At 37.9% G+C, this 221,186-nt stretch overlaps 6 protein-coding genes across 20 annotated transcripts; 1 reads left to right on the top strand and 5 right to left on the bottom strand.

Moving 5' to 3' along the window:
• Nucleotides 1-52,575: 52,575 nt before the first annotated feature.
• On the bottom strand, nt 52,576-58,687 carry LOC132192505 (uncharacterized). 2 transcript variants are annotated; one of them, XM_059612495.1, is made up of 15 exons: nt 58,578-58,687; nt 57,615-57,748; nt 57,366-57,443; nt 57,182-57,298; nt 56,931-57,121; nt 56,680-56,863; nt 56,211-56,621; nt 56,040-56,147; nt 55,463-55,976; nt 54,538-55,361; nt 54,358-54,429; nt 54,238-54,300; nt 53,500-54,179; nt 53,289-53,444; nt 52,576-53,227 (listed from the first exon to the last, which is right to left on the bottom strand). In XM_059612495.1, exons 2-15 carry the CDS (start codon nt 57,729-57,731, stop codon nt 53,047-53,049), a joined length of 3,696 nt encoding a protein of 1,231 aa, XP_059468478.1. In that variant the 5' UTR covers nt 57,732-57,748; nt 58,578-58,687; the 3' UTR covers nt 52,576-53,046. The 2 variants fall into 2 exon arrangements, with proteins under 2 accessions (XP_059468478.1, XP_059468486.1); XM_059612503.1 differs by lacking the exon at nt 57,615-57,748 and having other exon boundaries at nt 58,578-58,643.
• A 2,855-nt stretch (nt 58,688-61,542) lies between these two features.
• LOC132195489 (hemicentin-2-like) lies at nt 61,543-193,773 on the top strand. 11 transcript variants are annotated; one of them, XM_059617551.1, is made up of 16 exons: nt 61,543-61,581; nt 61,813-62,007; nt 74,945-75,392; nt 147,733-147,865; nt 171,114-171,322; nt 172,266-172,376; nt 173,592-173,807; nt 173,998-174,143; nt 174,630-174,774; nt 176,464-176,594; nt 182,515-182,674; nt 188,957-189,250; nt 190,036-190,341; nt 191,412-191,693; nt 192,168-192,364; nt 192,665-193,773. In XM_059617551.1, the coding sequence occupies exons 2-16, from the start codon at nt 61,993-61,995 to the stop codon at nt 192,797-192,799; spliced, it is 2,928 nt and encodes a 975-aa protein (XP_059473534.1). In that variant the 5' UTR covers nt 61,543-61,581; nt 61,813-61,992; the 3' UTR covers nt 192,800-193,773. The 11 variants fall into 11 exon arrangements, with proteins under 11 accessions (XP_059473534.1, XP_059473511.1, XP_059473517.1 ...); XM_059617528.1 differs by having other exon boundaries at nt 61,548-61,684; nt 61,825-62,007; XM_059617534.1 differs by having other exon boundaries at nt 61,549-61,727.
• A 67-nt stretch (nt 193,774-193,840) lies between these two features.
• LOC132195473 (uncharacterized) lies at nt 193,841-207,913 on the bottom strand. Of its 2 annotated transcripts, none has more exons than XM_059617501.1 (19): nt 207,730-207,913; nt 203,198-203,379; nt 199,575-199,825; nt 199,427-199,512; nt 198,654-198,885; nt 198,050-198,212; nt 197,765-197,987; nt 197,482-197,707; nt 196,994-197,417; nt 196,635-196,883; nt 196,481-196,572; nt 196,247-196,418; nt 196,016-196,189; nt 195,749-195,956; nt 195,450-195,679; nt 195,202-195,343; nt 194,898-195,030; nt 194,638-194,843; nt 193,841-194,578 (listed from the first exon to the last, which is right to left on the bottom strand). In XM_059617501.1, exons 1-19 carry the CDS (start codon nt 207,797-207,799, stop codon nt 194,427-194,429), a joined length of 3,615 nt encoding a protein of 1,204 aa, XP_059473484.1. In that variant the 5' UTR covers nt 207,800-207,913; the 3' UTR covers nt 193,841-194,426. The 2 variants fall into 2 exon arrangements, with proteins under 2 accessions (XP_059473484.1, XP_059473477.1); XM_059617494.1 differs by having other exon boundaries at nt 193,842-194,578; nt 195,136-195,343.
• A 3,859-nt stretch (nt 207,914-211,772) lies between these two features.
• Nucleotides 211,773-212,845, bottom strand: LOC132194743 (large ribosomal subunit protein mL66). The gene is made up of 4 exons (XM_059616224.1): nt 212,623-212,845; nt 212,345-212,487; nt 212,117-212,240; nt 211,773-211,991 (listed from the first exon to the last, which is right to left on the bottom strand). Exons 1-4 carry the CDS (start codon nt 212,738-212,740, stop codon nt 211,822-211,824), a joined length of 555 nt encoding a protein of 184 aa, XP_059472207.1. The 5' UTR covers nt 212,741-212,845; the 3' UTR covers nt 211,773-211,821.
• Nucleotides 212,846-213,936: 1,091 nt separating this feature from the next.
• Nucleotides 213,937-218,021, bottom strand: LOC132201401 (F-box/LRR-repeat protein 2). 3 transcript variants are annotated; one of them, XM_059627575.1, is made up of 12 exons: nt 217,795-218,021; nt 217,476-217,524; nt 217,194-217,302; nt 216,192-216,259; nt 216,004-216,133; nt 215,788-215,951; nt 215,491-215,648; nt 215,294-215,433; nt 215,038-215,229; nt 214,878-214,979; nt 214,590-214,802; nt 213,937-214,534 (listed from the first exon to the last, which is right to left on the bottom strand). In XM_059627575.1, the coding sequence occupies exons 3-12, from the start codon at nt 217,212-217,214 to the stop codon at nt 214,427-214,429; spliced, it is 1,296 nt and encodes a 431-aa protein (XP_059483558.1). In that variant the 5' UTR covers nt 217,215-217,302; nt 217,476-217,524; nt 217,795-218,021; the 3' UTR covers nt 213,937-214,426. The 3 variants fall into 3 exon arrangements, with proteins under 3 accessions (XP_059483558.1, XP_059483545.1, XP_059483551.1); XM_059627562.1 differs by having other exon boundaries at nt 217,194-217,271; XM_059627568.1 differs by lacking the exon at nt 217,795-218,021 and adding an exon at nt 217,606-217,750 and having other exon boundaries at nt 217,194-217,271.
• Nucleotides 218,022-218,599: 578 nt separating this feature from the next.
• LOC132193090 (ornithine decarboxylase antizyme 1) lies at nt 218,600-220,097 on the bottom strand (the record flags this gene model as incomplete). The annotated part of the gene is made up of 3 exons (XM_059613475.1): nt 218,600-219,586; nt 219,652-219,904; nt 219,960-220,097. Coding segments are annotated over 3 exons (504 nt in total), but the record flags the coding sequence as incomplete, so codon positions are not given.
• Between the last annotated feature and the right edge of the window lie 1,089 nt (nt 220,098-221,186).

Raw genomic sequence — 221,186 nt, 5'->3', positions numbered from 1 at the left:
AAGTTGATTAAAAAATAATTAATTGCAATTTTTTAACAAAATCAAATTTATTCAGATTATTAATTGTTTATTTTAGTTTCTATTTAATAAAATATTTTTAGTTTTTATCAATAAATAATTTACTGATTAGAGTAGCACAATTATAATGTTGAATAGTTTTTACTACTTTATACTACTTCATAACATTATATTTTATTGTTTCTTTGGTTTTAATCTGAGCAGATAAACATGTAAAAAATTAAATCTGTGTTTGTCTATGCAACTCACTTAAATAGAATCCAAATTTTTTTACTCTACTATACAAAAAACGAGAGCTCAAAAGCAACAATATCTGCACCACTTGACTGGCATTTCAATCAACACTCTTTCACTTTTGCAATTGATACTCGCCGCATTACTAATGAGCGCTAAAACGGCGAGCGATATCCTTATGCAAATGCCTATGTTTTTGGATGCGGCACAAAATGAGCAGCAGCGGATTGTAATCAAATGCATTGCGGCTGCAGATCTAATATTAGATAAACAGTCGGCGCGCCTCCACGCCGCGCGTTTTGTGCTCTACACGTTGATACACACACACTCGTGCGTACGTACATGTTGCGATGAGGCACTTTGCATTAAACGCGCACCTTTGATGCAATAATAACACGGTTCACTTCTTGCTTTGTGCTGCGCAAACCTATCGGTACAAACGCGATACCAACCAACAACTCTACTCGCAGCAATATTGACACACACACAGGGATGGACGAGGGTGGGTTATTCAGCGCGGGGCGCATTATTATTGATGCCCTTTCTGATGATACCGCGCGCGCTGCCACCGAAATGCCCTGCTCGGCAAACAATAAACCGTGACCACTGCGCTCCTCGCTTATGTACATATTATCGCGTCCGACAATGGCGATGAGAGGCAACGAGTGCTACTTCGCTCGCGCACTTTGCCTTTGAGCTAGAATTTGCAGTGCAACTTTGCGGACGGCTTTGCTCTCTCCCGGGTTTGGGACAGACCGAGGTCGTTATCGTTGATTGGATTGCCGTCGCTGCCGCTCGCTGGTGCTGTGCTCACGGGAAGCAGCTTGATTAAGAATTGAACGTTTGCTCTGCTGGGCTCAATTATTATTGATATTCAGCCCAATATCCTCTACAGTTCCATTCGCAATATTATTCGTTAATATTAATTGTTGAAATATTTTATACGCCTCGTTGATATAGAAAGTTATATTTGCAATCTGTGAATCTGGTCCGCTTATCAAAAAGGGTGAGAAAATTGCCACTCAAAAAGAGTGAATAAACTCTTGATTCGTAATGAATTGAGATTCTGGCCAGGGATGAAGCATCTGTGTTGAGACAAGTTGAATGTTTTCAAAGGGGCTCAGAGGTCAAACATTGAGTGGCAATGAAAATTTTAGTGTGAATCCCATGAAAATCACGTCGCACAAATTATTTCTTTAATAAATTGCAATTTACAATAAGAGGCGAGTATCTATTTATTTTTAATTCACTAATTTTTCATAGTTGTTTCGTTAATTAAGAGAATTTTGGTATTTTCTTTCCTTATTGCTATATTTACTTTCATTCTCATGGTAATTGAATTGCGGAACTTTCAAAACTTCTTAGCAACGAACAGTCTTTGCCGGTGCGGTAATATTGCACGGTGGTGCATCAATCACGAATATAAGAATATGTGTTGACATTGATGAAGTCACCTGTATGGCCTTTTTACCTTCGGTCGCAAAATTCCCATTTGTCATTTTGCTCACATGACAGATGAGCTGTACAAACACTCACGCCAAGCCCTTTCGCTTGAGCCCAACTTTCATAATGGAAAAATGCGCGACTGAAAAATATTGCGTCGCCACTTCTGGAAGACCGCGATAAAAATGAAATCATGACTTTGGTAAAGTGAGTACAATATACACCAGCAAAATAGGACAGGTACTTTTTCCAAGGACATTTTCGCAGTTGTATACGAAAATAAAAACATCAAGAAAATGGACATTGAAATTAATTTTTATGGCCGAAAATTCCTTTTTCCATTCTTTGATCTTGAAAGGAGAAATCCGATATCTGCCAAACTGATCGATTCATTGTTCTTGTGTGCTTGAAGGGGCTTTTTCATCCATTCTGTTGGAGCAGCTCGCCTCAAAAAGCTTGCTGGTAATTCTCCTCGGCTCCATTATTTGATGAGTAACACTTATTGTAAGCCACAAAAAGCTTTCTGTTGGCGCTTTCTGGGACAAACTAACAGATGTCTCATTTTCCAAGAGTCTCATTTTTGTAGAAGAGAGTGCACACAATTAATGAAATCCTTTGCCCCATCCAGCCGCCAACAGGGTCTCTCGTCTCGGAAGAGAAGAAGTTGCTTAAGAAATTGCTTTTGGCTTTTATAAAATTGGGAGCATCAATTATATTAAATTTGTATTTGTTTTGAAAAAGCAGTTTGTCTCAAAGACGGCAATTAGGAAATTAAATTACAACATAACGTTGCATATACATATTTTCACTCTATAAATTTGTGATGGACGCATTTTGCAAGTTGGAATATATATGGAAATATAAAAAATACAAACTATATTTAATATTTGCTTAAAATTCCACTGTTCAAATATAGCAGAGCCAGCAAAAATTAATTTAAATGCCGCGGAACTCTTCATTTTGCACAGTGCACCAGTATAAATTAATTACCACAGGCTCGGACGAAAACAGGGCGAGCACACTTTCAAATATGATTTTCCACTACAGGTTATTTCAATATTCGCCACTAGAACTATATAATACGAGTTTGCAGTAAAAGGCCGAGTGAGGCGCATACATTATGCAGAATGTTGGAGTGCAGCAGGTCGGACGCGAATTCAAATTACGTCGGCAGATACGGAATGTATGCTCGTGGAGAACGCATTAAATTATGTTCCCTCTATCAGCCAATGAATGATTTTATTGGAGGCTTAGTCAATATTGCATGCAATATTATTTCATGCGGAAGCGTAAACACGCAGCGCGCGAATAAGCCAGTTTCGAATTTGCAGCCAATGTTATTTTGCACAGCGACCAGAATACATGTTGTGTCGATGCTGTGCGTTTTGTGTTTGTGTGCAGGCAGGCACGTGTTTGCCAACCGAGTTTCAGCTCGATCAATCACGCGCCGTATTTGTGTTGCAGGTGCAAATTACGGTTTGGCTCCGTCTGATCGCTTCAGTTACTCAATTCGTGTGAGATTGCCGTGAGATGCATGCGTGGTTCAATGAGCAATTAACAATGCCGGATAAAATTTAAAAAGTAAATTTATATTGATTGATATTTTTCTTTTTCAGAGTTGATTTAAAAATAAAACGCACATTTAAATTTTATTATAAAAAATTGTAAAACATATAATTATTGAATGAGTGCTTTTACCGAAAAATAGGAGAAAAGCCTCCAATTTTGATAATAGTTTAGCTGTATTTATGGTGGTCAGGCAAAAAAATCAGAAATTATAAATTATTGGTAAATAACAAATTGAAAAAAGAGTAACAAAAATTCTTTAATATCCATGAATTTTAGAGGTTTTGATTTTAAAATTTCTCTTGTTGAACTTTTCAACCTGATAATTTTTTTCTTTTATTCTTTCCCATGAAATAGGTTTGCAGACAGTGACCGAAACTGGTATCTAGAGCCATTTTTTTTTGTAATGAAAATACCTTTTTTTACAAGGATAAAGCCTGTTACCCTTCACTCCCAAGGCTTGACTAAATTTACATCGTCATTCCATCAACTATTCCTCAATTTTTTTTCTTATCGATTAAGATTTTAAATTAAAAATTACAATCATTTTGCATCAACATTCTTTTGGACTGTTCATTTCTTTGTCGCAAACGTAAATCAAAAGTATCTTTTGACTGGATCATGTGTATCCTTACGTCTACAGAGTGTAGAGGATCCATTATATTTTTTGTTATATAAATAGCTGAAAATTAAGATGAAAAAATTTAACATTGTGCCTCTCCACAAGTCAAATTACGCAACGTCGTCAACGGCCATCCATCTCGGGGAAGGAAAGAGTTTGGTCCGGCGCGGTGGCGCAACCAAACGCCCTCGTTATTAGGCTGGGCACACAGCAGGCCAACAGCACGCGGCCAGTAATGGCTCATGAATCGTTTGATGGCTCTTATCCGGCCCGTCTTTTTTCGGTAATGCGTCCTCTGCTGCTGGTGTATATGTATGTTTTACTACCGTCGACGGCGGTGAGCCCGGCATGTAGTATTTTATTACACAAACATAATGCGATGGCCCTTTATTTTTCCACACACTCACGAGACAAAACGCATTCGCCCCGTGAATGACCGGTGCGAAATTTCGGCGCATGTTCTACCATTTTTGCCCTTCCAAGCACACAGCATGAACCACACCATAAATCAATCATGAGGGGCTGATTTTTAACCTTGACTTTGCTTTACAGCAATGTTTTTTTTTGTGCGTCAAAATATTATGAATTTTTTTATTACATCCGAAAATACAGAAAGAATGCAGATTGCCCTGGACATTGTTGAATTACTATAATTAGTTTTGCAATTTAGATGTGATTATACAAAATAATGATATACTTCCGTGTGTTTTATAGTTTATAGTTCTCTTCGCCAGCATGCAATTCCACGTTGGTCCAAAACTATACACCAATGGCTATTCTGTGTGTGTATGTACGTGTGAAAAGATAATTACTGAAAGCGGGAACTGGCAGCGAACAAATCATGAATTGTTTGTGATTGTTGGCTGACAGCGCTTTCAACCAACACGCACATGGCTTACCCAAATGAGTAACAAGTTAATTAGTATTCACCTCAATATGAGTATAATAACAAAAATTCATCTAGTAGTATCCGCTTATTAACTGCTCAGTTTTCACTGGTGATTTTATATTTTAACTATCATAATGATTCATAATTATTTTGCACCATCAATAATTACATTAGAGTTCAATAATCTCAATTAATTTATAGCCCCTGACTCCTTTTTCATTCATTTATTTGTAATTATAATTCATATGCTAATCTCAATCATTTTTCCAGGATAAAATCAATACCAGTTTCGGCAGTTTTGTATCCAAATTTTTACATTACTATTTTTAATTATAATGTTTTAAAATGAAATTGAACTTCAATAATATGTGTGTTTTTTATAGAAATTTTAAAAATTATGCTTAGCTTTGCTCTCTATTTTTCAAAGAAATACAGAGCATTATTGTCTTTCATAAATAAATAAAATATAAGCTAGGAATATTCTGATACCCTTCCTCAAATTTGTGAAACATAAATTAACTATTAATTTATTTCTACTTACATTCTGGAAAAGCATAAATATAATTGCTAGTCGGCCAGGAAATTTCGAATAAATAAAATTTTGATTTACACCAAATTCAAATTGCGGGTGTCTTTATTTTGGTTCGCGAAAGTAGCAGCTCAACTATGCCCCTGAGCCACCGGAGCGAGTTTCAATAAAACTGCGATAAATCAAAGTTTCCATGCCATTGAACCGCTCATAAAACTGGTTTTAGAGCAGCACTTTCCCGGCGCCCGGCCCATAGCTACTTATTACCGAGAGAGGCGCACGACTATTATTGCTTTCGCTGCCTTTTTGGCATGTTCTCTTTTACGAGGTGCGATGCGACGACGTGCCATCCGACACTGCTGCTGCGTACAAGAGGTCACCTGATGCGCAGGCAGGTCACGTCCACCCCTCGTGTGTTTGTGTATTGAAAATTTGTGAATCAAGGGTCATATTATTCCTTTCCTACTTCCCTGTTTCTCAAAATAATAAGCCTACTTGAGGGTTCAGCCTAATATGCACGTGCACCCCTCTCTGCTCTTGTGAAAACACACGTGAGGCCCGAGGCATCCAACTTATGGCAATTTATTTTCTAATTATTTCCAAATGATGGAGGGCTTGGTGCTGCTGTTTGCTTTTCACAGACGTTTTTTTCCTCATAAAAGTTTCTGGAAAAAAGTTTTCAAATGCCTTTTGGCTTTTCATGTTCAAAGAATAATAAGACACTCAAGCAAGAAGCAAATGACTTGAAGACCATTAGAATTATTTATTTATTTGAGATGAAGATGTACTCAGATTTTTTTTCTGTTTTTGTCGTAAATTTTCCAGCAGCGATATACGCAGTTTACAAGTATGAGCGCAAGAAATCGATTTGAACGCAACAGAGAAAGGAATTACGTTGACTACATAGACACGCTGAAAGATTTTCGCATATTGGAACGTGGTACCTTTCATCTCTCGCGCATAAAAGCAAATCGAGTTGAAAAAGTTGTAAGCAGTAGTGCGTCTCCCCAGGCACCCATGAAGGTAATTCGAGGAAAACTGCTGCTGTCTAGTCATATTTACAAGCAGTGTTTGTGTCAACATAACATTTCACACACCGGAATTCTGTTCAGCAGACGTGCAAAAACACAGATCAAAAAGCTATAAACGGCCAAGTCGCAAGTTCTTGTAAACACACCTAATGACGCACACCATTGAATTTATCTTATGCCACAGTGAATTTGTGAAGCAAATAACATTATAGGTGATGGAAATTATTTTACTTTGGTGCGTATAATTTAACTTTTAAGCTAATTGATGATGAGTGTAAAATGAAATGCTCAGCTACGGCTGACTTTTTGCTTAAAATATTGTCAATTAATTATTCAAAATAAGAAAGAAAATAAATATTGGTTTTTGAGTATTTAAGTTGCATTAGTTACATAATTAGGTTTATTACAATAACGTTTTTCATTATAATTGTTGAATATATTTTTATATTTTAGTCCATTTTTAGCTAACTAAATTTTTAGTTTTAAAATATTTTAATACATCAGTAAAATTAAACATATTTTTATATTTTTTAGATAGTATAATCACCTTTCTTTATAAAAAAAAATTAAACACTGAAAATAAATTAATATTTCCAATGAGCCGTTGATTAAGAATTAGAGATCAATGATTTATTTCAAATTGATAATTTGAAGCTTTCAGCACCATTTAAAGCAATTTTCTTAATAGCAAACGCAGAAACCTAAAACCAGGGGTTTAACTAGGTTGGTATCATTGTAATAAATTTACTCAAATTCTTTAGACGTTCAAGAAAAATAAGAAAAAAAATTCGCAAGTGAGACGCTATAAAATCTTTGCATCGTCATTAATAATTTTTTTTTTATAATTTCGTAGAATTCGATCAGATGCAGAGCTTTTATTATTATTATATTGTAAAGCCCAGCACAGGTGGATCTGAGTAGAGGTCATCAGACGTCGTGGGAGCTTTCCTGCTTTGTTTCATAGAAATAGTGGAGGGTGTGAGATGCAAAGGCTGCGAAAATTCAAAGAGGGTGGGTCTTGCCCGCAAAGTTGGGGCGGCTCATTTGACGGGTTCGCCCGGTGATACAATTAGCAAGCATATGTAACCCTTTCTTGGGTGGGTAAACGGCTTCAACGACAGCTCGCTAGCGAAAGGCGTTGCTGCTAATTAGAGTCGCAGACGAGAACAATCGCTAATGTGTCGCACGGCAGAGGTCTTTCTGCCGAGATCAAACTTTTACTCGGCCAAACAACGTCGCGGCTGCTTTATGGTTATTACCATTTAGATGCAAAAGCGACGTGATAATGAAAAGATTAGCGTTGCCTTGCCGTGTTTTGTCCTGCGTTGTTGCCTTTGGAAAAAAAGAAGGCGGCGAACTTGTTGTTTTTGCGCATGGAAAGACCGTGGTGAGGATGTAACGAGTTTCAAAAGTGTAATTATCGTCTAAAAGACCAAGCAGGCTTTTGCTGTTTTATTCTGCGTGCCCTTTAAAAGATCAACGCAACGTCACTTTCTCGGAGAAAATGGGTTTATAATTAATCATAAAAATTTGTTACCTTAAAATATTTTAAAATTTTATTATTTTATTTCCAAATTGCCTTTGATTATTTATAATATTGAATAGCATTTTAGAATCATGATAATAATATTTTATTTATTATGTGCATTTTATTTGATTTTTAATCGTTTCCTTTTAATAACAAATGTAGTATATAAATTCAAACATACATTTTTTTATTTTATGATTCCTCAAATAAAAAAAAAAATTAAAAAACTATTTTTTGTTTTATAGTTTAGTTTAGTGTTTTACAAAACTATCTGCCTACAATTGTTGTTAAAATACTAGAAAATTTATTTGCTTTTTATTTTTAGAATATTTTATGCTTAAATTATAAAACAAGCAATATAACAAGGAAATCTAAAAAGCTCTCTTTGTCAAGACATTTCTACTTTGCGCTGATGTCACACCTGTTTCTGTAATAATTCTATAAATTTTCGCAGGCAGTAGGAACGTTGCTTTTGCAAATATGGTTTTTGCCGGGTTTTGCTCATGTGTGTTGGCAAAGGGTGGTGCTCACAGGCTGCCTTCACAAGGACCGCGTATCGTGTGCTTGGCAAAAGAGAGCAATTTGCTTGGCTAATAGTATATGGTGTGAAAGAGTGTGTAAAGAATCTCTATTACGGGCCATGTAATCTTCATCATAAAAGACTATCGCGCATAAATTTTAACACTCTCTGTGTATTTTTGTTAAATGAAAATGGCGCTCTCGCTCGCTCGCCTCAGTCAGAGCAGTGCGAGGGGAATATTGTTTAAGCTTTGAATATATATGCGTTGCCAGCAAAGTAAAGAAAATTAAAATTCTGCAGCGCCGCTCGTCTCTCCTTAATATCCACACAAGGACATTTTTAATAATGGTATTAGACGTCGTAAATTTCACGCTGCGAAGCTGCTTTTTGCCCGTTTAATTTTATTTATATGCATGAGAGAGGACAAAATTCGCCCTCTGTATATACAAAAATTTGCCGCTTCATGCTCTTTGGGATATGCAAATCCAAGTGATGGAAAAAATTGCCGCATTTAGAATTGAATTTTCCACTTTTACCTTACTATGCCGCTTTTAAAGGCAACTTTAAGGATGTAAATTTAATGCCAAAATATAAAGAGATTGTTTATATTCTACAGGATTACTTTCATCCTCCATTTGTATGAAAAATATACCAACAAATCTGCTCTGAATAAAAAAAAATATTAATTTTTTTTTTATATCTTGGATTTCTCTTAAATAAAAAAATAAATGAATTATGATATGAACAATTTAAGACTTATTGTTAGAAATAAAACTTTCATCACATAAAATCCTATCATTTCATCACAATAACTATTTTCTTGAACTAAATTTAACAGTTTTACTATCAATTTATCTTGCATTTGGATCAATTAATCAAACTTGTGCCTTTCTCCAAAAATTCATGAGCATGGAATACAAACTCTCTCTGGAGCTGGATAGTTAGTATGCACATGAGTTTAGCGCGTAATTAGTTTTAGTAGCGTAAAATGATAACGTCACGCTGGAGGAACTGCTGTTGCTACATGTGCACCCAGCCCGAATGGAGCAGAAAGCACGGCTTCCAATATCTGTGTTGTGAATCAAGCAAGAAAGAGGCGTGCCATTAAGGGACGTGATATATGAATAGCGAGAACCTAAAGGGGCTGCAGCTGAGGAAGGAAGAGGAAGAGCGTGGCGAAGCGGGAGTTCTCACAATAAAATAAACCCTGACGGCGGCGTTCTACCTTAATTAATGTCCTGTAATTGGTTTTAACACCACGTTCTTTGCTTCTCTCGCAGACTCTGAAAAAAGAAAATAATAAAACGAATTTAATCACTTCAGAGGAGAGATTTACGACTAGAAAACAATAACACGAGCTTAGAGATGCAGGACAGGGATGCAGGACAGGTGCTATATTTACAATGGTCAATCGCCCATTTCAAACGAATTGTTTTCTTTTAATGATGAAAATAAAATTACAAAAGAAAAGATTTTGAAAAATATCACATGCTGATTTAATTTAAATAATTGGCTTGTCTTGTAAGCTAATTTAGCTAAATTTATTCCTCATAAAAAAGGGAAAGCGAGTTAAATACTGGGGGTTTTTTTAACGAAGGAGACTTATAATTTGAAATCCTCAGATGCTCCTTTCTCCTTTGTAATTTGTTTTTAAAAAAAATCAAGAGTTTGCTTCCTTTTTAAGCAACGTTATATAGTGGAATTTTCCTTCAATTAATTTCATCAAATATTATTTTATTCATGGAAATAAAGCTTTTTATACAGTCGAGCACAAAATAATTTATAAATTTGAAAATCTTACCAAAGAAAATTTTCAGAGCAGAAAAGTGTCGTCGATGATGGCTTTTGCATTAAAGCGCACGGTGGTGGTGGCGTGAAGAGGAAATTACCATCGCATTTGGAATGACACATCAGTATATCATTTACATGACCAAGCAGTAGTCGTCAGGAACACGGCCATAATTTAACTAAGACCGCCGCCACTTTTTAGGAAAGCTGACGGGAGTGAGCGTCGCTTGTTCGTCTGATAAGAGCGAGGCGAAATTACTTAGCGCTGCTTCTGAGCGGATTTTTTTTTTCAATTTTGCCCACATTTCGAGCAGGCGTTCATTTCACAGAGACTGCGACGTGGTATATCTACATCCTCGACAAAAAGCCATAAAGCCCTGCTTGTTGTGTGTACATGTGACAGAAGCGGCGGCATTAAAACTTTATCCACCTCTTTCCGCCTTCGGCAATCTTACATGGTGCTTAATTCTTCCTCCTTAAAACCAAGTGGGGCACCTAACCTAGCTGTTAGAACTGCAACCACCGCGGTGGCCCAGAAAAACTTGCAAATTGAACTTTATAGTGTGGTTTATGAGTTGGCACTTTCTTTGCTTTATAACGTTGATAATAGCAACAAGTGATTTTTAACTTAACAAATTTTATTTTCTACTAGGTTGAATAATATTTTTCATTTTGGCAGTATTATCTTATTATCTAAAATCAATATCTGTATTTTTAATTCTTTATTTTTTAATTTTTTAGTAGCAGAAATTAAAATACATTAATTTTTGTTTTCAACACACCTTTACCATTTTATAATTTTAATTAGGTTTAATTTTACAAAATGCAAAACAATTTTCGTAAATAAATTGGCAGAATATATATTGATTTTTATAGTATCTGATTGTGAGTCAACATTACGTCCTGACTGTTTCAGTGATACTGTTTTCTGAATTTTTTCTCTCATAGTCAAGCAAAAAATTTAATTAAGAATGAAATAATATGAAAAATACTTTAGGTTCGTAATTATAATAAGTAATTTAGAGTATTTAGATAATAAAATTTAAAAATTAATTCCAAAAAAATTTGAAACCGCCTCTAATTAGCTTGAATTGCCTTGGTAACGCTAACTTTAGAAATTGCTTTAGAGGGAAATTTGCATCTCGTCCCTGATACTAAATAAGAACTTGATATCCCTATTAAAATATAGGAAAATGATCGGTAATTTGATCACCATGTCATAAATTACGGCGGATGGATAATTGAAGAAGGTGCGCACTCATTACAATAATCTTGTGTGTGCGGGTGAGGCTTACACAGTGTTCGGATTGCACCTGGGCTCGACGGCCGGACCATAAATAGTCTCGGCGGCTCATTGCTCATGCGTTGGACGCCTAATCACAGGGCTAATGGAAGCCGGGTCCACGAGAGGGGTGGATTTTGCATTGAAAGAATGGCTCCGGCCGGCGTAATTGGCTGTTTTATTAGCAGACTTGCGAGATCGCCGGTACGGTCCAAATCACCTGCTTGCCGTAAGGCGCTTCAAAAGATTTTCCTCCTCTTTCCTTTTCTTTCTTTCGTTCCTTCTGTGCGTTTGCCGTTCCCCGTAGGTGGCATTGAATGGGAACTTGGTAATTTCCACTGGAACGTGCAAACATTGCCTTTTTCGCCAAACCCGGCATTGAAAGATGAAAGACTTCAAAGGGTGCCGAATTCTTAAGCATCGCGTCAGAGCAGTCTTACGTCTTTCATGACTATCCCTCCAAGGAGGAAATTTCCCTTTTGCTTCTATCAACAGTGGCCATGTACTTATGGAGAGGATTATTTTTGTTCTTTGATTTGCGAAATGGAAAGGGGGAAATGTTGGCTTGATTTGGTCGAACATTTTTAACAAAGCACCGAATGAAAAACAGACGAAAGCAGATTTGGATACTAGAATAAAAAATAAAAAAATTAATTGGTTTCAAAAATTTTGAATGTAAGCAATGTGATATAGCAACTGGAAAAATAAATAACAATAATAAAAAAAATTTAGAGTTCATATATATCATAAAGGCAAAACATAGGAAAAATATTTTTAATTACTTGATCAAAGAAAAAAATTATAAGTTTAATGACAACAATATGCTCCCATTTTTTGTATATAAGAATGCTGCTTTAAATTAATGACATTTTGTAAAGTCGGTACTGGTGGGTACGTTAAAGAGGCTGTTAAATTGACAGGGCAAGCAAAGTGAAGGTGCATGAAATTTTGTCAATGGAATCGAAATTTTATTTTTTTAGTGATGTTACTCAAAAATTTAATTTTTTTTTATATTTTTGCAAACAAATAGTCTGAAAGGAAACACTAGAAATTACCACAAATTTACTCAAGGTCTTTCTAACAGTAAAATGTTCATTTTTGTGGCTCAATTGATATATAAATCTTAATTAAAAGTTTTTTGTTACTGTCAAATCTTAAGAATTTTTCAGAAATTAATTTTTTTAGTGAGGATTTTTTTAAATTGAAAAACCAATTTGTTTCTTGAAGATAATTTTTGGCCAGAGCTTTTGATTGAAGCTTTTGATTTTATGCGCTAAAATATAACAATCAAAAAGAGAATAGCAATAAAACTCCTCTCTCCGAGTGCCACATCGGGATTAATTTAACTGGATACCGGCCCTGTCGACTGTTCCAAGTTTCCACTTCTTTTACAGGAGAAAAGGAAGGGGGTTGCAATAAAGGAGTCGCGGATGCACAGGGGGTCGCGCGTGAGATGAAGCGGCATTTAAATAAAACCCGCTTGCGGTTTTGCCGGCGCTTAAAAAAGGAGGGAAGCCTCACGGCTACATTCGTCAAACAGGTCGCACGTTTCACCACGTGGCTGCACATGAATGCAAAAATGATGATGATGACGCTGTACGTCAGAACTTGTATCGCGGCTGCTCGCATGGTTGCATAACCGGCTGGGGGCCCGCATTATTTTGCTTGCATCCGCGTCCACCGGTCGCGATCAAAGAGGTGATTTTTTCTCGAGATCGCCGCCGCATGAATTAAATGTAAAAAAGCGTCGAACGAAAAAAATAAAGGCATATTGCTTTTCAATCAGCCCGCAAAGTTGGACTAAGTTTGTGGTCTTTGGGGGTGACACCTGCGACGCGCAGCCGGGCGAGTGAGCGTCCCTACCAGAGCTTCGCTGCCAAAGCCGTAATCGCATTCACCCTCTTATGCAAATTACACGTATAAGAAAAAGGAAGGCTCACCGCACTTCTTGTACTGGCTGCTTCCATCGCTCTCTCTCGCTGCTCGCTCTGCGGCGTCATTTTTAATATTATGTAAAATCCTGTTATATGAGGGATCTAAAATGTAACAGCGGGCCTGCGTTTTTTCCTTGCGGGGGAGACAAGGAGAGGTGTTTTATCTCCCTGCTCTCTCTTTCCTCACTCCAGTGATAGCTTCATCCCTGAATATTGCGGCTCCGCTTTATTCCATGGACCACACAACCTTTGCACTGGCGAGTCAAGACCTATCCTTGATTGTTTTCATTATTTTATTTCTGATGTTTTTTTTTCACTTTTCCAATGAGTTTAAAGTTCCAAGCAGAACTAAATTTTCACATCGACTAAAAATTTTCAGTAGTCTATGTGAAAATTTAGGTCTACTTGAACTAAAAATTCTCTATGAAAAAACATATATTTCCATCCACGAATATTACATTCTTAAATAAATAAATTAAAAATTGTTATAAATATAAAAATTTAAGCAAGTTCCAACAAATGAATGAAAAATAAACTCCAATTTTGGCGTATTTAGTATTTTTTATGGAAGATTATTCTTTATATTATGAATTATGAGTGTAATAATATCAAAAATTTAAAAATAATCATTTCATATCCATATGAATGCTTTTTAACTAGTAGTGCTTCAATATTTGGTAGCTACAGTATGACTATTTTCTTTGTTAAAAATTAAAATGCGAGTTGGACTTGTAAAATTTGTTTTATTTTAATAAAAATTTAACGATAAACAAGGCTGTGATGAAAACCAGTTTATAGATAAATAAATGTCTGTGATAGTGATAAAAATAATCTCCTTCGTGCAATAGATTATAGAACATACCATAAATTTTATGGCCTCACTTTTTATGCGGAAGTTAAACGCAAACCTCAAAATGCAATTCGAGCGCCAACTGTGTGCGTTCCATTATCACTACAAATGATAATTAACTTGCCTGCGCGTTCTGTTGCGTCGAACACAGCTTCTGCGGTGTCGCTCAGGTTTGGCCCGAGCCTCAATATCATTTCATTAGCGCCTTGGTGCTGAGCTGGTCCGGCGGCCCATTGTTATCCAACGCCGTGCCAAAAGCTCTCGCTCGCTCTCCAACGAACTGTTTACGGAAGGATAGTCATGGTGGACTCGTAAAAGCCTTTTCAGCATCTCACTACCCACTCGGGAGCACCTTTGCGGCGGCAAAACGTGCGCCAAAAGAAAAACATTTCCATCTTCGCGCCGCACCCGCCGTTCTAATCCAGAGTTTGCTGCGGCGGTCATTCCATTGTTCTGCGAAATTTAATCAAGCTCCCGATACTCGGCATACGTTAAATTTTATTAACTGAAACGGAATAACGCTGTCGGGGAGATTTGCAGACAAACAAAAGGTTTGTTTGTGCGAGTTGTTCCTTATCTCGAACACCACGCCTCAGTGCATATCAAACAACGGCGTTGCCAAATTTCCATTCCTTCCTAGATAACACGTCCTTACTAGAACATAATCCCAAAATTAGAGATTCTATTTTTGGCAGCCGGAACTTTCCTTTGGGGCACTTTTAATTGCAGCAAAAAGTTCAGTGCGCCCTCAGCGTTTTGCAAATTTAATCAAATGCGTGTCGGACTCTCTTCTGTGAAAGTTGTCGCGACTCCCTCTTACTTCCGCGCATGGTCTTTCTTTAATAGAATAATTTGAAAATGTAACTTTATGGAGTCACTCGCCAGCTAAAGGGTTGACTGGAAAGTTTAATTAAAAAGAAATGCGTCCGAGATCCAAGCTGGAGGGAAAAGTCGGTCGGGAAATGCCGGCTCCAATTTTATTAGAGCAACTTGTGCGCAGCCAGAGCGTAATGATGTTTCATTTAGGGCCGCGTGATAGTTAGTGGACAGCAGTGGCGTGCGCTAATAAGAAGAAACGAGCCGAAGTGATGTCTCTACTTAGCAAATAGTTGCGCTTCTGCTCGTGTCCGGACGGCAAAACCGCAAGGAGGCGCACAGCCCAAGGACAAACATTTACGTTTTGCTAAGCGTGCTGCCCGCTCTGTATCACATTTTAAAGGACACGGAAAGCTATTTGGTAGTGGCTGAATTAAAGGTCTCATCCTCTTCCATTACCTCTGGCTGGTGTACATTAAAAGGAATGAGAACTTACTGCAGCAGTGTGGCAATCTGGGAGAAACTTTTGGGAATGTCTTAACTTTGTATGTGTGTGCTGTGTGTGTATGTATACGAGAGCTAGAGTCACCAAGTATATTATACTCTCGCCCGAGTCGTTCAGTCAGGGGCCAGCTAGGAGCATTTTCTAAGTCTCAGGCTAGAAAATTAAGATATTTTTTCTCTGCAGCTGTTTTTTTTTCATTATACTTAATTTTTCGATTCTTAAAATGAATATATTAATAAATTTATTTTTCATAAAAATAATTCTCATAATTTTGAGATCATAACTTAAATCGAAGTCAAATTGTAGGCTTTTCATATGCGTGCTAATGCAGACTGTAAGAGACGAATATTAACCGATTACATTCTAAGCCATTGCACATAGCATTGCCAGCTTTCGCACGCTCGCGGCGTTCCGTAGGATTGGCTTTGTGCAATAAAGGGTCTTCTCTACTCTCTGGCCTGCCGCAAGTGTAACGATTTTGCTTGAATGCATATCGACCCGCTCATGGTTTGCTCTATCGCTCTCGCCGTGCGCCTTGGCATTTGCATATTAAAACGAGATCAGAATTAAATTTCCTTGAGATTAAACAAGTAAATGAACCTCGGAATACGCAAATTTGTGATGCTGTCTTTTCAAAATGCTTTATTTCTCTTGCTTTCCTTGTGGACCTCCATTCTATAACAATTAGTCTCTGAACAACTGATCCCTAATCATATTAAATTAAGTGATCATCGCTAACTCCAGGGATATGCTTCAATTTACTGTTGGCTCAAATGAGATAATTCAGACTTCTCCTTGGAGATAGGACTTTCAATTAGTTCTGTTTTCATTGCAAATTTATTTTATGTCCTCTTTCTATATAAAATTTCCAACGCATTAGATTAATTTTATCTTTTATCTATTTTAACGAAACACCCTTCCCATTACTGCGGTATTCAATCATGCTCTAATTAAGTCGAGAACCATCAACTGCTGCTCATTCCATGCGTTCTGCAAAGTTAGCCGGTGGAATAAAATAGAATGGCTTGCCCTTTTGTTAGCGTACTTCAATTAAATTCACTTATCCACTCATAACGCCGCAACAGCACAGATTCATGCAATTCCTTTACAATGACCGCCACACAGGATGAGCAAACACAAGAGCAAACACATCCTATAAATCTATCCGCAATTGCAGTTAGAGTAGCGTAACGAGCAAGGAACTGGCCGTCATCCTCTGTTTGCTGCTCGCCGCGCACAAAGCGAGCTCCTGCATTGTCGCCGCTATGCAACCAGTTGCGTCCCAGTGTTGAGCGCGTTGTCTATTTACAAGGTGCACCGTTGAAACTAAATAAATGTGCATGGAAGAATTCTATAGGTATAGAGTTGAGAGCTGCTGTGCCGTTCCTTTCATGCGCACATCTCTACATGAAGAGATGGATGACCCATTTTCCTCAAGGCACGAACAGAAAGTACAATTGGATATTCCGTGGATATTATATTTCAAATAATCAGCTTGATTAAAAATTAAATTATTTAATTTGAAACTAACTAGTAATTTTATAATTATGATTTGCAACTAGAGTAAATTTCAAATTTATTTTTTAGATATTATGGTTCACAAAAAAATTTAGGAATCAATACCACTAAACTGTGCAACCGAAAGATCAAACAGACCTCAATAAACAGGAGGGGAGCCGACCTCACTTTGTAGACTGACGTCAAAGCTAAAAGTTTTCCGATCAATTTAAAGGTCGCCATTTAAATTTCGACCATTTTGGCAGACAAGCAAAAAATCGTGTAATTTTTTCCGTTGCAAACGAGCGCGACACCGGCCACCACAAAGAGAGTGGGTGGAGAGAAAGCTCTGTATTTTTGCAAGTTCTCTTTGTTTCACGATGTCTCCGTTTGCTTTGAATTGCAGCGGTGTGCTTTATGCCTTTCCGCACCAGCCACCATACTTTATGCTCTAACTACGTGCATTATGCTCAATCGTATACGGAGAATATATCTCAACTGTATCCACTCTCTTTTTCTTTCTTGCATTTCAAATTCTCTGATCGCAGAGTTGAAAACAAAAATATGAAAGAGCAAAGAGCCCTGTAAATTTCTTGGAATAAAAGTGGCGTTACAAGCATCGTTTAGCTCTTGTTTTTGAAGAGTGACTGCAAGGAAATAATCGTCGCCGACAATTGAGACTGGCTTGAGTGAGAGAAAGCTAATTAAAAAATTGAAACTGTTTATGAATAAAAATATAATTCAAATAAAACTAAAATTTCAAGAATGAAATATGCACTTGACAGTGACGGCTATCTTCTCCGTGAACTATGACTAAATTTTTATTCCACAAAATTTTTATTTCCAATACTGGTGTAAGAAACTTTTAATAATTATTAATTATAATTCATAATTTACATTAATTTCATTTGATAAATGTAAAAAAGATATTTGTTATTGTTCAAATTATTTTTATATTAAAAATCTTTACAATCTTCTCGCAGAAATATTAATTTAAAAAGCTGTTTCACAGCAAAAAACGTGCTGTGTCCCTGACGTCAGACTACAAGAGCACAACGGAAAGCTCGAGCTCGGAAATTAATTCGATTATGATGAGAGAACCGCAAAGAATAATGAGGCTCATTTGGCTTGAATTATTGTTTTATTATTCGGCTCAGTCATCGCAGCGTTCGCGTTTTCTCCGCCTCTCAAAACTAATAGATTTTCTTTGTGCGGGCCGTGACAAAAGGGACTTAATTGCGTGCCTAATTCGTGTTATTGTTTTCCTTGGCTGGATTACCTTTGAAAGAAGGGAAACAGGATATTAGAGGAGAGCGCGAGGAACAAAAGAGCCGCCAGTTTGGGCTCGGCGAGAGAAACCCCAGAACTGGTTGGCAGCAGAAGAAAGCGCGCGCGAGAGAAGAATAATCCAGGGAGAAATTTAGCGTCATTCATCCCCCAAAGGAGCAAACCGCAGCAGCTAATGATCCAACCTAACCACGACTTAGGGGAAGTATCCCCCGGTGTTGCAGAATGAAAGAGCTGCAGGCTACTGACGCAAACGGCAAAATGCATTCCCACAATTAATGGCAACCGCAGAGATACTGGACGCTTATTAATTATCATTGATGCCCCTTTTCAGAGAGAATTTATAAAGACCAACGAAATCTACTGCAAGTTCCTTTTTTTACAATGTTTTATAATCTACACACAGAAATTTCAAGGCAGTGGAGAAAACGACCTTTTTCCCGTTGAAAAAAAATACTTGTTATTCACAACAACAAAATTTTTGAGTCTGCCAGTTTCGGCCATGGCCAGCGACACTATTTCAAAACCGTAACTGAAACTGGTGTAGCCGTTTGATATTGTATAATTAAAAAATTCAACGCGGGCAATAATTATAATACCTGTTGTACGTTGTATCATCAGTTTACATGACAATCACTTAAAGTGTCAATTTCTTCATTTAAAAATATCATATTTTATTTCAATTTCGAATTAAAATATTTAATTGCCTCAGGTGCTAGTTTTGTAAACTTAAAAGTGCAACTCACATCTGTTCAGAATTTGACAAAAGAGAAAACTTGAGTGACAACGGCAGGACCGTTTGATGTCGCGCTCTTTCTGGCGCTGATTGCGAGAGACAGTGTAGTGCAGAGGTGAAAAGAGGGAGGCTCATCCCATCTTGGCGCAGGGACCATATCTCAGCAGCAGCGAGATACAAGAGAGCGCCGCGCTGACTTCCTTCCCTTTACTCTGGCAAGCCGTACTTCTTTACTTACTCGGGACAAAAGACACCGTGAAGTATGGATTAGCAGAAGAAGCAGCATAATGCACGATGCTCTTTTCACTTCTCTCTCACAGGGGCGAGCGGTGTTATACACCGTATATATGTATGCATGCGAGTGTGCGCGGCGAGGATTAAATAAAGAGCAAGGCGACGGTCTCGTGGTGTGTTCGTCTCAAGCGAACGGCGGAGGGTTGAGCTTCACATAAAATAAAACTCGTAAAATAAATAATGCAGTAAAAGTGCCTGTGAAATGGGGGCATTTGAATTTTTAAGGGCAAATTCTTTCCGCAAATAGATAAAAATGAAGCTTTTCCTCTGCGGCCCTAGCACGAGAGTCGTCTTTTCCCTTTCACAATTTTATTCAAAAAAGTGTCAAATGGAAATGTGGTTTAATTCTTTATGGAAATGCTTCGCAAACTGGCCAGGGCTTGAGTGAACCAAAATTTATGAAATGCTTTTGTCCGTATATATTTTTTTCATTTATGTAAAGTTCCTAGATCCTATTTTAGTTGTTAAACTGCATTAATTAATTTAAATTAATGTCAAAAATTTAAAAAATATTATATTTTGTTATGTTGAAAAATTGTTTTAAAATTGTTTAAAAAAAAACAACGTGAGCTGTTTGCTTTTCAATAAAATGCATTTCTTTCAACAGGGTGAAAGCCCGGTTTGTGTACTTCAATGATCGTTTGATCGTCTTCGCGATTGTACCAATTTCTTCAATTAAATTTTTAATATTTTTTTTCTTTTAAGTAAAAAAGAAACATATCTTCCCTGGGAGTTCTTGAATGTATAATTGATATTTTAATTATTTTATTCTTCTTAAAACTAAAGATTTTAAATTGACCATGAAATTTTCTAAAACTGCTTTTGTTCCTTCAATTCCTCCTTTTCGTCATTCAAATAAAGCCCAATCCATTGTTAGCGTTGCTCCGCTCCAAAATCAGAGGCCCATTGTGCTATTTTGCTCTCCAGCAGCCGTTGACATACCCAACGAAGAAATAAACAATAAATCAGCACAGCACCACCCCAAAACAATGATAGCGTCTGCTTTGATAATAATGCATGTAAGTAAACGGCAGTCGTCTTTTATTGTGCACCGCTGTTTAATGACTTGAGCATGCGGACCGTTGCGAGATAAATGAGACTTTCGCCGCGATTGCGATAACAAGAAAGCACAGACCACGCCTTAATCTAGCTCAGCTGCCTTTCTTACATGCCGCCGCTTGGAATGCACTCCGTCGTCGCTTTCTGGTAATGAAGTCTCTGATGAATTCTCGGCGCGCTGTGCGAAAGTTGAGGCGCGTTTGCTCTTCTCTCTCGCCAGAAATTTTTTTGTATCAGATTAATTATAATCCATCTCGCAATTCAAAGGATTATCCCACGTCTGCTGCAAATGAATACACAGATGAATAAAAGGCTCAAATAATTAATTATACCGAGGCCTTCCAGCAGGTCTCTCTTGTGTGTTCTCTCTCTTCCCTCTGTCTTGCGCCTCTACTTGCTGCTGCTCCTGGATTTGTTTACTTTCAGCTTACAATTAAAGCAGCAGCAACGCCGAGAGTTCACACGTGATTTATAACTCGGCAAGGAAACTGAATTTCCCTCCTGAGGAGTGAAAGAAATACCATTTTTTCTCATTAGCAGCCTCTTCTCCTAATTAATCTTTTTACACTTCCAACCAAAGAACCAAAAGCTGAGATGTAAGTCAAAGAAAACTTCCATTCATAATGAATTCTTCCTTCAGATCTTTCATTTTGAGTTTCTAATTTATTTGAAAGGAGATGCAGTGAGCCCTGGCTTAAAAATAAAATTCGTTTTATATGCATTATTTTAACAAAGTCTATCTATACTATTTTTGATAAATTTCTTATTGAGCACTTCTTTTTAATATTGATCAAGTTCATTAGATCAACTTATTAATCGCAGTTGAAAATGCCGAGTGTAAAAAATTTGAAATAAGCTCAGTGCTCTAGAGCGCAGCACTTATTTGTTACACGGCGGCTTTTTCTATAGCAAACGATCCATCTCTTGGTGTGGTGTTGATACATATTACACTAGACGTCCACATACACGCGCTCCTTTGACCTGACGCACGACACCAACTTTTCCTCTAGGCAAGATAAAATACAATTTCCAACTTTTATTCCAGAGGTCACTCACATGCTTTTCTCCGTGGCCATTTCACACGCTGGTGAATCTGAAAGCATTTGTTTCCGCCGCCATGGATTCCCTTTAAACTCGTACAAAAGTATTAGGCGCTGGTCAAACACATTTCCTTCTTTCGTATTGTGTCCACGTCAAAGGAACTTCTTGATATACGCACAAAGGAGAGGGAGAGCAGCAGGGCATCAGGCTTTTATTCACGTTTAAATATTTGGCCCAGCGGCAAGGTCTGTAGGTCTTTGTTTTCTATGCGTCCTCGGGTGAATCTCATTTTCGTTCTTGAAGGATTTTTATCCTTTTTTTATGTGCAAGAGTGACCTGGGGTCACCAACTTTGGAAAGGCTCTTTACACTGGCACCAAAAGAAAGGTAAAAAAATCCACCAATCTGCAGAGAGAAACTAGGAGCAAATTATTCTATTATGAAGTTTGTGAATCATCGCAAATTCTTGTTATCAATTTAGTCATAACCGCATATAAGATTCTTTAACCCACAGTCGTTAATTAAAAATTGGTAGTTGACTTGCCTCTTGTAAAAAAAAAGATAAAACATTTTTTTAATTTGAGTGGTGCTCAGAATGTTTTCTTTTAGATTAATTGCAGAGTGAGAATTAGAATCGCAAGCGTTCTGCGATTTGTCAAAGTCAATTTGGATTAAAGCGAATGGCGTATATTTTTATTCGTAACAAGAAATATGGGTCCCCGAGTCTGCCCATGTCTCGCTGGAGCTCGCTATCAATTTAATAAATTAGATCCGATCTCGCAGAGCAAAGTTAACGCTCTAAATCACATTATTACACGTGCCATTATTATCAATTCCAAGGCGACATTTATGTATTGCTCGGCGCCAGCTCGCGCTTTGTTAAATAAAAATATCTAGATTTATCACAGGGAGACTTCTTTCTTCGCGCCGAAAAATATATTCGAGAATCAACAGGCCCCGTCTTGGCTGCAGTTATAAAATTAACTTTATGGTACCCCGCAGCCATTAGTAAATGGAAAATTATTCTTTCCCAAGTTGAATTTGTAGGCGGCTATAAATCCTGGTTGCGCCGCCGTTGCCGCTGCTGGTCTGTGGAGATATAATAATAAGTCACTGCTTTTGTAAAGTATTTTTTGTGTGCTGTGGCTTTGTTCTTTCTCTCCTTTCTCTGCCTCTCTTTTGTGCGGCGCTGTGTGTAGTTAGTGAAATAAGTTTACCGCATGCTTGGTTAAATTTTAAGAAGGCATCATAATTTCATAAAAACGCTTTTCTTTGCCATCATATTCTTCCCCAACACAGCAGCTGCTTTGTACGAAACTGGGCTCTGAATATGTGGATGTAGCTCTCGCTTGCCGCCGCGTGTTTTATCGCACACTTTGTATTAAACTTTTCATTAATTTCGCAAAAGTACATAAAGCAGAAGCCGACGTCCTCCTTTCCTCTGCCGCGCGTTTGCGAATAAAAGTTTATTTAATAACATTGCAGCGTATTATTATTCTCACTGGCTCTGTATATTAAAACTATGTGCTAGCTATCCGACATTAACTTTCAATTAGAACTTTTTATCATCAGCATTTATAACCCCTGGGGCTTGTAATGCGCGCGTTATAATAATAAAATTATTGGCGAACGCTCTGTTCGCCCACCCGTCTCGCACTTTTCCCACTGCTGCTTCTTCCCTCCCATCCGGTTAAATTGGCCAATTTTCATTTGCACTCCCCCGCCCGCCCGCCGCTGAACGAGTGTCTCCCTGAATATTCAACACCCTTGCTCGCTCGCCACTATCTGTACCCGTGCAGACGGCCTTTCATAAAACAACAATCCAACTAAGTGACACTTTGCTGCTTCCAAATAACTATTTACAAGCCAACAATTTTCACTTGGATTTTTTTTTTTTTAATTAAATCCAACGGGTTTTAAGTCGCTCTTTTTTTTAATAATTTATAAATGTTGCTAAAAAAAAAAAATGCAAAGGATATTACATAATTTCAGCGCAAAAGTGAAATTCTTGAGACGTTGTTTGAAGAAGGCTTAGAATTTATTTCGGAGGCAGAGAACACAATGTGGAAAGCAGGGCAGAGCAAAATTATGACTTTAGGAAGAGGAGACAGGTCTGCACAATGGGATGATATTATGGGGAGTTGCTTAACTGTTTTGAATTGTTGTGTTAGAAAAGTTTTTAGAGGAGCGCAAAAAAGGGGTTTTCTGTGTTCAGTGAAAAGTATGTGAGAGAGTGGGTAATGTATGGCGACGCTTGCGATGAAAAGAAAGAAAAGAAGAGTGCGCTGGGTGCAGAACACCTTCTTGCGGAGAGGAAAGTATAAGAAAGTGTTGCTCAGCAGAGTGCCGAGTTGCGTCAAGATTTTTATTTCGGAGCAAGTCTTTTCTACACACTTTTTACGGCATGCCTAAGAACAGTTTCGATATAATGAGAATTAAATGAGAGCAAAAGGGCGATGCACTTGTGAGAGAGGAGTTTGTTATTCCGTGTTAAAATAGGGGTGTTTTCGCACGCATTGTTCGTTCCCAAAAGGGGCGCCTGACTGACAATGAAGATCAAAACAAAAACACAACAGTCCTCCCTCACTTTGCACTCAGCCGCTACTCTCGCTCCTTGATTTTCAGTTCAAAAATTAATCTCAAAGTTTTGCTGCTCTCGTCATATCGCCTCTCGCGTCTTTCATCGCCACCTTTGCCCGTTTTCAATTTAAAACTTTTGTCTGCGCTCAGGCGGAGAACGAAGTTCATTCATTTGCTCTCGATTTTTCCATCTTTTAAAATCTGCACCATTCAATGTAATGAGTTTGATGAGAGGATTTGATACAAAAAGCACGATCAGAAGAGGAATATCGCTAAAATAAAAACGGGAAGATTTCAGCAGGGACAAGTTTTGTAACATAAGTCGGTCTTGCGTTTGAAGGTTTCTGAGGGCTACAAACTTTGCGTTTGCCACTTCCTAAAACTATAATTGTGCCAACAGTGCAGAGAGCATAAGAGCTATGCGGCAAAATATACACGGATGAACTTACACACGAGGAACGTGCATAATATTCCTTGGGCCGGTGAGCATACATCTCCCACAGCCAAGTGCAATTAATATCGAGCAAATACATGGTGCTAGCTACACATTTGCATATCTTGCTCTTGTACATTCGGTCGAAATCATCGCTTTGAACAATGTACCATGACTTAAATCACGATCTGAATAATGCAAAGATTAACAGAGATTCTACTGCTCATTGTCAGTATGCCTAAACTTTCAACACAGTCCACTTATTTTAAATTAAAAATTTGGTCAAAAGGCTAATTAAAAAGATATTATTGTTCAGAGTATCAATAATCTTTAGTTTGTATGGTACATCTAATTCAATTGCAATTATAAAATTTTCCATTACAGTCGTTTCTAAAATATCATATTTTACCATATTTTATTTAATAATTGTTGACCATTAAGTGAGAAATTAATTAATAAATTAATTTATGTAAATAGGAGAATAAAAGGCATACCAATACCTATAAAGCTTCTGAAGACTTTTATTAATTGCTATTAATAAAATGATATTATATGTTTTAAAAAATATATATCAAATTTATACTTTAAGATGAATTTAAATATATGTGCTGAACTGTAATTACTTTTGATTATTAGTGGATGATTTTGTATTTTTTTACATTTTGAAGTAGGTAAAGCTCATAAACATTTTTACTTGAATTTTGCTAGCAGAATAAAGTCTTTGACGACAGTTGTTTAAACAGCAGCCACGGTCCCTTTTGCAAAGATGCTGGCAGGGTGTGTGTTTGCTGTTTACTGCGAGGGCAAAACACGGCGCGCTTCTTATTAGAGTCTTAAAAAAATGTTTACTGCCGGACGAGGTGTGACTTTTTGTGAGAGGCTGCATGCTTTGCTCGCACCTGTTGTATTTACGGTCGCGCACGACACTATACCTCGAGGCCTTTGAGCTCTGCGTATTTTTGATGATGGTCTGAATTTTCAAGTACACATAATTTCACAGAGTACCTTTACTGATTTGCATGTCGCGCCGCGCGACAGGGTGACGCTAATTGTTTGACAAGCTGTTATTTTATTACAAAACTTGCACAAGAAGTGGCTGATTTCGCGAGAGAGGAAAAAGTTTTGAGCCTTCGTGGACGCGGCGGACGACGCCGTGCAGGTGCCAAAATTAATCAGGGAGCTCTGCATTAATGGAGGAAGGGAAGGGGAAGACTCAAGTAAAAAAGTTAAAAGTTTTTGCCTCTTCCGCAAACAAGTTTTACCATTTATAATGAGAAGGGTGAAAGTCGCGCTCGATTAGGTAAAAAAAATCAAGAAAAATTAAAAATTGATTCAGTTCATTTAAAAAAATCACATCAAGGCTTGGTTAAAAAAAAAATTTCCATGCACATTATGAAAAGAAAAATTGGGTCGTCATTTCACACTCGCAAAGAAAGTTTGTCAATCTGACAGGGCAGAATGCCAGATGATGGAACTACTTGTTCCCCATTTATCTTCAAAAGTACAAAGAAAAATTACCCTAAACGTCTGCGGGGCGCACGTGGCTACCTTGAGAAAAAAGCTGCTAGCCACTTACAGCCGGGGCGCAAAGGGTTGCTTGGGGTGCCGTAGGAACGATTGATCGATGGTGGCGCCTCCTATATAACATCTCAATTTATATCTGCAGGTGTTAGGCTCCAAACAGAGAGAGAAACTCTGAACCCAAGTAAACATCACCACAGCACACCCCGCCGCCGTCAATACTGGCGAATGGCCCTCCGGCTAACCCACCTACCCTTATGCGCCACCAGAGGGTGAAAAACTTTGCTTGCTTACGCTAGCACTTGAAAAAAAGTTATTTCCACGCAGCTTAACCTAGATGCTATGACAACTTTCTCGTCGAAAATGCTTTTTTTGCTGCTCGAGGAATAAAGCAGCAGTGCGCGTTTCCGTCACGTTGTATCGAGGGTGACGAGTGTAAATACGCAGACGAGAGGCAGACTTTTTGATCTGCCTATTTCCCGTCTGGCGTTTACCTGCTTACTCTTTCGCCCTCGCAAATAATCAACAAGGCAAACACGCCAGCCAAGCCAACTTTGCTTTGCCTTCTCTCGTTCGCTCGCTCCCAGCATTTCCTCGGCTGCTTTTTGTACACGTGGTTTTGCTAGCAATACAAAATGAAAGAAGCATCGTTATAAATAAAATATACCATGATATTTATGTCTTGGTTGAATTTTTTTTTGTCTATACCTCGCTTTATCTATTATAACCTTGCTTCCATGTGGATGTTTGGAGGGGGGGGGGGGGAGCTTGAATCAATAAAATGCGCTATTTTTTTGCAATCAAATAATTAAAAGACTAAAAATTTATAATGTACTAATTAATTTTATAAATAAAAAAAAGTTTACCCATTCATATTCATTTCATACAGTTCATTCCAATCTTTTTGTGACAAATTTTAAATTTTTCTCTTAAAATTACCTTCTATATGATTGAAATAAAATATCGCTTAAAATCATATTATCCGCATTATACATTGCTTTATCTATTTTAAATTCTTAAAAGGTCTAAAATGCACAACATACAACAGTATAAAATATTTTGCAAAAAAATTAAATAGATTTTGAAAGAGAAATAGGAATCAAATTAAAAATAACAAGATATGTTATAGTTGGTCAAACATGCAGTAATTGACAATATTTGGAAGCTTAAGCTAGACGTGAGGTGCATGTTGCCAACACTGCCCGCCCACATTCATCACAATAGGGAGTAGTGAGCGTAATTAGACCGCAAGTCGGACCTACAGGCGCACAACACAACAACCTTCATTTCGGTGCAATGCACATCTGTGCTGCGTGCGCATTACACTTACATGGATCATACTCTCTGCTGGGTATGCAGATTGAATATGTAGTGCGTTAACTGGGATTATGTACACATTCTCCAACACTATCGCAAACGAGCTGGGATATCCTCTAATTGATTGCTGTACCTTGATAACCCTTGGATCTTGTTGAGAAAATATGTGCACTTGTTTTCCTAGAAAACTCTATTCAAAATGATAAAATTAAAAATATATTTGCATAATGAATTGTATCTGATCTATAACAAAGAAAATAATTAATTACACAAACCATAACTGGACACTAGCTATAGAGTTAATTGATAGATAATTTAAAAGTAATTGATTAGTAATTCGACTGCATTGAAGATCTCTCAAAACTAAAAAAAAAAACATCTTCTTATTTTCAAAAGCAATTTAAGTTATATAACTTAAATAATTGTTTTTTAATTGAAGTTTATCATACATATGTTTCAGATTTCACATATTTAACTCTTGCACATGAAAATTATATTTTTCATTTTAATAATATTAAATTAATTAGCATTAATTAAAAAAAATTAAAAACAATAATTTATTACTATTTGAGATAACATCTTATAGATTTTTCATTACACTCTATCAATAAATTTTATTCAATGCTTAGCATTTATAAAAACAATCCTTTTATGCCTTATTGACTTTCAATCAGCAAACTTTATATTAGCTAAATGAAGTGGCAAAATAATTACAAGCTAGTCATCATTTCTCGGTCAGCAAACGAGTGACTTTAGGCCACAACTTCTTCCACCACACCGTGAGTCGTGCAGGTTTGCTCAATCAGCAATGCAATTCTGGTTGCACACCCACTCGGCAACGGAGGAAATAATGCCGAGCGCATCCCTCTCTCGGCACATTGAAGCGGGCCTGGATGGCAAATGGCTGGATTGAGGTTAAAGTTTGATCGAGGCGAGGATATTGTCATCGCTGCTGCTTTTCCAGAGCGCTGATGGATATGGAACAAAGTTTGTTGACTCCCTACGCGACCGGAATAAAAGTGGCGCGCGCTGGGATTAAATACATGTATCGCTGTAGCCCGACGTGGCCAAATGCTGCGCTGGGCATATTTGGCTCATCAGGTTCCCCATTACGGACAAAGCTCTATCATTTTCTTTATTTTTTCCCTCTCTCACTCCGCACGCCGTAATTTCTCGAGAGAATAGCTCGCCCTCGCACAGACCAAGTGACGAGGTTAATGAAAGACCTGCTTCTTCCTCGTGCTGGATGATTAGGTTTCGCGCTCCCAGCCACTCAAAGGCCACCGTTTACTGTCTGGCTGTCGCTCCCTTGGGAACGCTTGATGATTTCAACGGCAAATTATAAATTTTTTTTTGCACACCACATTCTGGGAAATTTTGATGTGTAAAATTATTTAATTAAATTGGCAACTCTAGCAGCTCCAAATTTGCAAATAATTCGACATGGAAAAGTTATTGTGCATTGTTTTAACAACTGATTAAACAATTGTTTCCCTCCTACCAATCCAATTAATTTCATGGCAATCCAGCTCACATAATCCTGTTTGATGAGATTAAAGTGCGCTGGTTAATTTTCAGCGAACGCACGTGGCTTTTTGCGAACATCACCGCTCTCCAGCCACTGAAATTATCAATTTATTATTTGCGCCTGGCACTCGTTCGTCCGTCGTGTTCAACACACCCGCGGAATTCCAAACTACACGCGCGAGATGCCATTGTTTTTGCAGATCACTTCACGCACCATTAGCTCGGGCATACTATATTATTTGGCATACTATATTATTTACGTGTGTAATAATAATGCAATGATGTGGATCAGAACGTTCTAGCTGGCAGCATAAATACATTTGAGTACAGGCAGGGCTAGCGGCGCGCAAAACTCCGCCCTCTGCATTGCTCAGCAAGCTGAATGATTTGATAATGATTGTGTGGTGTTCGTTATTTAAACTAACACGAGATAATACAATAATTACAAGTCGTTGGCTAAGAGAAAAGCGGGCTACATTGGATAATATGGAATAACTTTTTAAACAGTGTAAAATGTTAGATGCGACGCAGACTGATATTCACTCTTCAAAAAGGTCAAAAAATTAATATTAATAGATTCTGCAAAATATGTCAACCTATATAAAATTTAATTGATATTGGCTAAACATTTGAATATTAAATCCAAAATTCTTTTTAAAAATTTTTTCATCCAAAATGTTTTGAGGACCAATAAAAGTAATAATAAAAACTCTTTTAAATTCCCATGTTGAGGATAAAATTTTTAGTTCCAAAGGAAATTGTATTGGGTTCATGGATGGGGCAACTTTAATTGCCCCATATGCGTACTCATTTTGAATCCTCTAATGGAGTTTTTGAACAGAAAGACAAAATTGAACTTTCTACACCAACCATTGAATCATCGCTGAATTGGCAACTGCGGCGCACGAGTTTAAACTGGAACGCCAATAATAATTGTGTCGCTTTAAGCGCAAGTGAAATTCAACTATTCTTTCTCTAATTCGGCTAGCTCTTTTTACAGGGAAAAGACAGAGGATATCAAGCGGATGAAACTGCTGCAAATGAAAATAATTATTTGATGAAGTTGGAATAATAAGATCTGCGCTCGCTGTCTCGCTCTTGTTACAAAATCAACTCCCTAGCCAGTCGACTCGGCGAGCAGCAGCGGCCTCATCACTTATTCCCATTGACTCATCATTATTTTGGCCGGGCAGGGGTGCACAATGGCGTCAGCCACCCGTCCCGTCCTCCCTTTTATGCATGCACACTCGCTCCAAGAGAGAGCGAGTTTACTTTTGCGTGTTCCAGTGTCGATTTTAAATTAATTATATAACGAAGACGGCGACGACGAGCACGATAAAAGCAGAAGGCCGCCGAGCAATGAAAGAGAGGAGGAAAGTAAAAATCAGCCAAGTAGAAACAGGCAAGATACGTACAGCCCTTTAATAAGGAGAACAATTAACTTTGACGTCGAGTTAGTTGACGACAATACATCCCCTGCACACCAGACCACTCTTTGCATATTTTTGTCCAACTGCCTCATTAAATTGCTGGCAAAAACTTTTAACTTTATTCAGCAGAAAAACGGAATAGTGAGAAGTTGATCAATGGGTTGGACTTGAAAGTAATTAAAGCGCGCAGATTGAGTTTTACTTTCACAATCAACGTCATGATTTTTTTTTTATCTCATTAATTTTTTTTTCTTTATAAGTCCTTCAATTCAATTGAGTTATTCTCCTGCAAAAAAATTATGCAAAACGTTTTGTGAAATACTATTTTTCATTTAAAATCTTATTTCAACCATCGATTATTTTATTTTAATTTTTTTTTTATGAAGTATGAGAAAGAATATAAATTTATTTTTAGTAAACAACCATTCATATTTTGAAAATAAATTTTTAGGTTATTTTTTTTCATCAAATTTTAAGTTCATTTGTAAAAAAAATTTAAAGATTTCTAAATGACCAAGCATATAAATTGATGAATTGAGATTAACGGTATGATTTTTCTATTACAGAGAACAAAAAATTAAGAAAAGATGGAAAAATTAATAGGAATAATCTGCTGTGAAAAGAGCCGATTCTTTTTTTTATGATATTATACAAGGAAGACATAGGTGCATAACAAACCACGCGAGTCACCAGCAGTAATTTCATACCTTTTTATATAGGGGTACAAAATTTTGCAGTGCTACTTGTTTTCTCACCACAAAGCGTCAGTTGACAACCGGTTGTGCATTCGGAAAAAAAGAGAAAGGCGAACCGCTGGATGGACGGAGTTTTAAACGGATTTTGACACCTTTTGTACGAGTGTAAAATTTTGCAGACTCGTTTGGTTTGCCTCTCCTGTCAAACAAAAAAATGAGAGAACTGCGAAACAGAGTGTAGGTGCGCGTGTCTCTGTGTGTGTAAAAAAAGCTTTTTTCTTGTTGCGTGAGTAAAAAGTAAAAGAACTGGCACACATTCAAATAAAAAAAAACGCATTTCACAACGACGCGTGCAATTTCAACAAATAAAAAAGCAAGGAAGCCGGAGAGTGTTGCGTATTATTATAAGCAAAGTTGAAGAGAGAGAAAAACGCGACGAGTCTTTCCACTTTTGAATAAATTTGTTTCCGTGTGCGAGTGTTGTGCTGGAAACAGTACCCCCGAGTACAATATTCCATCATAAAAATGTGTATATATGCCAGCAATAACACGCGGCGTGTATAATCGGTGAATTTTTTCTCCGCATGCGAACGCTGAAAATAAGTTTTGCATTGGCTTTCCGTGGAGAAATGCAATTGGAAATATGTTCGGGACTTGTTTAACTGCTAACCGCATCTCGGCGGAGGCATTTTCGTTCTATACGAGACCACCTACATATATATACACACGTTTCTGGATTTAAAATGGGAAAAAAGCAGGCTCACTGAAGCTAGGGAGAAAAAGTTTAACAACTCGCTCTGCTCGGCGAAACTCCTCACTTCGAGTGGTTGTTTAGCTGAGCTGGCTTTCCGCCTGCAGAGTGCGAGGATAAATTTGAATGGCATTTTCACTCTATCAATAACACGGCTATAAAAGATTTTATTGCCTGCTCTCTTTCCATTTAACGCTCGTGGAAGTTAAATTAATTCTGCAGCAGGAACTGGAAAATTTGCATCGGAAGGTAATAATTTTTTATGCGTTTTGTTTCATTTGGGTGTAAACCTTCCTTATTTTGATGTAAAAAAGACAATAATAAAAATATACTTATTTTTGCTAGACGTTGTAGAAATGAATGTTAGATTATATAACATAAAAGCTTACTTACATACGTTATTTTCATTGTTTGAAATTACAAGCTTATGGAAGAATTTGTTTGAAAAGAAGTTGACACTCCAGGAGAAGATCATGGAAATGAAGAGATCGTCATTTGTTTTTGAATAAAAAACAATTATCTGCAACGAGGAAAAAGCCCGATCTCTTCATTTCTGATTAAAGAAATTGAAAATAAATAATATTGCTTGTAATATTTTCAACAAAAACATAAATTAAAATCGGGCGAACTTGGTTATTTTCTTTCGCCCGGTTTCAATTTTCCATGAAGTCCACTTCAAATGTTAGCATTAGCATTCAATTTAAGTTTAAATTAACTCAAAAATTATATAATTGCATTAATTAAATAATCTTGAAGGTTTATTCAATTTTAGTAGTATTGATCAGAATCATTCGTATTTTTAGCTTTTGTAAGCTCTTCCAAATTGTACCACCAACAGAGCTTTTTCCTAATAAAACAAACAGCAGCATTTTGATGCTTTTTGTTCTCGTCAGCAACATTTCCCAGCAAAGCATAATAGAGTACCTTCTAATTTAACACTCGCAAACAATGCCTGTTTATTCATGAGGAGCAACGCAAATAAAATCTTCCCAAAAAAGTTCCTGTGCATGGTATGGTGGTGGCAGTGTCTGCAAAAAAGACGTAAAAAGTACACAACGTTTGCCGGTAGCGCCTGGAAAAGGGAGCAGCAACGCCAATTTCGCCGACACTCCCATTTAAATGGCATAAATTAGTTTATACGAATGAAAAACACGACTGACTGCTGCTGCCAAGTGATATATACATATATATTTCTTTTTTGCCTTCGCTCGAGCGCTGAATTGCCATCATTTTGAAACAAAATGATATCGCTTCTGAATAATACAAAAAAGGAAACGGACGAAGAAAAAAAAGAGAGAGAATTGCGATCTGCCACTGGTGCCGACGTCGGGGTGAAAAAGTTTTACATGTTTATTAAGCTGGCTGGGCAGACGAGCTATGGAGAAGTTTAACAATCGGCTACAACTTTTAATTAATCGGACTGGTGCGATTTGATTTTTGCCTTTCATTGTGAAACCATTAATAATTGGATCGTGATTTCATGAAATCATTCTAATTGCGGCCGTCGTTTTCTGCGAATACGACTTTTAATTGGAAATAGTTTTATAATCACTTTTTTGTTATTTTATAAACGAATTGGAGCAAGGGATCAAACGCAATTTTTTGAAAATTAAATTGATGAAATTTTGATTTACCAAAATTTGTACAGATCAATTGTGTAAAACTTTGCTGTAGTTGAATAAATAATATAATATTCAAAATATGTATTATGGATTACATTGGTTGACAAGCTTAATTTTTTCAATACCCCAGTTCAAAAAAGGATCAAGAATTTGAAAAGATGGCAGATATTTATATCAGGGTCTTGGAATAAAAATAATAATTATTGTAATTCCAAGTTATAATAAATCAATATAGGTCTGTGTTCTTTAACATTTAAGCGTAGCAACCTCCACGCACCATAATAAACAATGAAACACAGTTAGATTGTTGTTTTGAGCCTAATTTGATTTAATAAAAGCTGTACCCAATCAGACAGTCATGTAAAAAATAAAAATTTGCTCTGATTAATTGTAATAAAAAAATTAATTTGTGATAAATTATGGCTGCAGTTTAATATTTTTCCTCTGCAGGTGACATGTTTTAATAAAAAGATTGCGTTAGTTTTGTCAGAATTCAAACATTTTTTGTTTAATTCCAACCCTCCAATTTTTAAAATTAAATTTAAAAAGTTTCTCAAGCGTTATGCTATGTTTTCATGAGGGAATATTTTCGCCTGATATTATATGATTTTCGTTTGTTGATCGGCAGTGCAATATTTTTAATTCATTTCGTCGCGTGGTTTTTTATATTTTTATTTGCGGACAAAAGCAAATCGAAACTGGATATTATCAAGCACAACAGAGAAATGTTTACTCTTGCCCTTAGCAGAAAAGTGCAGTTTTTCTTCATTTTTCCCTCTCGGATGAAAAATGATACGATACGAAATGATGCAATCAAAAGTATCATTTTGCTCATTTTTCTTTTTCGCACAGTTTCGTTAACTTTCAAGAAGGAGTTCTCTCATTCGCTTTCTTCCGCTCTTTTTTCTCGCTTTCTATTTTCCTTGCGGCGCGGGTGGTTACGGGTGAAGTGTTTTGAAAAATGATGCCTGCCACTTTCAGATAATATCATTCCCCGCACCCGGGCGCGCCCGCTGCTTTTTTATTTACCTTGCCGCTTAATACCCCCCGATCCGACCGCGCAAGGTGTGTGCGCGCAAAATATCGCATTACCCCCAACTTAGCATGTACACATCGGCGTAAAATAGTATATCTGCAGCAGACTGACAAATGATTCCGATGGAAGTTCGGCTCGAGTGACAAATTGGGACTGCTTTTTATACGGCAGCCATCGTCGAGGAAAATTAGGCACTTGAACTTTTGCCGGAAATCAATAAAGACGCAGCGTCATCTCTCATCATATCTGATTATTTATACTTTCCTGCGCCGCCCTTCCGCTCGCAAACTCCGACTTTTACTCGTCCGGCCATTGCGGGCCGTGTTTTGAAAGGAAACAAAAATAATAAATGTTGGCTGCAATAAAAATTGAAGAACTCTTTTTATGTTATTATCTCTGCCACTGCGCCATTCCGCCGTGCCGGGCAATTTATATTGGCCCGGTCGGTCCATATCCGTTTAACCCCCCTTCTGTGTTTACCCAGGAGAAGTTTGATTACTCCTCATCTTTCGATCACATGGCGAGCGAGAGGGAGAGAATGGAAAACTTTTCTGCCCGTCCGATGACATCATTGGTCAACCGCCCTTCCCGAAGATATCCCGCACTGATATACCCCTTTCTTGCCGTCCTCTCGGAATTATTATTATTAGTGCGGTGGAAGCGTGTGTCCTCTATTCCGTGAGTGGCTATTGTGCCACCCCTCTCCATTCCATACAGGATTTCAAGTGACGAGTTCAGGACGAGTGAGAAGGTGTAGCGAGCTGGTTCCTTGCTCTCGCACCTCCCTGTCAAAGAAGTTATTCTCCCTCGACTTTGTTTCAAAACAAGACTGCAAAGTAAGAATGAAGTGATCCAAAACTTTCGCATTAATCGCTACACCAATTTTTGCCATTTGAAAGTTTCTCATGCAAAGTAAATAATTAACGAGAAAATGAACAAAATACTTTTGAGAAAACACTAAATAATGTATCTTCTACGTTATGCTCAACAAAGTCAATATCATAATTGAAATAATTTATTAGTTTCAATTTTTTTGTTTCAAATAAGCAGAATTTTAAATATTACTCATTCTTTCCAAGCAAAAAAATTAATGATTAGAAATGAAAATTTTTAAGATATCTTTAATTTTCTAGGGATTGCTCAGCATTTGTACAAAAAAATACATACAATGTTATATTAATTTCCAAACGTTCCTTGAGCGGCAGATATTTTTCAAAACTTAGAGTCACACGCTTGGAAAATTTTGAAGCAATCATAAAATACCCAATAAATAAATTTTTAACATTGCTTATTATTTCCTTGCGCAAAGGCCTCATTTACTTTTTTGAAATAATTATTCTTTACTACCAAACCTATCAATTGTAAAATTCAAATAAATTTTAATGAATTAAATTTTATGATTTGAATGATACTTTAGATAAAAATAATTCTAATAAATAAAAAAATATATATCATCAATTTCATGAAGCGTAAAATTGCATTAAATTAAATCAAATCGAACCACACAAAAATTATCTTTTGATGCGGCAGAGACGATGATCATCTCCCTCTCGTCTTTTGCGGCGTGTCGACAAAAATCATTTTACGCTGTCGCATTTCCATCATTCCTCCGGGGGCTGCGATAACAAAATGACGAAAGCAGCTGACATCTCAACTACTGACACACTTCAGAATAATTTCAAGGACTCGCACCCCGTTCTTCTTTCTTGCGTGTGTCTGCCGCACTGCACACCCAATGATTGATTATTCAAGTCTTCGTCATACGGCGTGAGACATTTTTTTTCTGGGCACAGCACACACGCCGGCACTACTTGGCGCCGTCCAATTACTATAGCAAACTATTCTCCTGGTTAGCTAACGGCACTGCGATCATTTCCTTAGCAAGAGCAGAGAAGTTGGCGCGCCGGGGAAATTTGCACACGTCCCATTTAAGATGATGAAACCGCCCACTCTCATTAGGCAAGTTGTCAAGTGAGGGAGCGAGTAAGGCGATACGATCGCCAAAGTTGAGACAAAAAGGGGCTCCTCTCTTTTCTGATTACACTGGCGCACTCACCTTGGCCGCCGTAAGTCAAATAAGGGGATTGCTGCTTGTGCCGCGCGCACAGGAAATTGCATTCGTTGTGAATCAGCCAGCTCGGCATTTCACTGTCATCGTGGGCGAAAGCAAGCAGGATGTCGCTGCTGCTGGACCACCCCCCTGTTTGGACCTTGATAGATGGGGGTAGTCTCCTGGAGGCACATCCATATGGAACAGCAAAAGACATGTCCTTAACAGATAAGGCTGGGAAAAAGCGTCTCCATTTTTACTGCCGGCCCGAGCGTCATTTTCACGCATTGAAAATGACCCTCGAGTCTCATTCCCCATCTGGTTATGAGGCACTTTTGGTGGCCTGGAAAAATGGATCCTTCTCAGGCACACTCGTCGCGATGGAAAATGCGGTTAGACGCGACGAGCAACAGATTGGCGAGATTTTAATTTAATTATCGAAGCTGTCTCACAAGCAAAAATGATAATCAATTTTCATTGCAAAGATGTTCTATTAAAAAACTAATTACTGACAAGGAAGTAGTAATTGGAGTCGGTACCGACGAGGCAGTTATCTAATTAAGTCTGCGATTGCATTCAAGTGCAGCGCTCGTGTATAGTTTTCTTGGTGAGGAGAGAATCTTCTGATTGCCTCCTTCCTTTAACTCCAAGCTTTGGGAATTTTATCATAATAAAAAGTATATTCCCCGTGGGGTGTTAGAAATTTGATTTCCTGACAAAGTAAGATTGTGGCGCTTTATACGATCAATGGGAATAGCGTTGAGCTTGTAGATGATTAGTTTTAGATATGCTCTGGGTACGATTTAACCCACGTAGGCAGTATGTGATGAGATTTGAAAAAACCGTTTTTTTTTAATTTTACTGTTCTGAATATCAGTCAAAAAATAAATACAGCTTAGTTATGATTTAATTTTTCTTACTATATTTAAATAATTTTAAAGCTGTAAAATAAAACAAAAATATGTATTTAAAAACCAGTAGTAATTTTAGAGTACATCTAGAAAAAAATACAATTTTATTGAAAAATATATTTTGCTTAAAATACATTAAAAAGAATTTAAGTAATGCAATTTATTTATGATTATGATTGGTTAATAAAATATTTTTAAATGTATATTTCATATAACATTTTGAAAATCTGATATTTTTTTAATTTCTTTTGATCGATTTCCTCAAACTTATTTCTAATTGATCTATGGGAATTTTTCAAAATTGACAATGACAGAGCAACCTTTATATTTATATCTGTTATAATAAAAATTTTGAAACACTTCCATCTGCTTAAAGACCAATGTATAATATTATAAAGTCTGCGCTTGAGTTCATAACTCTGCAGACAAAAATACTGCAGAATATACAAATTCACAACGAAAATGCTCGCGCATCTGAACTTGCTATATAATATAAAAGGTCAACCGCGCAGCGTCTATCCTCGGTGCTTTTTATGCACGGCATAAAATAAGGATAGGAAGAGAGCACTTTCCTATTTCCACGGCCTTAAATGCTATCATCATCATTTCCTGAGAGGCCAAAAAAGCGGGGATTCCGTTTTGCACTCTCACTTCTTTAGCATAGCGGCGGCAGCCATTCATCACACCTCCAGTGAGCAAGAAGCTCTCTCGCTCTGTGTGTTGCAAGTCGCGCGAGATCAGCAGCACGCGTGGAATTGTGCCAGCAACACTGAATACGGCGGATAATATCATGGCCTGGCACTGCCAACACTCTTTTTTCCTCCGTCCCAGATCCATTATCTAAAATTAAGGCGAGTGCTGCATGTGCTGCTTGATTACGGGCCAAGTGCTCATTGAATTGAACATCGTCGAATCTGACTCGCATTAAAATAATATATAACACCTTTCGGCAGAGAGATTAAAATGAAGGGAAGGCAAGATAATGCCGGCTGACGTGAACCATGAAAGCACCGCGCCACCTATACACACACACATCTTTTCTTTTGCATGAACTGCCGCCGTATACTCCGACTGCCTCTCTTTTGAATGAATGGAAGAGTGACAGACCCACTGGGAATGGGCCAAAGTCTCGAGCCGCTCTGCTTTTCCGCAGATGAGTTTCGGCGCCTCACCTGTTCTGCCTTACGATTTTGACTCCGAATAAGACCTTGATTCTGTGAAAATACACTCAACCGGAGGCAAAAGGAGAGGATATAGCTGTGCTTTTCTTTCGCTGGCTGAGTGCGATTGCTCTTTACCTTGTGATGCTTGACGTAGATAATTCGCCCTGTTTTTAAAATGAATTCGTAATCAAAAGCTAAATTAAAGCTGAAATGAATGGATCTATCCTAAAATAGGCACCAAATCTGGGCATTCAGAGCTAGGAGGTTGTAAACGAAAAGGGTCCAATTATTTAAACATTTGTTTTAGTAGGATTATTTATAGCAGGTCATATACTCCAAGTAAAAAAGGCTAGATAACCATGACTGCATTTTTGTATCAAAAATATAGTTTATTACCTTTTTATTATTTAATGATATTGCGAACTTTGATTGGGAATATCATCTGAAATATTTTTCAGAATTATGATCAATTGTCGATTGTTAGAAAAATATATTAAATTCCACCTCCAAATCCATTTTTAAATTAATAATTCCGCGTTGTTCATCTGGGGATTTTTTATTCAAATTTTATTTACTATTTTTAGGCAATATTTAAATTTCTCAAATTCATGAAAAAAAAGGTAACCATAAGTAATGAGAAAATCGGCTTATCCTTTGCCTCTCATTCAGAATGGCAAGGGGAGACAATAATTTCATTCATCAATTAATTTCAAAACCTTGTGCGGTTGATTTCATCGACAGCACTCCATCGTTCATAAATATTAAATCCGGCAATTTCCTCCTTTGATGATGCGCGCTGATTATTCCCACCGCCAGACGAATTTCGCAGAGCCGACCCAACCGGCGGCACCTTCTGCGAGCGTTGCCAAACAGATTGCGTGGAGAGGAAGGCGCGCACACACACACATATAGCACATACTTAAAACTGTGTATGTGTGCGGTTAATAATTACGAGGAGAGATGCCAGCGTGAGAACGACGAGGCGTCTGAGGACCACCCGCGCGCGCGTTCCTCGCAAACTTTGAGCGTAAGAATTGTAGGTGCTAAAAGGTGTTGGGTTTTCTGACGACAGTTTCTCCCTAACGACTCACTGATTGCCTTCCATCTTCCTTCACGTCTGTTCCCCAGAGAAACAATGCATGCTGTTGAGTGTTCGAAACTTACTTCCAAGCCCCGTTCCTCTCTTCACCCGAGAGTGCCAAACTTTTGTCACTAAATTACACGGGGCGGCGCAAGTGAAGAGTGCAGAATCTCTTCGAGAAACACACACTCGCTCACACCCGAAAGTGACGCTGGAAAAGCGCGGTATTATTTTTTTACACTGCGTGCGGCTCATAATCTATTCATGCGCAAGTTCTCCCGGGGGCATTATCTTAGGCTGCTCTTGCTCTATTTTGCGTTAGACACGCTCGCTCGCTTTCGGTTTCGCTGATAAAGCCGCCACCCGTCTTTCTCTGTTCTGTATCGTGGTTATTGGCACCAGACCAGCGACGGATATACGTGCCTCCCATTCACCATTCTTTGAGATTCCCTGTCGCAGCAAAATATTTGCCCAATTTTAACTCATCTCATAAGCAAAAACACGACGAAATTTGAATTCACGGATTTTAATGAAATTTGCACAGATAAAATAATGTTTATTTTCCCACACATTGTATACTTTAAATCACTACAAAATCCAATATTTTCAAAGAATGGGAAATTTTTGGACAGTTATTAAGAATAAATAACAATCTGCTAGAATTTCTTCTGCAATCCACTCCCATTCAATGCTAATTGTAAGTGGACTCAAGTGGACTTTTTAAATTACTGGAAAAAAGAAGCAACGGTTCAAAGTAAATGGGATGGACAGTAACTTCTAACATTTTTTTTTAATCAACACACTTAACAAAAGAGGCTAAATTTTAGAAAATTTTGAAATTGTGAAACAATCAGCAAGACCATGAAGCTTATATAATAGTTCAATTACAGTAATGAGGAAAATCATCGAAATTTGTATTATTTTTTTAATTTTAAAGTTTAAAAAGATTCTACAAATTTTTAAATTTTTCAAAAAAAAAAATCAGTTTGTGTTAATGATAAGGAAATCAATATTAAAATATGTAAAATTGAATCTTTTTCCTAAAAATAATAAGTAAATATAGGAATTTGGATTAGAAACTGTCTCATTTCCCGTCATTTCCATTGAATTGAAAATTAATAAAAATTAAGTCAATACCACGTTTTTCTTTCGATATTTGTGATTTCACTGTTTTATTATTAAATTCTTAATATCACGGTTGTTCTTTTTTATTCTTGATTTCAATGTTTTATTTATGAATTATTTTGCGTTTTGGCTTTCAAGGATTACACTGTAAATTTTGATTGTGTAAAGTGAGTCAATTCATTTGGAAGGTGATGTGAACAGGCAACATATTCATTATTTCACAATTATTTGCATTTTAATGTTTGTAAAAGATTGGAGCAAATAGCACGTCGTTTTATGATTTTACAATTTGACCCACAAACGTGTGTTTTAATGTTTTCTGCGTTTTACATTGTGAGTTGGAAAGCAAACTGAAAGCAGCAAATAGAAAAATAAACATGCAAAATAAATAAATGCACTCGGCTAACGCGAGCGGTGATTTCTGAGCGCACCGAATGAAAGATAAACACGCCAGAGAGGTAAAACGCAGAACATCGCACCACGTCACTAGTGGTTGATGAATGACTCGTCGTCAGCAGCTATCCAAACGTACATAAAAAAAGAGCCACCGCCTAGTTCGAAGGGTTGTGAAAATCAGACAAACGTAAATCGGTCTTTGCCATAAAACACTGGCAGGCTAAACGCCCTCGGTATAATTTTAAAATAAGTGGTCGGCTCGAAATAAAAGAATCCGCCACAATGCATATAAATTCTCGGCTGCGCGATAATAGCGCTGCAAGACTTTTAATTAAAAAAGCTGGTTCTCGTAAAATATTAACCCGCTGCCGGAATAAAAATAATATCGTGCGCGATATAAACATGCAGCGCAGCATCAGGCTCGGCTTATTGCCGCCGCCGACCGATGTGGGCCGCCCAGTAATTAGAAACGACCGGCCGATATATGCACGGTGCGGTGCGTTACACGCCACCGAAGTCAGAGACAGGCCGACGGCGGTACCCCCATGGCTTTGCAGCCACATCAAAGAATTAAAAATAAAAAACGACTACGCGCCGCCCAGCCAACAATTATTACACTACAAGAGATAAAGCAGCGAAAAATAAAGAGCGCCCCACCGACCGACGCAGGGTTGTTAAATTTCAAAAATTCACAACTTCAAAAGAATGCTGCCGGGCATAAAGCAACCTGCCTGCAATATTGTGCGTGCGGCCAAAAACCGGCGGTCTTTGTTGCGGATTTCACTCTGGGTCAGGGAAAACCCGCCTGCCTGCAATTTGATTCTGCAGCAGCGGTATCCGAAAACCATGCGTCAACCGTGAAACTGCTTTATATTAAATTCTGAAACTCAATTTGAGGTTGTGCCAAAAGCAGCTTATAATTTTTAAATTTTGTCAACTTGCTGCACATAATATTTGTAAAACCAATTATATATTTTTTAGTTTCCTCTATATGATCATTTGGTGATGTTGATATTTAATATTTATTTATTGTGAACTGATACACAGCTTGATAAATCATCTTTTATGCTGTAGTGAATCAGATTGGATTGAGTAAAAATTAAGTTAAAAAATGAATAAATTGGGGAGGTATGCAACCTAATCTGCACACGTAGCTGCAGTGCATTCAAATCATAAATAATTTAGGTAATATAATTAAAAAGCAATATTTTATTTCTCATTTTCTTACTGTACAAGCTAATTTTATTTACAAAATTTAAAATTCAGAAACAAGTTTATACCATAATAAAATAACTTTTTTGAATTAAATTTACAAGAAAAGACACAATACTGAGAAACTGAGTATTCATCACATTTTCAACATCCAGGACAAGAACCTGTTTCGTAAATTCTTTACTCATTGTAAGTTGCAAAAGATTGCAATTTAGTACCGTCTTTTGTTCCCTCGTCGGTTTCAAATAGGTCAAGAGGTTGCTTGTATGTTCATTTTCCATGCAGTCTAATATTACATACCCATTACCCATTAATATTCACAAAGTGGAGTGTCATTGGATATCTTGCTTCGGTCGACAACTTGAACAGATGCAGCTAGAACTTTAACCTGCAACACAAGTGGAAATATAATGACGGGGGCGCCCACAGGATGCATACTTTTATTGTTCTCCTTTTCTTTCAAAGTAAGTAAAAGAGTGCGTGCTACGTTTGGCCTCTTGGGTGGAAAACGCAAGAGTAGGTTCTTATCAGCCGCAGAAAAACGAAAAACTGCAGAAAAACTGTATCTATTGTTCTCTTAAAGAATGAAAATACTGAAAATTACAATACGGTGAAACAGTCGACAACGTCCGCTGCACACACAATAGAGAACAATGAAACTATAGCACTCTACTTAAAATGCAACTAGATTTTCTCGCAAAACTTTGCAATTCACTGCTTGTAATTTTCTCTCAAGAAGTTGGCATAATTGTTAAGTTGAGTTTAATTTACCTCCGTGCGGCTAGAATAAATTTCCGTGCAGTTTTTCCTCTCACGATTTGCTCGAGCTTGCTGCTAGGCTCTTGATCATTTATTAAAGCTATTCGTTGCTGTCTAATCCACAAGCTGTGATTTAAAGGTGATAAATTTGGATTACAATTTGCTATGGGGTAATAATAATTACGAGAACTAATCAATAACGGCTGTTTTAGAATATGTGCAGAATAGACTGTGCAGAGAACGGGCGGCCGCATATTCAAGGTTTTACAAATAATAATATTACAGCCGTGCTAATCCCGCAGCCCACGGTACAAACTAGCAGTCTCACAATGATGTTATTTCGGGGATTAAGGAGAAGATCCATCGCTAGCGCTAAGCGCGGTTTGATCTCGCCAAATTTACTGCGGCCTTTCTCGTTTAGCTCCGGGCCCATCCCTTAATTGAGACCAAATCAACCCTTAAAACAAACTGTCCACCACGATCACCCTCAGGCAAAGCTGTAATTTCGCCAACACTTCTTCATGAATCATCCTCAATTCTCTTTTTGTTCATTGTAAAAAATCGATCGCACTGACCTCTTTCAAAGCCGAGTTTATTTAATTTGCACTTCTTGAAAATAAATAGTTTGTGTATTTTTTACAGTGACAGTGGAAAAATATTGCCTAGCACCTCTCTACAGATTATTCAAAACGACCTGGGGATATGCAAATTTGCTGCCAGAGAAGTGCTGGACTGCAGCGGCGATTCCGCAAAGGGGCACATAATGAGGTTGTTGCGTACATGCTCAGATTAGTTGGAGCCGACCAGTTTGTTATTTTCCCAATCCTGCAGGACTAATTTACGGGCAGCGAGCTTATAACATAACTGGGAGCCACAATACACTTGAGCAGTGCCAAGCACTTTGTATAAAGTAGTTTTGCACTCGATACAGAGAGAGAGGCCTTCACGCTTGCTTGGGATATATTATTCTGCTGGTCCGACGTTATTCATGGCCCACGGTCATCTAGGCAATAAAGTTTCAGACACAATACACTGCTGGCCCTCCTTCTCGATTGCGGCGGCGTCGACCCCGCTCGCTGTTGTGCTCCACGCAAACACCCCAAACTCACCCAGGCAATAATGAATTTCAATTGCTCCCCCGACCACTACCCCAGCCGGGTTCTCTCTTATACAATATTTGACAAACAAGCGCAACAGCGCCAACTTGGCAATCAGGAATTCTGAGCTCTCGGCTAATTGATCAAAAGTTTTACAATACGCAAGTGAAATTTTCCACTCGAGCGTGCCGAATTTGATGAATAGGAGGCTGGCTTCACGATTTCGGCAGCCATGTATGAAAATTCATTTTTGGTGGTGCGCCCAGCGCAAAGCCATTGAACAAATATGTATAGTCGCATCGATATTTGTTGTCCGCAAACTTCCTCAAATTTCGATTTTGTCTGAGGCCTCTTTGTGACAGCTAGGGCTAAATAATTGTTCTGACTTATTTGGAGAAAAATAAATGAAATGAATTTTTATGAAAATTGTGGTTTTCTGAAGAAAAAAAAATCGATGGCATTTTTAACGTAGCTTAAATTTCTGAACAATTACATATAATATATTGCATCAGTTGGAATACATAATTTATACGTTTAAACAATTATGATGTTACTAATGGTTAAGAAAAAGATATTTTTTTGTACATACAAAAAAAAATCTTTTTGTTATTTTTTTATTAAATAAAATTTATTTTATTTTTAATTGTTCTTCTTTTTTTGTTCAAGCTTTGTAGCTTTATTCAAATATTTTGATTCATAATTTGTATATAACATTAAAGTTTACTAATTTTATTATTATTTATTTTCCACATCAAAAATGATTTTATAATATATTGGAAATTGAAACTATTGAAAGTTAAATTCTAGAAGAGATAGTGAAAGTCATAATTTGACGTTTTTAAACAAGTACAGAAAAAATTCAACGCAGTACTTGGTAATTCCGATTTGTAAGTTTATCCAATTTGTCTATTATTTAATTCTGTGCAAACTGAATTTCAATAGCGCCCTCAGCGGAAATTTCCCCTTGCTTTAAGCTGATCTCAGACTTATATCTACCTGTGGTGGTCGTATTTGCGGTTTGCACAATCAACTAATTCCACTTGTCGGTCGCCGTCGATTCATTTTGCGGCCTCGGAAAAAGCAGCAACAACAGCATATTTATTGCACCGTTGCATTGAAAAACCGCTCGGCTTTTTCCGCAGACGGTCTTGCTGTTCAATCTAAATGCAATAACGTTTACGCCTCGCGATCACAAACTAGCTTGGAGCACCAGCAAAATTGTCAAAGCGCGGAGTGAGTAAAGGTCTGCTTCCATCTGCAAGCGGAATGAGTTGATCTCCAGTTGCACTGGTGTCGTAGAGCTTGAATGTTATCGCAATTATGTTTACTTGCACACACGGGCCTCCTCAAAGGGGCAGACAGTCATTCAAAGGAATTTCATTCCGTGGTGCTCATAAAAATTTATCAAAAACCATAGAAAAAGTGTTGATTTCTCTTCTTTTGCCTTGGCTTGCTAAAGGAAAAAAAATTACCTTTTCTTTTTTCCTCTTTGCCGCACACATCCTTCACTGACAAATCGAGAGGTGCAGAGATTGCTGGTGATGGCAATGTAATAAACTCAATTCCATTCTTTTGACATGCACGATGAGAACGAGGTAATGATTTTCTCTCTTCAGCTCTCTTTATGTGATTGGGCCTTTGATAGAATTTGCAACGTGGAGAGTGCCGTTGAAAGTAGAAATGCATCACTGCCAGCAATTTTAATACATTTTTAATTAGTGGAGCATTATGCGGATTTCATTTCGCCATTGTGCCGTTACACCATATATAGTGCTTGTGCAGTCTAATTAGTATAATTGCACTCCAATAGTAAATGAGATCGTCCCTGGTGGTGGAATGAATAAAATGAGTGTGTCGACTTTTTTAGCGCACTTTTTGATTTAAAAAAAGATGTATTGAAAATTAATTTTGATTATTCCTTTATTCCTTTAAAAAATAAAAAAGGTTTTGAATTTATATATATGATTTTAAAATAATATTGATCTCCATTTTTTACGTTACCGACATCAATACTTTTTGATTTGAGGATTGAACTTTGTGTCTTGGAAACCACTGTCTTGGAAACCCCATGAAATTGTTAAGCAGCGATCAATCGACTTGATTTAAATTGGCGTACAACTTTTTCCGGACTTTTATATTTCCAAATAGTACAAAATCCCAATTTAAAGTCTATCAGAAGCTTCAGCTTTTACTATTTTTATATGATAATGAATAAATTAGCTCAGTTGATAAAGAATTGGTAACAATTTACCTCCGTTTTTCTCATTAAAATTTTTGGATAAAAAATTGAGATTTCTCATCATCTGCGCCTTTTTCAATCAACATATCTTTGGTTCACTTGGGAAAAATTAATATTATATGTTGTACAAATTTTTTTAATTTATCAGCCCGAGGAGTATTTATTAAAACAATAAGACTTTGTACCAATGCTTGAATACTAAACAGGGAGGACATAACATGTACATGGACTCACTTATTGGTTACTTGCAGTAGAAGTCACATTTAGCATTAATAATTTGAATAATTTATCAGCCGCTCGCTTGGATAGTGGAGCACAAAACCACCAGGGTGGAATGTATTTTATAGCGTGTTAAATGATGCGCTAAACAAGTAACCCATAAATTAATTCACTTGCATTAATACGTCTCGCCTAGATCAATTGATAGATAGAATCAAATATGGTGGCCGTTGCGAGTGTTTGCAGCACAAATTATAAGATATTGAGGGTGCGCGCATTGCTTTTATGCGTTTTCCATGAAGAAATATATGTTTACGCCGCGGCAATATGGTTTGTGTGCTCCCGTCATGCATGTATCGCTATATAGCAGCCTTCAAGTGTAAAAATATAAAAAGCGCGTGGAGCGACGGAGAAAAGGTACCGGCTGGTACAGAACAGCTTTTCGCGCTTTATGGACACCCTATATACTATTTACGCTGCTGCGGGGTGAAAAACAAACAAGAAAAATGGAGCGGTCACCATGCCAAAACGGCGAGTAAATATCTATAAAGAAGGGAATAGTCCAGAACTTCTAGAAGGAAAAATCGCTTTTCCAGCGTCGCATGCCCATACTAGTGACCTATTGGAAACCTCGAGGCAAATGCAGCACCAACTGAAAAATTGTGCCTATCTTTTTTACGTCACATGTTGAAAAGCAGCAAAATAACAAAAACATTTTTGTGTGGACGAAAATGTTTATAAACGAAAAACGGTGTCACCACCAGCAAAAATTTTCCAATTAACTCAAAATCTTTAGTTTTCAAATAATTTCAAAGTTTTAAATGCTATGGCTTAATTTAATTTATTTAAGTTTCATATTTTCCTTTCCATTATATTTAAAAATGTAATGCATTAAAAATCGTTTCACGATTAAGTAGATCGCATTTCTTAACATAAAACACGCTTGATTATCTTCAAAGCTTTGTGATGATAATTCTTTTACATTTTATATTATTCATGCACACATAGAGTGTCTTTTAGAAATCGGACGTTATTTGCATGTTCTTTCCTTTCTCCCCAAGAATGGGAAAATGTATGGTGAGCAACGAAAATACGCAGCCAGACTATGGCTTTATTTAGGTGTAGATAAAATCAAAAAGGCATTAACTTGGGCAGCCCTTTCGTGACGCCAAGAGCAAATCTTTTCCGCATCAAGGCGCTCCCATTTTCCAGCCTCGGAACACTCGATTGAGATGCATGGACATAACCTGCCATTTCCCAGCTGACTAAAAAGCACGCTCACGTTTCCTCCCCCGGTTTTTCCTTTTTTTGTTTCACTATTTGCCGCAGTCTACAGACAAAATGGGACAAAGAGAGCGGCGGAATCTGCTACCGCACCACTTGGAATCTGGCCATTTTTCAGTTCAGGTTAATTCCATCAATTCTCTCAGGTGAGGGCAATCGCATTAGCCGAGGGCTGCAGACAGACAACGACTTGATTTGGGTAAGGGCATTTTTCACCCCCAAAGTTATACGACTCTGATCCAGAAAAAGTAAAAATTGATTACAGCACAGAGGGGCTGCGTCCTCGGCACGGTTCGCCCCGAGGGACACCTTTTAAAAGATGAGAATATGTGGGTGACCCTGTAACTTTGTCCCCTTCTTTATGACCTCTTTCGCTCAGACGCAGCCTCTTTCCACTCGCAGCAGATAGCTTTCAATGGTAAATAATGGAACAATTCAGTGGGGAATGATTGCGAGTTGAATTTTTAACGCTTATCGCCCACCTGGAAATCGGCTTGCGAACAAAGCTTATTATTTCTGCCCACTTTTTTCGGTCGCAACATCAAGATAGAAATAAAATACAAATGAAAACGAAAACAATTTCTTGTAGTAAAAAAACTCATTATTTTTTTACGAGGGTACTTTTTTTACGACAGTATTGTTTTTCCCTTTTTAAAAATTTCTAAACCAGACTTTAATCTTTGAATTCAGGTATTTTTAGGCTTATTGTGTTTATGAATGGAGTTTATACGTGTGGGAGGACGAGAAAGCTTTTCAAATATTGCATGTATTTTGCAAGGATATAGAAAAGCTCGGGAAGCGATTTTTGTGACCTAGACCTCAGAGACTCTCTCCGCAGAGGAAAACTATCTGGCAAAACAGCCTTTTAAGCTGGGAGCGACTTGTACGTATACACCGAATCGGAAAAACATTACATTTTGGCCGCATAATGCTCCCTGCTGGATGGCGGTAACCCTCTTATATTGCCGCCACCGTCGTTCACCCGTACATAAATATGTGTATAGAAAACTATTTGTTTCTACAAGGACCATTTGGACGACAGGAGGAGGAAAACTGCTCTTCCACCTAATATCACCCCGCCAGATAATATGCAAAACAACAAAACCCTAGAGCTTCAAATATACGTGTCTGGAAAATAAACCGAAATGCCTAATGCGGCAAAAAGATTGAATTACAGGCTTTAACATCTTAACAAGTAATAAAGGCGTTGCAGAGAATTAGGGCCGTTTGATGTGTGTTTTGCAGCGAGGGCAAGCAATTTCGATGCCAATGAAGGATCTAATAAGAATGTGATTACACGCATGACGACTTCTCGCAATAAGCATTTCTCGCCGTGGCTATTCGGCCGACGAGGCTATAAAACACAGCCAGCTAGACGCATTCGTATGTACTTTACACTATAGTCCCCTGCTTTCTCTCCTCTCGGACGGACGGACGGACGGAGCGAATGGGTGGATCGCAATTATAAGCCAGAAAGAGACTAGTGCTCTCTTTATCTGTCTGTCTGCTGCTCCTATTTCTCTGTCCAACGCAAGCAAACAAGCAAAGTGCTTGATGATTTCCTAACGAAATTAGAGATGATGAGATTTTGCGGTCGCGCCACCGCGCCGAAATTCATCACTTGAGCGATTTGTCTCCTCGCCTGACACATAAACGATCAATATTTTGCACTGCTGAGGCAGTACCTAGCATGGCCAAACATTGATAAGCGATAATTGTGTATTTTTTGTTTGTTGTTCTTTAATTAAACCCAAAGACTGTTTGCTTCAGTTTTAAATAATAAAAATATCGTGGCCATTATCTCCGTTATTTGTTAAATTACTTAAAATTTATTTCACCCATTTGCAAAAGGTTTAATTCGTTTAATTATAATGTATGTATAACAATATTTACTTGCAATTTCTGATGCATTGAAAGTGTTCATATTTTTAATAAGCATTAAAATCCTGTAATCATATGTATAAATAAAATGAGTTTAATTGAAGTTAAATGAAATTATTTTAACAATCCGATTGATTATTGCAGTAAAGCGACGCGTTATAAAAATGATCATAAATCTCAAGTACTGCAATTTTTTTTTTTTTTAAATTAAATAATGTATTGTAATGTATTTTTTTTTAATATCCAATTAAAATAATGCAGATTTAAATAGAAATATATGAAACTCAATTTAGGGAATCTTTTAATTTTATTATAACAATTTGCAGCATTTTACAATTTATTTAAATTATAGATTATTTTTTCCTGTGCATCATTTGAATGAAGATTAAATAAATAAATAAAATTATTACTTCATTTTGTTCAAGTATAAAATCTTGATTTATTAATAATACAATATTTCTTCATTATTCAAGCTATCAATAAATTTTATTTACAAAAATTTATTTTACAAACATTTTTCAAATTATCTTAAATTTTTAGATTGATAGTTTTAAATATAATGAGGGTTATGGCCAATCTAAATCAGTGAAACAAGTAACGTAAAAACTTCTGTCAAATTCTGCAAGTAAATTGGCCGATATCCAGTTTGAAAGTGGAGCTGTCCAAGCATATTGGTCACATCGCGCCGTATGAGTGCTGTGTGAGCGGAATCGTTAATGATTTTTCCCGAGGTAACCAGCTGCCTTCTCTATTCGCATGCTTTCATTTGGATTCTATCAGTACAAAAATAATTCACTACACATCCCCTACAGACTTCTTCTTAGCGCGGGGGATAACTATTTCATCTATTATTGGAACTCGATTTTCGCATCCTTTTAATTTCACGCTGAGTTATCGCGGTGATGGAAGCAGCAAGCAAGGCTAATGCAGAAATAGGATCTCGCTCCGGTGCGCGGCGCCTTTGAATTACATGCTCTGTACGCTGGTTGTGTACGCGAAGGCAACCCTCGCTCGCTTTAGCCGTGTCCGATTTTTCCACAATCACGCTTGCTCACGTCCATCATCACATCCCACACGCTTTTCCACGATTACCTTCCCAACCGTCGCGGATAATTTCATTAAAGCGCTGACCTCACCACTAATAAAGTCAATCAATCAATTACCCTCACACCGACAACAGTTGGCGGCGATTGATTGCGGAAAGGGTTGAAAAATCCTTCTCCCCACCCATACAGATCTGCCCCTCGAAATTATTTTTCAAGCGGCGCGCACTCACTGTGCCACTGATGTCGCCGCAGAGTGGTATTTCAGTTTAAAACGCTTTGAGCCGCAGCCGAAAAATACCGCAACTTGTTGTGTGGAAAATTGTTTTGATCACTCGCCGTTTTTCATTTTGTGGCAAATAAATCACTCCGTCACACACGCCGCCCAACGCCCAACATGAATGGGGAAATTGGCAGTTTCACAGCAGCGCCCAGTCTGCTTGATTCTGGAATGCCCATTGCCTCTGTGACGATTATTCAATGCTCACAAAATATAATTTTATTGCAATTCAACGAAATAGTAATATTAAAATCTATTTTGAAATAACATAAAAATTATTTCCAAGTTGACAATAGATTGAAACCTAATTTTATTTGAAAGTTTTCACTGGTTTAAAAAAAAAGAAAAAAGGGGAATAATAAGTTTTCTGATTTATCACAAATTAATCTGGAATAAAGTTTTCAGTAATTTAAATCTTTTATACGAGGTATGGATAGTGGAGAATAAGCAAAATATTTTTACACATCTGCAAATCAATATTGTGATGAAAAAAATAATTGTATTTCACAACTACACATTTGATTGATTGAGCAAAATAATAAATAGCAGTTAAATACAAACTTTCAAAAATTCTTTGATGAACAAATTAATTTACAAAGTTTTGTTTCAATATTGCGTTGACCATTACAATGGCCACTTGAAAGGTCTGCTTGATTGCAATCCAGACCGTGAAGTATAATATGAAATGAGCAGCACACGCTGCGCCGTAGGAAGTCAGCAGTTCCGGCTAAACTTCCGCCATTGTGGCTGCGGGCCTCTCATTGTTAGCATTATAGAAAGCAAGGAGCAGTAGTCTGATGGGCCAATTTACTGGTCTCTCAAGTGGAATGAAAGAACGACGGCTCTGACAAATGGGCCCAACTTGAGCTCGCGCCTGGATAACAAAGGGAGATCTGTGAAAAATACTCTCGCGTTCGCTCGCTTTCGCACACACACCATCCAAATGAAGTCTTTTTATGCACGTTTTATCTACGCTAGTGGGGAGAGCGATGCTTCAACACGTGATTAGCATTCGATCTGAAATTCAGATTGCTGTAACGATGTTGGCAAATCGTCTACTGACAGCGCATATCGCTTTTCCTATCCTTGAGAAAATTCACTTTGAGGAAAACGGCAGTACCATCAATATCCTACCTCGCTGCCAAATGCTGGCTTCAATTAAAAAAAATTGCGTTTTTCTCATTTATTAATTATGGAGAGGAATCAAGACCAAATAGCGAAAAATCTCTTGATTCATCTTTAATCTGCACCTTGAAAATAAAGATAAATAAGGCCAGTAAAATTTTTAATTAAGGCGGGGAGAATGCTCGGTGAGACACTAAAATATTTTATGAAACTAATCAGCTTCTGCTGACTTTTTTTCCTAGCTGTCATTTTGATTGCCAATATCAAAATCGTTAAGACAGAATCTAAGATCATGTGATTACATAAAAAAGAAACCTCATACAATTATCACTTCATACTGCAATACTTTTTATTCAATATTAATAAACATTATCTTCTGAATAAAGGAGAATGCAATGTGCTATGCATACATGTCTTGCAGGTTGCATACATATGTAATTCATATGAATCGTTAATTTAAAAAAAAAAACTTGCATAATTAGCAATTTGTCCACTTTTATACTAAATTTAGTCTTGAATTTTTGTAAAATTAAGAAACATAGTAGCTTACATTTAAGAAACTAAATTTTTTGATAATTTTCTTCAATATTGAAGCAAGAACTTTGTAAACTAGTAAGAATTTATGCAATACTCTTAAGTTAACTACTGAGCAGTTTGCAGAAATATGTTTGCTCAGTCAACTTTTTACGTGAAAATTGCCTCAATCCTCAGAAAAGCAAGGCATACTATTTCCTATTCATCAGTATTAAATGAAATTATTTGAAATTAGCAAATTTAGATTTGCCCAAGCTGACTGATGTATCAATCTTTCACGCTCCAAGAATCTACGATTAACTTTTTAATCGATGCCCTTAGCCCTTCTCTTGAAATTTCAAGGGCGTGGGCAATAAGATCGTCCACCTTATCAATCACAGCATCCTCATCAATTGTAGCTGCACCTAGTTGCAGCAATTCATCAGCCAACTCGGTAATTACTGGACGCCTAAATATATTCAGTTTTAATTAAAACCATAACAAAAGAATAAATCTGAGAATTTTCTAACTTGTTGGTAATCTCCATAGGGTCCATGAATTTCTCATCAAAAGCCTCTTTCACTTCTTCCAAGAGATCATGTCGATGGCTGATAATTTCCAGTTGCGAACTTTCTACTTTAACAGTTTCCTTCAACTGATGTACCATCTTCTTCAAAATAATCAACCTTAAAACAATATTTTCATAATTAATATGAAAAAAATGAATGAAACTCCATTTACTTGGAAATTTTGTTTCCTTGAGCCTCTTCTTGGTTATACAATTCATACAAGTGTTTGATTTTTTCTTTCAGATTCTTGACATTTGTGTCCGCTGTCTGCATACTACATTTTGGGAGCAAATGCAGCAGCATATTTTTTTTAGAAATATTTGGATTGTCTTTGGGATCCAATTGCTTGCTCTTTTTGTTGCTGCAATTATTTTTTTTGGGGTTTCCTTGCAAATTTCCCCAGGGGATGGCATTTTTTTGGTCAACTATAGAACTGGCCTTCCACTGCTCCAGTTCAGGACTTTGTGGCTTTTCAAGAACCTTACGAATACGGCTTTGATTAGACGTCATTGCCATATCCAATTTTTGTTTCTCAATAATCATCTCAAGATCATTCTGCATTATCTGAAGATCATTCTTCAATGTTGACGAATAACGAACCTGCCCTTTGGCAGATTCTTTGATTGGCTCCCATGTATCATACAGGTCTTCAAAGTCATACGACAAAATTTCACTGTTCTTCATAACTTTGTCTTCTATCGTCTTCAAATTTTGAACACTAATTACCGTGCAATCATCATCATCTTTTGTGTCAGATGACTTGTTCAGCTGGTGTTTGGGTGCTTTCCCAATATTACCAACACCCCTGTCCCTGTTTGAAGCAGCAGCTGCTGGCAACTGGATTTCAATGTCCTATTAAAAAAAAATCAGAAAAATTTAAGCATTTAAATAAATATTGTGTTAAAATTACATTGTTTAAGTGGTTCTTTGAATTCTGTGGTTTCTTGTCATATCTGTTGAAGTTCCCATAAGCCTAATTTGATAAATATTAATAATTAAATAATTTAATAAATTTATATTTATAAAATACCTCAGTGGCAGCTACAGCCTTTGTGTGCGTGGTATAACTAGAAACATTATCCTTTGAAAGAGAAAGGGGAAGCTGAAAGATCATAATTATTAGCTAATAATGTTGTTTTTTTATGTTTTCATTGTTTCAAACTTATTTCATCTTATATTGTATGTAATTTAATCCTGTGAGGGGTAATACCTTCAAATTTGTAGGTTTTCCCTTGCTCAACATTTTTGTGATTTTGCTAAACTGGGCATCTTCAGATTTTGGAGTTTTTCTTCCTGAGAATAGTTTTTCAATGGAGGCAGTTGAGCGCTTCTTTATGGTGGTTCTCATTGGTGGTTTTGGCTCACTGGCAAGTAGCTCATCCAATGTTGCTAGTTTTTCTTTGCTTGGAACCACAGACGAGGTATCACTAATTGGTGCCACAAACTGCACAGGTTTGACTTTGCTCCTGTTTTCTCGGTCAGGGTAGCTTGTCTTAAGAACCTCGTCAAAGACTGAATCTTTGCTGTATGATCCCATGTTAAAGCTTGATGGAAAAATTGGCTTCCTATTCTGGGCCTGGGCAATCTTGGTTTTTTTATTATTCTCATACTGCTTGGTAATATCAAACACTGTAGGCTTGCTAGAGCTGGTGATCAGATTGGCTGGCAAGTCTTTAAATAATTGTTTCTTCAAGACATCAGATTTTCCCAGTTTCTTTTTCTCCGTTGGTTCATTACTGACAGCAACTTCAGTTCTTTTTGATGAACGGAGATCATCACCCTTGCTTGTAACCATTGGGGCAGACTTCTCCGTCTTTGATGGCACATCCTTTGAAGCTTTAGATGAGCTTTGCTTGTTGGCCTTCTGTGTTATAGCTTGTTGAATTGGAGTCTTCTTTGGTCTCCCACGGGGCTTCGTCACTGGAATTTTCTTATCATTTCTCATCAGTTGATTACTCTGCTTTAGGTTGACAGCTGGAGTAGAAGGAATTTTGTTCAAACGATCCATCTTTCTTTCAGAACGATTAGTTACATCTGAAATAATACATTTAAAAATTAATATTTTGAGATCAAGACTCAACCTAAAAAGCATTAATCCTGAAAAGTAATTTCAGGCCAGTTAATTCAATACATACCATTTAAATCCTCTGAGCCAATTTTATCCACAGTGGTCAACAGGTTGATAGCTGGAGTTGCTTTCCTTTTTTGCCCAACCTTCACCTTCTCCTGGAAAGGGGGTGCTGGAGTGGCTACTCTTGTGAAAGTACGAGTTGCAGCAGGAGTGACTTTTTGGTTTGGTATTCGCTTCCCCAATCCAGGAGCTACCTGATTATCCTGCTTTTGGAAAACTGGAATTCCTTTTCTTTCATTTACATGCAGATTGCTTGGCTCATCGTCATTGTCACTCCAATCTGTAGACATTTGTTCCACCACAGGAGTTGCCTTTCTTTTTGAAGGAAGCTGTACTTTTGTTTCCTCTGCGTCAGAAATTTCCTGATCTGAACCACAGACAGTTTTAAAATCAGCATATGTGGACCCGCCAGGGGAATTGGGGACAAGATCATTTATAAATGTTTTTGGGTTATTTGAGTCTTCAGCACGCCCAACTTTTTTAGATTTCATTATCGCAGTATTGGCACCATCAATATCCTTTGAAGTTGAAAAAACATGTATCATATAAAATAAAATTATTTTTAATTAAATTAATCGTACCAGTAACCTGCTACTGCCTCTGTCAATTTTGTAAGGCACGGTCTTTGAAACATCCAACGCGTTTTGGCTGGCTTCAAATGTCAGTTCACTAATTTTTGAGAGATCGTTCTAAAAACATAAATTTATTGTTAGAACATTAAATATTTCCAAATCAATTAGTTTTAAACTTGCCTCCAATTTGTCTTCCAGTAACATTTTGACAATTTCACAATCCAAATCCTTCAAAACCATCACAAGATCAGCTTGCTTTTCGAGACAAGGCGTTTCGGGAGCTCCTATTCTCACAGACATCGAAAGCACATGAAAGCCTTTTTTATTGGAAGGCATCAAAACTGCTTCCTTGACCATTTTGATAGGCACTTCAATGCAACAGAGTGGGTTGGTTTCATCATCTGCATGACCTTCCTTAAGCAAAACTGTGAAGTCAATTGACTTAGAGCGCATGCTGAAGTTGACGTGCATGTGGTTATAAAGATCAGGTCTATACACTTCCTTATTTTGGTAAATGATTTTGTAGCAGACAAATGTATTAACTCCAGTTTCAAAGGTGGTGTTGATAGAATTCAGGAACTCCTGCACCTCCTATAAATATACAAGAACTTCATCCTTTTAGAACTCTTTTGTGTCCAATTTATTTTACAATTTGGAAGAATGTCTTGCCAAAATCCAAGAACAGCTTTCTCGTTTCAGAAGAAAAGCTCTTGAACCAGATATTTGCTGCCTCCTGCTTTTTGTCTGATGGAGCGACTCTGCTGAGAATTTCTGCAATACGCTCTTGGGTAACGTAGTCACCGCACTGCAGCATGTACTTCACAAGACATTGCCTGCAATGAGATGAAATCCCAGTGTAAATTTAAAAAAATAATATATATTTTATCATCAGTAATTAACAGCTCATTATTGTGCTCTTCTCGAAGCTTATTCCTTGTTGACCGACTCAGTCTTTGAAGAAAGAAGGCAAGACATTCTAAAGCTTCAAGCACAGTCTCTTTGTCTTTTAAGAGTGATGAGAATTTCAAGAGACTTCCAAAGCACTTCAGGAGCAAATGATTTGTAATCTTTAGACCTTTGGAAGCACACAACTGGAAAGAACAAAACAAAAAATAAATTATCCATTTAAAAATCTTTAAATAAATAATTACCTTTAAGAGGACAAAGTCTCGAGTTGGCATGGAAGGTAAGTTTTCTCCTTTCTTCAGGCAATCAGCAATGATATCTGCCACCCTGAGCCTATCACCTCCATTGTTTAAACGTGGACTCTAAAAAATGTATACAAGGATGTTTTTTAACCATGATTAATAAAGTCCATTCTCTGCGATTCGTTACCTTTGATAACTGCTGGAGCAGTTTGTGTGCACATTCTAATATCACTGTTAACTGGCCCACATCGCTCACTGTGAGTATCTGCAGACAAACAATTCATATTAAAATGCTAACTTCAAAATTATTTTTTTTTTATAAAAGCTGTTGTCATGCTCCATCAAAAGGTTAAAATATAATATGATAAAAAATACAAAATGTTAAAATTAAACCGTACATAATATGGTTTAAGAAAAATTCTAATATATATTTTACCTGTGGCAAAATTCTACAAACTAAAGCTTCAAGTTTATCCAGATGATTGGGATTGAAACCTTTGTCATTTTCAATGTCCGTGAAAAGGTTCTGCAATCCTCTTTTGTCGTTCTCCATTTTGCCTTTGTTGATAACTGTTAAAATAAGTTTTTGTAATTATGTTTAACTTTAATTATTTTCCAGGCAAAATAAGAGTAAAATACATCCTAAAATTATATTTCTATGTCATTTATGTAGACAAGTTTATGTGTATATTGTGCTTTCATGACAAAACATAGCGATGGAGGCAATACCCTGCTCAAAACAAAACTCCAAATTTATATGATAATTCTCAATTTTTATAGCACTATTCTTGTGATTTCAACGCTCATTGCTAGGGTGTGGACTGGTGTGTATACTTGAAATTCTGACCGTTCTCCATAACTAATAAGGGTGTAGAACGAGTGTCGATACTGTCGATAGGGACGACAAAACTTTAAAAATCACCCAAAATTCTTCTCGATTACAAAATTTTACACGTCGCTACAAGTCCACAATACATAAAATTATATATTTTACATAATATAATGAATTATGATTCCAGACAAAAAATTACAACCGAAATATGTATGAGAGATTATGTATTACGTAAATTTCTGGAACATTATTATGTTGCGAATTCTTATGATGAATGATGAATCTCTCATCTAGATTTAAATTTCAAAAATGCATGGGAAAAATTCTTGCAGCCATACATACGCGAAGATGACCCTCTTGCGCTTGGGAAACGAAAAATTCATATGAATCATCAATAGAGCAGAAATTACGGGATATTACATTACATAATTATGTATGTAATGCACCGGAAATCGCTGGGCATCTCAATATGGATATGGGTGGTCAAAATTGACAGAAAAGTCAGGAAAACATGGAATTAATCGCAATTTCCCAGACATTTATGCACAAGTAACAAATTATACAAACTTATTCCATGTCAAGCGGATGCAGGACGATGCAGAACTGAGAATTCTACAGATCGGAAAGACCCGGGAAAGACGCCAAAGACGGCAATCCGCCTGAATGCATAAAGTGCGCCAAAACTGCAGACTTGTAGAGGCTGCTAGAAAAAGCTAGGCCCAAGGTCACGAAAGGAGAGTAGCGGCGCGAAAGAAATGAAAGAATCAAGCAAACAAGCGCGGCAAGCGGTATGTATAGAACTATAGACACGGCGTTGCTTGAGTTTTGAACCGGTTTGAACAGAACTGGTTAGCAATCCATAACGGGGAAAAATGTCAGACGACCCCAGTCCGCCCGCCGCCGGTTGGCGCAATGGGAGTCGGGGAAGGGGAAATGGAAGAAAAAGATGGAAAATGATTAATTTTCAATAAAAAAAAAAAAAAATAGTGATCAAATTGGTTCAATTATATTATATTATTCATAATTTTAATTATTTGCTCTTCTTTGATGAATAAGATTTAAATTTCAAATTGAGGATTGTAGAAATTGTTTGTAAAATGATGCTTACATACAACCTCTAATTGCAATCAAAAATCATAAAGCAGGAATTTTAATTACACTGTTAAAAAATTTCGATTAAATTATAGAAAATTCTTAGCTAATCTAAAAACATGCGCACGATATATGCATATTTTTTTTTAGCAAGAAGTTTAAATGAAAACTCAAAACCCCATAATATATTATGTAATATCACAAAATTTTAAAATAATTTTTCATGTAGTATGAGTAAATAACAATTTATTTATTTCATTATTTTTCAAAGGGTCGGACCAAGCCAAAGTCCTCCTCCCAATTTAATCTTTTATTTATTTATTTGGGGAATATCTTTATATTAAATATTGAAAATCAAGCACCAATTATTTATATTGTGTATATTAATAGTTTTGCTGCCACTTGAGTATTGCAAATTAGAGATTTAAATTAACAAAATAGCAAAGACAACTGAAAAAATTTTTTATTAATAAATCAAAACCAGTAGGAATTTGAAATATTATTCCAAATGATACCAGAGGAATTAATGATTAAAAATTGCTAAATTTTAGAGGTTGCACTATGGAAATGTTTTACAGGAGAAGTGGTTTCATTTTTTCATAAAAGCAATTTCGGCTGCTTGAAACTATCGTGGTTTTACCACGACAAAACGTCGAGATTGCGATCTAATCTGTCCAAAATAGCGGCCGGCGATCGCATGCAAATGAGGCGGCGGAAGACGCGCGCGAATGCAGAGGAGAAACACACAAAACACACGGCATAAATTGCCCGCTGCGTGGCCCTGTATGCTAACTTTAGCGATTCGGAAAGCGGCGCGGCCGCCTGCGGATGGCTTACGCCGCTATATTATTACTGGCAGGGTGTTTTATGGGCACAGATCACGCCAGGGGTGTATACCAGAGGAAGAGCAATATATATGTAAGCACACTTTGATACTCATGATTTGTTTTCCCCAGGGAAGTAGGACGCCAATAATATGCAATGTACGCCCATAACTACACCACCATCATCTCCACAACGACGGCACCATCGATTGTTTGGGAAAAAATAAGAGCGGCTGAATGAGCAGCATCTGCGTGCCGCGTACTTTATACATTTATGCAGATTCAAAGGCGCGGCTCAAAAAGAAACCCTTCGACGTGTACCGTACCTTGCAGATGTACACATACAATTTAATGGAAATGCGCACACGAGAAACGGTGCTTGCTCAATTTCTGCCTCGCCTTGTTTTCAGTTTGCAGTTCCCTTGAAATGCATTCAACCCGTCGAGCTCACGTTTCGAGACAAATATATGCGTATTGTTCGCTCCCAATGCATTATATTATATTTGTTGATGCATGATGGATGGTCTGCTCCATTTTTGACTTGCGAGCAACACATTCGTTGGGAATTATTGATGAAGCAGCCAAAGAAAGGTGTGTGCAGTTTGTGTCACTTGCGAGTGCAATTTATTGTTAATATCAGTCACACAGCAGTGAAATGTGATTAATCTTAAAAGTCAAGAGCTACATACTTTATACGCTTTATGCTGTATGACTAAGAACCTTGTAAGAGTTCTATTTATTTGCTTCACTTTAATCGAGAAAAATAACAAAGGCTTTCTACTGAAAATATAAATAAATGTTGTTTAAAGCAGCTTTTTTTTAAGACTGAGCTCTATTTTATTAAAAAAAAACTTCTGAATTTCCTTTAAAACCTTTCTGTAAATCTGTAAACCCTTTCTTCTCTTTTTCAAATTTTAAATTTTTTATCGACTGAGAAGTATATAATTATATATATGTTTATAGCAATTAATTATTTTTTAGGGGAGACTGGGGAGAAGTAATATCAAATAATCCAAATAATACTGCCCTGATAGCAAATATTGATGAATATCATCTTGTGAGACTTAATTTGTACAAAGCGGTTTTCTTTGAAATGTTGGTTTACTTAAATTTATTAAATTTTGTTCAGTTCTGACCCTCTAACCTACCCATTTTGACTGACCTTAAATTCTTAAAATCATATACGAATATTACAAATTATAGGAATAGCAAAATAATTCCATTTTATGAAAATATTCTTTTGAAAATTTTAAAATTGACTTGTGATTAGTAACAGTGATTAATCTGACGAAAGACGAGAAAATCATGATTAAAATTGGCGGCTAAACCCGCCAATCCTGATCAATAAGGCCGCTATTTGCAAAAATAGCCAACTTACTAAAAACAAAGCTGTTAAGTGTTAAGTTTATAATTCGGCCACTACTAAAATCAAAGATTTATTAATTTTAAAATTTTTTATAAAATAGTCTCTGAATTTTAGACAATAGAAATTTAAATTATTCAAACTCTTTGCGGAATTAATTTCAATGTGAAAATTTGTTTTGTTGGTATGTGCCAACTTTTTGCTGTTTTCCAGCCTTGCTCCAGCCCTTCCCGCGCTCCATGTGACCATGTGTCCGACGTCCAATCCAATCGTCCTCATCCATCGTGTTGTGGTTTGTGTGTGTTCGTTCGTGCTTTCTTTGTTCACAGAGAGACTTTTTTCATTAAAGAAGTGTTTTTGCGGGCCTTTATCGTCCTTCAAGACCGAGTCCTGAGGTTAGGAAGCTTTTTAGTTATCTTTTTTGCTCACAAGTCACAGGTGACAAATGCGTACGTCTGAAACTTTGGATAAAATTTGCTTATTATTCAGTCACCATGCCTCTTAATAAAAATTGAAATTTTAGCTTTATTAATAGTCAGTGGAACTTCAGAAGACTGACTGTGAGGGACCAAGGCGAGACTGCAGAAATTAAAAGGGAGCGTTTTGAGTTTTGAAGACAGCCTTCAATTAGCAGGAAAGCAAACCCCATCATCAGCAAGCCAGACATCATGGGAGTCACACCCTGCTCAAGACCAGCCGGTGCATGACCTTCAATAAGGTCAGTGGTGATTATTTTATTAAATCTAAATTTATTATTATTATTGTTTATTCTTCACAAATCAAGTTAACTCTTTCTTTTGCAATTGGTGGGTGAACACATGCATATGGGTTTCCTACTGCTAAAAACGAGACTGACTGCAGCAAGAAGTGGATATTTGCTTTTTTACGTTCTCAAACTTTTTGATCAATATTTTTTTTTTTGAAGTAATAAAACGCTAAAAAAAACCAAATCTAAATTGTTAAAAGTTAAAAAAATGACCCATTTATTTCTGTTTTTCTAATGGAATTTGCAATACATCTACATCACAAAGGTGTGGAAAAGGAAATTTTTGGAAATTGTGTTACAACAACAAGACACGTGGCACCTATCTAAATTTTCTTCCACACCTTTGTGATATATTACGAATTCAATTTGAATAATTGAATCTAATGTGTCATCTATTTCCAGAATGGATCAAATTTGTAACGATAACTAAATTAAACTAAATTAAATTAAATTAAGAAAATTTGAGATGGTTTTGGAGAACATATTTAAATAATTATAAAGAATAAATAAATTTTTCCTCATTAATCAATCTCTTAATTTCAAAGAATAAAAAATCTTCAATATTTAAAAAAAAAGAAAGATAATTTTAATTTGTAAATTCTGTATCAAAAGCTTTTAAAGATAAAAGTAAAGCATCTTTTTAATCTATAATTTGAGGCGGCCGGTGTTTAAATTTTTTGTTATTGATTAATTTGACCATTTATTAAGCTGTTCAGGGCATTTTTTGTTCATTATAGTGTACATAGCCATACTAGACTAGCACAAAGTTTGTTATATCAAAAAGGTTAGGGACTGTTTGCAACTCTGTGGCGAGAAAGTTCATACGGCAGCAATTTCCTCAGGCTCTCTGCCGAGAAACTTGCTCGCCCTAATAGCAAAGTATAATTTTCTCGAGATATATTTCGCATGGCTCTCTCTCATTACTTGGGAACAACCTCCAAATACATATACGCACATCTGACTGTGGGTCCACTTTGCTAAATGAACGTCCTCCTCGAGATCAGAAACGGCTGCGAATTTGTGTCCCTGAAATGGATAAACAGGCACAAGAGTGGAAAATGTGGCGCCTTTTTCTTTTTCTGCATCTGTGTCGCACACTTTCTTTTATTATTATTTTCTCTCTTTCTCTTACTCAGAGCAGCCTGGAGGTAGAAAAGTGAGAAAAGGAATGTTGTATATATCTCCTTTTTTCGTCGCTGCTGTCAAAGCAGAGAAACAGAGAGGCGCGTGTTGACAATAAATAAAATGAGGAAGAAAATTTCTGTTCCAGCGTTTCTGAGTGAGCGTAATCTGCACTGTAAACGCGTGTAAACGGGCGGCGAGGCAAATCAAGCAGGTGGCTAAAATCGACGAGCTGTGAATTTGAGATCGAAATTTGCAAAATCAAGAGAGTGCCTCGTGCTATTCGTGATCTTTTAATATGTCGCGCCATGGCAGCTCTCTGCTATGCAATAAGAGCGAATCTCCAGCTTTTTGCCGTAATTTAATTCCGAGGAGAAACATTTGCGCTACAACAGTCGCGCCGCGCGCAGTGACAAGTCTTTAGAAATTTGAAGCAAAGAAAATCACGAATGCTTCACTAAGCAAAGGACAATACGGAGGCAAATACAAGAAAAGGGAGGAATGAATTCTTGCAGCGCGCGTCTCAAAAGCAACATTTCATCTTCTCCGTCGCCTCCTTTCTCTCTGTGTTTGTGTTTTTCTGTCGCGCGCCATGCATCACAAATCTGCCGCCGCTCGTCTTTCCCCTTCAAATTTCGTGTATTTATTAAAAGAGAAGAGAGCGTTTCCGCTCCGAAATCGCGAGAAATGTTCTCGCGAATTGCCCGTCGACAATTTAATTTGCAGCAATGTAATAAAGCCGGCAGCTCTGACACCCGTTTGCTCTCCTTTTCTTTGTGCATGTGCCGTCGAGCGGCATTATCAATAAGGCAATAAATAAGCGGCATTCACTTTTTTCGGAGATAGCTGGCTGGCTGAAGCGGCGCGGGCGGCGGCCCCATACAAAGCCGAGCTGATGCCTCCTCATACCAGCAACACGGGGGGTGTCTAACATGGCTACATGCCAGAGCAGCTGACATTTTTTTATGCCGCAACAGGTTTGATGAAAATTTCCTGCTCTTTGTACACGCACAAATGAGAGAGACAGCAGCGGTGCCTTGAATGGACCATAGAAAACAGGCAAAAGAAAGCAACTTTTGCTCGCTCTGGCTAAAGGCCATGGTGGCCTGCACGAGCAGCGGAACGCAACCAGTCAGTCCCATCTGCTGGGCCAGTTGCCTAACGCCGAAAATCAAGGCGCTTTATGTATTAAATTAATTTTGGAGTCTGCATGACTTTGCCCCTCTTTTCATAAGCAATTCACAACCTTTCATTACGGGAGAGATTTTTGGTTTGGAACAATTTTTTACATAATTTTATTTAATTTTGGCAACAATTGGCAACAATCAAATTATTTTATAGAAGATAAAATTTATTTATTTAAATCAGCATTTGAAAGAAAAGCACAGTGTATTTGCATTTAAAAATTTCTAAATGTTCGAATAAAATAAAATGATTGATTAATTTAATTCTAGAATAAGATAGAATTAAAATTTTTACATATGTTCAAAATCTTGATAAAGGCAAAATTATATTTGCAAAAAGAAACAAATTTATCAAAAATATATTATTTCAATCCTTTCCACAAGGATTTTGCCTGCGAGCACACGCAACGCCTGCATGCATTATTCGGCAGTTAAGGTGTGTGCTTGACAGACGAACATGTATATTATATAGGCGTGCCAGGAGATATAACCAACATCCAATATTGTAGAGCACCTTCCAAAATGACACTTGTCACGAACGTCAACTTGCATGTCGAAGTAGCACCGGCGTATATTTTTCGTCGAATAAGACCGGGATAAGAGTGGAAAAGAGTGAGGTGTGCCGGCGCTGGTCTCTTTGGAGAGATGAGCAAAAAAAGGGGAAATTGAATTCCACTCTTAAAACTTGTATTTTTGCTCTCCGAAAAAAGAGCCAGCTTGAAAAGAGAACAGCGTGCAAAGGAATTTTACGGCAGCCGCTGCTCCCACTTTGCGGTTTTCTTTGTATTAAGGATTCATGCCTGCGTCTGCAAAATTCGTCGCACAGACACGCCGAAAAAACCCCCAACTCTTATTTTTTCTTTCCATTAACAAAACGCCCTTGTCCTGTTTATTGCGTGGATTGTTTTAATAATAACTTCAAAAACAGATAGTAGTACAAAATAATGTTAAAAATATTGTTGGTTTTGTTCTAGTAATGCAAAACATTGAGCAATGCTCCCGACAGTTTGAATGCGGTGATCGAAGCAAACAACTTTTAGACACCATATTAGAGAAGTTGTTTTGGCGAGAGAATATAAATTATTCCAAACCGGCAAAACTCGTCACTCGCTCCGGTCCCAAACAGGAGCGATCTGCTGTTGGCACATTTCAAAGTCCATTAATTCTACTAATGAATTATCAGCGAGTATTTAGGCCTGGTGCCATTGTGCGATTTGAATAGGAATAGGTATTATTTCGTTCATCTTGCACGTCCCGAGCGTGGGAAGATGCACACCCAGGCAAGACAGCGACTGCTTTATTGCGCTGTTGTGTCTCGCACCTTCGGAATTTTGTGCCAAGAGGAGATCGCTCCCGCGGCGCCACACACGCGTGCCCGGCGCCTTCATGTTACTCAATAAATAAAGCATAAAATTCGCCAAATGAAAGTTTTATGCTGGAGAAAAGTGGTTCCATCCCGCGCACCGCTGAATAAGAGAGAGCTGTCTCGACTGGTTGTCGTAAATCTGGCTCTCCGCGAATACTTGCGCGCACGTGAAACAGGGAACATTTACTCCGCTAGCTTTTACGACTGCTTTTTCAGGGTCCTCTTTCTGAATCATTATCTTTAAGTAAGAGGATAAAGTGTGTTGATTGATTGAAATTATATTTTCCAACATTAATAATAATGAAATTTGTATCATAAACACACCATACTCCTTATGTAAAAATTGATACATAGAAGTATGTACTACACACATAATAACATAATGTAGCAGAGAATAATACATATAATTTGCAACTTTGAAATGCATAAAATAATAAAAAAATTTTGTTCAGAGATGTTTTCATTGAACAAATTTACAATTTAATAGATTCAAAGAGAAGAATTTAATTTAAAATATATTATTATACAATAAAGAAATAAAAAATTATGTAAAAACAAAATTAAATTTTTAAGTATACAATATTTGAAAGTATTAAATATATTTATTTTTATTTTTAAAACATTTTTATTACTTTTTTAATTCTTCCTCAATTGAAATGTTTTAAAACAAGTAGAAATAAATAATTATTATGAGTGTGCATAGTTACATGTCCCTTGCATTTCCCAATATATGTATTTGTCTTGATATTTTTTTTTATTTGAATTCAAATTTATGGCTTATTTTAAATTGAAAAATTAAATAAAATTGTTCTGCATGCAGTCATTTCACGAATGCAAACTGTTGTGATTTCATGAAAATTGTATCAACATAATATATATGAAATTGGCACGTGCAAAATCCGGCCCACGTTCCGTTCTCCTCTCCGCTGAGCGGCGATTTGCATTTTAAATTAAATGCAGGCGCCGGAGCCGCGCGTGTGTGGCTAAAAAATGGATCAAAAGCGCGAGTTCTCTGAGCAGGCATTTGATGGTTTGGCCGCAAACGGGCACGCACAACGGTCGAATTAGTATGCGTTGCATTGTGGATGGAGACCAATACTATAGCTGGCGTGAGAGAGTGAGCAGCCCCGAGACGGGTCTTATGGTATACGGACCGCGCGCACAGTATAACCTGTGGAAGAGAATGGCACTGCTAGGCCTGCTAGAGTAGTGCTTGAGAGGAGGTTCCCTCGGGAAATCACAGCGTGGCTAAAACACACGGCCCTTTTCAATGCCGCCCCGCCACCGTGCGCGCGTGTTGTAATCTCTCTTTCTAGGCCTGCATACTTTACATAATGAGTCAAACACTCTCGAGCATTTCATTCACGTCAAAACACGTTTGAAGCTCAAACACTCGTGGGCAATTTCAATTTCAATCAATTTACGGAAGTATTAAATAGCTCAATAGGTTAGAAACTAATTGGTTCTGGGGTTCAATCAAAATTTCATTGAATGAAATTGCATCGTCGGATTAACAATTAATTGGTTCACCACGCCGCTAATGTGTGTCGTTCGTGGCATTAAAAAGTGATTTCTTTTACGGCCCGATCGGAAATTTATTTAGCCCCAGTCACTCTTCCTCTCCGTCACTGACTGCTGTTGCGAGTGTAATTGCCGAAACACCTGTCATCCGTTTTTATTGCTTGCAGCGCGGTGCAAAAGGGGAATTTTAAGTGTGGTAATCTTTTTAATCGCGCACATTTTTATGGCTGATGGCAGCAACGAGCGTCTCTCTCTCAAAGCTAAATGCCTCTTTTTAATATGCACATCCGCGCGTCTCTCGTCCACGTCGCTCACTGCATATCAAGTGCCGCCCAGAAAAGCACCAGCAACAAACTTTTTCGCTTCTGCGGAGCCGTACGCACTTTTTTACGCCAAAATTACGTCCCCTAACGGCCTCCGTCGAGTGCCACATTTGGCTGTAATTGACTTGGTTGCTTCCATTGGTTTGGATTGATTGATGACGCACATTTACTTGTTTACAACTTGATTTCGACCGTGAGGTGCATTTTTAATTTTATACACCACATGCACCATATTTTCAAGCAATATAACTAATTATTTATTGTTTTGTCACGGTATTTCCAAAGCAAAGAAGCACCTTCTGGTAATGAAAAAATATAGTAATGATTAATAGTGTATTGGCAAAATTACAAATTTAAAAAAAATTTCATTTAATGAAAATCAATAATAAAATTTCTAATTTTTTTTTCTTCAAATAGATCAATAGAGACAGAGACTTGTTTGCAAAATTCATTATAGTTTACAGTGATATTCAAGGTCAATAAAATTTGAATGAGATAAAACTAGAACAAAATAAATTTTCCTCATTAAAAAAAAAACGGTTGGATTGCTTAAATTCCTTAAATTTAATATTCCAAAATATAGTCTTGATAATCAATATTTCATATTTGTTTATTTTTGTTCGATTTCATGGCTTTAGTTTCCCAACATATATTTCCATTTTCGTTTGTTACATAACTCAAGGTATGAGCAATTTTTATTACCATCACACACGCAATGGAATTTCCATACTATGCCTCTCGACGCCAGTGTGGCGAGTAGAGACATTAAAGACAAATCATGTAAAGCCCTCTGCCATGCTGATATCCGCTAAGTAAGACACACAACAAGATAATCTCTTCATCCTTTCACCAGTGGAACTGACAAATCGCAAAGTAATTATTGAGTTGACAGCCGAAATGTGAAACTCTCCCTCAATACGTGTGGTTCAAAGAAGAAGACAGCGAGGGGTAATTAGAATGCAAATCCCCCAATTGAACAATAAAGCGCAGCTTATGATATATATATGTATGTAAGAACAACATAATCAGCGTGCATTAAGCGAACGACGTGGCAGCGCCGGATTAAGACCCGGAAGGTATTAATTTTCCAGAAAGCCTGTCTGCGAGTCTCTCTCATCTTACTTTGCCGGTGTGTGTGCAGTTGAAATGTGAAAAGCTCAAGAAGAGGCCGCCGCGTAGATGATAGGAGGAATAAAAAGAGCAAGTCTTTTGTCTCGACATGCCGTCGGAATATTATATTATTCTGTGACCTATAGGGTAGAACAACACGTATGCATGTTGTGCAGGGTGGATGCGCGAGCGAAGCAGAGAAACCTCTGCAAATATAATTCTCTTGAATATTCATTACTCGACTGCTAAAATACTATATTCCTGAGCACTGCTGCTGCCGCGATGTAATATGCGAAACAAAGGCTTGCCGGGAGACCCGACTGCGAGAGAGAAGCGCCCTGGAATAATAATAATTATTATTATTGCAAGCGTCTCGTCGTCGCCGCCGCCGCCGCTCCTGTTGCCACAATGCAGGGGTTGTCTATTGTGCGGAATGTATGTGCAGGCGTATGTAAGTCTTCTCTATTAATAGGAAAAGTGCAGTCTATCTATCTCTCTGTGTTCTGATTTCGCAAACACACAGGCCTGCCTACTGGCAAGGCTGCCGGCGGAAATTGCAGCCACTCGGTTGTCCTTTGAAGTACAGACGAGCAGTCATAGATCGTCTGTGTCCGCGCTGTTTGTATTAGACTTGAATTAAAATCCTGTCCCTTTTATGGGCTTACAATTTAATTGCAAAGGCGTGTTAAGCAAGTCCAGCCCGTTTTATATTAATCTTCCAAGCTTATGAATACTAAATTTTATAATTGGACATGTCCTTGGGAGGAGGTGAACGTATCTTTTTGCGGCCCATTTTCAAAGTTGAAATAAATAAATATAACTTTTATTGGTTTTTTTTTATGAATCAATTTTTCAAACTGCAAGAAGGGATAATATGACTCATTTCAACAAATTGAACCAAAAAATTAACAATAAGCACAAATTTAAAAATATTATTTATCATCTACAAAATTTCAAAACTTTGTTTACTAAACTCGAAAATTGTAATTCTTGATAATTTTATCTTATCTTCTCATCTTTCTGCACGATCAGCATGCACATTAAAATTAGCACTGATTAGCAGCACGTACTCTGACTTATCTATCCATATATATGGGTATAGTAAAATTTTTGAGTTTATTCTTATCTTATTCTTTGGTGGAGTGAAAATGTTTTGGGAAACTTTGAAGCTGAAAATCAACTTAAGCAGAGCGCGCGCGAGAAAGTGGAATCGACTTTTATCACAAGACGTCATTAATGATCTCCGCTGCGTTGAATAAGAACAGACAATTTACTCTCTTGGCCCGAAGGCAGCTAAACACAGGCTAAACTGCCTGCTTGCTCATCTGCTCTTTCGACTCATTCTGCGTTGATGTTGCGAAGAAACAGAGAGACGGAAGAGCAGACGCGCCCACGTACCCTCTCGCGGCGATGAATCTTGATACAAATAGGATGCGACTAACACGAGCTTTAATAATGGCAGCGAAAACGTTTTCGCTGTTCCTACATTATGGGACATTTAACGCTGCAATTTAATTTATCAGATTAAATTTCAGGTTAATCCACTTATTTAAATGCCGCTTTCGTACGCCGGTTTTTTTTCGCACACGTTATGCCACTGATGGATCTATACTCATTACACAGAGTCAACAACAAGGCGGCTGCAAAACTCGATATCGAGTGGAGGAAGGAGCAAAGTTATTTTGCAAGAGAGAGAGAGCGAATCTTCAAGCCTTCAGACACGCCGTCGTGTTTCCAGCTTGATAAAGAGGCGCGTCTGCTGATTGGCATACATTGTGGTTAAAAGAGAGAGGAGCCCTTTTTTCTCTCTCCGTGTACATACGACAATATGATGTGGGTCCTGTCGATTGTTGGTCTTTGGGTTTGTAAGATGTTTAAGGAGAGACGGGGAGGAAGAGAAAGAGCCAGTCGTTGCTCTTCTCTTGCTGGTGGATGTGACTAGCAGTCTGTTCCGCATGAGTGGGATTTAGCGCACGAGTGCAACCTCGTTAGTTCCCATTTGAGACCCGCGTCCCGTCGCATAATAGAATGGAAAATGCCAAAGCCAGCCGCACCTTGCCCTTTTCTTTTCCCGAATAATAAGCATTGTATGTGCGCCAGGTACTCTTGTCGTTGGAGATTTCATGCACAAGAATCGGCCGTGCACCGAGATAAAGAATTAATTCCTTCCGTGTCTGCTCTCATTACGCCACGCTTCTCCGACTCGTCGCGACTAATTGCAGATTACGTCTCGCTCGAGTGGTTGGTAAGGATCAGCCGCCAAATCAGAGACCTTTCAGGTCGCTGCCTTTGGACTTCACTTCTGCAAAGTCGGCGTGATTAGACTTTAGACCAGAAGGGCCGAAAGAGGCAATCAAGAGATTTAAAACATTGACTTTCTTTAAAATTTTTTTAGTCGTGAATTTTTTTACTAGTTCATAAAAAAATTAAATATGTTTGAAAATATATCAAAACAATATTATAAGTGGCGTGAGATCAAAATTGGTCCTTTACGTGAATGGATGGAACTTATGGGAAGTTTTTAATTTTTTTCCAGTGTTGCACACTGACGTAAACAATAAATTTAATCCACAATTTAAAAAAAAAATGTGTAAAAAAATAACGGTTTAAAAAACTCAATTCATTACAATTTCATTAGGAAAAACGTTTCCTTGTCATAAGTATGAAATCCTGCATTAAAATATAAATTTATAATTATTAGGCTATCGATTGTCATTGAGACGTAAGAATTAAATTTTATAATATATTTTTTTTCTTAATTCCTGATAATCAGTCAAAGTTTCTTAAAAAAATTATTTTTTATATCATAAATTTATGTATATATAATGAGCCTTGCAAATTGCAAAGAAACGGCTGATGTATTAAAATAAGATTTTTAAATTTTTAAATCTTGACATTAAAAAAATGCTATTAAATCCAAAAATTTAAATCTTTTAGACAATCCGAGTTAAAAATTTTATTATAAAAATAATTTATTAACTGTAAAAAACTCGTAAAATTCTACTACACACAAAATTTAATATTTTTTAATTGTAAATTATTTTATTTTCATTGGAATTGATTGAATAATTCATTTTTTGCCATTACATTTCTGATCAACTTTGCCTCACCTTCTTCCTTTGGAATTCCAGATTAAACAATGTATAGAAGTTACATAAAGCAGTGCAATTGTTGGGAAATTAAATCCCGTACCGCACACGTCAATCACATCAGAGGTCGACCAGCAGTCATAAAACGATGCGCGCACTCAGTCATTCAAAGTGCTGCAATTCGCATCGTGACATTTGACCACTTGCAATAATTCATCAGCCAGGCAATATTTTCCTCCGCTTGGTAGCATTGCAGATGAATCGTGCACATACCTCAATAAAAAACGATCTCATGCGAATTAAAACGAGGAATCCGCGCAGAGTTATAGGTAAGACTGGTCAGGCATAACAACCCACACACGGTTCTGCAATTATTGTGCAATGTCATAAAAAAGCCGTAAGCGTGGAGATTATTTTCGTCCGCATTACGTTGATTACTTATTATGTGCACCGCTGGCCATATTAAAAGAGACGGATCTTGATGGCAGTACTTGAAGCGCATTGGTGCGTGCCTTCGTTCACTCATTTCATCCCAGTTCTCCTTTGCAGTAAGGCAGCCTCGAGTGTGCATCTGTATGCAGCGCGTCCTGACCGTCCGCCAGACCGGCAAAGCTATGAAGTAAATAAATATACGGTTGCGCTAAAGCATGAAAAGAAATTGAGTCTGGTTCAATGGAAATATACGCGTTCAGCAATGAATATAAGAATATTGATCAAAGATATTTGATCTAATATACAATCAAGAAAATGAATAGCGAGGAAAAAACGCATTTACCAAGATGATTTGATTCAGTTCTCAGTAAATAATTGGATCTGAAAAAAATTAAAAAAAAAGACAAGGGCTAAGTGCATCAAAATTTGCAAGAAAATCCGGAAAATCTAAATAGAAAAACACTTTTAAATAAAATATTATAAATTGAAAATGACGATTTCTCTTCTAAGAAAATTTCAAATTCCTTTTTAGTAATCTTATTTTGCGCTAAGTAAAAGAATAAAAAAAAATATTTTTTAACAATAATTTATTATGAAACAAAAAATGATTTATCTACAATAATCATATTGTTGAATAATTATAAGAATTTTTGAAAATTGTGCTTGTTCAAAATTAAATATTAAGCTCAATTTATTTTATTTACAATATTCCAAGCCATACGTTTTTTTTACAGGATTTTAGAAGAACTAAATAAGAAAAAGTAATAAAAAAATTGAAATAAATTAATATTATACACCTTATAATTTTAGTAAGTATAATCTTCTTGTGAAAAAAATCACTCATGTATTTGAAGTTTGGAGTCATTGAAATTTTATCGGCATAATCTTAATACTTCCATCAATCTGTTATAGTCAAGATTTTTATTAATTTTGGTAACTATTTTGCGAAAAATTTAAGAAGTTACGTGGATCAAATAAAGAACGTAAATAATTAAGATGAGAGTTACATTAAGTACCAAGACCAAGTTGAGGTTGATTTTGTTGCTCGCAACCGCACAAGAGTAAAACCACTTTGCATCAGCTCGGATGGCGTTTGGTCAGAGTCTACTTTTATTTACTCTGGGCAAGTCAAAGGCGGCTTGCATCTTAATCAGCGAGCGCGACAGCGGCGGCGTCTAAACAAAACTTTGCAAACTTTGCGAGCCGCGCCCGCCACCGCCCACGTTCCAGGGAATGGCGCTAAATTGGGCGCCTCCAAACTTACTCCTTATGAATTTGCAACGCGTGCACGGCGAGCGCTACTTTTTTATTCTTTCACCTTGGATGCGCGCCTCTTTCTTACCTCATTTCTCATTTATACCCTTGCTCTTGGTTTGTGCAAAAGTCAGCAGGGTTGGGCGAGAGCACCCAGGGATATTGTCATTATTCTAAAAAACAAACTTTGCCCGCGCGCGCCAAGCGTCTGTGTAAAAGTTTTATTGCCCGGGACAAACAAAATACTAATATTTTATGGATTTTCTGCAACTTGCTCAAACTTCGTTGAAAATGATTAATGATTTTCATTTTTTCTCGTCTCCTGACGTGGCTTGTCTTTTTGCAAGAAAGATAAAATACCTAACCCTCAGAGAGCTCATCGTTATCTTGACAAAGAGAGTAAGTTGGTTAAAAATTTGCAATGTAACATAATAACAGACCACAGTTAATAATGCATAAAAAAAGAGAAAAAAATAATGAAGACCAAAAAGCACCTCGAGAACCACTTCTATTTTTTCATCCCATTAAAATCGCCTACTTAAAAACTAATTGTTCCAACAAAATCAATAATTTCAGTTTCAAAATAAAAATTCTCTGATTATTCAAAGCGTTACATAGGCCTAAAAGTCGTTAAATATTGCTTCATAGCATCAAATACAACTTTAAAAATTAATTGAAGTTTATTTAATTTTTTCCCTTTTTAATAATTTAAACGTAACTATAAAAATTCCTCACGTAGTTTCTTCCGAGTTGTTGATTAATTCATTAACTTTTTCCTCTAGCTAAAATTGTAATATATAAGAAGGTATCCCTCTAGTGGCAGCGATATGCCTTTGTGATAAATTAAATTTCACAAAATAATGTTTTGTGAAAATTCTTTTCAATAATCTAAAAATTTCAGTGAAATTTTATTTAGAGAATTGTACATAGAGATGATATTTTTTGACACAATAATTGGAACCTTTAGTTCGTAGCCTACACATGTAGTGTATGATATTGTTTCATTGTTTACTATAAACAATAAAACCTGTTGACTTAGGATTAAGACACCATGAAACAACTCATAATCGTGCAATTAATCTTAATTCATCTTATTTCAATTATTGTATGATTTTTTAAATATTTCAAGTTCAATCTATAAAAATTATATTACATCTAAAAGACTAATAATAAGACGATTGAAAATCTTGAGCTGCAACCAGTTTCCAACTTTCATCATTGCTATTTAATAATTTTCCCTATTCCATGAAATGAAGCCTTTTCTTTATTTTTTATTTTCCTCTTGTCACATTAATTGTGAATGTAAACTTCAAAAATCTTTTATATTGGTGAAAGTATAAAAAAAGTAAGCAAAAGTACCAAATTTGACGTGCTGAAAACCGCCCCGCATGTTATCGATTATAGTTTATACGTCTGAATATGACTTTTTTCTTGAAGTGTCAAAACAATGCTGTACGTACTAACCGTGTGCGAATTCCTCCTCAACAGACACGGACAGCACGGAATGGAGCGCAAAAAAATGCAATTCAGCGAGAGCCGCGGGGAATTTGGCGTGGGGCGGCGGGCGCCTCCGGGAGGAGTTGGCGCACATCGGACGGAGGCGGCAGCGCAGGCGACGAGGGCGCGCGCGCCCCGCCACGGCCGCCACCACGCAGCACGGCCGCGAGCCTCACGGCCGGTAGTCCGTCTGTGGCCGCCGCAAACCCTCGCTCGCTCGTTGCTCTGCGCCCATCGACGCCGTCGCCTCCGCCGCACCTGTCACGTCGCCCCTGCAGTCGGCCCGCAGTGTGCATCATGAGGGGCCATCTCAAGGACCCTGGACCGAGACCCGCGTGGACGCTGCTCTGCGTGTCACTCGCACTCGCCGCCGCCCTCTTCGCCGCGTGCGTCGCCCAACCTGAGGAGAGCCATGGCAACTGGGACCCTGACGATCCAGGTAAGAAAGAAAATATATTGAAATTTATCGATCTCTTTACGGTGTGCTAAATTAATTTTAATAGCGAGTTTTTGCCAAGTTTGCTCTTTTTGGTAGATGGAATTTGAATGACCGATCAAGCGATAAGAACGAAATTAATGCAATATAATAAGCATTCCTGCTATAATAACAATTATAATGGATTAATTGATTTTAATTATTGGTTTTTAGTAAGATTAATTTCATAAAGTTACTTAGAAAAATCAATAGTTTTGGAAAATGTAAAATCATCAGCATTATTCTGAACCAGAATTAATATCTCAAAATAGAAACTAAAACTTTTTCTGGCAGTGAATAAAAAATATAGCTTATAATTATCATTTTATGAACATTATTTTGATATTTGTTAGTTAGGTAGTCATAAATCTTCATTCTCCAATACATTTGTTTTAGTCTTGCCTGCTGGATTTGACTGTGTATATCATATAAATGTTTACCCTTTGCTTTTGAATATTAAAAATAACTATTTTATTATTTTCTTAAATTCAACGTTAATATTAACAAAACTTGTTAACTTGGAACTCGTTTTTATACTTAAAATTTTCAAAAACTAAATTAATTGAAAATGTAAAAAGTCTCCGTACTTAATGCTAATTATTTAATTATAAAAGGCACCCAGCATCATAATAATTTAAAATAATATTGGTGCAAATTCATTTCTATCTCGCTTTGATGGACCTTAAAATAGATGCTTCCATTCAAAACAAAAGCCCTGAATTATAGAACCGTTTACAAAAGACATCTTGTTATTACCTGTGATTTTCTATATTGATGTTCTCCATAGGAAGATGAAAGGGAACAATTTTTTTCGGTAAAGAGACGCTTTGCATTTTAGAATCACAATCCTCGCCCTCAATTTGCACACACCTCTGAGTTTTTATTTCGCATTTTACGGTTAAAATGAAACTTGATGCAGCAGAGGTGAAAGATGGAGGGTGAGATACTCCTTCCTTTCTGCAAATGCATCAATTTTGTTGCTCTGTTGGGGGCATATTTTTACTGTTTTTGGTGCATAAAATTTTATTTTCAAAGTTCCGTTTGTGTATATATAGTGTTTGCTCACATAAAGCGCGCGCCTTTTGAAGCGAATTGGAAACGAGGGAGTGAGGGTGGATGGGAATACGGCTGTTTTACAGCCCCCGTGAAATTCGGCAGCAAATTTTTGATGAGTTTAATTGTTCCATATAACTCTTGATGCTTTATTATACAGACGGGGAAAAGTGGCGACCGCCTGGAAATATATAATGGACTTTTTATCGAGAGTGCCAATATTTCTCCGAGCGTTGTTATTGCTCTTGATATTTTTAACATTGCATGCGATGAGAGAGTGGAAATAACGGAAATTTATAAAATAATATCACAATTGGAACGCCATAACAACACAAACGAATATCGTGTTATATTTCACAAATGGGTGCGGTATATAATACCTTTTTATGAATTTTTCATCAGTGTGGACGAAATTCACCATCTCAGCAGCAGCAATCGCTCTCTTCAATTGGGGAATCCGGTCGACAATTGATCACCGGGCGGAGAAAGAAACTCGCAAGATGAAACTCCTTGGGGTGTCTGCATGTAATTATTGCCCTGGGAAATTAGTCGGTTGGCTCCGAAAAGGGAAGCGAATATATATACACCTTCCGCTCTCTTCCTCCCGTTTTATTCTTCTATATTATTATTGCGCGTGAAATTGAGTTTCGCACCGGCGATCATTAAAAATTACGCCGTTCTGCGTGTGCGAACATTAACGAAGAAAGGGGGAAGCGGAGAGACGGAGAGACTCGGCGGCATGATTCTTAATCAAATTATTGCCGCGCAAAAAATGAAATTATGAATGCTAATGGAATGACAAAGTTTGTCTTGAAAGAGTTTCTCTCTCGTCAGGCAAAACTTTTGTAATGGAAAAATAATTGATTGAAAAACGCAATTTCTCGCTCGGGGGGCTGGGTGAGCGATAAAACAAACTGCATTTGAAAGCATTCCCTTTTTTATATAATGAATTTTCCTCCGATTTCTTCCGCCTGTGAGCAAATACCGGAAAATTGCTTCCAAGTACAACAAGTTTCGCATTGCCAACATAAAATCGAGTTCCTCTGAAATATATTTATTTTATGGCACTCGCACGACAAGCGAGATTTCCTTCGCCGTGTGCTAATAATCCTGAATTTACCAGCAAAATAGTTTCATGTTACAGTGGAAAAGAAGAAAAGTTGTTATCAAACTCCCATTCCGGCCGGGAAACATATATGCACCATAAAAAGCTGGCTCGGGACAGAATGCAAATAGACATTATTTTAAAATGCATCACTGGCTGCTTGCCTGGCTGGTCATACATTGCGAGTTAATCTTTTAGAGCGGCGCGCAAAAACGGGCCACTCACCAGCGATAAGTTTATAAATCCTTGTCGCAAGAAGTGGGAGCAGAGAACCCGCTGCTGCTTTTTGCTCTCCCAAGTGCAAGAGAGCTGCTAAAAAGCACCAAGTTTGACGCAACAAAAAAAGGGAAGCTGCGGTTTAGTGAAAATGTTGGAAACGGGTCAGCCGAGTGACGAACTGCGGGCTTTGCTGCTATTAATTTTCAGATTTAAACCATTCCGAAAACTCATCAGAAATTTTTCCTTGTCAAAAAAAGGATGGCTTTCCCTGTTAATTATCCTGCTGTCAATTTGCTTTGTCTAGCAAAAAGTTTCGGAAGCAAAACTTGATATATCGAGAGACATCTTATCAGACAACAAAGACTAATGAAAAGGCTTTTATTTTTCTCTCCACCTGCATCAAATTTCCCGTCTTTCATTTTAGGTTGTTCCAATAATCACCGCGCCGCAACTTTATAATCAAAGTGAAGCCTTCCTTTTTAGGCACAATTGATTGACGTCGTGAAATGGCGCTTTTGTCCGCCACACAATGAAAATGCGTCGTTGTCTTTTTCCCACAACAAGCCGCCCCCCATTCTTTCAAATTATCGCGGTAAATAAAGTGTACGTGTGTAATTTAATTCGCACAAGCATGAAGAAATCATTAGAAGGCAAACAATTGATCAAACGCGCCACTGACGCCGTCTCGAGCGCGGCCGCTCTGATTAACATCGCGGCACGAGAAAGGGGTTGTGTGGCAGCTGGAAATTCTTTGCCCAGCGCACACCTGCACAGAATTTCGTGCCAAGTTCAATTTTCCGCAGCGACGGGGCAAAAAGTTTGCGCTACAAATGTGTGCGAGGGTGTTGTTGGTGTTGCAAAAGACGCGTGTTTTTCACTATGCTGCTCCCCAACCACACCCGGACGCTGAGCGACGGGCAGCCGCTTGGCATACAAACTATTATCCTGGTGTTATGCAACTCTTTTCTCAACTTGATTTTCTCGTGTATTTCCAACAAATCAACCTTTTGTATGAAACAAAGTAATTTAATTTTTAATTCATACCACACCAATCAAATCTACTATGAAGGACAAGGACCATTAATTAAAGTTAAATGCTTTCTTTTTTCTATTTATTGCTGTCTGAAAACTCAAATCACAGCTATGACGTTTGAAAGAGGTAAAAGTGAGAAAAATATTTGCATCTTGAACAATTTTTCCGATTTCTTTATAATAATGAATATAATTGTATTCCAGAGTAGATATGCTACTTTGTTTTTTATAACTGTCATTATATTTGATCTGACCAGGTTCTGATCATAAAAATTTAATAAATCAAAATACAATTTGTGTAACAAAATATTTACTTGAAATAAAAACAAATAATAATCATAGTACTTGGAATGTATAGTTAAATTATTTTTGCATTAATTTTATTTTGCAATATTTATCCTTATTTTTATAATTTTAGCTATTGTGTTAAAATTTGCAAGCAATCTTTTTTTGTCCTCTTTTCTAGAAGACAAACTTAAGTAAAGTTAATGATTAGAATGCTATATATTTTTCATCTCCTGAATACAATCGTAATAGGCTTCAAGCGTGTAGATGATGATTGTCATCTACCCGTCACGGGTCTATAATTAAAAACTTTAAAAAAAAAATAACGATATTTTAAATCGCACTCTAAGAATTATATTATGCTCAATGAAAATTTAATAACCTTTCGTGCTTTGTGATTGTTCCTTTTACCATAATTCTGTGTGGAATTTAATTTTTAAATAAATATTGAGAGCTGTAAAAATAATGTAACCTTCGGTAGCTTGAGCTTTGAACTAAATTTAGATCCAAAGCGCTCAAAATTACAAATTGGGAATATTTATTAAAAAGTTAAAATTTGTCTTTCTATCAAGATGTCTTTTGTTATTCAGAAAAAGCCAAAATTGCTTTGATTTTGTAGTAAAAATAAAAACAGCCTTGCTTTCTTTCGAGACAAAGTTGGACTTTCAAATTCCAAATTTAATAAAATCAGATTAATACCATTTCCCTTTTGCAGCAAAGCCTTTAAATTCAAGCAAAAATATAACAAAAATAAAACAAATTTGCTCACAATGATAGAGTCCGGCTTTATTAAAAATTCAAAAGCCTGATGAAATTTTATCGCCTTTGTACTTTTCTTGTCAGCTACCGTCATACACGATTTGGCGTCAGTCGATCAATAGGTGCCATTTCGCAAACAAGCATGTATGCACACGGAATGTGCCCGTTCTCGTCCCACGGTAGAAAACTGCAGTAAAAACCTTCAGATGTGAACTCACCTGCTCGTTTAATAACAGGCATGTGTTAATAATAAATATATACACAGCGCAGCATCGATTTATTTACCATTTCACGCCAGCGTTGCACCCGATTTGCACGAAGGCCTCATTAGTTGCGAATGGCTTGGGTGTGGAGCTACGTATATACCTTTCTATTCGAAGAAGCCCAAGGCACCGAGCAAGGTGTTCTAGCTGAAATAAATCGCAGCGGGACGCCCGCGTATATAACACGGTGAATATTTCCTTGCAGTGAAAAGCGTTTCTCTCTCCCTTGAAATATTATTAGTCAGGACTGGAGTGCGTGATTTCTCAGACATTTAGACCGAGTTGCAAATCAACGTGTTTACGGCAGTGTTAGCGCGAACTCTATTTCACGTCGATTCTCCTCTGCAAATCACAAATTTGACTGCTTATATAATTATATAAAACATTCCATTGCAAGTTCACGGCTGATTGGTATCAAAGTTAATTTTGCACGGCAAACACAGCAGTCACCGACAAATTTTATTTGCTTAGTGGGAGCGCGCTCATTTGAATTTTACAAATGGCGAAGCAAAAAGTACGCGAAAAATTCCCATGTGAGGCAAAATCGATCAGCTGGACAGAATTAATGACTGTTTGCTTAACTCGCCGACAATTTTCCGTGTGGAACATAACTGTCCGGATATTGAACAAAATGTATCACAAGTTGAGTTAATTGCACAAATTTACGAGCATAAAAAACACATACAAAAATTGCTACACAGGCTAAAATGTGTTAATTATTTTCTGTGAAATTAACTTTACAATTTTTTCTGCTATAAAATATTTAAAATATTTGCAGAAATTATATAAAGAAAATAATCCCACACAATAATGAATGTACTATGTTTTTTTCTGGATTTTTTCATCATCAGAAAAAGCGGAGAGTTTCTTTTACACAATTCAATTTAAAATTCATTCCGAAGAAGGAAAATCCGTAGCTGTCGTTCCCAGAACCAACCATTCACAAGCTTGCAAATTTGACCCGTTTTCCTCTTTTGCTAAAAAAAACTCCGTTCCACATTTTAATTCATCACGAGGTTGGCGTTGTGAATATTCAATTATCATCCGAAGAGCTGCTCTCCAATTTACATCATGAAGTCTCTCCTCCTTCAGATCACAAGCAATTTAAAAACATGGGCTGCATCCAATTGCGAGGGATGCCATTGATGTAATTTCTATGCCTCGCCAGCGCACAGTCCCAACTGAATCGCGGCGGCGAGTGAGAGGGCGAGTGGAAAGATCCACGCGGCTGAGCGCTCAAGTGACCTTATTATTGCTGCAGAGAGTTCCACAATAAGTTTCCAGTCATTAAATCAGAGGAGCACATAAGTTTGTCGGGCAGGCTGTGCCGTAATATCACTTTTGCTCCAATATTGCTGCTGTGTCGGACGGTAGCGCGCTGTTCATTTGATGTGTGAATAATAGAAAGTCGTTAAAACAAAGCCCGACGGTTTTCCGAGAGTAATAACCGAGCGCTCCGAATGAAAGGTGCGCCGAGCCCTGTAATCGCCGGCGTGGATAATTGAATTTTAATTCGTGAAATCGGCAGTAAAAATCCAGCTGTCCATCTCTAATTACGCAAATATGAGAGAGAGTGCACTCTGGACATAAATCCAGCTGGCGTATAAAACTGAGTAATGCGCGACCTGCACAGCATTAAACAGGCCGACTTTTGCGCTCGCTTTAATCTGCATCCCGGCGCACCGTGAATATTTTATGCGATGGAAATGCATGCAAAAAAGCTGCTGCGTCGAGCACATTTCAGCATAATGTACAAATAAATGCAGAGAGCAGTACGGGCGTGTATCTTATCAACGCGCTATCGACAGCGACGAAATGGCTGCCAAATTATTATTGCGCTGATAAAAGGTGGAGAGGAGGAGGAGATGCGCCGACGGCTCTGTAAAATGAGACCATCATCTAGATTAAAAAGAGCCGCTTTGCAAATTGCAATTGACTTTTTGCTGCATGCAAACAAATCAAAGGGAAAATGCGCCTGTGCCGGGTAGAAGCAATTTTAGCATGCAAATGGACGGCGGAATGGAAAATTGCACTTTTGTTTTGAACAAGGATTACAAGGATGTTGCATTGTTGCTTAATATCTTATTTTACATTAAATATAAAACAAAATAAAATTATGCGAACCAAGTACAGTATGCAATATACATAATATGTAGGAAACTATAAAGTTAGTGGCTAGAAAAAAAATACCCATCGAAAATATTTTTTTCCTTCAAATACACTGGACGGCATTGATTTCGGTCATCAATGACAAAATAGTTTAATTTGATTGAATGTCAAGAGTCTTTAGCGTTATGTAACTGCCAAAAATTGAAATTTGAAGTGTTGTGAATAGTTACTTTGAAAAGAAAAAATCTTTGGGACAGTTATTGGTCAAAGAAAGGTTTGAAGTTTGGAAAAAAAGATATTAAAATATCACCTACTGATTTTAAAACAAATTATATGCCATTTTTATCTTTTGAAAAGAAATTTTGAATATAATTAACCATAATTTACAATTGATATTAAAATATATTTTTATTTTAATATCTTTTTACTGTTCAAGAATGGACTTATTATGAATGCAATGAATTTATTATTTATTTTATTAGCACAGTTGTTAAATTTATATTTTTATTTATTATCAAACTGAAAATTCCAATTTATTATTAAATTTGAAGAAATAGTTCATGAAAATGGAGTTAGAGTACAATCATACATATTGTTTGAATTTTAATATCCAAAATAGGACAAATTTATGATAAATGCCAATTGAATTAATTTATATACTGCAAGACTTTTAAAATATCATTTAAGAATTGGCAAGTTTCTGAGGTTGCAGATATTGAAGTTCGGTGCCCCACAAAATGGCGAATCAAGACTGAGGCCACGCTGTTTTGTTTCAAGGAAGGGAAATTGAATGCGCGCCGACTGCAAATAGGTCAGAGGCGTGCAGCTGCCTCTTCCGTCATTCTTTCACCGCGCCGAGTCGAGCAGGCAGGCGTCCCGTTTTGCTAGTAATTTTGCTCAAGTAGATTCGCACACAGAGCGACACAATTGGTATGTGTTGGGCAAAGCGCGCCAAACAAACAACCCATCTCCTTAAATGCACGGCGGCAGGCACTTGAGAGCTCAGATGAGTAAGCAAAGATTACTGTCGGCTAAACGTCATGAATACCGTAGCAGCACCGCACAATGAGCGCCGAGATGGGCCTGTTTTGTGTGATTAAAATAATGCCACACAGCGAGCAGACGTACACATCCTCGCCCTACACTCGCAGAATCCCCACACTAGTTTGGGGCGCAAAATGGGTGCATGACGCGCCCAAAGTTTAGTCAGCTTTGCCTCTGGAAATATCTCGCGCGGGTCCTTTGTTCCGATTGTGTGCCAACGGAAAATGCTTTTTGCACCACGACTCTGTTGTGACTAAACGCCAGCTCTCAAACTTTTGCTTGGGCTTCAGTTGCGAAATTTGTGCATTGTTTCTATAGAATATCTGATTAAAATTCGGCCTGAATAATTTAAGCCGAGAATGAGTTTGAAGCAGAATTTTTATTTCAACGTTTGAGGGAATTAGAATTTTAATGAACTGGAATTTCAGATTAATTGAAATAAAACAAGAAAAATTAACATAATGAAAATTGAGCTCTGTTTAGTAAATTTATTTAATTTTAATATTTGTTAAATAATTATGCTTTAAGGCCTACATTTGGTCCGATTTAAAATTCCGAAAAAGTCAAAGGTTAAAACAGGATTGCTCTAACCTAAAACACGACTATTTTTTTTAAATCATTTATAAATTTTGAAGTTAAGGATAACTTGCAGGGAACTGCAATCGTGTTGCCATGCGAAATGAAAACAGTTGAGAAAATGCAATCTGGTGCAGATTAAAACATGCAGAAATAACTGAAATAAGCCAAGCATAAATCGTCAACGACCGGCTTTTGAACGTGACCTTTTCCAGCTAAAAACTTGTGTTCCATAATTGTCAAGTGCGTTAATGAGCACCGAGCGGCTTTTTCACTATATGTGCTTCCCCTAACAAATACCCACTGAATCCAAATGTGAAACGCACTACTTTTATTGTAATTTATGTTTTAAGTACCGTTTTCTGAGAACTTCAGCTTTTGTTGGCAATTCCAGAAAAAATCTAGTAGAGTGTAACATGAAAAATGTATCACAAAAGCGCATTGCCCTACTTTTTAAAACAAACCGATGCAAAATTGATGTCATTTAGTTTTTGTTCTGCTATAAAAATACATTATATATGTCCTGATAAGATAGGCCACATTACTGATTAATTTGAAAATGGGAGAAAAAATGACAGAAACGTCTGCAAGGCGATGATTATCTCACAGACCCTTGTCCTTTTTGCGGCCGAACACGGACGCTTTTGCCACGCATTAATTTATTTTGTTCCTCGTCTTCTCCCTTCTCAATCGTTGCGGCTCACAATGGTTCCGCTTTTTGCTGATCTCCTCAGAGGACCGCCGACCGATTTTAGCTAATCCACTTTGGTCAGAACAGACTGGCCTGACGTGATCGCTCTATCTCTCAGCAGCCAGACGTGCCGATGTCACTTGCCCAGTCGCATCCTGAGCCGGGGCCTGTCAATTAGCTCGCTCAGCCATGCACAAATCTCATGCACATTTTCCATGAAAAATCTCCGGCGAGAATTGGTTTAAAATTTGCTCCGCCGGAGTTGTTTGACGCGATTATATCCGTGGCAGGGCGTATCGTTTTCTCGGCTGACAGCATTTTTTTTTGTGCGCGGCGTCATTTTCAAGCGGATGATCAAGAAGGAAAGAGCAGTAAAAAGAGATGTGTCATTGACGCTCTCTCACGTTCGCCGGCAACTGCCTCACGGAAATTGCTTTCCCACTGAAAATGAATTCCGTCAAACGCCGCCGCCGCCACCACGCTTTTTCGCCGTATCTGCCTAAAATAGCGCCATGGCAAGGTGTCCGTTGCGGTTGCGAGACGACCCTTCCTTTCGCCTTTTAATACACCGTGTGCCAGCTCGCCTACCTTGATTCAGAAAATGGAGTCGTGTCATTTGCACGCCACGCTTCCATAAAAGTTGGAGAGTGAGAGCGACCCAAGATTCCTAGCGAGCTCGTCTGCGACAATCACGCAAGCCCGCTGTCACGATTTGGGCATTGATTTTGGGCCTCCCGAGTTGGCCTTAAGTTTCATTGATGAAAGCGAAATGACGACCTCAAAGCTGCCTCCAAATTGAGCGGCTAGCTCGGACTATAAAATTTACTGATAAAGTGAACTGGGTCATTTAGTATAATGGATCGCTCTGGAAAACAGATTAAATTTAAAGTGAAACCAGTTGGAGCGGCACATTGTTTTAAAGTACTTTATTTTAGGACTGAACATTGACATAAATTAATACATTACAAGCTATTTTATTTTTTTGTCAACTTAAACGTTTTTTTTTACTATTTATGTTATTTTAAATATCATTTTATTTGGGGAAAAGACAACAATTTACAATTATAATTTTTCTCATGAGTTAATAAGCTGAATTTCTTCAAAATACGAGTGAATAAACTTCAAGCAAGGCCATCTATCTTATGATGACGCGTAAGAAAGTAATTAACATTTCAGTTCATAGCAATGGAAATAGAAATGATAAAATGATACATTATGTATTTAATTATTTTATTGACATGTAAATCCACTAGTAAATTAAGCTAACTTTTTTTTTAATTGTAAAATATAATCATGTATAAATAAAAATGAATTAGGAACATAAACCCAGCAATGATGCGATTGTGATTTTTTTTTTTACATTGCTACATTTCCTCTGTTATATATTCTCTTTTTGTAGCTTCATCGGCTTTCCTTCCGCGATCGTGCGCGTGAACCCATTGCTTATCGTTTGCGAAAATTCAATCGGTGGAAAACGCGGAAGAAAAACAGGCCCCCGCGGAGCCAAACTTGCAGTAATGACTCCCAAGCGCTTCCATGCAAGAGCAAGTTGGTTGAAATCTGCCCGTGGCAGAATAACAAACGTAAATACACGCCGACTGGAAGACAAAAGAGGAGCAGGAGTGGCGGTTTCAAAGTGGTTTACGCGCTTGCAAGGAGAAAAAAAATAAATGCTTTCCTTTTGTTTGGATGGGGAAAAACGGGAGGAAATCTGCAAGACAGGAGAGCTCTGCCCATCTGACGACGACGACTACCCAGCAGACTCATTTTGCTCCCAGAAGCGTAATCCCTTCGGTGAAAAGCGTCCACTAACAATGAGAGTGAAGAAGAAAGTGTGGAGCTTGGCGTGTGGAAAAGCTTTGCCCCCGGCTCTAATTCTGTTAGCCGTCTCAATTAATGTGGGCATGAATCCCCGAGAAAAATAATTTGCTAGTTAATAAGCAAAAAAAATTGAGTAAATATTTATAAAAAAGGTAGAAAAATACAATGAAAATGCTTTATTAAATTTTCTCCTTCTTCAACAAAAATTTAATTTTGCACTCAAAAGAATAAAATTCGCGATAAAAATTGAGACTCTGGTTTCGGAGAAAGGATCGCCCACTCAGCTGTTGTCTGCAAGCAGTCAACTAGAACAGCTTCTTGAGCAATCAAATTAAACTGCTGGTGAGCATCCAGAGATTCCACTCTCGATTCAAGACTCTCTCCACCCTCACCGAATAGTAGTTATGAAATCATTCGCAAACGGTGCTTTTTAACGCGGGAGGGTGCAATTACCCTAATGGCTTGAGCGCCTGCAACTTTTGTCTTGCTCCGTCTGCTCGCTTTGAGGATGAGCCATATTTTGTATGCAGAGTGACACGGCGGGCTACATCGAGTGGAGCACAAGTGCTTTCGGAGCCTATTTTGCTGCCACGCCCTATCATTAGGCCTGTCAACTGGTGCTCCTTTTTCCGTGATATATCGTTCGGCCTGTGTGTCGCCAGTTGCATTAATTGTGTCCATTTGAATGCGCCGTGCAGCGGCAGACCGGTCTGGCGGGCTGAATAGAATGCTAAAACTTCTCCTGCGCCCGCGTCGCTGCGGCACGCCCGCCGCCGGCACATTTTAATTGGATTGCTCCCTGCGATTTCGGGCCGCACCACCGAGAATACTTTGTCTGAGCGAAATCTATGATGATGGCCTGCGACGCAGAATTATGTTGGAGTGGCCGGGATATGGCGGAAAAGTTGAAAGGGCCTGCTGGTGCGTGGATTTGTTAAAACTGTGAATAGAAGAGACGCGGAAAGTCCAGCTCAGTGCAAAAATTACTGACAATGAATCTCCATTTAGTTTCAAATTGTCGGTTACGCTTGTTTTGTAAACCGAATGGCGCGGTCTCATTATGAGAGTCTCGTACAACGTGAGTTAGTTTATTATTTATTTGAATAATCTTAACTTATTTATTTAACTAAATGTTCACGAAAAGCAATTTTTTTCAAGAGAAGAAATAATTTTAATTGAAATTTTATTCAAAAGAATTTAATTTATAATTAATGTTGAGTAAAATAAAAAATATTTGCACAAATCTGTTTTCCAGTAAATTATAATAAATTTAATTTTACCAATGAATTGATTTGATACATCACAAAAAAGCAATTTTCGCTGCATTACAATTTATTTATTGTAAAATATTATAAAAATGTTGATCAGATAAAAATTATGTTTTCCTTTCATTTGAAATTTGGCAAGTAAAACTGCAAAATTTACATTGGCAAACAACGATCGATAGTTTTAATTAGCTGATATACCTTCTGGAAAGTTTTTCGCAGAATCCACTCAAGGCAATTGGCTTCTTGCGTGCCCGTTCGTGTAATTCCGACCTGGAGCCGCTCGGGCCATTTGTCCCAGAGCAGCATTTCCATACGCTTGCCGGCTCTCCTGCTGCGCGAAATGAAATTTTCATTTACTCTGGGCACAAACCGGCAGTACGGACATTTCTCTCGGCCGCGCGCATTTCAGCTGGGAGCGCTTTCCCTGCATTTTTCTCATCAAAATTTAACCTCGGCCAGGCAGAAACACACTCTCTCTTTACCTTTGTTAATATTTTCAAAATATACGTGCTTGACGCCTGGAACAACGGCCACCCGCTCTCTTCGCACCTGCCACCTATTGTGCACATTGTGTCGTTGTGTGTAATTTTAATCATTAGCAAATATTGCGACCATTCCTACACTCGCATGAAGTTTCGCCTTTTAATTCATAAACTGCGCACGTGCGCGTTGTTTTAACTCCATTTCGGCCGGAACCTCGACACGCGGGTTAATATTTTATGACGGCGAGCGCCTGCAAGTGGGGCACGTATGCACCCCGCCGATCCGATGTTGGTTGCGAGTTGCATACCTCTGGATGCTGTTGCCGCCATATCGGCACGTTTCTCTAACTGATTTCGCTCTTTGATCACTGCTGGATACTATTGCAACTCGGGGAAAACTTTTCAATCTGCTTGATGCCGACTTCTGCGAAGCAATTTTCTTAAGTCTTGATCGGAATTTTCCCCGTTGTGACGACAAGCAATGTCGAATGACTTCTTAATGGATTTTCTGGCAAAGGAAATTATATTTGTTGGCTGCGTAGAAGCTCGCCGTACACGTGTATTCATCCAATGAATGAACGCTTCATTTTAAAAAGTTATACCAATGTTCTATTTCTGGATCCTTTGCCAATATTGTGAGATTAAAATTGAATGTTTTTAAAAACAAATTTTGCATCTGATAAGTTTTAAACATATTTTATAAATTATTATATAAAAGTTAGAAGTTTTGTTTAAATTTTTATGTACCTAGAACTTAAAAATAATTTTAACCAATTTTTTTATTTAGAAGTTTAGACAAGTATTATAACTTATTTACAAATTACATAATATTAAAAATGTAAGTGCATGTAGTTGCACAATATAAAAATAAAGTTAGGAAATGATTTCTTTTAATAGAATATAATATATTAACACATCTCTAAATACCAAAGATTGTAGAGTCTATATGATCATTGCGCCTTGCGGCTGTTGCGAGAGCAATTACTGATTCTGTCTATGAGAAAAAGAAATGTAATTGTATTTGAGGGAGGGGAAGGAAATATACCAAAATTTAATTATTTAATTTTATTTTTACAACCACCATCAATATAGGAATGTTTGATATGAAAATTAAAAGACCAACTTATTATTGTAATTTCTTGTCTAGGACACATTTTCCAAATTTTAACTTCAACAACTTTAGGATCATACATACTTCAAGCTTTTAATATTACTGAAATTCTCCTTTCCAGGCAATAAAATCAGTACATTTTAATAAAAATATTTCAGCACCACTAGCTGCACTTTTTTATTTTTCCAAAACAATATTAATTGTCTGAAACCTACCTATAGTCCAGCCTAAACGCTCCGATTTTCAACAACTGATTAAAATGTTATTCATATTTCCAGCTTTAAAATTTCCTGAAATTCACTTTTCCAGGCAATTAAATCGGTACAATTTAATAAAGTTAATTCAGCGCCGCTAGCTGCACTTTGTTTATTTTTCCAAAATATCAACTATCTTCTGAGACCTAACATAAGTCCATTCGAAACGCTCCGATTTTAAACAATTGATTATAAATAATATGATGATTCTTTTAGTGATAAAAACGGGAATTAATAAATTATAACTTTTTATTAGAAATTTTTGGAAGTAGTTATAAAAGTTTGAAAATTTATTGCTTTATTCTTTCCTCTGCAGATAAGCAAATTTAAGCAATTAGGAACCAACTTGCGTCACTCGCTAAATACCCACCGGTCCTCGCACAATCCAACTTCCGTCATTTTCCTCCTGTGTGAGCCCGGCCGACCTCCATTTCAACACCTAGCGGCTGTTTATAATATATCACGTTTATTGGCCGACATTAGGGCTTAATTACGAGTGAGCTGGTAATGATGTCATCAAGCGGCGTTCTGATTTGCAGCTGCAGCCGCCCTGGGGAAGGCTAACGAACGGTGCTGATATGCATGTGGCGCGCGCTCACTGTCTCACATTTATTACCGCGGTCGTACCCTCTGCCATACCTCTAGAAAGGCTTTCCTTTCTCACTTGAATGTCAAACGGCCGGGCCCGCCGTGTGCGATGTCCACCCACCCTCTTTCCAACCCGAATTACACACATAGCCCGTCTCTAACTCTGGTTTCTCTCGCTCTCCGTTCTCCCTCGCCGCAAACCTCGCACTGCACGGCACCAGAATTATAATTGCCCAACACTTTGAATAATTTAAAGCCGCCTGTTCTAGCTTAGCATAGCGGCGCCGCACTGGTGCACTCGGTCGAGTGTATGAAATAACGTGACGTTTCTTCAATGCTGCCGGGAATAAAATTTGCCGCGTCGTTTCAGGATTTAACGCTCGTTGCGCCCGTGCAATTTGGCACACGGTGCTCTTTAAATTTTTAACGCTAATCCGTTTTAACCGGCCGGGTTTGTGTGCGAAATCCGCAGACGCTTAGGGCCTGGAAATTAGGTGAGGCTTTAGTGGGCGCTACTGTATGGTTTAGTATCAATTTTGTGCACGGCCTTTGGCACAGAAAATAATTTAAGCACGCGCCATTGTCAAAAGCGGTTGATTATTAAAAAAGCTTCTTCCCAAACTGAGTAGGTTTAGTGACTAAATTATACATAGCATATGCAACTTAAAAATTTTAGCCCCAATCAAGGTTATGTAATGAATTACTTTACGAATTGATCCAAAAACTTCCAAAAACGACATGTGTTTAAAAAACTGGATTTATTTACAAAGGGAAAAAAGACTGAAGAAAAATGAAATTTTAGAAATTCTTTAAAAAGAAACAAATCTTTGTATTTTCATGGAATGCACGGAAAATGATAAAAAAAATTTAGCCCGAAGCAGTCGGTATTCGCATTTGTATGCCATTAGGTTGTACATCGACAGATCGAGTGTTATCCGATTTCCTCCTTCAATATCAAATTTATATGTCGAAAAATAAATGCACGCAGCGTCGCATGAGTTTCTGCTTCTGTTGTTGTTAAACCGTGCATGTATCTCTGAAAGGCTGCCTAGTCGAAAGGGGAAAGAGAGAGAACGTATATAATATTATCTTTGTTCTGCTCGCCCTGGTTTTGTATTACGTTTGTTTGCTTCTCATTACCGCTTTGAGTAGCGTACCTGCTGCTAGTGTGTGTGTGCGAGAGAGTGAGCGCACGCTGGAGATGATGATGATGATACCCTCGCCTAATGAGATGGAGAGACTGCTGGCCAGTAATGATGGACAGTCTGCCCCTTTAGTAGTGAGTTTTGTGCGTGTGACTGTGTGTATAATGGATTACGAGCGAGCGGTGCGAGTCGCCGGCCCTCCTCGCCAAATCCGCACTCACTGCTGCAGGAGAACACTGCCGTGTCTACCATCCCCTGCACGTGGAATTTTTAACGTTTTGCCTCATTAAGGATTGTTATCTTAGTTCTGCAGGCGCTCTATGCTAATTTGGCAACGGTGTGAACTCCAAGGTCGCACCATTCTGATTTTTTTTAACACATTTTAAAATTTAAAAGTAGTTGCAACTAAACTGCTTTTCATGGTGTAATTTATTTTTTTATTTTTTAATGGCTTTTTTTAACAACACAAGAAACAAGACGAATTAGAAAAACAAAATAAATTGAGCTTTGATGAAAAAAGGATTTTTCTTCTTCTTTAACTCAAAAAGTTGAAGTAAAGTATTTAATAATAAAAAATTAGTGAAGTTGTTTGATAGTGATTTTTTTTAAATTAAATTTTCATTGTTCAATATTCTTCGCCCTTCGTATATCTTAAAATTGAAATAGAATTTGGTACAACGAAAAAAAAACAAGAAATGGGAAATTTTCAGCAGATCGATAATCCAATCACACGCTTTATAAAGAGTTTCTCAAGTCTCGGCGCGAGAGCAAAAGTGGAAACACGAAAGCCAATAACTGTCGTCAGTTTTGTTTCCTTAGGTATGTCAAAGGGGCCACGTGTGTGCTAGCGGCAAGAAAGTAATATGCCATAAATTACAAGTCTATTCTCGGAGTCAAACAAGTTCCTGTTTTTATTTAAGATATCAAATATCTGCAATCGATTATTGATTTCTGCTGAAATAAAATTGCTCGGGGGACGACGACTTTATTCCGCACGTGAAATATCATAGAGGACGCTGCCATAACATTTGCTTAACCTGCGTAAATATTGATTCTATGGAGGAAGCAATCATTGGTAGGCACGCAGTCGTAAAGCCCTCCGCCGTGCGATTATTTGTTTTCTGCTGATTAATGCTCTCAGTTGCAAAAAAATTTACCACTTGGTCAGTCGGCATCAATAGCTACAACAGCGGGGGCGGGTGGAAGCGCGAGAGAGAGCTAATGAAATAATTCATCAACGCAGCGGCTGCGGTGGCAGCGAGTTTCAAAATCCCCCACCTATTTTCATTATTCCACCCGTGGAGAGAAATAGCAGTTTAATTACATTTTGCGAGAGAGAGCCACGACGGAAGAAAGAAAGAAAGAAAGAAAAGGGGGCTGGCGTAGAAGAGCTAATGAATCCAACCGCTCGCCCATTTATCTTTCATATAAGAGGTTAAAAAGAGATTAATCTTGTGATTTCTCCAGGCTGTACACTACAGCTGAGGCTGTGTTCGTTACGATGGCGGCAGATGTACACACACAACCCCTTATACTGCCGGAGAAAGATAGGCTCGACCGCGTTTAATTGAGAAATAATCATTTGGCCAGTTACGGCGTCTGCACTATTCCGCCGGCGCTTGCTGGCTAACGATTTATTATCGTGCCGAGCTGCGCCAAGCAGAATATAGCCTCAATTATGGACATGCGGCTTGAGGGGAATCTCGCCCGACTTGCTAACTGGAGCCACCGAACTTTGACCAGTGGCTGAAATTGTTTTCTCAAGAGCGCACGCAAGCTTTTGTTTCAAGCAGCATCAATTTAGAGTTCTACTGCGACTACTTGGAATGTTATTTTTGTGTCTCAAGATTTAAAAGAATGTAAAATGTTTTGTCCAACAATACCTTTTTCTTAAAAAATTGATTTCAAAAATTGAATACAAGCAATGTGATGCAGCGATTGGACAAATAAAAAACAAAATAAATTTTGCTTAAAAGAAAAGAAAATCAGATTCCAAGAATAATTTACTGATTATTTTTAACTTTAAAATTATAAATAACTGACATGGTGGTGGCAAGTAACACATTATTTTACTAACAAAACGGTACCACCGCTAGAAATAATTTTATGTAAAACTTTTGAGATCAAGAAGACCCCATCCGCATCAGTGAGACTCTTTACCCATTTTATTTTAGCTGTATATTTATTACAACCATTTTCACATTTTTTCAAGACACAGAAATATGTGTATATTATGTGATCTAGAAATTTTACTGAAGTATATGGCGCCAGTTCACGCCACTTCTCCGTCATGCTGTAGCTCTGCACGTGCTCCATCATTAGTGCAAAAGATTGCGCGCGCGGCTGAACAAATCGAGCTGCAGAAAACGGCGTCTGCTTCTACTTCTGCCTCATCCGTGCAACTTCAAACGCATTCAAATTTCAAACCATGCATGTGTTTGACATTACCCAACATGACGGGTCGCGGATCAAAGAGAGCGGCTCAAAGGGAATATAAAAATCGTGCGCGCAGGCATTTTTCTTCATCTTATTTCGCCGGTGCGCTTTGCCGACGCACCAGGCGGAAGGCGGTTGGTGTGTTTGTTTGTTTATTTATTTATTCGGCTCCAGTTCGTCCTCTGCCGTCGAATATGAAATTACTTAACGCTCGGATTAATTTGCCGGCAGAAGGAGGTTGATTTGCATAATTTATGCCAGCCAGATATCTCTTCTTGAACCAACCGGCCGGTCATTAGCGTCTCTTTTAAGAAGAGTCTCATTTGAATGATGACTAATGAAGAAACAGTTGGCTATTCTCTTCCGCGCCGCTTTTTGTCATTTCCAAAGAGAATTTGATAGTATATTCGGCCGGGCCGGGATTTTGTGCAGCGCCAAGATCCAGTAGGCCGCCGCGTTACAACAGCTTAACACTAATGAGCCTAAAGCTCTCCTCGCTCTTTTCCTTTTCTCTCTTGTCGCACGGCGGCCCCTATATATTCGTTCGCCAAACCGCCCGACCAACCAGCCTAGCTGCGCCAAAGAAGTAATGCTTCAAAGATTTAAACCACCAGGGTCGAGTTTTATTTTGCGGCTAATGATACGCGCACGCATGCATGTTTAAATACGCCGGGGCTTTCAGAAAGACGCAGCATTCGGGATTAATATTTAATTAAATCAATATTTGACTTATTTATTCAGCGCTCCTGTATTCATTATGGCCGCCGTTGGCTTAGCCGCCGCGCTCACCATAATCGAGTTTCGAGGCAGGCAAACAAGCAGCGCGAATTTAAAACGGCGGTTCCACTCGCTCCACTCGGCGCGCGGTTAAAGCCCTTTAATCTTTCTGCATCAAATAGTTTTTGTCGACTCTGTGTATGTGTTTGCGGACTTGAGAGTGGGGAGCGGGTTTTCTTATTCAAATTTGAATGCGAAGGGGATAGGGTAGATTTGCTGAATGAGAGATTATTTCGCCTTTGCCGGTTGCAAAAATCAGCCGCTGTTTTTGGTTCGGCGAAAAGATCGGTCGCCCTCAAAAGGGTGCTTATATTCACGCACCTCTATCGTGATCTCATTAAATTTTACCGAAATTTTCCCGGAAAAGAGGCTTCCGCCAAAAGCAGACCTGTTTCCGCCGCCAGCGCAGTGCTAGCTCGCTTTCACTTGAATAAATAAAGGTGTTCAGCCCACGAGATGAAAGAGGGTCGAAGGTGTGACACACGCAGCCCTAGTCCCTGACTGAGCACTTGACCCGAAACTTGGTTGTGCAAGAGCAAGGAAGGGACAAATTGAATGATGTTTGAAGTAGCCTCGCAACTTAAATTAAATTTACCTCAAAAACCTTACGGATATGCGGACACATTGCTGCTCTCGTGGAAGCACGTGGGAAGATAAAAATCAAAGGTATTTAAACGTCAAAGGATAAATATAATTAAAAAATCCAATAATTTGAACCTTTTGAATACCTGGAGTATGCTAAACTGAAATTTGTTCCTTTTTTTTCAGAATTTCTATAACATAGGATTTTTTTTCTTTTTTATTAAAATTTAATTGCTATCAACGGCAAAGACAAATATTTTAGTTAATTACTGTATATTTTGTGCTACAATGATTTGAATACAAAATCTATCACAATCTACTCTATGACATTATCGATTATTATATCAAAATTTGGTTATCTCTCTCCGTTAAAGCTTATTCATAAAACTTACTCACTGTTTTTATGATTTTCACACCAAATTTTAAATAATCCGATTAGAGCCTCTTGTGGCAGACCAATAAATTTTATTTGTATTTGCAAATAAGTAATGAAATATTTCAGATTTTAAGTATAAAAATAAATACAGCAGACATTTTTTTACAGTGGTTAACAATTTTTCTGTTTTTAAGCGTTTGCTCTATATTTTGAAAAATACTTCTCTCTTAGAATACTCTCTTGCCTCATAAGTTAGCTAGCAGTCGAGCTGTTTGCGTAGAGCTCACTTACTGATATTCACTTGAAAAAAAGGAAGACAGTTCTTTACAAAATTTGCTCTACTTTACTTGAAAACACTGGCTATTCTTACGCCGCAAACGTTGCCTTCGCAGTAAATTTTTTTCTTTTGCATCTCTGGGGATGCAAGTGCACGCTTCTATTTGCCTCCGTCTGAGTGTGGTTGTGTGGATTAGGAGCATATTTTCTTGCTTTTCTTCTCCTTATGCCGCTTTCAGATTGCATTACCCGGGAGGCGAGAGGGCAGATATGATAAACTGGCACACAACTTGGTGGTTTAGAAGCCGTAATCCGGACGAATAATACGCACACTATGGAAGACGCACACTTTAAATGTTGGCACCAGGGCTCTGTGCGGTTGTAATTCCTCTTGGTGGTGATGTATGCGAGTGGGGCGCATTGAATGCACCACCCAGCCATATAACGAGAGGCAACTAGGGGACTGTTATTCTCTCACCTCTCCTCTGAAGGAACCTCTCTGGCAGAGGGAAAAGCACGTGTTATTCTAATTCAGATCCGTGTGTTTGTGTTTTGCAGCATCATTTGCCGCAGCAGCCAGTGCGGTGATAATAGGATGAGACTGCTAATATGTTATTCAAATATTCGTGTTTGCTTAACATGCGTGGCTTAAAAGATATCATACGGTGCGAGCGCTCGTTCGCTTTGTGTACGGACTGGAGGGCGCGTATGAATACACCGCCCCATTGGAGAGCGTCGGAATTGACTTTTTTGCTGGCGGAGAGCTTTTCCGCCGCTGCTTGGGTGTTTCATTTAGTTAGTCTCGTGATGAGAGGAATAACAAATCAAAAGTGCTGGGGATGCTTTTACAGCCCTTTGTGAGCCTCTGTAAACTTCTGCAGATTGTTTTCGTTCTTGCTAATGTGCTTACTCCACATTTAAACTTTGAAGTTTGCTTTAAAGTTGAGTGGGTGTCATTCACTGCGAAAGCATTTCCTCCGTACACTTAAATTTGTTTACGCTTTCCTAATTTTACCGAGAAAGTAAAAAGAGACTGATCCGAACGATGACACAAGTTTATCCAAAAGAGTGTTCTTTTTTTTAACTAGCTCAAATAGTTTTAAAATAAAACAATATGTAATCCACAGACAGAGAGATATAAAAACGGTATATTGTGTTCAATCTGGACGAATGTAAAAAAAAAAAAAATATGACAATTTAACTTGATAATTTTATTAAAATGTATAGAGAATTCTTTTTTATGGTTTTAATAATGAAGACACTTTTAAAATAATTTTTTGCATTAAGTGCCTAAATACTGACATTGTTCTATAACAATAAGTTAAATCAAGAACGTTGACAAAATAAACTTATTTTAATAATCATTAAGTTTATTGAATTAAACATACAATTGAAGAAATTCACAATCATTCTTTTTGCGTTGATATGAAATTGGTTGATTTTCCAACTTTCTTACGATTAAATTTTTCTTATTAATTAATATCGATAGCGCTTAAGATAGATTTTTAGTGGCAAACAACTTTTGCTTAAGCCAAGCAAACTCTCCCTCCCTAAGTAAATTATGGTTGCACCCTAATTTTACTGGTCTATGCGTCCTATTTACATTAATTTTTATTCAACATTAATCCTGACAAATTCCAAAGCAAAACGCTTCCTTTTGGCCTCCTTTCTCTTTGCTAACTGCAAATAAATTTGCCGCCTTATCCAGCAAATACCCATTGATTAGCGCTCGATAAATCTGCTCGCAGCGTCTCATTATTATTCTTTATGGCGCAATTGAAGCTCTTCCGCCGGCGCTAAAATAAATTTAAACAGCGAAGCTCTTTTGCATACTGGCTGCGGGCGTCGTTCTGCACTGGCGCTGCTTGTTCTTAATAATTGAATGTCGTCACTTTCGTTTTGTGTGAATAATTAATCAGACCGGCTGCAGGAATTCGACGAGGCGGCGAACGAAGCGCGGTAAATCATCAAGCTCGGCAACCAACCTGCTTTTTTATGCTGCAAGCCGCCGCACTTAATTTTGAAAGTGGTGTTATTTATGGCTGGGGGGCGGCACGTTTGTTATAATAATTTGATGGCATAAATTATTCGCGCGTCTATTATCATTACAACAGCGGTTTAAATCTTTTTAAAACCTTGCCCGCCAAATGGTGTGCATTATTTATTGCAGTGTATGTGTAGCTGCAATAAGCCAGAGAGTCGCTCCGATAGCATCCCAGCCGATGAAAGGTAGATAACGCGCACTGATTTACAGCCTATCCGCCGCGCGTTGCATAAATCAAAATTACACTCGCTATTTTAAGGCCGACAACTTCACACAGTTGTGATCAGAATAATGCATTATATTTTTCGCCGATTATTTATGCAATGTGTGCATTATGATGAGCGGATATGAGCGGCAGTTGATTAATTTAGCAACGCCGTCCGGCTTGATTATTTCAAAATATACATGGACAATGGACGGATCAACGCGGGCTGCTTTGTGTGTGCCAAATACGTAGATATATCCACCCGCGTGATGAATTGAATGATAATTTGTAACTTACTCTCCGGCTCACTCGGACTGAATGTCATTAGCATGCATTATTTATAAACGCCGCGTGGTTGAATTTACAATTCGGCGTTGAATTTAATTAATGTCGCCACGTTAAAGTTCACCTTCAGATGCAAATTGCACGTCACGGAAAAATTTAGCATGTTACGCCGACGCTAATGGTGTGGCTTTTTAAATAAAGACTTCTTAGATTCTAATCATTTTAAATTGCTGCTTTGTGTGTGTTCGCCTACATAAATTATATTTTGCTTTTTGTAAGCCACTGCTGTAGAAGGCGTGAACCGAAACTTTGGTGATAAAAAAATAAAAAATTACGATCATTTCTGGTACATTTACATTCCAGTTATTATAAATTGGCGTGTCAAGCAGTAAATAAACTTACTGGTCATGTTAATTTGCATAAATTTCTCACACAGGTTGTTTGAACTTCAAATTTTACGTCTTGATTCTATCAGTTTGACACTTTTTAATTAAATAAATTTTCCATTCCTTCTACGTAAAATTTAATTTGTTATCAAATTTAACTTAGCCAGAAAAATAGTTTAAAAGGATGGATAATATTTTTATTTATCATATCCATGGTATTAAATAAGTTTTGTTTGAACCGTCATATTTTATAACTTTTTAAAACGAGAAAATATTTAGTTAATTCAACTTTAAAACTCTTTCATCATTATTTTTGATTAATCTTCAAAATGTTTTCAATCCATAGAATATATTACGCTGCATCTTCAAGGCTAACTAAGAAATCCCGCAAATTTTTAATACACTGTATTTCAACACTTCTATTTACATTTGTACAATGTCATAAAAACTTATTTTTGAGAGCTAGAATATTAAATAAGTGCAAATAGAGAATATTGCAGACGGATGGAACTTAAGTAGTAAAAATACAAAATAAATGTGGAAATTACAATAGAAAACATATTGACAAAATTTTATTGAATGTTTATTTTCTCTTTTTAATTAAAATATTTTATAAAAAAATTATTTACAATAATTTCTTTTTAGCCATGAATGCTCAATATGTAATTAATTATTGAGCAAGTCCTGTTTCAAACACAACTACAAAGCTTTGAAAATACAATTTTGTCCGCACACATGGGAATAAAGTGCGTCGTGTATCCTTTTTGATCTGGGCATATCTAAAAGTCACCGTGGCAAATTTGCACACATAAAGAGACGCAGCACAATATGTAAATACACGGCGCGTACTAAATTTCGCCTTTGTTCTTTGTTGCAGGTATGTGTCGTGCAAATCCAATATTCCGTGTCGCCCAAGCCAACGGAATCGGCGTCATAATAAGCAAGAGCAGAGGCAGCCACTTTGTTTATGCAAAACGGCAGGTGAGGGGTCGTGCTGGCGGTGGTATCGCCACAAATAACACGACGCGCGCGCGTCCAAAAAGATGGCAATCCGATGCAAATGTTTCGACGGCGCGTTTCGCTGCCGTCGTATATCTCGCGTATATAACATGCGTACTACATTTCCATGCCCGTTCAAACGCAGAAAAAATACAATACAAACATTCAGGCACGCGGTGCGCCGAATAAAAAAATCGAGGGGGTGGTGCAATTTATCGACCGGTTGGCGTGTTGTGTGAAGCATTAGTATTTTTGTTGGGTAGGGAAATTTAGTCGATTGACGACAATTTTTTTTCTTACTTTGCGACCTTGGCTGTGTCGAGCAAGTCACACAATAATAAAACAAACTGTTAAAATGACCTGGTTATGTCATTATCCAATCAATAGTACACTTTCACTGGCTCTAAATGCACGAATCTGATATTAAATGGGTACAATTTTATAATCAAGCCACCATATGAATATGTTATTAATATTTTTGTTCTTCTCGGTCGATACAAAGATTTAAAAATTGGAAAAATAAAAGAAAGGGTTACAGCCAGCACCCGATATCAAGAGACACTCATCCGCCACTAGACATAAACGAGAAAAATTTAATATCAGCTCTTGTTACTTGTGCCATTTAATTTTTTATTTTTTACAAATCAGAAATACACACAAATCCAAAAGATGTGATATGAGATAAAAATGTTAATCTTACATTTGGAGATAATTGAAAGCAAAGATGTAATTAATTTTTACTCCGAGAAAAGAATCGGTAATTATGTTTGAAAAATGTATATTGAACTACTGAATCAATTCTCATGATCAAATTTGCATAGAGCCCAACGTTTTTATACGTTATGATTATTGCCAAGCCTTTTATTTAGTTTTACAGCTGCCCAGCTGTGCCCAGTGAACGATTTTACTATGAAAGCTGAAAATAGGTCAATTTCTCGGTTCAAGTACAGACTTAGGTACAGCCAGAGGTGACCCCATAATTTGATCTAATCGACATTAATTCAACTTTTTTATTTACCTATTGTTAGTTTATAGTGATTTCAATAATTATTAAACTAAAAATTATTATAAAAATATATTCATAATCAGCTGGTGGCAATTCAATGTAAAACATTTTGCATTAAAAAACCGCAAAGAAAAGAAACTAAATCATCTTTGTGTTAGAGAAAGAATAAATTTAGAAATAAAAAGTCTGTGGTTGGAAGCACAGAATGCCGCATGCAAAAAAGATGTTTGCTGCTAGCCTAGAAATTATACCGCAGCTTACGTTGAGCTCTTTAAATTCTCCGGTGGTCGTTGGGAAAGACAGGGGCATATTCAATAAGGCCTGCCGGCAAGGCGGGTTATGGATGAGTGGCATTCGGAATGCAATTGCCTGAAGAGCGGCTAAATCGAATGAAGGATCTGCGCGCCGCCGTATATAAAATATGAAACGCCGCCGCCGGAGAGCGCCTGATACATATGCAGCCGGATGAAATATTAGCCAGTATGTCTGGCATGCTTCTTGCAGCCAGGCGAGTGGAACAAGAGCCTGTGTGGAAGCGAGTGATTTCCAGAGGCGCTTTTGTTGCTGACTGATTCGGCGGCAATGAAGAGAGGCCAGGTGAAAGGGGCAGCAATTTGCAATTTGCCTGCCAAATGGACGGTTACCTCAAACTCATTCGATCTTTGCAAATATGCGGAAAGCAAAGGGTTGAAGCGAATTTATTTGGCGAGAGAGCTCCACTTCCCTCCCAAAGGGATTAGGATTTACCGATCAACCTTTAATGGGATGGTGGCGCTATTTTGGTACTTCGTCAAGAGCTTTCATGTAATATCAAATGATCAATTCGCTTCTCTAATATCCATTCAAGAGGCAGATTAAAATCCAAAATCTGGTCCTTCATACCCATACATTTATTTGTTTATTTATTTATTTATTTATTTGTTGCCTGAGGAGAAACAAATAAATTTACATTACTTGGAAAATTGTGTTACCAGCAAAAAGTATATGAAACTCTGAAACATTCTAAATTTGAAAAAATGTAAAATTTTAATGCTTATCCAGTGTTTTAGAGCAAAAATTAAAATATAAACTTTCTATGAAACGAATAAAAATTGTATTGATTCTTTAAAAATGTATTAAAAACAAAAAAATTCCATGTTATTTTACCTCATCAATATTGAAAACATGTTCTCTTTTTCCATGTAAAAGTTTTGTCAAAAATCGCAAATTTACTCTACTATATCATCAAGCACATGTTTGCAGAAATTTATATGCATAATAAATGGAAATGGAAAATTTTAAAGGTCAATTAGGTCGTTTTAGCAGTCTGTAATGTGTTTCCAGGATGATATATTATTCAATTTTTAACTATTTTATGAATCGCCTCAATCGCTTTGATTCCTCACAATAGCAACAAAAGAAATTTTATTATTTCACTTTTGCACGCGGAGAAAAAGGAATAATGGAGGAGCAGAGAAAACACGTTTGAAGAGTCTAGTTGCTTCTTTTGCTCGAGTGAAAGATGGATTTGTTGCCGTGGGAGCGCGAAAGATAGAGAGAGAATATGTAACAAACGAAGCCATTTTTCACGCGGGCACAGGTCATTTGCTTTCTCGGGGTCCGGCAGCAAACAACGCATAATTCACTCGGAAGTCGTTGAATTTTTCAGAGGAGGCGCGCGAGGTGCGAGTCAATCTGGCGGTCCGTCTTGGCCGGATGCAGAATGAATTCACTATTTACCGCAAAGTGGTGGTGAAAAATGGAACAATAAAATATTCCAGCCGGTGGCGTCGGCGCCTTTCGACTGCCACAGCAGGCGCTGCCGGTGATAAATCTTTGATTGAAACCAATTTCCTTTTTTGCCGCCCGCTCCCGCGCCCAATCGCGTTGCATAAAACATCAGCCTGCGATCTCTGCCCGCCGCAACTTGCATGCGAGCATTTAAAATTTTTATTTCACCACTCTCGCTCTCAGCCCTTTGTTTGTTTACATTAAAAGAAAGAGAAAGAAAGAAAGATCTGCCGATGTTTAACTCGGCTGACCGAGCGAACGCTTCAACCCTTTGCGTCTTTTCTTTTTACAAGTTCTTGCGGTGCGAATATCGACCGGTGCGAGCCGAGCACGTCACACCTTCCAACGCTAGTGGTGATCTACAATGTAATTACCCTGCGCGCAGTCCCTCTTTCGCTCCTCCACCAGATGCAATCAAATAAACAACTCCACTACCTTTCCGACTTAATATTTGCAGCACGCAAATTGCTCGGTTTAAATTAGAGGGAACGACGCCGAGCAAAGGTGAGCTTTGCTCTAATAAGCTGAATTAAAGGAGTCTGTTCAAATTGTTCCAGGATGAAAGGCATTGCGTGAAAGCTCGTTGATGTTGAAACAATTATAGGAAACTGAATTATGATGGAAATTATTTAATATGGTCATAATTGATTTCGGATTGAATTGAAATATTTCATAATTATATTTTAATAAGCCCCTGAATATAATTTTATTTCCGTCATTTTGATCTACATGAATCTTAAAAATTTCAAGATTATATTGAAACACCTCTTAGAAAAATTAGAGTCCTGCCTGAACATCAGAAACCTCTTTAAAAATGAGCAATGTGCATAAGTGCAAGTTTTTCATATTAAAAACCCTCAACGTTTTTGCTCTCAATTATTCTTGCAAGATATAAAATTCCCACAGCTGGGATATTTTCATAACTTATTTTTCACTCTGATTGTGAGGAATGAAAATGTCGTGTCTCAAAGAATTACTTGAGCTTGACAAGATAACGTCTCCTAGTTACAATTAACTTATTTTTTATGTAAATTGCCTCTTTAAATTACGCGTTTTACAGGCAAAAGAAATTATGTGTTTTGGCGCCGGAATTATGCAGAAAGCCACATGTCTCTGATTAAATTAGCTTTTAAAAGCTCGTTCGAAAATATCTGACATTTTTCACACTCAAAAAATCCTACCCGTGGAATTCAACTTTTGAATCGATAAATTATATCAACTTTTTTCAAACGCCCATCAAAATTTAACTAATTTGAATTTTGGAGGTCAGTGTCCTTTGCTTTGACGATGAGCATTAATTCTGAGCGCATCTCTCTTGTCAGCCAATTAAGTCGCTTGATAAATAATTTAAGGACACCCGCTTAAGATGTATCATGTCCTCGCCTACTCGGTGTGACCCTGCTAAGCAAACAATGCCCTGTAGACACGGCAATCTATTTTAATAAAAACAAGCCAGGCAGGCGCGTGCACACCAATTAATTTATTTTCCTCCCCCGCTAGGAAACTCGGCCAAGAGCTAACTGGGACGCCGAGTTTCCTTTTACAAAAGTTAGTCAAAAACGCGCTCCTAAATCATTTTACCTCGGGGAAATTTTCCTTTTTGCAAAAGAAACAAGGAAGAGTTGGAAAATTCCAGGACTGAACATTTAGTTCTAATTTTATTTCCTCTTCTGGACGTGGGGTTGGCCAATAAAATTTGCTTGAAGGCTCAAAAACTGGGAGGGTGAGCTCGTAAATATTGATTAGAGCTTGCAGGTATATTGCCATATCATGACGGTGCTTTGTTGGAGGTCAAACACCGTGGCTAATTATTGAGCGTTTCATGAATTGATTATTCCCCTAGGGTAGCCCAGGTACATGGCTTTAATTTTTCTCAGAGACCGTTGTTAAACTCTTTTTCTGGTCGATTGTGTATCCAACACACAAAGGAGGTCAAATTTTAACAGTAAATAAAGGAATAAACCGCACTTTAAAACTAAAGTAAAGGAAGGTTAAACGCCTGCCTCTGGGTATGTTATTATATCATAAAAATTGCCGGTATTACCTCATTGTCAGTAGAATAAAATTTGCTATGGGAAAATTATTTTGTTATTCCATTTTTAGCCGACTCCACAATTTTGCGGTCAACACAACTACGCACCACAAACTTTAATATCTGGACCACATTATTATTCCAGAGGTTTAAATTTGAAAATAAATTAAACAAATATGAAGTTCAAAAACCTTCAATATTATTTATAAAAATTATTTAGCCATTATTAAAAATAATTTTAAAATGTTGCAACTTTTAATATTTAGTATTTTTTAACTTTCTAATTAATATTTAAAGCTTTTTTTTACTCTTGAGGTACATCCGCTAGCAAATTTTTAGAGAGTTATAATGAAATTAACTTTACACTCTAAAGCAATGATGTTTGGATTTCACAAATTCGACTCCACTCGAAATTTAATTAAAAGCATTTCAAAATTTTAACTTCTCCTGGGAACTCATCGGAGGCTCATAGACTCGCGGAGAGTGGAATTTGCATTTTCCCCGGGCGTTAGCCGAAACAAATTTCGTCCGAGGAAAAAGCGGAAAAGTGGATCCCAGGGGCGCTTTCGCGGGCGTGTTAAGCCATCACTCTCCGCCGGGCGCATGCAATCAATCGTGTTTGGACTCTCGTCGTATTCACATAAAAATTTTGTTTATTTACGCGCGAGGCCGGCAGTTTGAATACACGGCCCAACAATTTACGAACGACGCAGGCCGGGATTAAATATGCAGCCACGCTTAATAATGTCGAGCAACAAAATTTATGGATCACGCTATGATGGCTGGCATTTGAGTGTGTGCATAGTTCTGACCACGTGGACAGCACTATACTGAAATGGAGTTTTATTGAGGGGATGCGGCAGTCAGGATTGCTCCGGACTCTTTCTCTCTGATGGCTTTTGGAATTAAATGGCACGTTTTGTTCGTTAATCGTGGCCGACACGGTAAAAATGGCTCACTCGACTGGCAAAAATTTTTTGCCATCCATCTCTCTTTCGCGATAGAATGGAGTGTCATGAACACGTACATGCTGGAGATGAGTTCGTCGCGCGCCTCTTTTGATCATTTGTATGACAATCTGGCTAATTGCGATCGCTCGTCGTTGACGCTTTTTGCCAGGCCTGTCACTTTTGTTGGATAGAAAATCTCCGGGAAAGAGTGCTTTTAGATTCTATGGCATAAAATTGTATTGAAATTTTACATTTTACCTTAATATTAGTATTGCGATGAAAAATGCAACAATTCCAGCTGAAACGATATTTCAAATTAAATTGCATTTCTCATAAATATTTTCATAAAAAAGTGGATGAATTCATGTTTGTCATTCCCACTGTGACTCAATAAAATCAATTGCATCAAAGGGAGAATCAAATTTTTGAATATCTATTTACCATTTCTCCATAATTATAGGAATCATCTAATAATCAAAATCGGCCGGACTTATATTAATATAAATTTTATCAAACCGTGATCCTTACCCCCAGTTATATTAGAAAGATTAAATCAATGGAACTTATTGTACAAAAAAAAATTAATAGAGATAATGAAAAAATGGTAATATTGATATAATATTAATTTTTTAAAGTTATTTTTTTTATAAACTTTATAAAAACTGATAAAAACGTTACACTGGCTTAATTGACACGTTGTTTAAGGCTAAATGATTTGACGTTTTGTGAAAGCAACTCTTTTATATGCCATTTATTTTTATCTCGAAAAACATTCCACGGTCAAATTAGTGCCTCTTTTAGCTGTTTATGCGACGTGTGTTGGATGAGCATCCATACATGATACCTCATTAAAATTTCAACGCTGTTGAAATTCAGTAGAGAGACGAGTAGGCCCGCTTGCCTGGCACAACGCGGCGCGCACAAAGAGCAAGCATACAATTTGTTTCAATTATTCGGCAGCAAAGTCCCATCTGCAATAGTCTGCACTCACTCTGCTCTCGCGCATCGGTGTAACGTATGAATTATTATATTTCACGTGGCCCCGCCAACATCATTTATGGTCCTGCTGCTCTCTCTGTAAACAGTAGCATTTGGAATTAATAATCCATCCACATACACAGTCATAGAGCGCAAACACGAGATGATGAGAGTCCGTTCGCTTATTACACGTTTGCTATTGATTGCATTAAAATTCACTTTGCTCTCGGCCGGATCAGGCTTGGCTGCGCACACAGCAAGCCCGTCTCGTTTGTGCTGACTCTATCAAAGTATTAATCCGCACATCATATATGTGTGCTTACAAACTGATTATGAGCTTCTCGGCTGCGCAAAATTGAAACAGGAAGCACCTTTTGGAAGGCCAATTTCTGTGTGCAAAATTGCTCTTGACGCGATATGGAGTGAAACTGACCGTTATTTTCCCATCGCACGGAAAATTCTGAACAATTGTATTGCGGTGCAAGAGATAATTTTGTAAATATCGTTCTTTCACAAATGTTTTCTCTATTAATTTCAGTAATTTACAATCTACAAAAAAAAATTTAATTAAATCAATAATATAAAACACAAAGTCTGACTAAGGAGGAGGCTGAATTTATTTTTTAATTAAAAGTAATTTTAAAAATTAGAACTAATATTATCCATTTTTGCATTCAATCCAGAGGTCAAAAGTTACAAAAAGTCAACACGCACTTAACGCAAAAGTACACTTTGTAACACTTTTTGTTTATATTAGTTTATTTCATCAAGCCGCTCTGATGATTTCACATTAACCGCAGCACTTAACCCGACCTTTTCGCGTTGGCGTGGAATAGGTCAGAAGTCAATTCTGAGCCCACTAATCGATAAGTGTCATTTTAATCTGCATAATTATACCTCTTTTATGAAATTTTTAAATTTAAATATTCAAACTGACACCCTTAGCCAGTGGGCAACTGGTAGGCAAAAGGACACCGAATGATAAAACTTTGTAAAAAATAATTTTACTATCATTTGAAATATATTTCTATTTCAATTACTTGTTTACTAAATTGATACTAAATAAAGGATTCTTGTTCCCTTCAAGCAATCACTTTCTCCTCCAAATTATCTACGTAATTCAATTTCTCAAATCTGCCTGGTTCTCGGAATTGCCGCAACTGTAAAATCTAAATTAGTTCTGGAGCAAATCTAAATAATCAGCGACTTAAGGCGAACCTCCGAAGCGGGTTTGCGTTTGTATGTGCATGCGAGCGCGAAGCGCGTGTGTTCCATATGAGACATCGTGTGTGTGTGGAACCAGCCCACCTTATTCGGAGTATTGGCAAGCAAGCGAGAGAGAGCTAGCGAGTTTACAGTTTAATTCAATAAGAGTTTGCTGTGTGTGTATAATTCAGCTTGGCAAAACATCTGAAGTGAGAGATAAGCGCAAGTCGGGCGTACACACAGACAAACTAACGCAGGGACTGTTTCGTGCGCAATCTTCATGGGGGCGCGCGTTAGATAAAGTGGTAATGAGAGCTCGACAATAATGAGGGCGCCAGCAGTGTGCGTGTGTAATTATTTTTGCTCCACGGATTATTAAGCTGACGCACAAACTTGGAAGTTCAAGGCGAGACGGATTTGTTTGGTAAATATTTATGCGCGTCGACCAGACCGGCGGCGGCAGCATCCATTACTGTGTTCAATCATGCAAGTGGTGCTCGCTCATTCGTGGCCGACCCACTCGAAACAGGAGGCCACTTTAAAACGATTCAACGTACCCTGCTGCTCCTCTCCCTGCGTGCATAATTAAATATAAAAGGGGCGGTCGAGAGGACCATAAGAGACGTGTAAAATAATAATTCACACCCCATTCATTTTCAATAGGACGCTCGTATTTACAATTATTTCAGTGAAACGAACTGCGCTCATTAGGGACGCATATAAATTTATAGCCCTATTAAAGGAACGGCTCTTGCTGTTGGCTGTATAATCTTGCATGATTTTGAGCCGGGGATAGTTTGCCATGACTACGGAGTAAAATCTAAGTGGGATGTAGCATCTCATTAGGAAAGATAAATTAGTGATCTTTCAATAACAGCTCATTCCTAAAAATAGAAATTGAGTTGTAAATTTTATTTACAAAATTATTATGTTGCGGTTTCCCCTAATGACTTCACTACACTTGACAGCGGTGCTTGGCTTGGTGTAAAAAATGACAAATTAATGTGCTCGTCAGCACACTCGCATTTCTATCGCGCAACAGAAGTGAGGGATAAATAAAAAATTACGCTTGTTTGCGTCACAGGCGCCCACTTTTGCAGAACCACTTTTAACTTTCACGTTTACGAATGGAAATTCGGCCCAATATATTAAGCTGCCTCGAATTATCTCTGAAAATAACTGACGAATTTTCACCTTTTCAATCGGCGAAATGAGAGCCAATTCCGCTTCATCTATTATTGGAAAAGTAATAAAAAAAGCGCCGGTTGATTCACAATGAAAGGGCGGACTAAAAAGGTAATTATGCGGGAGCGCACACACGAGATTAAGATCGCGCGCGCTAATGTAATTGCTGGCCGATGGAAATATCAAAGAGGCCCATTCATCAATCGAACGAGTGAAATAATTTAATGACTGGCCGCAGGCGCTGGGTATGCAACCGGCTTGTCACTTCCGCTCGACGGCAAGTCTAACTCGAACCGTGTTCGTGCGGAAGGGCGCCCGTTGTTTTAAAGTTGAGCGAGCAGTTTAAACATTTTAAGAAGCTTCTGTGTTGTTTCTAGTCTGGGAAGTGAACCAGCCAGCCAGCCGCTCTCTCTTTCTCTCTCGACATGTTATTGCCGTGGCTTGCTGGGAAGCGCTGCGAAAGAGGCGGCTAGTGACTTTTGCTGTTTTACTGCAGCAGCGGCGGCCCTAACTATTCTCGCCAGGCTCCAACCAACACACACACTCGGCATATAATATGACCCTCTCGCTACTGAGGTAGCCGGAGTGCCGTGGTGCCTCATAAACGTTCACACAATTACCGCCGCCAAGGCCGAAACTGAGAGCCGGATAATCTGCACCAGTCTCGAGGGGCCTGAGATAAGGGATTAGCTACGAGCTCTATTCACTCGACGAAATAACAAAAATAGCAAAAAATGAACTTCTAACCTACCACTCTAGCGAGACTTTGACCTCTTCATTATATTAATTAAATAAAATATGCATTTATATTTGAGTAAATTCAAATATTTTTAAAAGAAGTCAGAACAACTTTCTAATAGACAAGTAAATTTAAATGCATTTGTGCTAGAGAAAATTTCGAGTAGGAAAAAATTGCGATTTACTTATTTGTTAAAAAGCACCAAATTTTGTAAACAATAAAAAAAATGAATTTTTTAGTACATACTTTCATTTATTTATTTTTAATTTTAAAATAATCCTCTTTGTTTTAAAAGTTTCAAGATTTAAGAGTGGCAAAAAGAGATTGTCAGAGATTGTCATGCAAAAATCAATCTTTGAAAAAAAAATTAAAAAAAAAAATACTTCACGAAAATCATTCCCTGATATGAATTTACTTTTTCCTTGCTTTTTTAGTACCCTTCAAAGCTCCGATTTGAAATAAAGTAAAAAACACGCGTGATTGGAAATGATATAACATGTAACCAAATGAAAAGTTTTAAATTGTACGGATTTGTCAAATAAGTACATTCAGATCTCTTGAGTTAGAATGCTGAAGTAAAAATGAGGGAAAAGCCATAAAAAGAACCCAGTGGACGAAGTGTAGGCGTAATCTTGAAATTGAATTTGGAGAGTTTCGCTTATTTACAAAATAGCGGCGGCGCCAAGGTGGAAAGGGGTTGCGTGACTGGGGTGTGGGCCACCTCATCTTCTGTCACCACAGTACTGCCACAACGGCACGTCTGCTTTCTCTTCATTGTGTTGCCGTGCGCCCGCCTTGAGACGTCACCCTCTTCTCGGCGAGTCTTTGTCGTCGAGATTCTAATATCACTTGATTACATACAAGCAGCCACCACCTCCCCGACCAATAAAACGCGCCCGCCACGCAGTCCCAGCTGTTCCCAAATGTTCCCAAATGTCCTTGTGTGCATGGCGAATGAGAATGCCTTCTTTTTTTACCCTCTCTCGTATAATTTACTCGCAATCACTTTTATGGAGTGTTTGTTACGGCGTTGCACGGCGGGTAAAAAAATGAGGGGACGTCGGCGCCACCGATTTTATTTTTCCAAAGAAAAAATTAGCTGCTGAAATATCTGGTTTATTCGGAAACTTTCCTGTCTTGATTGAACTCAAACTTAATCAGACGCTGTGTTGAAACGAAATTCTGCAAAACGTAAGAGAGAAAATAAGCTTTCATTTGGTGGAGGGTGTATTCAAAAGCAGCAGAGGGTCAAAAGTTTTATACCGGACTACTTTTTTTTATTTCTTGTTTGGTGAGGGCGTTTCGTAATTTATGCTGGAGTTGGAATGCAAAAAGTCTGCTCAGCACAAGCTATTCAATCCGGAAAGTACTAAGTCTTGACAAAAGGCAAAAATTTGCATCTCTCACTTGATGAATTTTGAATTGCAGAAGAAGCGAGATTGAAACTCAGTAACAAATCTGACTATCCAAAGTTGATAACAAAAGTGGCTCAGGATTTCCAGTTTGCATGTTTTGATATTCAAAATGGACGCAAAACTTGGCCACCTGCTTTCATCAGAGAATAATATTTCGCTGCTCATATCCGATACATTTTGCCTGAGCTCTAAAACTTTAATGCTCGCTACATGCTGCACAAACACGCATTAATTTAAGTATATAGGAACAGTGTAATGAGAAAGGTTGCCGCTTTCCTAGGTTGGGTACGTTTTCGACGAGGAGCAAGGGTGTGTGCATGCCCGGAACGTGTTAGCACGAGCGGAGCGTTAATTGCACGAAAAAAGCGGATAATGGAGTGGCAGCCTCAGTATTTCTTCGCCTCGTTTTTCCCAAACACAGGGGAGAAAATTTTCACCAATTGTACTGCACGAAAATTGCACAAGGGTTTACATAAGTGACGGAAAATAATTCTCACTTCGTTAGCCACGAGACGTGAAGGGAGGGAAAGAGCAATCAGCACGCCTTGCAGTATTCACGCCGCAGTAATGATGATGATGAAGCTTAAAAAAGTTTCACCGGCGTGCAAGCGATAAAAACGGCGTGTGCGTTTGATTCGGCTTGCCAATTAATGAATGGATGATGTTAAAAAGCAATAAAAACGAGCAACAGCGGAGTCGTAACGTTCATACTTACGGTTGTAAAAACATGGCTGTATCAATATTAAAATTACGCTCGTCTTTTATCGCGAGGGGGAAACACCCGAGAGGTAAAAAATCACAGCCGCCGTGGCAAGTCCATTTATATACGCGGCTTTAAAACACAATAATAAAGATAAAATCTAACATGAAAATTATGCATGATAAAATTTATACGCTGTAGGCAATAAAAATTTAACACGCGCCGCGGCCAAATTAAAGGAGAGACTTTTGCCTGCCGGGGTGCACTGGCGCCTTATCAGATGGCGTTCCTCCTCCTCCTCCGCCTGAATTACTACTGCAATCGGCACTAATTGGTTTTTATTCTCGAGAGAGGCTCGAGCTGTTCGGTCATCACTCTCTCACCCTTCTGCGAACGTGTGTCTATGTACTCGCTACGTACCACACAAAGGCGCTCTTTTTCTCGCGCGTTGAATAATGCATCCGTGCCGTCGCCGCCGCCCGCGTTGCAGGTCGCCTTTCTCTCGCTCGCTCGCATAACGCACTTGAGCACTTTACGAGTCAGCAACGCTGGTAATGACCCGGCAGATGTTAAAAAAGGCAGCTTCTTCTCAGATTTTTTCCACGTGTCTCTAATTACCTTTGCTCGCTCCCGCTTTTTTATACGCTCGTGTTTCCGCGTCGAGAGTGACTGAGCTGGCTAACTTTTATGTACTCTAAATGCTCCTCACTTTCGAGGTAAATAGGCGCGTGGAGGGGCTTTGTTGTAAATTAACTTTGGGATGAAATGCTTGCAGATAAAACGTCTAATTTGAGCGGACCACTCTTGCGCGCAACTTTTTCCATCAAATTAAAACTAATTGCTGGGAAGAGGCTAGAGAGGTGAAAATTAATCTGAACAATTTCTCCTTGGAAAACGTCTCTGTACATCTACGGGAAACTTCAGAAAGGATTCCTTATTATTTTTAGCTTTTCGTATATGTAAATTTCAATATGATAGAGAGAAATGACGTTGTCAAACGTTTAAATACAAAACACCATAAGCCTGTGGGTTGAAGGCTGTATTTGCTCGGTGCGGTTTATTCCTATCCCGCAGCAAAACATTTGAAATGGAAATGCGATACAGGAAGCTTTCAGGGGCGAGACTCCGAAAGCAAAGTTGGCGTAATTTCAGTTTGAGCAGAGCGACTTTATGAAAGAATGAAGATCACATCTGTTTCGCAAGCCGGCTCAAGAATGTTGCCATTATGGAGATGAGAGAATATTGTTGTTGTGTTTCGAGGCGCAACACGAGAAAAGCACCACCGGCCTAGCGCTTCCTCTTTATGCGAGGCGCCCATCATAAGAGAAAGAAAAAAAGAAGCACGGGGTGGAAAATAAAGGCCCCGAAAAAAGAGCGGAGAGAGAGTGAAACTAACATAAAAGAGTGCGTTCTTCTTTAAACTCCTCCACTGCGAGGCTGACAAGCGTTTTTGTTGAATTTTTCAATTATTTTCAGCAGCACGTTCCTAAATTATTCTCCGGGTCCTTGGCTGAAAATTATTTTTTACGCGAGAGAGGAAAATGGAGTGCGGAAAGTGGGTTAAATGAAACGGAAGGGCCATCCTTGACGAACTGAACTTCCCGAAAAAGAAGAACTTGCATTCGAACAACTTCAGCATTAGAGGCCAATTGGATAAAACTTGAAATAGAGAGGAGACGATGATATTATTTGATACCACACGGGCAAGTTCTTGGCCACTGTGCTAAACCATGAGGGTCGGTCGCAGTTTGCAGTTCGATCAGGCAAGATTGTCGAGTCGGCGATTTTTTGCCCTCAAGAGAGAGAGAAAGGGAGATGGGAAACTTGAGAGTCGCAATCTTTATTACGCATTAAATTACATAAGAGTGGGAACAGAGCGGGCGGCTAATTTTTCATTTTGCGATAATCTGTGCGTAGAGGAAAGCGCTACTTTTCTTCTTTCACCTGCTGCTCACCTCATCTGCTGCTTCTCTCTATCTTTTAACTCATTTCGCTGCTCCAAGTCCATTACTTCTGGCTGCGCTACAAACAGCATCTGGCAGCCAACTTTATCCCCCGGTTCGCAGCTTAGCTGGAATAACCCCTGTTATTTTTTATACCTGCCACCCGGCCGTCCGTAATAAATTAAGTTCGGAAGTAAGAGCAGCGACGGAAGCGATTAAAGCACGTTACCTTTTCTCTTTTGGCCGAAATCGATCTAAGCGAGCCGGACTTCAAAGCCCGATTCTCTCGTTTACACCCTGCAGTGCCTAAATATTTTCGCAGCGCTCCATTCGACGGTGCAAAGTGCCCACCTGCGCCTCCCTATCCCGCCAATTGGTTTATTTTAATCTGCTAATTAGAGCCCAGGCGACGTGTTTTCCTCGCCCGACCCTAACTACACTGCGCCAACCTTGTTTGTCGTAACATCAAAGGACGCACCCGCCCGTCGCTCACGTCCTTCTGGCAAAGGTGAGACACGGGTTTTTGCGTCACCGAAACTTAATTTGCCCTTGGCTCATGCCATCTCAAGGAAACGCACAGTGGATCTCTCTTGCGCACAGTGTACATATACGTTTTAACGAGATCGCTCAGCCTTGAAATCATGTCAGTGCAGGAAATAAGCCAGCCGGCGTTTGTTTGAGCGAAAGGATAAACAACGTGATTTGCTGATTGCATGTTAAATGATAAACAAACAGACTCTTTGAAAACAAAATTCATTCTGGAATCGGAACAATTTTGACATTCTCCATTCTAAACCTTTCTGTATTTTCTTATTATATAAATATAAAAGGAATTCTGAAAAAACACAAAACACTCCATAATTCTCCATAAAAGATGACTTCTTGATCTCGGAAGTTTTAACAAAATTCTTGTTGTTGGTGGTGGAATTCCTTTTTTTCCAATAAATTGTCTACAACAATAGAATGTTAAAAATGTATTGTAACAACTTCGACAAATAAACAACAAGAATAATAATAAAATAATTATTAAAGAGATATTTGAGCAGTTTTGTCAAATTTCTATACTGAAAATTTATAGAAAATAATTTTTTTCCTTTTTATTTTTCTAGGAAGCTTTTCTATCATTAATATTAGACAATATAGTAACAAAAATTAATTATTTACTCTCCTGCCTTTACTTCTGGGAAGGAACTCTTATTTTTAATACATTTACCAACTATAAAATTTCATGAGACAAATTTCATGGATTTGAAAATACAATATTGAGATCGAAATTAATTATTTCCCGAGACACAATTTTTCTTCTTTGCTGTTGACCCTTTGGGAGTTTCATGTGACTTTTTCACTGCAGATAAAATCGGTCATACTCCGGGCCGTTCTGCGCTTTTTATCAATGTGTCAACCGCTCTGTTGAAGTATGAAATATGATCGTTCTCATCGCCTCGGAAAATGAAACTGCTGGGGACAAGAAAAACGAGCGCTCACAAAGCAAGCAAGCAAGTCATTACGATTCCCGTCTCACCCGCGCCTTCTCTCTCTCGACACAAAAACTCTCAGTCCCGACATTTCCGGCGTCATTAAGAGCGTCCTTATCCAAAACTAATCCTTCTTTTAATCCAATATCTCGTGGCAGCGCGGCCGAAAAAGTCGCTTTGATGGCTGTCCATGGTTGAGAAAAGATGATCCCACCACACACTCGCACACGCCACGTACCTCAGGCAATATTGTACGCGTTCGGAATAATATCCGCGACTAAAAATGTGGAGATCTCCAAAAGTAGTAGTGCGTATTCGCGGCGAGAAGGAGCAAAGTTCACGTCCGTATTCGGCGCTGCCACGACGTGCGCCAAAGTGAGACTCATCCGAATTTATGTCCGCTCGAAAAAGCAAAGGAACACACGCGCACAAGGTGATCCCGTAGATGGGATTGAAATAAATACGAACGGGCCAATGTTTGCAGCATGAATATCAATACGATGGAAAGCGAGAGAGCATATTAGCGACGAAAAAAGCAATCAAACTGCCATCAGAAAAGAGATGCACGCAGAGTGGGAATAAATAAACACGTGCGCGCTAACATTTCCGCCGTTCATTTTTCATAGAGGCACGCGTTCCAAGCACTCTCTACATCGCTATCAGTACCTTTTTTGCGAGATCGTTTCGCGTGTGCACTGTTTATTATTGCTGCTTATTAACCTTTGGAAAATGTCGGAAATAACGTGGCTGCGTCAGTCATAATACGCCAGCTGGTTGAAATCATTTTTACGTATTTTGAATGAAATTATTATTCAAAAAAAATTTTTTTTTTAATTCTAGTTACCTCATAGAAAAGGTTAAATAATTAATGGCAATGACGATTGATGTAAAGGATTTAATGATGTTGTTTTGAATCATCAGTTGTGCCAATTAGTTTAACGTGGTATTATTTTATTTACATACCGGACTGGTTAATGCTTTCGGATGAAAATTATTGATTTTGACTTTTCAAGCTAATTTCTTGAAAACTTATTTGGAATAAGATACTCTTTTCTTTAAATACTTGATGAATATTTCATTTATTTCATCAATTATCTAGAATAATATTCAGTTTAAATTATATGTGTATAATTTATGAGAAATTTTAAACTTTATTTAAAATAAATTCCACAATTACCGCAAATTCAGATTTTAGCTCTTAGTTTTATTGATTTTTTTGCCATCAGCTGGTCATCAGTTTAATTTAGCATTAAGCTGAGGAACTTTTAATATATTTTTACTTTTAAAACGCTTAAACTTTTTGATGGAGTGGAAATCTGAAATTGAGACAATTAAATTTGTAAAATAAAGAAAACACTCTATATATAGCCTAAAAATATATATTATTTTTGGTAATGTCTTTTAATATTCATTCTCATTTCACCAGAATCACAACTCATTTTTAAACCTTGGGATTTTTTGAGTGCTTCTTCTCATAAAAGTCGAACAACACGAAGCCCCCATGCAGCGCTACGAGGCACGTTGCGCTTCGGATGCGCACGTCTAGACTTTCTTGCGGAAACAAACAGCGTCTGATGCTTTTTGCGCGGGGCGTCAGAAAGGTTTCTAGTTTAAGGGCGCCATATATAACGGCACGCTTAAGTGACTTGAGTTATAAAGGAAATACATCATAATAAAAAAAATTTCCCAGAGCTCAGCGGCTGGGCCCTAGGAACGAGCCATCCTCGTCGGGGCCGCCTCTAGCATAGGCAGCTATATTCCTTTACGGTTTAAAGGTTGACACTGCACGGCAATATATCACATCACAGCATTGCCTTAATAATTGTGTCAGAAAGTGTGGCTGCAACGGGCTGAAACTATAAAAAGTAGAGCCACTTTATATACGCATGTATGACTTGGGAGAGAGAAAGGCTGCCTAAAATCTGCAGTGCGACGCGAGGGGGCCGAGTTCGATTTCCACCTATTTTTCACACGCCATTGACAGACTGTAGGCCGAATCATGAATCAATCGGGTGCGCCGTCCTCGTAATGGACTCGGGCTCTCGTGTCGCCGGCGTTTTTATGTGCGCCGAATGCCAGCCGGGCCTTGTTAATTAGTGAAATCCATTAGAACGAGAGAAAAATAATGTTGTGAATTTGAGCTCTAATTGGATGCAGGACAGCGTGACACCATTGTTTGCGAGAGAGCGAATTGCGAAATAACTCAATATTCGTTTTCAAAGGAAAAAAAATTGCTCGTCTCGTTTAAAGTAAAAACCAATTAGCAGGGATGAAAATTACAGTCCCACTTCTAGGGTCAACTAGTCGAATAATTCCAGTTCATTTTTTTCCTTTGGATACGTTTTTCAAAAAAAATGTTGTCTTTCTTTGAATTATTCTTAAAAAGTTTTAGGGTTAAAAATGAGAATTTACAAGCTTTGGGAAATAATTAAATGGGCCCGAAATTAATGCAAAGGAATACACATGTATGAAAACGCACACAGATATCACATTTGATGTAATTTCTCTCTTAATCGTATAGTAATATAAAGAAAGTTCTGCCACAATTTTGAATATTTTTTATAGAGTTAAATCTTGGCTGTGTTAAAAATTTGTAGTGCTTGAAAAAAATACAAAATTGACGTTTTTTGTTTTTATCGTTAACAAACCAAAAAAAAAAAAAAATTAATTATCATGATTTCCTCTAGCAGTTATTTGCCTTTTTTCAAATCTCCGAATTTGTCAGTATTTTGTTTTAACTTAGTCAACCAGTTTGTAATGTAAAATAATCGTTTGAAAAAAAATCAATTTTCTGTCTTGCAATCTCTGGAAATATGTTGTCACTTTCAATGATGTATATGGCATTAACATTTTGAAGGCTATAACGTCGGAGTAATGACGGATTGTGGCTGCTGCCGGCGTTATAAAACTGCCAGCGAGGGAGGAAATTTTTTTCCTGCCCCCGGACGCAGGAGTGATATTGCCGGCGTCATTTCAAGTGCTTCGTCAGAATTGAAATGTTCAACAGAGTGTCGCGCGTAATACGCACGGTACAGTGCTTGGCAGCCAAATTCGACTCACACAGCCGGCCGAACAAATGTAAAAATGCTCTCCACGGTTCAAATCAATATCAAACAGTGTGATTACAATATATGTACCTTTACCGCCGAGAGCAAAGCGCTTTAATAAATTCGCCAGCCCTGCATTGTCGTTCCTCAATTCAATTTCAGGCCTGCGATGTTTCCTCTCTCGCCGATGTAATATTATTAATATTACTCTTCGTTTGCTATATTGCCGGCACCAAATTTCAAGCCAGGCACAAAATTGCTTTTTGTGGACATTGGGTAAAAAATTTGCCTGGGTAGATTGCGATTGGAAAAACAAAAATGTATTTATTTTTTTCAGAAATGGTGGTCTACCTCACCTGATTTTGGCAATTGTTGGTTTTATTAATTGATTTCCATTTATTTTTTGAGATTTTCGTTTCAAAAACCAAATTCAATTAGAAAAATAAAATTTATTGTTCCATTTTGTCAATATTTTTCATTTAAATTTTCCAGCTGCGTTTTAAATTTCGATGTTCATTTCTTGTTAAAAAGAACATAAATATCTTTTTCTATATTTATTTTTAAATAATTAAATTCAACAATTAAAAAAAAAATAAAATTCGTAATATTTTACCGAAAAGCTTTCAGATAAATTCGTTTTCTGCCTCTTTTTACGTTTTGTAATTTTTGTTTAAACTTATTTTCTTGTATTGTTAATCTCATAATGGACACAGATTGCTCTGTGGTACACTGATAACTAATTTTCAAATTTATTTTATAAAGATACCTTACTTTTCAGTTCCTTTAGATGCGCCTTTTTTACATTCTCGGAATATCTTCTCATAAATAAATAAAAAAAATGGAGGTCATCTTTCCTCTTCCATTCTGTTCTGGTTGAAAATCCAGCGTTATTAGCACAGATTCAACCGCACATTTCTCTCAATGGAGCATAAAGAAGGTGCACCTAAACTCTCACTGGTGTCACTGGCGATTTGCACCGCTGTGGGCAGAATCGTACCGTGTAATCCTCAGGCGGCTTCGGTCGCCCCGAGTCTCTCTGTTTCTCATCATCCACCAAAGGCTGCAGATCCACTCGCGCTTCTCAAAGGAAGGCATTTCAATGAACCTTAAGCCTATTAACTCGCTCCTCTCCCTCATTTATTATTGTGCGCCCGCAACATCTCGAGAGGTAATTATAATATGCTGGCGCGCTCTCTCAATCATCATTATGTACGTTTGCTCGTCACGTGCATTTACTCATAATTAACGCCGGCGGATCCTCTTGCACAAGACGAGAGAATCTTTTATTATTGTGCGAGAGCGTGCACAGGCTCAAGTTTCGCTTTGATTTCGCAAACAAATATTGCGAGATGAATGGCTCTCGGTTTCAATTACTCGACGCCCCGGTAAGAGGATCACATTTCGGCAGACTCGCGCAATTTCGGAGCAAGAGACACATAGCATCTGTAAATGCTGCTGGCGTCAGATTGCTTTGCGAAATTGCGTTATGTTGTATAGTCTAGTGTCTGCTGCAGGCTCTTTTGTCGCTGTGTGCGAACTTGATTTATTGAGACGGAGCATCACTTTGGAAATGCAAACATGACAAATTGATTATTTTGCGTACAATAATCATTAAAAACCTAAATTAATATTTTACAATTTGTTAGATCAAATAATTATGTATATTCAGTGCATTCTCAGTAAACAATAGTTTATAAGTAAAATTTATCTGTGAATTTTTCAGAATAATGTTACAAAAGTATTTGAAGATAAAAAGTATTAAATTTAATATACATTTTTATGCGCTTCACATATAAGAAAACTATACTGGAAATGTCCCGAAATGTCTATTATTTATTTTTAGAAAGATTAAATAAAACGAAATTGATAAGTAAATTTTATGGATTTATAATATTTAATTTTATTTTTTAACTTTTCTTGTAATCTTGAAATATTTTTTTAGAAGAAATTGACAAAATAAAACAAAAAATATTTTATTTTATTTTTTAGAATAAAATTTTAACATATATATTTTATCACAATATGATCCATACTGCATATCACTTAGAAATTTAGCATATTAATTAACGTTTCAGGCGTTTTTCAGTACTGGGTAAAGTTTAATTCACACCAATATATTAATAAGATTCGCAATGATTATTAAAATTCAAGTCAACAGGTAACTTTTGAATTATTGGACACTTGGTTATTTAGCACTTTATTTATAGGAATAATTTTTGTTTTTCAAAGTTTGCCACTGATTTTTGCGTGCAACGCAACTTTTACTTTTGAGGACACGCCGCGTGACCGAGCCCAACTTTCTCAAGACTAGTGGAATTTCCCGTAAATTTCTCTCGCGTGCGTCGGCAACTTGCTTGCTTGTGGAGAGTGGGCGGATATATTTTGATTGAATGCACCTCCTCGCTCTGGGCTGGAGAGAGACATGCATAATATATAAGTGGACTCAAGTGCGCGGCACACACACATTGCATAAACAGCACCGCCGGCTCTCAGCGCCGTGGGTGCGTGACAACATGCAATTCAATGTCATCCGGCCTTATCGCATCTGCGAATGACATAGATTAATAATGCGAGAGTATCACGGCTCCGGAGAGAGCGAGCCAGCGACCGCACGCCGAATATTTCACACACACGCGTTCGCCTAGGAATTGGCAAAAATATTGACACGTACAGGGGGAATTTTTTCGTCTGTATCTTGATGTGATGTAGTTGACACAAGCCATTTTACTCTGATTGGTCGCTCAAGGAGAGGAATCCAAGTATGAAACAGGTCGTTTGAAGTATTGACATTTCCAGAAATAAATAATTCCGCATACAAAACACCATTCATTTTTAAACCTAGAAAAAAATTAAGAGTTTTGCAAATCAATAAAATCATATAAAAAATACTGTGCCGTTTCTGGTAAAATTTGATCTAGTGAAAGTTTTTATCAACCAAAAATATGGATTTTTCTTAAATTTTATTTAAAAATTTATTTTAAAGTGGAAGAACTATGTCAAATTTTATTTTATTTTTTTCCAAATATAGCTTAATGAAAAGAAAAAGATACAGCAAAATCTAAAAAAAATTTGAAGCACGTAAAAGTTGGAATTTTGAAATATTTTTTAGCTTAAAATGAAATTCAAATTCCCTCCTTTTTTTAAATGAAGCAAAGAAAATTTAACAAAGTTTTTTGATATTAAAATCAATAAAAAAGCTGAACTCAAAAAAGCATCACACTATTTTATACGCTTCTTCCTCTCATAGTCAAAAACTTTCCACGTCTCGCTTAAAAATTACTTCCACTTCACAAAAAAACATGCGAAAAAATCGTACACGAGTTTAGGGGAGGCGCCCTCTAATGAGCAGCCAAATGCCAAGAGGGATGCATTTTGAGGGGACGTCAACCGTGATTAGCGGAGAGAGCATTCAGAATTTCACACAGCGGCATCCCTCAAGGACTCGGCTCTTCACTAATCTTTGGGTAAAAGAGAGGGAAAGGTGGATTCCTCCCTAAATGCTCAGCGAACCAACTTTTTAAGCCGCGAGTAAAAAAAATATTTGAAAGAGAGGGAGAAAGTTAGCCGTAAACTATTTGAAATATTTCAAGTAAAAAGATGAGCATCAAGTTGTGCGGTTGTAAAAATTCTCTCCCTCTCTCTTTTTTGCATTATGGATGGAGAGCAAGCGAGGCTTGTGCTAACAATACAAAATTACGGCCAGCGCTGCTGCTGGTTTGTTTCATGGTGCCGCCGCCACTTGCCAGAGGAAAGTGAAACGAGTTTGCTTTAAAAATTTAGTGGTGAGCATTGCAGTATAAGTTTTGTAACGGCCGGGCTTGGCAAATTTATATCTTTTGCCTGCTGCTTGCGGCGGGGCCCACTAATTACTGCTTTCACCGTTCTCCGCTGCTCTGCGTCAAATTCTTCATTTGTTGCAATATATGTACATGAGGCTCAAAAAATCTTTTAACCAGAGCTTCGTTTCTTGTAATCTACTTTGCAGGGGACGCTGTAATGGCTGGCTCGTGGCTTTTGTTCGCGGTCTTTTCCAAATTTAAGCGCGGTTTTTAGCTCTTACGAAAATATACACGCGCTGCGTGCAAATTTTTGCATACACATGTATTCTGAGAATCAAGGATTCTGCGCGTGAAGTGGTTTACCCTTGTTTCTCCTAAAAATTTGAATTTGCCTTATAAAGTTGAAAATATAAATAATCTTACTCTTAAACGATGCAAAAGAAGTGAAATTTAGATTTTAACCGATTTAAAGAAAGTGAATAATAATTTCTTTGTCTCCGTGTATCCCTTTCCCGGGTAAAAAAATCATATCTTTTTTTATTCTCTGCTTTCTTGCAATGTTTATTTAAATTCCTAACCAAATTAACAAGGAAGTGAAAACATATCTCCAAAAATAGCTGGCAATAAAAGAAAAATTGTACGACTAGTATTTCTTAATTTTGTAGAAAATTTATTCTCTTTGAAATTTTATATGCCAATCCTACTATGTGAGGAAAACTTAATTTTATAAAATATTTTTAGAAAAATACAATTTTTGAAATTTTTTTAATGCATAGTTCATCTCCTTACAAAATTAATTTTGTTGCTATTCATTTTTCAACATTGTTACAAAAAATACATTGCTTACATTGAATTGTTGAAAACAATTTATTTAAAAAAAAGGAATTGTCGGACAAACTGTAATTAGGAAAATTGTATTTCATCTTGATTAGTAAGATATTGAAATCTTCTCTAATCAATGAATTTCAAATCGTGCATATCAATCGGATAAATGAGCTGAGGGAAAACTATCTCAACTCTAGCTCAAGTAAAGAAGAAGGAATCATCATTTTGCATGCAATTGAGTGAAAATACAGCTTCGTGGGACTATAGTGTGTGCACTTCCGTTCACAGCGACGATGGCAAGGAGAGAAGCTTTAATTGAAATAATTATCTCAGCTCTGCAGGTGATGTTAAAATAACAAAACAAAAGGGAATGATAGCGCGAGTCGAGGTTGGAACAGCGCTCTGTCGTCATTAAAACGAGACGATGCTCCGAGCTGGTGTTATTTGCCTAAAGGAGCAAGAAATGCATGCCCCTGTGCACAATAACTAGACTTATTAGAGCGACGTTCGCTCCTTCCTGCGCAAATACGACATGTTAGATCAAAGCGCGATTAATAATTCCTCCTCGGTGCGCCATGGGAGCTCACATATCATTTTTAATAATAATAATAATGTGATATATTTCCTTAACATATTTAAAAATTTTAATGAACAATAAAAGCGATAGTATAAATATTGTATATATATGAATAATTATAATAGTCATAATAATGACACAAAGAAAATTTACAAATAGTTTCCAAACTATGTTTTATAATTTAAAAAATTATAAAAACCATTCATTCATTCATTTGAAAGTTATTTGAACCATTTTATTGATTCTTGAAGAACAAAATACAAAATTAAGAATCTTTGTTGATCCTTTCCATTGAGATTTTAATCTTCTCTTTCCATTGTTCTCTGGTGAAAATATAGTATAGCTGTTCTTGAATAGCCACCAAAATAACCAAAAGTTCTCTATTTCTGGTAAATGGTTTTCTTCCTGGCCATTAAAAGGGACCAACCACCAGAACATTGAAAGGGCCCGTCCTGCAATAAGTGGCATATCAGCAAGCAGACGTGGAGAATGTGTGTGCGCTTCACCTTTTACGCCGGCCGTGATGATAAAATAAATGGAGCGGACAAAATGTATACATTTCGGTCAGCGAGCCCATCGTCAAAGCTTAATAGTCTCATTTATAATAGGCGTGCACGGCGACGACGGTCGACTGGCAGTGCATTATGGCACCAGTCATTACCGTTTATTAATGTAAGCTGCTGGACACTAACGAACTCTCTAGAGTTCCCTGCAGTACTTGAGCGTTAATAGAGGAAGAAAGGGACATAAATCTGGTGGCATTTTCGGGGCAGTAACTCGAAAATCACAACCCACTGTGGTTCTAATTTCTGTTTGAGTATATTCGCGTGTGTTCAGACTTTCTAATGCTCTTTTAATGCCGTGTCTGCAGATAAGCGGCTGAGCTGTTTATTTCGGGGGCCACGCCAAGCATGTACATTGAGACGTCCATTACTTACGCCCCAACTATTGCCAATAAACAATTATTCTACTCCTTCGGGCTGAGTCATTTTTCCGTAAACTAAAAAGGCAAATTATTCAATCCGTCTGAAAGTAATAAAAAGTAAAATTCCCTCCGTTTATCGCGGGCGTTTCTGTTTAAATCCGCCCGTTTTATTCCACTCGCGCTCTCCCTTCTCGCGACGACGATAAAATCAAATATATATGATTCCATAAAACGTAGAGGAATATAAAAAGCGAGTCGAATAACTGGCGAATATCAATCAACGCTGCCGGCAACAATGTCCACCTGACATTTACTTACGATTTACAGACGATCGCCGGCGCGCACATTCAATATTCATGCCGATTGCGTGCCTCCCAAGATAATGGCTCTGGTGGCAATAATTTTTCTCCCAATGTTTACCTAACAAATCGTACGAATATTTCACGGAGAATTATGATACTCGCATTTATAAATAACAAAACAGGAGTGGCAGGCACGTAGAGAGGCGACGGCACGACTTTATGACATCTCATTCTTACTCGCAATAAAAGGGCTGAAGGCGTTCGATTCAAACGAGAGGGTCCTCGAGCGAACTTTTGTGCAAGATAGGGTTGATCAATTCACAGTGTCGCTGCTTAATTGGCCATATCTTAATCGGCGTGCTAAAACGCCGTTAAAATAATGCGTCACTGGCGGGGGTGGCACAAAAACGGGTCTTGCGGCGCCGCCGACTTAGCGCGGGGCGGGATAACAAAGGAGTATAATGTATCGATTTGCCATTAATCTTGCACCTGAGCTCTCACTCCATTCTTGATCTTTTTAGGCAAAAGCGTAGCCAACTCGACGACGACAACGACGGACACGAACCGACGCGCAGGAGGGCTGCTTTTCTTTGCCCTCGGCTCTATGGAGTCACGTATATGCCTCAACACCTTCCGCCTCCTCCAATTTATTCTATTCTCTGCCGCTACACCTTCCTTTCCACATAATAATTGATGGCGGTGTTCTTTCGCCCGCCTATATATTCAGGTGAAATCGAGAGCCTTTTTACCTCCGAAGGCGTCATTTTTGCAGCTGGGTGCTTTCTAAAGAAAATATGCAAAGTCCCTACGGCAAGAAAACCATTATTGGAAATGTCTTTGTTTAAAAAAGAAGCATCTCCCTTTCGCACACACAGCGCTCTAATGATGCAAATATCGGAGAGATTCTTTCTCTTGATATTTTTCGAAAAGAAGGACTGATTTTTTTATGTTTATATTACCAGACGTTAACATTTGTGTGACATACAAACGAAATTCAATTAAAAATTAAAAAAAAAAAATGCATCACTCTAAAAGAAAGGAATCCAAAAATTTATTTTTGAATAAAAAAACAAAATACTGATGATAATAAGAACTTTTTTAAACGAATGACCTAATTTCAATTGTAAAGTATTCTTTTGATTTGGAAAGTGAAAGAAATTCTATAGACCATGAAATAACATATATTTAATGAAAACTAATGAAAATTGATTATTACAACTTAGTATATTAAACGGACCCTTAATTATTTAGGTTATTTGGAAAGAAAATAAATTATATGCTAAAAAATTTAAGCTATTTTTTCAACTGGCACCAACAAATAAAATTGTGTTACCACGATGATTATATGAGGAAATTCACTTAATAAGAAACAGCCACTAAATTTACCGCAATAAATATTAGTCCACGTCAATCTAGTTACTTTTACGTTCCATCAAAACCTGTCTCTCAATTAATTTTTAGCATGATTTTTTTTCCTAGCGTGGGGCAAAATTTCCTGGTGGCTCGAGTTAATCCGAGCTTGGTGCGCGTCATGGTGGCCAATCGATGAGCCGGTTAAATAATTCAGGCCATCTCGCGGGCTGAACGACTTTGGCGCAGCTAAAATATTGACACTGATATTCCGGCAGCAGCACCGACACCTCTAACGTTTTACACACGCGCGCGCGCTCTCCCCCTCGGCCTAGCCTTTTATATATATTCTCACTTTTACCTGCTCGAGCTCTTCCCTCGCTCTCTCCGCATTGCTGTTTTTCAGCGGCTGACAAAATATTATTCTTTTACTTATAACCGGCGTCGTCGTTGCAACGTGAAAAGACGCCAACAAAGCACTTAAGCATCGGGGAAAAGTTTTGACACCGAAGGTTCAAGAGGCCGAGAAAGGTTGGGCGCGACTTGTTATAAAGAGAGACTTACACATTTCTGTGACGCGGCGGACAATATCATCTCCGCTCCAACTGCTAAGTCCGAGCTGACACGAGCCGGGATATGCTACTTAGCAGCTGATGGCCGGACCTACTTTTGGTGCAAAAGTTCACGCGTAATGCTACTTTGTCAAGAACGCGGGCGACGACGGACTGATTGTGAGAGAGCGAGAGATTGCAGCAGTCATGGATGACGAGTGCCGCCGCCGCCGCTCGTAAGCAACCGGCGCAAAGTTGATGGTGGTAGTTTAAGAAAGAACAAGAAGAAGAGGAGCAAGTTGAAAAGTTGCAGGTGAAACTTGCTGATTTAGCAGCAAAATGGGAAGAAGGGGTCGGCCCTGGCTGGCGAGCGCGCTTGCCGAGCAACAATATCGTGAAAGCAAAGTTGGTAGGAATAAAACTTGGCCCGCCGCGCTTCATTTGCATGATGAAGGGTAAAAATAATTAAATTTTATTTCGACGCTGCCGAAAATAATCCAGCTGGCTTCCAGGTCGTTTAGATTCTCGGGTGTACGAATCGTTTAATTTATTAAAATCCATCCATCCCGTCCGTTCGCCCACCCGCACGTCGAATCCGAATGAAAATACAGCCTTTGTTGTTATCTGTGCCCGCCGCCGCCGCCGTTCATGGCCGCCCACTGCTCTCCACACGCGCGCACTCTCGCTCCAAGCAGTTTTATCTCTTTGGTATTCCAACGCAATGCAGCATTTCCAGCACGCAGAATATTTTTCGATACAAACGCGCCACACGTTTTTGGCGGGCCCGTCTAATGAGCGCGAGGTTTATTTATTTCGGGGGAAAAACTGACAGCACGAATCTGGCACTCTCGCGGCGGCCACCGGCGCCGATCTTGGCAAAATTGGATTTGGCCGACCGCAATTTTTCGTGCACACAATGAAAAATCCACAAATGTTTGGAGATATTTTCGCCACGGTCGGTCCGGAGCAGCAATTCTCTGGGTCATTAGGCGGCGTAATCTCCAATAACTGCGCCCTTTCTCTCTCCGATATGCAAACGAGCCCGAAGTTCTTGCGGCGCAAAAAAAAAATAGTGTTAAAGTTGATTGCCCGAGCGGCTGGTGACTTTCATTGAAATTTTAACGGGACCTTTCTCGCAGGCAGAGCCGGAGCATGAAACGACAGGTCCAATATTTCTTCTTTCTTTTTCCGTGTGTGTGCCGCAGTGGTTCTCCTCTGGCTCCACTTCATGGGGCATAAGGATATTGCGTGCCACTACAATATGCCCGTCTCCTCTCTAAACCCACTTGCCTTCTAGCTTTCCTTGAGGGCCATGCAGCGAGGGTCGGTCGGTTAGGCAACCATCCAAGCAGCCAACTATTTGCATACCTGAATAGGTGTTGCTGACCCAAAAATAATACTCATTTCGATACTAAAGAAAACACAACTTAATCTAATTTTTACCCAAGAATATGTAAACAGATTCTTTCACAAATTTTAAATTCTTTTAAATTTTCCTTTTTCAATTTATTTTTGAAGACTTAAAAATTGTGGTGGGAGTAAATCGCATGAACAAAATTGGGGAGGAGCGCCGCTGCCTCTCTGGCGACGAACAAGCACGGAAACTTCCGTCTCTTCAGGGGACATTTAATAGCCCCTTTTGGGATATGAAAAAAGAATTGGAGAGAGAAAAAAGGAAAATTGTGTAAGTAGGCATATTCGCAGCGATGTCGACGCACCTCGCTCCTGCTGATGCCAGAGAGCAAAATTTTATAGGAGAGGCGCGCGCCCCAGTGGCTGAGGCGAATTTTAAAGGTGAACGCAGCGGAGCAGTTGTTTCGCACGCGCGAAGAATTCACCGTCCGCGCGCACCGGTGCTGGCATTGATTTGAAATTCATGAAGTTATGAATTATTTACAAGGCGGATAATTTGAATTGTTTTGATTCCTGCTCGAGAGGCCCGAGGATTAATCCATGGCTGGCTGACGCGTCAGTCTTGAGCGCGCCCTCTCTCGCACATAATACTGGCCGGGGATGAATTATTTATGGTGGTTTTCTAATGATGAGAAAACGCGGCGCATTTCAATAATAATGCAATCGGGTGTTTTCCACGGATCGTCTTTCCGCGCCACTGAACCAGATAAAAGGGAGTTTTCAGCGATAGGGCGTCTTACTTGGGTCTAAACTCCGTGTTTTTCTTTTGCCCATTTCGCCAGATTCGACATAAGTACATACGCTCGAGTGTACGAACTTCTTCATGACTTCTGCCAACTACTTTGTGTGTTGTGATTTTTCGTTCAGCATCAAGGGCCGTATTTACTCTAGCACTCGCTTAAGATCTCTTCCCTCCCAGAGGAGAGAGTTAAAGCCTGCCACACGCTCTCGATCCGCAAAATTTACGAGCTCCTCGATATGGCGCCTAACGCTCTTGCAAATTTTACCTTTACCCAAAGTACCCGGGCCGATCGTACCTTCTATCCTGCGGTAGTGATAAAGTTGCGGATATTTTGTGCGTATTTTTTTAAGTAAAAAAAAACCTAAAAAAAGAAAAAAAATTGAAAATAACAAGCTTGTATGTCTTGCATGTTTTAAACCAAAACATCAAGATTCACTTGCCTACATAATCTAAAAACTTTATTACATAAAAAAAAACTGTAAAAAATTGAACAACTAACAATAAGGAATAAATAAAAGTGAATAAAGTTTCAGGTTTTTGGGAATTAATCATTTAATTATTTTTACAATTAATAAGTAATATTTGTTCAGCTTTTTTACCTTACATTTAGCAGTCCAATCCAATTATTGCTTTTTTAACATGAAAGATTCAATTTTATTTTATTTATTTATTTTATTATTATAGGTTTCAGATTCCTCTAAATGAGAGTAGGCGCATTTTATTAGAATATATCAGACACATTTTTACGGTAAATATTAATATTTTTTATAATTTTATTTTTTTATTATAAGACGATCAAACAAAAAGGGGTTCTTCCTCCGTGAACTGAAAGCATAAATATTAAATATCCAATAATCCAGCTTCATCTCTAATTTACAGACTGTTTTCATGCATTTGTGGGAGCCTCCTGGGTAAAATGACCCTTTTGCAAAAACTTCCATATATATTGGCAAATTTACATTGCAAAGCACAAGCGCAGTATTAACTCTCGGAAGTCACCTGCAGCGAAGCGGGCGCCATCGGAATGAAATGCGCCGCTGCTCCAGCCAACTGCAAAATCCGAATGCAAAGATAGTTTTCTGCACCTGGCAGCATCTGTCTGCTCTTGCGGAAAAGAGGATTGTGTTTTTCAATACAGAGCTCGGCGAGAAGTAAAAATAAAAGATACGAGCGGATATCATTTGTTATGTCAGCGTGAAAAAAGTTATTTCTCATATAATGGTGCACGGGGCGGTGCACACAGCGCGGCTGCTCTTTTCAAGATTTCGTGCAGTAGATACAGTAAATAACGCAAGCGTGACCCTTTCGTTTGCTCTCTTTACCCGAGAGTACATGTAATGATGCACATGTGGCGTTGATGCTGGAACGTTTCTGCCGCTTTTTGTCGCTGTCCAATCTGCAAGATGCCGCTGACGTTTAATATTTCGCCCGCGCTTTTTCTCGCTCGCTAGTTTTGTGTTGTTGCGTTGCTCTTGCTGGCTGTTTGTGGGTGTGTGTGTTATTATTACGTGTACACACAAATGATGGAAATACTTCTTCAGCTGCTCCGCCAGCCCCTTTGTAAGTACTCTCAGCATTGTAAGACGCGAGCGGCGCCGCCGAGCTGTCTGTCATCTGCTCTTACCTCTCACATTATGAAAAGGGCCCTCCGCATTTAATTTTTCCCTTCCCCTGCCATCTTTTCGGCATGGATGCGGAAAGAGGCGGTTCTGAAAGGCGAGCGAGTTTTTTCTCTTGCAAATGGAAATAGTACAGTAGAGCACATAAATAAACTTCTCTTTCCTCTTTGTATGTATGTTTATGGCTGTTATGTAATGTGTCGGCAATTACGAAAGAGTTTTCCCGAGATATTCGCCCAAGGCGAATAATAAAAATAATTGCCCACGGCCATTGTAAGAACAAGAATAAACGTGGAGGTTGACTGTTATTGCACTTTTTGTTCCGGAAAATCTCTGCAACTGGCAGTTGTAAAAACATTAAATAGCGATTTCCATGACTCATTTGACTTATTATTTTCTGTAAAAGTGTGCATGTGGGATTTTAAATCGTTTTTGCTATGCAACCAGCACATCCAATTAGTTCAGCGGGTTGCATAATTCTCACTTAACCTTATCCTGATAAAATTACTTCATGAAGATTTCTTATGTTTTCATTGCGTGCTAACACATACATTATGTAAATAAATGTAACATTCAAATTCATAGTGATTAATTATTATGTAATATATTATAGTTTATTAAATTATAAAAATAGAAAATTATTAGAAAAAAATATTTTTATTATTTTTTGGATTTTTTGTATTATTTCTAGCTATTTTTATTGGAATATTAAAAATAAAAATAAAATCTAGAATTTTAAGTTCATTTAACAATTATAATTTTATGTAAAACTTGACTTAAAATTATTTAGTATATTATTGTGCCCAATTTTGAAAAAAAATTATTTAAAATGAAAAAGCTGATTTTTTGATGTTGTTTCAAAATCAGACTGTTGGTTTGACCAGTAGTTTGGAGAGGACGTGACTCGGCATGCGACCGCTTTGCATTATTTGTGAGTTTGTTCCGCGTGTTTATAATTTAGTTTGCCGGCCAAAGAGAAGCGCGGCGTATTTATACACCCGCTGCGAGGAGAGCATTACACAGGGCGGAGGATAATTTAAAACCATTAATAAAAGAGAAGCTCCATCTCCTCCCGTTTTCCTTTGATGAGAGCCTCTCTTTCATGCCGACAGGAAGGGAGAGGCCTAATAAAATGAAGTGAACAACTTGGCTGCTGCTGCGTAATGAGAAAAGAAAACGATAATAGCCGGGCGCTATCGAATTTCTGTCGCCGCATTGGAAAATTCCGCCAATTAAGATTAGCACGGTGTGTTCAAACTTCGTCAAAGCAATCACTTTGCCATTCAACCGGCATCCCCTCGTCGCCAAATTTGCGTGTACGGCCGCCGTGTATAATGGGCAGAAATTAATATCTTCTGCCGGGCGAGCCAGAGGACGGTCGGGGCCGACACGACAAGTGAGTGAGTGACGCCCCTGGCATTTGCAGCCGAGTGGTTGACCGCACAGCTTTTCCAATTACCCTCATCCAAACAAAAATGCGAATGGTCCGCCATGCTTGTTAAATCGAGCGCAGGTGAGCGCGAAATTGACGGCCAAATGACAAACATGGCAAATGTTACGCTCGCTTCATTCGATAATGGTAACTATGTTCACTATTTGTTTCGAACTGACTGAGATAACGAGATTTATTGCCAATAGTAGATTTGCGCAACTGACTCCAAACCGAAAAACAGAATTACAGAAAAGTGACAATAATAGATGATACAATATTTTGGGAATTATTTTTTTTTAACCCTTTTTCTCTCTAATTTTTTTTTTAATGTGAATGATTTAAATGAAAATTCCCGGTGATAAAGAAACATATAATATATCAATAATTATTATGAAATATTATATCTTCAATTTTTGAACATTTTTTTTACTACTTTGAAACTTGTAAAACTTAATTATCTAGTTAATGGGTTGTATATTGTTCGTTTCAAGAAAAGGCAGTAGGATGTAGAATAAGTAGTTCATTTTTTTCCTAAGAATGAATAACAACATCCTCTTCATTTAACAGATAATTAAATTTCCCAATTAATGCGAATGATTTGATGGTGATTTGAATTTAAAATCGGCTTTTCCTCGATGGGTTTTTGTGAGTTGTTTATTGTTTCAGAAAAACAATAAACAACTCGCAAAAAACCCATCGAGGAAAAGCCGATTTTTAATTCAAATCACCATGAATCAACCCTCGATCGTGAAATTCTTCCACGAATGATTAAAGAAATATTTAATAAATAAAATCCAAAGTTTAAAATATTTCTTTTTCTAGGTTTTTAAATTTCATAGGTTGAGAAAAATGCAACGTATTTTTGCATATCTTTGCAATTTCTTACTTGATTTTCTGACTGATTGATTGCGAGCTGCACCAATCCTGTTTCCCCTTGTCATCAATATATGCTGTAAAACATTCCCTACCGTGCTCTCTTTTTTTGCCGTCATCATTGACTTGAGAAAAATGGGGTTCGAGTCGACGTGCTGTACTCCAGCGAGTGGAAAATGCGTTTCGCTGCTTTCCCCTGGTGGCGAAAGGGGTGCGTGCGGAATTATTATTATATTGAAATTTGATGAAGGCGCTGATGATTTTTAAAGCGCCTCCGCCGCCGTCATCAATTTACGTGCGTTTCATCGTAATGAAGTGGAATTTAATAATAAAATTATCTCCCTTAGGCAGGCAGGCGGGTAGGCAGCCGGGTGGAAAAAGGCGGCGAGCACGTGAGGCTATGCAGTCATCCATCGCTGCTTTCATTTCTCGGGTGCGAGCAAAACCCACTCGACTTTTTCCCCAGTCGGGGGTGATGGATCGACAAGCAATGAGTCTCGTGGAAACAATGATAAAACCGCTATTTTGGCACTGCACGGCCTCGGTCAAGATAAATGCAGCCGAAATTCCACTCTTGTCTCGTGGAAATATGATATAAGAAGTTGCTGGGGATGAAAAAGAAAAGGAAGTCGGGCCACACATTTATTGGCCGGCTAAACGGTCATTACTCTTAATACTCGCTGACGCAATCATATATACACACGAATAATGGGAGAGGCGGAAACGCATTTTTATCCTCGGCCCCTTTTTGTCACTTTGCGCAATAAAGAGGGCTGCTAAAAAATGGGCCGGAGCCGTTTCGGTGGTGCGGCTGGCTTTTATGCCCGTCAGAGATATTATTATTGCGAGCGTCGCCGCGCTGTTAATTTAGACTAATGGAATTATGCTGCCGCGTCTAACGCATTTAACTTCTCGCACGCGCGTGACACGTTATTTATGTCGACAATTACTCATAGATGAGGTGGATTTGTGCTAATTTCTCTCTGTAAATTTGCTCGCAAAGCCGTAAATAGTTGTTACACTCGATTTATCAAATTAGAACTCTGCTGCAGTTGATTTCGATTCATATTAATTAGCACTGATCAAACGAGTTGAAAAATGAATATAACTAGAGTGGATTGATAAATGTCAATCAACTGTAACTGTACAAGTATTATTACAATATTTGTCTAATTTTTTTAAATAATAAAAATTCAAATGTTAAAAATGATTGCTACACGCAAAACCCCAAAAAATTAAGAATTACTTATAAATTGTATCATGTTTCATATAAAATGAGGTAGATTAAATAAATTTGACTTAATTTCAATCTGTTTTTAAAATACAATTTAAAAAATCTAATGGCAAAATTTAAATTTGTCAAATTATAAAAAATAATATTTTTTCTATTTTTTAAATTATTATTAATCTGGTGTCTTTCCACAATTAATTAAAAGACATAAATTTTATTTGCTTTTAAACAAGATTACTTTAAACCGTTCAAGAATCTTTGATCAGATTTGTTCTTTTGAGGAAGGATCAAAACAAATCAAGGGAAAAGTTTTGCAACTGGAATTCGGCTTTTCGATAAGAGAAGACAGAACCAATAAAAGGGCCGCACGGGAATGTGTTTTTCATCAGGAGAATTATTGCTTTTTAAGTTAATAAAGATTTATGCCGTAAGAAGTTATTCCTCATGCGTTAAGTCTATTCAAGTGTGAAGACAAGAAGATCCCGCGCTGCTTTTTCTGGCGCCGCCGCTTTTGGGGCCGCTCAAGTAGAGACAATAATGTTATTTTGTTATAGAGGGTAAATGGATCTGCGTAAAAGGTATAAGCCCGGCTTGTGTTTTGCGATCAAAGGGAGAACCGAGTCAAGAAGAGAAACCACCCTCTTCGGCCCCGAGATAAGAAGGAGAAATAATGCGCGCGACTCGGCACTAAAATGATTACGAAGCGCTTTACTTATATACTCAAAGGCAAGCGTTGAACTCGCGCATTTAATGTTTTATAATAAATAATAAACGGGCTCCTAGTTTAATAACGCCCGAGTGGGAATCTTTCGTGCGGGCGACGAACAAACTCTCGCAGCTCGTGCGACGGGGGAAATGGGCCGCGCCACTTATGGTAATGCTCCCGCTCTAGTAGGTGTTTTAACTACACGCTCTGCGCCATTTGGTGTCGCATCTAATGGCCTTTCATTTACATAAAAACGCCGTCAGAGTGATTTCTTCTCCTCGCCAAATATGATTCCACGCCGCGGCTCAGACTCTTGGCTTTTTAATAAAATTTAAATTAGATCCTAAAATATTTTTACCTTTTTTCTCTCTCATTTTTAATATTATTAGTAGGAGCAGAATCTCTTGGGATTTCAGGAAAGTTTGGCTTTTCCTGCTTTCTGTTTATGTTTTGTTTAGAGTTTCCTTTTACAGGAACCCAGGCTTTGGGAGCTAAAATGACTGGGACCTGTTTAAAAATTTGATGTTGCCGTGTTTGATTAACTTGCCGTAATTTGAAACATTTCTCCTTAATGTCAAAGGTCTCCTGCATTGGTCGGTGAGCCGAGGTCAAAACAGAAAAGTCCCAGTGCTCGTTGTGGAGCTAAATTTGATATTTTCGGTGGCAAATCTACTCTCTGTAGTGCGGTGTAATAAAAACATTTTTCGCCGCCCGCTATCTTTGAGCTATAAAAACTCGCATCCTGCAGATTACTGCCGCTTTGTGGGCGCAACAGAGCAAAGTGCACACGCCGGATGAAAATGTAAAAAGAGAGAGATTGTTGTTTGTTATTGTGCGTGCGTAAAATTAGAAAGGGCGAGTCAAACAGGAAAGTATTATTAAAACCCGGTCGGAGGGAATGTTGGAAAAATCGCAGCCTCTTCTTTTCGTCTATTTCGCCTTACCTTCGGCGAAGAGGCAAACCCTTTTCCTCCATAAATACCACCACGACCTGAGGCGCTGCTCTCAAAACTTGATTCCATTTTCTTTTCCCTGCTGTGGTAGAAAAAGAAAAAGAGAGTGAGGCGGAGATTTCCCCCTGCCTTCTTTTAATTCAGAGACTTTTAAATAAACAAAGGAGTGCCCGCGGCATTCCCATGTATTTTTTCCGCCACCGCCCCACAAAGGGAATTCTTTTGGTCAACATTATGTTCATGCATATAACATTTTGTTGCAGTTGAATGGACGCAATCTCTCATATTATTGCATGTTTACTGCCTTAGGTTGTTGCGGAATGCAGAATGCCGAAAAATATATCAAGACATTTTTATTAATTTTTTTCTTATGTAAATGTAGGAATGTTCCTCGGATTTTTGTAATTACCGTCGAATCGTCCAGGTGAGCAGCTATCAAAGGGAAGCTCGGGAAGAAATTTCACAAAGTTGACGCACACGATAGAGTTTAAATTTAATATGAGGCGCAGAGCAAACAAAGAGATAATTATCTGGAGTGTTGCTGCAAAATTGTGTCTTGAAATTAGAGTGGCGTTTTGCGCGACGCTCTCATCGAGCGGTGCACTGTTTTATCCCCAGAGAAATATATAGTGGCGGAGAAGGCGCATTTTTAAGAGAGCAAAACTTTAGAAAGCGCTTTCTCTCCGTACACGCTGGCTGGGTAGGCGGGCGGGCGGTGCGCGAGAGTCATTAAATGAACTTTGCTCATTTTCAACGGAAATTAGAATGAGTATGAAATCGAGCCCATTGCTTTCCGCGTTACATACATTATTCGGAGGCACACACACAAGAGTTGTGCGCCTTCCGAATGGGTGACTCCTCGAGAGTCGGGCGCAGGCAGCCGAGCTTATTGTTGTGCGTGTGCCACAATTTAAAAGGGGTGGCGCCGCGCGTGGAATACAATTAAGCAGTGAAAGGTGTTTTGTACCTCTTATACGGATAAGTTTGCCAACCCCTATTTCGCACCCGCCGAAAATAAGAAAAGCAGCGACATAACGAGTTGCGACTTTTGCAGTGGCGGCAATAAACGTTGCTGCGCCAAGCCTTGAAAAAGTTATTATTTCACTTTGCGTACCTGGGAATTAAGAAAATGAGAAAATGGGGTAAGCAGCTCGCCGAGTGAGGGAAAGGGCGAATGTGCACGCAGGCAGAAGAGCCGCAGGCTGAGGAAAGCACGCCGTTTCAAATTTAATTGCATTTGCAAGGTGCTTTTGCTGGCATTTGAACTGCGCAGAAATGGCTGCTTTGACAAAGACGACGCGGGCATGATGATTTCATTAATTGCTAATGACGCCACCCATTCTCTAGAGTGTAATCACACGATAATGAGCATTTCCGTAGATTGTGGACCTTAAATTATTTTTTGCTGACGGTGGCATTTAAAATCCAAATCACATTATTTTTATTTCACAATAAATCGTAGTTGCTGGTATCTGTAACTAATATTTACCAAAAGGCAGCTAATTTTTTTTTTATAAAAAAATTAATGTTTTCTTAATGTAGTTTTCTTTTATAAAAAAGTTTGTAAAACTTTAATATATTTTGTAATATAAATTTCTTAAATAATAATATTCTTGCACATTTAATTTCTTTTTATTTAGGAAAAAATTTGGTTGCTAGTAAAAATTAAAACTGTAGAATTACCTATTTTTATTGTGTTCAGAGTTTAAAATAAATTCAACTTCAATCAGAGTCGTCGCAGTAATTTTGCATATTTGTGTGAATCACAAATTTTACATACATTTCGTAGGTTAATTAAACTGATGAAACTTTAATATGCGACATAAATAATCGTTTTATGTTTCAAATAATCAAATTACAATCAAACTGTTAACATTAGTGTTTTTTATTGAAATTCTTTAAATTAAAAAAGTTAAAAAATTATGCTAATTTTTGATAACCTCCTACAATGAATATGTCAACTTTGAACTCATCAACTTTTGCGAGCTGAGCAACAGGCGCGAATTTTAATTGCCATATCCAAATATTGAGTGGGAATGCGCGCGTCTTCACGACGCGCAATTTCCATTTTAAGCGCCAGCTATGTCGTCTCCCTGAGCCAAGTAACTGCACCGAAAGAGCTAAATTTATTCATTCAAAAAGTTTGTTTGGCAAGAATTACACACAGTTGCTGCGAGCAGGGTTATTATTACCACTGTGTGTGTGCAATATAGCAACTTATATACGTGCGATTCCCCGCAGTCTTAATGAAGAGAAAGAGAGCTTCTGCTCGTACTTCGGCCGCAAAAGATTAGATGATTTGCGTGTGAGCCGAGTGTGTGGATGTTTAATAAGATGCCTGCATTAGCATGAAATCTCCATTCGGCGGATGATGATGGCGCACACAGGAAATAATAACAAGCACCGAACTGCCTCTTCTGCTTCTTTGGAACGGCCCAGGAGGATGCGCTCGAAATTTATATTCGCTCGCTGCAGATTCCGTGCACGTCCTTTTTGTCTTCAAGAGAGCTTTGCAAACTGCATCTTGCTAACGCTCCACTAGGCAAGAGAGAGAGAGAGAGAACGCGCTTCGGAAATCAATAGAGCCTCTCTTCTACATTCATATACTTGTCCAACTGCTTCCCGTTAACAAACGAGATTATTCTGATTGAATGGCTTACACATTGCGTATAAAAAGTTTCATACTTTTTGCCGCTGTCACCAACTGTATTCTATGTTATGAAGTTAAATCTTTCTTTCTGCAATCTATTCTTCATTGCTAGATCAAGTATTCAAAAAGGCCTTTTGAAGCACAATAAAGAGACACATTTGTGCTACAATTGCATTGCAATTCTACAATATATTGGAGGAATCAGAGGAATGTTTGAAAGAGATCTGCAAAACTGCTTATTAGTTCAGTTAGATTACAATTCAACTCTTGGCTAGAGTCAGAATAGTTTATTATAAGAAAATTGAAAACATTTACTTCAGAAATATCCTTACAAATTTCACAATTTTCTTTTGAGAAATTGTGTTAAATGTGTTTAAAATTAACCAAATTATCAGTTCTCATGTTTATACAAGTGATGTTGTATCAATTTTAATTATGAATACTGTCCGCTTTGAAATTTCTGGAGACAATTTTCAAGCAAAAACATTTCTTTAAAAAGAATCTTCTGAAAATTTTCAAATTAGTTAAAAATTGGATTTACAATTACATGTATTAAATATAATATAAAAACATTATAACTCGAAAGATTTTGGTTGTTCCGTCAGATTCAAACCACCTACCTCAAGCCCGTCCGTCCATTTACCTAGAGTGGAATTCAAATGGAAGCTGAATTTCGGCAAATCTGTCAAGGGCCCGTTTGCAATTTCAACTAGCTGCGTTTTCAAGGTGCCGCACAGGACCCACGCGTGCTGCACGCATGGTTGGCTGCCTGTGACATTTTGTGTCGGATTTGTAATTAAAACTGACATTTCAAATGGTGGCTGCGCCGCTTCTGCTCTCTGCCTCCCCGGGGTATTGCAATTTTGTTTACGACGCTGATGGAATATAATTAGGCTTCCATCCGTACACACACGCGTCAGAGATACGCATATGGTGTGCAAACCCATGTATGTACTTGCAACGCAGCACCTTGAGTCGTGGGACGATTTTGGCAACCGTATGGAAGCTAAATTGGTCCGGGACAACGTTCTGCCCTAACGATGGCTATAATTGAGTTGTGGACGCAGCGGGCAATGTTTATTATTCATTGATCAATCTCTTTTTGCACTTCCACGAGCAACTTTATTTTTAATAGAAAACTCTGAAGGAAAGTTTAGAGGCAAGTTTATCAGGCTCATTCTTGCTCCGAGGGAAAAATCGACTTTATTCGCGCCAAGAAGTGCTGCGAGTGATCCAAGAAAAAGGTATGAAATTTATCGTTCAGTTGGGAAACTTTCAACAACTACATTAAACTTTGATGGCGTGTGTACGTTGTGAAATAAGTTTGCATTGAAAATTGACCCGATTCCTTCTGCAATCGACAATAAATAAAGCGCGCACAGGTTGGTGAAAGCGTCTTAAAAACAGTCGAAGGGAAATGATAAATTCGTCCTTCTGGGAAAAAAACGAGTCCTTCTCTTTATTTTGCATTTAATCAGGGCGGCGAGATTAAGCACGAGTCCTCGCAAACACACACAGCGGAGATAGTAATATGTGCTCGGGCGTCTTGATGACAAACAGCATCCAGTTAATTCCGTCAAAGTGGCTGTCCCCTGAGAGCTCTGGAACAGGCAGTTAGTGTGCCGTGCTGCCTGCCTGCGCTCACCCGCCGCCTGGCTGCCTCGTTTCATGTTGCAAAAACAGAGGACTTAAGGCGTCATGACACCGTTCCTCTGCATGCACGCCAGCACCGGCAGCCCTGACGCTTATCGTTGTGAATCGAGGTGCTGGAATCTGAAAAGATGCACTGACACAGAAATAAACTACCAAAATTTTAAAAATCCTTGACATATAAACATCGTGTTCTTCTCACCTATCTTTCCTCATAACTTTTAAATATCTAAAACATGTAATTTTACCTTTTTTAATGCAGCTCTTATTAAAATAAAATTAATTCATTTATTACTCCAAGAATTATAAATCAATCAATTTTACATTTCTATTTTTATGTCTATTGTTATTATTGTTTGGATTTCATTAAACATAAATTTGAAGGAAATCATCATCATATAAATTTCTGATTTTCAAGATAGGACGCAATTTTGAAACCAATGAAAACAAAAATATTTAATAATATTTAATAAACAAGTTGTTAAATCTTCAACCTCACTCGTACCTCCAGGATTTTTTATTAATGTTCACTTTGAATTAAGTTTATTAATAACAAAACTTGCAAGGGGAGTGCAATATTATCCATGTACGAGCAAATATTTACCTATTATATCTGACTGAGTTCTGCTGGCTCATGGCTTTGGCGCACAGCAATAAGATTATAATTCGAGCCAGCGGAACGGAAACAAACGCATTTGCTGAAAATTCGAGCCAGCAAAGCAATTTACTTGGTGTTTGATTTCGCTGGTGCAGAGGTGAAATTCATTTGTACCATCAGCAGGACAGCGCGCACCAGATCCGCCGCATCTCTCTGCCGCCGGTAGAGCGAGCAAGCCTTTGATGTATTTCGATGATGAATATTTGCTAGGTTGAGCTACAATATTGCAATATCATCAAACGCAAACACGGCGCCTGCCTACCGATCACATTATATATTAGTTTAAAAGCACCCGCAGAAGTGCTTGCGCGCACTTGGCCTCTTTTTGTGCGTTAATTATGCTATTTTTGTCCATTCTCTCGGCGTACTGTGTTTATTTTAACGTACGTACACACGCGAGAATTAATTAGAGAGAGAAAAAAGTGGGCGCGTGCAATAAAAAAAACGAGAGAATGCCCGAGGGAGGAGAAAAGCGACCAAGAGTGCGGAAACGTTAATAATTAATTGGCAGAGTGTCGAAACGTTTTGATCGAGCATTTTTTGGCCGGTAAAAGCAAAAGTCTCTCTTTCTCTCGATTCGCCATTTCGCCCAATTAAAATGAAAATCGTCGCCGTGCGAAATTTCGAGTCGCGAAAAAAGTAAATGCCGCTGCTGCCGGCACTTGAGTTGTATGTGCTCTAAAATATACCACTCCAATCTGGCGGCGCGTGTTGAACGCTCTCGGCTTTTCAGCGCCAGACGATTCTTTTATTCTTTCCTCTCGCTTCGCGAAATCAAACGAACGCATTCCTTTGCATGAACCAACGCTCGGCGCCACCCACGCGAAACATTCTGTGAAAAACATTTTTGTGCGCGAGAAATACTAGCGCACTTGGAAGGGGGTTGAAGTACTACATGCTATATTACCCGGTACACAGACACTGCCTGTGAGTGTTAACAAGAGACAAGGATGCTTCAGAATGCATTCAGCTTCGCTGCTCTACCGTATCATTGATTCGCTTGTTTACCCTTCCATTCCACACATTTCAACCCATTAAAAGTTTCCAGCAGAAAATAAGTTTTTTGGTTATAAATGTTTTCAATACATATTGACATATTTCTAGGGCCTACTAAAGTTTATTTTAATCATATAGTGGCGATGAAGTCAATCATCGTAGATATATTAACGTTTTCTCGGAATAAATATTGATTATAAAAATATGTTGTTAATTATATAATATTATGTTTTATAAATAATAAGAAATTTTATTAAAAAGAGTTTTTAATTATATCATATTAAAAAAAAAAATTAATAATAAAACGGGCTTAGTTATTGATTTTTTTTTATTAATTTTTTTATTTGAAACGCAAAGGCTATAGTACGTTTGTTTTCTATATAAAAAACTTAACAAAGTCAACTCCCATGATCATCTTCATTCATTTACTTGAAGAATATTTGTAATCATTTACAAATATTTTATTAACTTAACCACTAAACGGAGTAAATAACTTGATACTTTTGATTAATGTATTCCATTTTAGGTTTTTTACTCTAAACAAGCTAAAAAGATTAAATTTTAATTTCCCGAACTAATGCCAATGTTTTAACTGAAAAGCTACTTAACGATGTATAATATCACCTAAAAATTATTGTATTCAAACCAAGCATCTGAGGTAGGGAGAAGAGAAGGTTTTACGCGGCGGCGGCAATAAATTGTTTTGTGGGAAATTTCGCTTTTATTGCGCCAAAACCAAAGAGCACGGGTGGGTCTCCCTCTTCCTTTCTCTCTCTCCCGCTACAGCTTTTCCATGCATGGGATGCACACGGACGATATATATATAAGCACACATGCAATATTCCCAGTTGGTGATCATAAATTTAAAATTGTACACACAACAATGCGAAGCAAGTTTTATAAACCCCATCCGGGGGCAAATAAACATTAGTCATCTCGTGCGCCGGGCGAGGCCTCGACACACGTCTTTTTTAATGCCGGGCCAGGAAGGCGGATATTAATGCGCGAGAGCAGCGAAACGGCAAACAAACGGCTGCGAATGAGTGATTAACCAAATAGCGCGCTTTTAATATGGACTCGGCTGCTTGCTCTCTTCGGCGCTGCTGGTATTTAGGTGTTTACATTTGAAAACGGCGATTTTTTCCATTTGGGAAAAGAGGCACGTTTTCGTGTATACGTGAGGCTTGCGGAGCGTTTTTTTTTCAGCGTGAAAATGCGAGAGCAGTTAACGGAGGCGTGCGAACGGTTTGTCGTTTTTAAAAAAATTAATGGCGACCGGCAACGTGAAGAAATGGAACGGAAATACCTGTTTTCAGGCAAAATATTAGCGCGTGAGACAGCGAGGTAGCGAAACAATAAAAAGGAAGTGCTCTTCGTGAGCGTGGATGCGAGAGTGGGCGTTTTTGTTTGATTTAGAACGACGCAACTCCCGGTTGTTTAAAAAAAATGCTCCGACAAAAATGGAAAGCAGCCCAACGCATCTGGCACGCGCGATCTGGAAAAGCCACAGGAACTGCTGAGGATTATCCGAATCATCTTTTTATTGCCTACTTTTTCAATCCAGAAATCTTTAGCCATAGCTCACTAGTTTGTCATTGAATTTGAGAGAGTTGGAATTAAAAATAATTTCGCCATTTTGTTTGTTCCGGAATCAAAAACATTTGGCAAGGTTAATTTTTGAATATTTTTTTTTACTTTTTACAACTTTTTAATTTTTATATAAAATTCTCGTCTATTATCAATTCTGTCAACAATATCTCTTTGAGTATTTTATTCTAGGTAATATTGCTCAGATATGTTTAGAGTGGGTCATAAAACAGTTTTCCTTATTTTTTTTTGGTATATGAATCTTATTTCAATAAAACACTTATTATTCATTATCATTGTTACTGATAATTGTAATTTTTTTATTTCAAAATGTAATTTTAATTGGAAGAAACAACCTGGAACCGTGATACTGCAGATAAATTTGATTAGTTTTCAAATTAAAATTTTTTTATTGATCGAGAAGAATAAGTAAAAATAATTATAACATTTTCGTTGATCTCAAGAATTTAATAATTTCCATTAAGATAAATGCAAATTGATGCAATTGATCTCAAATTTAAAGCTATAATAAAAGTAAGAGGCTTTATTAATGGTTTTAATATTGGTTGAATCAATCAATCAATAATATTGGCTTGTTAAATTTACAAACTGACGCTTTTTCATTGAATTTGACATGCTTTTGGTTATCAAAGTCATAACTCTAGTCGTTTCCGACACCTCTCCTAAACACAAAGTGTCGCTCGATTTAACACTTGCTTGCATGTTGCAGGTGTGCTAATTTCCAAGCCTCGGGCCTCCTTACACGTATATATTTCATAGCGGCGCGGGCACACAATCTTTCATTGTTTGAAAACACACACACTGCAAAAAGTCATGTGCAGCTCGGAAGGCGCGGCGGCTGACAAGATGACGTTTTTAATATCGTTTCGGGCCAATCTGTCTTCCGGTTGACAGCATTATGTGGAGTTGCAGATACAAATTACTTTTGCAGCATTATTACGTTTCAGCGAAAACTGGCGCCAATATGAAAAGCTGCACCAGATGATAATTCATATCTGAAGTTGAGCCTCGTCCGCGCGTTTCTCTCTCGCACGCGATTTCGCGGCGTTTAATTTCGCTGCAGGGCGCGAAATAATAAGTCTGGAAATTTCGCACACGTGGCGAACGGATTATTTTCGCGCCCAATTATTATTTCGACTTGTTTCTCGCGCTGCCGAAATAATGAATTCGACTGCTCTCTCGCCAACGGCACGATTGTCCTACTCCCCTGCGCTATATCCGTGCTAATGAGCAACGCACTATAGACGGAGGGAGGCAAGCTTGGAAGTCTCGCACATTAGCTTTAACGGCGGCAACCATCCAGGGCCGAGTTGGCTCGCCAATAACACTAACGCTAAACGGCGTAGGATGCGGTGGCTGAATGTTGATTTTTGGGCGCACCGAAAAACTGCTGCAGACGCTGCTCTCTTTTGGGACTTTATGTTCTGGAAAATTAGCGGCGGCGATGGGCATTAGAAGTCAATTAACTGCGTGGAATGAATACTTGTGCTATACGCATAAAAATGGGACCACCTTTATGTTTGCAAATGTTGGTTCAGCTTTCACTTATTTCTAGCCTGGAATAAACATTTAATAAAGGCCTCATTAAGAAAGTTAAAATTTGCAATCAAATTTTCCAATATTTAGATTTTTTTTAAATTATAATTTTTCTTAGTATCATTTATTTATCAAGCAGTTATCGAGTTATAAAAATATATTTGATATTTCAATTCACCTCAATTCTAATATCAACTGAACCACTTTTCAAAAGTTATTGTTTTTCTTACTCTCAGAAGTTTTACCATTATTAAAAAGGATCATTTGAGTGCCACTTTCTGGCTGGAAGAAAATTCGGAGGTCACTGGAACCCGGGAATTGATTCAGAATTCCAAACAATTTTCATCTCATTGAAAAAAATGTAACAAGTAGTCTAAATTTCAAGTAAATTTTTCTAGATTAAATTTCGAGAACAAATATCGCAATGAAAAGTTGAAACGGAGATTAAATTTTCTGCGAGATTTTCTACAAAATTGTCATATTTTGTGCAATTTATTAAATTTTATCTTCTGTTCACGTTTTCAAAAAAAAAAAAAAAAACAAACAAATAGGGCCATTTTTTGCTGTTAATTTTAGTTTGATTAAATTTTCAACATATATGCAAAAATGTGAGTCTCCATTTGTCAAACGTGCCCTCTACATTTAAATTACATATTTATTTCTATTAGCAATTCTTGAATTGGCTTCCATATTATACAATATTATGTAACTTTACCAAAGTTTCTTGTATAATCAGCACCGAAATATGAAATCTGGTGGCTATCGTGCCACAAGGCCATTCTCACGCTCTCGCAACACACTTTTGTTTTCAGAAATTTCCACGAGCTGCTGTATATTCTCGTCTTCTTTTTCAAATCCATTTAAATTCGTGTAGCACGTAGGCGCAGCTCTCATGCTGGGCTTGCTTCGGATAAGGTAAACATTTCTATATGCATAAGTAATTCCGGCGGCGGCAGAATGAGAAAGCCAATATCATAAATATTATTGGCCGACGGCAAATGGTATTCACGCTACCTTATCAGCGATCGCGCGGGCAATACTCCCCCAGCTTGATTATTCGGCCTGCTGGTGAAATATTGCATAGAGCAGGTACATTAGTATCGCGAGGGCCAGTATGAGTCTTCTCGTTGGTTTTATTAAATCTTAGGGGCAAAAATTTAAGTACCTTGCTTTGAATAATAATATAAATTTATCATATTTTTATACAATTTGGAAAATGATTTTAAACTATAAAAATTTAGGATGTGAACTTTTTTTAAATTAATAAACAAATAAATTTTTTAGTACAAAACTTTATTTCTACAACTCAAACTAATATTAAGTAGTTTACCATAGTATGCTATTTATTGACATTGTATAATTATTTTTTCAAATAGAAACGTTTTCCTGTATTTCATGGAGATCATCTTTAAGTATTCATTTGATAAATAAATTAAATTAATATATTCTGGTTTTCTGCTTAATATAGAATTATGATAAATGATGGCTGAACTTTCGTTATATAGAAAAATTTCTGCAAACCAGCCCATTTTAAAATTGAAATAATTTTTTAGAATTACAAAGAAAAAAAATTTAGACTTCTAATTTTCAAAGATTTGTTTTCAATAATTTAGTGACAATAAATTTAATAAACAGACCCTTAAATAAAACTTTCACTTCCCAATTTAGGCCGACAACCCATTCTTCCCGTTTGAAAGTTTTAGCTGAACAAAAATTTTAATTTCCACCACAAACCCTTTTATTTCTTCGCTCTTTGGTCCCACAGAGGATTATCTTTTAAAGTATTTTCAAAAAACGAATAAAAAGCCGCAGCACACGCTGCTTGTAAACAAAACATCATAATCAAATTTTGATTGGAAATTTTCCAATCCCCTTTTCTGTTTCATCCCCGGCGCGGTGTAAATGAATACATTCCACAAAGGGTGAAAAAATTCCATTTAATTTTCCGCCACCAACAGCTTGTTGTTGGACGGGCTGTCCGTCCGACACACACATACACACAGCGGCGCAAAAAGCAGATTAACAAGCGCCAAGCCCCCTTGAAAACAAAGCCGCCCGCTCTGTCGGCGGAATCATTATTTTATTTTTAATTACGCCAGGTTTTTCCCACCACCGGCAGCATAAATAATTAAGCGCGACGCCCACACAATAAAAAAACCCGCCGCTAATCCATCGATGAAAAAAATTACCTATTAAAAGCGTACAAAAGTGGAAAATCTCGTCGCGCGCTTTGTTGTTAAAATCCAGACCTGATTGCGTCCGAATAATTTGGAAAAAAGTGCACCGTGGCTAATGTCTTCATCCAGTAATGAGAGTGGGCGGCCCGGCTATTAATTACCCGGGCCGAGTAAAAAAGGATTATTCATGGAGGCCCCTTGCTTTGGCGATGTAATCATGTAATGGCCGGTCGACTGGCTGCATGCACGGCTTTCTGTTTTTGGGGATGGCCTGTGCGCGGTCCGTGTTGGATATAACACCGTGTATTAGCTGCCACACACACGCGGCCTTTAATGTAAACACAATTACATGCATGCGATTTTAATCAAAGCTGACCCAGCCGCGCGCACGCTGGTGTTTTAAATTATAATTACGCAAATGATGCCTCGGATTGCGGCCGCGCATTAACTGATTGTTGTCTCGGCCCGCCAGTTATTATTTGCCGGTCGAGCCCCCACAAGGGAGCAGAGAAGTTTTATCTCTCGTGTCCCACTGGATGATCGGTCCTAATTATCTTTTCTAATTGGCGCAACACCATTTTAATTGATTCACTCTAACTAAGTAGCTTTTCTGTGAAACGAATCATTTGCTTTTATCTGCTGCAATCGCGGATAATTTGCTTCAAATGTTTAAAGTCGCCGTCGCAAGAGAAAAAATTGTTAATTTTAGCTTTAAACTTAATAACCATTATTGATTATATTCCAAATAAATTATAAATCAACAGGTTATAAAAATTTCCTCAAAAATCGCTTTGTTAATCCTCTTTTTTATTAAAAAGGTATTAAGGCAATTATTCAGTTCAAAGCTTATAGCAATTTTATAACAAAATAACCTTTGTAATTTGAAATTTAATTTTGCCTATAAATTCACAAATTTGCACAAATTTCTTTTCATTTCCTCCAAATTACTGCTGAAGGCCATTCATTCCAACGATATTATTGCGACTTACCAATTAAAATTTTAATACCTTTTAATGGGGAATCAGATACAAGGAAACACTTCAAATGGGATTGTTTTATAATAATAATAATCAGATTGAATTTGTTTTACCTTTTACCTCTGCCTTTTCTTATGAACTTTTATTTGTGTTTCAGTGAGCACAGTCCGGATAGAAGCCGTCTTGGGCAGAAACGCGGAGATGCCGTGCAACATCGACCCTGTGACGAGAGATGACCGGGTGTACATGGTTCTCTGGTTCAAAGAGGCAGCCGGAAAGCCGCTTTACAGGTAGGAATTTAGATAATTCCTAATAAAACTTGGTGCAGATCAATAAAATCCCTGGGCCGCTCGCCAGATGAAATTTCTATTTAAAGAAAATCGTCGCTTGCTCCTGCGCCGTCAGGCTTGGAATTAGGTTTAAGGAATGCTCAGAGACTGTCGCCTTGCTCCATTTTTATCAGACAAAAAGCGCACAGACAGCGCGGCTGCGTTTAAGCCCGTCGTGTTGTATTTTCCTTTTTTCGGCACGCCGCAGTCGCTCCTTTTTTTCTTTTCCTTCGCCTCTGCTCCGCTTTCATTTCATTCCGCCGTGAGTTGTATTAAAGCAATTTTCCTCTCTTTGCAAACTGTGGCGACGACGAGTATTTTGCCCGCCCGTTGAATCCGATAGTAATCCGTTGTGTGGGAAAATATCATCCGCTCGCTGAGGTGAAGAAAGACTGAAAGCCCTCTCTGACTAGATATATTCGCGCATTTTGTCCCCGGGGAATCGGTCTCTGGAAAAGCAGTTTTGAAAACAAACAAAAGCGAAAAAAAAACGCGCTTCCCAGAAGTACAGAAGGGTCGAGCGCATTTTTCGCATAAAAGAAATATCCAGAGTGGAAATCAATGGCCTAATTATTTATTTATGCACCGCTGAAAGCCCTATAATTTTACGCCCAAATCCCATGGTGGCTCTCAAGGGCATTATTTTTGTATGACCTCAGAAAAAGAGCAGCGCTCAGAAAAGCAGAATAGGCACATTGTGTGTTTTCCGTGAAAAACGTGCATGTTGTTGACAATAAGCACCCTGCGGCCAGTTCGGAAAAATCTAATCAAAAGCGCTCAAACGAACAATTTTTTTCATGCCATTTTTAAACCAAACTTTTTTTTAAAGTTATAATTTTTTACTCCTTTTTCGTTCATTTTCCGACATTGGAGAGAAACCCATCTGAAGTGCAAATTTTTCATTGGAAAAATTAAAAATATTTTGCCAAGATTATGATATTTAAAAATAAAAATAAAATCTTTAACTTATGGGCTTCTTAAATTATTTCATTCTTTTAAACAACAAAACATTTTCTTTGTGGTTTACTTTCAAATTAAGACAAAATTAAAATAAAATTGAAAATTATAAAAGACAGAAATTACTTAAATTGAATCTATAAAGAACATAAAAATTTCATATCTTTTCAGAAGAAAAACAGTTGGTAGGAATAGTTATCAGCTTAAAGTTTGATTGTTGAAAGTTATATTTGTTTTTTGATAACGGGAATTTATTGCAGATCGCTTCTTGTCAATAACTTGTACTTGCTTCATCGGCGCAGCGAAAAAAGCTGCAATAACAAACACGAAACGAGGTCTGCCGAGTGAAAAGCTGCGCGCTGCACCGGCGAAAAAGCAGCCCGAGCGAAACCAATTTTCTTCACCAATATTCACGTGGAACGAAATTACGGCTGAGTAAAATTTCACGCCTCGCAGATTTATGTCGTTGTTGTGTGCGAGAGCAAAAGAATTCGCTGCTCGCTCGCTCAGTCGGCGGCGGCGGCTGCAAAATAAAAGCAGCCGTACTTGGCGCAATTACCGTTGAATACGTGGGGCTGAGAAATAACGTCGACGATGGGAAAACTGCTGTCACCAGGGTGGAAATGATTTTTCTCGGAGCGACGGTTTTCTTTGCTCCGACTGCTCCGCGCGCTATTTTCCGCAAGAAATGATTTTGATACCCGGAAATGGAGGGGGATAAAATAGTGGAGGAGGACGAGTAGATTTATAATAGAGCCGGGTTGAGATTTACTTTCTGTGCGACCAATAACTGCTGTCTCTTTCCTTTGTGTCACCGAGAATGGAATTTCGAACTTGATTTTTCTCAGAGATTGGCCGAAATAATGAGATCACGCAGGATTTTGCCCCCGAAGAAGAAGCAGCAGACCCTAACGCTTCTATATGGCTTTCTTGGCGGCCGGGAATAACCGAGCTTGCCGTCTTTACAGAAATAACTTTGCTTTCCTCAACCTTCCTTGAGCGGATTCTTTAGATTTCTCCACAACGGCATGTGTCTTTTAAAAATGATGGTGCTGTGAGAAAAACGATGAAAATGTCGAAGCCCTCAATTTCTGTTAAAATTCTTGTTCAATTTTATCTTTAACTTTTACAATTAATGTTGTCATTCTGTTAGTACAAAACTTATTTTTGCTAACATCTTGAATTATTAAAAGTGTATAATATTTTGGTAATTTTTATAATATTTATAATTTTTTTATTTATTATTATACTTTTGGGTACAATTATTTCATAATTTAAAAATAGATTTTATTACACACTTTCATTTAATTTTTTTTTTTAATTTTGAGAATAAATTTGAACTCTTCTGAGGCAAGAAGTTCAGACTGATAATTTTTTTAAATTTTTCAGATAAAATTCCTATTTGATTTGATTTCAATGAATTGAAAAAAAAATATAGTGAATTAACTAACTACATAGCAATCTATATGTTGAACTCGAATCAATTGATGAACCAAACTGATGACTTTTTTCAAAACTCATTTGGCAATTTACTTTACCTAATTTCTACGCTAAAAATTAAAAGCCACTTTAACACAAAACCAATTTCGCACCCCAAAGGCCAAAATAATTAGCCGGGCAAATTGCGCCAAAAACGTTTATGCAGGGCTGAGAGGCAAGGGCAAAATTCTGCAGAGAGCGTCGATTGTTCGTGGCTGAAAACAAGGCCACTCATTTTGGTACCAAAAGCCTGCTTTTCTCAAGGCTCTCAATATAACAATGCAACGCTCCAGCATCTCTCTGGCGCGAGCAGTTAAAAACTAATCCACGACGAGGACTCATTCATGATTACGAAATAATGTAGCAGCCGGCATTAATTTCCAGCTCTCGGGTGTAATTTCTGCATTCAGCCGCCGCAAACGCGGTCATACTACAAAAGTTGAGCGAAAATTTATTGTGCGACTCTCCCCTTGCGAAATGCGGCTTGAAAGCCACTCTTTTCTCCGGCGCCAGAGTTAAAACGCGAGAGAAAAAAAACAGGAGAAAAAGCCGGCCAGCCTCAACTCTTGTGTATTTGCATGATGGTGTGAAGAAGAATGGTGCAACTTTTTTAACTTGCATATAAAGTACGTGGCCGCCCCCTCGAGAGAGCGGGCGGGCGCAGCCCCATGGGAACGGCGCGCAATTCTTCTTCTTGTTGCTCGGGCTGCCCAAAGGTAACTTATCAGAGCCCACTACTGCGCCCTGGGGAGAAGCGGCACGTCAGAATTAGCATGGTCAGCAGCCGCACGCGAAACGCCAGCCAGCATCCGTTTCCTACGAAATTCTTTTTATTGCCTCCGCTCTATGATTTTTCGGGCGCGATGCCGTGAAATATAGAAATTTGAATAATGTGGAGGCAAGCGATCGCTATCGGCCGCGTCCTTAGCATTTCCCGGCGGAATTTTTTTCACATTCTGCACTGCGAGATAAATCGACTTCTGTCACGACTGCAGGAGCGGGAATAACAGCACACAACACGGCACGGCTTGGAATTATTTATGGGGTGTGGTGCCACCGGCCGAGCCATTATCAACACCGCGCCAAATTAGCCTAATGCCGATTTTCGACTAGGATTTGTGTGTGCAAATTGCCTGAAAATCCCTTTCGTTTGATTTATCACGCAGGTCTAATGCGATCTGACTTTTAGCTGCGAACGTATTGATAATTTCAAACGTCCATTTCGATATAAATTGAAAATTCTATTTGACCCGTCACGTTATTTCCAGTTGTTAATTTGCTCTGGGCGTCTGTTTTTAATAAAAACAGCTCAAATATATGCGAGCCTTTGAGAAGGCCCATCCGCTGGAAATGTTCAATTTATTCCTGATGTTCTTGTTACACAGGCCGAGCCGCCGTGTGATCCTTTGTAGCATTTCGCTCCTCCACCTCTCCAGTTTCATTCAGATAACAGCCCTATATCGCCCTTTAGCATTTTTGGAGCGGCTTCAAAAATAGACAAGGGCTGCCGGACATAAAGGAAAGGTCAGTCTTGTCATAAAAAGCGGCGAATTCCTCGCCGAAACGCCAGCCAGCGCTGCACTCTCGCACACACCTTGCTATTCATCATATGACCTACAGCATTTTTCGCCGTTTCCTCTTTGCCCGGCCGAATGTAGCCGCTTTTTGGCCGAGCCTCCTTTGTTATTACAAAGCCTCGTATTATGCAAATGAGAGAGACCCTCTCTCAGCACCGTTGAATGGAGTCAGAAGACACCTCGGGATAATTAAAAAAGCGAAATCGCGTGAAGAGAGGGGGGGTGCCGGGCAATACCCATTAGAAATATGATAAGGCAGGGGTGTATCTTCGTGTATGCTTTCGCTTTTTTTCCTCCACTTGCACCTGCTACGATGAAAATAAATAGGTGTCAGTTGGAACACCGCTGCGAGGCTTAGATAACGTCACATGAACGCAAGAAGAGCAAACAGCCCGCGCCGGCGAAGCGGCGGTTCCTATTGCGAATATTTGTGCTTAAGCCGCCGCAGACGTAATTCGCGCGTGTATATATAAATATGTGGCGATGGGGCTGCTCATCAAACTTTATAATTAGTTCTGAAATGATAATCATCTTCAAACAAGAAGCGCACTTTTGAGAATTACATACCAGAGAGAGGGAGGCGGCACGCGCCGAGAAATGATTTTTATCATTACATCCCCCACGCCTCATCGTATTCAAATTTCCTGCGGATTCTGTTGGTGGGTCGCGTGCGAGGAAACATCGAGGCCAGATAATAATTCGGGGCTGCTGCTACTTGTGCTTCCTCTCTCTCTCTCGAAACGCGCGCCACTCAGCACCGCGAGTGTGTGTATGATGAAGTTTCGCCAAGTTAATAAAGAGTTTGCCAACAGCCCGCCCGCCCGCCCGCTGTCAATTTTAAGATGTTTTCATTAGGGCTTGAGACGAGTTAAAAAGTAACACGTGACAGGCGCAAAGTCGACGCTGCGCGCCCGAGCTTAATGTCGCCCTGATTAAATAAAATTGCAAAAATATACGAGCGACGAGCTGCAAACGGCGCTTGCCGAACTTGCCTCATTAGGCATGTGCGTATTTTTTCTTCTTTTTATTAACCTCTCTCCGCAAAAGTTTTCGCCTTTGAAGAAGAAAAGAAGAAAGAAAGTGCCGCCCTTTGCGAGGATTTTGCAAGATTTAATTAATTACCTGGACTTTGCAAAAGATAATGAGCGTTGGACGAAAGTAATTAAAAATTTTGAAGATTCCAAACATGAAAGGCTGCTGCATTTTGTATATTGAGATAACACTCCACGTTAGAAATTTGGCTAACGAAATGCACACTTCAAAGAGAACTTTGATTCCATTGGATCAATAAGCGGAGTAAAATTTTTATGATTTTACAAAATTCTAGTTTCGAGGTGAAATAATACATGCAATGAAGATTTTTTTTACTAATATTCTAAGCAGTTCTTTGGAACAGGAACAATTAAGATTTCAATAATTATATTAATTGAGAAAAAATTGATAAATGAATTATTAAAATAAAAAAATTCAAGATATATTTAATACAAAAAAGTCGTGTGGTGAGGAAACTTTTTTTTTACTTTTTGGAGATTTTATGAATTTCATTAAATTTTTGCATCTTTCTGAAAATGTTTGAAAGAGTCACAAAATCGTTGAATGTTGCTTATTTTTTTATCCATCAATGAAGACAAAGTTTATCTTAAGATAGTAGTATTTTGTAATTAAAATTAAATGTGTTGAACGTCAGAATTTTTTTCCAGACCACAAAACCTGGGCCACCTCAATATTGTAATTTTAACCCTTTCCTGGCATTAAATTGTAAAACTCCACTCGCATGCAATTTTCAGGGCCTTTTTTGCAATTCAAATATAACCCTGGACGTATGTAATTTTTGCTTATGACTTTTATTCAGTCCGCGAGCTACAATAAAAGCCACCCTCTCCTTCACTCTAAACGCCGGCAAATTTTTCATTTTGCCGTATGAATATAACGACCCCGGCCGTAAATCAAGTTGCGATGTCAGAGATTTCTCAAAATTCCAACGGTCCAGGCCTCGGATAACTGTTTAATTTGGCAAAACTAAGTAAGTTCGCCTCTCTGGCTGGAACTGCAGGCAGCCTGAGTTGAAATTTACGAGCAACAAGCTAATTAGCGTAATTAAAAAATATGGCCGCAAATGTGAACGGGTGGCGGCGCCGTCGGCGCTGCTGCTGCTGCTGCTGCGGTCGTTACAAATGAGTGTGTTCGACCCATTGTTGCATTCCGTTTCATTAATAACAAACGGAGGCGTGCAGTGCGGTCGTGCTTTATTGTGGTTTCCATGCGTCAAGTGGCGCTCGCGAAATTAATTGGATTTTTAATTGATGCCAATATTGATTGGCCCGGCAGCAGCGTCACTCTCGAACACCCCCTTTTAGTAGGAAGACGCACCCGACCCAATTATACATGCACGCCCCTCTCCACCCCTTTCCGAGGGTGAAAGCGGGCAAATTCTTGACATGTCTCGGAATTAATTGACTGCGCGACTGCTGCTGGCGCTGAGCAACAATAAAATAACGCGCCTAATGAAGAGTATCTCGTCGCCATCTCATTTTGACACGGAAGAAGAGACGTTTCTCTCCAAAGCAGGGGCTCACGTTGTTGTCTCCTACACAGCAAAGCTTGGGAAATTTCCGCCTTCTGCGTGTGCAAACTGAAAGAAAGTTATTATCCAGACAACGTAAACATCACGCGTCCGCTTAATTTGAGAGATAAATTTGCAGTGTGCATGTTTTTGAGCCTCAACTTGTCCAGACGAGTTTTAACACAAAACATATTTATCTTGTAAAATTCCCTTCCAAGATTTTCTATGATAAATTTTAATGGCAAATATGGTGCTAAAAGAAAAATAATACATAGTTAAAAGCTGTGAAAATTTAATAAAACGGTAACAGTTTGTGTTTTATTTAAAATTTCAGGTCTTCCAAATAAAAGTTATAAAAGTTAATAGCCTTTAATACAAATTTTTACCAAATAGTTTGAAAATTAAATAACGTTAATACTATAACTTTAATTTCTGTTTTATTAATTACATATTAATTGTATTATCGTGTAATAAATGAAATAATAATAATAAACACATGAAGAAACAATTAAAAGATTAATAGATTGCATGAAGTTATTTTATAACTCCAAAAAATAATCAGAGAGCAGCACTTCCAGGGTTACTTTTGCCCCTGCCCTCGACTGTGGAAAGGTGGCCAGAAAGTGTAAGAACTCGAACGTTTTCCTTCGGGAGTTATTTTGATTAGTGCAACACTGGAGCAAATAAGCGGAAGGCGGCGAGGTGGAGATCTTGATTGCCCTGCAGTGCTGCAGATTCCAAATTAGATGAAGTCTCGCGCGCTCTCGAATTTCCTGCCCTCCATCTGCTAGGCAAGTTGTAAAAAACGCGAGCGGCAGTTGTAAAGCTAAAAAATTACACGCATTAAGTGCTTGCTAGAGAGAGTCATTAAATAAGCGGCGCTATTAGAGTGTCAGCATGATCGTTAAGACTTTGTCGTCTCGCGTCTCTCTCCTTTTTTTTTCAATATTTTTTTTTTCCAATCGGCCCTCCTTGCTGCTTGAGAAGAGAGAGAAGAGAGACGCACTCTTCTCTTTTATGATGATGACACCTCCACTTCATTGTTGCCGTGAGAGGGTGCGGAAAACCAAGTTAGGCCCGAATGAAAGAAAATTAGAGCGGAGCATAATGGGCTTAACAGGGAGGCTGCATCTGTGGAGTGCACACGCCCTCTCTGCAAATATGCAAGCAAGCGGCGACAAAAGATTGTGCACGACGCCCCACATCATCCCCCCCGGAGAAGACAACAATGGCCTGTGTGTACAGCAAGCCAGACCAATTTACGACTTTTTCACTACCCTTTTATAAGCGAATGCTGCTTCTCCTGCTGGGGAATCTTGCGCCATAATATTTCCTTGCCCGAGTATGTGACCTGCAGATGGAATCTTTTTTATGGATTTTGTATACCACGGTTGGAATTCCGCGCACATGTGAGTGCACGGGCGATAGTAAAATTTGTTTAACTAAACAAAGGATTTGCCACAAGCGGGCCTTTACTGTGTTGTTGCGATTTTATTCTTTCTTGCTCGTGCTAGATTCAGCAGCACAAATAGACTGTTGAATTACAATAAAAAATGTTTCTGATAGTGTGTCAAATACAAATTTGTTAACATTGAAAAATACTTAATTAGAATGTTATTTAATATTAATATGTAACATTAATTTTGTTTCTTTATTTGTTAATATTTTATTTTTAAATTTATTTACATTAAAAATCCTTTTTTCCATTCTTTTTTGATTCATTTGTCCTATTTTATATACTTTTTTGCTGAATTTAAACTTTTATTGATAGAATGAATTTAAATTTTGATTTTTATATATTTAAATCCGTGGAAAGAATTGAAAAAATCTATTTATTGTTTCGCCAATATTACTTTTGTCTTAATTCTCACTGCCTATTACATTAGCAATATTCTACAGATTTTATTTATTGTGCAATAAAAATTTGGTCTTATAAATTTATTTGAAACAACATTAAACGGCTCTGCTTGTTATGGCTTCTTCTGAAGCCCTAGTTCATATTTTTAAGCATTGTTTCAACTGGACAAGGAACAGTCCAGTTCTTCATTTTAACATAATGAGCACCTCCAATGCAAATTCCTTCAATCTTAATTAAATGTTTTTAAATTATGGTTCCACTCCAATGTTATTCCAATGAAACCTAAAAAAACCATAGAGTTTCATTCTAATTTCATTAAAAAAATATATGGTTTCAATTTTTTTCTCATTCTTCTTTTTAAAAAAGAGCTTATGTCACATTCAACAAACATACTATTCTCATTCTGAGGATGCATAGAAGAGTGCATCTCTAATTTTCATTTCTTTGCCATTCCCCCTACTTGAACCATTTCACCAACCGTGGCGATATAGTCGACGTGTTTGTGCTGCAAAACACGATCCCCCGCTTTGGAGTTTTTTGTTATGACGTTACGAGGCCGACGACAAAAAAAAATTGATACGCGTGTCACATCTCGTCGATACACCCACCCCACCGGCGGCAGCGGCTTGGAGCCGAAATTATGTAAATCCCGTCAAAATTCAATCTCCAATTACACAAATACCTCCTTTCCAGAATCGCTTCGCGCCCCAATCCAATTACCTCCGGAATTCAACTCGATCCCCACCGCTCCGGCGAAACTTCATTTAAATTGAAATTTCAAAAAGCGGCGGCCCCTCCGCACAAAAAGGACTAGTAAATTCCGCGACATTTCTCGCTCTTGCTGCGAGCTAGGGTGGAAAGAAACCACAAAGAAAAACTTGCTTGCACTTCTCCTCAAAGTAATAACATCAAGTTTTAAGTGACACATCAGCCGTCTTGTTTTTAATGACACGCAGCCGTATGAATTTACGAGCGTTGCTTTTTGTGTGATGCGAGCGCAACACTGTTTGCGTATACGCAAAGCATTGAGTCTCTCTGAAGCGGAAACATTGCAAATAATGAGCAGAGAGGATAAATTTATACATATATTTTGCCATCCATCCATCGCTCGATATTGTTTGCCCTGGATGCATTATTCGGCCGCTAATTGGCTCTCACATGATGCCGAACAGGAAGGCCTCGGGCTTATCGCACCAGTTGAATTGCAGCTCTCGCTTGTCGCGTAGATCGGAGAGCACTTTTCCGCACCGGAAGCGCTTTAATGATGCCGGAATCTGTGTGCTGCCGAAAATGGAGATGTGTATATAAATAAATTCGGTGAAAGCGGTTTTGGCAAAAGCTAGAGCCGCAATCGATTCGAGTCTTCTCCGGCCGCACTGCTCTTCTTCTTTAAGCCGCCTCTCGACGCGTGTGTATGTATCAATGGAGTCGGGCAGGATATCAACAGGGAGGATGAAATTTCAATAGCACACTTCCTATTTCCCTCTATACAAACACAATTTTTCCTCTCTCTCTCTCTCTCTCTCTCTCTCTTTCTCTCGCGGGCTCCTCTCTAAAAGTAGATCATCGTTGTGCGTGCACATGGCGCATTCTAATCGAGGCATTTTTGGGGCCTGACGCTTTCTCTTGCTAGGGGGATTTCCTTCCCGGGAAATTGAAATATTATGAAAATTCTTTGCAAATATTTTTTCTGATCAAACGTTGCGAAGTTCTTATGGATCAGTTTGTTATTTTTGAAAGGATAAAAAAGACATTAAAAGAATCAAGTATTTTACCAGTTTTATGCAAAGGAAAAATTTTTCTCTCCATTGTTAAATTAAAAATTTACTCACCATTAGAAAAAAGTTAATGTAATTTCTAATTAAAAATGATGAAAATATAAAAATAATTCTAAAATACTCTATAAAGTTCAGAATTGTATAAATCTACATCATTAAATTTGATAAAAACTAAGGAATACAAATTGTTGTTGCAGAATTCAAGCGAACGTCTCTTTTGTATAAATAGAGGTTTTTAATTACAAAATAAATTTTCGAAACAAAATTTAATAAACTCAGAAACAGATAACAGTTGAAAATAATTCAGCATTTAGTTTCTGTTGAATTTAATACTCACATAAAATTTTTACCGAGATTGATGGTGTCTTTTTTGTCACATTTATAAATTCCGTGGTTTTTATAATGCGGCGGCGCTGCAGAATAATTTATCGTAGGCTTTAGCTGCGGTAGCATTGAAAACAAATCCGCTTTGCCGTTTAGATCGAATTTTCGCCTCCATTACTATTCATCCGAGCATGAATTATACGCCGGCGCGAAAAATAGGTTAGCGATAAATTTTTAAAACCGCAAAAATAGCACCGAAAAATCAGCACACACAATGCAAACCCCAATCAAAAGCGGAAGAGTTATTACGCGCGAGGCGGCGCAATCTCCGAGCAAGCGGGAGCGCCATAAAAATGAGTTATGCAACTCGGCCGACACAAATGCTTAACAATTTGCCTATGCTGCAGCGGCCGTTTATCTCGGCATGCAGCCTTTATTACGTCTTTGGCTGTCGTGTGCGGGGTATTATGTGCTCAAAGAACACGCCGCTTTATCTGCGATCTGAAGGAAGCCTGTGTAACAATGAGAAGCGTTAGTGTATTTAGGCTTGACAAGATATTATAATGCGGCGCGTTGTTAAATATATCTTCGAGCGGCAGGCAGTTTGCCTTGTCTCGATCTGAAATGCGAGACTGATAGGCCCGGCTGCTTGTTGTACGAAACTTACCCACACACACACAGCGGGAGGCCGTAAGCAAGCCTTAGTTGTTGAAGATGATGCCTTTAACCTCTCTTGTAAGTGATGTCGACGTATGGCAGGCAGAAAAGTGAGCCCTTGAGGCACGATAGCGGCCACCATTATGAGGGCTAACGATTCAATACCAACCCTCAATAAAACCAGAAGCAGTCAGTCGAGTGGTGTCCGCCGCCGCCGAATGTCAGCAGAGGCGAAAAATGAATCTCATTGGTCCGTCCGTGATGAGAATCCGGCCTGCGATTTTCCTTTATTTTTCTCGCTTCAATCGCTCCGCTGGCCGGATGGAAAAAAAAAGTTAAGAGCTGATGTGTACGAGAAAGAGCCCCCATTTTCCGACGTTGGGTGACGGAACCGCCGTGAAATTGAATTTGGCGCTCATGAACGCTATTATTTTTCATCCCTCTGCTCCTCCTCTCTGGAAAAATTTTGTTTTTCTTTGTTGAAACTTCCCAACCGAAATTACTTTCCCCCGCAGTGCGCTGTGTTTGCACTGCGCGCCGCGCTCGTAACAATTCTTGAGATATCTTTCAGAACCAATTTCGCCCCACATTCAGCCGCAGCAAATATAAAGCCCTACATAAGAGGATAAAGTGAAGATCAACTTTTCAATATTTGTCCAGCTCGCAGCCGATATTATGTGCGGCGCTGAAATAAAAGAAGCCGCAATTGACTGCGCCGCCGTTTCTTGTCTCCGCCGAGGAAAAAAAGCGTCCGCCCGCAATTATTGTTCTCCTTTGTGGCGACAGCTTTGTGAGTCAATACGGCCGGTCCATCACCATGTCCGTGCGACGCTCAAAGGCACTCCTCTCGATAACACACGACGCGGTGGTAAGCAAATAACAGCAGTTGTATGTATATATGTGCAATTGAGCTCCCCGCGTCGTGTCTCTCCAACCGATGGCTCGGGGTGAATATTCCAGTTGGTTTGTTTCATCACAACTTTTTGCCTTCCGCTGGCCGCAATTCTGTTGACATTTCCTGTTGCATGCCAGCCACTTGGAATGCCGCGCACCAAGTCCGATATTAAGTTTTCCTTCGTACCTCGATATTAACTTTCCACTTTTATTTGCATAAACGTAGAGAACTTTAGAGAACAGCTCTCTTTATGAAAATTTCTCTGCGTGAGTTTTCAATATCAATATAAAGGTGCGTTCTATTATGGATGAAATTTGCCGGCATCCGTTTTGCGTAATAATAAAATATCGATTGAAAAGGAATTTAATTAACACCGTGGGTGGGTGCGTGTTTCCTCTGCCACACGTGTAAATAAGAACAAATGAGCAACATGCTCTCCGCCAAAGGCAGCGTGGCGAGGGCGGATCCGCTCAGGCAGAGGAAGGTCGTCGTCTGTCGTCTGTGGCTCGAGGCTTGAGGCGTATTAAAGAAGAAAAGTCCCCCGTCTTACACGTCGTGGTATATAAAGGCTTATGTGACGGAACACACACGCCGTGAATTACAACTGAAAGCAGCATGTTGGATGCTCACTCGCCTCTCTTTGAAAGAAGAGGGAAATGCTGCTGTGTCGGCCGGGCGCCCTGCTTTTGCTGATCAGCGACGGCTCTCGCCTGGCTAAAAATGCGGAGACCCGGCCATGCGCGATTTTTTCCTCCTCTTCAAAAGCAGAGCAACCGCATGAGACATTCCTTACAAAGCTTGCTTGAAAAGAAAAACTTTTAGTCTGATATATTGTAAAAAAAGTACTTAAAATGATTATAAATATAATTAAAATGCGTATATTTTAACACGGTCTACAAATAAATTAATATTTTTTAATTAAAAAGCTACAAATTTAGTCCTTCTGAGCTATGCAAAATTTAAAAAATTTGTGTCGAAGCACCTTTTGAAAACCTAGCTATTATTATAAATGGGAAAAAAATGCAAATAAGTCTTCATTACTGCGGCAAATGAAGAATTTTTTTATTGTTGACGATTTAGAAAAATTCTTGCCAGAGTGGGTATAGAAAATTCCATTTCTTCACACACAAAAAAAAAGTTTTTTCCAATAATTGAATGTAAACATAATTTTTCTCTTGAATTTTTTGCTAACTCTATGTATTTGAATATTCAACTCATTCAACAGATGTATTTGCGCAGAGAATGATATGATAACTTTCTTTTCAACTAAATAATGTGATTTTAACAATGGCGACAAATAAACGACAACAATGAAAAATTGAGTCTGAAGTCAGGACAAATCCATAACATTCAATAGAGAAATAATTTTAATTGAGAATAATTTCGTTTAACTGTCAAAATATTCAATGTTGTATAAAAATTGTATGCATTAGTTTGCAAATTTCTTGAAAATTTTATTTATTTATTTTTTATTAAACTGGAAAAACAGTCCTCACAAATGCAGATAAATCATTATTATAATAATAAAAATAATTAACAGAAAATTAAGAATTTATAAACTTAATTTAAAGCCGTGTACCAAATCAGCTGGAAAAAGAATTTTGAACCTGCAGAGTGAGATCATTATTTTTTCCTTAAAATAACGAACTAAATTTAAAGTCAATTTATTCAGAAGACTTGCCTTTTCTACGTTAACCTTTATTTTCTCCCACGTACTGACCTCTTCCCTCTTGGAAATTTTCGGCAGCGTGGGCTGGCTGGCTACCTGCGGCATTATCCAAGCGTGAAATGCGGCCCAATTACTGGACGCCAGAGTACACACGCGAGAGCCGCACTGCCGTGAGAGAGCACGTGTGTTTTTCTTTCGCGCCGCGCGCCGCCAAACTCCACATTCACCAAATTATAACAGTTGGTGAGCGCGCCGTGTGCAAATTATAATTTTATTTAGATCCGCGCCACCGACGGTATTAAAAGCACGTGAGCGTGTGTACACAGTTACGAGCCCGCTCAAAATCACACACCTCGGCTCAACTTTATTTGAAGAACAAAAGCTCTAGTGGGCCACCCAATTAACCGTCTTGCGCATTCAAACTCGTAATTACGTATGGGGTTTGGCGAGGAAGTAAATTATGTGTGAGCTGTGGAACGGCGAAATGAAATTTATTCAAACACTGCAATGCTGCTTGCAATCGATTTCCCTTCGCCCTATTCATTAAGGAATCTCCATTTTATTCAGCGGGGCTTTGCTGCGCCCAGTTGCACTCGGTGTTCCACTATGTAATGTTGTATTTGCTGACGGGTTTTCGATTTTAATCAAAACAAACCTGTGCTTAACAGGACAACAGAACCTCGACAAAACAATTTATTTTCATTTCAATATTTACATTGAAACTAATGATGTTAACAAAACATTGAGGAATTAACAAAATGCTCATAAATAATAATGAATCCCGTCGCTCTAATGTTTGCATAAGAACATGCAAAACGCTTACAAAGGGGAATTAATTGGAATTGCAAAATTCATTTTATCAGTTGATTTTGTGGTGTTGTAGATATTATAGATAATAAAGCTCATTAACTGATTTTTCCATTAACTATTTGTTTAAAAAGTCTATTGAAAATTGTATGACAGCAAAATGTAAGTCAAAATTTAAATAACTAGTTTTTTAATTTACTTTTAAACACATTTAAAATTAATCAAATTAGATTATTAAAATTGTAATAATTACATTTTTTTAATTGATGCATTATATTTAATGTTTGTAATTAAATTGATATAAATAACCAGAATTCAAGCCCATATTTTTTCTGGCTCATATAATTAAAAACTGAAATTGAAGTGTTGCTTACAAAACAAATTAATAAATTGGTAATAATCAAGAATTGATACTTTATTTTTTGTGCGTGAAAATCATTACAATAATCCCAATTTATATTTTAATATTGTATAAAAATGAAAGGTAAATATAATCCTTCACCCTGGTGGTGCAAGCAGAGTCATGAAATTTTTTACCCTTACTCAGCACAGTGGCATTTTGAATGCAGAGTTACAGCGGAACCATCATTACTATTTCACGCGGAGGTCTCTCTAGCCGGCCGGGGCTCGTTTGGTTCGCAGTCGGTCAGTGGCCGGTGCATCCAATGGAATGTTTATTGCAACTAAATTAAAACCACACGCCATTGGAATATGATACGAGAGAAGCCGCATTCGTTCACCACGTAATTATTTGGAACGCGTTTATGAAAATCGACGTGGCGCACTCGAGAGGTTTGCATTATTTTTGGCTGGCGCGTATAACAAGAGTACATAAGCGCCTGTTGCTATCCGCCATTGTCGGTTGCCACGACGTACATATAATGATGGTAATGTTCACGGTTATTTATACATGCAAGCGGCACCTACTAATATCACTCCATTGTTCCTAACACTAGACACGCTGCTTTTATGACTCACTCGGCTGCGCTGCACATTAGCAATTCTTCTTTATTGTGTTATCATCTCAAGTGGCTGAGCCCGGCCTGCGAATCGTTAACGCGACCGTTATTCGCCGTCTAATCGGTATACGTCTCGCTCTAAAATTTTATGTCGCCCCACTAAAGATGCCACACGCGCGGGCATTGTGCGCCCTTCCGCAGGTGAATACTCTGCCAAGATGTTTGTGCGCACTAAAGTTTGGATGACCGTCTCGCAAAATGCCCGAAAAGAGAGGCCCCAGCCGAGTAATGGGCACACATGGCGAATAAATATAATAACGGCTGCTGGGTTTCATTCATCAAAAAGCAGCGGCCTTCTCAGAATTGCGGAGACATAAAAAGTTGCGGCGAAGGTCTTTCTGCTCTCCGGGTATATCTTTTTACGTGCGCGCATGCAGAGAGGAACAAATATCGGTTTTCATGCTTCGCTTAAGCTCGCATTTTCATGGAATGATAAACATCCTTGCAAACGGTCTGGTCATTCATATTCAAAATAATTGCACATTTTTTAGCTGCTTATAACATTTGCTGTTTTATCATAATTTTTAAGCAAAAGATAAGCAAACGAGTTTTTGTACAAGAAATTCAACCAACACGCATAAGTTATGAAAATTTGAAAGTTGACAAGACTTTGTTACCCGCTAAAAGAATCGATGATAAAGATCAATTTTCTTTCCAATTTATATTTTTTTTCAACTGAATGTTTGATCCACTGAATCTGTCAACGTACAGAAATTTGACACTCAAATCCAATACACTGGCAAATAAATCGGCTCCGTGTCAGTATTGTCCTTATTTAAATGGGTTTCGAGATTAGAGTATGTAGATAAAAAAAAAATATCGTAATGTTTATTACCCTGTGATTGCATCTGTAAACTTTAATTATTTGTTTATAAGTTTTAATAAAACTAAATTTTATTGATTTTTATCAAACAGTTTATTTATTAAATTTTTCTTAAATTTGTCTCATAGATTTATTTAAAATAGTTATTTTAAACATATTTAATACGTATTAAAATTTAGTTTGTAATCATTAACTTTTTAAGTACCCTATATTTATTATATCCATCATAAACAACAGTTTTTAGTTTAATGGTTTATTTTATATTTTAGAACTTGCCTATTCCTTGAAGAAAAATGTTTACCTTTTGTTGAAAACTCAATCTTTACCTTTTAGGTGCATTTTTTCAGTAGCCTGTTATTTTAAATGTATTCAACGATTGAATATTGAATGTTAGGTTGGGAAAATTTAAAAAACCAGTCTTTAACTTTAAATGTATAAAATCATAAAAAAAAACGTAAGGATTTATGTTAAAATTAGCAGAGAGTTTTAATTAAATTAAAATAACCGTATTTCTGATGTCGTACTTCAAAGAGGGTTTAACGACGGCGGCGATCGGAACAACCTTTGCCCGCTGATATAACTCAATTTCAATGCCCAGCAGCCGAGCAAGTGTAAACAAGTGGGACGGGCTGGTGCCTCAATTAAAGTGATGTAAGTGGAGAACACGTGCGGCCCGACGGTGCCTCCTCGAAGGATGATTAAGTTGGCGAACGCGCGTCGTCTTAATGTGCTGCTGCATTATGTAGGCAGCATGTATCGCTTGCAAACAAGCGCGTGTATCTCGGCAGTGCAGAGAGCGAAGAAGAAGTCTTTGCAAGTGCACAGCTGTGACTTATGAGCGCCGGCGAGGTTGACGACGTAGCTTCATCTTCGTAAGGGCGGAGAAAAGACGCACATAAGTCACGCCGAGAAAGGAAACGGCAGTTTGTCGTCCCGTGTAACAAGCTAGGCCTGCTTTTACGCAAACTACACAGCAGGATTAAAGCCGGGCCGAGTAATTTTTTGAGCCGTCGACGCCCCACAACACACGGAAATTGCCTAATAAATCTAATAAATTTTTCACTCGGCCCAGGTAATTTATGGCCCCGGCCGTATTACGCGCCTTTTACGCACACATGATAATAATTTGATTGTGATGTGAAAAGTGAGCGTAATTTGTCAGCGGACCGACTGCCATTTAATACGACGGCCGAAAATTGCAGCAATTTCCCAAAGTCGCGCGCCCGAATTTAATTTCGCAGCACACACGTGCCGCCACCGTTTTGCACGCTTTTTAAAATAAACACCGTAGACGAGAAAATGCTTTCTGAATTATGTAACCGACGCACACGAGTCTCGCACACACACACAAACTAATTCGCAGGATTAAAATTTGCTTTTTGCCGGCGAAGAACTAACGCAAAAAACACGCCCTTTCGCAGCAATCGGATTAAATCCGTCTACTCCGAGACTTGCTCAGCAGAACGCGCATTGTAAAACAAACCACTGGATTGTGAAAATTCTTGTGCTCTGCTTGCTTGCAAAAATGGTTAAATTTGAATGGAAATGTTACGAAAAAAAAATATTTTAATTAGTGTTAAAAATGCCTCTGCTCTAAATTTCCACCCGACATACTTACGCAGCTGCCGTTTTAATTCTACCAGCAATAACTACTGTGCCACTTTTTGCATTCAATATTTTCACCTCTCCCATCTCCATTCATTTGCAGAGCAGAGTAAGTATTTGCGTTGGATGTATGTTATTATGCATTCATGCTATTTTCATATCACTTGGGTGCACTGTTTGTGAGCTTGTTGGCTTATCAACTGTCGTTCTTCAGAACCACCTTTTACTAGGCAAACTGGATTAAATAGGAACATTTCATTAAAATAAAAACTTAACACGTGTTTTATAAAGATTAAAAATAATTGCACTCCGTTTTTATATTAATCCTGGGAAGCATGTTTTTAATTGCATTAAAAGATGAAAAATTATATAATATTCAACTAGACCTTTCATTCTTTTAAGAAGGATAGATTTAGCTTTTAATGTGAATTACGTGATAAGTGAGTACGATTTTTTTTTTAAATTATTCATTAAATCATAAATAAGTTTTTAAATCTGATAGAATCTGGGTCTATGCTCTTCTAGCACTAAATTTAAAATTTTCAAAATTGTAGGAAAAAGTATCTCAATTTCAATTTCTTAGTCAGTACCATATTAACTATTGTTCAGAAAAGAAGCTAAGCCTGCTAGAAGCGGCAACAATTAAGGTGAAGTGAATGTTATGTAAGTAGGAATAGTAAGCGAGTGGATATTTATTTGAATATTTTTGTTTTTGTTCTTTTTAGGGTTATGTATTTTTTGCACGCCTGCGCCGTTTAATCAAATAAAACACATTTCAATTTCTTGGTTTTGTGTCAGGGAAATGATTAATAATTAAAATTCGGCTGCATTCAATAAGAAAGTGTTTAGAATTTTAAACGTGAATATTGTTCAAAGCACTTTTTAAGAGGCAACAGGAATGGCCTGAACGGCCAGTGTGGTGACACACTTGTTCATCATACCATATTTTCCCCGTTTCGCTACAACATTTTATTGTACTAAATACATGAAATATAAAAGCTCGTGCTAACGCATATGAGTTTCCAGCTACAGGTCAGTTTCACTGCGCAGCGATAAACCTGTAACACAAATCAGTCGTGCTGGCGATCGTTTTTCAATAAGCAGATAACGCGAACGCTCAGCAAAAAAAAAACCGCCTTCCCACTCTATTTCTCTTTGACAAAAAAGCTAAAAAAAAAAGCCGACACGTTAGCTGAAAAGCGACTGTCCCGATATAATCTGTAATCAATGAAATATTTGATTGGCAAATGTGTCAAACAAGTTTAAATAGTGACGTGCATTGGGTTTTGCGGGCGGATATGAATTTATAAATTTACAAGCTGATTTTGATAAAACGCGGTGGAGTGGAATGTGGTGCAGAAATAATTGCTTCCATATAATTGAACGCTCTAATGCAGAATTTTTGCCACGTGATTAGTGAGATGTGTTCAATAACGCTGACTGAGTTCAGTTTTCAAATCAGACATAACTCATATTATATTATTTTATAATTAATTGCAGGTTGCAGAGGTGAAATAAATTCAGTGTTAATTTAAAGTGCAAACCTGCCCATATGATTGCATGTACTGCTGATGCTGCTGATTGAAATATTCAGGTTATAGAAAAATAATTCTTTATTTAAATTAAATGTATTAATTCCAATTTTGATGTGGCCAAATCCTTCTGTAGACAAATTAACGGTTACAATGAAGAGATTAAATAATATATTTGAAACCTTTTGAAATTTTGGGTAATTTTCTTAAAAAGCAAATAAACGATATTGTTTTCTTTTTCGTTTCAACCACTTTATAATTTTTAATGTAAAATCCAAATCAAAATTTGTTTTGACTATTCTGACTCCAAAAAGGCAAAAACTAAAATTTTTAGCTAATATCTACCCACATAAGTAAAAATTGTGTGTTTACATTTTAGCTGGAACTTGGTGTTTAGAATTTTTTTATTGAACAACTGAATTGGTTTCCGCAGCAAATATTTTATTCGTGCGACTTTTATTTGCGTTTCTGGGCAAATAACCCAGTTTCCATTAAATTTCATGCCTGGCTGGACAAAAATGAGCTTCTCCCTCACATTTCCTCTCCGGTTTCCCTTTGACAAAAAATATATTCAGTCGAAGTCTCTTATTTGTATTCGAGCAGCCGGACAAATAATCCTGTTTGGGGAAAAAAGAAATACATGCGCGAATTCAATAAATAGGCCAGAGGGATACTTTGTGCCGTGCAATAAAGTAGGCTGAGCCGAAATTGATTTCCCGAGCATGAAAAGTCGTGGGCTTATTGGAGGGAATATGGCAGGAATCGAGGCGAAAATTTGACGCTGGCTGGAGGGAAAAAGCGTTCGCGTCGAGGCACGCAGTCAATACGAATGGAGGTCTCCAGAGTGTGACCGGCGGACAATTCTGTAGGGACATTCAGTTTAAACACCCTGGCAATATATTGTAACTTCTGCGCCACTCGTCGACAATGGGCCCAGATATCGGCGCGAATTCAATTGGATTACATTTTTTTTCTTGATTGGAAAATTTCCGCTTGTGAAAGGAGCTCGAATGTTGGCCCGAACATTTCTGGTTTGCCTCATTCTTCTCTTGCTTGATCAGATAACACATTTTTCGTTGAAAAGAGATACACGGCGACAGCTTTTATTGCCTCGAAAGCTGAGCTGCAAAATATGAGTTAAAAAATAAAAATATCAAAATAAAAGTGATCCTGGCGCACATAGGAAAAAGTAAACTTGCAAATCCTTTACAGCGGAAGCTCGTGACGCCGCTGCTGAAAAGCCAACTTTAATCTCTCTCACACTCTTCCTTTGTGTACCTTGGCAGGCCATAGCAGCGGGAAAAACACAGACAAACACATTACATAAATAGCTCCCAGCGGAGCCCTAAGTATAATTTTAAAAACTACACTCTCAACCCGGTTATGCTGGTGTGCGAATAAAAATCGTCTGGGGAATCATTTTGAGCATTTGTCCCGATTCTCCACGTCGCACCGCATTTTACCGCACACTCGGCTGCCTTCGCCGACTGCAAATGCACTCCGGGAAAAGGCCTGATGAAAATGCATTATTTCCATTTGTCTGCGGGTCAGTAAAATGCGACCAGGTCATGCACCAGCCAGTCAGCCATGGTTGCAGGCGTGAGGACTAAAGTTTTGTTACTGAAAAAAAACTTTGCAATTAATTTACTTACTTATTTTTTAAAAAATAAATATGTATATATATATAAATAATTATGAATGGAGCGACAACCAAAAAATTCTGTAAATTAAAGGAAATTTAATACTGTTTTTATTCCCTCTCATTAATTCTTGGTTCAGTGATCTTATAATAAATCCCCAAAAATGCCTTGCCACCAAAATAGGTGCTGAAAAGTTGGATTATTTTTATCTTCCTTCAAGAATGTGAATATCTCATTTATTCACTTATGAATAATTCATGTCCCCAAATTGAAATTCGACGGTCTCATATATTGTACCGATATTTAATAATCTATTCCAAGTTTATCCGAGAATTTTCCAATGCGCCTTGTGAGACAAGAAGTCAAGTTTCAAAGGAGCCATTTGAAATTCAATTGGAGGCCCCGTCAATACAAAAACTGCGGCCATGCACATTCTTTCCGTCTCGGCCAGTGCAAGAGCGAGGCAAAGAGAATGCACTGGAGGCGCGCGCTATCTCGCCCATTCAAAATACCACCTCTGGCTTGAGCTGAATGCTAATGCTGCACGCGACTCCGTTATCAAAGTCAAAAGGCCGAGCCGAGCCGCCCTGTCCGTCCTCTTTAAAACACACGTCGCTCTTTTGCAGTCTCCGACCGTCTTTTTTGCTGCTGATCCAATTACCCCTGAGCTGTGTTAGTGTGACCATTAAGAAGTCCGGCCCATCTAATGGGACTTGGCCGTGTAATGTGCAAACACACACGGTCCACTCACTGTATATACGGCCTTCCCCCTTCTAATGGCGAGTGGGAGATGCGCAATGCATTTTTCACGAATCCGATCGAAATTAGCTCGGCTGCTGCATCGCCAATATATCCGTTCGCTTGTTTGTTTGTTCGTCTCTTTGCTCTTTTGATGTGTTTCGGGAGTGCTGATGTAATTGCCGCCAGTTGTTTGACTGGTCTTGCGAATTAGGGAGAGAGACCGACCCGCAGCAAATGAGACAAACTATCGCTCGAGCGGAGAAAATAATTTGCTTAAAAGTTTGTCTGGCTGCCGCCTCGGTGCCATTGGAAAAGAGATACTTGGATCTTCTCCTTGCTCCGCTGCTTGGCTTTTAGTTTTGCAGTACCGAGGCCAAAGAGATAGGGGTGGGATTCCTGTTTAATTAGTTGGTGATCGGGGTTGCAAACTGAGCAAGCAGGAGAATTGTGCAGAAGTCCGTCAAGTTCCGGCGGTAACTTCAAAGCCAACAAGATTTTGTGGCCACAACTTCACGTCAGCATATTATTTGACATGTATTAAATTGTTTTTATTGATTTTTTTTCAATTTAGAATTTTGTACCATTGTGAAAAAATATTATTCAAATATAATGCTCACAAATTTTAAGCAATAACATATTAAATTTTGTGGTAGAAGTTCACGATCGAGGTTTGATCCATGGTGATTTGAATTTAAATTTGGCTTTTCCTCGATGGATTTTTTTTAAGAAAAAACAATATCCTGCTCTACATGCTTCGGCTGCGGGCTGCAGCCATAATTCATGAGTTGTGAAATCATTTTCACATGAAGTAGTAAAAAAATCTACCTCTTTTTCAAAATATTATTTTTTATTTAGTATAAATTTTCCGTGAAAAATGATTTCATTTTACAATTTTTAACACAAAATTTTACATTGGATTTAAAAAATACTTTTTTAAAAACAAATTAATTTTTATAATAATTTTGATCGAAAGCCGAAACATGTATAGCAGGACATTGTTTTTACTTAAACAATAAAAAACTCACAAAAATCCATCAAGCAAAAAGCCGACATATTAAATTTAAATGTTTATAAAAAATTAATTAAAGTCTCAGATTTTTATATATTTTACTAGTTGATCGTCTGGCTTACAATTAGCACGAAACTGAAAAATAAATAAAAGGAGCAAAAATTTAAAAATACAATCAATAAAATACATTTCTCTCATTACGATTTATGGTCTCAAAATTGTCAAACTGATGCTCAAACACAACTAATCCTCCAAATCCACCTTTTCGTGTTCCAGTTTTGACGTCCGTGGTCGCCCGTTCAACAAGGCTGCTCTGTGGTCGGACAAAAATGTTTTTGGCAACCGGGCGTACTTTGCCACTGTCACTAAGCCAGCACATCTGACGCTCACAAAAGTGCAGCTGGACGACGAAGGAGCTTACAGATGTCGAGTCGACTTCAAAAATTCACCCACCAGAAATTTCCAGATCAATCTCACAGTGATAGGTAAGTCGTGCGCTCGCCTGGCGCTCGCCTGGTCTTTTCAGACTTTTTCGCCGAATGGAAAAGTTTCGCTGGCGTCGTTTTATTAAGCCTTAGTAGGCCGTAAAGTTAATTTAAGGAATTACCAGCGGCAGTGTGTAGCGTGTCGTCAAGTCAGGGGGGCTGTACACAAAACTGGAAAAGCAGCAACTTTTGCTTTGCACGCGCTTTTCATGATATTTTGCAGGCTGCGATATTGAATGAGCCGCGTTAGGGTGGAGTTGCTGCGCCTCTGGTTCAAATAAAATTTATGCGAAATTCGCAGCAGCGCGCTCCGGGAGGAAATAAAAGGGGCCTTCATTGTTTGAAGTAGAATTTGATTTCTGCGATGTTACACATGAGCAGGTTTAACTGCGCCGGCACTTGATAAACAAAAATCTCTTCCTGCCTTCCACTTTTATTATACGGCCCCGGCGTTGATTTTTATGTGCCCTTCCACGTTCTGCCGAGAACGAGTCAGGTATAGCCTTCATCGCGAGCAGCGCACGTTTCCTCAACCAGTGTACACAAACTTTTAATGACTTTGCTCTTTTATGGCATTCTTTAATTAATTCTCGCATTCAAGGAGCTGCAAAGGGATAAAATAAACAAAACAGAAGAGCTACTGAGAGTGAGCAGCGCAGTGTCTTCAATTTTAAATTTCCACCCTTCTCTTTTTTTCTTTTTAATCGAACTTCCACGGTCTCTTTCTTGGTAGAAGTGTGACGACAGTGATTTGGTAAAACGATTTGCTCAATTCCAATCAAAAGTCGTAAAGTAACTTGAATAATAACAAAGTGAATATTCTCCTCCTTTTCAAATAAAATAAAATTACCCGAGCAACTTGACGTGCGCTGTTCACGAGTTTAAAAACTTACAAACTGCGAATCTCGACAAACTTTGCAATGTAAATTGTTTTATGTTCCAGTTCCTCCAGAAGAGCTTACGATTTACGACGAAAAAAGGAACGAGGTGTCTGGAGTCATTGGGCCGCTCATGGAGGGTAGCGACCTGCAGTTGGCCTGCGAGGTCAAAGGAGGTAACTGCTTTCTAAATAACACTTATCTCGGACCATAAAACTCTACTACCTGTCGCAAATAAAACCGGGAAACACACGTTTTATCTTGATGCGCAAACAAGAAAACGCCAGAAAAATTGACAGCCGCTTTTCCATTCGAAAATGATCGTAACCGAAGGAAGGGTCTTCGATTCAATTAAGCTGCACGAGCAAGTGATGCATATAAATTGGCAATAAATTTGATGGCTCCAATTTCCAATCTAACTTTGCATTTCTCACTCTTATCTCGGAAGAGAGGGGGATTGCGGCGAGAGAAAGATGAGACTCGAATTGTCCTTGACGCGCCAATCTTGGCGACGCTCATTCCATTTGATACCTCTCTGCTCAAAATGGATTTAATCCCTCACTTTCTGGAGCGACAAATTGTTTTCTTTCCATTCATCTGACGGAACTAAATAAATAAATGGATTGAATGCCCCCCGTCGGCGAGAGCCAGCGATACTTGTACCTGCGGTAACTTTTCTCCGGCTCTAATAAATGTTTATTTTTCATTATTATTGCCCAGCGCTTCTCAACGGTCTCATTTTTCAGCCCAAATCCTCTTATTCCGCTCTCCTCCGTTCTGCTCTTTTATTTTCCCTTATCTTCAATTTATTTTTTCCATTTTTGCGTCGACAAAGACCGCTTGCCACCATTCTCACCTTCGCCAATCCCGATTATCGATCAGACGCGAAAGCAAGATTACTTCGACGTGCGGTCTGATTGCTGCGGCCCCCTAACGTTGTGACGTTTTTCACAGCAGCCAATACGTCTTAAACTTGTTTCCTTCCTTCCCTCCATATGTCACAAATAATCTCGGAATTCATTTATTGCTTGGCTTTGGTTTGGCTTATAAATACCAATTATCGCGAAAGTTTTTTTAAATTAACAATTTGCAGCTTTTTTCCTTATTCATAAATGGCATGATCACATAAAAAAGATCAAATTTAAATGCAGCAGCCACAGAGTTGAATTTCAATTTTTCGCCATCGCGGCCGTGGATGGCGTTTAATTTATTTTAATGCCGACTGACAGCGCTTTAATAAAAAAGCGACGGGGCTGTGAGAGAACAATGGCCGGGGAAATTTTTTATACGTTTGGCGCGATACACGTACAGCCAAACACGCGGTAGGGCGGCGCAGCAGTCATGAATAAATCATCAGAGTACGCAAAATTAAAACTGTTTCGCCTTCGAAGGAAAACCGGTGCCAACCGTATCGTGGTTCGTCAACGACAAGCTGCAGGAAGGCGTCGTTCCGCTTGAGGAGGAGCAGATTTCGCCCGGGGTGATCATCAACAAGCTGTACATCAGGGACGTCCGACGCCACCAGCTGCACAACACTTTCAAGTGCCAGGCGTCAAACACGAAAATGAACCAGCCAAAGGAACGCACCATCCGCTTGGATCTTTTCCGTGAGTGGAGCAAATTTAATTTCACGTCGAGAGCTAAATTTAGTTGCGAAAGCCGCTGTCCATTACCATTACATTACAGGGTAGCCACCAGCTTTTTGGTGGTTTCGGGATCATGCATATCATTAAATTTTGGACCATCATGCGTGCACTTTTCTTCATTTATGGTAATACCTGTGCGTGGTCGTTGCAGTGAAACCGCTCTCGGTGCGGCTATTGGAAAAGCCACGCACCCTGCAGGCCGGAAAACCACACAGTGTGGTGTGTGAGGCCAAAGGGTCACGGCCCAAAGCCGACATCTCGTGGTTCAAGGACTCCCGGAAGATTCCCGGTGGCCTGGTAAGTAAAACTTCACCCTTCATCTTTGTAATTCATTATTTTTTCTGGAAACTTATCCTGTTAGTGAGAGTTAGAATTTTGCACAGATTTAGCATTTATGTTAAAATATTTAGACCAATTACATTTTTATTTTTCGTTTCTTTAATTCTTTTTTCAATAGTATAATAACTGTTTATTTGAATAAAATTTAATTGTATTAATTTTTCTTCAACTCCAAATAAATAAATCAAATATATAAAAGACTTTTTTTGGGGGGGGGGGGCGAACTTAATAATATAATGTTATTAGATTTAGCCTTTGCTTTGATGATTAATCTTAATCAACATTTTAATATTTTTATATTTTAAATCTATTAATATTTTTTTTATTAAAAAAACTATGAAATTTAACAAATAAAATCATTAAAAATAAATGTATGTCTACAAAATTCTAAAAAATTTACACTTGATATCAAATTTTTTTTTAATTAATTTTGCGTTTTTCTAGGAGGAGGGCAACGACACAATAACGCAAAACATACTGGAGTTCATTCCGCAGCCAGAAGATCACGGCAGGCATTTTAAATGCTACGCAGAAAACCCGAAGATCCCAGGTTCGGGATTGGAAGACAACTGGTTGCTGAATGTAGTTTGTAAGTACATCATTTTCCGTATTTATCGTGCAGAAAATCTTATCCAATGAAAAAAGTGAAAGTACAATAGACTATAGGAGTGCTGCTACTCCCACAATCAGTCAAGAGCTTTGTGAGCGGCGCAACCGTCGGAGCGAGCACTTACAAAGGGCAAATATTTTCAAGCAAATTGCGCCCATTGAAGAAATTCATTGGGAGTGAGCGAAATCAATTCTATCAGTGTGCAAATAAATTGCGCGTTCACTTGGCCGTGAAGTTTTGCCTTCTGGTCGTGGAACGGCCCGAGGATCAAGTGGGCAGCGCCACTTGTGTCGTTGTGCTGAATTGGCAGTCCGTCCATACATTCGGCGGTGGAAATAGCTTCCATTATTTGCAAATGCCTCCCTCTCAAGAGCTAATTGCGCCGCCGGTCGGTCGAGTCAAGACGAGTCCCGAACGTCCAAACTCTCAGGGCAACATTAACAATTCCAAGTGGCTCCACAAATTCAACTGTTTAATTTGCCTTGCACTCGGCGCGCGAAATTAAATTGAAGCGTGGGAACTGCAGCATCATCTGCAGCTCGGCGAAACTTTGTGCTCGGAGAGTGATGTGTCTGCAACCGCAGTGGCGTGCCATGCCTCTTGAATTAGTATCAAATTATAAAAGTTGGCCAGCGCTGGTGAATTATAAATCGAGCCCCAACCCAATTTCACAGCCATGTATTGTACGTGTATGTACTTTGCGCAAAGTGCCGTTGAGCGCCGGGCAGCTTTTTGCCGCCCGCGATGCACCAACGCTTGTTCTTTATTTCTCTTTGCTCCCTTTCTTCGCCGGCGCCTGTGAGAATTGCGAAAGCGGCCGCCACAGCGGGATAATTAAAAGCATCAATCATGTAGGATGTGCGCGCATTTTCGCAGCTCTTTTGATTGATTAAGCCTTCGCCAAGGCTCCGTGTTGCGATTGTCCACTGCTCACAAATGACTCCAAGCCCATTGTATTTGTTAGACTCGGGAAAAGTCGGGAAAACTCATTCAGTTTGTTTTTACAGCTATTTCTATTTTTTTCATTCTTTTTCAGTAACTCTTGCTGTAACACAAAGCAAAACGCCAAATTCAATGCATGAAGATATGAAGAACAGACTCCACGCAATTTAAAATTAATTCATTCCAATCAAAATTGGAAACATTTATATTTTACTGCAATACATAATACTTTAATCAATGATTGTTAATAAAATGACACTTCTTACTGCTTTTTTCCTTTTATTGTTTATAAAAAAATTTAATATAATGTTTCAATGAAACAGCAATTTTTTGCAAATATTTTATTAAATTAATCAAGCAAAATATGATCAAAAAATATCTTTGAAAATCCGAAGAGTTAAAAATTTAATCAGAATAACAAAGTACTAATTTCACAGAGCTGGCATATTAAAAATTTAAATAAATCAAAAGGTTATCCGATTTTAAATTTTTAAATAACCTTTGACAAAAATAAAATAATTATTGTATTAGATATTATCTCTTATCTCTATTTTGCGAGTTCTTTCTTTAAATAAAAAGATTTTAGTCATCACAACTTTTGTTCTTTTGTGTGGAACTGTTCTTGAATTTCGAGCCAACCAGGAAATGACATTTTCGATGAAATAGCATGATTTTTTCCCAAGAAGACTTGTGATCCTCGGTCTAAATATAGCTGTTTGCTTTCAGTCGCTCCTCAAGTGAGTCTGCAGCTGGGAAATACGCTCAACCCTGACGACATCAAAGAGGGCGACGACGTCTACTTCGAATGCCACATCAGAGCCAACCCTCGGGAGCATAAGATCACCTGGATGCATAATGTGAGTGCATAAAATTTCCATCGAATCAAAACCTGACCCGATGAAATCTGCCTCTGCGCGCTTTACGACCGATATTCACAGCGCGGAGAAAATTAAAATTTCCAAGCCATAAACACACATACACAGACCAGGCCTCGCGAGTCGTTTCTTTTTCGAGAGAAGTGCAATTATTAAATTACATTCCAGCCAAGGAATGGCATATTATTACTATAATTGCACCGCCATCGTGTGTAAATTACAACTTCAATTACACAGCTTGTGCGCAATTGTGCCCCGCAGTGGAAACTCCGTAATATTTTTCGCTGCTCTGGTCGGCGCCATAAAATTGAGCAATAAAACACCACCACTTAATTCGCGGCCAGTAACAAAAGCACGTCTTTTTTTCCATTTTTTCTTTGCACTCTTCAAAAATTCCGTCCGTGGCAAGAGCAAACAAGTTGCGTTTTTTTTTTATTATATTTTCCTTCACAAAGTATGTACCGCGCAGCACATGTATAAAACAGCAGCAACTTCCCGCAACTCACACACGACCTGCTTTTATTATTTTTCAGTTGAAAACTTTCGCAACTTTTGCACGTGAGTTGGCTCGCGGGAATTTATTTGCCCTCGCACCCATCAAGGTATGGGCGCCGCACAAAACAGGCGCGCGCAAGCGAGAATTTTCGACTAATTGTGACGAGGCGAGCGCAAAGTTTCAATTGCCATCGTGCTGTCGCAAAACTCTCTGCAGCCTCCATCTCAAATTAATTTCCGTGTGCACGGCAAAAAATGGTCTGGACTTTGTGTGGCAGGTTTGCGTCTGTTATTTTCCAAATTGAAAATCACAGCATTATTTTTACTTTTTATATATTATTTTTCTGCTTCCAAATAAAATGAAATAATGCTATTGGAATTTAATAAATACCCCTGTTGGCTCCTTTTCAATTTACGAGGAAATATAAATTGTGTAAAATATTTTCCATGGACACTAAAATAAGCCATATTTATAGACGGTTTTTTGCTGTGAAAGAGAGAAATTCCTGAAATAGTCTATCGCGTTCTTTCCTGTAGCAACTTCCTGGTACAGTGAGCATTTCTTGAAGAGAGAACTATTTTTTTCTGAAAATTTAAATTATAGTCTCCAGTTTTATTTCAAAAGGTGCCATGATCCTACCGCAAAGAGGATTTCATTCACATTAAGCGCCTTCCAAAGGGAAAATTGGGGGATATTTCTACTTCATTTCTAAAACAATTTGAAGTAAGATTTGTTTTTTTGTTTGTAAAAATGAGATTTGAAATTCCAGAAAATTCAATTTTAATGCTTATTTTCTATTCAAAGTATTCTACAATACATAAAGTGAACATGATTGATTAAAATAACATGTTACAAGAAAAATGGAAAAATCAATTATTAAAACATTATCTTTAATAAAAAATTCCATTTTAGACATAAAATTATGGTTTCTAACAAGTTTAAAGCGATCATTTCATTATTTGGATGTTGTTTAAAAAATGTAGCAGTTTAATAAAAATAAAGTTTATTTTTATTTATACTTAAATAATTTACATTTATAAATTTTAAATTGATAATTTTTGTAATTTATTTTTATAATTTTTGTAGTGATTTGGTTTAAAAAAATTGCATATTTGAGTTTGTATATTTTGTATTTTGTATATTAAATCTTACTTCTATTGCTTAATATATAGCTAAATTAAAAAAAAAATCCTCCTAGATTCGCTGTCTTCTAAGAGTGCAAGGGTTTTTCAATATAATTAAATTTATACCAACGAAATTCATGCATTACAAATTTCAAACGATAATTATACATCTCATGAAGAAATATTTAAAAAAAAAAAAGATGACCAAAATCCTTTAAAATGAGAAAAGCCAATATGAATAACCGATTATGAGACTTTTCCTCTAAAAGATTGAAATCACGAAGGGAGGCTCTTCCTCCACGTTTTATTATTTTTAATGAAGTGCGCTGCGGCTTTGGAAAAATGAATTACCGCCTGCACAATCCCCTCGGCAATGTGCAACACACGAGCTAATTCTGCTCCGCCTTCTACTTTCCACTTCGCAGGACACTCATAAATACACATGGCCGAGCATGGAAATCTTCGCAACCAAATTTATAGACGCGCACATCTAATAATAATAAGTTAGCCGGGATTAATTTGAATGCCGGCACTCCAGCGACGGCTGCAGATTTTGCGGCGGCGGCGGTGCCAACGCTGGCCTGGCTGCACAGATCTAAAATATTCGCCTCCGGGGACACGTTCTCCAGCGCCCGCCATCAAATTACTGCGGTTTCGGGTCCGTTTTTCCGCCGCTCTCTTTTTAAAAAGAAATATGTGACCGGCGGCATTACACATACACGAGAATGGCCCGCCGCCTGTTTACTCCTCGTTTTACTGCCACATAAGAATGCCCGAATGTATTGCAGTGACACAGCATAAAAAGCGTCCGCCTCGAAAACATAAATTTAATTTTAAAGAGCACTCTTCGCTAGTGTTGGTCGGACGCAACTCGCATACCCTGCCCACTCGCCTGCCACCCAACAGGCCCAAAGGCTTTTCTATTTTCTCTTTTCGCTCGAAAACAAGCAACAGAAAGCCTCGCCCGTCGCTTTATTATTTGACACTTGCCCCAAATGAAACTGCAAACTCACAGCTTGTTGCTCGGCTGCTTAATTAAACCAGAGGACAATGTGATGAATTGCTGATTGCAGATTGTAAATTTTTGTTTGCGCTGTAAGGACAGTTACTTTGTTTTATTGGATGTTTAATTTATTTTACTAGATTTTTACAGATTTATCTTTATGTGATGAGTAATTTTCATAGATTTAAACCGTTGCCACTTGTTTTGAAAGAAATAATTAGAAACCCCGTTATTTGACTTATAAATCAATACATGTACTTGATCAAATATTTTTTATCACTTTATATCATTTGTTTCACAAAATTGTTTAGTATTATTTATCATTTATTTTAATTTAATGTTTAAATATTTGCATAAAATAATGACGGACACCCACATGCGTGTTATGCAGTTACCGATCAGTTTTGTTGAATGCCTTCTCTAAATGATGGAATTGTAAATTGTATTTATTAAATGGTAATACTCAAGGTGTATTTAAATTATCATTAGATTAAAAAAATTTTTAAAAAAACCGTAAGATATAAATAATTCAAATTATAATCAATATATTTATAAAATTTATCAAATTTAAATAGTAATATAAAGTAGTAAATTTAAGTTATATAAAATAAAATTCAACAATTAATATATAATTTTTTTAATTTTACAAAGTACACTTATACTAATTTTCACTTTTGATGTATTGATATATTTATTTCAAAGCTTAAAATCTTATTCAATCCATTTATTATTATACCAAAGAAAAGAAATTAAGTTTAAAAATGTCTTATCTCCTTGAAACTCTTCATGCATCTTCTTCGCGCTGACTAAGGGTATTGAATTGTCTTCCCCTTAAAGTTCACAATGCAAAAAAATTGACTGACACAACTGTTTACCTCTTATAAATTGCTCAATTTTCCTTTGAAATTCATGAATAAAAAAGCATCGTTTTATTTTTTTGTAATGTGACTCCTTTTAAAGAACAATTATTTTTTATTTAATTTGATGGTGAAAATTTTATGTTTATTTTCACTTGAAACCACTTATCACTGGTAAAACCCATTATTTCGATTTGTGATTTGCTAAAACGAATCACCCGCGTTTATTTCCAATCGCGAGTGTGTGCTTTAGCCCGAATAAAAAGTCACTAATTCACCATGGTCGTTTAAAATCTGCAGCTAGGGCGAAAGAGTAATGGCGCGATTCTCTCTTCTGTGTAAATTATCAATAATGCAAGTTGGAAATTATGAGAGCGGTGGCACGCTCAATTGGGGCTCAGTTAGGTGGAATAATGAGAGCGAGGTGGCTGCACGCGGGGGTTGCCTACCTCGCTCGCCACCTCAATAAATCAGGCGGCGCCGCATTTTTCAAAGGTCTCGCTGGCAAATTATCCGGCAAACATGACGAATAATTTCATTTCGCTCGGCACCTCGCCAGCCGGTTCAATTAGTGGCAGGTCGAATGCAGCTGCAGACCTTTGATGCAACGCACGCCCCATTTGCAGATTGCTATTTATTTATCGATTCGAGCCGATGGAGAGCAACAACGCAGATCGTGTTTTCGGTCGAGCGGACAAGAATAAGCGCGAATCGAGAGGGCAGCCGACCGTATGTGTGCAGCAACAGAAATTAAATGGATATTTATGCGCGGACGGGAATTTTACAATAAAAGGCTCGCAATTTGAAAAACGTGACTTCAAAAGGTTCACAGTGTGTAATTTCAAACGACCGCATTTATTATTATATCAGAATAATTCTCCCCGAGGGCATCCGAATAATATTGCGAACGAACGAACAGCCACTCGCTCGCTCGCTGCCTGCTTTAGAGCAGGAGATATATGCGAGTGTGCCTCTCTCTGCAAAGCGATTTTTGTAAAACTGGAATGACAGTATCAGAAAATCCCCTGCGTGCGCGCGATAAAAGTTATTATTGTATTTCACTTGGTGTACATGCCGCACATACTTTCTCCTAATCCTAGGGCGATATTTCCATTTCACGTCACATGCAATTGTGGAAAAGCGAGGGCGAAATGTATTCGCTCTCGCTGCTGCCTGCACTTTCCCTTGCTCCTTTCTCTCTTCGCTGCGATGCAAAACTCGAATCGGGAAGACAAATCCCCTCTCCTCGTCTTGGGGAGACAAAGTTTATCACCTCTGTCTAGCTGTTTCCGACGTTTGAGAACAAAAGATGAATAATTTGAATGAATTAAAAAAAAAAAAAAAAAAAATGCTGCTGGAAAAGTGAAAAATCTGAATTTTTAATTTATTCGGGCCTTCATAAATCCTGGTTTAAACTTGAGTAAAAGAGCAACAGCAAAAACCGAAAAAAAAATCAGTTCTTGCCGGTAAACAAGGAAAGTGCTTAAAATGTTTTTAAGATCCCTTTTGTAAAATTAAAACAAAAGAACTCTTGAAATAAATTGTAGGGGATGCAAATTAAAAAAGGCGAAAAATTGAAACAAAAAATGGAGAAAATTGTGATAAAATAATAGAATTCTGAATTTTAAAATGTCTATATATTTCCAGTAAAAACTATTGATTAGCCGTTCAACTTATTTCAATAAAAATTTTATACTGCTGTTGAAAATCTCTAATCTAATTTCAGATCTGTGCAAAAATGAATTGTTTTTTATAATTGAAAATCTAAAACGAATCTACCAAACTAAATTTATTTCAACAGAACGCACTTTCGCTCTCACAAAATCGGCATGCTCAATAATTGGAAATTTTATCGCAAAAATGTTTTCCCCATTCCTTACGACTTACGCAAAAGTTTCGCGAAAACTAAAATAATTCCTCGTCGGCGACGACGACGACGAGAAAACTTTGATTCGGTTGTTCGAGTCCAAAAGTAATAATTGCTTATACGGCTGCAACTCGTTTCCAATAATTGAGACGCCAACTATCGGAAAGCGCCCCCGTCTTAGCAAAGCAGCGAAAATTCCACCAACGCTCATTTTCGGCTGCAAAAATCTGCTCACAGGCCATAATTTTTGCCAGAAAGGTGAAGCGTAATTAAATGGCGCGCCCCGATAAAATCGGCTGCTCGGCAATAAAGAGTGACACACACCGAAAATTAGCGTTGCAAATTATCTGCCGGGGCGGATGACAAAATATCTCATTGATTTTCGATATTTCTTGAGCCACTTTCATTCTGCTCGTCCCTTTTCGCTTTCGTCTTTTGTGTTCATTACACCTCCCTCTGGTATTAAAAGGGGAATTTCTCCTTCGACAAAGCATAAAATTTCATTGAGGATCACATACTGCAGATTTTAATCAGCCGTCTGGGTCTTAATTTCAGGGTGTCATGCTCAGCCAGAACGTGTCCTGGGGCATCATCATGAGCACGCACAGCCTGGTGCTGCAGAAGGTGACTCGACACAACGCGGGCGTTTATCGCTGCGTCGCCATCAACTCGCAGGGGGAAAGCCAGAGCTCACCTGTCCACCTGCGCGTCAAATGTGAGTACCCGCATGAATTTTAAGATTAAAATTTGTTTCGTCAACATTCTGCAGTTACTAAAGGAAAGATTATAGAATGATTTAATTAATAATTAAGTACATCAAAGTACATAATATCTAAATGTTACATTATTTATTTTAAACATATTAATAAAGCTAAGTAACTTACTTATATATTATTAATAATTTTATTTTTTTATTTAATTTAGTTTTTTATATTTTGTACCTAAATAGACTTTTAAATTCATTTTTAATCAATTTATGCTTAAAGCCAGATAAGCCATATTTAATAGAAAATTACGTTTTTCTTTGTTACAGTTACTTTAACTTAAATAAAATATATTATAATGGTTGGAATTAACTTAAGATATCATTTTATTTGATAACTTAAATTTTTTTAGACTTTTCACATGTGAATTGAAATTGATATATGAATTTATAAAAAAGTAGATAAATTTATTTTGAAAATGCCCTAAAGAGTGTATCTTTTTTTAATTAGAATTTCAGGGGTGTTCCTTTCTGTTTAGGTTGTTAAGTGCATATAACTCTCAGAAAATACAAAAATGAATTGATAAAAAAAGACTGATGGAAAAAAACTAATTAACTGATTGTATCCCATTTCCTAGTTTTTTTCTTTATTCACATATAATTCTAAAAATATTTAAAATTTTCTTCTCTTATCATTAAAAAAAAATCATTGAATAAAAAACCGTTGTGATTAGTTGTCTAGACACATGTTTTGTAAATTTATGTTTCCGATGCTTACGAAAGTCCTTGTTCCTGGCGATAATGATTCTCTTTAGCGCGAGTGGATATTTAATAAGTCTCTGAAGGGCAATTTCAATGGAGACATTACCTCGACGGGTGTGATATGAAAAATGGTCTGCGCGAGGCCACGCGAGATGAAGTTTGAAAAAGATAGATTGACTCTCATTTTTTCGCATTAGACGCGCCCAGGCAAAAAGTTGAGAGCGGAGCAGCGCCGCTTATCTCCTTTGCTCTGGAAAATAATTTCCCTCCCACCTGCCTGCACAAACACACTGAGCCACCCTCTTTTGTATTACAAGCAGCAAAAGTTGACAAAAGCGCGCGTTTTATTTTAAATACGGGGCGAGAGATTGTTATCGATGTGCTTACCTTGTTAGCCGGGCGGGCGGGCCGAGATCTGGATGCGGCGATAAAATTGCAATTTCATCCTGGAAATCCAGCGCGCTTTGTTCGCCGACGCTTTTATTGCGCCAAATTAAATTGATCCAAAATGAAACAACAAGTTCACAGCAAATTCATTTGGTTTGCGAACCGGGGGCTGCAGCGAGGCGAATAAAAATAGATTGAGACCTATAAAAGCAACTGCCGGGCGGAAGAATGCAAATGCAGGGACGTGTGCTCGCGCGTCGGTAATATTGTAACACGCGTCGGCGAACTTTTAATAATGCAAATCTTTCGCTCGACTTTTGAATAAAACATTCCGCGGCGCCAACATTGTGCGTCAATCTGCGCGATTCTGTGCCATTTTAAATTCATCCGCGCGTGTGAGTATACGAGGGTATGTGTGTGCGCCAGTCGGTGGCTGAGTGAGTGGAGTGAGCTTATCCTAATTTCGAAATGACAATGGGTGTGTTCTGCCGCGCACTCACCAAGGCGCGCACAATTTTGTCAGTTTCATGGTCTTTGCATTCGTGGATTCCGCGCTTTGTGGAAAACAATGCACGTCGCCCGCACAATGCCAAAAAGTGAATAAAATTAAACAAAATATGTTTGTATCAAAAATGTAGTCCGTCATTTTTGAACTTCTACGGCCACATTTCGAGACCAGGCAACCTGCTCAACACTCATGTTAAGCAGATTGCATAAATATTTTTTTTCGCATTCCTCTCATTTCAAATTAATAATATATTGTATCTCGACGTTGATGCAGAGAAATATATCAATATGTTAATGCAGAGATAAAATAAATAGATTAATTAAATGCTTTCTTTTCATAATAAAATCAAACTTGAAAATATTTATTATTCAAATTAAAAGTTGCTTAATACGTATTTTTTTAAACTTCTATTAAATGTTTGTTGGAGACTAAATAAATTACATTTAACTCGTTCAATCAAGCTGACAATAAAGATAAACTTCAGGATAGATTTCAAAGACAGACATTGTGGCTCCTTTAACTTAATTTTTTTTTGCAACTCCCATCACACTTTCATAACAATGGCTCTGCAATACAAGACACCAGACACGTACTGGAGTTGATAATTTTATCCCATTCAGCAGAAATTCTAGCCATTAGAAACAGACCTTTCCCGCTGTACCTCTGTTGGCCGAAAGGACCAAAAGATATGCAAGCCCGTCGCGCAAATAGCACCACCCGCGCGCATATCCATTTGTGGGCCGCTGTACACAGCGAATGCACGGCTCGGTGGTCGCCTTTTGTCACTGAATCACCGGTCCACGGCAGCAACATGCAAGCCCTTGAATGTTTTATGGCCGAGGGAACAAAACCTCAGCGCAGTCAGTCGGCTTTAAATTTAAATTCCATTACATTTTTACTGCCCCGGAGATTTCCCGGCTCTCGGCATGTTTGATGTTTTTGTAATAAAACTTTTCGAATGCCAAAAGCGGTTGAATCGATTCCGCTCTCCGTCTGCATTCCACGCCTTCTGCGTCCTCTCCCTCCGAATTTTCTTATTAGAATCTGGCGATAAAACTCATGCAAGACCGCGAATATTGCACGATTTCTACATATCAGTCCAACAGAAAGCAATTTTCCCCAGAAAGTTATTGATGTGCGGTTGAAATCTTCAAGTTCGCATGAAATTAAAGCAATTCTATTTTATTTGCATCTACTCATATAAAGTTCCTCAAAATTTATTTATTTTTGTACCAGTTACTTGACAACTGCCAAAATTTTAAATCTAAAATAAAAAATAAGGAAAGAGAGAGTAGGCAAGATTTTTTTAATAAAAATGCCTCCCATTTTTATTAAAAATGTGAATACTTGTGACCTGGCAAAGTGCCTCACTCAGTCTCAGAATAAACAAAGGAGTCATTTTCAATCAAAACGGCAAAAACGAAAGAAACATTACAGGTTCTTGTGCTGCGAGTAGAAGGGCGAAGCAAAAATGTTATTTCTTTTCCTGTCAGAGCGGAAAGCAAACACGGACTGGGAAAATTATTTAATATCAGTCAGAAGACTGCTGGCGCTCGCTCGCTCTCTCTCAATTTAATATAAAACGTCTCGAAAATTTACTCCTGTTAATCAACCCCCTCGTCTGAAAAATGTCTCCTCCACTCGGCTTGAGCGCAATAATCTGGCCCAAGGTAGGGTGGCAAGAGCGTGATTTACTAGGCTGTGAAATAATTGCAGCCATATTTCCGCACAATTAATCCAAATGAAAGAAAAAAAAGGCGAGGTAGAAAGGGGAATCCAGTGCCAGCGCAATCAGAAAGAGCGCAATGCCAAAGGCTTTTTCAGCTTTTCGCGGGGCTGCTGCAGGGTGGTACACATTACGTCATCTTGGGAGACGCAAGATAAATGTGTGTGCCACTATTAGTGTCTCGGGTGGCTATCGTTTCGGGCAATATGGCTTGTTTCTTAGCCGACATGCTGGCAGTCGCCCCGCAGTCCATCATTGCACCTAATTTATTTTGGCAACTGCTGCGGAGATTTCTCTGTTTCCGTGCTCATTTTCCACACGAAAAAATAACAGCAAAAAACTAAATTTTTTTATATGTAAATTACGAAAAATAATTTACAACTTCTTACTAATTCTGCCAATTTTAAAATGAAATTAATAAAATAAAATCACTACATAATTTTATTTTAGAATTGCATTTTTAGCTCATTATATTTATCTCTGCAAACCCCAAGACTAGCTGCTTCTTCTCCGCAGCTGCTTACATCGAGAATGAAATTAAAACCCCAGACGCTGTGCAGCTGGCGAAGAGTTATCCTTTCATTTGCATTGTGATATTTATTGAGCCATACAAAACCCTTTCGCAGCCATTATAGTAACGAAGGGAGCGACCATCAACGTGCGCCACTTTAGGACAAATAACATCCTCTCTCTCTCTCCGACGATTCCAAAAGCCCTTCCTTATTCTCCCCCACGCTGGCAAATAACAAGAAACGGCAGCGAGCCTTGGACAAACTCCAAGAGCACATTTAAGCAATGATTTTCCTAGCCAACTTCTTAAAAAAGAAAGCCGAGAGAGAGCAGATCGCTATCCTAAATATTGCAGCTCTCACTTGCTCCTTTCCGGCTTTTTAACAGCTGCAACAAGTTAAGTTGGAGCTACGAGATGAAATAGAACATCTGGCAGTGCTCGCGTCCACCCAGGCAGAGTTGTGGAATAACTGCCAGTTCGTGTTGCGAGCCAGACAGAAAGTGGCGCGTTTAATTGTCTTCTTGCGTCGCTCACCCTCAAACTAGTTCTTTTGTGCGGATTTTTTTAGCGTTTAGCAAATTCCGTGAACAATAATTTTTTAAACACTTCAGTTTTAGGCTTTGCTGTAAGGTTTATTAAGTTTATTCTAATCGAATCATTAAAAATTAAATAGAAAATAAACAAATGAATTTGACTTGACATTCATTTTGATATTTTCATACTATTGTTTGACCACAAAAGGACACTTGCAAGAGGAAATACAGCGAGGCCTAGATGTAATTCGCCAACTTTCGAATCGTTGATCGAATTTGAACAATCTCAGCAGATTCTAAAAGCCCTACCTGAAAATTTGACTGTCATAGATGGAATTTTTAAGAATTTGAATTATAATTTTTTTAATCAAGAAAAAAAAATGAGAAATTGCTAATGGGAATTTGCATACATCAAAATTTAAACTATATAGCAAATGTGCAAGAGTAAAAGTGTGAAACATGTTTCTCGGGTAATCGACCCTGCTGAACACGAATCTGGGTTTTTTTTATTTATTTTTCTTATTTTAACCCTTAATTTGCAATTATTTCCCATTAGCGATTTCTCATTTTTTTGTTTTCTTTGAACTTTATTAATAGAATTTTATTCACCCCTCTAACCAACATTCTTAACATGTTTTTTTAGTGTTTTAATTTAATTTTTGTATCGATTTGATGTAAGATGTTGTGTATTTCATTGGATCTGAATGGAGAATAAATAAATAAATAAAATAAAAGATAGAAAGTTTTTCTCGATATTATTGAGAAGTTTCTTTGAAACGTTATAATAAGGAAACAAAATGACATTTCATCCAGAAGTTTCCTCATTTTTACTCTCATTATTCCAAGTGAAAAACAGGCTTTTCATCTTGCAAGGGCTCCCACGCTCCCTGTTAGCACGATTTGATAATATTTCCACCTCAGGCATGAAAATTGTATTTGAATAGTGATTTTCGTTTTCTCTTGGGGGGCAAAAAGCAGTCGTCGCTCCCTGGCGGAAAAGGGAGCTCGAATCGTTTTTCGTCGTTTCGCAACACCGCATATAATCGGTGGCAAAAACGACGCGCGCGTTTCTCTCTCCTACCTGCGTTGCGACCGAACGGTCTCGTGCTTTTTGTACCGCAAATGATAAAATTCGGTGTCAAGATTCGCATCGCTGAGAGAGGGAGCGAGTGAATTTGCAAATAACGCAGCAGCGGCCAAGGCGTGTGTTAAGTTGAATTCCGTGCCGCGCCCCACTCTCGCTGGACATGTAATGCAAAAGTCCAACGCAAAACAAAAAGCTTGGAGCGGACGGAAAAAAAGGGTCTCTACTCCCAAATAAGCGCAAGACAAAATACGCTCGCGTTCCGTGTATGGAATAACTTTGGACGCGGACAAAAGCAGCGAAACAAGAGGCTGCTGGTGACGGCCCGTGACAAATGTGGAAGCGACGGCTCGGAACCTCAAGGGGTCAGCGAAAACCCCCCGACATCAATCTTGATTAGCCGCTATAGAGTGCAGGCAGCAAAAAAGCTCCTTAGCACCTCCCACGTCCGGCCACCCGTCCGCCGACCTTTGCACAATAATGTCATCTTTGACGGCCCCGATTTTCCCCAGCTGCCGGACACTTGCTGACTTCTTGACCATCAAAAGGGAGCTTTCGTTGTGTGGGGGTCAGATTTAGGCTCAAAGTGTCTTTTTGTGGTTAATAAGATTTAAGATTAAATAAATAAACCAAAAAAGTTGCAATCGAGTCAAGATTTTTTTACACCCATAAAGTACTGAAAATACAAAAAAATTAAAACAAATTAAAAAAAAGCATATATTTGATGATAAAATGATTTGTTTTTAATTTGAAACTTGATTTTCTTGAAATATTTTGTTGCAGTCGCTCCAGTTTGCAAAGCTCAAGAAGTAATAGTCGTCGGCGGCTCGTTCAACGAGCAGCTCAGCATCCAGTGCGAGGTGGCAGCCGACCCTGGCGATGTCCACTTTGTCTGGATGTTTAACAATTCAGGCGAGAACAACCGCGTGTCCGAGGACCGCTTCCACAACCGCAACACAACCAGCACTCTCAGCTACACCATAATATCCGAGAGGGACTACGGGACCCTGCAGTGCTGGGGCACCAACCCCATCGGCCGCCAATTGGAGCCCTGCGTCTTCCAAGTTGTCCCCGCGGGTAAGAGCAGCTCCCGTTTTACATCTCTGTGGTCCAACCCTCCGAATCGCAGAGGGTGTTTTTTATAAAAAAAAAAAAAAAGAATATGAGTTGAATAAGTATTATTAGAATGGTGTATAATTGGAGAGTCCGGGCAACTTAATTGTCGTCTGTTTTAAACTTTCAAGAGGCTCAGAGAAAGTTTATTACAACTTTGACCTTTTCCTAGATAGTTTTGATATTCGTGCACGCACTGCACTCAATTTCTACCTTTTTAAAGATAAATTAATAGAAACTTATAATAGACACATTTATTTTTTGCAATTATTTAAAGAAAAAGCATGATGATGTTTTTTGCGTCAGAGAATGCCAAATCCCACCGACGCAGGCACTTCTGTTAATTAGAGCATCTCCAAGCTCAAGTTCCATTTATATGCCTCGCAAGTCAGTGTTTGCAACAAAAACATGAATTACCCTTAAGCAGAACACTCACCCTCTCAACTCGCGTGTATGTTTAGAGCCCCTAAAGTAGTTACGAGGATACTTTTGCAAGCATACAAAACCTACATCATAGCAGTGAAAATTCAATGAAATTGCGCCTCCACAATCACATACTGCGGTCATTTATTATTCCAGATATTTTACTTATTTGCAACACAGTTATTTTTATGTATAGCCTTTAATCATTATTATTTTTCTAAGCAACAAAATTCAAAACTCACAAATAAAACGTGAGCCCTGAAAATGTTTTTTTTTCGCTAGATATAATGTCAAGAGAGAATTTTATTTTGTCCTTCCCCCAACAGGTAAACCGTCGCCGTTGCGAAATTGTTCCTTGTTTAACCAAACCGGCGACTCGCTCGAGGTCGAGTGTGTGCCTGGCTTCGACGGGGGCCTGCCGCAAAAGTTCATACTCGAGGTGTACGAGGCGCCGTCGATGCAGCTGCGGCTCAACCTGAGCAGCGAAATCGCCCCTGCGTTCCGGGTTGCCGAGCTGCTTCCAGGGGCGAGCACCTTGCTCAGGATGGTCTTGTATGCGGCCAACCCGAAAGGTCGCGGCGAGCCCACCGTGCTGGACAATATCGCCCTGTGGGACGCTGAGAGACGGACAGGTACTTTAGAACAGAAGCACTCTCTTCTGGCAATTTGTCTGTCGCATCATTTTTTTTTTCATCCATGTCTCTGTCTGCCTGCCGTTTGAGTTTTGATTGAGTTGCTTTTTATTTCGATTTTGCTGGAAATTGAGTTTTCCTCTCTCTCCGTCTCATTTCCTATGGTGGAAAATAGAGGGAAATTCGTTTTGCATAGCCGGCACTTTTTGTTACATTACTCGTTACCTTCGTTTCCACACGCACACTCTTTGCCGCCGCCGCCGCACCTCTACTCTCTCTCTCTCTCATATTATACTTTTCGTCAAAATCCAAAACACCCTGTGTGTGTTTCTCTTGTCCCTGTATTTCACATTTGTACAAAAAAAAAGGGAAATCGGCAAAACCTCACGCCACTTTTTATGCCACACGCCAAATTTTCTGTGCACAAATCCACTTTCAGCATGCGCGCACTTTCATCGCAAAAAAGCTGTTTTTACGCAAAAATAAATATACACAGAAGATGCTTGCATCGGTATATTTTATCTTGTTTGCAAAACAAACTTTTGCCTCCTTCCCACTGGAGACTGCAGAACAAACGCCCGTGTTTTATGTTTGGTAATTTTTATTGCGCTATCTTCTGCAGCTTTTAAAAGGAGCTCTGTTCTCCACTCCTGAAGGAAACAAATGTCACTTTTCTCCTTTTCTGCTTGATTATATTTCATGCGCTGAATCAGAACAATTCCGTTCTGATAATTATAATAAATAACTTATAATTTCCACTTTTAATCTTGTAACTTTTTTACACCTCAATCATTTTTTATTACATTAAAATAATGAATAAACATTTAAAAACTATTTTTCGCTTTATTTATTTATTTTATTGAGAGAAAATACATTAATTAATATTAAATAATTATTGATTATATTATAAGTAAACCAAATTTGAAATAAAAAAATAAATGATTTAAAAATAAGAGAATAATTTAGGGCGCGAGAACAAACCTCTCAGTTATTGGCCCCAAAGAATTCCTTGTTCAGCCCCTCGTAGAGACGCGGATGTATCTCAATTTAACAGATACCTTATTTTGCAGATTCAGTGCCCTCTGACGGCGCCGACGCCCTGAGCCTCTTGCCTTTGATCGCTCTGATGATCGGCGCCCTGGTCACAGGCTTGTCCGTGGCCCTGCTCTTTGCAGTGGCGCTTCGCAAGCGGCGCCACAGCGACGGCACCATTGCCCAGAAGTCGAAGGCACCCAGCGGCGAGCCGCAGGTCATGGACATCAACCATGACCATTACGTCGTGTCTTACACCCTGAAGAGCATGCCCGAGCAACCTGAGCAGCGGCAGCCAGACATTCTCACGGCCAGATACGGTACCGGTCCTAATTATTTATAGGGTTAGTCCCTGGAGCCCTTTAAGCTGCAAGTTAAGGTGTTCTCCTGGGCACCAACACACACGCGCTTCCTTTTCCTTTCTCTTAATGACCCCGGGCGAGAAACGGTTGGGGAATTCAAAATTGCAATTGAAAGCATGCATGTGTCGAGCCAAGCCAAAAAATGGTTAATAATTTATGAATTACTTCAAATAACAAACTTTATTTCAACGCACTAAATAAAATATTGAAAGTTTTTTTTTAAGAAAATTTCGTTTCACAAAGAATAAATTGTTTCATATGTTATGTGCAAAAAGTTATACTTTGAGTTAAAAACTATTTTTCCAAGATAAAAATGGTAAAAAAAAATTGCATTTAAAATTTCCCAGGAAAACACCTGCTGGGCTAAAGCAGCTGAACTTCCAATTCTGATCGCAAAGTTTTTTTGTTCCTAACAAAAGTTAATGCCTGCAGATTCCGCTATCAACGAGCGGATGAAACGCCCCGAGGTGTTATTTCCCCGCAACGGAGACCTGGAAGTTGTGCCCACATCTGCTTCGGACACAGTCCATGTGGTCACCTCAAGACCACCACCCGTCCCTCCACGTAGCGATCTGTCTTCCAACGCAAATGGGAATTATTCTCGCCAAAGCCCTGGGGCTTCAAATTTTGTAAGTATATAATAAATTTGTTTGAGAGCAGCTTTAACCTTGCATCTTCACAAACACTCATGAATTGCTCAGCCATTCTATTTTTAATTAGTTGATTTTGGTATTGATTGGAATGTGGACTGTGGAGTATTATTCATAAAAGCTTTTCTGCATTAATTTGAGGCTCGATTTGCATTATTATGTTATTTAATAGCAGATTTATTATTCTAGAGATTTTTTACAAAGGAAAATAATGAGTGTTGGCATAATATTACAAATCTGGTCAATCAACGTGACTGACAGGTTGACTGGTTTGTGTAGCAGAGTGGCGCTGGACTGTCCGCTGCTCCTCGAAGAGGTTCCCCTGACGCTGGAGACAACAATGGCTGCGAATTGAATGGATCCCTCATCAAAGAGACGCTCATGTCCAACCACATTCCCGAAAGTTGTGTTTAATAACCTTCTATGTCTAAGTGTCGAATTGAATGTTGCATCGCGTTTACTCTAAATCGACATCTTGTATATTACAAAAATGTTAAAAAACGGTACCACTTAAAAATGCTATTAATATAATGACGATACAATAATTTGAACTGACTGAGTGCAACAAACACGCGGCAGTGGAAGGAAAATCTGGTGATATTAAACATGTAAGTGAAAAAGGCTTAAGTTTTTCATATAAATAATAATTATGCTCTTTAAAAATATGCAATTACTGTTATTGCGTTGGTAAATGATGAAAGTTTATTGGACACTGTGTATGTGTTGACGTGCGATTTTTAGAATAAAACACCGTTCGCGCTACTTGCGAATATTGTGAAAGTGCGCTTCTCATTAAAATATTGAAGAACCAACATCATGGAATATGCCAGGTGTGAGCAATTTTTCTTTTTAGTTCTGATTATATATTAGATTCACACAAAACAGTATTTTACATGACAAATGTAGTACATCATGAAGAAAAAAATTGTTATTAGGGTAGGGTGTTGTCATGTTTTAGGGTGTAAAAGAAATTAGTATGTTTTTCTAGATTCCATTGGAATTTTTTTCAAATATGTTTTAATTTCAAGTAATACCTTCGGACGTTGTGTGCAAATGAAAAGTGTGTGTGCAATCATTAAATGGCTTCCCTACGTCCCAATGCAAAATGAGAACAATGAAACTGTATATTACTATATCGATATGAATAAATGTTTGCATTGTTGGTGTGGAATAAACAGAAAGACACTGCGTGTATTAACAAAAACCTTTTGCTTGGCAGCAAAGGTCAAATCTTCCAATAATATTGTAAAATCTCTTTATTATCAGATATTTATGTAAATAAAACGTAAAAAGATGTAAGAAGAAATCTTTGTGATACAAGTTGAAAATGCTGTCAAACCAATGTTTTTGAAAAATAAAAAAAATGAAAATAAAATTGATTTCGTAAAAATGTCTGCCTCCTGTTTCTTTGTGACGTGTTTTGGTTTTGTGGAAAAACAAGTTGGTTTTAGTTTCATCCATAAATTACTTTATTGGAAAAGAGACTTACTAATCAATTAATTAGAGATTATTGAGAATTCAGTCATATTTGAGGACGTAAAAATTTTACAAGAAATATATAGAAATATTAGAAATTGCTTTGATGGTAGAATTTGAGAAATTTGAGTTTAAATGCTGAATCAAATATATAATGATATATAGCATTACTCATTGCAATTTTTTGAAAGATTTTTTTAAAAGCATCCAAGGCAAAAGCCAAAAATTTGAAAGTTTGATCCCATATATAAAGCGCCTGTGATTCAGCGCACGCACAATACAATTTTAAGGTTCTATCTACAATATATTGTATCTAATAAATTTTTATCCTAATAACTTCAGCATCAAACAATAAATAAATCAAATTGTCTAATAAAAAGATGGTTGCTATCATATACACTTATAAATTGTAAAATTATTGATGAACATTAAAAACATTATTATCAAGTCACACTGGAATGTTAAGTTCACAAACAGGTGAAAAAATCTATTATTCAAAAATTCAGGAAAATGCATAGATTTTGAGATACAGGCTGAAGATAGAAAAGCTCGATTTTGCCAATTTCTAAATTTTACCAATCCTGTGCACAGACCAGCTGCGGAAGAGTTTTCTTGATTCCTTCTTGATTTCCCGACCATAGGACACTTCGACTTCGATGGATGCTCCTGTGCTGAGGTTTAATGATGTTTTCACAACACTCCCATCAATGGACGCGTCTTTTTATATAAACAAAATTAAAATTCTTTCATGTAAGTTTAAAGAGAACAAAAAGTACCTTGCATGAGTTCCTCTATTGTCACTCGTCGAGACGCGACCAATTCTTTTCCAGTAGCCCTTATTTCAAAAAGTAGAGCTGCCTGTTTCGAAACACCTTCAGGGGTTTCTATCTCAAAAGCAAGGTTGAAAAGTGGATCTGGTATGGCTGGAATTAGTCTAGACTTGGCCAAAGTTTTTCCTCCGCTTCGATGAGACTTTTCCGAGCTAATAGTAGATTTTTAAATATTTCATTACATAGATTTACATTTGTTAATTTACCTATGCAGCTTGATTCTGCAATATACTTGGGCAATATGTGCAACGTGAAGCCCGTGGGCTTGAACAACTTTTCCTTCAATACCATAAAACTTTTCAGCCGGTATCGAATCACATTGAACCTCGGCTTTTAGATCTGTGCGCAGAAAATAAATTGTCAATAGTAACAGAAATTCACATTTATCCAACACAATTAACACTTAAAGCGCAGGTGTTATATGGGAGGAAGTGCAGTGCTAACCTGTGGTGCGTGCGCGGAGGCGGCAAGGAATGTTGGGTTGGGACACAGCATGTTTCAAGCGCTCACCATTCAGAAGGTCGGAGGCATCGGCTTCGCCCCCTCCTCTGGGCTCAATATTCAGAGTTACCTGGCTGACTCCGTTGGCCTCGTCGCTTCCTGGCATGTTAACTTCAGACCGAAACCTCCGCAGGTTAAGGCCACGTTTGACCTGAATACAAGAATAAAATATAATAAAAAAAATGATCAGATTCTTAATTTTTGTTCTAATTGCTGTTTCATATACACTGATATAAAAACTTATACTATGAACAAACCTTGTTTTTCATTGTGCGAAAGCTGCTGTACTGGTCAACAAAACTTTTCTTTGAGCCAGGTTCAGGGCTAGGTGTCAACGAACCCCTGCCATTGCTGGCTTTGAGGCCATTTGGACTTCTTTCACAGCCAGAGACCACTACCGACGTGTGTGCTGGGGGCTCATTGGAGTAGGAGCTGTAGCTTCCAGAGCCATTTGTACTGATTGTCGGAACCAAGGGTACTTTCGGTGCTGCAAAATCGGTTTTAAGTGTTTCTCCATTAAAAAAAAGAATGCATGAAGCTGAAAAAAAATACATACGCTCAATTACATGATGGTGATGATTAGCTCCTGATCTATTAGGTTTGTAATTTACTGTCACTGTTCTCATGGGGACTGGCGGCTTGCTATCCAATGCCAATTTCAGCTTTCCACGATCTGTGCTATCTACCGAGTTTCTCGGGGTTAAGTTTTTAGGCGTCTCCGCTGACGATGACAATGATTGGTTTGTACTGAGAGGTGATGCAAACTGTATGAAGGTTGTATATGAGTATAAATCAAAATGCTCGGCCTTTTTGCTGTATTTACCCCTGTTGTTTCTGAAATAACTTTTACTCTGATCTCTATAGCACCAGTCTTGACACCCTGTAGTTGCCTCCACTGGGCCGTGTCCAGTGAAGACAAATGTCTAATCTCGTCTACAGTTATTGATACACTGCCTATAAAGTCTTTCATTCCAAGAACATCATGGTCCCATATCACCTATAATTACAAAAATATTAATTTAGCCCTTATTATTGACATATTGAAGAAAATTACTAAGTCGAGAGTTTCTCCTTGTCGTGGGAGCCCCATGATGGCACTCTCCTCCCAGATAGGATTCAACGTCTTTTTCTTAATGTTGGATTTATATTTACACTCTCCATTTATTTTCACTTCACAATAGGGGTCACTGAAGCCATTTAGGTCCTTTGCTTCCAAATCTTTAGCCCTAGAATTTTATTTTACATTTTAATTAGTTTGTTCTTTTAATATATAATATTTTATTCAAACCTTATGAGATAAACTTCCATTAATCCGGTTCCTTTGGCCAAAAGCGAGCTGATATCGTTCATTTCTACTTCTTTGTGCGAGAGAAGTTGTTTCTAGTAAAAATAATGACAAATTATATTTCTCTAAGCACCGTCAATACAAAAAATAAACTTACGGCTTGCTGCATCCAATTATTCGAACTCCTCTTACTACGACTAGAGCTAACAGAAGAGTCATCATCATCTGACCCTCCTGGGCTGTTGGCTGCGGCGGTCGAGCCTCCTGTATGAGATCCTATGGATTGGGCAACTGAGCTGACTGGTTGGAAAATTACAGACACAGTAATTGTGCCGACAGGGGAAGCAGTTCTCGGTGGAGAGTTGACATTAAGTTGTAAAACTCTCCTTAACACAAAAGGCTCCTCCTATAAAAAGATTTTTACTTAATCATGAATTTGAAGCAAATTTAAATAAATATAAATATTTTTTATTATTAGTATTTTTAAAGTAAAAAAGAATATTAATTAGATTTTACCTGTGTGAGAGAAAATGTTGTGATGCCCAATAAGTCTGTGTCCCCAGTTTTGTCCCTACCCCATGAGCAGACAACAAACGACAGCATTGCTTGAGTAAAGTCATTGACCAAGAATTGCGCCTTTGATTCCCACTGTGGATTGCCAGTCGCTTTGACGTAATGCGTCGTCTTGACCTTTTTTCTTCCATTGAACACCATGCAGTAGGGATTACATGAGGCCGGTTCGCCAATCACAGCTAAGCCATCAGCACTATGAACACAGACTAGAAGCACTCCAGATAGGCCTCTGTCCGAGAGACTAGGAGGAATTTCCGAAGTTTCAAGATTTATTGAGGGCAACGGAGTGTATTCCAGCCTCATACAAATATTAGGGATGGAGCCTGATGATATTTTTGTTAGCTTTTTGTGCAGCAATGTTTCTACCCTAGAAATTAAAAAAATAAAATATAAAAAGTCTGCAAATTTTATGCAAATAATTTAACACTAACACTTTAGCAGAATCAAGGTTGTAGCTCGCAAGAGGCAGCTCAAACTGAGCCAAGGTAATTGCGCTCACAAACCGTTTGGTTTTAAGCTTTACTAAGAGTGTATCAGTGTGTAAGGAAGGAACCAAAAATGATCCAGTATGTTGCCAACGTGGGCCAAGGTGCGATGTCACAATTCTTTGATCCCCTAAGCACAAGACGAGCCACTTGGCATCATCACCACTGGCAGCTAGAAATTTAATTTAAATTAATATCATTTGAAAAAAAAGTAAAATTAATGTCTAACCTTCTTTGGCTGGATTTGATGCTGGACCAGTGCCCATTGTTAGTGTTATGGTAAGGACGCCTTTAGCAACGGTGTCGCCTGGGCCATGCGCTGCTGAGGGCCTGTCGGCAGCAACTAGGTTTACATCTAAATGTCCTGGATCGACAAGGGAAGTCACGAGCGCCTCCATCACAACAGAGTGAATCCAAGTTTTCAAGAGTGGAACTTCCATCATTTGTACAGCCTTTTTAAAAAGATTAAAGATTCCGTGTGTTATATAATTATTTTTAATTTAATTTATTATACCTTCAAAATCCGCACACTAAACCAAACTTCTGGCCTCTCCAAAAAGGACAGAGAAAAGTGAGTGACGTGAGGGAAAGGAGCGTCCATATTTAGAGTGAATGTGATATAAATGCGGCCAGAAATATTGAGCTTTTCCATGGCTAAGTCCAAATCCATGCCAACTCTGAGAACAGCCAACAAATTTGGGTCAGACGAGCAATTCCGGAAGAAACAGTCATATTTCACTTAGCATGTCACCATTACTCAAGTGCGCACATATCTAGTATCTTGCCAAAAGTTTTAAGTTACAAGAGATGTTAACATTAAATTTTTATGAATATATTTATAGGGATTTCTTCAAACAAACACAGCACAATTGGCAAAAGTTTACAAGGTAGAGGACGTAAAAAATAAAATGAATTAAAATAATAGCCTGTTAAAGCATATTAGGAAAAAATTTAAATGTAAATAAAATGTGTATAAAATAAATAGTTAAAAAATTTCATTCTAATAATTAAATTAGTTAAAGAATAATTTAAAAAAAAAATTTCGTATATAATAAGAAATAATCAAAATGTGGCAGTCAAGGAAAAAGGAATATTATAATACATAGGTGAAAACTTACCCTTTGCCAAATCTTGACCTCAAAATCATTCTGAAATCATCGCAATCAAGTCTGACGTCAGCCTCGAGGGCAACTTGATGGTTTAACTTCAACGCTAGTCCTGGGGGAGGTCGAGCCAGGCTTGCAGGACTCAGAGGTCTTCGCACTCCGCCTCCGCTAACGTCAAAAGCCCTCACACTACGCACATGCGGTGTTTGATCACCCAGAGTAAACTGATGAAGCTCCAGGCGCTCTGAAAAATTATAAACCAGAGCGATGTTAAATTAGCAATTTCATATATTATAATTTCTTAAGTTTTTGCACCATAAGAATTTTGAATGGGCTGATATTACAAAGGCTCACACAAGTCCATAAATATCGTGCAAAAAAAATGGCAAAGCGTGCAAGCGTTGGATATATAACGTATGATGTAACTAGTAAAAACTGTTAAAAAAACTATATATATTTTTTCGCAAAGTCCAAAGGCCACAGTAAATGCCACGGTTAGCTCTGCTTAACAACAAAAGAGTTATTTTCCATGGAATTCTATTCGCTCTATGACCAGCTCAAAATTCCACAATGGCCATTGTTTTAGCGTGTTACATTGTTACTCGCTTTTTGTTTCATCTGTGTAGAAATATGAGCACGATATATGCACTTATAAAACGACATAATATTGTAAATTATAAAGTGTGCTCTTTTCTGGAGTCACAAAAATCCGAGTTCTCACTCCAAGTTGACAAAATTAAAGTAATAAAAGCTACAAATTATTATTAAAGGTTTAAATTACTCACCAACCATGGAAGGTTTGACCTCATTCAGAAGAGGCTCCAAATGCTCCCGAATGAGTGCGTACAAACTTGGAGAGCTAAACACCCACCTATAAAAAGGATTTAACCATTCAATAAAATAACACTTTTTTCTGTAGCCAATTTTTTTTACCATCGATTAAGCAAAAAGTTGAACCATTCTGCCGTCTCGTCGACGCTCAATGCCCGTCTCCGCGCCACCCTCAGCGTCTCATAACGAATCGCACCTTCCACCAACCGTCTTAACGATGCCCTCCAAACGGCAGCTAAAAGGGCCAGAAGCAGAAGAAGCCAAGCCACAGAAACTCCCGTGGCGCCGAGAGCCCAACTCGCAAAAACACTCCCAGCCACAAATGCAAACATCCAGCCTAGCTGTGCATCTCTCTGTAACATTTGAATTGGTTGAACAAATTAAAAACGTCTAAATCAAGAACATTCACGCGAAATTCTTTATTAAAAAATTAATTAAAAGATCGAAAGGAACTATTTTTTTACCGAGTGAGATAAAATAGTAATTAAAAATTTCTTGTCCTAAGAAATTTACAATGTAAAAAAAAATAAAAGTGCCGAAGTGAATGACCTTTGACTTTTTTACTGTGGTTGAGACTTAATATCAGATTTTCCACCTGCCATATGTTTTGCTGGCATTTGTATTAAAAGGTAACTGGATTTGTGAGTAAAACGAATTTTCCCCGCACGCGAGCAGAGGTCACGGAAGGTTTCAAGAGCTCTCATTATAAGAGGAAGATTATGGTGAAAAAGCAATGCTAAATCCGTCATCCGTCTCTGCGAGTATTGGCAGACATTAGCCAGCTGCGGTCAGCAGAAACGTCATTTAGAAAATTGAAAATTAGTTTAAGTGGTAATTAATATTAAGTCATAAAATGCATTAAAAATTAATTAAAAGCCAATCCAATTTAACTGCAAATTAAATAAAAACAAAGGCGAGTTTTGTATTCCAAGTGGAAAAGCACTCCAGCAATAAAACGATCTTTCCCCGACCCGCCTTAACCAACTTGCACACAATGCCATTGTCAGCGCATATAGAACTGCCCTTACTTAAATTAATTATTGCAGTCCACATAATCACAATGAGTACGATGCAACAATACGTTTTCCATTCATTCACAACACTTGATTATCCAATGCAAATTATATAAGAGCAGATTTCAAAACAAGCGAGGCTCTTGCGAAATCTCCATCACTGGCCCTAGTACTTCTCGCAATCCTGATTAAAGAAAAATCCCACGCCCAGCAAGAAAAGTAGTGCTAAGTGGTGTCATAAAACGCTATTACTCCGAAGCAGAATCACAGCCATAAAGCGCTGCCCCATTGTGGTTGCTCAAGGGAAAAACGCCCAGATTCCCTCGTCAATGGTAAAGGTTCGGGAAGCTGCAAATTTAACGCAGATCCGCACGCGCCACAGGCCGATTGCCTTGTCCAGATGAAAGACGGCCTTTGTGATGTTTTGCTTCTTGGAAAGTAAATACACAAGATTTGGCATCATATATTTATATTTTTGTGTGAATGCCACTGTCGGGCCATAAAACGATCCAAAAAAGTATCGGCGGTGTAAATATTTACGGTGCAGGATTAGAAATCACGCCCTTCTGGCGTGCTCAAAGGTCATTACTGAAGCCGGGGGCCGATTCGCCACTCTGCCAAATGACTTTTAAAACGAGGTTAACAGGTCAGTGTTCAGTCAGAGTGCCAGGTGCACTTGAAAAAATTGTGAACCAGACAGGCAGAGTTCATCAGCAAATTCAATCCTTAGCTAGATGCAAATTTATATTAACGCTCAATTTCTTAACTTATTTTTTTTTTTTTTTTAACTTTATTGGCATTTAATTTTGTCATGGAATTAATATAGTAATAATAAATTACTATTTAATTAAATAATAAAATTGGATAACATCAGGATAGCATAATACAGCATAATATTCCAAATATGTTCCGTTTTATAACATTTTTACGCTGAAAATGTATTTTGGGCATGTTGTGTTTTAGGCAAACGTTTCGCTCTCCTAACCAATACAAATTGACTCAACTCCAAATTGAATAAAAGCTCAGGGGTTTAACATTACCGCATTAAACACACAGGCGCTCAATTACCCATAGCCACACTGTGCATTAGCAAGCGGCTTTTAGCCTGCACGCCAGACAGCTAATTCAGTAAATTCCGTGATTGTCTTTGTGCGTGTCTCCTTTAAAAATCACGTGCCGGCTTGGTACGCCTGTATGTACATTTTGGTGGCGGCGGGTCCACATTGAAAAAGTCTCACGGTCGTTGAAGCCATATATATGAATAATTATTGCCATGTGACTGGCGGGCGCGTCAGGTACTCCATGAATATGCTTGGCTGACCTCTGGCAATGACTTTTGCACTTGCAGTCTCTTCAAAATGAGCTAAATGTTCGGTAAAAGCCATGCATGGGTGGCTATTTTGAATTCAAAAAGACTTTTTTTTAAGTGAAGGGCAATTGTTTTGATATTTATTAATTTATTTCTCAATTTATGATTTTTTTCCTTCATCTTTAACTGTATATGATTATTTTGTGAATTATCTTTGTGTAATTATATTTTTGTTTTAATATTTAAAAAACGTCGTACTGATCCTTGTCATTTAATTCAAAAACAAAATCCAATTGATCCTGCTATATACAATGCCTGGTGTTCTATTTTCAATGATGATTAATTTAAAAATGAAAGCGATATATATTTTTTGCTTGGAGCATGTTACATGAATATTTAAAAAAGAAATTCCTGGCATTGCTTTTAACGTGATACCAGCAGCCCTGCGACACTTTGCTCACAGAATCAGCAAGAGTAGATCGATGCCTACGTAATTGGGCTCGCGTGCTCTGTAGCCTCAGGAGAGAATGAAGCAGCAAAAAGAACGACAATTACTGCAGCATTTTAACATTTTACACGTATCTTTAGCGAGGCATCTGCAGCACAAAGACTTACACACGCAATATTTTTAAACTATTCTCAACTTTTTCACGTCCGTATTGGATTTTATGTAATAATAATTTAGCAAAATAAGGAATTATATTTTTCTCCCGGATTTACAAAATATATTGTGTGTTTTAAACGAATATTGAAACTTTCTCATGTTTTTAATGCCAAAATTTTCAAATTCTTATTTTAACCATTAATCCGATACACCTGAATAAAATTTTTGCATTTTCACAAAATTATAAACTATACATTTACCACATTTACTTGCCACAAAATCTAAGAATATGCTCATTGATATGTCAATAAACTTTGAAACCAACAACAAATAATTTTAAAAAAAATCAAACCTTATTTATTTAGCTTTTTTTAAGCACCTATGTACATTTTAATATTTATTATAAATATTTTAAAAATTTATTTTATTTGTAAAGTTATTATGTTATTATAATTAAATAATTTGTTTTATTAAATTTATAAATATATAAAATATTATAATAACTCTCAATTTATTGTCATTGGATAAGACAAATGATTTTAGAATAAACCAGTTTAATACAAAGTGCACCAATGGATGTCTGACGCAGTTTGTTTCAAATTACTTTAAAGATAAGTTACATACGTAAGAGAAGGACAACAACAAAATTGCCAATGCCCGGCCCAATCCTTACAACGAAAGAAAGGGGTTCTTTAATATGATGGCAAGCAAAAATTTTCTTAATCATCTCCTTCCTTATTAACCAGCGGTCAATTTATTGCGAGAGTCAAGGTTGAGCCGGCGCACACAATGCACTTACCTGAGATTTATTGGCCAGCTCCGTTTCGTAATCATCGTCCGTCGACGACAATGTGCTACTGCTGGCGGCTTTGCTCCTCGAGCTGGGAAGGTCACCCATAATCGGCACCATTGTGTCCTGACTCTGTTTCGCGCTCAGGTCATCGTCGGAACGCTGCCTAGCGCTGCTGCTCCTTCGCAGAGCTGTGGGAATAAAATAGCAAGTTAAACATTTATACACAAAAAGCACTTCCTGCGCAAAAAAAAAATATCTTAAAAAAAGTGCTCTCCGGACGTGCAACACTCGCGACCTTTACTTAAATTTGCACACCTGGTGCGAGAAACAAAACAATTTTAAATATCAAGGGGTTCTTGTCTGGATTATATTAAGTAAAAGGTCACAATGTCCTGTTGAACTTTGATGAAACCAGAATTTAATTATTCTGAGTAGCCATAAATACTGTACGTGAATTGTAAAGGTTTGGTCGCGCGTTTCTGCAAATTTCGTTGAAAAATATTAATAAAGATAAAAGCGATAATGCAATAAAAATTAATAAAATTTAATGCAACCTTCTGCGCACCACTAATAAATAGCATAGGCCGACAACAATTGGCCCAACAAAGTTTATTATTGACATAATTATAACAATCAATAAAAATAAAAATTTAATATACAAACTTGATATTTTGCGCATTTTTATCAATTTCATCTCTTTTATTCTTCGTTATTGAAAGAAAAGTCGTATTTTGAGAGCGTTTATAGATGATTTCAGTTAGGTAAGGTGTTAAGGTGCCTGTCATTTCCTTTTTTAAAATTATCTCCACTGTTGTGTGCAATTTGAGAAATCATTAAATTACTAATAAAGCAATGAAATATAATAATTGCAATGTGTTGCAATGTAAACTTTTATTGACTTTTTAGCATGCTCAAACCTAAACCTCCCTAAATACTCATGTTATAGTTCCGCAATCGACATTCGTCAATCTTGATGAATCAACACAACCTGAAAATGTTGTTATGTACTTAAAATTGGCCGCGACCACCTCTTGCACGCAAGCGTTATGAAAAGTTTTACGATACGTGAGAATCAATAGTGACTTCATTAATTATTCAAAAATGGACACAACAGAAGCAGCACGGGATGTTAACAGCGGGTTGAAAAGGGATGGTAGAATTTTAATGCGACGCAGAATGAAATAAAATTTTCCGCTTATGATTCACAAATTATACAATCGTTTTACACTGATTGACGTATCGTCAGGTGAATAAATAAACATCATATTAATGCTTTCAGTGCTTCCCAATTCCCAAGTCTTTCGATTTTCAAAATTGTTACATCAGCATAAAATGTATTTAATATTTGCGGACTTTCTAGGTTATTTTTCCCCTTATATTAGATTACTTTTGCGTATATTTATTGGATATATCACCTGCGTCACACACCGCATGATGAAAATTGAATTTTTATTTGCTGTGGCCGTAGAAAGGAGAACGCGCGTTGGTCAGAGTATAATTTGGTTTAAATTTTTAATGCGCGCGAGCTTGAACGTGCAATGAAATAATGTTGTCTGCCTTGTAATTTAGCTGAATGTGTACGCTTTGCATTATTGATTTCGTGATGAGTTCCGACTGGCCGAGCGCGTTGCGCGTGTATTAGTTAGCCAGAGTGAGCCCCAGAGCCCAAAATGTGTATGTGACTTTGTAGTTGGATGTTACACGCGGCACCTGCGGCACAACAGCGGTGATTGTTCCTGGTCAAAGAAAGGGTCGCTGTGTGCTCACCGCCGTGCCCTGCATTGGCCGGATTAGCGGCTTCGCGGCAAGGTTCAATTAGCTGCGAGTGAATTAGTTTTTGACACCTGCACACTTGTACAGTCTTGAAACAAGATAATTTTTCTCAAAATGACAAATTTATCTGCAAATTTCCTAAAATCGCAGATTAGTTTTAAGACAATAATAAAATTTTACAATGCTTGTTTTAAAAAGTTTTCACTTATTTTTTTTGCCTTTGTTTTATTTTACAATTTTTCAGTTATAAAAAATTATCAGCTGAAGGCGCTGCGGCCTATAAATTTAATCTCTTATTTCTCAACATTATGACGGAAATGCTTAATAAAATTGATACTGGTGGTCTTTAAGGAAAAGTAGTAAAATTTGGGCTTGGCCTCTTTTAGACGAACTGCTAATTATTTCATAGATTGGATGTAATCAATGTTTACAATTCACGGATCAAAAAAATATTTGGATATGAGGGCGTGGCAAAATGATAATAATTGTGCAGTTGTGCAAAAAATGCATTGCAATGTTAGAGCAGGTTTTTTTAGGACTTATAAATAGCAGTAAAATTTTTATTATTTTTCTACGAATAGGAGCACCTTCTTTTCCAAGGAACATTACCTTTTTACGCGATAAAAGCAAAAACAGCATGAAAGCCTCAGCTTTTAGAGATTAGGTTTTTGGCTCTACGCTTTTAAGGCAGTGTGGATAATATACAAAATCCTAAAATCTAGCTTAAGGAGCGTGGTGTCTACTCCGCTCAACGCTATATTTATCTACTTACTGTCGAAATTTTGTTAACTAACAAAGAGAATTTCGGACGAGAGGACAATTACAAAACTTACGCATTTTTTTTAGATTGATGTTTTTTGGATGTGGTATGATTGCGAAGTGGCTCAAAAATTTAGCTGTTAATATCAAATAAAACCAATATTAAATCTATATTAAATTTGATACAGAAGTGAAATAATTATTTATAAAATTAATTTCTTTCTCATTTGACTTGATTTGTGAAGAATAAACAATAATAATAATAATTTATTAGTTTGGTTTAAATTTAAGTTCACCTATTGCACAATTTAGGTGGGTTGATTATAAACAAATAACAAATTTTATGTGGTGTTTTGCTCATTTAGAAAGTAACCTTAATAAATGATAGAAAATTTCCAGCATTTTGTGAAAATCAGCTGCAGAATTCCTTGAAATTTCTGTTAGTGGGAAAATTCACCTATGACATTTTATACCTTTTTACTTATAAAAATCAATGTGTTTTTAATGTTATGTTATAGGTTATAGAGTTGAAAATATGTTGGGAAAATAATAAAAAATGTTCTTCTATTTTCCAAACATATTTTCTATTCTGACGACTTCCAATTTTGAACATTATTAAATCAGACGGCCAAACCACTTTAGCAATTACTCATTCAATCACTCGGCCCAAATGACAGCTCCGGAAATTTTCAATTTGCAATCTCATTCGCACCCTCTCGAAGATGATAATCTCGCGCAAGGCGCCGACGGCGCAACCAGGAAGTAGATAGAGATCGACTGCCTGCGAGAGACGCAGCAAGCTTGCCGACAACCCCATGCACGCTTCTCTTGCCTGAAAGTCAGGGTTTCGGAGCGGTGAATTTAAAAACGCTCCTGCGCTCCTTGGAGCGTTTGAGGAGCGGCAGAACCGCTCCAGCGCTCCCAGGAGCGAACGCTCCTTAGATCAAACGCTCCTGCGCTCCCAGGAGCGTTTGAGGAGCGGTACTAATCGCTCCTTCGCTCCTAGGAGCAAACGCTCCTCAGTAAAAACGCTCCTTGCGCAAAGCGCTCCAAGAGGATTTGCGTCAAATTCCATTATTTTTTATTTATAAGGGACTTAAGTCATATTAATTAAAGAAAAAATTCAACTTATTATGTAAATCATTATTGAATATCAAATTTTGAGATTACAATAATCAAAAATTTAAAAATATGTAGCCTAAACAAGTATAACTTGCCAGGCAAACGTAAATCAGAAAGAGGTGTACTCATAATTTCTACTTTAAAAAATATTCCTGTCATATTTTGAAGGGTTCTTTCTTGCAACTCAGTCAGTTGTTAAATAGGATTTTAAAAATATAAAACTCGACCCCCAAAATAGGACGATATTTCCGCGTGTAGTTTATCCTAACCATAACATGTATGATTTGTACATGTTTTCGTGCGACCTGAGAGCTGAGAGGTAGCATAAAGAAAAGGGTTAAGGAGAGGCAAACAAAAGCACATTGATGGCAGTATGACAACTCCAAGACCATTTTCTTCGAATTGAGAATCCTATTTAACAATTGATTGAACATGTAGAATATGACAAGGGTGCAGGCGCGCTTGCTTTTTAAAAATAACACTCTCTATTTTTTCTCAGCAGGCATACCTTTAAATCGCATGATATCTTGATACTTTACGTGGAAAACTAAATAGAAATACTGAGTTAATAATTAAACTTTTCAGTCCCAATTACATGATCGAATTATATGAATAGAAAATATATTTCCTATTTCTGTGGAACGCGCATCGAGGAGCCAAATAAATGCTCCTGGAGCGTCCGCTCCTTGGAGCGGCTCGAAAAAACGCTCCTAGGAGCGATCGCTCCTTGGAGCGCTAGAAAAAACGCTCCTGCGCTCCTTGGAGCGTTTGAGGAGCGCTGACGAGCGCTCCTTTGCTAAAAACGCTCCAAGGAGCGTTTGCTCCGCTCCAAAACGCTCCCGCTCCGAAACCCTGCTGAAAGTGCAAAAGTGTGCAAAAATCACCTCTTTTGGTCGGACTCGGGGTCCGTTGCTGCTGCTGTTTGGTGAAGTGCTTCTCAAAAAACGACAGCATGCTGTCCGAAGGGGCCCTTTGGTGTCACATATTCCTCCTGGTCTCAACGTGTGAACCGCGACCCTTGGAGCAAATGCATCTCTCGCTTGTTCCTCGAGCGGAGAGGCGCCTCGACTGAGCCCAAGTTCAGTTCTGCGCACTCGGCGCTTGCTGGCCTCGATCCCTGCATCCCGCACTACACTAGCGCTCGGACGGTCGGTCAATATTGGGTGAAAAGAGAGGCGGGCTCGGCATATCTAACAAGTGGTGTGTGTCGGAGCGGCCCGTTCCATTACCGGCGCGCTGGCCGTGCAAACCTTGTTTTCGCATTTCTCTCGCCTTTTCCATCTTCTCTGGCGAGAAAAGTCTGAGATTTTTCCACTCAACGCTTGCTGACACAACGTAAACATCACTTTGAGCCTGAATTAAGCCAAACGGGACGTTTTAAGCCTACTCCACACTTCAGCCATGGCAGCTGACATCCCGACAGCTCTGCATAAATTTCTTCACCACAGTAGAAAAACTTCGGATTTATTTGTTAGTTTTTTTCTTTTTAATTTCATTAATGAGGCTGTTAATTTCTATTAATGACTCTAATTTTATTGTTATTTTGCTGGAAATTTATCAGACATCGCGTTTCCCGTTTCGAGTGGATTCTTTGGGTTTTAAATTCTCAATAAACTTTTATATTAAAAAGGCATAGCATAAAACATCCAGAAAATACGTTTTAACTCAGTTTAACCTCTTTCTTTCATATTTGTAAACATATTTTTCAAACTATATGTAGACATTTTTTGCTTATCTTAAAACTTTTTGACTGAACATCTATTTTCATTACAACCTTTATGAGTTATCCACATGGTTCATCAGGAAAAGTAAAGAAAAGAAAAATGGATTCATTTTTATTAATGTGACTTTTAAAAACATTAATAAAAATAATCCACTCACAGACTCACAATCAGCGTCAGCTGCGTCACATTAATAAAATTTAATCCATTTTTTCTTTTCATTACTTTTCCAGAGGCAATTAAAAAAAAAAATTACAGCGCTCAAAGGAAGTTTTTCAAAACTCCATCGTGCAGAAAATTTAATTCAAAAAATATGTTATTAATCTAAAATTAGTAAAATTGTCTATAGATATTCTATTATTTCTAAATTTTCGTTCGCAAAAATAAACAAACACCTAAATATTTTACATTTTTTAATTTGAAAGATATCAAATTATTGTGGAAATAAATTTGCATAATTCTTTTAGTTTCAAAGATTTGTTTATTGGGTTCCATGCAGAGCAACTTTGCCCCATCTACTAGTTTTACGAGCCAAAATTAAAAAAAATATATGCGTTTCCTTTATTCATTATTAAATAAAAAAATCTAATCTCAATTAACTTGCAAATATCTAATATCAAATATTGTAGCTTAAAATACCTCTGCAAAAAAGCAAAAGCACCAGTCATGCACGATAATCTTTAGCTGCAGATTGAGCTATTTTGTCTTCTTTCAATGCAAATGACATGACATTACATTACTTAAAGTATGTCACCTAGGAAATTTCCTTTACAGATTAAAATACAAAGCAAGGAAATTACTTCCCGAGTTTGTCCTCGTTTCGCATAATTGGCAAAGCTTTTGAGTGCATCTGACCGCTTCTGGAAAACATCAATTTCCAGACTAGTTTTGCAATTTTATGCTCTTTATACTGTCGCAAAAACGGCTCAAAAGAGTCAAAAGCAATTTGCAGCGACTCGCAAAAAAAAATTCTTTGCGCTATACACAGTTCAATTAATTAACTATTGTAATTTAACATGAAGGAAAAATTTTAATTGATTAAAAGTTTAAAAATAATATAGCAGTTGTTTGTGTAATTGAATATCAAATCGTGAAAAAAGGGAAAAAATTCTTATTGTTAAGAAAATTTAACATTTAAAAATATCAAAATTAATAGATAATAAATCAATATTTAAAAATAAACAAATTTAAGTAGTGTAAGCGTTAAGAAAAGAGCAAGAACATTAACATTACACAAATATTCAAATAGATATAAACACATATAAAGACAGTGAAAATAGTGATGAAGTAATATAAGTGCAGGCAAAAAATATCACGAGGCATTGTTTGCTTTGTGTTTGTGAACCCTTGCCTTTTAAGTCAAAATCAGTGGAATATAAATTTGCATTCTATATTAATACCTTTGCATTACCCGGCGATACCCACTGTGCAGTTTGCGATTTGCAAATTCCAAAACTTTATTTTCTAAGCTAAATTATTATATTTAATCAACAAATTAATAGAGGAACCCTCTCTTTGCTAATTAATATTTGCGTACGTGCTTGGACATACAATTAATTTAATCTGCCCTTCCGAAACTTTTTATCTCGCGGCAAAACGTGCTGACAACAGACGGTTCCTCCCCTCAGCGCCGCGAGCAACCCTTGATATGGGGTTGCGCGCGAGCTAGGGGGCCAAGTTGCGTATTTCTAGTAGTACGTAGTATACGCGATTCAGTAGCACACAAGATGCAGTCGGCAAAAAAATCGATAAATTATAGCGTCACTTTCCATTTTGCTGCTCTAGCCGTGAACGCTTTTGATCAAGGTGCCGATTCTAACGCGCGCCAAAGGTCAACACACACTTTTAGTTCTTACTGACACTTTTTTAATGAGATTTGCAAGCACCTGCTGTTTTACAAATAAAATAAATTCGGCGTTGGCTGGCTGTGAAATTCGCTGCTGGACACCCAACGCCGGTCGAGAGATCATTCCAATATCGCGTTAGGGTTAATTTTAGTGCCGCCTCTTGCTTGCACACACTGGATGGTTAAAAATAATATTTGTCCGACGCGGCAGACTGCGTAAATATAAAATACTCATATTTCGGGTCCACATCTACTCTTACTCATCCAATTATACATAAAAAAAAATAATAATAAACCCGCTGATATATTATTTTCTGGATTTTTCAAAAATAAATTTTTGGTAAACTTTTTCGTTTGTAATTAAATTGTAAAAATTCACTTACAGAACAAATTTTAAATGATGCAAAAATGTTCTCCTAAATAATTACACATAATGCATGAATATGATAGGGATTTTCAGAGGAAAAAATAAACATTGCGATCTTACCTTGAGCAAATTAGTTGATCCAACTGCTTTTTGGCCTTGGATTCTTGTTCCCAAGACGATGAAGGAATGACTACTTAAAACGCGTGCTGTTGTTGACAAACAATCGGTGACTGGCCGCACGACCCGCACAGACCCGCAGTCACTAACACACGCTGATCCGATCCTGACTGGATCTCTTCACTCTCTAAAGTCCACGCTGCGCCTACGGCTCGATCGCGCTGCCTCACTACTTCACATCTTGGGGATCGCGAGTACCATGGGATGGCATAGGGGGTGAATTTAAAGAGAGTGGAGAAGACCCCTCGCGGACGGCTCTCTCCGCGTGCAGTATCTTTGTGACAGATGCGAGATACGCTCTCATTCGCATCCCTGCAAGCAGAAATAGTTATTAATGGTTAATGTAAATAATTATTCCGATTATTCCTAATTATTTATAAAAAAAATTACTAATAAAATAGATAAGAGTACACTTATTGAACACAAATAAATTGTACACTAAATAAAATGGAACTTTAAAATTTCTCTTAAAAAAAAAATGAGAAAATATGGTTTATTACCTCTCAGCTATATTATTCAATCTAGTTAGAGATTACATTTCTTAATTCAATTTCTTTCATAATTTTATTACATTGAAGATAATTATAATAATTGAATAAAAAGTTAAAAATGACCGCTAAGTTGCCATTTTCAGTTTAATTTTTTGCTTAACAATATTTTCTTTTATAGAATTAATTTGCAAAAAAAATACAAGAGTATAATTTATTTAAATCTTCAAGTGATTTTTTTATAATTATGATTTTAATTATATTTTCCTCTTCTAGTTGTTTGGGATTGAGTGATTAGGGTTAGTATGTAATAAGTTAAGAATGAGTATACAATTATTCGATTTATTTCCTATGGAGTTCAAAAAACTAAATACAAATTAGACTTTTTCATAAAAATTTCTCTTCTTCCAAATCCACTTATATTCAGGCTTGGGTGGTTTTCTTTGCCCAATTGTTGACTCGTCATAGTATGATTTGAATTTTTTCCATTGACCTCTTTTTTCAGGATCTTTCTTGCTGTAGGTGGGGTTTAAGTTGGACATCAGTCCTATAAACAAATTTTTTTACATAACAACTTAGTAAAACATATATTTTTAAATGATATTATTTTTGTAAGTTTCAGTTTCATTTAAAATATAAAATATTCATCAATCAAATGGATTTTTATTTTACCTGCTCTTTGGGCCATTGTGACCATTGTTCCTATCCTTTTTTGCTGTTTCCTACACAGCCCAGTAATTCGCCTTGGTAACATGCATCCATCAGGTCTCACAAATTGACTCAAAATCAAAACATCCTGCAGAATAAATAAATATATTTTTATTTTTTGCTGATAAGCATATTGTTCAAAAATTACTGCATGTAAATTTTCTGAAAGAGTTTAGTAAGAAGTTTACTCACCGTGTGCTTTACTTCTAATCCAAGGGAACAAATCGAGCACGAATTTGGATTTTCAGCCACCACTTTCAATACTTTATCAGCTTTTGGCAAGTCAACATAAACTCCTTCGATCGTGATGTTTTTCCCATCATTGACCTCCCGAACTGAAAGATGCATTGGTTAATTATTAGATATTAGATTAGAACTTTTAAATTGCAGAATAAATATTATGTTTATTACTACTATTACTCATGATTAATAATAATAATAACACTATGTAACAACAGTTTAAAACTTACTCTCTTTTAATCGATTTGCCGGCGACACTGAAAACGGTCTGAGGAATTTTATGGGGTACGATTCACACCTGGATGCAAGCGTCCCTAGTCGTGGAGCCAATTGGAATAATTTAAACATGGTCTAGAAGCAAATTTCTGCGGTGAAAATAAAGAATCGCGAACGCGAAACCAAACAAAGGACTCGGCCCACTCGGTTTCCAGGCTGGTGCCACACCTCCTTCGGCCCCTCTCGCAAATTAATGTACCAACTTAATAACGTTTTAACCAACCTAACAAACACAGGCGGCTAAAGATGATAGGGCCAGTGCGTACTGCGTAAATGGCTAAATGCGTATTAGCCGTGTCATGTGTCATATCATATATGTATTATATTCTAATCCAAATTCCATTTCTCATAAATACACCACCACCTCACCGCATCATACTAAATTAAAAAAAAAATATATATCAATCAAATTTTTTTTTCTATTTTTCCTTTTCACACTTTAATTATTGTTAAGTGTCTGATTTCTGATAAAATAAATTGAGTTTAAATGATAATATTCATTTTTCAATCATTCTCATGTTAATAAAAAATTATCATAGCTAGATAATATAATAAAGTCAGAGACGATGTTTATTATTACGTCTCAGAAAATGTTGCAACTTTTCAATGGAAAAGTCAAATTGTGCTAGATTTTTTTTTAATTTTAAGAATTTGAGAGCGTTTATATATAATTAAAATTTCTGTTCACTATATATAATTAAATCCAAACATTATCTTTTTGTATTGTAATGCAGAAACATTTATTACTTCAATTGATTGAATGAATATCATTAAAACAGCACTCACTTCTGTTAAACTTGTACAAAAACACTCATTTTCTAATGAGGTTATAGGGGGCTGATCTTTTGGTAATTTTTCTATTTTTGTTAAAAGCTTCACAAGTTAATGCACTGCACATTTAATTTGACAGCAAGTAGCAATGCCATAAAACACCAATCGAGATATTCATATATTTTTAAAATGTCATCATAATGAGAGTCAACATCATCACAGTATCAAAAAGAATTTAAAGTTTTTGCCAGAAGTTAAAAATAATTAATGAAATTCCACCCTTGAACTCACTGATAAGAAAATATTATTACCGAGAAAAAAAATCAAACTGCACCAGCATGTGCAATTGTATTTGCATAGCAATGGTAGTTGTGGTGCATTTCAACTCAACCCTGTAACGCAAAACGGCCAAGTCAGAAAGTAATCAACAATAAGAATATTTGGTCTGTCTGTAAGGCGTGAATACACATATAATAGTAGACCATCATTGTCAGTGATATCCTCAAGATCGTGAATTATATTTCATAATTGCATTTCAACAACCATTCTACGAAAATAAATAAAAATAATATTAAATGTGCAAAGAATTGATTTTTCATTCTTATTAAATGCACCATAGGATGCCTCAAAATAAGGTAAAGCTAAAGTAAGAAAAAATTATTTCAAAAAATTATACAGAAAGTACAACGTTATACTATTTTCACAGATATTCTATCAAGGTTTTGCATAACTGAAAAAAATCAGCACTCCAACAACCCTCTCTCTTTTTGCTAATTTTCCAAATCTTTTTTTTTTTATATCACATTTTTTTTAAACCCCTGCAACCTCAGATCTGCATGTTGTGTTTTGTGGGGATTGCTGCTATCACTATCAAGACAATCCTCTTCCAAACCATCCACTTTCATTTTTTCAGTCTTTTGTCAGTCCTTAAGTTTCGCCGCCGTGTCATGATTCCTCGTCATCCTCCTGGCGACGCAAAATCCATGCTCACAAAATTACGCAGCAACGACAGTAGCGTTGTCGTGTCGCACCAGAAGCAGGCGGTGGGGTTACTGGGGCAAAGTAGGCATGCACCTTGATGTTAGGCAAATGGTTCTGTAAATTAAAATACTTGTAAAAATTCTAGTTAGATAATTCTACTGTGACGCACTCTTAGTCTTCGGATCCCAGCTCGAGTGATGAGCTGGCAGTCGTACAGTTCAATCCTCTGCAGATTGTAACATGAAATTAAGTGATCCAATGAGGCATCTGTGATGAATGGGCAATTGTCTAGTTCCAAAACAGTGAGATTTTCAGCTGCACATTGGGAGGTGCTCAAATGCCTTATGCCTTCGTCAGTGATCAACTCACAATGCGACAGACTCTGCAAAATTAATTAAAAATTAATAACATGTTTCAGTATAAAAGACTATTAAAACTAAATATAAATATAACTTACTAATTTCTCAAGGCGAGCACAATTCATTGCCAAGTGTATAATTGTAGCGTCCGTTATTAATGAGCACTCCTCGAGGTCCATTTTTTCCATTAAATGGCAACTCTGAGAAAAAATAATACATTAAATTAAATCATTTGAAAAAGCGTGCAAATTAATTTACTCTTGCCAATGCCTGGAACCCTGCATCTGTGAACTGGGAACAGCTGGCCACCTCTAATGTGCTGAGAGATTGGCAATGCTGAGCCAAATTCATCAGAGATGTGTCTGTCAAATTGGAACATCCGGACAAACAGAGATATCGGATATTCAAACAACTCTCTGCCAGGTGTTGGACAGATTCATCTGTCAAAGTCTGCATACATTTAAAATAATTTTTAATAAAAATATTTAATGATTATTTATAAATCAAAACTTACAGAACAAGAGTGCAAATTTATGACCTCTAAATTTGGGCAAAAACGGGCCAAACTAGAGACGGCTCTGTCGTTAATATGAGGACATCCTTTGGAGATGAAAAACTTGAGTTTCCTGCAGCCTCTACTCAAAGCTTCCACTCCTATTTAAAAAGAAAAACTATAGCATCCACTTCACTTAAAATTTCACACTACTGCACCATTATCAGAGATTTGGTCACACCACGAAATGTCGATGTAAGTAAGTTGGTGGCACCCATCGGCTAAGTCTTTAAGAGACTGGTCTGTGATGGCTGAGCATGAATTGATGTTGAGGCGTTGAAGTTTTGGGCAGTGTCGGCTAAGTGACTGGCATGTACTGCAAAGACGATGCAATTTTAATGAAGTATAAAAAAAAATTCAATAAGGCACGTCACTTTAAAAGGCGCCAATTTAACTTCAGTTGGTATTTACATTTTATTTTTAGCCCTAACTGAAAATTTTACAGATGTGTGTACCTGTCCGTGATTTTCTTGCAGTCGTTCAGGTTAAGCTCCTCAATATTATTGCATTGCTGGGCAAAAGTCCTGAGTGAACCATCAACCACCGACTGACAGCCCCGGAGGCTTAGCTTTTTTAGGAAGCCGCCGCATCTCCGAGCAATGTTTTCCACGACAATCCCCTAAGCAAAACACATGTTTTTTTTTCTTATTTCCTGAAATAAAAAAATTTACCTCAACATCTGTTTGAAAGTCAAACAAGTCTATCCTTTGCCAATTCATTCCATCCAAAGCCAGTTCGTTCCAAAGTTTGGACACTTGAGCGCATCTGCACAGTGAAACCACGTCCAAGTACGAAAAGATCCTGAATTTTCATTTATATAGTTTTAAGGTTTTCTTTTAGAAATTTGCAAAAACCAGACCTGAGAATCAATTCTTTGGGTAATTTTTTGTTGATCATTGCTTCTTCGTCTAAAAAAACACGTGTAAGCTGAAATTAAACGGATTCAAAATTAGAGTGATCGGATGCATGTGCATTTTACTGTTTAGATTTTATCAAACCACTATACTTATTTACTTATGGAATTAAATAAACCAGGAGATATAATTAATAATAGATAGATGCAAGAGTAGTAAAAGGGATTTGTGCAAGAAATCCCTTCATCCGCTATGACTGCAGGTTTTATAGAATAAGCAACTTGGTGAGGCTACACGTGCATGCTGCTGACCTATTAAAGCGCGTGGGGCTGTCTGCCCTATTTTCCATCCTAGCATCTTTTGCTCGCTCTTTATCCTGAGTAATCATCTATATAGCGCTCTATTGACACACTTTGGAGCTTGTGTGTTGATAAATATATTGCAGGTCATTACAGTAAAATTTATTATTATAAAATAAATAAAAGTAGGTAAAATAAAATGCAAGTAAATATAATACTGAAAAATTGTCAGCGCTCATCGTTCAAATACAGCTAAAATAATTTTGTTTTGAAATATAATCAAAATTAAATATTATGAAATTGTTTTTATTTTTCAATACCATGTGATGATGTGATATAATTTGTTTGTGCTTGAAAAGATGATTAAAAATTATTGAAAATAAATCATTTATTTTTGGACCTCATAAAACGGATACAAAACGTTTAAAAATTGGCAAAGCAAAAATTTAAGGCAATTTTTCTTAATTTGAAGGGGAATTTTGTTTCAATAGATTTTCATAAGATACTCTTTTGTTTCCTTGTAAAGTTCTGTGAAAAAAATTAAATACATGTTTCATGATGGGGCTGCAGCAAGCGAGATAAAAGTGTGCAAATTGGGTTGCACAATTTCCCTTTCGTTTCGGGTCACGCGCCCACCCACCGCTGGGGTGGCTTTTAACACCAATGACAACGATTAAAACCTCAGGGTTCAGGGTGAGGATGACTAACCTGAATATAGTTTTGCTTCATAGTCGAAAAGCCGTGATCCTTTTTGCGTCCCAGAGATGGGATCCACCAGGGCTTCACCTACAAGAGTGGGAAATGCATCATGGAAAAGCTGAAAGAGGGAAAAGCAGTGCAGCTGGCGTGTTGCATTTATTGCGCAAGACAATTTCTCAAAGTAAAAATGAGAACACCCTACAACCAGAATGCACACGGATGGCAAAAAAGGGAGAGCGCGCAGAGGAGAGAGTGCAGTGCAGCCCCAGCTACTGCGCCCTGCGCACTTACCATAGGTGAATCGGGTGGTGAAGAATGCACCTCCTGCTGGACACCGTCACTGAAACACAGCCCCAGAATCCAAGGGTCAAACGCGTGTCACAAGCACGTCCTCGATATAAGCGTTGTTAAAAAAACCCACCCCCGGATGTAGGAGCTACAAAGCGCTCAAAAAAGAATAAAGGGCCGCTCCGTATCGCGGACTAAGGACACCGACTTAGGTGCAATGCACTGCGGAAGATGTGCATATTAGCATATAAGGAGATGCAATCAACGGGATATATTTCCATGCAAACAACTCGCGAGCAATGAATTACACATACATACTCACTCGATTGATAACAACAACAATAAACACCAATGAGCGACGTCGGTCCGGGCAAGTGCACGGCCCCGTCCTGCGATCCGCGGTGTCTCAACCCTTCCGCCGCTCGTTCCCTGCGCGCCTCAGACTGGACCTCGGCGCATTAGAGGCTGGAAAAGCGGCGGACGGCCGCTACTGTCACCTTCGTCTAGGTCTAAACAAAATCAGCTGGTCGGGGAATGATGGCTGACGACCTACTTCAATGGAGGCACGGGGTCTTTAAACAGGATCGAGTGGCCCTTTAAAAATGGCAACTCACGTCGCCTCGTTCGCAAGCTCCCTTACGCTGTTGCTACGTGCCTTGATTCTATGCAATAAAAATTCCTCTGATCCATAATGGAAATAATTAAAAAAAAAAACCAACAAGATATTTAATTATTTTTCTTATAATTATTATTTTTGTAAATTTAAGCTTTGTAATATTTTTTTATCTTTATGTAATATTATTTATTTAATTAACTAAAATTCTTGCTTTGTATCAAGCATACTCAACGTTTTTTTGTGTTAATTAATACATTTATTTGCAGGAAAGATAACACATCATTACAATCCATCAAAACAAGGTTCAAAATAGTACTTAATTTAAAACTACCAGCTAATTATGATTATTAAATGATTATAAGCAGAGAATACCATTTCGATACGGATATGAACAATAATTAAAATTAATGCTTTTTGTCAACGTAATATTTTTTTACTTTGTAGCTTCATAACGGATTATTAGTTTCTGAGTCAAGTCAATCTGATTTTCTGGAATGGATCACGGAGGCTGTTATTTCACTAGAGCGGAATCAGTTCAAATGAAAAAAAGTAGATCAATTTTGACTTGCCCCCAGTTGACATCAACCAGAATTAGACAGCAAGGTAAATTTTTCCTGCCAAATCATCTCCTTTAATTAAATTTTGATCATATAGAGAACTAGCATAATTGAACACTACATTTTTTTTTTACATTTCATTAGATTTTTAACTTTTTTTGTAATTTTTGTTATTTTAATAAATGGTCTTGCCCTTAAATACAGAGGGAAGAAGGCTACGAGAAAAGCAAAGAGTGTGGCAAGACGATGATTTTAAAATTGGAAAAAATACCCTCACCCACCACGACAGTAAACTACGCGTTAATTTAAATTGAAATAAGTGCCAATCGTCGTTATAAAAGTTGAATATAGATCGTCTTTGCCACGTGCCACACAAGTTGAATTTCTCACAGCCCCACTCAGCATGGGGAAACTGATTTGAGTGCCATTCGCATTGAAACAGGAGCCGACGAAATGGCCTGGAATTGCTGGAGCAGCTTTTACTTTACTCGCGCATCAAAGCTCTCTGGAGCTCATCATAACAAGCAATTCCGCACAAACTTTGCACAAGTTAAAATGCTGAATTGCTGGAAAAGTAAAGTAAAAGTCTCCATGATGGTATTCATCCCTGAGTGCCACTGATGAACTCGTTTCTTGTGGTTTTTCTTTTAAGTAAATCTTGCATTTTTAACACTAAGTACTTAACTCTAGTCTTTCGTCTGATAAAAGCATTGAGAAGTTGCATAGAAAATGGGGCAGTGTTCTGGCGGATGGAATTTTACCCAGATGCAAAACGAGTTACAACAGTGGCACTTGAAGGCCACTCGTTTAGATGTTAATTAAGGCTGCTTATTCGATGGAGTAGTACATGTAGAGGTTGCTTTCGATGCTGGCTGGTACCAATTCGTGATCTGGTGGTAGAACTTGGAATCCCAGGAACATGAAAGTGCGAACCAAAAGGGCTGAAAGCAACCATTAACATAAATATAATTCTATTCTAAATTATAAAATATTTAATAGGCTATACCTCGGTCGGTTCGGTCCTTCTTGAGGCACAAGATGATGCTCTTGCACTGCAGCACGTCTTCTGCGTACTCCAAGATTGACACGAAACCTTCCTTGGACCCCTCAGGCAACAGGCAGCTCGGCACTTGCAGGTACAGACGTCCCTGCCACAGCACCGACTCCCAGCGCACCTCCGTATTCTGGGCCAGGTGAAGCACGAAAGTCAGCCGCACACTGCCCTGTTCTGCACCACCGTGGCGGCGGCCAAGCTCCTCCTTTGGAAATCAGATTTTAATATTTCGCAAATTTTAAAAATTGAAAAAAAATTACCTGCACGGCATTCTGGTGGCTCACAGAGAGCTCTTTTGGTTTCCCCACACCGCTGCCCTCTGTGTTGAAAGGCGAAGACGGCGTGACGCAGGCGGCGTGGGGGACATCAGGACCACCACCGAGGCCCGCCGCCCAGAGTTATGGAAAAGTGGCGGGGTTCAGGTTGGCTGCAACACAAAATGCATTTTCCGGCTTAGATACAATATTCTCATTGTAGAATTGAAAAATAAGAATGTGTGTATATTGGCACTCGGTGGCCACGTGATCTTGAACTTCAACAAGGTCTGGCGTCTTTGTAACAAGAGCAACAAGAATAGCGTCAAAATAAATATTTAACATAGCCCGGTGTCTGCTGGCATGACATTCGGAGAGGACAAAGTCGAAATAGCTTTACATGTTCGTTGACAGGTATTCGCCACTGGTCTTGATAAAGTACCCACTGGCCACTGAATTATTCAGGGAATTAGAAATTCTCTTGGAATGAGAAGCTTTTCAAGTATAATAAGTATTATTTAATTTACAATAGTATTATTATATAAGCAATTTTTATTTTAATAAATTTTGAAGACTTAGAATTTTTTATTAAACGCTTTTAATTATTTTTTTTATTTACACGATAACGCTTTGCTAAACAGAAATGCACTGAAACTAATACAGAGGAAATTGTCACATAAACATGGCTGATTATTATTATCTGAGGTTTCTGCTGGACTAGTTTTTCTTTTATTCTGCAATTTTAAGTGCAACAACAACAAGTAGAAGCAATCACACAGCTCCTCTAATTAAGAAACTATTGCTCAATTTAGCAACATTAGCCTTAATGAGTGAGTCTTTTGATTGTCTGATGCGCATTTTGTCAGATAAGAATGTCCAACACTTGACTCATTATTGACCGTTCTGCACGTGTTTTCGATAAACACAAAGGAAGGCACAGGGTTCGAAATTGATACGTACTTGTCCAACGGAGCGTAATTTATATTATTGACGTTCATGGCACTTGGTGCTGGCATTTTGCTGCTTGTGCGGCAACAATCGGGTTCAGAAAGACTTGCTGGTGGGTTTTTTTTCTAAACTTGTGTCGTCACAAAAAGATGATTGTGAGATCAACGCGAGATTAGATAAAAAGAATTTTCCTCAAGGCGCGAGCACTTTGAATTCAAAATTCAATTGGGGTGAAAAAGAGCCGGATCGCAGGTTGTGTCCGAGCTGGCGAACACCATCCTAAGC

This window comes from Neocloeon triangulifer, unplaced genomic scaffold (assembly GCF_031216515.1).
Source record: "Neocloeon triangulifer isolate White Clay Creek 2 clone unplaced genomic scaffold, ASM3121651v1 ptg000001l, whole genome shotgun sequence".
Taxonomy (NCBI): domain Eukaryota; kingdom Metazoa; phylum Arthropoda; class Insecta; order Ephemeroptera; family Baetidae; genus Neocloeon; species Neocloeon triangulifer.
Note: the sequence above shows the minus strand (reverse complement) of the source record. Positions and strands in the feature narration are given on the sequence as shown.

Coding starts and splice junctions, on each gene's coding strand:
- LOC132192505 (XM_059612495.1), bottom strand. CDS start 57,731: ATGGAGAACGACAAAAGAGGATTGCAGAACCTTTTCACGGACATTGAA. Junction 57,299..57,365: donor TGCTCCAGCAGTTATCAAAG/GTAACGAATCGC, acceptor TACATTTTTTAG/AGTCCACGTTTAAACAATGG. Junction 56,148..56,210: donor TACTGGAAGACAAATTGGAG/GCAAGTTTAAAA, acceptor TTATGTTTTTAG/AACGATCTCTCAAAAATTAG.
- LOC132195473 (XM_059617494.1), bottom strand. CDS start 207,799: ATGCTGTCGTTTTTTGAGAAGCACTTCACCAAACAGCAGCAGCAACGG. Junction 195,344..195,449: donor TTCGCACAATGAAAAACAAG/GTTTGTTCATAG, acceptor TCTTGTATTCAG/GTCAAACGTGGCCTTAACCT. Junction 194,579..194,637: donor AATAGAGGAACTCATGCAAG/GTACTTTTTGTT, acceptor TTATATAAAAAG/ACGCGTCCATTGATGGGAGT.
- LOC132201401 (XM_059627562.1), bottom strand. Junction 215,952..216,003: donor ACTTTCAAACAGATGTTGAG/GTAAATTTTTTT, acceptor TGTTTTGCTTAG/GGGATTGTCGTGGAAAACAT. Junction 214,803..214,877: donor GTGCTCGCCTTGAGAAATTA/GTAAGTTATATT, acceptor TTAATTTTGCAG/AGTCTGTCGCATTGTGAGTT.
- LOC132195489 (XM_059617551.1), top strand. Junction 172,377..173,591: donor GGCCTGCGAGGTCAAAGGAG/GTAACTGCTTTC, acceptor TCGCCTTCGAAG/GAAAACCGGTGCCAACCGTA. Junction 190,342..191,411: donor GGACGCTGAGAGACGGACAG/GTACTTTAGAAC, acceptor CTTATTTTGCAG/ATTCAGTGCCCTCTGACGGC.
- LOC132194743 (XM_059616224.1), bottom strand. CDS start 212,740: ATGTTTAAATTATTCCAATTGGCTCCACGACTAGGGACGCTTGCATCC. Junction 212,488..212,622: donor GGCAAATCGATTAAAAGAGA/GTAAGTTTTAAA, acceptor TGCATCTTTCAG/TTCGGGAGGTCAATGATGGG. Junction 212,241..212,344: donor GATTAGAAGTAAAGCACACG/GTGAGTAAACTT, acceptor TTTATTCTGCAG/GATGTTTTGATTTTGAGTCA.